This window comes from Pagrus major, chromosome 18 (genome assembly GCF_040436345.1).
Source record: "Pagrus major chromosome 18, Pma_NU_1.0".
Classification (NCBI taxonomy): domain Eukaryota; kingdom Metazoa; phylum Chordata; class Actinopteri; order Spariformes; family Sparidae; genus Pagrus; species Pagrus major.
Window position 1 is genome coordinate 10,410,902 of NC_133232.1, and position 272,155 is coordinate 10,683,056.

At 41.6% G+C, this 272,155-nt stretch overlaps 2 protein-coding genes across 2 annotated transcripts; one reads left to right on the top strand and one right to left on the bottom strand.

Moving 5' to 3' along the window:
- Nucleotides 1-80,124: 80,124 nt before the first annotated feature.
- On the bottom strand, nucleotides 80,125-86,906 carry LOC141012762 (pancreatic secretory trypsin inhibitor-like). The gene is made up of 4 exons (XM_073486279.1): nucleotides 86,821-86,906; nucleotides 85,938-86,038; nucleotides 84,956-85,065; nucleotides 80,125-80,283 (listed from the first exon to the last, which is right to left on the bottom strand). Exons 1-4 carry the CDS (start codon nucleotides 86,867-86,869, stop codon nucleotides 80,232-80,234), a joined length of 312 nt encoding a protein of 103 aa, XP_073342380.1. The 5' UTR covers nucleotides 86,870-86,906; the 3' UTR covers nucleotides 80,125-80,231.
- A 3,503-nt stretch (nucleotides 86,907-90,409) lies between these two features.
- Nucleotides 90,410-222,138, top strand: LOC141012755 (storkhead-box protein 2-like). The gene is made up of 4 exons (XM_073486269.1): nucleotides 90,410-90,749; nucleotides 195,352-195,504; nucleotides 216,162-218,559; nucleotides 221,915-222,138. Exons 1-4 carry the CDS (start codon nucleotides 90,410-90,412, stop codon nucleotides 222,117-222,119), a joined length of 3,096 nt encoding a protein of 1,031 aa, XP_073342370.1. The 3' UTR covers nucleotides 222,120-222,138.
- Nucleotides 222,139-272,155: the final 50,017 nt, after the last annotated feature.

Genomic DNA, 272,155 nt, shown 5'->3' on the forward strand with positions numbered 1-272,155 from the left:
GATAACACTGACCTACACACTTTACTTTCTTTTTTTGTTATAGTTGTTCAGTTAACACAATAAATTATTTTGTTAAGTAACTGCAATCTTGGTGTGGCCTCCCATGTTTTGACTGACCCAGAGCTGGTTCATGACACACACAGTTCACAGTACCCAATACACACACAGTTCACAGTACCCAATACACACACAGTTCACAGTACCCAATACACAGTACTCAATACACACACAGTTCACAGTACCCAATACACACACAGTTCACAGTACACAATACACAGTACCCAGTACACAATACACACACAGTTCACACACATTTTACAGTTCACACAGAGTTCACAATACACAGTTCACAGTTCACATTACACATTTCACAATTCACAGTTCACAATACACAGTTCACGTTCACAGTTCACAATTCACAGTTCACGTTCACAGTTCACAATTCACAGTTCACAATTCACAGTTCACAATACACAGTTCACGTTCACAGTTCACAATACACAGTTCACGTTCACAGTTCACAATACAGTTCACGTTCACAGTTCACAATACACAGTTCACAGTTCACAATACAGTTCACGTTCACAGTTCACAATACACAGTTCACAGTACAGAGTACCCAGTTCACCTTACACAATACACAGCACACCGTACAGAGTACACAGTTCACCTTACACAATACACAGCACACAGTACAGAGTACACAGTTCACCTTACACAACACACAGTACACAGTTGACAATACACAGCACACAGCACACAGTTGACAATACACAGCACACACACGGTTGACAACACACAGCTGACAATACACAGCACACACACGGTTGACAACACACAGTTGACAATACACAGTACACACACGGTTGACAACACACAGTTGACAATACACAGCACACACACAATTGACAACACACAGTTGAGGAGGGATTCCTCTTCCAGGACGGACAGTCATGCAATAGATGTCACATGTACAGAAAGAACAGCAAATCACAGTTTACAGGTTGCATTGACAGAAAATCTGATACAAATTATATATGTAAAGTATGTGGATCCAGGAGACGACTGAGAAGGACAAGGCATCGCCAGGTGGTGCCCGAGCCACACGACCTCCTGTCCACCATGGTGACCTGGAAGAGGGCAGGCCACACAGGATAATTAGTAATAGATAGAGAGATCAGAGTGAGGAGGCCTCAAAATTTACAGGAATACAGTTATAAGGAGATAGCGAAACAAGGAGAGGAATGATCCAACGGACAATCCAGATCCGACAGTATGTAGGGCTGTAGGAGCCAGGAGAGGTAGATGGTCCCAGGGGCCCGAGGTCATCAGAAGGGAGCCTGAGTTAAAAGAGAGTAGGAGGAGGAGGAGGAGAAAGAGGAAGAGGAAGCTATAGAGAGTGAAAGTGACACAGCTTGCAGCTTGTGGGAACAGAAAGCAAAACAAAGTTACAGAAATGCAATGTTAATCAGAATAAGCAGATTATTACTCGTCGGCAGGACAAAGTGGAGTCTAATACTATAGCTTACTCATTGAGATTGAGACCGACCCACTGAGGAAGCTAGCAGTCGATGTCAAGGACTAATTAAAGGCTAAGTCAAAAAAGTGAGTTTTGAGTTTAGATTTAAAGGCGTCAATAGAGCCAGATTGTCTAATATCAGCTGGGAGGTTATTCCAGAGGAAGGGGGCCCGATAGGAGAAAGCCCTGCAGCCAGCTGACTTCTTCTTAACCCTGGGAACCATCAGGAGCCCTGAATTTTGAGAGCGTAATGCATGAGTATATGGTATAATAAGATCTGACATGTACGACGGGGCAAGGCCGTGTACAGTTTTGTATGTCATCAGCAGCACCTTAAAGTCTGATCTTATATGTATTGGGAGCCAGTGCAGTGAGGCTAGGATTGGTGTAATATGATCAAATTTTCTTGTACGTGTTAAGACTCTAGCTGCAGCATTTTGAACCATCTGAAGACTTTTAGTGCTCCCATGTGGAAGACCCGAAAATAAGGCATTGCAGTAATCCAGCCTAGACGAAACAAAGGCATGAATCAGGATCTCTGCGTCAGCCGTGGACAGGAAGGACCTAATTTTAGCTATATTGTGCAGGTGGTAAAAGGCGATCTTGGTAATTTCTTTTATGTGCTGATCAAAAGAGAGGCTAGAGTCAAAAGTAACACCTAAATTCTTAACAGTTAACTTTGAGAAATAACACAATTGTCGAGAGTTACTGTCACGTGATCAAAGTGGTGTCTCTGTTGAGGGGGAGCAATGACCAGCATCTCAGTTTTATCCGAATTTAGGAGCAGGAAGTTTTCTGACATCCAGTTCTTCACTGCACACAGGCAGGTCTCCAATTTCGTGATTTGAGATTTATCATCAGCTTTGATGGGCACATACAGCTGAGTGTCGTCCGCATAGCAGTGGAAATGTATTCCATACCCCGAATAATTTGGCAGAGAGGTGAAATATATAAAGAGAAGAGCAAAGGGCCCAGAACAGAGCCCTGGGGAACTCCATACTTCACATCAGTAAATATTGATGTAGTACTATTATAAGAAACACATTGTGTTCTTTTGGACAGGTAAGATTTTAGCCAGGCTAGAGCCAGGCCAGAGATGCCAAATTGACCTTCAAGTCGGTCTAACAATATGTCGTGATCTATGGTATCAAATGCAGCGCTGAGATCTAGTAACAGAAGCACTGAGGTAGAGTTTGAGTCTAAAGTAAGTAGGATGTCATTTATCACTTTAGTAAGGGCAGTTTCGGTGGAGTGACAGGCTCTGAAAGCTGATTGAAAAGGTTCCAGGAGATTGTTATTAAATAGGTAGCCTGAAAGTTGCTGGGACACAACTTTTTGTAAGATTTTAGAGAAGAAGGGAAGGTTGGATACTGGCCTATAATTATTTAGAGATCCTGGGTCAAGGTGTGGTTTCTTAAGTAGAGGCTTAACCACAGCAGACTTAAAACTAGCAGGGACAACACCTGTCATGAGTGATAAGTTAACAATATTTAACATTGTAGGTCCCAGTGCTGGCCATAGATCCTTAAACAGTTTTGCCGGAAGGGGGTCCAGGATGCAGGTAGGATGAGACAATTTTAGACAATATCTCAAGGGAGACATTTTCAAAATTGTTAAGAGCTGAGGCTAACTGAGAATCGGCAGAAGGCTGTTTTATAATCACCTTTGACGAGGAAGCCAGAGATGATGAATTAATTTTGGCTCTAATATCATCAATTTTATTGCAAAAGAAATCTAAGAAATCATTTGCATTAAAGGATGTACAGCTCACAGACTGTGGTTTCTGAGTAAGTTTAGCCACAGTGTCGAAGAGAAATCTAGGATTGTGTTTATTATTGTTTATTAGGCCAGAGAAATATGCTGTTCTAGTAGCATTAAGAGCACGCTTGTAATTAAGTACACTATCACGCCATGCAAGATGAAAAACGAGATTATCGCCATGCACGTTCCATTTTCCTGCAGGCCTGTCTGAGATCTCGGGTTTCATCAGTAAACCAGGGAGAAGATTTCTTTGGTCATCTTGTCTTGGTAGAGACCGGTGCCACAGAATCGAGGAGAGAAACGAGTACCGAGTTAACTTCATTGGTGAATTTTTCCACAGGCTTTGTCACAATCGCAAAAGGGGCCAGGACCCCAGGCAATTGATCACTGAGTGTCGCTATGATTGCCGGGCTGATATGACGAGAGGTAGAAACATTTGTGTCATTGATACAGGGACAGGCTAATGACGCTTCAAATGTAACAAGAGAGTGGTCCGATACAGCAGAGGAGATGGAAGCAACATTCAGGGCTGACACATCTAATCCATGGGAAAGGATCAAATCCGGAGTGTTACCACTGGAATGAGTAGGTTCATGAACGAGCTGAGTAAAGCTAGAAATATCGAGCAGACCCAAAAAAGCTTTACTTAGAGGGTCAGAAGGCTTATTTAAGTGGATATTGAAATCCCCAATAATTAGGATCTTATCTGAAGAAATTACAAGATTTGCAATAAATTCACCGAATTCTTCTAGGAATTGGGAGTAAGGTCCTGGAGGTCTGTAGATTACCACCAGGTGAAAGCCTGTTCCCTGGACAAGGCCATTACTACTTGATGGAGATGGTTTTAACACCAGAGCCTCAAAAGAAGTAAATTTAATTTCCTGGTTGGAGCTTAAACTGAAAATAGATTTGTAGATTAGAGCAACACCTCCCCCCTGTTTAGAGGCCCGAGCAACATGGGCATAGTTATAATCAGGAGGGGAGGCTTCATTTAATGGCAGAAAAGTATTAGGTTTCAGCCATGTTCCACATAAGCCAATCATGTCCAGCTTATGGTCAGTAATCAAATCGTTAATCAGTAAGGCTTTGGTTGACAGTGATCTAATATTAATAAAGCCAAATTTGAGGGTTTTGAGCTCATTTGAGCTGCAGTTTCCAGTGATAGGCCTTTCAGTGGAGCTCATGGTAGATAATTTAGGAATTGGAACAAGGTACCTTTTAGTAGTTAGATTTGGCTGCCTATGCAGGTAGGGATGACGGGATGCCATTGTGATTAGCTTTGGTATTTTATTATGTAAGACTGTGTAAGGTGCTTGCTGAGACATTTCCCCACTGTCAGAGGTGGAGATCAAGATTAAATTATTGTGGTTTACATATTTAGAGCATGATTCAATGAGAGAGTGGCGAGGGAAGGTGACAGTCTCAATGTTGCAAACTTGCAATCAGTCTGGTACTCTGCACTATGTCCCTGACTAACCATGTTAACTAGGCTAGTAGACTCCACACCAGCATTGACTGTATCACTAGCAGGCTCTCTAGTCACCTGTGACCTGCCGAGTGCTACATCCCTGTCAAACCTGCTTCAAACACCTGTCTATATTGCTAGACAAAACAGCAGCGCCGACTCCCGTAGGATGAAGACCGTCTGCTCTCAGCAGGTGGGGGCAACCCCAGAAAGAGGGCCAGTTATCCATGAACCTGTATCCCTGCTCCCTACAGTGACGCGCCAGCCAGCTGTTCATAGCTGTAAGCCTACTGTACGTCTCATCATTACCCCGCAGTTCACAAAACACAGTACACACATCTCACAGTACACACACAGTTCACAATACACAGTAGACACACAGTACCCAATGCACAGTACCCAATACACAGTACACAGTACAAAGTACCCAATACAAAGTACCCAATGCACAGTACCCAATTCACAGTACCCAGTACCCAATTCACAGTACGCATTACAACCGTCACAGTACCCAATACACACGTCACAGTATCCAATACACAAGTCACAGTACCCAATACAAAAGTCTCAGTACCCAATACACACGTCACAGTATCCAATACACAAGTCACAGTACCCAATACAAACGTCTCAGTACCCAATACACACGTCACAGTACCCAACACACAGTTCACAATACACGCACAGTTCACAGTACCCAATACACAGTTCACAATACACAGTGCACACACAGTTCACAGTACCCAATACATAGTTCACAATACATAGTGCACAATACACAGTTCCCAATACACAGTACCCAATACACAGACACTACACAGACAGTTCATAGTATACACACATTTCACAGTACCCAATTCACAATACACAGTACACACACATTTCACAGTACCCAGTTCACAATACACAGTACACAGTACATGCACATTTCACAGTATCCAGTTCACAATACACACATCTCACAGTAGACACACAGTTCAAAATACACAGTACACACATCTCACAGTACACACACAGTTCACAGTACACACACAGTTCACAGTACCCAGTAAACAATACACAGTACACACATTACCCAGTACCCAATTCACAGTACCCAATTGTGACGGAGCAGCTCCGACTACGCCATCGTTTTTTTTTGTTTTGAGGAGTTTAAAATAGAACCCCGAACAGTACACAGTTCACAGTACCCAGTTCACAGCACCCAATACCCAATACACAGTACCCAATACACAGTTCACAGTACCCGATGCACAGTACCCAATAAACAGTTCACAGTACACAGTACCCAATACACAGTTCACAATACACAGTACCCAGTACATAGTTCACAGTACCCAATACCCAGTACACAGTACACAGACAATACACACAGTACACAGACAGTTAACAGTACATACACAGTTCATTGTACACACATAGTTCACAGTATCCAGTAACCAGTTCACAGTACCCAGTTTACAATACACACATTTCACAGTACCCAGTTCACAAAACACAGTACACACACATTTCACAGTACCCAGTTCGCAATACACAGTACACACACATTTCACAGTATCCAGTCCACAGTACACACACATTTCACAGTACCCAGTTCACAGTAGACACACAGTATCCAGTTCACAGTAAACACACAGTTCACAGTACACAGTAGACACACAGTTCACAGTAGACACAAAATTCACAAAACACACAGTCCACCTTCACAGTAGACACCATAGACACACAGTTCTTAGTAGACACAGTTCACAGTACACACACAGTTCACGCTCACAGTACACACACACTTCAAGCTCACAGTACACACACACTTCACGATCACAGTACACACACACATTTCACAGTACACGGTACGTACACAGGTCACAGTACACGGTATGTACACAGTTCACAGTACGTACACAGGTCACAGTATGTACCCAAGTCACAGTACACAGTGCCTACCCAAGTCATAATACACAGTGCCTACCCAGGTCACAATACTCAGTGCCTAACCAGGTCACAATACTCAGTGCCTACCCAGGTCACAATACACAGTGCCTACCCATTTCACAGTGCCTGCCCAGGTAACAATACACAGTGCATACCCAGGTCACAATACACAGTGCACAGTTCACAGAACCTACCCAGGTCACAATACATAGTGCACAGTTCACAGAGCCTACCCAGGTCACAATACACAGTGCCTGCACAGTACGTAGCCAATACACATACAGTTCACAGTACCCAGTACCCACACAATACACACACAGTACCCAGTACCCACACAATACACACACAGTACCCACACACAATCCACACACAGTATCCAGTACACACACACAATCCACACACAGTACCCAGTACACACACACAATACACACACAGTACCCAGTACACACACATAATACACACACAGTTCACAGATCACAATACACAGTGCACACACAGTTCACAGAACACACAGTTCACAGAACCCAATACACAGTGGACACACAGTTCACAGTACCCAATACACAGTTCACAATACACAGTACACACACAGTTCACAGTACCCAATACACAGTGCACAGTACCCAATAAACAGTTCACAATACACACTGAACACACATTTCACAGTACCCAATACACAATTCACAGTTAGCAGTACCCAGTTCACAATACACAGTGATCACACAGTTCACAGAACCCAATACACAGTGGACACACAGTTCACAGTACCCAATACACAGTTCACAATACACAGTACACACACAGTTCACAGTACCCAATACACAGTGCACAGTACCCAATACACAGTTCACAATACACACTGAACACACATTTCACAGTACCCAATACACAATTCACAGTTAGCAGTACCCAGTTCACAATACCCAGTGATCACACAGTTCACAGTACCCAATACACAGTTCACAGTACACAATACATACCCAGGTCACAGTACCCAATACATACCCAGGTCACAGTAGGCACCCAGGTCACGGTACATACCCAAGTCACAGTACACAGGTCACAGTACGTACCCAAGTCACAGTTCACAGGTCACAGTACCCAATACACAGTACATAATTCACAGTTAGCAGTACCCAGTTCACAATACACAGCGATCACACAGTTCACAGTACACAATACATACCCAGGTCACAGTAGGCACCCAGATCACGGTACATACCCAAGTCACAGTACACAGGTCACAGTACATACCCAAGTCACAGTTCACAGGTCACAGTACGTACCCAAGTCACAGTTCACAGGTCACAGTACCCAATACACAGTACATAATTCACAGTTAGCAGTACCCAGTTCACAATACACAGTGATCACACAGTTCACCTTACACAACACACAGTTCACAATACACAGCACCCAGTTCACCTTACATAACACAAAGTTCACAATACACAGCACCCAGTTCACCTTACACAACACACAGTTCACAATACACAGCACCAAGTTCACCTTACACAACACACAGTTCACAATACACAGCACCAAGTTCACCGTACATGACACGCACAGGTCACAGTACCCAGTTCACCTTACACAACACACACAGGTCACAGTATACACAGTTCACAGTACACACACAGGTCACAGTACACACACAGGTCATAGTGCCTACCCAGGTCACAATACACAGTGCCTACCCAGGTCACAGTACACACACAGGTCACAATACACAGTGCCTACCCAGGTCACAGTACCCAGTGCACAGTGCCTACACAGGTCACAGTACCCAGTACACACAAAATACACACACAGTTCACAGTACCCAGTACACACAAAATACACACACAGTTCACACACAATACACACACACACAGTTCACACACACAGTACACACAGTTCACACACAATACACACACACAGTTCACACACAATACACACACAGTTCATACACAATACACACACAGTTCACAATACATAGTGCACACACAGTTCACAGAACACACACAGTTCACAGTCCCCAATACACAGTTCACAATACACACTGAACACACAGTTCACAGTGCCCACTACACAGTTCACAGTACACAATAGTTACCCAGGTCACAGTACGTACCCAAGTCACAGTACACAGGTCACAGTACCCAATACACGATTCACAGTTAGCAGTGCCCAGTTCACAATATACAGTGCACACAGTTCACAATACACAGTACCCAGTTCATAATATACAGTGCACACAGTTCACAATACACAGTACCCAGTTCATAATATACAGTGCACACAGTTCACAATAGACAGTACCCGATATACGATTCACAGTTAGCAGTACCCAGTTCACAATATACAGTGCACACAGTTCACAATACACAGTACCCAATACCCAGTTCATAATATACAGTGCACACAGTTCACAATACACAGTACCCAGTTCACCTTACACAACACACAGTTCACGATACACAGTACTAGGGCATTAACAGAAAAGCCGATTTGTCGACGCGTCGACGTCAGTGGCGCATGTCGACAACCCCTGAGAGTGGTCGACAAGTCGTGTTTTTTTTTTCTTGTCTCTCTCTGTGTGCGCTTGTGTACACAATGCAATCTCTGCCTCTGATTGGCTTACGCTGACACATAGTCCTTGACTTAACCAATCATCATAGTCACTTCATAAAAAGGGCGGTAACGTTGGCGCATGGAGGGTAAATTAAACACAAGACGACAACAATACGAGAGACATGGCATCAAAGGCAGTAGGTGACAGACACACATCCCATGTATGGAGGTACTTCACTCTAGACCACACAAACAGCACGGTGACCTGCACAATCTGTAAATCGGTCTTAAAGTACAATAAAAGTACGAGCGTTATGCACGGCCATCTGAATCGGCATCCACTAGCTAACCTGAGTGACGCTAGCGCCGCGGGGAGTCATCCGGTCCAGAGGAAGATGAGCAGCTTCACAAAAAATCCTCTGACAGAAAAGAAAAAACAGCAGATCACAGATCTGCTTGTTAATTTTATTGTTAAAGATGTGAGACCTTTGGCTGCAGTACAAGGCGAAGGCTTCAAAGAAATCCAAATTTTTTTTAACCAGACTACACAGTCCCAAGCCACACCACACTCTGGTCTATGATCGACCGGCAATGTGACGCCCTGCGAGAGAGCATAAAGGAGGAGATGCGAGGCAGGAGTGTGTCACTAACAGCTGACCTGTGGACATCGCCAACCATGGAACCATACATCACAGTAACCGCTCATTACATCTCAAAGGAGTGGGAGCTGAAAGCCAGAGTCCTGACTACCTCTGCCATGACAGAGCGACACATGGCTGTCAACATTGCCGATCGTTTGTCTGCCATCATTAAAGCGTGGGGCCTAGAGGTGTTTTGTACGGTGCACGATAACGCCGCAGCCATGAACCTGGCGTTGGAGCTGTGAGAGCAGTCTCCAAAAGACATAGGGTGTACTGGGCACACTCTACAGCTGGCAATCAAGACAGGTTTAATCCTACCTGAAATCACCAAGGCCATCGATGCAGCAAGACGTGTGGTTGGTCACTTCCGTCACTCATCTGTGGCAACTTGCGCTCTGAAGGACAAGCAGTCTCAGTTGCACATTAAACCAAAGAAACTCCAAAATGACTGTGCGGTCCGGTGGAATTCCACTTTCATCATGCTGGAGCGGCTGCATGAGCAGAGGATCCCTGTCCAATCTGTCCTGGCGGATGAAACAGTCACAAAGCCGAGTGTAAAAAAAAAGTCACTTGAGATGTGCGCGTTACACTGGGAGCTGATAGAACAGCTGATTGCTGTGTTATCTCCCCTGGCAAAAGCTACGAAGGTGATGTGTGGCGAGTTGCATGTTGGTCTGTCTTTCATCTATCCAGTGATGTGCAACGTGATCAACACCACCCTCTGTGTCCAAGAATCAGACATGGGCGCGATCTGCTCCTTCAAGAAGACTGTGCGAGAACAGCTGGTCACTCGCTTCAAACTGGAGTCTGATGGCCTCGCTGAGTCAATCCCAGTAGTCGCCTGTCTGTTAGACCCCCGCTTCAAACATCTCTAGTTCCTTCCAGAACACGTAAGAGATCACGCTCGCGACCACCTGCATCAGCTGCCGCAGGATGAGACCAGCCCCCAGAATCTGACCTCAGACGCCTGCTACAGCTACTGCTACAGGTAACGTTAGGTCAAGGCCAGAACAGACTATTAATTCATTTGACCCACACACAGGTCACAGTACCCAGTACACACACAGGTCACAGTTTACAATACACACAGTTCGTACCCAGGTCACAGTACGTACACAGTTCGTACACTGTTCACAGTACATATATCGTACACAGTTCGTTCCCAGGTCACAATACACAGTTCACACACAGTACACAATACACCTTGCACAACACACAGTTCACCTTACACAACACACACACACACACACACACACACACACACACACACACACACAGTTCACCTTTCCTTTCCCTTGCAGTCTTGAAATGAACATGGATAGCTCTTCTGACTGAAGGATCTTCAACCTGCACAGGCAGACGAAGAAGCACTCACTCTAAGTAATCAAGCTTGGTGAGCCTAGAAGCCCAGACACTGTTTGGTGTGATAAGCTAGCTAAGCTAGCAGCTAAGCTAAGCTAAGCTACGTGCTATGGCTACCTCCGTGCCCCCTGGAGATGACTCTCAACTCGAGAAAGCACAAAAGAAGATTGCTAACCTGTTGGAGGACATCCACCGCCTCTCCGATGAACTGAAGAGCAAAGAGGCCCTGTTGACCCAGTTCATCGACGTTGCCCATGAACAGTCGCTACGGATCAACTCACTCTCAGCAGCCCTCCAAGACACCGTGCCCTGGGATCCCTCCGGCCCACGGCCGTCCTCCTGCTCCACTCCCCACCTCCAGCGATCATGGGCTGAGGTGGTTGCTCACGGCCGTAAGAGGACCTCACTCAGGGCCGGCTCGCCTCCCCTCCGCCTCTCCAATCGCTTCGAGGCTCTGTCACAGCTTGGTGAGGACCCGGGAGACAGTCAGCGCTGGAACTCGGACCTGGCTCCAGTGGCTGCTGCGGCTCCCTCCGTGCCACCGATCGGTGCGGTCCCTGCAGCTCCACGCTCCGGTGACCCGTCTCCCACGGGCTCCATGGCTCCATCTCCACCACCGGACGGCGAGGCGGCCGCGGCTCTCCACTCAGCCGTATTGACGTCTTCACTGCTTCCCGGTGGTGCGCGGAGTCGTTCCGCTGGAGCCCCGGATCAACAGCTGTCCTCCCGGACCACGACTTCTGTGTCGCGTCGGAGGCAGCAGTAGCTGCTGAGGCGCTCCGGGGGTCTCCTCGGCGGCCAGGCTCATGATACTCCTCTCGGGGATGAGGGCGCTCCTGACTCCGGCGGCCGACACCGCCCGGAGCATTCGGGGTCCCCTTCCCTCTCCCCCGGCTTGGCTGCTGCTACGCACCCGCGGGGCTCGTCTACCTTGACGCACACCGTGGAGGGTGTGTGTGTGTGGACTCCCACGGCCCTCGCGAGCCATGGGAGACCGCGACCACTTTTCCCACCCTCCACTGCAATTGTAGGAGACTCATACACCCGAGATATGTGCTTCATAAACGCCATCACCCACTGCCTCCCTGGTGCTACTGTCCCATTAATTCTGGACAAACTCCCCGGACTGCTGCGCTCACTGCCATCCTTCATCACCCGGGTGTTGATCCATGTAGGATCAAATGACACGGCCCGTCACCAGTCCGAACTGACAAAAAAGAACTTCAACAGCCTTTTTAGTCTTTTAAAAACATGTAACAGGGCCGTCTTCATTAGCGGGCCCCTCCCGGCGTGTATCCATGGATCTGAGCGCTTCAGCAGAGTCAGCACCTGGCTTCAGTCCGCATGCAGGATCCACAACTTTGGTTTTATTGACAATTTTAATTTGTTTTGGAACCGCCCGACTCTTTTTAGCAGGGATGGAGTCCACCCCAGCTCCTTAGGTAGCCAGATGCTTGCGGCTAATATTCAGCACGCCGTCCAAACAACTCCACGTGCGTGACTGTTTACCTGCCAAACCCCCTCATCACCTTCCTGTCCCCGTCATCCTTCTTCTATAGTTCTCTCCCTCTGTACTCCCTCCCATAACAGCTCCCCCTACAGGCACCAGCAGCCCACTTCTTCTCACCCAGCATCACTTTCCACCACAGACCTCCACACCGCCGCATCTTCTGTTTGCCATCCGCCATATAACTCTTTCCCCATTCCCCCCATCATCTCCAATAGACTCCAACGGTACCGGACTGGCGGTGTGACCAGTAAAAATCTGGTTCATATCAAACCGCAGACATCCATCACACCATCATCCAAGGACCCCAAGCCAACACAGACCATTAACATGGCACTTCTGAATGTGCGCTCTCTTTTAAACAAGACTTTTATTATTAACGACTTGATAGTAGATAATAAGATTGACTGTCTATTTTTAACAGAAACTTGGCTGGGCACTGATGCACCGGTTTTTCTCACTGAGGCCTCTCCTCCTAATTTTAATTTTTTATTTTCTACCAGGATGGGCAAAAAAAGTGGTGGTACTGCCTCAATTATTTCAGAATCATTAACATCCAAGGAAATTTCACTACACCACTACACCACCTTTGAGTACCACGCCAGTGTTTTTAGCAGACCTCCTATTTTATGCCTCACAATCTATAGGCCACCCAAGCATTCCACTGGTTTTATCAGCGAATTCTCTGACCTACTATCACTTGTGCACCCTACATACAACAGAATCGTTTTAACTGGTGATTTTAACTTACACATTGATAATAAGTCGGACTCCATTTCAAATGATTTTTTAAACCTTCTCAACTGCTTGGATTTTAAACAACATGTTTCACAGCCCACTCACAACAGAGGACACACCCTGGACCTGGTCATAACACATGGCCTGTCCACCAGTGGGTCCTCTGTTGTTGACTTGGCTGTTTCCGACCACTACTGCATCTTTTTTAATATCACCAGTTTTAGCCATGAGGAGGCTAAACTGGTTCAACTCCTACCTTCATGACCGACAATTTTTTGTAAGTATGGATGCATGTTCCTCAAAAACCTATGAAATAAACTGTGGGGTCCCCCAAGGCTCAATTTTAGGCCCAATACTTTTTAATCTATATATGCTTCCGCTTGGCGACGTCATCAGGAGACACGGCGTACACTTTCATAGTTATGCTGACGACACAAAGCTCTATATCGCTGTGTCTCCTGAAGACACGAGGCCAGTTGACATTCTTCTTAACTGCATTTTAGATATAAAATCATGGATGGCAGAGAATTTCCTGCAGCTCAGCCAGGACAAAACAGAAGTTTTAATCATTGGTCCTGAAGCCAAGAGAGAGAAACTTTTACCAAAACTACAAGACTTTAAACCTTCACAGTGTGTCAAGAACCTGGGCGTCATTTTTGATTCTGAGCTTGATTTTATTCCTCATATTAAAAATATTACAAAGATAGGGTTTTATCATCTCAGGAACATAGCCAGAATCCGCCCGTTTCTCTCTCGGTCAAACACGGAGGTGCTGATGCATGCTTTTATTTCATGTCGCATTGATTACTGCAACGCCCTGCTTTCTGGTCTTCCCATAAAGAGCACTTCCAAACTCCAGCTACTGCAAAATTCAGCCGCACGTGTGCTGACGAGGACCACAAGGCAGGAGCACATTACACCTGTTTTAAAATCGCTGCATTGGCTCCCCGTGCGTTTCAGGATCGATTTTAAGGTTCTTTTGTTAGTTTTTAAGTGTCTTAACGGTCTTGGGCCTTCTTATCTATCTGATTTGTTTTTACATTACCAACCCTCGCGGACCCTGAGGTCCTCCGGCTCCAACTTTTTAGTCATCCCAAGTGTTCGGACAAAAACCCACGGCGAGGCATCCTTTTATTACTACGGCCCACGTTTGTGGAATGGCCTGCCGGAGAGCCTCAGGGCCGCAGAGACTGTTGATGTTTTTAAAAGCAGGCTCAAGACACACCTTTTTAAGTTAGCTTTTAATTGATTTCTTCTTATCCTTTTTATTAGTAATTTCTGGCATTTTACTCAGATCTTAGGTTGTTTGTTTCATTTATCTATTTACTTATTTATTTATTTTTTAAGGACCTTTTAGAATACAGCTTTAAGAATGGTATTCTTAGCTTTTTCCTTTTAGTCTCTTTGTTATTATTCCTAACTACTTTTAACTTATTTTAATGTTGATTTTATCCTGTTTTCTTTTTATCTTCTAGCTCCAGTGTTTTTCCTCACGGGGGGCCCTCCAAGTTGGGTGTAGTTTGATCCGCCTGTGGGGGTGCTGGCCTGGGGGCTGTCCGGGCCTGGAGGGATGGGGGTGGCACTGCACCACGGCCATCTCCACAGCTGTGGTGTGGGCTCCTCTGTCTGTCCTGGTTGGGCGGTTCCTGTGGCGGTGCCCCCTTGTGGCCACATATTTACATGACCTCCCGGCGTGGATGGCTCCCCAACGATTCTTTCCTCACCTGGATCCTCAGTGCCCAGCCATACCATGTCTTAATGCGTGTATGTTTGCGGCTGTGTGTGCATACCTAAGTGAGTGAGTAGGTGCGTGTCTTGTGCGTATGTGTGTGTTGGCGTGTGTGTGTGTGCGTTTGTGTATGTGTGTGTGTGTGTGGGGGGGGGGGGGGGGGGGGGGGGGGGGTCGGGTCGGGTCGGGTCTTTTAACCTGTAAAGCACTTTGTGTTGCATTTCATATGTATGAAAGGTGCTATATAAATAAATAAAGTTTAAGTTTTAAGTTTACACAACACACACAAACACACACACACACACACACACAGAGTTCACCTTACACAACACACACACACACACACACACACACACACACACACACAATTCAACTTGCACAGTACACACCCCATTCACAGTACACACCCAGGTCACAGTACACAGGTCCCAGTACGTACCCAGGTCAAAGTTCACAGGTCACAGTACCCAATACACGATTCCCAGTACACGTTTCACAGTTAGCAGTACCCAGTTCGCAATAGACAGTGCACACACAGTACCCAATACACACACACAGTACACAGACAGTTCACCTTACACAACACACAGTTCACAACACACAGTAAACACACAGTACATACCCAGGTCACAGTACGTACCCATGTCACAGTAGACAGGTCCCAGTACGTACCCCGTTCACAGTACACAGTTCATACACCGTTCACAGTACACCATACGTACCCAGGTCACAGTTCACAACACACACAACGTTCACGTTCACAACACACACACTGTTCACAACACACTGTACCCAACACACAGTTCACAACACACAGTACACACACCGGTCACAGTATGTAGACAGTACACACGCCGGTCACAGTACATACCCAGGTCACAGGCCGGTCACAGTACATACCCAGGTCACGATTCCCAGTACACGATTCACAGTTAGCAGTACCCAGTTCACAATACACACTGCACACACAGTACCCAATGCACACAGTTCACACACACACACTACACAGTACACACACAGTTCACAGTACACCTTACAAAACACAGAGTACACAGTGCCTGCACTGTGCCACCCCAGGTCACAGTTCCTGCACAGCACAGAAACCCAGAGCAGAATTATACACGCACAGCACAGCGCAGAAACCCACAGCAGAAGTACACACACACACACACACACACAACACAGCAACCCACAGCAGAAGTATACACACACACACACACAGCACAGCAACCCACAGCAGAAGTATACACACATAGCACAGCAACCCACAGCAGAAGTAAACATACACCGCCCAGCGCAGAAATACGCCGCACAAATACACAGTTTAAATACCCAGTAAACAGTATAAATAAACAGCATAGATATACAGTACACAATATTGTCACGGCCGGCTCAACACACCATGACAAATAATGGGAGATGACACAAGAAGTTAAAGCAAGGAAATCATAATTTATTCGAACTAATTCAAAACCAACATATCAAAAAATGGTATGAGGTGTGACAGTCAGTAAATCAGTAGTGCTAGTGTGTATGCATGATTGTCAAAATAGTGAGTGGTGTGTTGTAAGGTGGAAACAGAAGCAAATAAACAAAATAAGGAGCGTAGAGAGCAGAGTTTCCCCTTTGTCCTCCCTCTCCCACCCCAGAGCTAGTGAGGTGTGCTCTTGTAATACAGGTGTTCCCAGCAACTAACCACGACCCCAACCCCTCCTGCTGGGCATCTGCAATACAAAAAGAAAGGCAAACAGAACAACAGCCAAAAGAGGCATGGCCGATCAACTTCAGATCTCTTTTTCTCAGACTTCTCAACTTCCACCCTATGCTTCAACTTCTCATGCTCCATTTTTAACAGCAGCAACTCCTTCTGCTGTTCAAACGACAAAGCAGTGCTCTGAGCTATTGTTGAAGACGAACCAGCAGCCTCAGCAACATCTCCCATTTTACCAGGCAAAATCTCCATCTCATACAAGTTAGCCTTTAAAATAGACTTAACTGTATCCTTGAGTCTTTGCTCGCTAATGTCAACCCTGTAGTGGTCTGCAATTTTTAACAACTGCTCTTTTGTGCAGCCATCCAAAAACCACTCTGATGGAGTCTCAAAAAAATCTCAGTAGCCATTTTACCAACCCAGCCGAAAGAGCAATCCTCAACATACTGGCTGTAACAACCAAAACTAAAGTAACTCACCCCTAGTCTTAATGTCGTTAGTTGCAGCGGGTATTTATGCACTTATTACCACTGGTATGAAGAAGCGACCAGAATCTGGCAACCCCCCCACAGCCATGGACATGCTCGTGAGACAAAGTATCTAACTGCGTTCACCCCAACACTCCAACACAATTACACACCAGCATGTCAAAACTCACCTCCTTTGGACAAACAGGTCTTCAAATCCACACTCCCACCATGCTCTTCCGCATGTTCAAAGAGACAAAGACAAATTAACTCACCCAGTTGTTACCTCTCAAGCCCTGCCAAACTGCTTGGGAAACCCCAACAATCAATTACACCTGGAGGCCCTCAACACAAAAGAGAACAGCTGATTAAATGCTCACAAACAAAACATCTAACCCAAACTTTGATGAGCCCCCAATTTGTCATGGCCGGCTCAACACCATGACAAATAATGGGAAGTGACACAAGAAGTTAAAGGAGAATTTCCACTACAGTCATGGAACACATTTGACTTTGTGTTGGAGCTTGTTGAGCAACACCTGAGGTGCAGGACAACAAACTGGCGACAGCCTCTGGTACCTCGGTTTTGACTCGCCGTTGCTTTGTGGTGGTATGCCACGCCAGGTGAATACCGATCCATTAGTTGTATTTTTGGTGTGGGTGTCTCCACCGTGTGTGTATTGGTATGCCAAGTCACAGCAATGCTGAAAAATGCCCTTTTTAAATGGTTTGTTGACCTGCCGAATGGTGCACGTCTTCAGGAGACAATGGATGGATTTGCTGAACGAGGCTATCCAATGTGTGCTGGTTCCATAGATGGTACACACATTCCCATCATTGCTCCCCATCAAGATGAACAAGCCTACTACAATCAGAAGGGATGGCACTTCATTGTTCTACAAGCTATTGTGGACCACAACTACTGGCAAGGATCACGGCGTGTGCCATATAGATTTTTTTTCACAGTAAGAAATTATGTGCTTTTTATGTCGAGTTATACACACAGTGTTTGTTTGTTTCAGCTTCACAGATGTGTACGTGGGTTGGCCTGGTCACAAGCATGACGCTCAAGTTTTAGCCAACTCGCCCATCTACAAAAAGGCTGAAGCGCAAGGTGGATACCTCTTTCCATGTGAAGTAAGTATATACACCAATCAGGCATAACATTATGACCACCTGCCTAATATTGTGAAGGTTCCCTTTGTGCAGCCAAAACAGCTCTGACCTGTCAAGACATGGACTTAAGACCTCTGAGGGTGTCCTGTGGGGTCTGGCACCAGGGCGTTTTATAGTGGATACTCTGGGTCCTGTATGTTGGGGGGTGGGGCCTCCATGGATCAGACCTGCTCCAGCATGTCTTACAGATGCTCAATCAGATTGGGATCTGGGGAATTTGGAGGCCCGGTCAACACCTTGGGCCCTTTATTGTGTTCCTCAAGCTGTTACTGAGCAGTGTTTGCGGTGCGTCAGTGCACATTGTCCTGCTGGGGGGCCACTGCCATCAGGTAGTGTTGTTGTGATGAGGGGATGTACAGTGTTTGGATGGGTGGTGCGTGTCAAGTGGCATTCACATGAATGCCAGCACCCAAGGTTTCGCAGCTGAACATCACATTGTGATGAGATGATCAATGTTATTCATGTCACCTGTCAGTGGTTTTAATGTTGTGGCTGATCGGTGTATGTTCACTTTATATATTAGAGCCCAGTATGTTATTGATACAAGCCGATATGAAAACATTTTGGTTTTAAAGATCACAATGCAGAAACATATGTATATATATATCTTTGTCAATGACTCCTAATACCGGCATTTGCATAGGTCCCAAGCATAGCTAAAAAAACATCCATCTACTGATACATCTACATTGCTCTGCCCACAGAAATCCATCAACATTAATGTCCCTGTCCACATCATCGGAGACCCTGCTTACCCCCCCAGGAAGTGGCTAATGAAAGGGTTCACCAGCAACCATGCACTTGATCAGTGGCAGCGGAATTTCAACTACCATTTGAGTTCGGCAAGGAGGTGGTTGAAAACGCATTTGGACGTCTCAAGGGCCGCTGGAGGTGCCTGGCCAAGTGAAATGACATTTCAACCGCTTCTATGCCATGTGTTGTTGTTGCTTGTTGTGTTCTACACAATGTATGTGAACTAAACAAGGAACACTTCTTGCCAGAGTGGAACACGGAGCAACCTGTTCTCCCTGAGCCTGACCAAGTTGCTTATCGGGGTGCACAAGCACACAGCCATCAGGCTGTCCGTGAAGCTATTGTGTCCATTCTGTGAACTGTTAACAGTACAGACTGATCTTCTGTTGGGTGAAAAATGTCACACGACTCATTTATCATTTAACACAAGGTTGTATAGCTGTTTGCTAGTAGTACTGCCTTTGTTATTCACGAAAGTTACTGCCATTATGAATGTCCTGCATCTTTTGTAAATGCTATGGTACGTAAATAAAGCTTTGCTGCATAAAATGTTTGCTTGTTTCAGAACTAACACTTTAATGGAGGTATAGTGCACCTGTAGAATTTGACCACAATTTAAGAATACAATAAGAATTAAGAATTATCTCCAGCTTGGAGGTCAAAGTTCACCTCTGACCTGCAAATTTCAACATTTAGCAAGAAGAAACAATGCTGTCCTAGTGTGTCTTGTTTTTAAAAGCAGATAAGTCGAGTCTAGCAATGTGCGGTCAACCTGTCCAGTAAAATATTACACTACCAGTCTGCAAATTGCCACAGCACTGTCGCAGACCTTTTGCACCTTGTTAATAGCATAATACTTAACTATCTTTGGTTGATGCATGACATCACATCAGGTTCAGTGCAGTGTAGGAAGATTTTATTGAACTGGAGACTAATGTGAGCGTAACCTTTGTGTTGAGATTGAGATTTATTGGAATGATTTAGATTTTTGATCAGAGATGACCAAGTTGCATTTTTACACCATTCCTTTGATAGATTAATGATTATAACAAGCTGGGGGGGAAAGTAAGGGATGCTGTCAAGCTGAAGAAGGAGTCCTATCGAGCCTGGTTGGCTTGGGGGACTCCTGAGGCAGCTGATGGGTACCGGCAGGCCAAGCGTGCTGCAGCGCGGGCGGTCGTGGAAGCAAAGGCTCGGTTCTGGGAAAAGAGGAAATTCTGGCAAACCATCCGGCGCCTCAGGAAGGGGAAGCAGCCCTCCACCAACACTGTTTATGGTGGAGGTGGGGAGCTGTTGACCTCGACTGGGGATATCGTCGGGCGGTGGAAGGAATACTTCGAGGATCTCCTCAATCCCACTGACACTCCTTCCATAGAGGAAGCAGAGGCTGGGGACTCGGAGGTTGATCCATTCATCACCCAAGCCGAAGTCACTGAGGTAGTTCGGACGCTCCTCAGTGGCAAAGCACTGGGGGTGGATGAGATCCGCCCTGAGTACCTCAAGTCTCTGGATGTTGTGGGGCTGTCTTGGCTGACACGTCTCTGCAACATCGCGTGGCAGTCGGGGACAGTGCCTCTGGACTGGCAGACCGGGGTGGTGGTCCCTCTATTCAAAAAGGGGGACCGGAGCGTGTGTTCCAACTATCGGGGGATCACACTTCTCAGCCTCCCTGGTAAAGTCTATTCCAGGGTACTGGTAGAGGAGAATTCGGCCGATAGTCGAACCTCGGATTCAGGAGGAACAATACGGTTTTCGTCCTGGCCGTGGAACACTGGACCAGCTCTATACCCTCTGCAGGGTGCTCGAGGGTTCATGGGAGTTTGCCCAACCAGACCACATGTGTTTTGTGGACTTGGAGAAGGCATTCGACTGTGTCCCTCATGGCATTCTGTGGGAGGTGCTTCGGGAGTACGGGGTCGGGGGCCCTCTGCTAAGGGCTGTACGGTCCCTGTACGACCAGAGCAGGAGCCTGGTTCACATTGCCGGCAGTAAGTCAGACCTGTTCCCGGTGCATGTTGGACTCCAGCAGGGCTGCCCTTTGTCACTGGTTCTGTTCATTATTTTTATGGACAGAATTTCTAGGCGCAGTCATGGGCCGGAGGGGATCTGGTTCGGGAGCCACTGGATTTCATCCCTGCTTTTCGCAGACGATGTTGTCTTGTTGGCTCCTTCGAGCCAGGACCTCCAGCATGTCCTGGGGCGGTTTGCAGCCGAGTGTGAAGCAGCTGGGATGAGAATCAGCACCTCCAAGTCTGAGGCCATGGTTCTCGACCGGAAAAAGGTGGCTTGCTCCCTCCGGATTGGGGGAGAGTTCCTGCCTCAAGTGGAGGAGTTCAAGTATCTTGGGGTCTTGTTCACGAGTGAGGGAAGGATGGAGCGCGAGATTGACAGGCGGATCGGTGCAGCAGCCGCAGTAATGCGGTCGTTGTATCAGTCTGTCGTGGTGAAGAGAGAGCGAAGCTCTCGATTTACCGGTCAATCTACGTTCCTACCCTCACCTATGGTCATGAACTTTGGGTCGTGACCGAAAGAATAAGATCCCGGATACAAGCGGCTGAAATGAGTTTCCTTCGCAGGGTGGCGGGGCACTCCCTTAGAGATAGGGTGAGGAGCTCTGTCACACGGGAGGAGCTCGGAGTAGAGCCGCTGCTCCTCCACATCGAGAGGAGCCAGCTGAGGTGGCTCGGGCATCTGTATCGGATGCCCCCTAGACGCCTCCCTCGGGAGGTGTTCCAGGCATGCCCCACCGGGAGGAGGAGACCCCGAGGAAGACCCAGGACACGCTGGAGTGACTATGTCACCCGGCTGGGCTGGGAATGCCTTGGGATCCTCCCGGAGGAGCTGGAGGAAGTGTTCGGGAAGAGGGAAGTCTGGGTGTCCCTGCTCAGACAGCTGCCCCCGCGACCCGGCCCCGGATAAGCGGAAGAAAATGGATGGATGGATGGATGGATACTATATTTGCCTGGAGGCACGCTCCCGCATGCACGCAAGTCTCCCTCACAGCCGTTTGCACTACGGAAGCCACGCCAGAGATCAACGAGAACTCACGATAGATACACACCGGTATTTACATCCTGCTGTGAGTTTCAAAGTTTCAAATCACTAGTGCAGGCAGATCCCTCTTGTGTTTGTGTGTCGCTCGGTCGCTCACAGCAGGATGTAAATATTAGTAATATAATATTAGTAGTATAGTGACTGTTTAGGCTAGAAAATGTACTAAATGATGTCGTTTCGAGTAAACTCTGGATGTCGCCACTTCAGGACACTTGGATTGCAGCGGACGAGCAGTATGGGGGAATATTACAAAGTTTTTGTGTAGTTTTATGGACCTTTTCGTCTCGGACACCATTTGCGCCTGTTATATGGATTTTTGCTGCAGGAGGGTACCCCCGCGGGTCTCCAGCTGCACTTTGAGGAATAAGAAACTACACCGGACTTCTCATCAGCATGAGGGTGTGTCGATAACGACTGAATTTTGTTCTAGAGTGAACTATTCCTTTAATCATTAGGGTACATTGTAATGTACTGAAAATCCTGACTATCATTACAGAGAGGCTTTTTTCTCTGAAAGGGTTTGAAAAGGTTCATTCCAGACACATGCCCACAATCAGACAGAGGGATCAGTGGATCTATACATTTCATAGCATTTGCCCATAGAAACGGTGTTCAAATTTAATGATTTGTTCATGGTGAGCAGCTTGCTCACTTGTGTCCTCAGTACCTGGATAAATGTGCATTGTCATTTATAGTACTCTGATGCACGTATGACACAATAAAAGAAACTGAAGGGATCAAGTACAAGTGTTTAGTGAAAGTGACATGCATTACAAAAACTGCAAAAAAAAGGGGAAAAAAGAGATAATATCTTCATCTCCATGTGCAGCATGCAAATTAAAACAAAAGTGCAACAGCAACATGGGTAAGGTGCTAGAGTCTGTCAGCAACTGCATTCAGTCCAGCTGCTGTAGGAAGGACGAGGAAGCGGCCGAGTGGAAAGAGTCAAATTTCTCCGTCGTGTGGCGGTACTGCGGTGAGGGAGAACTGAACTGTCTCTGGGGGACAGGAGCAGGGTAGTGTCGTGCTGGGGTCTGGGGACCTGGGTGCTGCGGCGCTGGAGCTGGCATCCGCGCGATCAAGTCATGCAGAAGCGTGGTCTGGCTCTGCATGTCCCGGCAGATGTCCTGGAACATCGCACCGAACATCTGCATCTGTTGCGTCCTCTCCTGTCTGGCAGCCTCCCATGCTTCTCTCTCCGCCTCCCTCGCCTCTCTCCTCAGCTCCTCCTCATGGGCTCTTTGTTCCTCGAGACGTAGCCGCTCTTGCTCCACATCATCGTGGTCCATCGCCTGTAGAATGTCCTTTATCTCTTTACTGACCACCTGGGCCTAAGTTAACTTCCGCCTTTTGTGCGCCGGCAGGCATTCTAGAGAACAATAGAAAACGTGTTATCAAGATGGCGCTTTGTTGGCAAGCACACAGAAAAGCACACGGAGAAAAACATGTAACAAAAGCACAAACAACAAAGTTTTACCTGGTTTTTCATAACACGGATCTCCTTCTCTGCTTGCGTCAGGGTCGAGGCCACTAACCTCCTCGGTGGACGTGCTGCTGCTGCAGGAGGGAGATGCCTCGCCAACGTCCTCAGCCGCTTCGTCCATGCTGTTAATCAGGCACACCGGATTGGCAGAGTGGCTTGCCCCCCAGATGGACTGGCAAAGGGCAAAATATGGCCACTCCAGCCGTCCTCGACCACTCCTGCTATTGTGGTCGTTCACCTAGTGGTACTTTCTCCAAAGTGCCTTTAGCTTGGCTGTTACTTGGGATTTGTCCCTTGCATAGCCACACTCATTCAGGCATATCGCCAGCCTTTCAAGCAACGGGCCATCCTTCACCGTCCCCGAGAAGTGGTGGTTGATTTCGGCCTCCGCCCGCAGGGTAAGGAACTCGCGGACCTTGTTGTCGCCCCAGTTTCCAGCCATCGTCTTCTTCTTCTCTCAGGTAAATGTTACCTGTTTACTGCTGCCAGCTGATTTTTAAATCCCCCGGCTGTGGGTCGACCACTTAACGCACCATCAGATCGACACGCCCCCACTCTGCGCCGCTGGCTTATCCATTCACACTGGTTTGGTTTGCCTCTGACACTACCTCCGGAGGTGTAACAGAGACGCAGCGAAATTTCACCCCTCAGCGCATCTGAGACTTTCACACAGAGGAGGAGGCTGAGAATTGGTGCAGGATCCCCGCATGTAAACGGCAGTGTGAATGGGGCTAGTATAAATATACAGTACAAAGTATAACTACACATTACACAGTATACATACACTGTACACAGTATAAATACACAGTACACAGTATAAATACAGAGCACAGAGTATAAATAAACAGCATAGATATACAGTACACAATATAAATACACAGAACACAATATAAATACACAGTACACGGTATAAAAACACAGTACACACTATAAATACACTGTACACAATATAAATACACAGTATAAATACATATTACACCATATACATACACAGTACACATTATAAATACACTGTACACAGTATAAAAAAACATTACACAGTATAAATAAACAGCACACAGTATAAATACACATTACCGAGTATAAATACACAGTACACAGTATAAATAAAGAGCACACAGTATAAATACACAACACAGAGTATAAATAAACAACATAGATATACAGCACACAGTATAAATGCATGCCACAAAGTATAAATACACAGTACACAGTATGAATACACAGTACACAGTATAAAAACAGAGTACACAGTATAAATACACATTACATTTACATTTACATATAGGGCATTTAGCAGACGCTTTTGTCCAAAGCGACTTACAGTAAGTACATTTGTCACAAGAAAGAAACCACAACATATCACTGTTGATAAAGTAGAAAAGATAGAAACAATATTCAAGCCCTCTTCCGAGCAAAGTAGCTGCCATTTATCAAGGATACCTTTCATAAGTGCTATGATGTAAGTGCTAAAGGTAGGAACATACAAGTTCATATAATTATTATAATTATTTTTATTTTTTGGAGGGGTGGGGAGGGAGTAATGCTATGCGGGGTTGAGGTGAAGTCTGAACAAGTGAGTCTTGAGTCTTTTGTGAAAGATGGCGAGTGACTCTGCTGTCCTGACATTGGTCGGGAGTTCGTTCCACCGCTAAGGTGCCAGAACAGAGAAGAGTCTGGATTTTGCTGGGCGGTCTTTGTTTGCTCTTAGCGATGGTGGTACCAGCCGGCCAGCTGATGTAGTAGAGCGAAGTGCTCGTGCAGGGGCGTGTAGGGAGGTAGATGGGTGTAGTTCGGTTGACAGCCTTGAAGGCCAGCACCATGGTCTTGAATCTGATGTGGGCCGCAACAGGAAGCCAGTGGAGGTCACAGAGGAGGGGGGTCGCATGGGAGAGTTTGGGTAGATTGAAAATGAGGCGCGCTGCAGCGTTCTGGATACGTTGCAATGGTTTAGTCGCAGAGGCTGGGAGTCCAGCCAAAAGCGAGTTGCAGTAGTCGAGGCGGGAGATGACCAGTGATTGAACCAGGAGTTGCGTCACTTCCTTTGTGAGCAAAGACCGGATCCTGCGGATGTTGTAGAGGGCAAATCTGCAGGATCGGGCCACCGCTTTGATGTTGGGGGTGCAGGATAGTCCGTCGTCGAGGATTACACCCAGGTTCCTCGCAGTCGATGAAGGCGATACCTTGACGTCCTTGACAGTGACTGACAGGTCCATGTGCGGGAAGTCTTTCCCTGGGATGAAGAGGAGTTCAGTTTTGCTAAGGTTGAGCTTGAGATGATGGGCAGTTGTCCAAGCGGAGATGTCTGCCAGACATTCCGAGATGCGCGTGGCAACGTGGGTGTTGGAGGATGGGGGAAAGGAGAGGAACAGCTGGGTGTCGTCAGCATAACAGTGGTAAGAGAATCCATGTGATGTGATTGCAGAGCCTAGTGATCTAGTGGATAGTGAAAACAGAAGCGGTCCTAGTACTGAGCCTTGAGTGACACCAGTTTCTAGGGAGCAGGGTTTGGACAAGGAGCCATTCCACATGACCTGAAAGGTGCGTTCTGTCAGGTATGATGCGAGCCACGTAAGAGCAGAGTCAGCGATGCCAAGTTTGGCGTGGAGAGGAGGATTTGGTGGTTGACTGTGTCAAGCGTGGAGGATAAGTCGAGGAGGATGAGGACTGACGAGTGGGACAAGGCTCTGGCAGTCCGGAGCAACTCAGTCACTGTGAGGAGGGCCGTCTCAGTGGAGTGAGCAGTCCTGAAGCCTGACTGATTAGGGTCAAGGAGGTCGTTTTGCGAAAGGTAGTAAGACAGTTGGTTGTAGACGGCATGTTCCAGAGTTTTAGAGAGAAATGAGAGAAGAGATACAGGTCTGTAGTTTCGGATGTCAGCCGAGTCTAGAGTGGGTTTCTTTAGGAGTGGCTTTACTGTAGCTGTCTTGAAAGGAGCTGGAATATGGCCAGAAGTGAGGGAGGAGTTGATCAGGGTGGTGAGGTAAGGCAAGATGTTGTGTGAGATGTTTTGGAGAACAGAGGAGGGAATCGGGTCGGGGGAACAGGTAGTGGCACGGTTAGACATAACTAGTGTGTGAACATCTTCAGAGGAGAGGGAATGAGGAGCTGATGTCTTTTACTTTCTTGGTAAAGTAAGTTGCAAAGTCATCAGCAGAGGATGGAGGGGGAGCAGTAGGAGGGGTGAGGAGTGAAGAGAATATGGAGAATAGTTTCCTGGGGTTGGAGGCAGAGGAGTTGATCTTAGACAGGTAGAAGGCAGATTTGGCTGCTGAAACACAGTATATATAACACAGTATAAATACACTGTACACAGTATAAATACAAAGTTCAAATATACATTACACACTAAACATACACATTACACAGTATAAATACACAATACACAGTATAAATACCCAGAACACAGTACAAATACCCAGTACACCTTTCACAGTATGAATACACATTACACTGTATAATTACACATTACACAGTATAAATAAAGAGCACACAATATAAATACACGGTACGCAGTATGAATACACTGTACACAGTGTAAATACACATTACACAGTATAAATACACAGTGCAAAGTATAAATACACAGTATAAATAAACATTACACAGTATAAATACACTGTACACAGTATAAATACAGTTTAAATACACAATACACAGTATACATACACAGTACACAGTATAAATACACACTACACAGTATAAATACCCAGCACTCAGTATAAATACACAGCACACAGTATAAATACACATCACACATTGTAAATACACATTACATAGTATAAATACACTGTAAACAGTATACAAACAGTACACTGTGACGGGGCAGCTCCGTCACTGACTGTAGGCAGCGCATACACACACACAGTTGCATACACACACACAGCGCATACACACACACAGTTAAATACACACACACAGCGCATACACACACACAGTCGCATACACACACACAGCGCATACACACACACACACACAATGCATATTGCTCTGTGGTGTCGTGGACTGCAGTCCGCGCATACACAAACGCCACACAGCTTTTCGACCCGTTTACGTCGGCATTAAAAACTGTTTAGTAGCGTGATCAAGGGTGCACACTTGTTCGTCCTACTATTTCCGGGAAACACACATACTTACACAATCAGGACACACTCACAAACAGATGAACCGCTTCACACTCACCTTGTCCTCGGTTAGCAGGCAAAACGGAAGTGAAACCATTTCCGCCATTAAAAAGAGTGGGACACGTATCTCCAAGGTCAGGTGACCATTAAGTCTGTAAAATTGGAATACGCCCAGGGGAGGGGTTTGTGGTTTAAGAGAGGGCCATTTGGCCAGGTAGTGGCAGTCTTGCCAGGGTGTTCACAGTGAAGGTGACACCTGAGACAGAGAAATTGAAACTGTGCTCAACTTTTGTTTTTCTGTGAAGTTTTGTTGGATTATTGCAGAATTCAATCTTCACCTTTTTGTACAGTTTGTTGGTTATTTTGTTTATTTTCACTTTTGTAAATATTTGCACATTAAAAGGTATTTTCACTTAATAATTTTTCAACTACGCTATCATTTTTTTTGTTTTTGAGGAGGTTAAAATAGAACCCCGCTACATATGGTGTCAGAAGTGGGATAGCTAGTCGGAGGAACACAACCCGCCCCACAAGGCGGCGCATAGGACTGCGTTCGCAACGGCAATTGCAGTCAGAGGAGGATGCAGCACCCTACGGAGACCTGGTTTGGGAGATGGTTCCTGCGTCATCATCATCAGAGGAGGATGAAGTGGAGAGCAGGTATGGAGCAGGACCCATAGCGTCTGCAGCCCCAGCATCAACAGGAGGCCAGGGGGGAGAACTGGTGACTATGATGAGAGACTTTCTAGCAGCCCAAAATAGGAGAGAGGAGGGCCTGTTGGCAGAGCTCCGAGGCCTGAGAGCCTCTCTTCCACAGGCTGACCAGATACCTCACCCTGCCACCCAGCCACCAGTCCACACCTCACCTGTGCTAAACCAACTGTACGCTGCTATGACACCAAGCACGGTGACAGCAAGCAGCCCAAGACTTGACCTGCCGACGCCAGCACCCCGGCGTGGGCGACGAGAGGCACCACCAGAGGCGTCGTCTCGTCACCAGAGTGGAGACATTACACAGAGCCCAAAATACCCCAGTATCAGATGGGGGAGGACAATGAGAACTATTTATTACGTTTTGAGCGCATTGCTAAAACATGGAGATGGCCAGTAAGTGACTGGGCATGCAGACTCGTGCCACTGCTGTCTGGAAAGGAAATGGAGGCCTACACCATGATGGATGAGGAGAAGGCCCACTGCTACAATGACCTGAAGGAGGCACTGTTGACCAAGTTCGACATCTCACCAGAGACGTACCGCAGCGCTTCCGATCCAGCATGGTACCACCTGGCGAGACACCAACAGAGACCTACCACCGCCTTAAAGGTCTCTATCGACGCTGGATTCGGCCAGAGCGGCGCACCAAGGAGGAGGTTGGTGAAGCCATCATCCTGGAGCAGCTACTCAGGGTACTTTCCCCTAAGGTGAGGACCTGGGTTAAGGAGCATGATCCAGAGGAGGGACTCGACGCTGCCAAGCTGGCGCTACAGTACCTCAATGCTCGGCGGGGAGGACCACCTGTACGTCCCAACCACATGGCACACAGACCTACACTCCAGCCACTCCAGCCCCGGCCTACAAGGAGAGAGACCAACCAGGAGCTGCCAGGTAACCTCAGCTCTGCCCCAAACCAACGTGGACCTGGTAAGGACCTTGTTTGTTTTTATTGTCAGCAGCCAGGCCACAAAGCTTCTGTGTGTCCCATACACAAACAAAGCTGACCTGCGCTTGCTATGCATCCCGGCCTGAGGTGGGGGATGGTGAAGCGAGGGTACAGCGCTACAAAACTGTGACTGTTAGTGGCCAGCAGGTCACTGCTCTTTTGGACAGTGGTAGTTTCATGTCACTGGTTAGACAGGATCTGGTAGCAGTAAGCAGTGTGGATTACGGCAGACAAGAGGACATTCTGTGTGTTCATGGCGATAGGCATCCTTACCCCACAGCTGAACTAACTGTGTTCATTGATGAACAGCCATACCTGATGACTGTTGGGGTGGTTGCAAAGTTGCCTGTTGCTGCCCTCTTAGGCTGGGACTTACCTGTACTGCTGGACTTGTTGCTGGAAAACAGGCCAGCGAACACGCACTCTGAGAAGAGGGGGGAAGACAATGTTAATGTTTCTTGTACTGTGATCACTCGTGCTCAGGCGAAAGCTGGGGTCCCATTGCTCCCAGACTCCGACAATAGTCTGTGTGAGGGTGGCACTCAGCAGCTAATAAAAGAGGATCTTTGTGGTCAACCTCTCCCAGACTTTGACAGTAGTCTGTTTGATGGTGGCACCAAGGGTCCAAGAAAGTCCCGTCGCCAACGCTGCTTTGAGAAGCAGCTGAGGTCAGCGGAGCCCAAAACCAAAAATCGTTTGTCAAATCAAATGTGGGCTGTACCTGATAATATTTCTGTACTACAGAGGGAGGATGAAACATTGAAACGTCTGTTTGCTAAGGTGATAGAGGAAACAAAGGGTGATTGTGTGGGGAGGGAAAGGTTTATTGTGGACAAGGATGTGTTGTACACGGTGAATAATGATCACAAATGCCTGGTAGTCCCTGCTAACTGTATGTCACTTGTCATGCACCTGGCACACACAATCCCATGGTCCGGATACCTTGGCCGCCACAAAACATATCTGCGCATCAGTTCACGTTTCTATTGGCCCTCCATGTACACCGACATTCAGACATATTGTGCCACATGCCCAACATGTCAGAAAACATGCGCTGCCCGCAAGTCTGATAGAGCTTTCCTACAGACACTTCCTGTTATCTCCACTCCATTCCGCAGGATTGCTATGGATATTGTGGGCCCTCTGGTGAGAAGCAGTGGCGGACATGAGTACATATTGGTGGTGTGTGACTATGCTACCTGTTTCCCAGAGGCTTTTCCACTGCGCATGATCACCACACCTGCAGTGCTGTGGGTTTTGGTGCAACTTTTCTCCAGAGTGGGAATACCTGATGAGATCCTGACTGATCAGGGGACCAATTTTACCTCCAGGTTGATGCAGCTCTTCCAGAAGCAACTAGGCGTCTCGGCGATCAAGACTACACCATACCACCCACAGACAGATGGTCTTGTTGAAAGATTCAACCACACCTTGAAGAGGATGCTGCAGAAGTTTGTGGATGATACTGGCAAGGACTGGGACCGTTGGCTACCATTCCTGCTCTTCGCCTACCATGAAGTTCCCCAGGCATCAACAGGTTTCTCCCCCTTCGAACTGCTGTATGGCTGGGAGGTACAGGGACCCTTGGATCTGCTCCTGAAAGGCTGGGAGACACCGTCAACGACGCAAAGTGACAGAAGTGTGGTGCAGTTTGTGCTGGAGATGAGGGATCAGCTGGCAAGGTACCAGGAGGAGGCAGCGGTTAACCTGCAGGAGGCCCAGATAAGGCCCGGCGCCGTGAGTTCCTGCCTGGCCAAAAAGTCTTGCTGCTTCTCCCTTCATCAAACAACAAGCTCCTGGCAAAATGGCAAGGGCTATACCTCATCACCCGCAAAATGGGCCCGGTCACCTACAAGATCCATCACCCGGAGAAGAAAAAGCCCAAGCAGACCTACCATGTAAACCTCCTGAAAGAGTGGAAGGACCGGCCGGTCCAGGCTCCAATGGAGGTTCTGCTGGTAAGGAAGGTCGACAGTGATGACGAGACAGAGACTGAACTAGAGACCCTGACTAGGCCAGCTGTTCCAGTATTGGCACATCTTGAACCCGACCAAGCTGCACAGCTCCTCCAGGTCTTCAAGGAGGCTCCCTCCGTATTTGCTGCCAGCCCAGGGAAGACAACGTTCGTGGAGCATGTCATACGCCTCAAGAATGGACGACCAATTCGCCAATGTCCCTACCGGGTTCCCCAGCAGCTGGTGGGAAAACTGCAGCGGGAGGTGGAGGAGATGTTGAAACTAGGAGTGATCGAGCAGTCCAACTCCGAGTGGTGCAGTCCCGTGGTCATAGTCTTTAAGAAGGATGGCCAACTCCGTATATGCATTGATTTCAGGAAGCTCAATGCCATTTCGGAGTTTGACGCCTACCCCATGCCAAGAATTGAGGACTTGCTGGAGAAGATCGGAGCTGCCAAATACATCACCACCCTTGACCTCTGCAAGGGATACTGGCAGGTGCCACTAGAGGAATCAAGCCGGCACTACATGGCATTCCGAACTCCAGCTGGACTCTTCCAATTCACCGCAATGCCATTTGGGCTAAATGGAGCCCCAGCCACCTTCCAGAGATTGATGAACCAAGTGCTCCAGGGGTGTGACAACTGCAGCGCTGCGTATCTTGATGACGTGGTGATCTTCAGCAACACCTGGGCGGAGCATGTTCAACATCTGTCTTTGGTTCTGGGAAAGATCCAGAAGGCTGGGCTGACACTCAACCCCTCCAAGTGTGAGCGGGCACGACAAGAGACGCGATACCTGGGTTACCAGTTGGGACGAGGAGAGATACGTCCGCAGGTGGATAAGGTGGAAGCTATCCAGAACTGTCCTCGGCCCCGCACCAAGAAGGAGGTACGGTCCTTCCAGGTATTCCGCTGTGGAAAAAGAGGGCCTGGCCATCAAGTGGGCACTGGAGAGCCTGCGCTACTACTTGCTGGGATGTGAGTTTGATTTGGAAACTGACCATCGGGCTCTCACCTGGATCAACAGCATGAAGGACCACAACAGTCGCCTAACTCGATGGTACCTCTCACTGCAGCCCTTCAAGTTCACCATCAGACATCGATCAGGCAAGACCAATGTGGTGGCCGATTACCTCTCCAGATTGCCGCACATCGCCAATCTCCGGGAGGAGGGGGATGATGTGACGGAGCAGCTCCGTCACTGACTGTGGGCAGCGCATACACACACACAGTTGCATACACACACACAGCGCGTACACACACACAGTCGCATACACACACACAGCGCACACACACACACACACACACAATGCATATTGCTCCATGGTATCGCGGACTGCAGTCCGTGCATACACACACACGCCACACGGCTTTTCGACCCGTTTACGTCGGCATTAAAAACTGTTTAGTAGCGTGATCAAGGGTGCACACTTGTTCGTCCTACTATTTCCGGGAAACACACATACTTACACAATCAGGACACACTCACAAACAGATGAACCGCTTCACACTCACCTTGTCCTCGGTTAGCAGGCAAAACGGAAGTGAAACCATTTCCGCCATTAAAAAGAGTGGGACACGTATCTCCAAGGTCAGGTGACCATTAAGTCTGTAAAATTGGAATACGCCCAGGGGAGGGGTTTGTGGTTTAAGAGAGGGCCATTTGGCCAGGTAGTGGCAGTCTTGCCAGGGTGTTCACAGTGAAGGTGACACCTGAGACAGAGAAATTGAAACTGTGCTCAACTTTTGTTTTTCTGTGAAGTTTTGTTGGATTATTGCAGAATTCAATCTTCACCTTTTTGTACAGTTTGTTGGTTATTTTGTTTATTTTCACTTTTGTAAATATTTGCACATTAAAAGGTATTTTCACTTAATAATTTTTCAACTACGCTATCATTTTTTTTGTTTTTGAGGAGGTTAAAATAGAACCCCGCTACATACACACTATAAATACACATTACACATTATAAATGGACTGTACACAGTGTACACATGATCATTTGCACTCAGAGATTTGCTCACTGTGCTCACTAGTGATTGATTTGTAATGTTAGGTGAGGTAGTTATTGCTTTATGGGGGACAATTGTGGTAACGTGTCTAGGATCCTAACTTTGTATTTTGGTGCAGCTTTTCGATTTGTCAAGTGGTGGTGTGTAACTTGACTTTATAGGCTAGTTCTCCATGAGTTTGTTTTGCCTTAGTTCTTGATTACCAGCAGGTTCCATTTTGGTAATGGTTTTTGTATGGGTAATATTTTGTGCTACCTTAGTAGCTTGATGGGGGGTTTCTAGGCCTATTTCTCTGATCATGGTTTCTAGAACCATTTAGTAGAGACCATTTGTGACTAGCTGCTTGTGGTATTGGACACTTTGTGTCGTGTGCACTGTGCATACTGGTTTAATTTGAAACCTTGTGTAAAGGCAATTGGTCTATAGTTTTGATTGTTTTGTTTGTTTTTTTCTCTCACTTTTTGATTTAGGAAAGTTATCTAGTATGGCGGCACTCAATGACTTTATTAGTGCACCATCAGAGGAGTTGCTTTGCCAGCTTACTAAAGAACAGCTTCTTAGTCTTGCTAGTCATTATGACATTGAGATTACCAGTAGTGATAAGCGCCTTGAAGATAGTATAAGAGATGCACTTAAGACTATTCTAAGTCCATAAAAAAGTCCTTAAGCCATCGTCTTCACCATCATATCAACAACTTGTACCTCCTCAAATATCAGAGGCTGAAATTGAGTTGAGGTTAAAAGAATTGGCTTTTCAAGAATTGCAACTAGAAGATAACCAAAAAGAGCATTTCCTCAAAGAAAAGCAAATGCATTTAGAACATGAGCGTTTCCTTAAAGAACTTGAACTTAAACATGCTGCTCTGAGCTCAACTAGTGCTGCGTCGTCTCAGTTTGATGCAGAGGCGGGCCGTACTATTAGGCAAACCAGGCATTTGCCTGGAGCCCCGGGCCCCATACAAGGCCCTTTGGGGCCCCCAAAATGCCCTCTTTATATTTTGTCCCCATATTTATTGTTTTTATAAAAAATCTCTTCACAATAGTAGCATCGGGATGTCTAATTTGATCGATTACTCATGTTTTGACAGTCTTTCTGCCAACCGTGCACCCCCCTTCAGTCTGCACTACATTACTATTCCATGTCACGCATCACGCTCATCACGCTGCACGTATGCGGAAATGATTACGGCGTAAAATCCAAAACAGTAAATAGCAGTAAGAGAGAGAGAAGAGATAAATCGAGAGAAATGAAGCGAATATACGAAAGCGGGTCACAGAAAAAGAAGAAGAGAGACCAAAGGCAGGAGTTTATTTCAAAGCTGCCAAAGCTATCGAGCTTTTTTACAGGAACTGCGGTGGCAGCAGGACCGTTGGCGGAACAAGAGCAACCGTCTACACCATTTGCATTTTAACGTTACAGCTGAAGCTATCACCGATGACAGTATCGCTCCTGTCAATCCAAGTGGCTTAAAAAGTGTTCTAAAAATATGTTCATACACATTCAGTTAAATATTATATTACTGTAAATAATGGTCATTTCTTTGTGTAGTGCATATCACGCACGGCCCTGTATGAAATAATTAACAGTTGCATGAAAGCTAAGGAAAATATTTGCTTCTGGTGAGCTGGTAGATGTCTTGAAGAAGGTGTATTTGGATTGCTCAAGCATAGCTTTACCAGTATATAGCTCTATACCACCAGATAAATCAGTCTGCAAGGTATAAACTACAAGTAACAAGACAGTCCTTGTATCTTTCAATCTTTTTTCTTTTTTTAAATAAATCTTTATTTAACCCTGGAATAACAAATGTTAAGTCTTTACTAAAATTGTATAACCAAGTGTGGCGAGGTGGAAGGCTAGGGATGAGTGTTGCCGAACAACGCCACCTGGGGAATTTCGCCCCAGGAAGTAGTTACTGCTTTTCTTCAGAGTGCTTTAAGATCACGCAGGCTCAAATCACCACTGGGCAGGAGACAGTGTTCAAAATATTAAAAAAATCCTTTTATTATACAATTTTGTTTAAGTTTCAAGATTACCAGGCCGTCTCACCAAAGAGGAGGGAGAAACAAACAAATAATATCACCCGTGACACTGCACACACACGCCTGAGAAGTGAAGAACCCGCCACCAGGGATTGGGTCGCCGCTCTGGGCTCACAGCACCTGTCCACAAGGAGAGAGGCAGAATTAAAATGGCCTCACAGTCTGACTGGTATCACACACACACACACACACACTCACACACACCAAAATCAACAATAAAGTATTATGAAAAAGAAACCAAAATAACCAAAAATATATATATAATTAAATCTTCAAATACAATTAAACAATAAAAAGAATACAAAAGAACTCAAATTCACACTTATCAATACACAAATTAATAAATCAAGCTGTTCAATCAATAACAGACTCACGCAGTAGCCCCCAGAGAGCCCAGGAATTTTAGGGCTCTGATAATAGCTCTGTGAGGGGGATGCTGGACCCAAACTTAACCCAGAAAACCCAAAAATAAAAAGAAGACCACAAGAATAAATTTTTAAATGGGACTAAAATAGCTGCGTAAAGTCAGTGGCAGCCAAACAATGGAGCCAATCAAAACAGCAGCGTCGTCCAGGGAGCTGTGGTGATGAATTAATACTCATATGGACCTCACCGGCGCAGCGTCACAGCAGGCCAGGTAGCAGAGTTACTGCACGGCTTCTGCCTGATCCAAACACGAGGAGGCACAATCCACACCCAGGAGGGCTTCAAGCGGGGCAACTCGGCCCCACGGCGACAGCAGTCTGCCACACTGTTGTGCTACAGGAGGAAACGTGCGCCAAGATGATCCGCCACGCCAAACAGGGCTCCACCACACTCAGACACGCAACAAAGGCACAAACACCTGCACCGGCTCTGCCACGCCGGGCCACAACCACCACGGAGGACGAGCGGAACCGGAAAGGAAGAGAGGGCTCGCAGGTGTGACCAGACAAGTATAAATAAAGTGCGCAGCGCCGCCCATCAATCAGTGTGTCAATCCACACCTAATGTGGATGGAGCAAGGAAGAGGGGGACGGAATGGAAACGAAAAGACCGTCCTGCCACACAAGGTCATGTGAATCTTTGTTAAGAGTTGAAGAGTCAAGATTATCTTGTCAGTGAGAACATGCATTAGTCAGGGGCTGAAGAAGATCAGGAAAACTAAAGTTGAAACAAATTCAAATCTATTTGCACACATCCATGCCTTAGGACAATATGAGAGTTTGCAATATCCATAGAAAAGGATGTTTAATCCAGTATGGATTACACTGGCCGAGTGTGATGGAAGAAAGGAAGGATAGTGACTTTTGTTCATCCCTTGTATGGAGTATCTCATTATGCGATATAAGGTACATTAGACCAGTAGATGCAGGGGCCCCCAAATGACTGTTCGCCTGGAGCCCCCATATGGCTAAGTTCGCCACTGGTTTGATGTAGTGAGAAACATTAGATTAGTACCTCCATTTGCTGAGAAAAATGTTGAAAAGTATTTCCCTCATTTTGAATGTGTGGCTATCGTTTCAAAGTGGCCAGCACATGCCTGGACATTGCCTTTACAAAGCGTTTTGGTGGGGAAAGCACAGGAAGCTTACTCTGCTTTAAGCATTGAGGATAGCAAGGACTATGAAAAGGTTAAAGGTGCCATATTAAGAACCTATGAGCTCGTTCCTGAGGCATACCGCCAGCGCTTTAGAAGCCTCAGTAAGCTGGATGAACAGACTTATGTTGACTTTGCGAAAGAAAAGGAGACCAGTTTCAATAGTTGGTGCAAGCCGCAGAAAGCAGAAACTAAGGAAGATCTTAAACAATTAGTTCTGCTTGAGGAATTTAAAAATTGTCTGCCTAAGGCCGTGTGTATTTATCTCAATGAGCAAAAAGTGACTACTCTTGATAAAGCCGCTGTTTTAGCAGATGAGTTTGTGTTGACACACAAGGTAAATTTTGATAGTGACCAAGGTGAGCAAAAAGGAAGGGCTGTTTTTAATAGATCTTGGTTTTCAAAGCCTCTTCCCACTATCTCTACAGCTTTTAATAAAAGGTCGGCTACTGCGAGTACTCCCTTAGAAAAGACTTGTTTCTATTGCAAGAACAGTGGTCACTTTATTGCTGATTGCCCTGTCTTGAGTAAGAAACAAGAGTCTTGTAAGCGTGTTGCCTTACTAAAACCTGTGAAAAACTCTATCAATCAAAACATGGACCAACCAGTTCCAACCAAGTGTGAGCTGGCTGGCTCTTTGTCTTTCCTTGTGGATGGTTTTGTTTCTCTTGCTCATTCTACAACCAAGCAACCTATTAAGATTTGGAGAGATACTGGAGCTTTTCAGTCTTTGATTCTACAGGACTTTTTACAGTTTACCGACCAATCTGCCTTGGGCTCTAGTGCCCTTGTCCAAGGGTTTGGGGGGGGGGGGGGGGGGGGGGGGGGGATCTGTCCCTGCCTATGCATAACCTTAAACTTGAAACCGGTCTTGTTTCTGGGGAGGTTTCCTGTTTGGGTTGCCACCCGTGCCATGCTAAAGAAAAACAAAACAAAATGAAGAAGCTGATTCTGGTATTGCACTGTTTGACACATTTTTAGCTAAGGGTGACATGCTGGGATTTGGTAAAGTGTTCCCCTCTTGTGACGAGCTCAAGTGTGAGCAGGGTAAAGATGCAACCTTGTCTCCTCTTTTTGACGAGGTTGTTTCTGATGATGAGGTGACTACTGTGTCTTGTGGCTATTTTCTGAACAATGGCGTGTTAATGAGGAAGTGGACTTCTCCTAAGATGTCCTGTCATGATGATTGGAGTAGTGTGTTCCAAGTTGTGGTTCCAAGTGTCTATCGTTACGATGTCTTGCAGTTGGCTCATGATCATTGTCTTGCTGGTCATATGGGAATTAAGAAAACTTTAGACAGAGTGCTGAGACATTTCTTTTGGCCTGGTGTAAAATCTGATGTTGCTGAGCATTGTAAGACATGTCATGTGTGCCAAACTATTGGTAAGCCCAACCAGAAAATTCCACCAGCTCCTTTAAACCCTATTCCTGAGAGCCTTTTGCGCGTATCTTGATTGATTGCGTTGGTCCCCTTCCTCATACCAAATCAGGTAACCAGTACTTATTGACAATCATGTGCAATCTACCCGGTTTCCTGAAGCTATCCCTCTACGTAAAATCACTGCTTCAGCCATTTCAAAGGCCCTTATTAAGTTCTTTACAGTGTTTGGTCTGCCAAGAGTTATCCAGACTGACCAAGGTTCTAACTTTATGTCCCGCGTGTTCTCTCAGGTGCTCCAGCAGTTGTCCATTGAGCACTACACTTCATCTGCTTACCATGCAGAGTCTCAGGGAGCCCTAGAACGGTTTCACCAGACCCTTAAATCCATGTTGCGAGCCTACTGTAAAGAGTTTGAGAGAGATTGGGATGATGGAACCCCTTTGCTCCTCTTTGCGGCTAGAGAAGTCACTCAAGAGTCCCTTGGCTTTAGTCCAGCTGAACTAGTGTTTGGTCATACTGTGCAGGGCCCTTTGAAACTATTAAAAGAGAGCTGGCTGGCAAACCAATCTCCAGCCACAAATCTGCTAGATTTTGTTTGTCATTTCAGGTCCAAGCTTAGAACAGCATGTGAGCTGGCAAAGCAGAACTTGGGGGAAGCCCAGGGAAGGATGAAGGGGTGGTATGACAAGAAGGCAAAGCATCGAATGTTTTCTCCTGGTGAGAAGGTGTTGGTGCTGCTGCCACTTCTGGGGTCTTCTTTTGTCCACAGTGACTGAAACATAGTCAGTGTTGCTCAATTGAGTTTTTAATTTTGAACGTCTCTCTTCAGCGAGGTTCTCTGTTTTTGATGTCAGCGTTCTGCGACACACTGGGCTGTACTTGCTGTCAAGTACTGTCAGAAAGTGCCGAAAACTCTTGTTTTCCACAATAGACAGGGGCAAGTTGCAATCAATAATCAAGTCGGACAGTATTGCATTGGTGATAGCGCTCTGCTGTGGATGACTCATGCTGTAATGCCTGACACGATTGTCCAGGAATTGCGAGATTGAAGGCTGTTGTGGTTAATTTGTGATGCTTTTGTTCATCTGGTATTCTTCAAATCTGTAAGAGGTAAGCATATTAAACAGATGTCAGAAAATCCCTTATAGCCACAAATGAATTGTATTGAAACTACTCTTTATTACTCATATTATTAATATCAATCTTAACATTGTGTTATGAATTGTATTGTGTGTGTGTGTGTGTGTGTGGTTAACATTACGTTACAGTTGCTGCTGTAGCAGATTGCAGCACTGGTCATGTATTGTAAAACTTATTTCGGGTTGAAGGGATAGTTCAGGATTTGTGAAGTGGGGTTGTATGAGGGACTACGCACAGAAGATGGCGGTCAACGCACTCCCAGTACAGAGAAGCAGACAGGCTACCAGCACACTTAGGCTTTACATTGCTGTGGACGGGGTCAGCAGCTAAACGTAAAACGTTTAAGTGTAAGCCATATAAAGAATATTTTCATTGCTTTACCTTGCCATCAAGACAGCCCATTCTGTCAAGAAACTGAAGTTATATTGCTTGTTAATTCATTGTCTCCAGCCCACCAGCAATTTTACCTTGCAGCACGTAGACCAGCAACTCTTGCTGGTAAACTTGCTGTTTTTGTCAATGGACTCTGGTTTGCTGGAGAGTGAGAACAACGAGTAGTATAACTTCGTTTTCCTGCCGGAAAAGTCTGCCTGACAGCAAGCTAAAATGGTACACATATTCTTAATATAGTCTACATTTAAACTGACCTTGATTTTATTAGGTTTGTCTTTTTGTAGGTGGCTAAAATACGCGTTGCTGCTGACCGCCGTCTACTGTGTGTGATACATTGACTAACGTTATGTATAAGTACCTCATACAACCCTGCTTAAATCACTTAACAAAAGTATGAATAAGGGAGTGAACTCGCAGTGGACGCAACAGATTACCGTGTTTGCAATGTAACGGTAACAGTGAGTTTAAAGCCTCATTGATTTAACTACATAGCAAAGAAAAGTTACTTAGCCAATAAACGTTAGCTTTCATTCAAAACTTACCATTCTTTGTGCAACTTCAAATGTTGAACGAAGTTGGTAGTTCCATCTGTAATCTTCGACCCGCATCTTTTGCATACTGCAATTCGTTTTTTGTTGAACACCTCGTAGTTTTTATACCTGAACGAAACTATCTTTGGTATCATTTTTCTCGAACTGGTGCGTTGTTTGACAATTCCTCTTCATTGGTTGTCCTGCAATTTGATTGGATGGATGCTGTCGGATCAAAACAACGTGGATCTAATTTGATTGGATGTTGTGCCGACAGCACATACACGCACAGACGCACACATAAACACAATGAAAGATACAGAGCGTTCCGCAATAACATACTTTTTAATCTTTGGGTTTTGGGGAAAGTAGCAAGTCTTGTCAAATCAAAAGGCTCAAGTCCAAGTGAAGTCACGAGTCATTGATATTAAAGTCCAAGTCGAGTTGCAAGTCTCTTTACATTTTGTCAAGTCGAGTCTAAAGTCATCAAATTCATGACTCAAGTCTGACTCGAGTCCAAGTCATGTGACTCGAGTCCACACCTCTGCTGTGTACTGTATTTTTATACTGTGTAATGTGTATTTATACTGTGTACTGTGTTTCTATACTCTGTAGAGTGTATTTTAACTATGTACTGTTTATTTATACTGTGTACAGTGCATTTATACTGTGTATTTAAACTGTGTGCTGTGCATTTATACTGTGTAGTGGGTATTAATACTGTGAACTGTGTATGTATATTGTGTACTGTGTATTTAAACTGTGTTTTTATATTGTGTACTGTGTATTTATACTGTGTACTGTGTATTTATATTGTGTAGTCTATATCTATGCTGTTTATTTATACTCTGTGCTGTGCATTTATGCTGTGTATCTATACTGTGTACTGTGTACTGGGTATTTATACTGTGTACTATGTATGTGTACTGTGTATTTATATTGTGTACTGTACATCTATGTTGTTTATTGTTATGAACCTGACTCATTATTGTGTTTATATTTGCTGCTGATCTGTCTCTCCTCCTCAGTGTAGTGTGTGATCAGTCTTTTTCTGAGTGTGCGTGTGTGTGTGTGTGTGTGTTTCTGATTGAGAGCAGGTTGGACCTGCTGATTGGCTTGCTCAGCTTGATTGCTGACACAGGATTGGTCAGAGCGAGGAGAGAAGCCCTTTTTGAACCGCCGGCTGACTGCAATCTCCTTCTCCATACATCTTCCACTTCCAACATGGACCAGTGTCTAGTTTGACTAGTGTTTCTGTTTGTGATGTAAACCAGTTGTAAGTAACTCAGCTGCAGTACAATCCGGTACTTTGAAAATAGACTACCTGTGTGTTAGCAAAGTAGGAGGGAGAAGCCTTTTTCTTTGATAACCCCTTTCCTCCTGTTTACACTGATGTAGGAGTTAGGTAAGATTTTGTCTTTTGTTTATATTTTTGGCAGAAAGTTAGGGTAAACAGATTCTTTTGTTTGTTGTGTTGGCCTTGTTCTCCCTCTGAAGAAAAACAAATGCTACTTTTGAACATAACTCCTCTGTGACACTGGCTTTCTTGGGAGTGAAAAGAATGGGGAGACACACATCCTGTTATGTATTGGGTTCCCCTAGACCAGGGGCGTAACAATTTTTATACTTGTGGCTGTGTATTTCTACTGTGGGCTGTGTATTTCTACTGTGGGCTGTGTATTTCTACGGTGGGCTGTGTATTTCTACTGTGTATTTCTACTGTGTGCTGTGTATTTCTGCTGTGTGTTTCTGCTGTGTGTTTCTACTGTGTGCTGTGTATTTCTGCTGTGTGCTGTATTTCTACTGTGTATTTCTGCTGTGTGATGTGTATTTCTACTGTGTATTTCTGCTGTGATGTGCATTTCTACTGTTTGCTGTGTATTTCTGGTGTTTATTTATACTGTGTAATACGTATTTTTGCTGTGTTTCTACGGTGTATTTCTGCTTATTTTGTTTATTTGCTTCTGTTTCCACCTTACAACACACCACTCACTATTTTGACAATCACATACACACTAGCACTACTGATTTACTGACTGCCACACCTCATACCATTTTTTGATATGTTGGTTTTGAGTTAGTTCGAATAAATTATGATTTCCTTGCTTTGTGAGGTAGAGTTGCTAATTCTTAGTAGAATTTTAGACTCAGCGTGATGAATCAGATCTCTTTAATACATGCAGCATGGAGAGAAGACCCGAAGTGTTCTCTCCAGTCTTCCAAATGTTTCCAACTTAAATACAACAGAGTAGAGGTCACATACTTTTACGACAGTTGGTTGTTACTCCTTCCCAAAACAATGACCCCCTGATGTTTGGGTTGATCATGACTTTCCCAGGACAGTGACCCTTTGATGTTTTATTAGAATGTAAATGTCATCTTATCTACCTTCCTGTAACACCTCAGACAGAGCGAATTGCCCCTCAAGTGACTTTTTGACCCTTACACCTACGGAGGATTTTTCCCTCCTCCTCTTACACCCTGATATGGTCTTTACAGTACATTGATTACTGAATGGAAAACTATTAAATTTCTCACATTCCTTCCTTTTGACACAAAGTGTCAACACAACATTTCTGGGAATTACATTCAAAATTCAAATAAAACAAAACCATTAACAACAACAGCAACAACAACAAAACATCACTTAATTTGACATCAAAATTATGATTCTTCGTCACAGTACATAGAAAATACAACACACATTAAAACAAATCAATTGGTTCATCAGCATTGAACTCCAAAGATCTGTAATCATTTCGTTCGAACTAGTGCTGCTTTTTTGTTGTATTCCTTGATCAACTGCGCTATTGTGGCTGTTCCAAAGTCATCGTCTTTTTTTGGGGTCACTTGACTCTCTGTAGTCGGCATCTCCTCTGTGTCTTCTTGCACCCTTGTTGATCACGGTCCATTGCCATCCTTCTGTGATGGATGGGGTGTTTAAGTATCAGTTTAAATGACTTCAGTTTGACTGGTAATTGCAAGTGAATCAGCGAGTGGTGTGGTAGGTATGAATATATGAGGATGTTTGGAGTCCAATTGTTGCAGGCTTCTGGATTTGCAGGAACAGCTCTCATCTTGCTGTTAAGCTGAAGAACAGGATTGGACTACAACGGTTGTGGTGACCAACCCAACAATGGAACTGTAGCCAAGATCGTCCACCAGAAGTCCTCATCACTTTCCCCACAGGTTAGGTTGTCTTTTTCTCAGAAGAATAATTGCTGGATCTGGATTCACGCCTCTCCCTCAGCTATCCAGCCACAGTCGGAGTCATTCACAGGTCTCCAGGCTAGATGCGGAGACAGGCTTAGGAGGGGCAGCTTTTACCTCAGGGAAGACAAGCTTCAAGACATAGTTAAGCTCACAACAATATCTTAACATGTCATCATCCATTTCTGTCAGAGTTAACCTGTTTTGAGGAAACGGGCTGTTAATCATTCTCATAGGATGGCCAGTGAGTATCTCATAAGGAGACAATCGAGTTGTCTTATGTGGGTGGCCTCTCATAAACATTAATGCAGGAGGTAAAACCTCAACTCTTAATACATTTGTTTCTGCCATTAATTTTGTTAGTTTTGTTTTCAGGGTCTGGTTAGCCCGATCCACTGCACCTCCACTAGCTGGAGGGTAGGCACAATGTTTTTTTTTTAGGTTTATCTACAGGCTTTCAGAGAAGCTTTGAATTACACTATTCATAAAATGAGACCCATTATCGCTAGTTAATTTAGATCGAAGGCCCTCAACATGGAATTACTTCTCTCAACAATGCTTTTGCTACTGAGAGCAAACTGTAACAACTGTAGTATGTTTACATGTGTGGCAAGTGAAGGGTGGAAAAGTTGTACCAACAACACCACCTGGGAGTTTCGCCCCAGGAGATAGTTAAATATTTGAAAGAAAATAGTTAAATACCTTTACTATAGTTACAGGCTGCTACAGGTTTGAAATACCACTGGCAAGAGACGTTTTTAGAAAAGTATAAAGACAATTTTATTTTACAGTTAATCAATGAAATGCATCAAATCGACATAGGCTGCATAATATTTAAACATTTAACCTGGGCCAAGAGGAGGAGGTGAACAGTGCTGGGGCTCATCACGGCGGCCCTAACTCAAATCAAGGGAGGGGTTACTAACCAAAACACCCGTGGCACCGCATACACACACACACATACAAGGGGTTCGTGAAGAAAAGACCACCACCAGGGATTGGGTCGCCGCCTTGGCCCACAGCACCTGTCCACAAAGAAAAAAAAGGAAATATAAAACAGGCCTCACAGTTAAATGCAGCGTTTAAATATACAAAACGCACACACCCACGCACACACTCCCCGAAGCAATATACTTTAAATAAAGAAACAAACAACAAAACAAACAAAACAAAAAGGTAAGTAAATGTTCGTTAAACAAACAAAATTAACAAAATGAATACAAAATAACTCTTATTCACGTTAACAAGAATAATTAATAAACCAACAAAATGCCTGGGGCCAACAAAGCCCCGACACCAGCTCTGTGAAGAGCCTGTCTTGTCAATCACTGCTCCATCACAGCTCAGGAGAGCTGAAGAGCCACAGAGCACAGTTCCAATGAGCCAGAACAGCAGCGGGTCCAGAGATGATGGCTTTAATATTTTTGGGCCTCACCAGCATGGTATTTATGGAGCGCCAGGAGGACGTATTCACGTGGAGAAATCACAACAACACACAGAAGGGCTTCCAGTGGGGCAACCCAGCCCCATGGCACCAACAGTCCGCCACACTGTGCAGAAAACAGCATGCGTCTTTATGGCAACACGCCAAGGACGCTCCAACGCCAGCACAGCCACACCACCTGGGCTTCACCACGCCAGCTCCGCCACGCCAGGCCACAGCCACCACCAAAGACGAGTGGAACAGGAAAAGAGAGAGCGCGCAAGGTGGAACCAGGTGCCTATATAGAGGTGCGTTCCCTGCCCATCAATCAGTGCGCCAGAAAGACGCAGCGCCCCGCTGCGAGGAGGAGTGAGCCGTGCTCCGGCCACACATGGGAAACACTCAATCAATTTCGGAAACATGTTAACAATACCGAGGCAATATTTATACCCCCTACATGGAGTAAGTTCAATAAAGTCCATCATTAAATGCTCAAAGGGACGTTTAGGTTTAGGATTGGCTGACAGGGGCAAAAGTTGAAAATACTGGCACATACCACAATCTATTTACAATATCCAACAATCCCCCTTTTGATACATGGTCATGACCATGTGTCAATTTTGCCAAAAAAGGGAATATGGCTTTTGGCAGTACTGGGAGGCCCTTCATGCCTACCCAGAGGCTAGATGAGAGTTCTTTTTTTCCAGCATCAGCTCCTGTTTGAAACAAACAGACATCATTAAGGGTTTTGGACAGACAAAGGCATCCGTAGAGTGTGGGAGGCAGGTGGCATATTGAAAGTCAATGTAAACTGTGACGTCCTGTCCTGTTCCTAGAATGAAAAACACGAGTTATTGCAAAATATTCAGCTGCCTGAGCAGACTTGTTATTAGGACATTTAACATTTTCAACTATGGCATTCTCAGTACATATGCATATGAGACACAAGGGGATCCATCGGTCAGATTTCTCATAGCAGAACCATCTACAAAGAAGACAAAGTTAGGGTTAATAAGGGGTGTGTCAAATAATGCATCCTGTGGTTTTGACACAGTGTCAACCACTTCCAGACATGGATGTGGTTCTCCATCTTGAGTTGTAGGGTGCAAAGTTGATGGGTTAAGGACAGAACATCGTATTAGGGTGACACGAGACATTGTTAGTAGCACAATTGTTAGTGCAATACTCATGCTTTGATTAGGTGAGTAGTTTTTCTCAGGGTTAAAGGAGCAGACAGCATGCAGAACATGACCAGTTAGAGGACAGATAGTGATATCAGCTGTGGCCATAACTTCTTTGGTAGCGGCTGCTACAGCTCTTACACAATCTTACTATAGCTCTCTCTGTGGTGGAAAGTTATTCTGATTAAAGATCTATTAGGCCCTGTTTGCCACCATGGGGCTAATTAAGGGTTTTCATATAAAACACCACATTCAGAAAGAGTAGTAGTTTTTTTTTTTCTTCAATTTTGTGATCTTTAAGGGATTTCTAGGGTTTGGTAGGCCTAAACAAAAAAAAATTGGAATTGGATCAAGCTTGATTTAAGTCAGTAGAGGCTGTCTCTGCCTCAAAAGTCAGTCAAAGTCAGTCTTGGTCAAATGTTTTTCACCCATGTGTGATGTCATACAAGGGTTGGGAGATCTCCACAAAATTAAAAATCCATGGACAACAATAGCCTGCTAAATCCAATAAGGCAATCGTTTGTTTTTCTTGTTCGCAGTTTTGGAACATACAAGATTGTCTGGATGTGGTCAGGACCCAATTCTCGACCCTCTGGAGTATAATAGCGCATTAAATTTTGTGAAATAAATTGCAACTTCTCCTTCTAAACTTAAGGGACCGTTTTCTGCCAGAAAACAAAGTGGAGACACTGTCTCAGTTCTTCACAATGCCCCTGTATTGGAAAACACATGTACAAATTGTCAATATACTGAACAAGAGCACTACCACACAATGGCTGCTAATGCAACAAGTTCTCAGCTCCACCGCAAACAGAGTTGGACTGTAGAAGAAACCCTGTGGCATCTGCATCCAAGAATAAAGCTTACCATTAAAAGAGAAACCCAGAACTGTGAGTCAGGATGAACAGGAATGCTAAAATATGCATTTGCTGAATCAATAACTGAAAACCCCCAGTCTGATAGAAATTTTGACATTAGTGTTACAACATCTGCTGGATGCGCAACAGCTTCATTTATTACCCTAAGGTGCTTTACTGGTCTCCACCCCCCATTTGGTTTCTTTACAGGCAAGATGGGGGAGTTACATGGTGAAATTAGGGATTCAACAATGGCACCTTGAATTATGATAGACTGAATGACAGGAGCAATGACTTTAACAGCTTTAGGGCTGAGTGGATATTGTCTTTTACCTAGTCTAAAAGTTGATTTTGACTGGACAATACAAGAATTTGCATCTTTTTTATTCCCAAAAATCAAACTTGCTTAGAGCCCTCAAGTGTGCTTGATGTGTTGCTATGGCGGCGACACGCACGGATGCAGGAGCCCCTCTAGGGATCAGCGAGAGTGAAAGTTTTGGGTACCTACCTATCCCAGACATTCAGTCTGCAAAATTTACAGCCGAGAGACTTTACTAAAAATCAGGGTAACGCAGGCTGCTAAAACTATGATGCTTGGTTTTGATTTGGACATATTGCGCCAGCATGTGCTCTTAATAGACCCAGCCAACCGTAAGAAGAGAAGGCGAAAGCGGTGCGAACGTAAACAAAAGAGGGGGAAGAGAGCCGGGATCCATGCTAGGCTAAAGGCTAACTCCTCCAGACCAGCAGTACCATTGCTCCTACTCTCCAACGTCCGCTCCCTCAACAACAAGCTGGATGAGCTATGTCTGTTGAGAGAAACCCACAGAGTGGAAAGACTGCTGTGCGTTTGCTTTCACGGAAACATGGCTCCAGGACAATATCCCAGACGTGGCCATACAGCTGGAGGGGATGACGGCTTTCAACAAAGACTGGTGTGTAAACGCCATGTTAGCCACTAAACACTGCTCTCAGCTGGCGGAGTTCCTCATCGTAATATGCTGGCCATTCTATCTGCCGAGGGATTTCACCATAGTGAATGTAGCCATTGTTTACATAGCTCCTAGCGCAAATGCTAAAGCTAATGCTAACGAGGCACTTGGAGGGCTACATGATGCCATCAGTGAGCTCCTGACTAAACACCTGGACAGCTTTGTAGTGGTGGCAGGGGATTTTAACCACACCAGTTTAAAGGCTGTTTTCCCCAAGTTCAAGCAAGTTGTGGACTTCATCCACTATAATACCAGTAGCAAAGAAATCCGTTGTACCCCGTTGCGCTGACACCAATTGTGATGAAGTGTTTTAAGCGGCTTGTCAAACCACACATCACAGCCAGCCTCCCTGCATCACATGACCCACACCAGTTTGCTTATCGTCCCAACAGCTCCACAAAGGATGCAATATCCACCACTTTGCACTCAGTCATCACATCTAGAGGGTTGGTGCAGAGAAAATAATCTGGTGCTCAATGCGGACAAAACGAAGGAGATGATTATCGACTTCCAGAGGTCTCAGCCCAAGCACGCTCCTCTCAGCATCAGTGGCCGCACAGTGGAGAGAGTGGAGAACATGAAGTTCCTTGGAGTGCAGATCTCACAGGACCTAAGCTGGAATAAGAACACCTCAGGGATCACGAAATGGGCCCAGCAGAGACTGTACTTCCTGAGGAAGCTAAAACAAGCCTCTCTCCCCATCAGCATCCTCAGGACCTTCTATAGTGGTGTGGTGGAGAGCGTTCTGACATATTGTATCTCGACATGGTACTCCAGCTGCAGTATGTCAGACAAAAAAGCCCTGCAGAGAATAGTTGGAGGAGCTGAGAGGGTCATCGGAGTTTCCCTCCCCTCTGTCCAAGAACTCTTCCTAAGCCGCTGCAGGAGTGGGGCACTGAACATCGTCAGGGACCCCTTCCACCCTCTCCACACATTCTTTGAACTGCTCCCATCAGGAAAACGGTTCGGGAGTCTAAAAGGCAGAACAAACAGACTAATCAACAGCTTCCTTCCACAAGCTGTTAGATTGCTGAACTGCTGATCTGGAGCTACTACTACTACTAGCAACTACTGCACTTCATGAGCCTTAGTCATAGTTTTAGTTTTAAATTATTATAGTAATATATTGTGTGTATTTATTGTGTTCATGTTATGGGATCCCAGAGAAACGCAATCTCATTTTTGCTGCACTACTTTTGTAGGTACAGCTAAATGACAATAAAGCTTTGATTGATTGATTGATTGATTGATTAAGCTATCAGATACTGTTAGAAGCAATGCTTGCTTTAATCAGTCAATCAGTGTTTTTCTCTGTCTGTGTCTATGTGTGTGTGTCTCATCATTATTTGTCTGATTGTTCTTTTGTCTATGTGCTTCTCAATGCTCTGACCTTCCTCCACTGTCTCCTTTGGCTGTGTCAAGGGGAATCCTGGAGAATGAACAGACACCTTTAGGTGGTGCATGTGGCCAAGATTCTTCTGGATCTCGTCCCTCTTGCTGATTAAGCTCAGGGGTAGCACGATCATGTGATGTATGCCCATAGCCCACCCATCTCCAGTCTTTTGGGTGTCAGGTAGTTCCCTGCAACCTCCTTGAATTCATTCGGCTGACATGGCCTGTGTACAACCACTTCTGGATCTCGATGACATTCTTCTTCCCTGTTCGCCTCGGCACGGGGTTAGGGAACATCATCCCCTCTGTGATCTTGACTCTGCAACCAGTAGTCAACAGAAGCTGCTAGTGGAGAAAAAAGGCTTTCTTGGAGAAGCAGGGTTAATTTGTGTCTCTTTAGGAGACAGGGAGTACTTCCGGTTATGGCGTGCACGGAGTAGACGCTAATTCTCAGGCTCCCGCCACAGTTTCAGTTTCCACCGATTTAAACCCCAACTTTCTTTAAACACACCGACTTGACCTCTTCTACTACTTTTACTGGAGTGTTTGGTGTTGCCGGACTGCACATTATGCCTCCCAAAAACGCAAAATACAACAAAGACGAGGACGCATCGACAGCTAACGATAGCCTAACTGTGGAAGCCATGACGGTGCTACTGGAGCAGCACAGGAAATCTCTTTCCACCGAATTCAAGACATCCCTGGGCGCAGTGGATAACAAGCTAGACCAGATCCGCTCGATGGTGGAAGACCACGGCGAGCGTATCTCCTCGCTGGAAACCTTCTCTAACGACGCTGACCAGCGCCTCCAGGACGTGGAGTCCCTCTGCTCCAGCCTCCGTGAAGACAACACCAAGCTAGCGGCTAAAGTTAGCGACCTAGAGGGACGCAGCAGGCGGCAAAATATCCGCATACTTGGCCTCCCCGAAAACACCGAAACCGGTAACCCTCCTCAGTTTTTCTCTGGCCTACTGACCGAAGTCTACGGAAAAGAGACGCTTTCAACCCCTCCAGAAGTCGACAGAGCACACCGGAGCTTGGCGGCTAAGCCCAAACCAGGAGATAGACCGCGCCCGGTTGTACTGCGCCTCCACCGCTTTCAGGTCAAAGATCTCCTGGTCCGGGAAGCACGTCGCAGGGGGAAGATGGATTACCGCGGGCATCCCATCCGCATCGTCGAAGACTACAGCCCGGAGGTGCTGAGCCAGCGCGCGGAATACAGGGACGCCATGACCACGCTGTACAAGCTCGGGAGGCGGCCGGCTCTCCTATTTCCAGCGAGACTACGCATCACGCTTCCCAACGGCGAAAAGAAGTGGCTCATGTCCGCCGCCGAAGCACGTAAATACATCGATGAACACAAAGTAGAAAACCATGGTGATAATTAATCTCGGTCGGTCAGCACCAACGGTTTAATGTATATGGATGTATGCTTAATACTACTGTGCTGGACTCCCGACATCTGTTTTCCCTCTCAACTGACCATAGTATCTATGTCAGCTGATTAGCAGCTCGGGCTTGTTTATACTGATACAGCCTTGTTTACAATGTGTGCCACTGCAAACCAGCCACTGTTAATGTTAGGAGAGTTATACTGTTCAAAATATCCGGTCAATGTTACTATTATGACCAATAAGCTGAATTACTGGGGGTTTTGTTCTCATGACTAAGTTAGGAAAAGGGATATCCTGAGAGGTAATTGGAAGACTTGTTGCTAATGCATATGTTTTTGTGTCTGATGCCACTACCTGTGGTGATCAGATGGGTTATGGGCTGGGGTGGATTTTTCTCTCTGTTTTTGGTTTTGTTATGTATTGACTGTCATTCTGTTTTGTCTGGAATGTCGCATAAAGCACTACTAGGTATACATCCAACTGGAAATAACTGCTCACAGATGTCATTACCCCCGGTGGGTGCCTGCTGCAACTTTTCTACTATAGCCTCTGTTCATCTAATAACAACCTACAATGAGTAACAATGTAAACCTTATTAGCTGGAATGTCAAGGGTCTAAATAACCATGTCAAGAGAAATAGGGTTCTGACACACCTCCAACACCTTAAAGTGGGAATCGCCTACTTGCAGGAAACCCACCTACGTGACGTAAACTGTTCTCTGCTCAGGAGAGGCTGGGTTGGGCAAATATTTCATTCGTCTTTCCAGGCCAGGGCGAGAGGAGCCGCCATTCTAATTGAGAAAAACATTCCGTTTGAACCTTCTAGTGTTGTCAAAGACCGAAATGGCCGCTACATCATTGTGTCCGGAAAACTGTTTAATAGAAATGTGGTTTTGGCTAATGTTTACGCCCCGAACTCAGATGACGCTGCCTTCCTGGAGCGCTTCTTCTCCCTTCTTCCTGACCTGGACTCACATTCTCTGATACTTGGTGGTGACCTCAACTGCTGGTTAGATCCAGAGCTGGACTGCTCATCTCCTAGACCAGCTGCAGTCAGTAAGTCAGCCAAATGCATACAGTCCGTCCTCTCCGAATATGGTCTCTCAGATGTGTGGCGTTTTCTACATCCCAAAGACAAGGAATTCTCATATTTCTCAAACGTTCATCACACTTACACTAGAATCGACTATTTCTTCCTCGATAACATTCTTTTAACACAGGCCCGCTTCTGCAAACTAGAAAGCATTGTAATTTCTGACCATGCCCCCCTTGTTCTGGGCTTATCCCTCCCTGGCACTGGTCAAGTGAGAAAACACTGGCGATTTAATTCAACTCTACTATCGGATGAAAATTTTGTTAAGTATATTACACATCAAATTTCATTTTTCCTTGATACGAACACCTCCTCAGAAGTCTCCAGTCTAATATTATGGGACACCCTGAAGGCGTATCTAAGGGGACAAATTATCTCCTTCATAGCGAACAAAAGTAGCACCCTTAATAAGAAACGATTGGACATTTTAAATCAAATCCATAATATAGATAACCAATATGCCAAAACACCCAAGCCTGAACTGTATAAAAAGCGGCTTGGGCTTCAGACCGAATTCGATCTCCACTCAACATACCAGGCTGAGACCCTGTTGCTTAGAACTAAGAGTGACCACTATGAGCACAGTGACAAGTCGGGAAAGCTGCTAGCAAATCAGCTTAGAGGCATGAAGGCTAAACAAATCATCACTAAGGTTCGCAGGGATAACGGTGTAGCTACGTCAGATTCAACCGAAATAAATGAAACTTTTAAGAACTTCTATTCTAAATTATACTCCTCCCATCCCCCCTCCTGCATCAGCGACACAGAAAACTTTTTGAGTCAACTAAATATCCCTACATTACCTCAAGATTTAAAAAACAGGTTAGAACAGCCCATTACAGCAGGAGAGATATCCAAGGGTATTTCGGCCATGCAGTCTGGGAAGTCTCCTGGCCCAGACGGCTTCCCGTCAGAATTCTACAAAAAATTCTCTACGCAGCTCACGCCGTTACTCACCTCGGTTCTATCTGATTCTCTCAAAACAGGCAGCCTTCCACCAACCTTCAATCAGGCTTGCATTACCCTCATAGCCAAAAAGGGGAAAGACCCAGAGGACTGCGCCTCTTATAGGCCCATCTCCTTGCTGAATTCAGACGTAAAAATTTTTGCTAAAGTGTTGGCTGGAAGGCTGGAAGATGCTCTTCCCACTATTATAGAAACTGATCAAACCGGTTTCATAAAAAATCGCCACTCCTTCTTTAACCTACGCCGCCTTTTTAACATAATATATACCCCCTCAGACAAGGTTCCTGAGTGTGTGGTCAGCCTTGATGCCGAAAAGGCTTTCGACAGAGTGGAGTGGGACTATTTATTCTCTGTCTTAGGAAAATTCGGATTCGGACCAGCATTTATTTCTTTGGTAAAACTGCTATACACCTCTCCCTCAGCCTCTGTCCTAACAAATTCTATATATTCACAGCCCTTCAGACTGGAAAGAGGTACGCGCCAGGGCTGCCCTCTGAGCCCCTTGCTCTTTGATCTCGCAATAGAACCTCTGGCCATCGCCCTTCGCAGCCAAATCCCAGGTATCAAGAGAGGGGGGGTAGAGCACAAGGTATCACTGTATGCGGACGATCTGCTGCTATACATCTCTGACCCGCTTTCTTCTATACCCGCTACACTCTCCCTGCTCAATCAGTTTGGACAGATATCTGGATATAAGTTAAACATTAGCAAGAGTGAACTATTTCCAATTAATGCTGAGGCGATGGGATTAGACTACTCAAATATCCCACTGAAACTTGAAAAAGAGAAATTTACTTATCTAGGGGTAGTCATCACCAGACAATACAAAAACATTTACAAAGAAAACTTCCTCCAGTTATTGAACAAGACAAAACAAGACATTACAAAGTGGTCACCCTTATCTCTTTCCCTAATGGGGCGAATCAACTCAGTGAAAATGACAATACTGCCCAAATTCTTGTACCTTTTTCAATGTGTTCCTATTTTTCTTATGGAAACATAAGAAACCCAGACTTTGTAAAGCCCACTTACAGCGACCTAGGGGTCGTGGAGGAATGTCTCTCCCCAATTTTCGCTTCTACTACTGGGCAGCTAACATTAGATGTCTGGTTCTTTGGCTACGCTCCCACCTCCAACCTAACTCCCCAACATGGACATGCTTGGAGGCTAATTCCTCCCAAGGCACATCCCTTCCTGCACTATTGGGGGCAGCACTCCCTCTGCTCCCCGGATCCACTGGCAATATAGTTGTACGCAGCTCGCTGAGAGTGTGGACCCAGTTTAGGAGAAGCTTGGGCCTGCAGCTGCCATCCCTTCTGTGCCCAATAGCATCCAATCACTTTTTCCCTCCATCAATGCAGGATGCAGCATTTCTTGAATGGCATAAAAAAGGTATAAGAACTTTCAAAGATTTGTTTATAGATGACTGTTTTGCCTCATTCAGCGACCTGTCCAATAAATTTAATCTGCCATCTAACAACTTTTTCAGATACCTGCAGGTGAGGCATTATGTTCGATCTCTAATACCCTGCTTCCCAAAACTCCCTGCCCAGAACCCCATTGACAAACTCCTTTCGCTCCAGCCCCTTGTCAGGGGATCAATATCTGTCATATACAATCTGATATCTGAGCTAAAAGGCACCTCCCTTAACAACATTAAAACCGCCTGGGAGCAGGACCTAAACCTGTCATTGTCGGATGATCTGTGGGATGCGGTCCTTAAACAAGTACATTCTACATCTATGTGCGCGCGCCACTCCCTGCTCCAATTCAAAGTTGTACATAGAGCTCATTTTTCCAAATTGAGATTATCCAAGATATTTCCAGATGTCAGTCCCAACTGCGACAAATGTCAAAGTCCAAATTCTTCACTAATCCATATGTTCTGGACATGTCCTAGCCTTGAAAAGTTCTGGAGAAATATATTTCAGACCCTCTCACTGACCCTAGACACTGTCATAGAACCTGATCCACTCTTGGCCCTTTTTGGTGTCATGAAAGACGGGGGGCTGCCAAAAACCAAACGCGCTGCCCTATCGTTTGCTCTTCTTCTGGCGCGCAGGTCAATTTTGCTCAGGTGGAAAGGAACTCACCTTCCCACACACTCCCAGTGGCTACAGGACCTCATGTCTTGCCTAAAGTTAGAAAAAATACGCTGCTCTATTCGTAAATCAGAACAAAAGTTTTATAGGATATGGGCACCGCTCCTTGCTTATTTTGAAAGACCTGATGTTATAATTGAACCGTGATACTCCCAACACTGCCCTTGATATTCCAGCACTAAGACCCACAAACCAGGCTCCCAAAATGGAACTACTGTATACCTTTATAGCAGTTGTCCTACTGTGATTTCCTATTGTACCACTATTGTTTCATTCATACGTGTATTATTTGCATTCCTTTACACATATACTTGTGTCTATGTTTGTTTTATTTTATTTTTGTTTGTTTCTTTAGTTTCCGTGTTTTGTTTTGTTTTTTGTTTTTTTTTCTGTTTTGTTTTTCTTTGAGTGGAGGGGTGGGGTGGGGTGGGTTTGAACATGCAATACTGTGACTACCTCTAAAGACTATCCTGTACACTTGTCAATACCTGCATAAAAAATCAATAAAAAGAATTTGAAAAGAAAAAGGAGACAGGGAGAGGGAGAAGGTCAGGGTGTATTGGTTCCCCTCCCCCCTCCCTTGCAGAGTCTTCCTGGGGTGCTTGACCTCATGTGGAGAAGGTGTCGTTGAAGGAAGGGCTGTAGGTGTAGAGACAGTAGCCCCATTCACACTGCCATTTGCATGCGGGGATCCTGCACCAATTCTTCGCATCCGCCTCTGTGTGAAAGTCTCAGATGCGGCGAGGGATGAAATTTCGCTGCGCCTCTGATGTGCCTCCGGAGGTAGTATCAGAGGCGTAGTATTGGCGAACTGAACCAGTGTGAATGGATAAGCCGGCAGCGCGGAGTGGGGGCATATCGGTCTGATGGTGTTCACCGTCTGATAACTAAACAGGTCCTTCACTCAACAAAATAAAGAGAAATGTCCCACAAAGCAACGTTACAGGACCAAACAAATCACCGCGACGGTCAGCCCTCAAAAACCTTTAACTTACCATGTGTTTGTCTCCTTCCACTATTGTGTTGTTGTAGTTACTGTCTTGAAAAAAATCACTGCGATGGTCAGCCCTCCCGACCGAGACTTCAGTGAACATTCCCCCAGAAAACAGCATCCCTCCCCGCGAGTGACAGAGTCAGACAGCCTCCTGTTTACTGATGGCGATTATGTAATTATGTAATTTAGAGCGAAAAACGTAACTTTGTCACTTTCCAGGATGTATGGTGGGTCAATCACAACACATTATAACAGCATCCGTATGATTATAAACAGTCTGCGGGTACATTTTTAGATTAACAGGAGGACACCGGGGGAAACACGTTGAAAATAACACACGTCATCATCATGACGTGTACCGTCACAACTCTTTTGGAGCCTACACTTTTGGAATTACACTCTGGTTCGTCTTTTATGCCGGAGCTGCTTGGTTTTGTGTGAACAACCAACGGCAGAGAATTGCCGAACCGCCACTGCGGCGATAATGCGGCGTCTCTGTGTGAAAAGGGCTAGTATATGGAGGAGGCCCATTCCTAATTCTGGCCCTACATTCTTGTTTCTCCTTCTTCCTCTTACTCAAACTTTCTTTTCCCATTATTGTTTCAATCCCGCTACTGATTTTGCAAAAAAATCAGTCTATCTTTTTCTTCCCTACTGTCCTTTTACCTTTTCTTCTAACATATTCTACATCATCTTAAACATGCTGTGCTTATTTGCCTTTCACTGGAAACACCCCATGGGTGACTGTTACGTCCACTTGGTGAACTCAACAGGTGAACATAAACACGACAACCAAACAACCAGACAAGTTTCAGTGGAAGTGAATAACTGTGATTTATTGTGAAATAGAACAAATAACACGTCGAGGTGGGGGAGGATGGGACAAAGGGATTGTGCCAAATAAATGAAATTAATATAACAAAAAGAGGCCTGCCTAAACTGCAGCTGAATATCAAATCAAACAAACAAAATGCCTCACTGGCTTATCTAAACAAAATGGCTTCTCAAAACAATACAGGGGTGGCACAACCAATAAACCTAGTGGAACAACAGTGATCACCTAAGTGTGTGTAAAAATGTACAGGGTACCCCAACTCACCTAGTCCCTAAGCAAAAACCTCCCACCACACAGCTTACCAAATACGCTTTTAAAAAAACCAGAGAGCAGAGCAAAAATGCAAGGCAAAGCAAGAGAGCGAGTGACTTTGACATCCTCCATTTTGTAAGTTCCCCTCCATCAGGATAGGCCAGCTGGGGACTTGGGGAGCCAATCACCAGTACTGCTTGTACTTCCCAGGTGAGCAGTATCTTGTAGTAATCACCTGGAAGAGAACACACACACACCACAGGGAAGGGGGAGGAAAAATACAAACACAGTGCTCCTTGGCACGTAACACCCCCACCCTTATAAGACCAAACATAATGTTTGGAATTACATACTTCAATATAACTACAAAGCACATGATAATGCATCGTCAAGGACATTCTCAGATCCCTTTTTATGGCAGATTTCGAGGTTGAAAGTCTGAATAATCAGGGACCAACGCATGAGTCGTTGGTTGTGATTATGCATCCTGGAGAGAAACACAAGAGGATTATGGTCTGTGAATACCTGAATAGGCTTCACACTAGATCCAAGATAAACCTCAAAGTGTTGCAGGGCAAACAGCAGTGCAAGAGTTTCCTTTTCGATGGTTGAATACTTAAGTTGATGTTTGTTGAACTTTCGTGAAAAGTAACTCACAGGATGAGCAATGCCCCGGGGGTCCTCTTGTAGAAGAACAGCCCCCGTCCCAACCGCACTGGCATCAACCTCAAGTTTGAAGGGCAAAGAGAAATCTGGTGCAGACAGAACAGGAGTGCAACACAGTAGACTTTTCAGACTCTCAAAAGACTGTTGACACTCACTAGACCAACTGAATGGTTTTGAGGGACTGGTTAAGGCGGTCAGTGGAGCAGCTACAGAGGAGAAGTTTTTGCAGAACCGGCGATAGTAGCCAGCCATCCCAAGGAAAGGGTGCAACTCTCTCCTGGTGGTGGGTAGGGGAAAAGCAGTAATGGCAGAGATCTTTGCATCCACAGGACGCACCTGTCCTCGACCAACCTGCTGACCAAGATAAAGCACAGTGCCTTTTCCAAATTCACATTTAGCGAGATTGAGTGTGAGAGACGCTTTGGACAGACGGGTGAAAACTTCCCTCAGTGTAGTCATGTGACCAAGCCAGTCATCTGAATACACAACAATGTCATCCAAGTATGCTCTGCAGTTTGAAACACCCCCCAGTACCTTACTTACAAGCCTCTGAAAAGTGGCTGGGGCGTTGCACAGACCAAAGGGCATCACAGTGTATTGATAGAAGCCATCAGGGGTCACAAAAGCTGAAATCTCCGAAGCATGTGCGGTTAAAGGAACCTGCCAATATCCCTTTAACATGTCCAGTTTAGTAACAAAGTTTGCGGGACCGATTTCATCAATGCAATCATCGATCAGAGGTAGTGGATGTGCATCATGAACAGTTACAGCATTTACCTTGCGGAAGTCTGCACAGAACCTTGGACTTCCATCAGACTTTGTATCCAGAAGACAAGGGGAACTCCATGGACTAGAACTTGGGACTGCAAAACCGTTCTGTAGGAGACAGTCAACTTCTCTCTTCATAATTGCCCTCTTAGTGGGATTAACCCGGTATGCATGCTGCTTGATCGGTGCTGGATTTGTCAGAACAATATCATGAGCAATTACAGAAGTTTGAGAGGGAATGTCATGGAACAGATCAGGGAAATCACTTATGAGTTTTTCAACATCATAACGCTGATCATCAGAGAGATGAGACAAGTGGTGGGACAAATCAGACAATACCTCAGTATTACTGAGACTTGCCCCCTGTGGTGTAGCACTATGCATCACCAACCCATCATCATCTTCATCACCATCATCATCAGAGCTCACCTTTGAGATGGAAGCGATAGGTGAGATAGTAGTCTGCACATTTTGGACTGAGGAGGAGCCATTACCATCCTCTCTGGAACAATACCGTTTCATCATGTTGATGTGACACATCCTGGACCGCCGCCTGCGGTCAGGGGTTTTGATGACAAAGTTTGTCTCACTGAGTTTTTTCTCTACAACATAAGGACCAGAAAACTTTGTTGAGAGAGTAGAACCAGAAACAGGCAAGAGAATTAAAACTTTGTCGCCTGGCTGAAATGAGTGGGCTGTCGCTCTCTTATCATAATGTTGCTTCATCTTCACCTGAGAAGATGTCAGGGCTTCTCTAGCCAAGGAGCAGGCGAGCTGGAGGCGATCCTTGAGCTTAGCAACATACTCCGGTATATTTGTGACTTCTTGTTCCGGCGTGACCAGATGCTCTTTAAGGACCTTTAAAGGACCACGGACCTCATGTCCAAACACTAGTTCAGCAGGACTGAAACCTAGCGACTCCTGTACAGCCTCACGAGCAGCAAACAAGACAAATGGGACACCATCATCCCAATCCCTCTGAGATTTATGGCAGTACTTGCGCAACATGAATTTCATGGTCTGGTGAAACCGTTCTAGTGCCCCCTGGCTTTCAGGATGGTAAGGACTAGATGTGACATGCCTTATCCCTAAAGACTTAAGCACTTGGGCAAACACCTTGGACTTGAAATTAGTGCCCTGATCTGACTGAATGACTTTTGGCAATCCAAACACCGTGAAAAATTTTACCAAAGCCTTGGTGACAACTGGAGCTGTTATTTTCCGGAGTGGGATGGCTTCTGGGAACCTGGTGGAAGTACACATCACTGTTAGAATGAACTGATTTCCAGCCTTAGTCTTTGGTAATGGTCCCACACAATCAACAAGTACTTTCTCAAACGGCTGTCCCATTACTGGAATAGGACAAAGAGGTGCAGGGGGGATTACTTGATTTGGTTTCCCTACAACTTGACACAAATGACAAGTACGACAATGACGAACAACATCAGATTTGAGTCCTGGCCAAAAGAAATGTTTAAAGACTCTGTTGTATGTTTTAGTCACTCCCATGTGTCCTGACCATGGGTGGTCATGAGCTAAGGACAGCACCTGCAAACGATAGGCCACTGGTACGACAACCTGGTATGTTGCACTCCAGTTTGCCTCTTCTTCCGAAGCATCACTAACCCAGCGACGCATCAACAGGCCATCATCATAAATGAATGCTGCCTTCTTCATCTTGGTTTCCACGTGGCTGAGAACAGAAGACCGACATTTTGAAAGTGTTTTATCAACTTGCTGTGCCGCAATGAATTCCTCCCGGGTGGCTGGTAGGTTCATATCCTCTAGACTGGTAGAGGATAACGCAGCATCAGTAGGTTTGGCTTTTACCGGACTTCCAGACTCAGCTATCACTGCATCGGGGTCCTGTTCAATCATCATAAAAGAGTCAGATAAGTCAACACCATATTTCTTGGACTGGGCTCTGGTTACCACACAAGCAGGAAAGATATCAGATGTCAGGGTTGTGTTGTCAGACTCAAGGTTCAGATCAGGCCTGTCAAGTATCTCGGGGGCCGGCACAACCTTGTCTCCAGCTATGTCGTTGCCAAGAATGAAATCAACACCTTGAATAGGCAAGGCAGGAAGAACAGCGACTTTAAATAATCCACTGATCAGGGGAGATTTAAGATGAATTTTATGCAGAGGAGCAAGTATGAAACCCATCTCAACACCCCGAACAACTGCACTTGAGTGACATGAAGATTCAGATGTCAAAGGCAAAATGCCCTCGAGGATAATGGACTGGGCACCTCCTGAATCCCTAAGGACAGTTACCGACTGTTGATCTTTTGGATCCCCAGTGAGTGAAACAAAGCCCTCTGAAATAAACGGTTTAAAGCAGGGGTCAGGTTCATCTTCTTCAGTGTCATCTGTTGATATTTCAGTGACTGGAAGGGAAACTGTCTTAACTAGACCCATACCTTTTGGTTGTGAGGAGCTAGAGGGAAACTGTTGTTTACGCTTTAGTGTTGAACAATCAGCAATAACATGACCCTTCCTATGACAGTAGAAGCACTCACGAGTGTCACGTGGAGGTGACTGTGGACCCTTAGCCTTTTCAAAAGGAGCTTGGCTAGAATCAGGTCTCATGGGGCGAGACAGTGAGACTCTGTCAGGGCGGGAAGACATAAACACATTTTTATGTGTTAAAACAAACTCATCAGCCAACACAGCTGCTTTAGACAGAGTAGTCACCTTTTGTTCATTTAAGAAAATCACCATTTTCTCAGGCAAAGCATTCTTAAAATCTTCCAACAATATTAGCTCACGAAGGGATTCAAAACTATTCTTGACATCATTAGCACTACACCACCTGTCAAAAAGAACCCCCTTTTCCCTTGCAAATTCGACAAAGGTTTGACCACTGGACTTTTTATGATTCCTGAATTTTTGCCTGTAAGCCTCTGGCACAAGCTCATAGGCACGCAAAATTGACTCCTTAAGCACATCATAGTTTAAGCTGTTTTCTAAGGAAAGAGATGACAAAACTTCCTGTGCTTTACCGACCAGCTTGCATTGAAGTAGGATAGGACACATGTCTTTTGGCCATTCTAGTGCAGAAGCAATTCTTTCAAATGCACTGAAATAAGAGTCAATCTCTGTCTCCCGAAATGTGGGCACCAGGGCAATATTTTTACTGACATCAAAAAGTTGTTTGTGGAAGACTGTTTGTGAAGGTGCCGATTTCTCAGATGTGTGTGCCATCATCTGCGCAGAGGAGATTCTCATGGCCTCTACCTCAAGCTGCCGTAACTTTACTTCCTTTTCAGCCTCTATCTCTAACCTGCGAACCTGCAATTTAAGGTCATAATCTGCTTTACGCCTGCTCTCCTTTTCCTGGGCCTCTAGCTGAAGACGGGCTAAACGGACCTTCAACTTAGCATCACCACTAAACCCATGACTCTCTGGAGAGAAAGGCTCAAATCGAGGCAACGTTGCAGGAGGAGCCTCATAGACAGCCTTATCTCCCTGAGGTGTGGCCTGTACAAACTGTTGTCCCCCTTCATCATATAGAATAGAGGAAGTGCTTGGTCTAGCCACAGAAACTCCCTCTAGAGGGACCTCAGCCCCTGATTGAACAGGGTCAATAGTGTCTGGACGAGCCCCCAATTGTTACGTCCACTTGGTGAACTCAACAGGTGAACATAAACACGACAACCAAACAACCAGACAAGTTTCAGTGGAAGTGAATAACTGTGATTTATTGTGAAATAGAACAAATAACACGACGAGGTGGGGGAGGATGGGACAAAGGGATTGTGCCAAATAAATGAAATTAATATAACAAAAAGAGGCCTGCCTAAACTGCAGCTGAATATCAAATCAAACAAACAAAATGCCTCACTGGCTTATCTAAACAAAATGGCTTCTCAAAACAATACAGGGGTGGCACAACCAATAAACCTAGTGGAACGACAGTGATCACCTAAGTGTGTGTAAAAATGTACAGGGTACCCCAACTCACCTAGTCCCTAAGCAAAAACCTCCCACCACACAGCTTACCAAATACGCTTTTAAAAAAACCAGAGAGCAGAGCAAAAATGCAAGGCAAAGCAAGAGAGCGAGTGACTTTGACATCCTCCATTTTGTAAGTTCCCCTCCATCAGGATAGGCCAGCTGGGGACTTGGGGAGCCAATCACCAGTACTGCTTGTACTTCCCAGGTGAGCAGTATCTTGTAGTAATCACCTGGAAGAGAACACACACACACACCACAGGGAAGGGGGAGGAAAAATACAAACACAGTGCTCCTTGGCACGTAACAGTGACATAGTGCCAAAGTTGAACATCCTCAACCACATTATTTCCACATTTGTCTGCCCTTATTTCAGCAGGGCCTGTAAGACAGTCAGCTAGAGTTTTCAATTTCCCAGTTTTGTTCCACCTGATTTCAATTGACTCACTGGGACAGATGTGCTTAAACTTCCAATGGGCTTATCATTCACACAAACTTCACAATCACACTGATCTTCCCATACTAGTGTATGACTGGATCTCATCGAGCACACACTACCTTTGGGTAACTTATTCAGCCAGGTGGTTTGTATGACACATTCGTTCTGAGCAACGCACCCTTGTAGCATACAGGCTGTATACTAGTCACTGAATGTCACCACAAAGTTCATTCTTTATACTTATTTCATATATATTTTCACTCATATGCCCATTTTATTGTAGTGGGGCCTATCATATCATATTATACTGTATCATATCATTATATTATAGTATCTTATAAAGGATCATATTATTATTATTATATTATATTATTATATTATGTATTATATGTTATCAGGTTTGCACCAAACACTCTTATTCAATTTCTTAGTTGTCTACAAGGATTATCTAGAACTCCTTCAGCCTCTTGAAATCACAACGTATATATATAATAATCAGTTCTTTTGCAAGCTTTACTTCTTAGGTTACAACAGCCTCTTGCTGTGTCATTAGGTATACTTTAGTTTCTTTTTTTTCTTTCACCCTACAATTTTCTCTTTCAACACAAAGTCCAATACCCCCAGGGTCTTACATGGCAAAAAGGCATCCCCCAGGGACCCTTACACATGTGAACTCACTACCTATGTGAGCAACCTAGGTTTCAAAATGGAGCAAATGATTCAAAATTGTGTACTCACTTATTAGATGGAGCGTCCGCTGTCTGCCACCCGTGCCTGACTTCAGGTGGGATCCAGTCCTCCATTTGTCGGAGCGGAACTTGCCCTGAGTCTCCTTGAGACTCCTGCCGACAGTTCAACCTTCAGTCCAGGCTCAGGCGTCAATCAGCAAAGCGTCCATCCCATCCTCATCGCCAAAATGTAGTGGAAATTCTCCTTTGTGAGGTAGAGAGTTGCTAATTCTCAGAAGAATTTTAGACTCAGCGTGATGAATCAGATCTCTTTAATACATGCAGCATGGAGAGAAGATCCAAAGTGTTCTCTCCAGTCTTCAAAATGTTTCCGACTTAAATACAACAGAGTAGAGGTCACATACTTTTACGACAGTTGGTTGTTACTCCTTCCCAAAACAATGACCCCCTGATGTTTGGGTTGATCATGACTTTCCCAGGACAGTGACCCTTTGATGTTTTATTAGAATGTAAATGTCATCTTATCTACCTTCCTGTAACACCTCCGACAGAGAGAATTGCCCCTCAAGTGACTTTTTGACCCTTACACCTAAGGAGGATTATCCCCTCCTCCTCTTACATCCTGATATGGTCTTTACAGTACATTGATTACTGAATGGAAAACTATTACATTTCTCACAGCAACATACGAAAATGACTCCACCACTCATCTTCATCAAAATTGTTCAGGACATTTGACCAGAACACGGGCCTGTGTGGTCTCTCTCTCGTCCACATTCTCCTTCCTGAGACAGGCGCCAATTGATTCAGATGAACCCAACGTCTTTGTTTGCGGCGTCTAAGGTCTGCGTGCCTTTTTGCCTGAAACCGCCCCCTGCTTCTCTCCAACCGCTCATCAAATGTAGATCTGATAGCACAGACACGTTGCTCACTCGAATCAGCTGTTGTTTGCATCATGTTGTACACGATGAGGAGCAACTTTGCTTGCGTTCGCAGAAGTTGCACAGCGAGCAATACCATAACACTGAGTTCTGCCACTGTTGTTTGGAAGTCGCTGCCTGGCGCGTTCTTTATACGTCACATGAGACGCCGACTCTATTGTGTAACACGTTACGTCCGTAGCATCATTGGTCACGGCTCTTTTGGAGCCGCAGCGCCGGCTTTCTGTGTGAATTACACTCTGGTTTGTGTTTTCTTCACTGACAAAATTCAGAAAATTAGACAAGCGGTCAGTGCCACTGTACCAGGTATAGGAGGTGTGTTATCCATGTGTCCACCTAAAACAGACTCTAACACCATGACACAGTTTGATCCAATCAATGACAGAAACCTGCAAGAAATAATACAACATTTGAAATCTTCCTCCTGCTGCCTTGATATTTTACCAGCAGGGTTCTTCAAAAAAGTTTCAGACTGCATGACTCCAGATCTGCTACAGATTGTCAACATGTCTCTTCTTTCAGGCGTCTTCCCCCAAGCCATGAAAACTGCAGTTATTAAACCACTCCTGAAGAAGAACAATCTAGAACACATCAGTAATGAATAATTATAGGCCCATATCAAACCTCCCTATTTTAAGTAAAATCATTGAAAAAGCTGTTTTTCAACAGCTGAACAATTACTTAATAGTAAATGGCTGTTTTGATGTCTTCCAATCAGGATTTCGACCACATCACAGCACTGAGACCGCTCTAGTCAAGGTCATCAATGACATTTATTTAAACACAGACAGTGGCAAAATTTCAGTCTTAGTATTACTGGATCTCAGTGCTGCATTTGACACAGTCGACCACAACATACTACTGGACCGACTGGAAAACTGGGTGGGACTCTCTGGTACAGCACTAAACTGGTTTAAATTCTATCTAAATGATAAAGACTACTTTGTGTCTATTGGTAATAACACATCTGAACGGATGAAAATGACAAGCGGAATACCCCAGGGCTCCATTCTGGGGCCTCTACTATTCAACATTTACATGCTTCCTCTAGCTCAGATAATGGAAAAAACAAAATATGTTACCATAGTTATGCAGATGATACACAAATTTACATAACCATATCACCAGGGGACTATAATCCCATACAAACGCTAAGTAGATGCGTTGAACAAATCAATGATTGGATGTGTCAGAGTTTTCTTCAGTTAAACAAAGATAAGACTGAAATAATTGTTTTTGGAGCCAAGGAGACAAAGAGTCTCTGCTCAGCGTCAATCTGTAATGTTGAAAACTGCAAACCAAGCAAGAAACCAGTTATTATGCTCCACATATCTGGAACAAACCCCCAGAAAACTGCAGGTCTGCTCCAACTCTCACCTCTTTTAAATCAAGGCTGAAGACCTTTCTGTTTGCCACTGCCTTTCACTGAAGCAATTTTAAGGCTTTGAACTGCACTGTGACTTTTATTTTCTATTCTTGTCTCTCTTTTTTTTTTTTTTTTTTTTTTAATTGAATAGTAATTTTTGCTGGATTTCTGTTGATCATTGTGATAGTTTCCCAATTCAGTGTGTAATGTGTATTTATACTGTGTACTGTTTTTATACGTTTACAGTGTATTTATACTGTGTACTGTGTATTTATACTGTGTAATGTGTATTTATACCGTGTACTGTGTTTTAATACTGTGTAATGTGTATTTATACTGTGTACTGTGTATTTATACTGTGTATTGTGTATTTAAACTCTGTATTTATACTGTGTACAGTGTATTTATACGTGTACGGTGTATTTATACTGTGCACTGTGTATTTATACTGCGTACTGTGTATTTATATTGTGTGCTCTTTATTTATACTGTGTACTGTGTAATTATACTGTGTAATGTGTATTTATACTGTGAAAGGTGTACTGGGTATTTATACTGTGTACTGTGAATTTATACTGTGTAATGTGTATTTTTACTGTGTAATGTATATTTGAACTGTGTTTGTATACTGTGTACAGTGTATTTATACTGTGTAATGTGTATTTATACTGTGCACTGTGTATTAGTACTGTGTGCTATGTATTTATACTGTGTACTGTGTATTTATACTGTGTATTGTGTATTCATATTGTGTACTGTGTATTTATACTGTGTGCTCTTTATTTATACTGTGTACTGTATATTTATACTCAGTAATGTGTATTTATACTGTGTACAATGTATTTATACTGTGTATTTATACTGTGTAATGTGTATTTATACTGTGCACTGTGTATTCATATTGTGTACTGTGTATTTATACTGTGTGCTCTTTATTTATACTGTGTACTGTGTATTTATACTCAGTAATGTGTATTTATACTGTGTACTGTGTATTTATACTCAGTAATGTGTATTTATACTGTGTAATGTGTATTTATACTGTGTGCTGCATGTACAATAACATAGCATGGTGGCAATAACAGCCACCAGCCAGAAAGCCCTTAAACTGGGCACTTGATCTGAGAAAGCTAACACATAACTGCCAGAGCCGATGCTCAAGCACATTATACAGTGTAACATTGAACTGATATATTAGAGACCAAATTATGTGGGTAGGGTTACACATCGTAATTACAATTATTATCAAAATTAGAACGCAATGAGACATTTTCTGCAAAAAGTAAATATGGGTCAAGTATTAACCCTCTGAGGTCCAGGGTATAATTGGCTGTTTTTGACTACTTTTGATTTTACCTTTATATTTCACCTTAAAACTGTTTACCTTGCCTTGTTTGGTGTCATTTTTTTCAGCACAACCTCACATGTGTGACTTTACAGTTATTATTTCATTTTGACATACTGTATTAACACACTGGACCTAAAATCACTCAAAAAACATAAAATCCGAGTAGGAAAAAGTTAGATTTTTTTACTGTGAAAACCACAAACATGTTTAACGAACCATTTTTATAATTTAGAATGCAAATATAAAATGCTAAATTTGTACATCCGTTTTTGAAATTTACAAAGTTATATACAACTATTTACATTAAAATGCAGGCAATGCCATTGATGCCTTTCTTGGCTCTCTAGACTTACCATCACTATCAGACTTTCAAAATGAGAATTTAATAAAACCAATCTCAGTGGAGGAAATTAATGCAGCTATCACCAGACTAAAATAAGAAAAGGCAGTTGGGCCGGACGGGTACAATTGTCAGTGATATCGCAGCCTAAGGACAGAACTAGTTCCACTATTACTAATGACATTTAACTACATCCTACAGGAGGGAGAAATCCCGCCCTCTTGGAGGGAGGCAATGATCTCAGTTATCCCGAAAGAGGGGAAAGATAGACGAGAATGTGGGAATTATCGACCGATCAGTGTCCTCAACTTAGATAATAAACTGTTTACCTCTATTTTTGCCCGTAGACTGGAGAAGCTGTTGCCTGACATTAATTTAGACCAGACTGGTTTTATTCATCATAGACAAATGACTGATAACATCAGAAGAATATTACACATCTTAAGTCAAATACAAAAGGACAAAACTCAATCAATTAAAGGGAGTCTGGATGCTGAGAAAGCTTTCGACTCTGTCAGATGGGCTTTCTTGTACAAGGTGCTGGGGAAGTTTGGTTTTCAGGATAAGTTTATCAGAGTAATTCAGGCGCTATATGATAGACCCTCAGCCCGAATCAAGGTCAATGGTGATCTATCTGAGGCCTTTATTCTGAAATGTGGGTGCAGACAGGATTGCGCAATCTCAAAATCAATAAGACAAAATCAAAATATTAAGGGTATTGCACTGTCAGGAGTTGAACATAAGGTAGCAATGTTCGCTGATGATGTGCTGGTCTGCCTGGGGGAGCCAGAGAGGTCGTTCAGTGAATTGATGTCTACTTTGATTGATTTTGGGAAGTTATCTGGCAACAAAGTCAACATTTCAAAAACTTAGGTGATGACACTTAATTATGCAGCTCCTGTGACTTTACGTAAGAAATTTAAGGTAAATTGGAAAAATGAGAATATTAAATATTTGGGGATACATCTGACTGGGGACCTCTCAGGGCTCTTCCGGGCAAACTATGAGCCACTATCCTCGAGTATAAAAGCTGATTTACACAGATGGAATCTGGTCCCCTTCTTGAGCCTTAGTTCTAGGATAAGTGCAGTTAAGATGAATATGCTCCCCCGACTACTTTACCTTTTTAGAAACTTGCCTATAGAGGTGAGTGAAAATCAATTCAGGGAATGGGACAAATGGATTTCCAGATTTATTTGGCAGGGCCGGAAACCAAGGATTAAATATGCCACCCTTCAACTCACCGAGGAAAGTGGAGGGTTGGGTCTCCCTTGTCTAAGGAATTATTATTATGCTGCACAAATAGCTCCCCTTTTATACTGGTGTAATGAAACATATATAGCTAGGTGGAAGGAGCTGGAGTCCAATCTGTCAAATCAATTCCCCATCCAAGCTGTAATAGCGGATAAGGGTCTAAGGTGTCATTTGGACAATTATGATCATATATTGATCATGAATGTAAATTGTCTGACCTTTCAGATGTTGAATCAGAATTTTACCACATTCTGAAAAATGCCATGACCATGACCCTCTCTAACTCCATCTCAAAGCTGTACACAGCTCTTTCCCATGTCAATGCTAATAACACTTTATACATTAAAGGTAAATGGGAAAGGGAATTGGGGATTAAGATTTCTGAGGAGGCGTGGGGCAATATCTGGTCCTTCCAGTGGACAACATCCAGCTCCATGAGCTGGAGAGAGCATTGCTGGAAGAATATTATTAGATATTTCAAGACACCATATCAGGAGAGGTATAAAGGTGCACATATGCCATGCTGGAGACAATGTGGCTCGACTGTTGCTAACCACTATCATATCTTCTGGGACTGTCCCAAGTTAAATGTTTTCTGGAAGGGTATCCAGGCTTCCTTAAGCACGTTTTTTAACACTCAAATACCTCTGAGTTTTGATGTTCTGTACCTGGGTCTTGTCTTTTTTTTGGAATGCAGGAGCGAGATAAAGCTGCTGCAATTACTCTTGGTGGCAAGTAAGAAAACAATTACAAGGAGATGGTTAAACCCGATTCAACCTACCCTGGATGATTGGATTGGAATTACTCTAGAGATTTTTAGGATGGAAAAACTGACCTATCAATTAAGAATCCAAAAGGACAAATTTTACCAAATCTGGAACAACTGGATTTTATTCATAACCCCCACGAGAGCAAATTTTATTTGATCTCACTGGTAATATTGTTTTGTAAATTACTTATTTAATTTCTGACTGGTTATTGATGATTATTTCTATGACAGCAGCAGCGGACGACCACCCTGGTTCCTGTACATAGTTCATGTATACTGTTCTATCTACAAGTAAGTTGTGCTAGAGTTCTCTCTAAGTGAACATGTAAATCTCATCGGGCTCTGTTTATCCCAGGCAAATTGTCAGCACTGTCTTTAAGAGGATAACGTGTATCCACTGATGTAACTCTATTACAACTGCTGTGAAATTTAAGTTATTAGAGGAAAGTGGGGACTACCAAGGTCGAACGTAATTTGATCCACGACCCATGACTATACTTTCTTTGGACTCATATGCCTGGATGGCTGGTGATGCGCTTTTTCTGAACTCAAAACAAACAAAACCGGAAGGACATTTGTTTTTACTTTTACCACTGTTGGTATGCTGGTGTATTTACATGTCCACTCCAAATAAAGATATAATTGAAAAAAAAAAAAAATGCAGGCAATGCCTTAGGCGTTTTTTGGACAACTATTTACAACCATTTACAAAACAACCAGGTTTCACAATAAGATGCCACACAAATTATTTGTGCCACTCCAAAAAACAGTTCCTGTCCACCACATGACAGAGAGGCACATCACAGGCCTGACACTTCCATGGTGTCACCAAAACAAAAGATGGATCACCCACTTCATCGTCAAAGTCCTCACTCTGGCTCAGACTGGCTCCACGTCTCCCTCAGCTCCTTCCAGCTCAAAGAAGAGCTGCACTGCCCGCTCGACTTTCAGTAGTCACCTCAGTGTTTTGACACACAACACAAAAAAACGACTACACTACACACTAAACACACTACACTACACACTAACTATACACTCCAAACACGCTAAATGTCACAAATCTCTCACATCTCAAAACTCGCTATCGCTAGCTGCTCGATATCGCTGTCTCTTTTGCTGCCATCACTCCGACAACTTTCCCCTTTTCTTCAGCAACCAAATGCCATTTTTTGATTGGTTGATGTGGTGCATGTTTCCACCAATAGGAAAAATAGGCTTAGCCATGTTTTTTTGCTTGCAAGCACTTTCGCTTGCGAGCACTTTCCTGAGAATAGTCCATTTTTACCGTTTCTTCCTGCACCAAACACGCACCAAACGTGACGACAATATTCAGGAAAAAGCATGGCATGAATTATTTATCATAAGTCTGGTTTTACTTGGCCTATCAACAAAATTTAAACAAAACTTTGCAAAACTGGTATATAGTTGAAGTCCACACGTTTGACACAAGTTGGAACGGAGACTCGGCGAGGCTGCGTCTTGCTGCTACGTCAGCTTAAATCGGGCATGTGATTTGGACACGCCGGCGCGTCCGTCGACTCCAGAGGGTTAAATAAACAGCATACCTTTATGGGCCAGGTGACAGGAAAAAAACACATCTCAAAATATTTCGGCTTGTAAACAATGTTCTTAACAAGTTACATTGTGAAGTCCCATCTTCGTACAAAACAAAAAGAAAACAAACAACTGACATATTCCACCATGAGTCAGCTGGGTTTAAGTGTTGAGGAAGCCCTCTGCCTCCCTTTGAGTCTCGAAGAGGTGCACTTCAGATCCGCGGGACAGCTTTAACTTGGCCGGGTAAATCAGAAATGGCGTGTACTCGAGCTTCCTCGCTGACTCCATCACCTGGGAAAATAAGCGCTGCCGTAGAATGGTGTAGTTGCTGTAATCCGCTGCAAAGCGGATTTCTCTGCCGTTAACCTCCACCCGGGAGCCTCTGGCTGCCTTCAGGATGTGGTCGCAATCCATGTACCATAGCATTTTACAGATCAGAAAGACTGGCTGGTGCTGCACTCTGGTTCTATGCGAAGTGCCCTCATCACCCTTCAACTTTTTCTGGAAGGTTAATGATGCGTATATTGTCTCTGCGGGACCTGTCTTCTAGTTCGGCGATGTTTGCCTCTATTTTGGAGTGTGTCTTTTGCAAAGATTCTTTCGTCTTGGTAATGTATTTCACCCCTTCCGCAATTTCAGGACCCTAGTTTTTCACCACAGTGCCCCCTACCATAGAGGAGGCTACACTTTCTGGAACACATTTTCAGAACCCTAGTTTAATATTTTTTAGTTTGGAAGGTTTATTCCACCTAAATAATACTTTGTGACTTATTGTGTATAATTTGAAAGGTTCACCCAAATAATACTTTGACTATTTTTTTTTAATATAGTTTTAAAGGTTGGTTCACCCAAATAATACTCAGATCAGAACTCAGTCAGATCAGTTCCACAGAGTCTTCACCAGATTCCGAGTGACTGGGAAGGTTCATCCAGTTTCATAGAACCATGGTTACATTCGTAACCTTTGTTCTATCTCACCCCTCCTGACTGCCAGAGGCAGTACTTATCACTGAATGACTTATGGCAGCAGCGTCGCAAGGAATCTGAGTACCCACCTCATGAGGAAGAAGCAGAGGAGCGGTTGAAGAACTACACCCAATGGATGGGTGGACACCACATTCACTCTGTAGTATCTGGAAAAAATGCTGGATGATGCCCATGAGGCCGCCTCTCAGGATTGCCCATGATGTGGAGACAATCCCAGTAGAGTGACATTTGACCCCAGATGGTACAGCATGGCCCATCGTGCTGTAAACGTAAGCGATGGCATCCACTACCCAATGGGACATGCGCTGTTTGGAGAGTGCAACCTGTCTTAGCACCACCGTAACAGACAAAGAGCTGTTTCGACTGCCATTTGCATGTGGTAGCTTGCACATAAGCTCTTAGGGCACGTACTGGGCATACAAGTCTTGACTTGTCTTCTCCTGACGGGGGGTCAAACTGTCCAAGCTGGATAGGCTGATTGAGGTGCGAGCGCGCCAGCATCTAAGGGAGGAATGCTGTGTTTGGCCACAGAGTGACACCCGAGCCACCTGGGTTCCACCTCAGACAGGAATCACTCACAGACAAGGCATGCATCTCTCCAACACGCTTTGCTGAAGTGATGGCAAGGAGAAATGCTGTTTTGACAGACAGCCAATTGAGCTCTGCCTGTGCTAAGGGTTCAAAGGGAGGCCAGCATAGGGGGTCCATCACAAGGGGCAGATCCCATACAGGAGCCCATGGGGCACATGGGGGCTGTAATCTCAGGGCCCTCTTCAAAAAGAGGGACACCAACTTGTGGGCTCCCTATTTTGCCATTATCAACCTTAACATGCTGCGAAGAAATGGCATCAGGGTAGATTGAGATTGGCCCTGGTCCAGGTGGGATTGCAGAAACTCAAGGACCGTAGGCACAGAGCACTGTAGTGGGTCTTCTTTCTGAACTGCACACCAGTCAGAGGACAACCTCCACCTGTTTTTTGCACTGCACGCAAGTGGACGGTGCCCTGGCATTTAGAATAGTGGCTTTGACTGGCTCTTTGCACTGGCTCAGCAGTGGGTCGGGCCCTCCAGGTGCCACACCCACAGCTGAAGGCAACAAGGGTCGGGATGCCACACCCAACAACCCCGGCTGAGACAGGAGATCCTGCCTGCCCGGAGGCGCCAGGGCATGCCACAGCGGAGTTGATGCAGCAGTGAAAACCAAGTCCTGGCTGGTCAGAAGGGGGCCACCAGAAGAAGCCTGTGACCCCAATGAAGCACCCTGTGCAGTGTTGGCAAAATCAGGGGCAATGGAGGAAAGGCGTAGAGAAGACATTCTGGCCACTCGTGAGCCAGAGCATCCTGGCACAGGGCCGGTGCTCTCTGTCAGGGAATACCAGAGGGGGCAATGGGTTGGCGTCTCTGATTCAAAGAGATCTGCCTCTGGCCTGTCGAAGAGACACCAGATGCTCTGCAATACCTGCAGCAATCTGGTCCCCCCGGTGGCTTATGTGGAAGGTGTTGTCAGCACGGACAAGCACATGCTTCCCCTTCAGAAATGGCAGGAAGCACCTGAGTGCTAGGTGCACATCCCGTAGCTCCAGCAGATTGATGTGCTCTGTGCCATCCTGGGCAGACCACTGCCCCCTGAGCCATCCTGTTGTGCCATACTGCACCCCATCCTGAGAAGCAGGCATCTGCAATCTCTTGATGAAACGAAGCCCATGGGCACACCTCTTAAGAGAAGCAACCTCTCCCCCCATGGGGACAGAGCAAGGAGGCACTGCCGTGACACCCTGAGCTTCTTGTGCCTGTGCCGCTTTGGATCTAAGTGGAAGCCAATCAGCCACCTTTGCAGGGGGTGCAATGTCAGTAAGCCCAATGGAATGACAGCCGAGGCCGCTGTCAGTTTGCCCAAGAGGCAAAGAAACTGACCGTAGGACAAAGCCTTGCCCCGTTGGAAGAAGGGGTGGAGGATGTCTTCCATGTACTGAAGCGACTGGCAGGCCCTCATAGTAACAGAGTTCAGAGCCACACCAATGAACCTTGTGCTCTGAGAGGGGTCCAGAGAGCTCTTCCCCAGGTTCACATTGAGGCCCAACCGGGCCACATGCAAAAGAAGGCAATCCGTGTCCTGTGTCGCTTGAAGCCAGGATGGAGCACAAATTGGCCAATCATCTAGATACGACAGGACTTTCATGCCCTGGGACTGCAGGGGCGAGAGGGCTGCTGCGACACACCTGGTCCCAATGGGAGCACCCTGAACTGAATATGGCAGCCCTGGAAGGCAAAACGAAGAAACTGTCTGTGCTGAGGTATAATCGGCACATGAAAATAAGCATCCTTCAAATCTATGGATGTGAACCATTCCCCCTCGGCAACTGCACAAGGGACCTCTGCTGTGCTCAGCATGTGAAATGGTAAGACCTTTAGGAACTTGTTGAGTTCTCTCAGGTCCAGTATTGGGCAATGTCCGCCATCTTTCTTTTTTACAAGGAAATAGGTCGAGTAGAACCCCCTGGGTTGTGACAGGGGTCCACTGATGGCACCTTTGGCCAGGAAGGCAGATAACTCCTGGGTCAGGGCTATGATGTTTCCTGGATTGGTAATGATGGTCATTTTGACATGGCTGGAGGCTGGGGGCCAGCGTTGGAATTGAAGCCTGTAGCCTGGGGTTAAGGAGGACACCACCCAAGGGTCTGATGTGCAGGCTGCCCAGTAGCAGAGCTGTTGCCAGGAGAAATAACTAACTGCCAGCCTGAGGCCTCAATCCATGGCCCCCTAGGCTTTGGGGGGGGGGGGGGCTGATGGCTGATGGGGTGAGCCGGTGGCTGGGAGCATCCTCGGGGAGCAGATGTGGAACCCCTAGGCCTACTAGGGGTTGGCATGTCCCTGCACAGACCCGAAAACTGCTGTCTGGTCTGGTTAGCCTGAACCATCTGCTCCAGCTGAGTCAAAGAGCTCTCCTGGCTCCACTGGTACAGCACGGAGGGTCCGCCAACATGTCTCAGACTAGGGTGACAGTGTGAGCCAAACCTGGTGGCAAGCCTGAACCAAAGTGGACATTAAACTCCCAAGTTCCCTCGACATAAGAGCAAAAGCCTGCAATGAAGCATCACTAACGGAGGATGTGTCAACTGCAGGAAGCAACTGCAAGGAAGCTGAGAAGGCAAGCATTAGGTGAGAGAGGGAGTCACCGATATGGGCTATGTGCACCCCTGCATCATACGCCTTAGAGAGGAGGTAATCTGTGACCCGCCATTGGGGTCGAGGACACCCGGCATCCGGCGTCAGAGCCTCATCAGGAGAAACTATTAGGGAAGCTATGGTTGGCTCAATAGCTGGCATGCAGCCAAGGTCAAATTTTGCCGCATTCCTGCATGGCTGCGAGAGTCTGTGCGTCAGATGTCAGGCGGGAGAGCGCCTTAATATCCTTCAACACGCATGCAGCTCCTTTAGATATTCCTCAGAAGGAGGAACAGAAAAGGTAGCACGGGCCGAAGTGCGCCTGAAAAAAGCACTAGGAGGTGCTGGCTCCGACTTTCAATTGCGTGCTCGGGGCAACGTTATGGTAGCATCAAAATCGCTATTTTTAAAACACAAAGAAGATTCGACACAACATGAAACTTTGCTCGTAGTATCACCAGGGTACATCGAGAAACGAGAACATCATTTGTGTACACAGTTTACTAAAAAGAAGGTTTTTGAACAACTCACGCTAGCAGCTAGTTTCATGTTGTGTCGAGTCTTCTTAGTGTTTTAAAAATAGCAATTTTGATGCTACCGTAATGTTGCCCCGAGCACGCAATTGAAAATGATTTTGACCCGAAAACGAAAATACGGTAAATCTTAAAAGTGGCTTTTTCGTCGTAATTATGCTTTTACACAAAGGTTTGACTCGGGTTCCTTCACAAAAAAAGCCTAGGTTGCATTTTGGCAAGAGTTTCACTTTCAGATTGAAGAGGAGCCATACATGTCGCACAGTTATGGGAATTCATCATAGTGACAACACCAGATGCTACAGCCAGATAAAGTCAGACTGAGCGAGAGCACTCCGCTGACTTAAAACAAAAGATGTGAGAACAGTACATGCAGTGAGAGGGGAGCGAGGACACTCTCTTCACTGGCACAGTAACTGTCAAATCCAACTGATTTGACTGAAATGGATAGCTTGTCGCATGTAGTCTTGTGATCATATTAATCAGAGCTGCGGGTTGCTCGTTTAGTGGCCTCACTGTGGCTGCCCTCCAGCACCCCGTTTACAAAAAAAAAAAAAAAGACAACACAAAGAAAGAAACAAAATTAGAGTTGCTTGAATCAGAGTGACTTTATCAGAGCAGAATAAACACCTTTGTCAAATTTGCTTCTGCCAACCGGTCAAACACTGCCTGCAAACATTGAACATGAGCATCCCATGTGTCACTGAACACCACATCATCATCCAAATAAGCTGCACACCCCGTTAGACCAGCCAATAAGGCATTCATAAGGCGCTGAAATATTGATGAAGAATTTCTCAGTCCAAAAGGCATTACAGAATAGGAAAACAACCCCCATGGTGTAATGAAAGATAAAATTTCCTGTTTGCTGTTAGTGGCACCTGCCAATACCCTTTCAAAAGGTCTAGCTTCGTCACAAATTTTGCACTCCCCACCTGATCAATGCAGTCCTCCATATGAGGCATTGGATAACAGTCTGGTTTGGTGAAAGCATTAACCTTGCTAAAATCTTTGCAAAATCTATCTGACCCATCAGCCTTATCTGCCAACAGACATGGAGAGGCCCAGCTAAAGCATGCTGGCCCTGTTATTCCCTGCTCTAACATATACTCAACCTCCTTTTCCATCCGCTTGCGCTTCCCTATGTGCAGCCGTTAAGATCGCTGTCTCACTGGTTGAGCATCCCCCACATCTATGTCATGCTCAATCAGGTTGGTGCGTGAAGGTGTATGTGAGAAGAGAGACAAATGAGAATTGAGCAACTTCACTAGATCTGCCTGCTGGAGATTGAGTGATTATGGAGCGCTCCCTCCTAACTGCCTAGCCCAAACTGACTAACTGCACCCTTGTCTTCATGTGAGTACTGGCGGTGGGTATTTATGCACCTACAAACCGTCTGTATTGGGGGACACAACCTGCCCCAGCCAATATTTCGGGGTGCTCCCAAGCCAAATGCTACTAGCCGCACGGACAACACACCAAAGTAACAAACGGCCCCAAAACAACCTCTCCTTGTGAGATGACTGCTGCTACAGCCTATCTGGGGGAAACAATAAATGCTCCAGCCAGACAGCACATATGGCACAGCTATCGAGCTACAATCATCCCCATAGCTGTATATTGCATAACCCACACTCATCGTTCTCCTTGGACACCCAGCTTATACGCAACTTAACAGCATAAAGAACTACACTGCCTCAACCCCTACATGCTCAACTTACCACCAGAAAACTGTCACTGTGGGCCTCCCAACACCATTACATCGCTCAAACTCACTCAAAAGATTGACATGTTTCCGGTTCAAAATTGGACGAGCCCCTGCTTGTTATGCCCGGCTCAGTCAGAAGCACAACAAAGAAGGGAGGTCCACACAGTAACCACTTAAGTAAATCAAATAATTTATTAAAGATAACTTAACAGAAGCAAACTAAAGGCTAACTAAACATAATCACAACCTAAACAATACCAAATGGAGTGCCCAAGCAGGCACCACCCTTCCAGGAGGGAGAGAGGGAGCCATCTTGGAATCACCTGGCTTATAAAGGCTCAGGTGACATCAATCCCTCAACGAGGTGGGTGGTGCCATACCTGGGAGAACCTGAAAAGAGGAGCACAGGCAGGAAAGGGACAACAGATACTGGCCTAAGGCCTATGGTCGTCACAGGCTGCGGATAAAAGATTCAAGTCTCATCTTAGTGCTTTGGTTCTGTGAACAGATAAATATGGTGTCAATACTGAACCATTAGTCATACACAATGAACTGTCAAATCAGAACACAAAAGCGTACGTGTGCAAGGAGCAGCAATTTGAGCACATGGAGCCAAGAAGCTACATAGTCCAAGGTTTTGTGCTGTATACTTTATTGCATGGGGCACTTTGCATGTGTGTGAAAGAGAGACAGTACGTCCGTCTCCCTACAAAAAAATGTAGAACAAGCACAATTTTGAACAAACACAAACACCTGTACTGCTTACCCCTGAAAGTTGAAGCTTTGAATCAGTCCACTGAGGTGACGAAGATTCTTCAAGTCGCACAGTTTTTTTTTGTAAGTCAGTGTGCGTTAGAGTAACAGGATAGAACAGAAGCTTACAAAAATAAAATAAAAAAAACATAAGAACTCAGCTCTTGTTATTTTAGTTGTGTCATCGTACACAGGGTAATTCAACAGCATGGCAGGCTGTAAACTTCAGAAACCAAAAATTAAACAAAAATTTGCAGTGTGCTTGAATATTATACCTGAATTATGAGCAGGCCTTAAAACTTGAATCTTACTGGTAAAACATACTAATGTAGGCTAATGTTGGAGTATAGTATGTTGCACTGAACTGAAAGAAAGAGAGAGAGAGAAAGAACAACCTCTTGCTGCCCTACACACCTGACTAAGTTTGTTCAGGAATGGACTGAGCTTGGTCCCCACAACACCTCCTATGGCCTTCATCAGAGCAATACGTTTTGGTGTCTACATTTTCTATTAAATGTAACTGTCCACTTTCTTCTAATGATTTGCTATTATGTCAAACTTAATTAAAAAAAACATGCAAAAACTCTCCAGAGGTTGACGTCACTCACGTTGTTTAACACAACTCAAAACCAGTCGAACAGATCACCAGCAGAGAGTGTACTTAGACCACATAAACGGAGCCAATTCTTTCAGACTTTCATCCCACAATAAAATTATATTCCATAAACTAATGTTGCAAGATAGTTGAATACAAAATAAATATTTTGATAAAGTACATCCAATAACAACAACGATAATTATAAATCACAACTGCAAATAAATTAATTAATTAATTAATTAATTAATTAATTAATTAATTAATTAATTAATTAATAAAACAAACAAAGAAACAAAAAAGATTTTACTAATAATAATGCCGATTTCTCCTGAAGGGGCCAAATTCCTGGATGGGTGGATCTGGCTCTACACAGGCATTTAATTACACTTTTGCCTGTACAAGCTTTCAAGCAACAACAAAACCACCAATTCTGCCACAAGTTCCAATGTTTTGAGCCACAACACCTCCTATGGCCTTCATCAGAGCAATAAGTTTTAGTGTGTAGTGGTCAAGTTTGTACATGAAGGTTTGCTCCAGGGAAATTGTAGTTATTCTCCTGAATTCCTGCAAGAGAAAACAAACATTTAACAACAACAACAATATCATATCATGCATACATAGATTTCCATTTACCTTAATGAGACTAATGTTGCAGCAGTAGACCAGTCATTCCTCCTGCCAAGCCCTAGGTTTACACCCCATTGGCTCATCCTGCAGAATATTCTAGGCCTGACATGTGATACCCCAACTCAATGCTGTACTGTTCTGCTTCCCGTTGACAGAAACACATTATCATACTATGTTTTTAACTAACAAATTACAGATGAACTTACACTTGTTTGAGTAATAGAATTGACTTAACTGACAACACTGGACTCACAGAGAGGCTTTTCAATTCTAAATGCAATAACACAAGAGAAAAGTTGCAGTTTGTAAGTTTATTGAGAAGGCATGTTACAGGGAATGCATATCACCAGCTTCTTACACAGTGAGAAGTGTGTGCGTGTGTGTCACTGCACACCAGAGTTGGTTAAGGAGGACATGGCCCTTTGCTTGCCACTTTCACATTCTTCATCTGTTGGCTGTAGGAAAAAAAAAACATAACATTCCATTTGGTTTGGCTTGTGTGTGTGCATATTGCAGCAACATTATTTGTAAATGTGTGTGGAGAGTTGTGGAACTGTATTTATTAATGAGCAATAAGTCTGAGTAACTACAAGACCTGGAAAAATAGATCATTCCTTAGTCCACCTCAGGTAAGTCTCTCAATTAGCTGTCCTTGTACATGTGACTTTTGCTGTACTTTTGTTGTGCCTGAAAGGGAGCTGTCACTCGCTCAGCTGAGTTGGTGACAGCAGCCTACATGTTTAGCTAAATGTTTTAGTCAGCGTCCTATACTATCACTATTGTAAGTGTTTCACGGCTATATACAGGAGACAATAATGCCAAGCTTTCCATAACGCCAAACAATACAGTGCAAATCAGTTTCTGATCACTTTGTACTAGTACACATAGGTTTACGTACGGTATTTGTCTTTCACACAAGTGCACACAACTAAAATGTGCTGTCAGTCATTCCGTAAAAGTCTTTTAAAAGTGATCAATTGAAGTGATCAATCAAAAAGTGTATCAATTTAATTATATCTACGGTTTGGCTTTCATTTTCATTCAGTGTAAACATGAATTAATTTCACGTCAAACTGAAAACTGAAATATGCCTCCTCACTCATACCCATCTTATAGAATGCACACGCACAATTGTGCGTGAAAATGATAGCAACTGTGTCATCTGTTTTTACAGTAGGCTTGTAAAATCTAAATTTTTTTATATATATTTTATATATAACCAGTGTCCCACATAGTTTAGAAGTTAACATTTTTTGAATCCTGTGTAATTGTCCACTTTCTTCTAATGATTTGCTATTATGTCAAACTTAATTAACTTAACTTAAGCAGGATGATGGACAAGCTGTCATCACTGCTGGTGAAGGAGTCCCACCCCCTGCAGGTCACTTTCACAGCACTGGGCAGCTCCTTCAGCAACAGACTGATACACCCTAAGTGTGTGAAGGAGAGGTATCGCAGGTCCTTCCTTCCTGCTGCTGTCAGACTCTACAATCAGCACTGCTCCCAATAGACCTCACTCTGCACTCTGCACTGTGCAATACGACTATACTATCTGGTCAATTTTCTTAATACCCATATTTATTATTTGTATTGTAAATACAAATTCACTGCTGTTAATTTTGTACAATATCATGTTTATATGTATAAACAAGTCTATTCTATTTCTTAGCCTTTTTAATTGTATTGTTAATTTTTGGCTATTGTTATTGTTTTTTTGTAATATTCTGTCCTTTGGCTGCTGTGGCAAACAAATTTCCCCGTTGTGGGACAATAAAGGAATACTGATTCTGATTCTGATAATAAAAAAAAAACATGCAAAAACTCTCCAGAGGTTGACGTCACTCATGTTGTTTCACACAACTCAAAACCAGTCTAGCAGATCACCAACAGAGGGTGTACTTAGACCACATAATCATAAACGGAGCCAATTCTTTCAGACTTTCATCCCACAATAAAATTATATTCCATACACTAATGTTGCAAGATAGTTGAATACAAAATAAATATTTTGAGAAAGTTCATCCAATAACAGCAACGATAATAATAAATCACAACTGCAATAAATAAATAAATAAATAAATAAGACAAACAAACAAAAAAGATTTTACTAATAATAATGCCGATTACTCATGGGGGGGCCAAATTCCTGGATGGGCGGGCCCGCCCATAACGCCAGATCTGGCTCTACACAGACATTTAATTATGGAAGCACACAGACTTACACTTTTGCCTGTACAAGCTTTCAAGCAACAACAAAACAACCAATTCTGCCATAAGGTCCAATGTTTTGAGCCAAACTTTCTGGTCGAAAGCAGACAGTCCCCATTTTCTAAATCGCTGTAATTTCCTCATTTTTACAAAAACAAACTCTACATAAATGTGATCATCTACTCAAAATGTAAAAATATAACCAATAGCAGTAGTAATAGCAGCACTTTTCTGCATTCTTTAAAAGGAGTTTTCTCCCCATTTCTCTCTCAATGACACAGCCATTTCAAGCCTTACACAGAGTGTTCCTCTCTTCTGATTGGTGGACTGATGTTACGCTTTTACTGTTGACTGTAACTGTTAATAAATTCAAACCTTGATCTGCTTCAGGTTTAAACTCTTTCTCTCTCTCTGTCTGTCTCTCTTTCTCACACTCTGTCCTACTACTACAAGGACTACTACTACTACTACTACTACTACTACTACTACTTGTATTACTACTACAACTACTACAACTACTATCTTTTGTGCTATTACTACAACTTCTATTAAATATAATACTTTTATTACTAGTACTACTTGTATTACGACTACTACTACTGCCACTTGTACTTGTACTACTACTACTACTACTACTACCACTACTTGTACTACTACTACCACTTCTACTACTACTACTACTTTTACTACTAGTACTACTTGTCCTATGACTACTACTACTGCTACTTTTACTGCTACTGCTTGTACTAGCACTACGACTACTACTACTACTATATGTACTACAATAACTACTACTACTTGTACTTCAACTACTTATACTACTTGTACTACTAATACTACTACATAAACTACTAGAACTACTTGTAGTACTACCACTGCTACTTCTACTACTACTACCATGACCACTTCTACTACTTGTCCTACTACTACTACTAGTAGTAGTAGTGCAGAAACTGAGTGAAACCAAGTGGGCCCAATGGGATAGATGGTGGTATTCAAGCTTAGTTAGTAGACTTACTAGTACCATTGCTGCTAATACTCCTACTACAAATACTTTGACTGATATTACTATTACAACTTTTACTACTAATACTACCACCAATACTTTGAATACTAATAGGCTACTACGACGAATACTACTTTTACTGTTACAGCTTATGCTACTACAACTATCGCTACACATAATATTCCTTCTAATACTGCTGCTACTTATATTACTAGTGATGCTACAACTACTACTACTATTCTTACCACTGTTTCAGGTACTACTGATGCTACTTCAGCAATTGGACTTAAGTTTTTAGATTTATCAGCCGTTAAGCAAAGAGAGCCTTTCTTCCTTTATCCTGTTATGCCTTTTCAAATACTAAACTTTTTTAAAAAAACGTATTCTTCTTTCCTTTATGACAATATTAAGCCTTTCCAGGTACTTCATTTGAACTTCCAGCTATGACAGTATTACAGTTACCGCTCAGCTTTTCTAGCAATGTTTTTTCATTTCTTACCTTCTTAAGCTAAAGTAGTTTAACATGAGGGTTTTTTCAATAGTGTAGTGCAATGCATTAGTTTTATGACTTTTCAGGCAATTATTTTTCACATTTCTGCCTTTTCAGCTTTGTTTTCAGTCTAAATTCAGCTGTAAGCATTCACACTGTATTTCGCAGGAAATCCAATTTTTCTAGTTTTGAGCCTACATTTCTGGAAGACAGCAGACAGAAGCAGTTTTGTAAATCATTGTCATTTGCTCATTTTTGACTCTACAACAATAATATAGGCATCTACTCATCCGGCTATTGGTCATCTCAGTTTGGCCTGCAGTTTGGTTGGCCCGGTAGTTTTGAAACTTGTCCAGTGAAACAGAGTTTGGCTTGCTAGTCTGGTGTTTTTCGCTTGCCTGACGCAGGTGCTTCCAGTCCACAAACCCTTTTCTCTCAACTCTGGCTTTTTAAAAATAACTCATCAAAGAACTTGGTTTAGCCATTGTTGGGGCAATAACGCTACATCAGCTTTAAAGTCAGCTAGCTAGCTGGCTGAGGGCAGCCCAGAGAGGCTGGACGGAACCACAGCAACCAACCAATAGACCCATTCCGGATCTGAGGTTTCCTTCAACTTATTTTAACAGTTCCATTTTAATCAGAGGACAAATTAAACACACACAAGTTAACAATAAAGTTTATATTTATTTCTTTTCTTACATGACTTTATTTCTTTTCTTACATGGCCCATTACTGGCTATGCACCTAGTGCATATAGAGCCCCTCTAGGGTCACATGGTAGAAAATAAAACCCGGATGTGGAAATCCATGGGAATGGATTTGTAAATCCTCACATGGCTCTGACATTCACAATCCATGCACATGGTTTTGTAAATCCGGGCTCTCAGATTCACAATCTGTGCGCACGGATTTTGCCTTCTTCTCATTGATCAGCTGGAGGCACCATGGATACAAGCAACCCAGCACAGCTACTGACAGTCCTATCTTTCCACATGGACTTTGCCTTTGATAGTGATCAATAATCAATAAAGATGATGACAACAACTCTGTTTGACTGCATATGAGCAAAATGCTCTATTTAACTGGAGGAGGACGAGCGCTATGGTGCGTCTTTGGGTGCGTAATGTGGTGCGCGGATCTCAGTCCTCTGATCGGACAGGACAGGTCATAAGAACTGTCATTCTGATTAACAGGGGGACCTTTCACTCTGAAAACATAACTCTGATGGCTGGATGTTGATGTATTGTTGTCCCTTTATCCAAATTGGCATGCAACTGACTTCTTAGGATTGCAAGTGCTCAAAAGCTGCCAAAACAGCTAGAGTAAACTGAAAGAGCAGACTCAGAAACAAGCTTGCAAAGGTTGGCAATATGTGTGTTTTTGTGTGCATCTGTGTGTGTGTGTGTGTGTGTGTGTTACATGCCTGTTCTGCTGGCAGAGAACACACTCTGTGCCATAGGTGTTTCCATCACTGCCACATATTGGATCATACTGCTTGGTGCAGGCTCTTCCTTCATACTTCTCACAACCCAACTGGACACAAACACATACAATCACAAGATTAATGATCAAACACTTAGGGATTTAGCTTAGCGGTACAGTTTTTTTTATTATCTTATTTGAAATTGTTGATTCATGTTTGGTTCCTCTTATTAACCTAGGTGAAAATGGAGATTCAGGAGATGTGATGCCTTACGTTAAAGTATTTAATGAACTTTGATCGAGGCCAGTGCATCTCTTGTATGGGATACAGTAAAGGTTAAGATGCTGGAGGAACAGAATGTGACCTTGGTTGTCTGGGAGGTAGTACTTTAGCTCTTCAGCTGCCCGAAAAACAATCTTCCACTGTGCAGTGGAACCTGTGACCCAGAGCGTGTCCTCAGGGCAACTCTACCTCCTGGGTGAGCAGAGTATATAGACAAATTTATGACTATGATCCTATGAAAATTAACAAATTGATATTCCTTCACAACTTTTGTTAGAATGTTGACAATAATTCAAGGTGTAGGTGTAACGTTACAGACAAGCCTTGTAGTGTTTAATGATGTTATGTTAGCAATGATGATTTAACTTGTGTGTCAGTGTCTAACTTTGTAAACAGGGGGTTGTCATCAGTTGCAGCTGCTTGTCTCAGGACGATGACGAGGTGAGAAGTGCCCCACTTATTAGTTATACAATACGTTGAGATAGCTTTATGTATTCTTTCTGCAGTTCTGCGGCTCACTATAACCCTGAACTTGGGTCTTTTGTAAACAACACCAGACTAGAATTTTCAAAGCATAGGTTGCAAGGCTGTTAAAGCGCGAGTTAAAGATGAGTTTTCAAATTAAACCGAGCATTTTATTTTTTGTCAACCAGTAGTTGAAATAACGGTACAGAATCAGATCATCCAACCCCACTCTTACCTCATTTGGGTAAGCCAGAGCTTCTTGTTCTGATTTTCCAGTCATCATTGTCTCATCACTGTCTGGAAACTGAGTCACAGTCTCATCCTCCAGGGACAGGACTACACACACAAACACACACACACACACACACACACGTTTGCCATGCTATACTTGTGAGAACCCTCACTAACATAACACATTACCTATCCCCAAGTCATCACAATGAAATATCTTCTAACCTGAACTCGCTTACTTGCTGTTTGTGTTTTGCTTCTGTAGTGAGGAAACAATGTTGAAACTGAAGACACTCAGCTGAAAAATTTTGGACTAAAACATAACAAACCCTTTTTTAATCAACTTTATTCCTAATAAACGATGGTCAGGTATTGATAGTGCTAACAAATTTAAACTGTGCTGTTTGGCCAATTAGCAAATAAGCACAGCTGCTTAAACCAGTTAAACATCAAACTGCTAGTGAGAAAAATAAAATCCGTCACAGCTAGGGTGTTATGTTCTGCCACAGGTCCAAAACACATGTATTTACTTCTTCTTCTTTTTTAATTAGCAACACAAACAAACAAAACTGCTCACTTCAGCTCACATGAATGACATCAGTTTGATCTGACAGACCGATTGTGGATCATAATCACGATATCTTTATTTCACTGTAATTACAGATTCTAATCATTCTTTCACAATACAGTCTTGGAGCAAATCACTTTGGTTCTTAATGAGTCCTAAATGTTATCTTATTTAAAACGTTAATAACACTGTTCTGTATTACAGGAAAACTTTCATCACAAACAAGTGGGAAATGTCTGACAGCTGACAGAATTAATTTTAAAAACATGAGACTAAATTACCTGTTAAGATAATCACTTTAAACTGTTAATAAACTCACCAGAAACAGAGAGCAACAGGGCAGAACAGAGCAGCACAGTCAGCTTCATGACTTGCAGTATGTGTACGTGTTTCTGTGGGCAACAGGTGTTTGTTTCACACAGGATGTTTTTCTATCGTAGCTGGCTGTATCTGTCCTGTGATTGGCTACATTGTTAAGGCCAGGGGTATGGAGTCAGTAAAGACTCATAAAGATCTTGAGCTTCTAAAATAATGTTCCCAAATAATATCACAGCATGCAGTTGTGTATCAACTTTTTCATGCATTAAAAAAAAAAATTGCAGGCACTTATCTTAATGTAGCAGTAGAAATATTTTGTGCATCTGTGCATTCAAGTAAAATGTTTCATTCTTGCTAATTTACTTGAAGCTAACAAATTTAGTTGAACTTCATCAATTTTGTCAATAGAAGTGGTGAAAATTCAGCCAAAGGACTACATCATACTAGCATTTCACAACAGTTTTAATGTCTGTATGTGTAGAATATGTCACAGACAGACAGAAGAGAACACACACAACAGGTAAGGGGCAGTTTCTTTCTTTCATTTTCATTTTCACTTTCTCTCCCTCCCTTTCCCCCTCCCTCTCTTCCCCCCTTGTGCTTTCTCGCTCACATCCAAGTAAAAAGGTACATGGTAAATAAATTGATCATTTTTTATCAAGGGGTTTAAAAAATTAACTAAAAAACTAGGTTTTAGTCCTTTTATGCTACATTCAAAGAAAATCAAATCTATTTTATGAAATGGAGTGTGGTGGACGAATTGCATCTCACAGGCCTGAGGGATAAAGCTGCTCTGTAGTCTGGTGGTATGGCAGCAGATACTTCTGTATGTTTTTCCAGATGGGAGCAGGGTGAACAGAGTGGCTGTGTTGAGGGTTGCCTTTTAGTATCCTTGGGCTCTGTGCAGGCATGTCACTTCACCAATATCACATCTCTGTAGATGGATACCAATGATGTTTTGGGCCGTTTTAATCAGCCGCTGAAGAGCCTTCCTATCCTGGGCCAGTTTGTGAAGTTTCCAGTCAGGATGCTTTCTATTACTCCTCTGTAAAAGTTGATCAGAATTTGGCTCCGGAATTTAGCCTTCCTAAGTTTCTTTCGCAAGTAGAACCTTTTCTGTGCTTTTTTAACCAGGGTGAAGTGTCATGACCAAGATAGGTTCTCAGTGATGGTAATTCCAAGGAACCTATAACCACCTGCTCGACCTCAGCTTCACTGATGTACTGTATATAGGGGTGTGTGTCTTTGCCTCCTTTTTTCTAAAATCCCAAATCAGCAATCAGCTACTTGATTTTGCTGACGTTGACCAGTAGATTGTTCTCTGTGCACCACTCTGCAAGATTGTTGATTTCCTTCCAGTATTAACTCTCATTGTTGTTTATAGTGTGGCCAATGATGGTGGTGTCAACCGCATACATCACAATAGAGATAACTTGATGTCTGGGAGTGCAGTCATGGGTGTACAGTGTGAACAGGAGGGGGCTGAGCACACAGCCCTGGGGGGCTCTGGTGTTGAGCAATAACGTAGAGGAGGTGTGACTACCAATCCATTCTGCCATGGGTCATCTCATTAGGAAGTCCAATATCCAATTGCAGAGTGTAGTACTCAAGCTCAGAGTGGATAGTTTTCATATCAGCTTGATGGGTGAGATTGCATTGAATGCTGAGTTGAAATCAACAAAGACCATACTGATGTAGCTGCTCTTATTCTCCAGGTATGTAAAGACTAAGTGGAGGGCAGTGGACACGGCATCCTTTGTGGATTGGTTGGTTCTTAAATCATAGCCAGTTACTTAAAACGCTTCATCAGGATGGGCATGGGCGTAACCATCATATACTTTGGGGGGGACGTGTCCAATTTATTTTCAATTTAGGAAAAACAAGGAAAACAAAACTGTGTGACCACCCCCCTCATGATTGTACACTTGGTTGTGCCCGTAAACGCCGGCTTCATTTGAAAAACTGCTCAGTCTGACTGTCACTGGTGGTCATGGGCATATGGTCATGGGAATATAAACAAATGGAGGGAGTAGCACCAAAGAGGAAAAAGCAGGACCAACAGACAGACATTCGCCTTTTTTTTCCTAGACACCTAAAAAGTTGGGTTACAGATTGTAGAGTAAATTGGGGCTCTATCCAGTCAAGAGAGCTAAATGACGTCTTTTGCTTTCTGGGTAATTTCTCTCCATAGTTACCGGCTTCAGCGAAGTTTTTGTACCAGCTGCAGTGAAGTTTTTTAATGAACATTGTTGCTGACTGTCACTGTTAATTGATGTGATGATGATATGATGTTGATGACTTGGACTGTGACCAATCTTAGTAGGCTACTGTGGAATGTTGCTGGCCATGAATATGCTGAATATGTTAGGGTACAGTCATATTGATGTTGACACTATTTATTATTTATGTGCTCTCCCCTTAGTTTGTGCTGCCCCGATATGTGTATGTCTTCTTTAATATTGTCCTACTTGTTGTTGTCTTATGTATGGTGACATTTTCGTATTGTATTGTATTGTAGTTTTCATTTTTGCTCAAAAGAAGAAGAAATGTCAATTTTGAATTGAAGATGAAGATGATGAATGTACTTAGAACGTACTTGATTGTAGGGTTATGATAGCCTATGTTCTTGTGAAAAAGGTGATTTTCATTTAAGTGGAGTGGAAGAAGTGGTAGCGTTGTCCATGCTACAACAGCTTACTCTGCTTATTCTGGCATTGGAACAGCCCTGGGATAATCAGGCTATGAGGAGAAGCAAGTTGACAGCACTTCGACACATGTAAAGAAAAAATAGCATTTCAAGGGCTCTTACTAAGACTTGTTGCTGGGTTGTAAGTTTTAATTTGAAATTTGGCCGGAAGACAGTGTTCATTTTTGTAACACTCCCTTGACGCAGCTCGGTAACGATGCCTGTCTTGACTGTACCTGGATGAGGCAGTACTGCATCCAGTTTTGTTCTCGCGCACCGGACCGGAGACTGCCAGGCACGAGACAGGATATTATTCACCGGCCGAGGAAGAGACCTTGCATCCTCGTTAATCGTGAAGGCTGCACTAAAGAAACAGACGTCCCACGAGATATAGTTGCTGCTTATTGCCAAGAAGGGGGAAGGGGGAAGGGGGGTGGGGGGTGGGGGGGACGGGGACTCACCGCCTCTGTTGCCTAGGTGAACACGCTAGCCTTCAGCTAACTAGCTCTGTATCTTGATAGGGAACGTAAGAAGGAGGTTTAACTAGCACCGACAATCACGAATGACATCTGACGTTTCTGGTGGATTGTGTTCGCCATGAATCTTAGGTAAATACTGTGTTCCGTTACCGGGTAATCTATTACTTCCGGAATAGAAGACGTAACGTTACTTTGAAGTTGTCAGAATGGGTTTCATGTACGGCTAGGGAGCTAAAGGGAGCTAGCCGGATAGCTTCATACAAGACAGTTTCAGGTTATGTGGATGCTTACGAGTGTAGCTTGTAGCTGGACACCCTGCTAGCTAACATGGACTGTTTGTTTCCCATGGAGCCTAATGGTATCTCAGATAGGTAAATACAATGATAATATTGCATTCACTAGACAGCTAGAAGGCCGACGCGATAATGGAGTCTTTCCTGCAGATAGCTCCCCATTCCCTGGCTATAGTGCTAACGAGGGTCGGGGCTGGGGAGGCGGTGGGGGTAGCAGGGGTATCGGAGAGCGACGAGCTGCCGAGACACCACACCGGCTATGAGATTTTTGCCGATTTCAAAGCAGAAAATACTAAGCAACATGTGTGGAACCAGCGGATTACCGAGGCTGTCTCCGAGACCTTCTTCCTGGGATGGATAGACGAGCATGTGCTTTTGATACAGGGGAAGGAGGACCATCTGGAGGTGCTGAGGGAGGGATGGATGCGGAGGTCCCTCAATCCACCACGGGGATTCACCATTAAATACCTGGGTAAGGCCTCCATCGTTACACCCGCCCCTGGTTGTTTAGGTTTAGGCTGATTAATTTTCGTGTGCTAGTGATTGTGCTTCTACTAATACAATACGAAACGACTTCCTCCATTCAGCAACTAGACATTTATGCTGCCCATCATCATCACCATTATCGCCATAGTGTGTTGAACTATTGCTTTGTTGCATTCAGGCTTAATTTTAAAACGGAGCAGTCACAGAAATTGCGTGACATGTGCCACACTTAACAATTAAATAAGCAATTACATAATTGGAAAAGTTAATCATAATTGCCTGAAAGCCGTTGTGGTGGATTGAAAGAGTGTCTGGCAGTCTCTAATATTCTCGGTAATTTGTTTTCGTTGGTGCTTTCATTTGTGCCCCTTTGATGTCTTCATATGTTCTGAACTACACTACTTGGTCATTAAATTAACAGAAGTCCAAATTAATTTTCTCATACACGTCTCAATCACCCAGAGTAAACCTCTAACTAAATAGGGACTTAAAAAGGCTTAAAATGACTAAAATTTGTGTTTTCTTTTCATAAAACATGGTTGTTGTAATGTTGAACTGAACATTAGGGTCCTCTCTGTCTCCCTCTCTCCCTCCCCCTCTCTCTCCCCCCAGTCCCTCTTGGTGATAAGTTATAGTGAAACTCTGGCTTTGTAATGTTAGTAAAGTAGAGTAACTACTATGTGCAGGACACACTCTTTAATTTTAGTTGAAAAGCTAGCAGTAGCTGTCTGTTTGATATCAAGACACAAGGTCTGGAAACGTGTGATTTAGTGGATTACATCGTTGGAATCCGTTCTTTTTACAATGGACGATGCGCTGTTCTGTGGCTGAACTGGCCAGGATTACTTGTGTTGCACGTCCCGTTACATTGTTAAATGCCACTCTTACAAACCATTAAAGTGAAACTCTTGCCAAAATGCAACCTAGGCTTTTTTTGTGAATGTATTTGAGTCAAACCTTCATGTAAAAGCATAATTACGACGAAAAAGCCACTTAAGATTCACCGTAGTTTCGTTTCCGGGTCAAACTCATTTTCAATGGTGTGCAGGGGCAACTTTACAATAGCATCAAAATCACTATTTTTAAAACACTTTAATCGTTTGTGTACACAAAGTTTGCTAAAAAGAAGGTTTTTGAACAACTCACATTAGCAGTAGCTTGCTCTGGCAGGACGGCTACTGCTAACGTGAGTTGTTCAAAAACCTTCTTTTTAGTAAACTCTGTGTACACAAACAATGTTCTCAATGCTTGTGTTCATGTGTAGAGACCCTGGTGATGCTACGAGCAAAGTTTCATGTTGTGTCGAGTCTTCTTAGTGTTTTAAAAATAGCGATTTTGATGCTACTGTAAAGTTGCCCCTGCACACCATTGAAAATGAGTTTGACCCGGAAACGAAACTACGGTGAATCTTAAAAGTGGCTTTTTCGTTGTAATTATGCTTTTACATGAAGGTTTGACTCAAATACATTCACAAAAAAAGCCTAGGTTGCATTTTGGCGAGAGTTTCACTTTAATGTTCGCGCATATTCCTGGGGTAAGGAGGATCCTTAAAGGAATAGTTCACTGTAGAACGAAATTCAGTCATTATCGAATTATACTGTACCAACGTGGCGTTCTCACTTCCAAATAATCCAGTCACGTAACTATCCATCCATTCATGAAATGAAATCGCACATAGTTCACTCTAGAACGAAATTATCATTATCGACTCACCCTCAAGCTGATGAGAAATCCGGTGTAGTTTTTTATTCCTCGAAGTGCAGCTGGAGACCCGCGGGGGTACTGTCCTGCAGCAAAAATCCATATAACGGGCGTCAATGGTGCCCGAGACGAAAAGGTCCATAAAACTACACAAAAACTTTGTAATATTCCTCCATACTGCTCGTCCGCTGCAATCCAAGTGTCCTGAAGTCCTCCGACATTTTTCTTTTTTCTTTCAAAGTTTCAAATCACTAGTGCAGGCAAATCCCTCTTGTGTTTGTGTGTCGCTCGGTCGCTCACAGCTGGATGTAAATACTGGTGTGTATCTATCGCGAGTTCTTGTTGATCTTGTCTGGCGCGGCTTCTGTAGTGCGAGCGGGTGTGAGGGAGACTCGCGTGCACGCGAGAGCGCACCTCCAGGCAAATATAGTATAGTGACTGTTTAGGCTATAAAAATGAACTAAATGATGTTGTTTCGAGTAAACTCTGGATGTCACCACTTCAGGACACTTGGATTGCAGCGGATAAGCAGTATGGAGGAATATTACAAAGTACCCCCGCGGGTCTCCAGCTGCACTTCGAGGAATAAAAAACTACACCGGATTTCTCATCAGCTTGAGGGTGAGTCGATAATGATAATTTCGTTCTAGAGTGAACTATTCCTTTAAGTGTGCGATTTCATTTCATGAATGGATGGATAGTTACGTGACTGGATTATTTGGAAGTGAGAACGCCACGTTGGTACAGTATTAAGTAATGTAACGTTAACAGAATGGTGTCTTAAAACTGCCCGCCTGGCTGCCTTCAGTTCCCTGTCCCTATCGTGGACAAGGTGATGGGATTGCATTATATATTCAAGACTAGATAATTTGTGAGGAGAATAAACTGAAAACGGGTCAGATGAGAGAGGTCTGCCTATACGAGACTAAATATGACTTGAATGCCACACTTATCAGCCTCCATTAAAATCAGCTGTTCCAACGTTTAACATTAACCCGGGACCGCAAAGATTTAACGTTAGCCCGTTTTATTTAACCCTATCGCCAGAGTAATGTGTGGAAGGTATTTCATGGAGTGGAGAATTACTTTATGAAAAATATATCTCTGATAAAATGTTAGTCTCTCTTAGGGCGCGTTCACACCAGCCTTGTTTAGTCCGGTTAAACCGAACCCTGGAGCGTTTGCCCCATGGTGCGGTTTGTTTGGGTCGGTGTGAACGCTGGCCTCGAACTCTGGTGTGGACCAAACAACCGCACCCTGGTCCGCCTCGTAGAGGTGGTCTCGGTCCGCTATCAAGCAAACTCCAGAGCGGATTATTTCTGGTGTGTACAGTATAGGGGCATTCATTCATTCATTCGTTCATTCATTCAAGGAGATGTATGGATTCTATAAACAAGAGCTGCTTTTATGATGAGCCAACTTTGTGATTTTTACACGTTTGTGATTGTCTGCTTACCTCACTGGTCCCGCTTGTGTAGAAAAAACGTCATGGTAGGCCCTCATTATTGCCTGTCGTCTACTCCGGTACGATCGTGGGATCGCATAGCGTCTTCGGCGAAATGCATGGATCAAGACATTATTTAATGCCCGCTGCTCTATGAGGCGTTCATACGCGCGGTCCATTGAAGTTTGCATGTGAGCACTCCAGATCAGCACTAATGTAAAAATAAGCAGACGCTCCATGATGTACAGTAGGCTACTGATCTGATGTACAGATTTGCTGTCTACCCGCCTAAACAGAAGGGCGTTGCGGCCACGTGAGTTTTGTTTACAGATTTTGGACCGTTTGAGTTTGGCCTTTGTGAACGCAAACCGGACCGACTCAAAATTGAAACAATGTATCATCCTCGCGTTGGTTCGGATCAAAAAACGGACCTTAAACGGACCTTTAGGTGTGAACCCGACCTAAGTCTACATTGAAAAACGTGACATTAATTAAAGTCTGTCGCACATGTATGGCTGCTGCATATCCAACATTAACGTACAGCAGTAACCAAAGTCTGTGTCAATTTGTTTACTTTAGATTATCGGGAGTCAATCACATGCGCACAGACATTTTCAGCAGAAGTGGCCCTCAAATGATGAAGATTGACTTAGCGTATACTCCATTCAAAATGGTAACATACTCCTCCGTGTGGTCGATGGAGGCTGTGCATCCTTTGGCAACTATGGGAGCCAAGTTCAGCCGATAACAATACTTTGTATCAGGGCCTATCGGTGCATGATTAATCGGTTGACCTCTAGCATGTACACAAATACTGTACTAGAGTCCCCCTCCAGTCAAAAATATGTCCCTACAGTTGAATGTTTGAGCCGGGTGTGTCGAATAATGAATGCTGTGCAGAGTTTGACACTAGCAGGCTTTTTTCATATTCATTGCCGAAAGTGTACATAATCTTTATGCGTCGAGACGATGAGTCTTATAGGCAAAATAATATAGTATAATGACAGCTATAATGATGATGATAAAATTATTCATATCTGGCAATGAGGAGTAGGACTACACAGGCCCCTTGGAGAGTCAAGCAAGAGCGGAGAGTGGAGAAAGGCAGGGCGGGACAGCAAATGTCTATCGGATATCCCCCCTTCAAGGTTTGTTTGTTTGTTTGTTTGTTTGTTTGGCTGTTTGTTTTGGCAGTTTGGACCGCTCCCAGGCCCTAAGGAGGGTGCTGGCCCAATTTTTGTCCTCTCCATGTTGGACCACTCTCAGACCATTTAGAATGGAGTCTATCCTATGAGGAGGGACTGTCTTTGTCGTGTTTGCCTTTCGTTTTTTTGTCTTTTTTTAAAAATTTATATTATAGTAAGAGGTAGGTATGTTTTTTTTTTTCTTCAGTAAAATTGAGTTGTTAGTGAATTTAGTGTTTTGAACCATTTGTCAGTAGGAGTAATGGGGAGCGGTGAGAATAATAATAATAATTAATATGTAGTAAAGTTTTCATTTTTAACTGTTGCGATCCATTGAGAGTGAGTAGTAATCTGGTCCAGCGTTTGAAATCATCTTCTATATTTTTCAGCAGGGTGGTGTAATTTAGGTTGAATGGTTCTGACAGCCTGGGGGACATATTAATGCCTAAATATTTGATATTGCCAGTGTGAAGTGGGAGGGTGAAATCTTGGGCTGACGCATCCCAGGCGTCTTCGGTCAATGGTAGAATAGTGGATTTGATCCAGTTTATTGTGTATTGTGAGATTGTAGAGAAGTCTGTGATGATTTTGAACATTTCTTTTAGTGATGTAGAGGGGTTTTGCAAGTGTAAAAATAAATCGTCTGCATAAAGGCTAAGTTTATGTTCATCTTGGATTCCTTTGATTTTACTGTTGAGTCGTATTGCTGCTGCCAGTGGTTCGATAAAGATTGCAAATACAGAAGGAAAGAGTGGGCATCCTTGAGTGGTTCCCTGGTGAAGTGTGAAGCTTGGTGAGATGATCCCGTTTGTGATTACTGTGGCCCTAGGTAAGTGTACAGTGTTTTTATCCAGTGGATGAACTACTATCCAAAACCAAACTTATGGAGGGTGCTACATGAAAAGGTCCAGTTTACTTTGTTGAATGCTTTTTCTGCGTCTAATGATACGAGTATGGTTTTGTTTTGTTTTTGTTGTGATATGTTGATTAAATTGAAGAGTCTGTGGATGTTGTGAAGCATGTCTGTTTTTGATGAAACCTGTCTGATCTGGGTGGATAAGTAGCCGGGTGACTGTCTCTATTCTTGTTGCTAATTTTATTGTAATAATTTTTAAATCAGTGTTGATTAATGAGAGGGGGTGATAACTAGGAGGGTGGGTTGGATCTTTATTTGTTTTTAATAGTAGTATCATTATAGTGGTGTTCAAAAGGAGAGAGCGGTGTCGGATATGAGGCTTACAGTCCAATAGTCAGAGTTATTTTAGTTGAATGTTTCCACTTTTAAGTTTATTTCAGTTTGTTCAGAAGAGCCGTGGCCTGATGTTGGAGTTGCGGAATAACAATAATTGATGAGCGCTTGTTTTTTTTTTCCTGTTTTCTTGTAAGATGGGGTACAGTGTTTTTCAGCGTTTATTTATTTCACGTGGATATTGCTCATTCAGTCCGAATGGTGTGCCTTAAGTTCCCTACCTCTGTTTTTCACCTGTTCTTTTTGTTTAAAGCTATGGTCTACGATTTGAAAGATTGATCATTATTATTAACATTATTTAGATGGTGGTTATGGCCCAATAGTACGACCTACACAATGTGAAGAGCAAAAGGAACCAAATAAATCCATTCTCTCTAGCGCCTGCAAAACTGCAAAGAAATTGACCAATAGCAGCCATGTGGTCCGCATGGCTGCTATTGGTCAATTTTTCCATCCATTCCACTCACTCACTCTCCTGCTCCTGGTCACGTCTCGTCCCGACCCACTTCTGCATTTGAAACTACAAGCGGGTTTGGCCCTGAGCAGGTAATCTTTCGTCTTTATTGTGGATGTTGTGACACAGATAACTTTTATGCCGATGCTGGCTTATGACTGTGAAAGCTGCCGTTAGTTTTTTTCTGTGTTATTAGATGGCGTTGAAACAATTTCTGTCTCTGCATTATTGTCAACACTTGTTTACTTGTTCGACGGAGACATTAGCCTCTATGTTAGCATTGTAAGCTAAAATTGCTATCATGTTTACATCAAATCAGCCTATTTATTTGCTCGTGGCAGCTAAATGAAGCAGCAAGTAATGCAAGTAAGATGAATGAATGGATGAATGAAACCCCAACGCGAAGCGGAGGGGTTTCATTCATCCATTCATTCATCTTACTTGCATTACTGTCCGGATTTATTTCTCCATAACAACCTCTTGCCCGGTTACTACTCAACTGTTTTGCTAACCCTCCTCCCGGTCTTGTCCATTTGTTTTTAATGAAGCCTTTGCTAAATCAATATGATGGATTATCATATGCGTTACGATGTGTGTATTTGTGTGTCTTATCTGTCATAAACAAGAGATTACGGTTTACGGGGCACGTTTTTGTCGCGGTCGTGGTGCTACTCAGACAACAGCTGGGACACAGCTGGATCCGAGGGTCATGCAGGTTTAGTTTTCAGCCACAATGTGGAAGCGATCGTTATGATTAAAGCTAACGGCAGCATCTGTTAGTCTCTTGGCCCTCAATAACTTTTAGAAGTGGCTAACTTAGCTGTTGATAAATAGTAACTTATTACCTAGCTGTAACGTGTAACGTAGCTGTAACATGCTAATGACGTCATGCTAGCTTGGCTGTGGAGCTTAGCTGTGGACATTGTAATGACTTACAAGATTTACGTTAGTTTCAACGTACATTGTAATAACTTTACCTGTGAATCCGACATCGTTACTCCGCATTCAAAGCTGGCGCCGTATTTGGTTTCTGCCAGCCGGCTTGTTGCTTGTGGCGGGAGGAGGTGTGTCGCGGGAGGCTCCGAGGGGAGAGCAATATGAGCTCGGAGGGGAGGGATTAAGGAGCACAGAGGGAGGGGTGTGTGTGTGGGGGGGATGCTTTTTTCAAATCTTTCTCAGATCGTAGACAATAGCTTTTAAAGTGTTCGAATTTAGCAATGATGGGTCGGGGTCCTTTGCTTGATGGTTTTCTGAGGTGGTGAACTCTGTGGAAAGTGATGTTTTGGACGGTGTCGGGCGGTATTTTCAGCTGAGTTGACATGAAGTTTTTGATGAGGGATTCCGGGTTGTCAGGTGTTTATTCGGTGATGCTGGAGAAGATGAGATTATCGCACATGGAACGGGTTTGTATGTCCAGAATAGTTTCTTTCATCTGTTTGTTTTCTTTGGTGATGACGTGCATTTGTTCGTTGAGTGATTTCACAGAAGTTTGTAAGTCCTGATTGTTTTTTGCAGTGTAGCAATGTTTTGGTAAGCAAACTCCAGGCCATTGTGTATGTTTTTGATTTCTTTGTGTAGTGATACTAACAAGTCCAGTATTTTTGTAGATGCTTGACAGTAGACTAACCTTGATTTCGGTGGTTTGTAGATCATCCGTGTCTGTTGAAGAGTCTGTTGGGGTTGGATAGGTCCGGGTCCATGTTGGTCTGCAAGTTGTTATAGTGGTTGAGTCAAATCATCCACTGTAGAGACATATGGATGTAATTTAACTCGAAAAGTCGTTTAAACTCCTCAATGTATATCCTTTTTTTTAGCTCTAAGTTTGCTGTGTTTGTCAGCAACAGGGCGTTGCCATGTTGCATCTTGCCTCCAATTTTCGACTCTTTGCAGTGCTTGCGCTCAATCACACTGCCATCCCCTTACAGCCATTGACTTTTAATCCCTGAGCATTATAACATCGTGATTCAAAAGGCTCCCCCACCAGAGAGCAAAATTAAGTGGCGTGTCCCCTCAGAATTGAGTTGTTGTTGTATGTGATATGTGGGAGAGGAAATGAAAAAAAGTATGTTGCTGCTCAGTGCACTAACATTACGTCTCCATGTCCCGTTTATTATTAGGGCCCGAGCACGAATCTCGTGCGAGGACCTATTGTATCTGTAAGGATTATTTATTATTCTTTTTCTTCCATCTCCGAGATTGCATTTTTGGCAGCCTGAACATACCCCAAAACTCACCAAACTTGGAAGATACGTCACAAGTGGTGAAAAATTTGAAAATTGGACATGATTAGGGGTGGGTGTGGCCAGGGGACTCCATAGCGCCACCTAACGTCGTTTTGTCCCCGCAAACTTTTTCTCGGATCATCTTGAAATTTACAGGAGTCATGGGTCTCAAGGATTAAGGCTGGAATTATTTTTGTCGGAATTTTTGCCGCAACAGGAAGTCGGCCATCTTGAATGGCGTGGGGCGATTTTCATTTTTCCGACGCCTTTTTCGGGACTTTAGGATGAACGCAGACTCACCAAATTTGGCCCATAGCTTCTTACCCATGAGTACGTTAATTCGATACCACAGCTGCCACCATGCGTGGCACGACAGCTCATTCCCATTCTGTACAGACCCAATATGTCTATGCCTTGTACTTTAACTAACTTGTCCTACAGATTTAACACCACAGACTTCCCAGTCACTAAGTGTCATCCTCATGCCTTGATGATGAAAAGTTGTAAACAGCTTTCGCCTACGTTATTCCTGGTGGGCGTGGTGGTGCGGTTAATTTCGATGACCCCCCTTATGGCTTTTCCCATTCTGTACGGACCCAATATGTCTATGCCTTGTACTTTAACTAACTTGTCCTACAGATTTAACAGCACAGACTTCACATTCACTCAGTAGCATCCTTAGACCTTCAACAGCCTGCGTTGTGCCTGGTGGGTGTGGCGGTGCGCTCAATTTCGATCCTTCGCCATCGCGCAGGAAGTCCTTATAACTTCCACATACAATTTCCCATCTTCACCAAATTTGCTCACACATGTAGAAAGGCTCACCCTGAATATGTCTCTGCATCAATACTGTGTCATATCTATAGCGCCACCCACTGGACACAGGAAGTCACTGAAGATGTCATTGTTGTGTTTTCAGTGACACGGATTCCAGTTAGGTAGGAAATTTCCACAGACAACGGACGAGCACACATCTGGGCACGCGGCCGACGGCGCCACAGCCCGACGTACGTGGGGCGAGGGCCCGTTCATTACTGCTTGCAGTTTTAATTTTCTTATTAAACCAGCTAAGTTACCAAGACACTCGGTTGAATTTCTGGCAGCTATATTTTGTTTTTTGTTATTGATGTTATTATATAACATTGGAGTTATTTTACTGTACAATTTATATTGTAATCGATTTTTTTGTACCTAGCGATTTCCTAATTGATTTCCTATTTTAAAAAAACTAAAGTGTGATTCCCTTTGCATAACATGAACATGAATTATTTATGAACATCAATTATGTTTAAGTAGTGTTAAGGGCCTTTCACAAGGACATAGAAAAAGTAGCCAGTTAGGGGTGCAGAGAAAAACTTGGGCCGTAAAAGCCCAAATTTGGTGGCTTCCGGCACATTCTAATGCTGCTATTCCATACACTGATCTTAATGTATGCATATGCAATGCACCTACCTGATTGATAACCTGTACTGAGTTATGGCGAAGGAGAAATAGAGAGCCAAAGTCATGCCCCTTCTGGTTTGCCCCATGGGACCATATTTCAGAAAAACTGTATGGGGGTGAATGGAGAGAGACAAATCATTTTTTTATCCCATCTAAATTGTGACATGAATTACACATATGATGTTTGTCAATTCAAAAGATTTTTTTTTCAACTTGAGAAAGTTGCAGTTTGTCATAAAACTAATTAAATATAAGACTGTGAAAATTTGTAATTATGAAGACTACACAGCCTACATTCACGTTAGTGACATCGTCTCGTTGAACAGTCACTAAAACCCATAAATTAACTTTTAAATTGACAAACATTATATGTGTAGTTCATTGCACAATTCCAGCGAGAACAAAAAAATATTTGTCTTTCTCCATTCACTACCATACATAGTTTTTCTGAAGTAACGTCCTATGGGGTCCACCAGAAGGGGCTTGACTTTGGCACACTACAAGCTTCTTGTGCATTTTTGCCCAGTCTGTACATAGCTATTTATGTTTAAAACAACGCCTTTTCCCGACTGGTCATTTTGTAATTAAGAATCATTACACCTATATATTATATGTGATGTATTTATTGACATTCACTGTAAGGTTTATAAAGGCATGCTTTTTATGTGTTTGTTTTTACTAGAAGCACAAATACATTATTATTAAATGAAAAAAAACAAGGTTATCTTAAGTGGGAACATGCTTTTAAATCCCATGTTTAATGTAGCCTATGTATTGGTTAAAAATTACATTATTTATAAAATAAACATCTGCAAAAAAATAAAAAATGCAAATGCAAAAGCGTTAATTTTAAAGTGAAAAATTCTAATGTGCGGCTAAGGCACAGCCTTCATTTAACTCATATGAAAGCCATGTCTGCAAGAAATTATGGTTATATAGTAGGGTAGGGTGATGTGTAAAAATTTTCTAACCGGCCACTGTCAGCCCATCATCAGGGATTAAATTGCTGGCATTTCTTAATGTCGGTCAGTTCTTCAAAATTTTGCCCATTCCTTTTTTTGGCGATTACAGATTTGTCATTTATTGAATGAAATATTCAAGGAGGCACACCATTAATTTAGCAAAATAAAATGTCAAAAATAGACCAAAATATCAGCTCCAACAACCAACCCATCATAAACAACCCATCACATATTTGTCCAATCGGCCAACCCTATTATATAGCCTACAACTAGTTTACAAAAATACATTTTGCAGAAAATGGAATGCAGACTGAATTACATTTTCTGTTAATGTACGGTCGTGGTCAAAAGTGTACATGCATTTGTAAAGTACATGTGAATCATGGCAGTCTTGAGTTCCAATGATTTCTACAGCTCTCATTTTTCTGTGATGGAATGAGTGGAACACATGCTACTTTGTCACAAAAAACATTCATGAAGTTTGGTTCAATAATGCATTTATTATAGGTCTTAGATATAATATTTGGTTAAAGGCCAATTTCATCTCAATTAGTTGATTCTGAAAGCCATCCACAAGCTTCTGTTAGTCTTGAATTTTTTTTTTTACCACTCCTCGGAATCTGTGAAGTATAACCAAATTTGTTGGCTTCTTGGCGCAGGCTTGTTTATTCAGCACAGTCCACATGTTCTCAATGGGGTTCAAGTCAGGACTTTGGAAGGCCATTCCAAAACCTGAATTCAAGCACGATTTAGCCATTACTTTACCACTTTTGATGTGTGTTTGGGATCATTGTCCTGTTGGAACCCCCAACTGCGCCCAAAACCCAATCTTCTGGCAGATGATTTCAGGTTTTCAGAATTTGGAGATAATCCTCCTTCTTCATTATTCCATTTACTTTCCCTGAAGCACCAGATCCACTGGCAGCAAAACAGCCCCACAGCAAAATACTACAACTACCATGCTTGACAGTAGGTATTGTGGTCTTGGGGTTAAAGGCCTCATCGCCTCCAAATATATAGCTGGTCATTGTGGCAAAACAACTTCATTATTGTTTCCTCTGACCACAGAGTTTTCCTCCAGAAGGTTTTTTATTTGTCTATGTGATCAGCAGCAAACTTCCATCGAGCTTTAAGGTGCCATGTCTGGAGCAAGGGCTTCTTTCTTGCACGGCAGCCTCTCAGCCCACGGTGATGCAAAACACGTGTGACTGTGGACACTACTACAAGTAGTGGTAGTAGTAGTAGTAGTAGTAGTAGTCGTAGTAGTAGTAGTACATGTAGTAGTCATTGTAGTAGTATTAGTACAAGTAGTAGTAGTAGTAGTAGTAGTAGACGTCGTAGTACAAGTAGTAGTAGTAGTAGTAGTTGTAGTAGACGTAGTAGTAGTAGTAGTAGTAGTAGTAGTAGTAGAAGTCGTAGTACAAGTAGTAGTCGTAGTAGAAGTTGTAGAACAAGTAGTAGTCTTAGTAGTAGTACATGTAGTTGTTGTAGTAGTAGTAGTAGTAGAACAAGTAGTAGTCGTAATAGCAGCAGTAGTACTACAAGTAGTAGTTGTAGTAGTAATAGTAGTTGTACAAGTAGTAGTCGTAGTGAAAGTGTCTCCTCAGTGAAATACATCGATGATAGCGTTTCCTCAGTTCCGAAATACCTGTTGTTAGTGCCCTGTTTTATTTATCACCATTTAGTTATTTATTATTACTCACTTTTTTATTTTTTCCCGTTGGGTTTTAAGTAGCTGGGTGTGGCTGTGTATGTGTGTGTGTGTGTGCGTGTGTGTGTGTGGGGGGGTGGAGGGGGGGCTGTTGTTTTAATTGTTGCTGCTGCTGTTTTTAATTTCTGTAAAGCACTTTGAGCTACATTACCATGTATGAAAAGCGCTCTACAAATAAAGTTTGATTGATTGATTGATTGATAGTACAAGTAGTAGTTGTAGAAGTAGTACAAGTAGTAGTAGTAGTAGTAGTAGTAGTAGTAGTAGTAGTAGTAGTAGTAGTACAAGTAGTTGTAGTTGTAGTAGTAGTACAAGTAGTAGTTGTTGTAGTAGTAGTAGTACAAGTAGTTGTAGTTGTAGTAGTAGTACAAGTAGTAGTTGTTGTAGTAGTAGTAGTACAAGTAGTTGTAGTTGTAGTAGTAGTACAAGTAGTAGTTGTAGTAGTAGTACAAATAGTAGTAGTAGTAGTAGTAGTACAAGTAGTAGTCGTAGTAGCACTAATTGTAGTAGTCGTAGTAGTACTAGTACTAATCGTAGTAAAACAAAAAAAATGCTGAAAAAACTCCACTTAAAAAAAGGCAGAAAAGTGCTGCTATTATTACTGCTATTGGTTCTATTTAACATCATGAGTGAGCGGACAAGCAGCCGATCGCAGTCATGTCAAAAATGAGGAAGTTACAGCGATTTAGAAAACAGAGACTGTCTGCTTTGACCAGAAATGTTGGTTCAAAATTAACACTGGACTTTATGGCAGAGTTGGTGGGTTTCTTGTCATTTGAAAGGTTCTACATGCCAAAAGTCTGTTTGCTTCCATAATGACATGGCTGCATCCACCACAAAATCTCCAGCATTTTTTATGTATAAATTATGTTTGTGGAGTGAAAATTATGGGATTTTAATCAACATGTAGAGAAAAGTTTTTTCCTGCTCCTCTCCACTGATGTCACCCACTATAGCTCATGCAGTATGCACCGATTTTAAAATCTGAAGAGAAATTCAAAAACCATCAAACTAAACCTGTGATAATTCAAAAACTATAAAAGACTTTAAAAAGCTGAGTACAAGACAAAATGTTTAAAGTCTTGTAACTGGTTCAAAGTTTGAATGGTGTCTGTAGCTCAAGCTATCAAGAAGCAGAGGAGTTTCATAGTAGCATGGGTTTGAAGAGGATTTGACAATTTCTCCATTTACTTCCATTGTAAGTTTTTTGTGTTAGCTGAAGCTTTTTTTGTGTTAGCTGAATATGTATAAAGTATAAAAGTTAGAAAAGTGAAACGCCATAAGAATTTCCCCATAAGAATGAATGGGAAAATGTTTGCAGAAAAAGCTGAGTATTTCAAAAAGTATAATAGCTAGAAATTCCAAAAGTAAGTCATCATCTCCTTGATGAGCTGAACGTTTTGATAGTTGAAGGGTTTATGTAGCTTTATGTAGCAGCTTTGCTGCCCGCAATTCCACAATTCAGAAGAAGAGGCCATGCTGCAAAGCAAATTTGATTGAAAAAACGTTCTATTCCAAAATTGATCATTCAAGTTGTTGTATGTATATTTTCGACACAGCATATCTGTTCACATTTTCAGAAGACATATAATAAATTCATTACTGAACCAAACTTCATGAATGTTTTTTGTGACAAAGTAGTATGTGTTTCACTCATTCCATCACAGAAAAATGAGAGTTGTAACTTGTTGGAACTCAAGACTGCCAGGATACATGTTCTTTACAAGTGTATATAAACTTTTGACCACGACTGTAATGAGGAAATGCTCTTTATGTACCTGACCTGATCTAATGTACTGGTATAATATAAATGTACTCAAAGAAATATCGCTGAACATAATTTGTAGGAGACATGCATAAATCAAAAATAAGCATATTACTCAAAGAGCACTGCCTGTTTTGTGCTTGCAATGTGTCTTAGAAATGGTCTGCTGTAAAAAGCAGCATGTAAATAAAATTCATTCATTCATTCCATGGCTTGAGACTATCTTTTTCCACTAGTAGCAGTGGTGCTCCTTGCTGAAAATTTTAGGAGCGCCAGCACAGAATTTAGGAACACCACTTTACATTGGTAGTTTTTACCATCTTAACCATATTGCTTAAAAATCTTTTGGTAATAAGTAGACAATTTACAGAAATAACAATGTTCTGTTTTATTTTTCCACTAGTAGCACTGGTGCTCCTTGCTGAAAATTTTAGGAGCGCCAGCATAGAATTTAGGAACACCACTTTACATTCGTAGTTTTTACCATCTTAACCATATTATTTATAAATCTTTTGGTAATAAGTAGACAATTTACAGAAATAATAATGTTCTGTTTTATTTGAAAGGAAAAAGTCAGAGTGACATAGTGCTTTAAAAGAAAGTAATTTTCCTTGACTTTAGAAGAGAACTATTTATTATATAAAAGCATCAGTTGATAACAAATAGAATAAACTGTGTTTAAATAAAGTTAAAACTATGGTCTTTTCATTGTTCTTACTGGGATACAGGCTAAGAAGAAAATGTACTTTGTACTGTCTATTGAAATGTTTTTGTAAACTGGTAGATTCTTTATGATGCCAATTCCATCACATAAAACATTGAGGTGTTTTTTTGTTAATGAAAGATTCCTCATTCTTTAAGTTGCAAGTCTTTTCGTTTATGTTGTTCTTCTTGTTCTAGCCGGCCCTGCTCTGACAACACTGCTGGCAGCGGAGAAACACTCCAGGTTTAAAAACTGAACTATGAGCAGAACTATGTGTAGAAATCTGATGTTTTCACATCACAAACTGGATTCTCTGTATCAGACAAACAGTCACAGCTGACTCATGCACACCCCAACGCAGGTTGAATGCACATCGGTATAGCCACCTTATTTAGGTGACGTCTTGTGTGTCCTCACTATGCTGTGTTTTCATAAATTATGAGAATCTGGTCATGGGTCATCTCCCACCCGGGTCCAGGCACCATCTCACTTCCTCCTGCTCAGCCTGTCATTCTTCCATGACTCAATGGAGATTATGATTCCCTCTGCATCTGTTCCTAGTGGTTGCCTACAGATACAGTGATCTTAAATTATGGTGAGGCAGTTATGAGTAGTTAAAATCTAGAGTGATACAGGGCTATCATGTTTGGTATTGGATTAGGCATGATTAAATTAAAGGGGACTATTGGGCTGGGCAGAGGTATGCCATTCTTGTTAGCATATGGTGCAATCCCAGTCACATTACGATCAAGGAGCACATATGTTGCCTGGGTGTTGAACTTGTAGCAGTGGGACTCTGGCCATATTATTTATCCAGGGATCTTTTAAATGCCATTGTGGTTGCTGTTTACATCACCCCCTCTGCTTACCTGACGGCGGCATGTAACATCCACACCGCCATAGCTCGTCTCCAGACTCAACAACCAGATGCCATCTTGGGTGACTTCAACCAGGTTACCATGGCAAAAACCCTGCCCAACTTTACCCAGTATGTCAGCTGTCCATCCAGAGTGGAAAAGACACTGGCCATGCTGTATGCTAACATTAAAGATGCATACAGCTCTTCCTCTTTCCCCCCTCTGGGTAGGTCGGATCATAACCCGGTGTTGATCAACCCCTGCTATGTGCCTAGAATTAAAAAGCAGCCTGCAAACACAAATACATTGAGGAGATGTTAGAAGGAGGCCTAAGAGACACTTCAGGGATGTTTTGAGGTAACTGACTTGCATGCACTCTGTGAGCCGCATGGAGAGGACAGACTACATAAACCTTTGTGTGGACTTGTTATCCAAGTAACAAGCCATGGGTAACAGAGGACAGTTAGACCACCCTGAATGCCAGAAAGGGGGTTTAGAGCTGGTATTAGGGAGGAGGTGAAAACTATCCAGGGGGAACTGAAAGTGAAGGGAGGGCGAAGAGTAGTACAGGAGGAAGCAGGAGCAGAACAACATGAAAGAGGTCTGGAGTGGCATGAAGATCATCACTGGTCATCACATCATCACTCTGGCAACAGAGGTGTTGTAGGCAGTGTGGACAATGCCAATGAGCGTAATCTGTTGTTTTAAATATATTTGACTGCCCACCCCCTCCCTGACTCATCTGTTGAGTACAGGGCTGTGGTGGGTATCTTTGTCACATGGTGTGAACAGAACCATCTGCCCCACCTGCAGCAACTTGTATTGTTATCTTCAGGTCCATCAACACATGAAGTCATTCCTGCCTGTGGCCATCAGACCTGTCCTCCCTCAGTGTCACACTTTACTGTAACATTTATTTATACTGTATACTATAAAGCTAATTGCCCAATATTTCAGTTCACCGGTTTCCTCTCAATTTTCTGTGCAATATAAGGTGCAATATCATGTGCAATATTCGACTGTTTTTTTAAGCATTTATGGAACATTTATGTATAACATACATGCAATGTAGTTGTTACATATAGTTAAATAAAATTTTTTACAGTTATTTTATATACTGAGAAAAATGTAGATACATAAAATAACACTTACTTACTCTTATTTCTTATTGTCTTCTCTATTTATATTTCATTCAGTCTCTCCATAGTGTGATATTGCTATTCTAGAAGGAGCTACTTCAACAAACCAATTACCCTTCAGGGATCAATCAAGTACTTCTCCGTTTTAAAGGTCCCCTTCTGAAAAGCCCAGTCTGCTCTGATTGGTCAGCTCACACATGGCTGAGCCTGCACTGCTTACTGTGTCTCCAGTCAGCTCCTCTTGTGTTTTTAACTTTAAGTTAGCTGCACTTCTACCACAATATCACCACAAGAACGGAAAGAATATGATCCATATTAGCCTCAGCCTCACTGCCCAGCAAGCAACTGATGTTACAGCTTTGTATCGATCTTTGTGTGGTGTCTTTGTGTCTATTTTTATATGTACCTGTATTGTTATCTTCAGGTCCATCAACTAAATTTACACACAGCAATAACCCACACACACTGGTGAGGATATGTCTTTGGTGATGTGTTATGTTACTGCAGCCGTGATCTCTTTTCCTTTTGGGCCTTTTTTGTCGTATGGGATTGATTTGGCAAAACGGAGAAGCCAGAGTAATTTGCTTCTGGGCTGGTTCTGTAGATGTTTTATTTGGTGTGGGTGGAGATGAGGAAATGCAGAGTTTGAGGCATTCCTTGTTGAGCAGTGGATGGCATTTCATAGTACTGCTACCTTTTGTGGCAGTGGTTATGTGGCATATTTTGCAGATAACCAGGTTTTGTTCAACATCTTCCTTGTGAAATCCAAACCACTGCCAGATGATAGATCCAGAGCTGGGTTTTTTTTTCAGAACCAAGTTGTCCATGTCCATCTTCTGTTACAGCCTCTGAACACTCCTAAACTCGCTTGGCCTCTTCACTTTTTTCGCTCTCTCCATGCTCTCTTCCCTCCTCTCCTGATACAAAAACACACATGAGCGCAGGAGAGTTTTCTGAATGGGCTGGGGAGTGTGCTGTCTGCTGTGAGAGGGCATTAGGAGAGTGAGAGGAGCAAAACCCCTCGGCGAATTACATGCTGACGGCTTAAAACATTCATCTGACATTTGTACTCGATGTTTGCGATATAGTCATTTAATATATCTCATGTGGAACAAGTTTCAATATATATCGCATATATTCGTTATATCGCCAATGCAGAGCAGAATTAGGACAATACCCACTCATAATAAAAAATACATTTTATAATCATCTAAAAGAGAATGACCCTGACATATACTCCACAACAAGGCTCTTGCCTACAGAGAGAGAGAGCCCCCTCAGCCAGCTGATTCTCGGACTATGTTCACAAACACAAGCAGAACCCCCAGACAGAAACAACATTAGACTAAACCAAAGTATGGACAGAGTCAACAAAAAGACAGAGTAAATTGGAATGCTATTTGGCCCTAAACAGAGAACACTCAGTGGCACATTACCTGACCACTGAGACCGAAAACAAACCATGTACAGCTTCACTGTGGAGAGAGCCAGCCAAAGAAACACCTGGCTCACCAGAGAAAAAAGACTTTAACCAATGCACACAACAGGAGGTGGAAACTGAGCTGACCAAGAACAGGAAAGCTCTGCAGTGGGTGATTAAATCTGCCCAGAACATCATTGGTACCCATCTACAGCGCATCAGGGCCATGGGTGAAGTGAGGTGTCTCCACAGAGCCCAAAGGATACTAACCCCGAGATTCCACTGGATACGTATCTGCTGCGTTACGGCTCCGGTACGGTTTTTGCTCCGTCGTCCTCGTCCGGCAACCCCCACCAGTTGCGTTTTGAGTCCGCCACGGCGCAGCTCCGCCGAACAGCTGGAGTTACGAAACCGAGGAATTCCCACGATAATTACATAATCACGCACTACCACAGTTATAATGTATGTGTTATAAACACAACAATACGAATTGTTCCAGACCGAAGGATTAGAAGAAGAGCTTGTATTTGTCTCTTTTTTGAGGTTTTTGTGCTGGCATCAACACGGAGTGTTTTATTTTGAAAATTAACTGGATGTCATGTTGTTGTTTCGTGTCTGACTTCCTGTCTGCTCTGTGCTAAATTCGGCTGAACTGCTGCGTTGTGCTGCGGCATCCGCCAGAAATAGAAGTCCTGCGTATCTGCTCCGCAGGGCTGCGGACTGCCGGAGCTGGGACGCAGCAGACACGCAGCGCAGCGGACCTGGTGGAAGTTAACACATAGACTAGAGTGAAACCGATCAGCTCCGCTGCCGTGGCAGAGCCGTAATGCAGCCGTAACGCAGCGGACACGTATCCGGTGGAATCTGCGGGTGAAAGACAACACCCGTCCCAGCTGCAGTCTGTTCACCCTGCTGCCATCTGGCAAAAGATACAGAGGTATATATTGCCCCCAGACTATGGAGCAGCTTATTTCTCCAGGCTGTGAGACTCAATTTATCTTTCCACACTCCACCCCATACATTTGTTATGTATTTTTTGTATTGATTCTCCATGTTCTTTATGATTCTCCATCTTATATTTGTTTTTCCAGATGGCAGCAGGGTGAACAGACTGTGGCTCCGGCAGTTGTTGTCTTTTAGTATCCTTTAGGCTCTGTGCAGTAGAGGGTGACACGGGAGTGGATTTTCACTCCTGTCCCATCCCACTCCCACAGAAAAAAATCTTGTCCCGTCCCAATCCCGGGCCAGAGTAAAAAAGAAATTCCTGTCCCATCCCACTCCTGGTAAAATGACTCCCACTCCCATTCAGAATGACTCCCACTCCTGTACCGCTCCCATTTTCTTTTTCTTCTTCTAGTCTTTAGGCAATACATTGAATTTGATTTGATCTTCTCCCCATTCTTTTTAGATTACTTTCTGCAGTGTTATTTCAAAAGATATGGCAACAGGAACAGTTCATCTGTGGTAATATAGGGAGGCATTTATTGCCTTAATCCAAACAAAAACCTTCACTAAAGGGCACAAAACATAAATAATACATGGCCTGTGGTCCCTATAGTTTTTCTATGGAGGACCACCTAAGTCCCTGTTTCTAGCTCTTTTGGAGGTCAGTTACAGTAAAAAAACAACAACAAACAAACAAGACAACATGGGTCACACCATGCCTACCTTAGTTGAATAAACCCAAACAGAATTTGCCTTGCAAGTGTGCCTCTTATGCTGCATTCCAAATACATGGGAGACCACTCACCCGAGTTACAAAGTGGGAAATCTCGCAGCTGTCTCGCAACATTTCACCGAGGCACGCCCCCTTTTGGTCGGAATATCAACTTTCTGACTCGGGGCTCCTGAGAGTACACCGAGTCGGCAGTGTTGGGCAGTAGCGTCGCTACAAGTAGCGGCGTTACTAGTTTAATTACATTTCTCAGTAGCGTGGTGGTAGCGTCGCTGTTTTCTGAATCAAATAGCTTTTCAGTAGCTTAGCTCTTTTATTAACCAAGTAGTGCGGTAGCGTCCACACAAGCTACATTTTTACAAACATCTCTGAAGCTCAGCGTAGCGGAGCTTTCTGCTGCGGTCTGAAATAAAAGGATCAGTCAGTGACGCCACCGCCATACACGGCCGTGTATGTGGAGCCGACAGAAGCACTTCCGTATGACGGTGACATCACGGACCAATCCTTGGGCTGGCTACAACGTCTCTGCTGCAGGTGAATACAGACAAGTTAGCTTGCTTGAGTGAGTTACGATACTTGATGGAAAGATGGCAGAGGGTGAGGAGGACGGAGACGAATTGATCCCGAGGGAGTCGCCGTGGCCGTACCTCGAGAAATACATGAGTTTGAATGAAACAACAGAGAAAAATTATGTGTTCAGGTGCTTGCTGTGCAACCCCAAGAAGAAGCTGCTCTCAACGTCCAAGACTTCGAACACAAATTTAAGAACACACATTCAGGTGATTCCAGAATAAGCTAACACAACCATCGCCAACCAAGCTAATTATCACAAGTCAGTGCAGTCTGCAAACACCAGCTAACAACTTGCAAAAGACAAACTTAAATAATAAACAAATACAGTAACGTTACATATAGGAGGTAAGAGGTGGGGAAATGAGGGAACAGAGAAACACAAAATCAAAGTATGGTGGTTAGTCAAAATTATCAGCTTAAAATGTATGTAGATATAGCTACTAGTACAGAGTGGGCCTAAAAATACCACTTTTGAAACTGCCAATTATATGGGATACTGGTAGATGGATAGAGTACTTTATTAATCCCAAAGGGAATTTAAAGTGTTACAGCCACTTGACATGATTCAAAATACAAAAACAATGAGGTAGGTAAAAGAAACAAATACAATTAAAAGGCTGAATTATATAAATAACTAAATAGACTAACTCAAATATAAAATATAAATATAAAAGCTGAAACTAGAATACAGCCTAGAGAACCCTAATGAAAACTATAACTATAATATACTATTTGCTGAGTATACACTGTTTAATTATGTTAATGTGCTACAGTGTAGGACACTGTACGTTAGTGCAAGTCAGGTGGATATTGCTATGGTAGTAAGGTGCATGATTGTCCATGGATGTTAGAATTAAGTGTGCATTGGTAGTTGAATAATACAATATACAAAATTGTAGAATTTTATTTCTTTTGTAGAGGGTCCACCCAACTAAAATGGCCTCCATGGAAATGGAACGTGAGCTGATTGACAGTTTTATTGATCACTGAGATAGCTTTGCCTTGGAATGAAGTTGTTCCAATATAAAAAAAAAAATAGCTTCGATGTAGTTAAACTACTTTTGCCATGTTGCTGTAGCTTAGCTTGCTACATTTTTCTGGGGGGTAGCTTCGGTGTAGTGAAGCTTAATTTAATGTAGAGTAACTGGTAGCTTAGCTCACTACACTTTCCAAGTAGCTTGCCCAACACTGCGAGTCGGACAGTTGATATTCCGACGGAAAGCGGCGGCCGGAAGCACTGTTGGCTTCTGGGCCGTGTAGTTGTTTTGACTTGCGTAACAGTGTAGGCTTATGGAAAGAAAACTACAAAGTGGTGGCCCGCCTGTCCTATGTTTTTTTGTTGTTGTTGTCCTATTGGTTGGTTCCCGCTCCCGTCTGCTCCCGTTAACTTTTTTATCCTGTACCGTCCCAATCACGTGATTAATAGTAAAGTTGACTCCCATCCCGTGACCCGTGGGATTCCTGAACAAATGTCAGCCTCTACTGTGCAGACACCTCACCTCACTAATATGCAGTAGATGGTTACCAGTGATGTTCTGGGCAGATTTAATCACTCGCTGCAGAGTCTTCCTGTCCTTGGCCATGCACGATCAATGCCAGTTTGTGATGTTTCCAGTCAGGATGCTTTCTATTACTCCTCTGTAAAAGTCTGAATTTGGCCCCAGAATTTAGCCTTCTTGAGTTTTCTTAGGAAGTAGAGCCTTTTCTGTGCTTTTAGAACCAGGGTGGTATGTTATGTCCAAGATGGGGTCTCAGTGATGATAATTTCAAGGAACCTAAAACTGTTCATCTGCTCTGCCAATGTAGACATGGGTATGTGTCTTTGTGTCCTTCTTTCTAAAATAAACAGTCAGCTCCTTGGTTTTGTTGACATTGAGAAGTAAATTCTTCTCAGTGCACCACTCTGCAGGATTGTTCCAGGTGTGTGAGGTGGATGGCAGTAAATATTAGGGATGCGGCGATCTGATATTCAGTATCAGTATCGATCCGATATTGCCCAAAATCACTGGATCTGGGAAAATTAGGGGAAGATGTATAATCCGATCCGATTTATTAGCCTAAACGCTCCCATAAATGCTTAAACTATGTGCGACATGCTGCAAAGAGAGCAGCATGTGTCACGTGACTAGCTGGAGTGAGCTTGAGTGAGACTCCCATCATTTCAGCTGTGTGGAATTACTTTAAGCGTACGGATGAATAAAGCAAACCAGCTGAGTGCAATTTATGCAAAACAAGTGTTTTGAAAGGGAGCCGCACCATTGGAAACTTCTACACCACGAACTTGATAAAAGTCTGAGTCAAACTGAACCGCGCCGATTTGTTTTTCCATCACCAGTTTACTGCGCCGAGTTGAGCCGAGCCGTGCCGGCGATGGACCTGCTCCGGAGTAGGGCCAAGTCGGGCCGGGCTGAGCTGACGACTCGTGACTGCAGCCAATTCATAACAAGCCCCTGTCTCCCCTCCAGTCGATACTGAACTCATGTCTGTGCAGGAAACCTGAGAGAAAGACATTTTTAAAAGTCAGTGTCTTCAGCTCTCAGTACTTTTGTAGCTTCTAACTGAATCTCTTTAGTTTCTCTCATCCTACTTGTACTTTCAGACATCTGCTGTGTTTTACTGTTTCATCATGTTCACTTTCAGCTGTTTTCAGGAGCCATGTTTAGTTACTGCTGGTGAAAACAGAACGGTTCCTGTAATGCTGCTTTATAATAAAAGCTTTTAAATGACTAAATAACTGGGGGCTTTTATTGTGAAGTTATAGTAAATGAAATGTGTTTGTATCTGAGTTATAGGAGCCACTTTGTTAGTATTGATTCTTCGATAGTACTGTGGGGAAAAATGCTAAAAGTTTTGTGTGTAAAGAAGTCGAAATAAAAAGAAGCAGCACTACTGCAAAACTGATTTATGATGTTGTCTATGTATTTCTTCCTTTAGAGAAGTAGACTATTTGTTCTGCATTTTAAGCATGTTTTTAAATGGCTAGGTTTAGCAAAGTGCTTCCATACATTTGTATTATCTGTAGCTTTGCCGTTTAAGAGAGGGGGAAAGGCTGTATCGGATTGATATCGGTATCGGCAGATGCTCATTGTTGTCTTATCAGTATCAGACATGAAAAAGTGGTCTCGACCCATCCCTAGTAAATATGGCATCCAATGTAGCTGTTTTTCTGAAAGCATGCTGGTGAGGGTCCAGGCTGGCAGGGATATTGTATTAGTAGTAATCATTAAAAGGACCTATTTGTAATTTTCAGCCACCTGCTTCAACCTACTCGGGTGAAGCAGGTGGCTGAAAATTACAAATAGGGCGCAGCATTTCCCTCTTTCTCAAGATCTAGTTCAAACCCTTTGTGACGATTTGTAGGTGTTTGTAGAAGGACCCAAAAGCAGGCAACCAGACTGGGGAAAGGTTTAAAGGAATTTAATAAATAAACTCAAGTGGAGTGCAGAGGTAGTAGTCGCTGGCTTGGGCTGTGGTAGCAGGTGGAGTCGCAGGGGTCACAGAGGAGTTGGCAGTGGCTCAGTGGGGACACAGGAGGAGGAGACAGGTGTAACGCAGTTGGAACAGAGGAACACAGGTGAAGGATGTGAACTCAGGCTGTGGGTCAGCCGGCGTGGTAGCCCACCAAAATGTCAACTGTGGCCTGAGAGGAGACGCTGGTGGAATGATGCACGGAAAGGTCCAAGGTGGAGTTGAGGCTGGTGGCAGAGGTGTGGGGTGGCTTGTGGAGCTAGGGCTCAGAGGTAAACCAACACTGGAGAGGTTGAGGAGAACCAAGGTTAGAATGGAGAAAGAGCAAAAATAGATAAAAACAAAAAGTCACTGAGAGAGATAGATATAAGTAAGTGCAGGTGTGAGAGAGGAGGCAGCTCCAGCCATCAGGGAAGCCACGCCCAGCCTCTGCAGAGCACTTCTGAAAACAAAGTAGAAAAAGAAAAAAAAAGTACAAAAAACACAAAAACAGACACACCAAAAGTCCCAGTCATGACACCCTTAATGCCATTTAATATTATTTTATATAATATATATAATTTGTTTCTATGCAAATTCATTATTGCAAGTTGCTAAAATTGTAAAGACTGAAATAATTACTACTATGTATTAGTGTTGCACGGTATACGATACTAAAAATGTATTGCAATACCCCGCTGGGAAAAATGGTAGGATACCACATTTTATTACTACCGGTACTTATGGATGACAGTGTTTTAATAAGATTCTTCTTTCCTGTGAGTTGCGTCAATGTGAGACAGCGGGGCAGTGTTTGTGTGTGCAGCGCTCTGCTCCCTGTAGGTACAGTGGGCGTGACAATCGTTTTAGCTTTCAGAAGTTAGCAGAATGAGCATAACTTCAGGAGGTACAAGTGCTCAGGTTGCTGACCATCCACGCCTGGTAGAAAAGGCAGATGCTCGGAGTGAGATATGGCACTATTTCGCCTACAGAGCTGACAGTCAGGGCAAGCCCATGGCCACCACAATGCAATTTAAAAACAACAATGCAATTTAAAAACTCTAAAAGATGTTTCAAACCCACACAGACCAAGGGAGCCAACACCTCTAACTTGGAAAAGCATCTTGCCAACAGATACTCGACTTGTTCAAGGATTTCAAAGAGCGACAGGTTTGCGAATGTGGTAGATGACATAATTAACATTACATGCACTCAGATATAAATCAAACGATCCTGATCTATTTTGAGACAAGCAAACATTTTTCATCAACAGAGTTTGACGAGGAAATTTGCTAAAGGTAATGATTACTGTTCACATGTGTCTATAGCACGGAGCATTTCCTGGGGAAATGGCAACTCGTTTCACTGTTTACTGTGTAACGTTATATGGATGGAATGACAATAAATCTATCTCGTCTTAACTCTTAAGCTAACTCTTTCCACCATCAGAGTTTGACGAGGCAATTAGGGCAATGATGACAGTTTGCTAAAGCTTTGAGCTTACTTTCCAATGTGACAAACATCTCTATGCAAACACAGCGTCACACTGGTAATTTTAACTTTACCCTAACTTGTAAGCTACTACAAATCAGGCGTTCAAAATTATGCAGATCAACAACATCGATTATAAATTATCAATGTATATTCAATCTGTACGCTACTGGTAATGATAATCATTGCATATAGGCCTACATTTTTGTCAATAATTATTTCTGTTACTAGGAATGCACTCAGTAGAGTGCAGAACTCTGCCAAGGAGGTGTATTGAGTCATTTGTGTTCAGTCTACTGTAGTGTGCAGGCTAATTATCCTGGGTTTGAGCTTTACATCATGAAGTACCAGACTTGCAGTGAATGGCATTTATGTTTATTACTTTTATAGGCTAAAAAACTGAATCGGCAACCACCCAGTTGATGCAGCATTCCCTTCCAGCTGTGTTTATCTGTACTGCTCAAGTGCCAATATATACAGTTGAGAAAAGTGGATTCCGTAACCTTGTGCAGCAGTTGGACAAAAAATATGACATGCCTGGGAGAAATCATTTCATGTATAATGAAACCCCAAAGCTGTACACTGAGACCAGGACTTTTATTCAGGAACAGCTCGCATGCCAGCATTTTTTTTGCATGTACCACTGACATCTGGACGAGCAGGGCAGTTGATATATATGGCGGTCACAATCCAGTATAACAGCTTTATAAGTGGGGACTGGACCTGTCAAAAATGCGGCAGCATCAGCATCACTTTTGCGCATAACCTTCCAATAATGTCAGGACAGTCCTCCTTTCCCAGTGACAAAAAGTAACACTTCAGGGCAGGCCAACACAAGAGCCGCTGAATTGCAGGCAACAAAGATAGCCAACGGGTTGGTACATGCCTCAGTGTCTCTTTGTACTGTACTGAAGTAAACTTTCAAAACTCCTTCAGAGAATCTGCTCTTTTGGCTGAGCATGAGAATTCGCTGTAGATGCTTGTGCTACTATGCTTACAAGTGCAACAGAAGTACTGAGGATGCCATTTTAGCTGTGACCCATCTTATTAAAAAGCATTTAGAGGACTCTGGCTCATTTGCACGTCTTTTATTGGTTGATTTTAGTTCAGCTTTTAATACGTTGCAGCCACATCTTTTTATTAGGAGATTAAATGATTTTAATGTTCACCCTTCCGTTATTAAATGGTATTTTTCATTTTTAAGTAATCGCAGACAGCGGGTCAGTGTGAATGGAACTTTATCTGACATTAAAACCCTGAGCACAGGTGCACCACAGGGCTGCATGAGTTCACCGGCTCTGTTCACTCTGTACACAAGATGCGTGTAGAAGTTTTTTCACAAACAATCACATTATCAAGTTCTCAGACGACACTGCAATCTTATCTCTGTTGAAAAAGAACAGTGATATATCTGACTGCTTTTTGGAAATTCAGAGGTTTGTTGAGTGGTGTGACGATAACCACCTCATTCTTAATGTAAATAAGACAGTTGAAATGGTGTTCGACCCCCGAGGAGCGGGTGACCACAGGCCTGTGGTCATCCACAACGAAGCCATTGCCCAGGTGCAGTCATACAAATATCTGGGTGTCTTCATTGACAACGCACTCACCTGGAGCACACACGTTGATAGCCTCTGTTGCAGACTACAGCAACGGTTGCATTTTTTACGTCCTCTGAGAATCCGTGGTGTTGATCAAAGATTTATGTTGATTTTTTATAAGGCAGTCCTAGAAAGTCTGATTAGGTACTGTATTACAGCTTGGTTTGGTAACCTCTCTGTACATCTAAAAACAAACTGTCTCGGCTAATTCATGCTGCTGGAAAAATTATTGGTGTCAAAGAGCACTTCTCCAGTCAGAGTATTTATGAACAGGCCACTTTGCAACAAGCAAATAAGATTGTCTGCGACCCATCACACATCCTACATGGCGAGTATGAGCTTCTACCGTCTGGTAGAAGGTTTAGAGTTCCTCACTGCAGACTGAACAGATTCAAAAACTTGTTTGTTCCCATGTCAATCAAGGTGTTAAATAAGGTCAGATAAGACCAGAGTTCAGGTGACTTGCGTTTGCTTGTTTTGTATAGGTTAGTAATTTTCCTACTACAATTTTAGCACTTCTTACTTGGTGCTATTTATTCTTTATTTAATTTATTTTTTTAATGCACCATGTTTTTTGCACTCTCCGGCACTTTGTATGATACAGATGTGCATATCTATTGTATGTGATTGTGTGTAATTGCATGTTCTGTGTTACTTGTGGCTGCAGCATGGGCGAATGGCCCAGAACAAATTTCCCACATTGTGGGACAATAAAGTTAATCTTAATCTTAATCTTATAGCTTCAGCATCATAACCTGCAGAGCTGAGAATTCTGTTCGCGTTTTTCAGGGTGTTGTGGATCAAATGACATTTGCAGTTTCCCTTCATGATGTGTGGATTGACTTCTCTCAGTTTTTGGAAAACTGAGTTATGCTTGCCAAAATTCACAGATGCATTGTCAGCTCCATATGCACTAATCTGACTTACACGCACGCCATTTTTTTTCTGTGATATCCACAATTTGCTCATAGATAGCACTGCTGGTTTCATGGGGGTCCTCATGAAACCATATTTAACGCCCTCCTCTGCGTGGAAATATTGAACTGTATATGGATACAGTTTTGCGTTGTCCGAGTTTGATGCGTCAGAACAGACAGAAAAATATGGTGCATCTTGCAGTTCTCTGGCTAAAATGCTCCTGACTGTAAGGAGCAAGGACATTTTGAACTAAAGCCTCGCTTTTTGTTCTTCCACATGACATTTTAGTGGCGATAGTAGAATCATTAAAGATCCTTGCAATTACTTTATTGCAACAATCCATTGATAAGTAGCTGTGGCCGTGTTTTGTGGTAGACACTGGTAAGCTCTGCCGCTGCAATCTTGTCTTCTTCTGGTGAACCTTTTTTGGTCATAAAAGTTGCAATGGCTGCATGTTTTTGTTTGTTTGATACGACACCTTGATGCTTTTTTGTTTTTGCGTGGATTTCCAACGAGTTCCAATGATGTTTTTTCCTTCATACTTTACAGAGATTTTTGCCGGACACAAAACGCATGTGGCGGAAAAATTGTCTCCCTTGATCGGCCGTACCCATTCAAACTCCGAAAGTTTCGCCCAGTCAGGATTGTAAATAGTATATTGTTTTTTTTGCGCTGGTGGCGGATGGAGGCGCGTGCACGGTGCATCTCATCACGTGATTGGATGTATGACGTGGACGTAGACTATAAACGGGAAGAAAACAGAGACATTTTTGATGGGAACCTTTCTAGAATACAGAACGAAGGAAACCAAATTAATGTTTTACATTTTTCCCCAAAAAACTGGAAAAATTGTGTCCCGGGAGAGATTTATATTTTCCTGGGACAGCTGATGAAAAAAAGAGAACAATTCTGGGAAAAACGGGACGGGTGGCAACTCCAGGCTGTAGGCAAGGCTACAGGCCTTGACTCTGTCTCAACATGCTTGTCCAGGCTCCGGAAAACCGTATGAAGAAATTGCACCTGATGCCTGAACACTAGAAACTGTTAGAGAGGTCCTGGGCTCACTAAGCAGCTTCAGAGATGCATTAAGTGGAGAAAATTACCCCACGTTGTCTTCTGTGCTGCCCTTGAAATGGAAAATATTTTCCTGTCTAACAGTGAAGGATGGAGAAAGCATCCTGTCACGTGACATGAAAAACGAAATAAGAACAGACTTCACAGCAAGATATGAAAACAGACTGCTGGACACTGTCCTTAACACAGCAACATTCTTCGACCCAAGATTTAAGGACACTTTTGTTACCATGGAGGAAGAGGTGAAGGCAGAAATCTGAAGCTCTACAACAGCCAAAGAAGCAGGTTCAAGCAGCAGAGCAGCAGCAACAGGAAGATCAAGGAGAAGCAAAAAAGAAAAACAGACTTGAAAACCCTGATGTCCACCATCAGGTTTGAAAAACAGGCAAAGTCAGGAGAATCAGCAGAGGCAGCTGGGGCTGAGAGGAGGACAGGTCATTCCAAATCCCCTGCTGACCAACTGACAGGTGAATTCTTCTTGTACAAATGAATAAAAGATATAACTGCTCCTGAAAACCCACTCACCTGGTGTAAGAACCCTGTAGCCACACTGCAAACTCTTGCACATTTTTTCAGACAGTACCTGTGCATTCCAGCCTCAAGCTGTGCTTCAGAACAAGCACATTGACATGCTTGTTTTCCCGGCTAAGAACCTTAAAGTGGCCAAAGAGAATTGGAGACAAAAAAAGAGAGAAAAAAAACGTTGTGGTTTTCACATGTCCATGTTCTGTGACAAAAATCTTTCAATTGTGAAAGTAAATAATAACAAGCTGTATTATTAGCCCCCTCTTGTTTGCAGTTTAAACATAGCACCCCTCCCACCAAAAAACTTACATGACATTTCAAGGTAAGACAAACTGATGGCTAAATCCCAGATTCTTAGTCAAGCTCATATCTACAGTAATATTAATAAATTGTACAGTCAATAAAACAGCTCAAACTTGGCATACATATCCTCTGTTGTCCATGTTTAATCATTTATTTCTTGTCAGGAGGACTGTCATCTAGAATGGCCTATATTATTCCACATTTTCCTGATGTTTTAGATATTTGCCGTGGTATCATTCCAGTATCGGTATCAAGGTTTTTACAGCTCATTCTATTGCTGTAAGAAACACAGGTCTGTGGAAGAAGGCATACTAAACAACCACTGCAACATACATTTGTGTAAAGCTTGCTCAAAAGCCTTGCCAGCAGGTTGGAATGTTTCATTTCAGTTATTGTCAACGCAAAGTATTTCATGTTTTGCCATTTATTGCAAAGTTTACAAAAATATAAGTGCAATATTGAACACTTAAATGCCACTCTTTTCTTAGAGGAAGGAATTTGCCTTGGTGTCTGGTGCATAAAAAATGATGGCTCATTACGGCAACTGTACAGTGCTGTACAGTTTTGTGCAAACCTTTTGATCATGGGATGTGCAAAAGTTCACAGTATAGAGAATATATGTCATGGGATGATGGTTAAATATGTCAGCTGATGTAATGTATAGAGACAGACTGACGGCTGTCTCTTAAATTAAATCAACCCTGATAAAAGCCAGGGTGGTAATTCATCACTGGGGGTGGCTGGACTGGAATTCTGGTCCTAAAAAGACAAAGGCGTGACAAAGCAATTAGTTTAGTTCAGACACATTGTTTTTATTAGAACATGTCCATACTGTGTTTATTAAATAGTGTGAACAGTGATGTGATCAGAATCAGATATATACAGTGTGAATACTGCAGTGTTTTGCATGTTTTTTGTAGAACCCTCTGTACACATAGGATATAATTAATAGGATCTTTAATTTTAATATTACAGACAGGATTTATTAATTATTTCACTCAGATGATGTCAGTACTCATAATACATACATCACAGTGCCATCTCCCCCTCAGGTCTTACAAAATGCACCTGTAAGACTAGACACAGCAGAATTTTTAGGTTCAGGGACAATGATGGCTTTCTTGAGGCAAGAGGGGACAATCTCCAGTGAGAGTGAGATGTTAAAAATGTCAATTATGACATCAACTAGCTGATTGACACATTTTTAGTACACAGTCAGCTACATTATCTGGACCAGCAGCCTTATTTACTGTATATCCACTGTCTGCAGGATTTTTCTCACATCCGCTGTGGTTACTGACAGTGGCTGGTCTGATTTAAAGGATCTATAGTGCTTGGTCTAAAGCACATTGCAGAAATTCGTTTAGGGCGTGTCTAAGTCAATTTGTCAGTTAAATGGCGAATAATCTGGCTGCAAAGTAAGGTACATGGCGCAGAGTATTAAGACTCTGAATTAGTCATGGATGTGTTTTGGACGTAACATAAATTAAACCAAACAGGGTGTCATTTCCCATTCCCTTTAACAGCCAGGTGCGCCAGGAACTGGCACATATTAAACAGTGACAGTTGTGTGGTCCTCCGCTGCTGGAGCCTCTACCCCAAGTCTCAAAATCATCTGTCCCATTAACAACTCTGTTGACTACATATGAGAAAATACACTGATATTTAACTGAGGAGGAAGAGGAGCACCGCTGCACATCCCAGAGGAATGTTATAGCAGATCTCAGTCCGTGGATCAGGTGGGACGAGACATAAAAATTATCATTCTGATCAATAGCGGGTGAGATGCAGATGGGTGAAATACATCTTGCATGAAGAAAATATTAATGACATTACCTGTGGTGATCCACAGATGAAACTTTACAAGCGTGTAGTTGAAATCAAAATGAAGGCTGAGTTTGAAGATGGGTGTGGTCTGACCAATGAGTAATGAGTTTTCATGTAATAATGTAGTAATGACTACTAAGTACACATGTTAATTGGCATCATGGCTGGTGTGTTCCCATCACAAGAAGGTCTGTAGTTGCTTTCTCCCAATGTAACTGAATTCACTAGTAACTGTTCACCTGAATAATTTATGATGTTGTCTATGGTATCATTGTAATCCTTGACCATCAAAACATGGGGTAGACATCACCTTTTTATGCCTTACCATGTTTGGTTCAGGAGCTTTGATGCAAAATACATAATTCAGTTATGGCAGAAAGTAAAATGATTGCCACATGGCATTTTTGTGATATCTCCATATCTGAAAAGGTTCAGGGCCCCAAACTGTACAACTCTGAGTTGAGTCAAGTTTCATGCTTTTATCACGTATCACCTGGACTAACAATGATTGCAAATTTATTTTTAAACAAAATCCCTAGGGGTTGAGGAGTGATGACTCTGACCCCAGCTGTGGGTAATGTGACAGAAAGCATACTCTTGAAATGCAAAGACTTCACTTTCATAAAACCTTGCTCCAAATTCAACTGAAAAGTTGGCAGCCCTGAACGTTGCTCTAAATGTATACATTTTCATTTATAAATATCATAGAATTTTAGGAAATGCAAACAAATTCCCCAAATCTGAGAGAGGGCTCTAATTTGGACACCCCCCAATCTTCATACCATGGTTATGGGAAATATTTTCTACACTTTGGCTTTGATGAATCATTTATCCACTGGGTGAGGATTTTGTATTCATCACCAATGGCCATGATCACTGCCAATGGAGTAACATCACAGCATTGCACTTTGCACATGGGTACAAGACATGGATGTGGTTTGCAGCATAAATTACCATGGTAATCTAGCCAGGTTAAAAGAGAGCTACCTTCGTGACACAGAAAACTGTGGCTTTAGGCTCAACATACCTTGCTAACTTTCTAATCTTGGTTCATAGTACCGTCCTTTGCTGGGAGCTCTTGTGAGCACTTTGGAGGCGGCATGTTATTTCAGCTGAGATGCTTGAGTTGAGTTGCTATGAAATGGGATGAAATTGCCCTTATTTCGCAAATCGTTTTTTGTGTTATCAAAAAACAGAAAATAAAAAAATCAGCACAAGGGAGACTACTTGCTCTGTCCTTTGCTCCGGGTGAAGGGAAGGCTGAAGCGCGTAGGGAGAGAAGACAGAACAGAGTGACAACATCACCCTCTGGCAAGGAGTGTGAACAGCACAACAAAATGACAATCATACTCGAATACAAATTATGACTCAGGGTCACAACAAATCATATACGACAGCATAACACACACTGAAAATAAACTGCTACAGCTGTGTCCACTATAGTGGCTCAATCCTGTCAAGACATTTACAAACAAGAATAACAACAACTGATTCCTGCTGACTGCCTGAAATAAGAAAAATATCTTCTCGGTTTGTCTCGTTGGTCTTTCAGAAGATATTTACAATATGTTCAAAAGAGATCAGTTAAGGTCACTGTGTGTTGAACATTAAGCATGGTCTGTGCAGCGAGTGCCATTTATAAGTAGCCGCCATCAGTCTCCCATTTAATCATCATCCGCCACCTGTACCTCACAAATCGGAGAGAAAAAAAAGAAAACAGTTTTGGTCCTTGCTCTGGTTGAAGGGAACTTTGAAGAATGCACGAAAAAAAGACAGACCGGTATGTGGGTTTTTAAGTGTATTGCTCTCAAGCTGTATTTAGTGAGATGTGTGATGTGACAGAACTATATTAATACCACACAGAATCAAAGTTTGGTTCCAAGAAAGTGAAAACTAGTGGTTATAATTAATTTTTGGCAATGAAACATTTTTCATTTGGGTAAAAATGGTATACATACTTTTTTAAGTAATATGATTCCTGTAACCATTCTGAAACACTTTTTTTGGTGAACACGTTGCATTCTTCAGGATTCTCAGATGTTCAGCACAAATTTCAGCCCAATACAGTCAAAAAATAGGTAAATAGGCGCAACCTTTTATTCTTTCACAGCAAAAGCGCTTCATCCCAGCACTGCCCATTACCCTGCCCGTGCTTTTTTTGCAGGAAAAACGCTGTAGGGACATGGGCACTTAGAAACACATGCAGAGCATGGCTGTAAATGGCACTGTCACATTTACAGTATATGAGTACTACTGATGGGATAAGTGTTAATTTCATTACTTTGAAAACTGAAAATATTTGCTGACTTGATTTGTCGGTATAATGTTTATTAACAACAAAAACAAGATTTAGTAATGAAAAATAGCCTTTGAAAACAAATTACTGTGATGCAATATTTTCCAGTTTGTATCAGTGAATAAAAACAAATGACAATGTGACACACTGACAACTGAATTAATTATTGTTTAAATGAAAAACACATATTCACTGAGCTGCATACAACTGCAGAATCACATATTGTAGCTCCTGATTGGTCAAACAGTAATTTCCACTACCCAAAACTGTCTTCTTCTGTTCCATTTGACATGTTGCAATTATTTGTCCTGTTCTTTTAAAAAAATGTTACTTCAAGTATTGTTCTTTGCAATGATTAAACAAGGTCATTATTTTAAGGTCAACAATTTGTCATTATAAATGAAATGGGAGTTTGTGGTTCCTTCATGCTTCACAAATGTAGAACATATATACAATCATTAATATACATTAAGATCAAAAAGGCTGAGACCACTAGTGAAAATACTTTGATTTTGCATTTCTTTCCAATTTAATACCTTTTTTTTTTTTCATTACAAACCGAAGCGTGACCACACAATCAGAACGCAAGACTCCAATCAGCAACAGCGCTGTCAAAGAAGGCTGTCACATAGTGGTCTCTGAGGACAAGTAGCAGCTTCTAAACCACTTCCCAGGATGGAAACAAGGCTTGAGGTGGGCTAAAAATACCAAAATTCCACAGTGGATGACTGGAAATGTGTCTTACTTCCTCATGAATCCAAGATGAGTTTAATAGTAGTAACAGAAGGGTGTATGTAAGGAGACAAACAGGAAAGAATAATACCACAGTTTTTCAATCTCGCAGTGAAACATGATGGTGGGAATATTTAAGTGTGGATGTGCTTTGCCTCCTCTGGAGTTGGACACCTGCACAGAACTGACTCCACCAAGGCCAAAGAGAAGTACTACTTAATTTGTTGGGGAATGCTACACCCTCTGGTTTGCATCTTTGCAGGGAAGGATTCATACTGCAGCAGGATAATAACCCCAAACACACCTCAAAGCTTTTGCAAGAACTCCCTTAAGACTGACATAACATGCTATCATTAAAGTCAATGAGGTGAAATACCAAATTCACATTGGGACAGTGCAATTGTCTGCTACTGTACATATAATATCTCTATATCAGTGTTTCTCAGCCTTTTCTTTTCCCTTTCTGGCCCCCATCAAGTAAAATGTAGGCTAATTGTCTTCCCTTAATGTTGATGATTAATCTAGTTACAATTATGATTATTATTATGATTACTCTTACCATTATCTGTTATTTATCATATTAAATACATTTCTATCATTATATTATTTATTTTTTATTTATTTATATGTTTATATGCTTATCATAATGTCATTATTTTGTGTCTAATGAGAAAGCACTAAAAAGCATGTCGATGAATGACAAATAACAGATTTGATTTAACTGGACAAGAATGAGTTGAGTTATTACATTTACAAGTTGAATTCATAGATTTCTTTTTCATTTATTCTACTCATTATCATGACACCTGTAGCCTAAAAAATGTGTATTGCTAAGATCTGATGATTTTCTCTTAATTTGATTAGCCATTTCTGGCTGAATGTCTGACTGCACCACATTTTAAAGCTAAACAATCAGCAGACTAACAGTAACTCTTTATTATTAACCCATGTTTGAATAGTTAACAACATAACACACAGGAGGTGGGTGCGGAAACAAGAGATGAACAACGAGCTCTGCAGTCTGTGCATTTCTCCGCCTGTTTGCCAGTGAAGCACCTTATTAGATCTTGGGAAAGATTATTTGTGTCTCCGCCCGAAGACTTGGTCGACTTTAGTGAAGTTTAACCAGACTTTTATCTGGCAAAAGATACAGAAGTATCCGCTGCCACACCACCAGACTACAGACCAGCTTCATTCCCCAGGTTGTGAGACTCTTGAACTCATCCCCAACACTCCATTGTCTAAAATAGATGTAGCAGGACTGAAGGACTAAATCATTATTTTGTTTTTTAAACTCTTGCTTAAAAATTGACAGCAAATTTACCTTGTACCTTGTACTTTTGAGCCCACTGTCATCAGAGCAGGTCACTGTGTACGTGCAGGCTGAGAGAACTTCCCCGCCCCTCGCACAGCGCACTGATGACAGCTCTGATGGTATCAACAACTCTGTCAAATAAAATTCAATTTATTGATGACAATTTTAAAATGTAATGTAGCAAGAGTGCATTTTAACTGATACTAATTTTGCCTATGTAACTTTGCTGGCTTCATCTTTCTGGTAGCGATTGCTTTTACGCACCTTACTTTATTTTCAGACATGACAAGACATTTACAGAAACAGCCACAATGCATGTGTAAGGTTTGGCAGAGAGAGAGAGAGAGAGAAAATGTTTTGATAGTAAGGAAGAAGACTTATTTCTGTTCTCTCACAGACTGCATCCCTTATTTTGACATTGATGAGTGTGAGTGGGTGAGATGCTCGCCCCGCTTCTCACAGTGAATCCACTGATACACTGTAACATCATTTTCATAATTTAATGTCATTACGGAACCAATTGTGCAGTTTTATAATGGCTGACGATAAGAATCGAATGACAGGATGTTAAGTTGGGACTCATGCTGTATGTCAAAACTTTTGCTGGATATTTATTTATTCATCCACACAGTTGGCATGAATGAAAATTAAAACTATAGGGAGAGACTGTTGTTCAGATTATAAATATGGTTGTCTGAGGGTTGTTTAAAACCTCTCCTACTCCAGTTAGGGGAAAATAATTAAAGACTGATCTGATCTGAGAAGAATCACCCACATATTAAATTGCTGTCAAATGAACATAAAGGGCTGCTAATCTTAAAGCGACTAACAAATCACTTTTAGTGACTGTGCTTCCATCTAAATGAAATGGGGCATCTAGCAAGCAGGGCTGTAAAGGCCAGGATGCGCCCCTTGGTTAACGGAAAATTAAATGCTGCTGAAAATTAAATAGGGCCGTGAGTAGTTCGGGAATGAGATTCATACCTAAAACTGTCCCAAGCCTGTTGAATATTTGCTGCCAGAAAGCTGTTAAGACTGGGCAGGACCAGAACATATGGGTGTGGTTTGCAGGTGATTGTTTGCATCTATTACAAGCGTTGCTGTTACCTGGATAGATCTTTGCTAGTCAGGCATTTGTATAATGTACTTTGTAAAGAACCTTACATTGTATTAAACCATGCCTAGCACACACAGAAGAGGAGTGGACTAGGTTGAGGGTCTGATCCCACTGGGTATCTAATATCGCCATTTCCAATTTCTTGTTCCCAGGTCTGTCAGATGAGCTGCTGGGTCAGAGTTAAGGGAGTCAATGGAATCATATATTATCAAAATAGAGTGTTTTTGAACAGGATCCAAAGCAAGAAGGGAGTCAATCTGAGATCCAGGAGGGTGATTAGGGCAGTGGGGATATTTAGATTAAATGAAGTGTCTAGTTTGAATAAAACGGGAAAAAAAATTGAATTGGGGAGGTCAAACCTAGCTGAAAGTTAGGCAAATTCAGTGAAAACCAACTTCTTTTCTTTGATATTAAGTAGACCCTTGTCTTGCCAAGCACGAAAAGTAGGATTGGAGGAAGAGGGCGGAACAGGTGGTTTTGAAAAACTGGGACTAGCTTAGAGGATTTATTCAGTCTGAGGTGTTTACGGAATTGTATCCAGATTCTAACTGAATTTGTAACAACTAGGTTTTTTGGAAATGTCATGAATCTTAAGGGGAAGTTGGGCAGTGATAATAGAATGAAGAGAGAGTTTGGATGAGTTTTTCCGTTTGGGCCCATAAAGGGCAGACATTTGTCCCACCATCTATCCAGTAACATACTTTACTCAGTAATACCAGGCATGTAACATCAACAAAGTTGGGTAGAGCTAGACTAGCTGATTTCTTGGGGAGTTGTAAAATGTCTTTCCTGGAGGTTTGTTTGCCCATTAAAAAAAACTGACACTATCTGATCCAGCTGGCTGAAGAAGGATTTTCGCATAAAACCTGGGAGGTGTTGGAATAGATAAAGAAATCTGGAAAGAATGACAATCTTTATAAGGTTAACCCGGCCAATTGGGACACAGGGGGAGAGGACCAGTGAGCTATGTCGAGTTTACATCTGTCAACAAGAGGGCGAACATTTTTGTCAAAAAAATTGGTGAATGAATTTGTAATGACCACCCCTAAATATTTAAAATGGGATAACTTTGAAATCAAAGCCAGTAGGAGTTATTTTCCTAGCTAGGTTGTTAGTGAGTAAAAGTTCATCCTTTTTAGCTTATAAACGGAGTATTTGCTGAATTGGATTAGGATATCCATCACAATCTCGGAGGGATGACACTGGGTTGGAGGCATATAGTAGCAGGTTGTCCATATAAAGGGACAGTTTATGCAGGGTACTCAGCCTGGTGATGCCCTTAAATCTCCCCTCCTCTTGTAGAAAAATGGCTAGTGGTACAATGACCACAGCATATAGGACCCATTCCTATTTGCAGCTGCCATGCAACCTATGTGAACACATACACGCGATTGAGCAGCAGCTCAGTAAACGCAGCAGCTCAGTAAATGCAGCCGTCACGGAGTACACAGGCATCCAGTGTGTCCAGCCTGCTATGAGGGGAATGAACTGCAGGGAATGAGCTGATTGCAGGTGAGGTGAGATGTGAAACGACAGGAGAGTTAGTGATGAGGCATGAGGGTAAAACAGGATAACTATTAAGAGCTGGCTATGGTCATGACAATAATCCCCGGTTTGGAGTCAATTGACCCCAATCCAAACAGTCAATGCAAGTTAGGTGAAAAACCTAACAATAGCATACCTAGAAAAAAACTCCCTTACGACCCCCAAAGCACTTTCCTAGACACTTATGGGCAATCAAGTTTCCGCTTGCACATACAAACTTGATTTAAAATGCTCGATACATGTTACAGATGTAATGTAAGCATAGCAAAACAAATCAGCACTTGCCTGCTGTGTGCAGCTGAGTTTAAATCAAAAACACGTCAGAAATATAGATCAAGAATATAACAGATCAAAAATATAAATTTGATTAAACCATGATTCTCTACTCAAATTAAGTCACATCAGCATAACCATCACTGATCAAAAATACATGTTACATGGCTATAAGGATTATTGGAGCATTATCAATATAAATGTTAAAATTACGAGTAACAAATTAAATCAAAATGTTTATGTAAACTACGACCCACTGTAATATTAAACAAAATACCCGTACAAAGAGTGTAAAAGTCTCTCTTGGCAGTCTCATACACTGTGGCAATTGAGTAAGACTGAGCCCACCACTCTTACTCAAACAGTTGGCCATAAAGCTCAGAGTCAGAGTTCAGTTCATCAGTCCTACTCACAGTTGCCACTCCTGATTCCTCTGATCCCATGGAATCATTGTCCGTGCCCTCCAAGTAACCAGGAATAGGAAACAACCCGTGTTGTTCGATTACCATCTGAGAAAGCTGAACCTCCGCTATCCTTGTAGTTGCCATCAAGTTCATCTGTCGAACAAAAGCCTTTGTAAGAACATTTATCAGAATAGGTATGATGCAACAAACTAACAGAGAGATTATAATTAGAACTGCCAATGTGGTTATTTCCATTTTTGCCAATAAGGCTCCTCAGTGTCCGGGTTAACCAATCCCATGACCATTCCTCCTTCCCCGAATTATCTTAAATTCCTGTCTTAACTCTCTGAGTTTAGACATGGCTACAAAGAATGTTCCACCAGGTGCAGTGTTATTGGGAATATAAGTACAGCATTGTTCTCCAAACATGTCATACTCCACCCCTCTCAGCTAACATTCAATCTAAGGCTTGACGATTTTGCCATGCCATCCTACTAGTTTCCTGCAACTGTAGTTGCAGTACAGTTCCAGTTAGTATTGTTGATGAACTGCTGTTGGTTTCATTTCTTGCTTTAAATTCTTTAGGGATTCCTCTGGGCTGCATTATACCACCCAAATATACCCTTGGATCTGGAATATACCCCCTCTTGAACCTGTGGATTTTGTCTGGAAATTCAACAACTCTAATTATGGCTCTTACCCCTTTATACACTACTTGTGCAGGCAACTTCAGTCTTACCAATGTCCAGAGACCAATCCACCAAGGTGGAAGAGTGTTTAATAATGTCATCACCACACATTCAATAGCTATCTGCTGCAGCAAATGTCTGTTCAGTCAGTAAATGGAGAGTAGGTACAGTCATAGTTATATTGTGAAATGTCTGATCTAATGGGACTAGGTTCTCATACCATAGGCGTAGTGACGAAAATGGGAGTTACATGAGCGTGTGGGAACCAAGACAATACCCTTATTTATTTTATTTTATTTTACAGTTAACTGTAGTGTTACTCTTATGAACTCTGTTCCAATTCTGACTTGTATCTGAAAAGCCTCTGCTTACAAAACATTCATACTCTACTATTCTGTCTGTTTTGTAATCTGTTGGAGGTTAATATTGAACTGTTGCAATCTGAAAATGCACATGAATTGTTTTTCTGGGTTTACTGTCTGCAGTGTTGTTGGGGCTTCTGGCCAAACGATCCAGCCATTAGGCGTCATCTCCCTCACAGTGTACCATGCCCATTTATACCACCCATTGTGACTAGCTCGCTCCCAGATTCTATCTTTTATGTTTTTAAAGCTTCTCTGTTTTGGCTCATATTTTCCTAGTTGGTCAATTTGGTCATACTTTAACTCAATTTCTTGCTCTTCTGTGGTTTTGGTCTGTGGGCAAAGTTACATTTTTAACAAGTTCACTGGTTGTTCCCTCTACATCCCTAGAGTTGTCTGTTACACAGATGACCTCTTTACTGATGTGAACAGTTACATTCATAATATCAGCTGCATTATGTGATGTGGAAATAGTTTCATCAACTGTTGATGCTATGGTTGTACTGGTTTCGGCTACGTTAGTTGTCAATGTTGTGATTGTAATGATAGTAGTTATGTTAGTTGTTTGCGCTACGATCAGTTGTTACAGTTTAGGTGAAAATAAAGTTGAGTGAGAGAAAAACACTAGAAACAGGGAAGGGGCTCATGGGCTGGACATACTGAAGACACTGGAAGGAGAAAAAAAGGCTAAAAAGGGAGATGTAGAGCAGGTGAGGAATGAAAATGAAAGCAACACATGACACATGAAGGCAACATTTCTTTGCTTTGTTGGGAGTGCAATATTTTGGATGTGAAATGACTTCTTTGTCGTCACCAAGCTCAACTTCCACTGAGATCTGAACAGTTCCAGACGAACTTGGTTGTAACCTAGCCATCCCCATTGAAATCAAGTGTTTGTCTGCTTGCTTCTTTTCTTCTTTTTATTTAACACCTCTTTCTCTCCTTTGTTGTCTCTTTTTGCTTTTGTACTTGGCTTGTAGTCTTTTATCTGGAGCTCCATAACCTCACACGCTCACGTCAAATGTTCCTCCTTTTGGCCAACTTGGATCCAATCCTTTAATTTGTTTTTCCCATTTTTCAGATGGTCTTTCTATGTCTCGCTTGTCTGATGGATACTTAATTCCTAAAATGACTACTGGTACCTGTCCATTGCTGCTGTGCGTGTCCTTAAAATTGAATATTACTTTTTGGTGTCTTTTTTTATTCCAATGTCCTGCTTTGTTCAGTTATTTATATAATTTAAAAGGCACAATTGAATATGAAGTACAGTTATTTGTCTTGGCAATTGAATTTAATGCAGTGGTGTTATATTCTTATGATTGGGTTATGTACTTTTACTCGTAGTTTAATTTTTACTGGGCTTTGTCTTTGGGATTTATTTACTATATACAAATGTAATAAACCAATGTATCAAACTCAAAAATATTTTAAGCCTATGTGCAGTTAATGCTAAATTAAATATGTGATACTTAGATTAAATGAGTAATGCTTAGATGAGTAAGTCATTCAATTTTTTTTCAATTTACAATTGAGTAGTTTTAGACTTAATTAGACAGCATATATATATAGCTTCTATAATTTTTTGTACGAGTCATAGTTATGTTGAAATCTAAATGGCTTCTTCTTTATACCCCAGCTTTGAACACAGCATCTGAACAGCACAGTCGGTCATTCAGACAGTACGTAAATTATCACAATACAGAAGTAGTGGCAATGCTAATCATGATCACCAAAGAAATCCTACTTAACTGCACATCTGATTAATTAAACATTTGCAAATAATTTTAATGCAAAGCAGTGCTAAATATAGTGATTATTTAATTAAAAAGATGATAGAGAAATTCACCTGACCTGTGTCCTCTATATGTAGGCATGCAGTTGTGCTGTGAGTTAAGTCACGTTTTGCTTAAACAAAACAAAACGGTATAGCACAGCACAGCTCACTTTGGCAAAAGCCACAGTACAACGTATTATACCATTTGACCAACAATTTTCAGCGCATGAATATTTCACTGGTTATATCACCAGAAGTAACATTCAAACATCAACCTTTAAATGTCATTTTATAGTGATAATTTTAAACAATAACACAGAATTTAGCTTTCTGATTTGTGATTTATTACTGCTAATTACATTATTGTTTGGGGCTTTTTTTGGTTTACGGTTATTCTCTCTTTTTAATTATTAATTCATTTATTTGTTCTTAAATTTGTCAGCTTGGATAATTTGCGTAGTAAATTTCTTAATCCTATTTTAATCTGCTATTTTTCTCTTCTTTTGAATTTACATTTTAGGTTTTTTCAGAGTCGCCTTTCTCTCCTCTCTCTCTGTCATTCTGTCTCCACACCCACACACACAGACACTCACGGTGTCTGCGCTTTAATACACTACAGCTTTGCACTATATTGAAATGCTTAAAGTATTTTTAGCAGTATATTTTGAGAATCACAATAGATGCCACACAAATCTTAATTTTTGCAAAACAGATTTGAGAAATACAACAACACTAATTTTTAGCAGAAGGCACAACACTATTCTACTAAACTAAACAACACTTAAATCAGTCTGTAGCTCTATAGGTTTTCGTTCTCAGTGGTGGTCCTAGCTTGCATGGCGCCCTGGGTGAACCTCACCCCCAAAACGAGACGCTAACAGACTAAATAAACTCATCAAGAAGGCAGGGTCTGTTGTTGGCTCTAAGCTTGTCACCCTGGAGGAGGTGGCTGAGGACAGGATGCTGGCAAAACTGCTGGCAATCATGGACAATGTCTCAGGGGACTCCATAGCGCCACCTAATGTCGAGTCATGTGACCAAAAAAGTTCTTGGATCATCATGAAATTCGCAGGACTCATAGGTCTCATCGATTTAGCCAGTAGTTATTTTTGTCGGAATTTTTACCGCAACAGGAAGTCGGCCATCTTGAATGGCGTGTGGCGATTTTCATTATTCCGATACTGTTTTCGGGACTTTAGGATGGTTTCAGACTCACCAGATTTGGCACATTGCTTTTAACCCATCAGTACGTTAATTCGATACCATCACTGGCCTCAGGCGTTGCACGACAGCTCAGTAGCTTTCGTACATACAGACAAACACCTACGCACACCAAATTTTGCACACGCATAACAAGTCACCCACATTGATAATTGATATGGGTCTGGGCCTTTTAAGTAAAAAAAAAGGCTCCATAGCGCCCCCTGGAATATTTCAAACTTTAAGCCCCGCCTCCTACATGCACATACATTAACGAAATTCAGTACGCTTATGTATCATGACCAGACGCACAAAAAACCCTCTTGGACCCATACCATCAGTCTAACGGGAAGTTTGCCATTTTGGTTCAAAGTTGAGATTTCGCTCACATTTTCACCCATTTCTATGCCTCGTACATTATTTAACTTGGCCTACAGATTTCACGCCACAGACTTCCCAGTCACTAAGTATCATCCTCATGCCTTGATGATGAAAAGTTGTAAAAAGCTTTCACCTACGTTATTCCTGGTGGACGTGGCATTGCGGTTCATTTCGAGACCCCCTTATGGCTTTTCCCATTCTGTACGGACCCAATGTTTATGCCTTGTACTTTAACTAACTTGTCCTACAGATTTAACACCACAGACTTCCCAGTCACTAAGTCTCATCCTCATACCTTCATGATGAAAAGTTCTCAAAAGCTTTCGCCTACGTTACACCTGATGGGCGTGGCAGGGGGTGGTCAATTTCGATCCCTCGCCATAAGCAGGAATTCCTTATAACTTCAACATACAAGTTCCCATCTACACCAAATTGCTCACACATGTAGAGGGTTTAACCCTCAGTCCTTCTATGCATCAATACTGCGTCATATCCATAGCACCACCCACTGGACACAGGAAGTCACTTAAGATGTCACTGTTGTGTTTTGTGTGACACGTATCCCATTTTTAATTTCCACAGGCAACGGGCAAGCACATATCTGGGCGCGCGGCCTCCGACGGCGCCACGGCCCGACGTACGTGGGGCAAGGGCCCATTCATCGCTGCTTGCAGCTTTAATTTTTTTTAAAACCTCATAACAGGTTAAGTTCATATATCAACCAATGCGTGTATGTTCACAATAGAAATAGTATAACAGTATAAATGTAATACAAAATTAGGTTAGAGCTTCAAAGAAATGTACTGTGGGAACTGGCTAGAAAAACAGGTACATCTCAAAGATTACAGAACAGGCCAACCCATAACGCCACATGAAGAAGTAAGTCATCCGCTAGGAAGCATGGTCTAATATTACAAAAGGGTACATTTCACAATAAAATTCACACAATAGGAATTTCTTAGATTCATATATATATGTATATATATATATATATATATGTATATATATATGTATATATATATATGTATATATATATGTATATATATATATATATGTATATATGTATGTATATATGTATATATATATGTATGTATATATATGTATATATATATATGTATATGTATATATATATATATATGTGTGTGTATATGTATATATATGTGTGTATATATATATATATATATATATATATATATATATATATATATATATATATATATATATATATATATATCTACAATATAAATAATGGCTATGTCTGTAAAAATACTCACTGAGAATATCTCAAAAGTAACAGAACAGCCCCAGCATCACATTAAGCAGTAGTTCATCATTTAGACCCCTGGGAAACAAGGTCTGTAAGGTGAAGATCCAATAAGCCTCACGTTTTTTTAAAAACCAGCCAAGATCACCCCCTCTAGGTAGCTGTTACAGCCCTGGTGTTGTGGGTGTGTTTGTGTTGTGTTCTTGTGTTTGTAAAGTGCTGCTGAATTTTAGACAAATGTGTGTTTTGTCAGGGTTCAAAACAAAGGTTCCTCTCAAATAAAAACCAAAAACCAACATGACATTTCCTTACGGTTCCTTACGGCATTGAAAAAGTTAGTTCTGCCACCTAGAGGGGGTGATCTTGACCTGTTTTTAAAAAAACCTGAGGCTTATTGGATCTTCACCTTACAGACCTTGTTTCCCAGGGGTCTAAACGAGGAACTACTGCTTAATGTGATGTTATGAGTTGGGGCTGTTCTGTTACTTTTGAGATATTCGCAGTGAGTATTTTTACAGACATAGCCATTGTTTATATTGTGTGTGTATATATATATATATATATATATATATATATATATATATATATATACATATATATATATATATATACATATGTATATATACATACATATATGTATATATGTATATGTAGTTATATATGTTTGCCTAATTCTATGTCCTTTCCATTTGTCTAGGGACAGGCTCTAGAAGATAGTGCAGAATTTACAGAACTGAATCTAATAAATTCCTATTGTTTTGTGTGAATTTTATTGTGAAATGTACCCTTTTGAAATATTAGACGATGCTTCCTAGTGGTCTGGATGACTTACTTCTTAATGTGACGTCATGAGTTGGCCTGTTCTGTAATCTTTGAGATGTACCTGTTTTTCTAGCCAGTTCCCACAGTACATTTCTTTGAAGCTCTAACCTACTTTTGTATTACATTTATACTGTTATACTATTTCTATTGTGAACATACACGCATTGATTGATATATGAACTTTACCTGTTATGAGGTTTTAAAAAAAAATAAAAAATTTCATTCAGTGGCGTAGATTTGTTAGTCCAGGTGTGTTTGATGGCATTTTGAGGGATGTCTGTCTGCGGTGTGGCGTGATTGGGCCATGCGAGTCTTCAACCCTACTTAAGACAGCCTCCCCCATTGTCTTGTAAGATAACCGAAACGCTGTCAATAAACTTAATCGCAGGTGAAGTGGACAGTGTGCGGGAGTTTCCCTGATAAATCACATGGGAAAATTCAGCTTGACCTATCAAGTGAAAAAATTATGAAAGTGGGCATCAGCTCTAGTACAGGAATTACTTTAGTAGAATTGAAATTAGTCATTTGCTTAGTTCTATATTAGTTCCTTTTTACTTCTAGCTTCACTTCCACTAGTCTCCTCCCTACTCCTCCAAATGATATAACACAGACACACATGTACATACACAGACACACACATACATGCACATAAAGGCTTTTCCTCGATCCATCTGGCTTTCTTTTTTTCTCTCTCCCTCACACGCATGCATTTTCTTTTCAATTGACATTCTCTCTCTTTTCACATACACTCTGTCCTCTCATTGTATTTTGACCAATCAGATTGTCCAAAGCCCTGGCCTGGTTTGGTAGGGCCGGCCCCCATCTGTCCTGGGCCTGCAGCGGCTGAGGCTATTTCTGTCCATTTCTCTGTCCCTTTCTATTACACACTCACACACACACACGCACACACACACATCCATACATTCATGTGACAGAGTTATAAATCATACTGCGATAGCAACAAACAACTGGATTTACAGATTTACAGGGATGGATGTCAGCAAGGTGCTGCTAATGTACTGCATGCTGTGTTGACCTATCATGCCTGAGACACACTGCCTACTGTGTGCATCATAGAACCTCTTGGTTTTTATTTTCTCTATCCATGTTTACAGGTTGGAGCAGCCACACACGCACACAGCTGCAGCAACGAGAGTCATCTAGAGTTAAGGCTGTTACCTAATTTTTCTGTGTGACACGTGGGGTTTTACTGGTCAGTACAGGCCCACTTAAAGCACTGACCACAAGCTCACAGTGCACACCATTGGGGCATGAAAAGGTTGAAGGAATAGACAAACTTTTGAGAGGGAACATGTTTTCTCTTCTTCCTGACCGGAGTTGTTGGCTATGTTTGTTTTCGTTATGTTGCTGCCTACAACATGAAAGTGACCCCATCCTTTTCTGTTTATTTTTCACCACAGGACAGCCCCTGGAGTACAGCAAGCGCTCCTAGCTTGAAAGGCCAATGGGCCCTGTTGTGTATTGTTCGCAGCTCCTGCTAGAACAAGGATGTTATTGGCTATCAACATGTCAATCATCCACGCTTGTAGCCAATCATTTTACCTTTCCAATGTTAATATGCATGAAAAGTTAAATTGCATTTGAGCCAAGCTATTTTAGAAAACATCCTTGATTTTAGCTAATTATTTTCAATGCATCACTGTGCGTTATCCCTTCATTTACGCAGCCAAATGCACAGCACAACTGTCACCGAGAGGAATGCACTTTTTGACCAAAGTAACAAAGTAATGTAGCTTATGCTGTTCAATGCAACCAGAACTGCACAGATTTGTACATTAGGGAGACAAAACAACCTCTCCATAAATGAATGGCACAAGACAGGGGGCCAACTCCTCAGGTCAAGACTCTGCTGTCCACTTACATCTGAAGGAGAAAAATAATTCCTCTGAGGACAACAATGTAAATTTAGATCAGATCTGTGTGTTTTCTTCAAGGTGTTTCCCCCGGTGTCTACCTGTTAATCTAAAGTTCACTGAAGTCTCGGTCGGGAGGGCTGACCATCGCAGTGATTTTTTTCAAGACAGTAACTACAACAACACAATAGTGGAAGGAGACAAACACATGGTGAGTTAAAGGTTTTTGCCGGGGACAGAAGCTGGTTTTCGGGCAGAAATGTGACGAAGAGTTGGTAGGACAGACAGGATGAGAGACACTTCTCCATGTATAACTGTGGTATTTTTTTTCCTCATATAAGTTGCCGAAGACACTACCAGTTACTGGTAAGCTGCACAAACTCGCTGCTGATGACTGCTCTCTCTTGTGGTTGCCAGTTGGAATAGTATAGCAGCACTGTGCAATCAATATATATAATCATGGAATCATGGTCAATATACAAAAAAAACTCTTTAATGTCAAAGTGAAAACAGATTTCTACAAAGTAACGTCAATTAATTAAAAGCATAAGCGTAAGTATTCATCCCCTTTAAAGTGATCCTACCTGAGTCACCTGAGTGCAGTGAATGTTTCTCAAGTGATTGTAGTATAAAGACACCTGTGTCTGAAGGTCCAGTCACTGGTTAATCAATATTCCTGGCTACAGTTACCCCATGAAGACAAAAGAACTCTCCAAGCAAGTCTGTGAAAAGGTTATTGAAAAGTATAAGTCTGGGGAATTGATACAAAAACATTTACAAGTCACTGAACATCCCCCGGAGTTCAGTTAAACTGAGTGACCATGCAAGAAGGGGACTAGAGAGAGAAGGAAGACACCTATGACTACTCTGAAGGAGTTAAAAGCTTCAGCAGCTGAGATGGGAGAGACTCTGCATACAACAACTGTTGCCTGGGTTCTTCACCATTCAAAGCTTTGTGGGAGAGTGGGAAAGTGAAAGCCACTTATGAAGAAAGCTCATGAAATCTCGACTAGAGTTCAGTTTTAATTAATTGACATTACTTTGTAGAAATCTGTTTTCAAATTGGCATTACAGAGGTTTTTTGTAATGTTTTTGTATATTTTTTTGTAAACTAATCATGATTCCATTTATAAAAAAACAATAAAAGAGGAAAACAGGTAAGGGGATGAATACTTTTTATAGGCACTGTGTATATATATATATATACATATATATGCATATATATATATATACATATACACATATATATATATACATATACACATAAATATATATATGTGTGTGTATATACATATATACACACATATATTAACTGAACATATATTCAGTTGATTCATTTATTTGCACCGTTTGTCAATACACTTTTCTTGTTCATGTTTATTGAGCTAATATTAGCTGATGTTGTGCATTAGTGTTAGCTGTCGTAGATATTGTACTAACTAGTACTGCTGTCCTCTTTAGTAGGAACAGGAGCCTCAGACGAGTTATCCTCAAACCCCACATTCACACCCTAGCAAGTCATGTTCGCCTATCATTGTTCTCCCATTAGATCATCTATCAGCTTGTCTGGGTCGGAACAGTTTTGGCCTTTGACTATTAGCCTTGTAATGTTAGTAGGCTGCCTTCAAACCTCTCCAGTGATTCTTGATTTGGTCGGTGGTCAGGTGGATTCCAGCTTCCTTCACATTTTTTTTTAAACATTTGTTTGAACAACTTATTGTTTCAAGCCTTTTAACCATTAAGGTGTTCAACAATCTATAACTCCTTTAATACCTCCAACAAATAAGTTGTATCAGCCACAGACCAATTCTTTTTGTGCCCTCCTCCTGGAAGCAGCATGCGTAGAAAGAATATATTTATACATATTTACACCACCCCTCTGGATCTAATTAAAAAATTCATTCAAATCAGGCAGGATTGGACTAGTCTCTTCCAATAGATGCATTTTTATTCTAGTTGGGCAATTATTCTGATTATTAGTGCAATATTAAGGTCCATGGAAACGCAGCTACTGTCTGTATGGACACCACATGAGCTAGCAGCAGCAGTTCAGTTCAGGTAGTTCAGGTAGCCATCATGCACAGGGAGAGGTAGGCAGTGTGTCCCAGGCATCTTTTTTTTCCTTTAGTATTTTCTTGTGGGGGCATCCAGGCCTAAAATAAAGAGCACCTCTGTGAACATCAGGAGAAATTATTATGTTTTAATTAAATGTATTATTAATAGCTTATGAAATACCAGGAGGTGGGGTAATTGTTTTTATCCTGTTATCTAGCAACTAATATGATGCAATGTGTGAAGTTAATTGATCAGAACAATGTCTGAAAAGAAGTAGGAGTGTAAAGAACGTATTAGAAAACAAAAACAAGTGACAGCTTCAGCTATGACAATACACAACCACAGATCCAACCCAAGTTCTGCATGAAATTTGGTAAAAGTTCATACAACAAGTAATTCATGCATATATTGCATTATTGTTTTCAAATGGTATCATATTATGGAGTCAGATCGCTCTCCATATCAATGAATGCACACAGAAAAGTTCAGAAATGTGTTTTGGATAAATATATGACTCTCAAAACAAGCCTGTATGCAGTGGGCAAAAGCTTGGGCTCTGCTTCACTGCTTCATCTGTCTCAATGTTACTGCCACTTCACACTTGGCACTGACTGCGTAGGCTTAATGTTAGAATTAGAATGCCTTTATTGTCATTGCACAGTGTACAACGAAATTTCAGTGCAGCTCCTCAGTGGTCATACAAATAAAACACCAGTGCACAGCAAATGACAGACGACTCAAACACACAATGTAAATCAAGTAAGTATGTAAAAGTACCAAGTATAAAAACAAGTGTAAGAACAGTAATGAATATGTATCACTCATTTTGATTAAGAATAAAAACTCAGATATATTGCACAGGATATATAATAAATAAGGTTTTGGCAGAGTTCAGTTCTTCGATGGCAGGTGAGTAAAAACTGTTCTGAAGTCTGGAGGTGCGGGTCTTAATAGAAAAGTAGCGCCTTCCAGAGGGCAGCAGAGTGATGAGGTGATTTCCTTGGTTAGATGAGTCCTGGATTTTGTTATTGCCCCTTCGGAGACATTGGGTTTTGTATATGTCCTCAAGTGAAGGTAACTGTGTGCTGATGATTTGTTGTGCTGTTTTAATGACTCTGAAGTGCTTTTCTGTCAGCTGCAGTGCAGCTAGCATACCACACCAGGATGCTGTAGGTGAGTATGCTCTCTACAGAGCAGTGATAGAAGGACAGCAGCAGCTGCTGGGACAGGTTGGCTCTCTGCAGTGTCCTCAGGAAGTAGAGCCCTCTCTGTTCCCCTCTCTGTTTCCTGAAGTCGATGATCAGCTCCGTTGTTTTGGAGGTGTTGAGAGCCAGGTTGTTGATGGAGCACCATTCTGTCAGTTTTTGAACTTCAGTTCTGTAGGGGGACTCATTACCATTTTATATCAGTCCCACAATGGTAGTGTCATCCGCAAACTTGATGGCATTTGTGCTGTGGCTTGGTGTGCAATCGTGGGTGAAGAGAGAGTAGAGGAGAGGATGCGGCAAACAACCCTGTGGAGCTCCAGTGCTGAGTGTCACAACATGAAGCCCCGATCTTCAAAAGATCTTTGTGGTTGTATGTCGAGTTGCTAACTGACAGACAAACATACAAAACGAACATAACTTGAATTAGCTGACACTTATTTAGGTACACCTAGCAGCATTGAGAGAGAGGGTTAACTCCAATGCCCAAGGACACCCCGCCCATTTATTCCATGTAATGCCTTCAGATCTCAGCAACAATAGACAGGAAAATGATCTGTTGATTGATTGATTGATATTGACATCGTACCATCATTTCACAACAGGTTCAATGTCTGTATCTGTATAATATGGCATCACAGGCATGAAAAGAATATAGACTACACAACAGGTTAAGGGCAGTATTTTTCCTGTTTTCCCTCTCTCTTTATCCCTTTTCAGACAGAGACTCCGCAATAACTGCACAATGAAGGCTTGCCTCTACACAGCCTTTGTATTTTCACACTGAACCAAGCAGTGCCAACATAAAGTCACTACAGTGTGTCATTTCATACAGCATGCTGCCAAAACAGACGAGAAGGTCCACATCATAATGTTGAGATCTGTCATCGACTACTAAACAGGCGAGAAGGTCCACATCATAATGTTGAGATCTGTCATCGACTACTAATTCCTGACCATCGTAACATTGCGATTCAAAAGGCTCCCCGCCAGAGAGCACAATTAAGTGGCGTGTCAAGAGTTTTTTGTTTGTGATATGTGGGGAGAGGAAATGAAAAGAAGTATGTTGCTGCTTAGTGCACTAACATTACGTCTTCATGTTACGTATATTATTTTCTCATTAAACCAGCTCAGTTAGGCGAACAAAAGACACTCTGTTAAATTTGTGGCAGCAGTGTTTCATTTCCCACGGGCCGCTGTTTCTCTCAGTCATGCTGTTTTTATATACAGTTTTCTTAGCATAGCTTCCCTGGCTAGTCGACCAACTTTGTTTTATGCATATGAGGCTGAACAAAGCTAAGTTATGGACGTGGTGCGGAGACGAGGACACTTTTAAATCTGGCACAGGGATGTGTGTCGGTGGTTACGGGAGATAGTTTCTTCTGCAGAGTGAGACAGTTGGAGATTCATGTCAGAGCAACAGTGTGAAACAGCTGTGCCTACAGTGGTGAGCTAATAAGCAACTGCTGCCTTATGAAGGGACACGCTGCCTCAAATTCATAAGCAACAATGTTATCGTCCATCATGATGTTCCACTGTAGACAAAGCCCTACCCTACGCCCAACTGTTTATGATGATATGGATGCTGTTATCCTGACCCACCATGCATCGTGGAAAGTGAAAAAAAAACATTTTTTTGCTCTAAATTACATCACATGATCACCATCAGTAAATACAGGACCTTGACTGGCTTGCATTGTACCCACTACGGGGGTAAGTTCACTCAAGACTTGGTAGGGTGGGCTGACCGTCGTGGTGACTTTTCCTTGTTGAATTTGGTGAGTTTATTTGTCATATAAGTTGCCAAAGACATTAACTACAACAACACAATAGTGGAAGGCGACCAAGACATATGCTGTTTTTCAGTGTGTTAAAGTGTAGTATAACAGCAACTTTACCACATAAAAATGTGGGGTTTTTTTCCTCATATAAGTTGCCAAAGACACTACCAGTTACCACATTACTGTTGTTTGGTCTTGTAGCTTTGCTGTATGGGTTGAAGTATGGGACATTTCTCTTTTATTTGATGAGTGAAGGATATGTTTAGCTGTCAGACTGTGAATGCCATCATTCCATCACACCCGTCTCGTGCTGTCAACTTACCTTCACACACAGAGGTCAGTTTGCTTCTGTTACAGCTCTGTTAACTTATTAACTTGTTAACTTTCATACAGAAGGCGAGACAGAATACAGTAGTGTATTCCCAGTGTATTTTTGTAGAAAGATAGGCTGGCAGTAGCAGCAATGCAGCACCAATATTGTCTGTGTGGACACGTGTGCGAGCCCTGAGTCTATGGCTGCACCTACAGTAACAATACCCTTTTCGACTGACTCTGGCAAAGATCCCCAAGGAGAAATGCCACCACAGTAGCATATCAGAATAGAGAATGCAGGAAGGAAAAATGAAGGTTAAGATAATTTAAACCGCACATTACACAAGATTATAATTATAACTCAAAATAGTTTTTATACAGACTTCTGTTTATCTCTTGACCAGCGAATTGACCTCAAAGTGAGTACAATAACACAGTGAAGCTTCTTGCTGATCAGGCAAAAGTAGGCCTCTTAACACACATTAATTAAGGGGAATTAATAAATTGTAATTTAAGTAAAACACTTGCAAAATCAGAATGCGTTCAGTGACCAAACTAAAATGTACAGAAACCACAAACGACTTTATAGTCGAACATTTATTTGCTAATCTTAAGACAAAGACCTGACAACAACAAAACACAAACTAGACAATGGTGACAAGACATTACACAAATCGTTTTTCCACCAGCACTTTTGGTCGCGTCGAGTCAAACTGCGTTGTGTTGATTTGCTTTTCCATCACCGAGCTGCGACCACAATGGACCTGATCAGGAGTAGGGCCAAGCTGCGCCTGACCTGCCTCCAAGCTCAACTCATGTTTGTGCATGAAAGATGTTTTTAAAAGTCAGTGTCTTCAGCTCTCAGTACTTTTATAGCTTGCAACTGAATCTCTTTAGTTTTTCTCGTCCTGTTTGTTCTTTTAATCATCTGCTGTGTTTTACTGTTTCGTCTAGTGTTTAGTTACTAATGGTGAAAATGCAACATTTACTGTAATGCTGCTTCATAATACAAGCTTTTGAATGACTGAATAACAGGGGGCTTTTATTGTGAAGAAGTTATAGGAAATGAAACATGTTTGTAACTGAATTAGCGGAGCCACTTTGTTAGCGAAGATAGTGCTGCAGGGATCGGGACAAGTGCATCATTGGTTTAAGACACACCTTCAATCAGGTAGCCCAGTGGTGGTGGAAATACAAATCCCTGCCGTGCCGGGCTGCTGCGCTGAGTCAAACTGAGTAGAGCCAGGCTGGCAGATGTCCTGGAAAAATGGCAAAAAGACAAAGAGGTTAGGGGGTTGGACCAGGTGTAAATGGAGCTGTGATCAGCAACACAATAGAAAACTGAATGTGGGACCCTTAAAACAGATGGTGCCTGCATTGTTCAAAGCTGAGGTGTTGCGTTGGTCTTCTGGTCGGCCTTTGTTGGCGTGGGGTCTTACATCTCTCTCTCTCTCTCTCTCTCTCTCTCTCTCTCTATATATATATATATATATATATATATATATATATATATATATATATATATATATATATATATATATATATATATATATATATATAGCTCCATTTCGTGCACCCTATGGGAAGATGTGCAGGTGATCTTCAGTGTCTTCACTGGGAGACTGGGAGGTGATTTGGATGTCATCAGAGGTGACACTTCACTCCTCTCCTGTGTCCTCTCCTGTGCTCCTCTCAGATATCAAATGTTCAAATTTTCAATTGAAATATTGTTACATCATTACCAATGTCTGTTAAGAGGTTGAGGTTTACAGATTTGACAAGGTGGCAGTCAGCTTTTGAATGAAACCAAATATCACATAGATGAAAGGACAAGATCACACATTAAGATAAACATTATTAATTCAGGTTTGAAATGTTTGCATATTTCTTCTTTCACAAAATTGGAAATATTTGGCAAAGATATACCAGATGTCAATTTTTATGTTAAGATGTCGACCATATTATCTACCCAGAGAATTCACCAGTGTTTTTATTGTTGCTGTGTACATTTCTACTTCCACTTCCACTTTCTACTTCCCCCGTCCTCATTTTGACCTATCAGACCAAATTCCCCTGCTTCTTCTGCCTACTTACTCCCAGCTGGTAAAAAGGGTCAAAAGTGTGGACAGATGAGGCTAAAGCAGGCCTGAAGGACTGTCTTGAATGCACTGACTGACAAATATACAGCGATGCTGCCACTCAGAAAAACAACATACATCTTAAGGAATATATATCTTCACTGACATCATATGTCAGCAAATGTGTTTATGATGTGGTGATATACATAATAACAAAGATAATAACATCCCCAAATAGAGGACCTGGAAGTGAGGGCTCCATCCAGCCAAAAGAGCTGCTTTTGGTCAGGTGACAAAGAGGCATACAACATTGCCAGAGCAGGACTGAAAGCCGGCATCAAGGAAGCAAAGAGGGGACATCAGCAGAGACTGGGGCGAGACCTCAACACTAACAGCTTAAGATATGTGGCAGCCAATTCAAAATGTCACAGGCTACAAAAGTAGGAGTTGCCTGCTGAGCTGAACACATTTTATGCCTCTGTCAGTAACCACATGAGATGTGAGAAAAATCCTGCTTAGAGTAAATATGAATAAAGGCTGCTGCTCCAGATAATATATGTGGCTGTGGAATGTGTCAATCAGCTAGCTGATGTAATTACTGACATTTTTTAACATATCACAGGAGACAGTTCCCAACTGCCTCTATGACAGTGACCATCATTCCTGTACTGATCCTGATCCACAGAGGATACTCTACTGCCCTCCACTCAGTCTTCATGTGCATGAGAATAAGAAAAGCTACATCAGAATGCAGTTTGTTGATTTCAGCTCAGCATTCAATACAATCTTATGTACAAACTTATTCTGACTCAGACTCTGACTCTGCAACTGGATATTGCACTTCCTCACAAACAGAACCCAACAGTTTGGATTGGCAGTCACACCTCCTCTACTTTAGTGTTCAACACCAGAACCCCCCAGGGCTGTGTGCTCAGCCCCCTCCTGTTCACACTGTACACCCATGACTGCACTCCCAGACATCGAGAGAACTATGTTGTTAAGTATACTAACGTCACCATGCTCATCAGTCGCATTATAATGGAGAGTTCGTATTGGGAAGAAATCAATAATGTTGCCGAGTTGTGCAGTGCAAAGGTTGAGAAGAATCTACTGCTCAACACCAGCAAAACCAAGGAGCTGATTGATGATTTTAGAAAATAAGGACAAACACCTCTGTCTACATCAGTGGAGCTGAGGTGGAAGCAGGTGAACAGTTTCAGGTTCCTGAGAATCAGCATGGATGCAACAAATTATCTTAAACAAAGATAAGACTGAAATATTCCTGTTCAGCTAAACCATAAAGGGAGGTGCTCAGTGCCAACCTTGCTCTAGAGCACTAAAAAATTACACCCATTTCAAAAACCTTGATATAATCTCTGATGAGGATTTAAATTTCAGTACCCATAATAAAGCTGTCACAAAATCATTATTCTGCTATTTTAAAAAACATATCTAAAATAAACTTAGTGTCCAAGCAAGACTTAGAAATGATCACTCACATTTGTATCTCCTGTATTCAAAATAATGCTGGTAGAATGTAAACAAATGCCAGGAACAAAGAACACATTACTCCAATTCTCAGATCCTTACACTAGCTTCCAGTTTAACACCAAATTGATGTCAAGGCCCAACCAGAGATGCTAACAAGTCTTTGGTCACAAGTGCAATTCAAGTCTCAAGTCTCTTATTGTTGTAATGAGTGTTCTATCGCCTGCTGCAGGCCATCCAGGCTGCTTAGAACAGTGCATAGTCATATCTAAGGAATTCAAAGCATGTACTGTGTTATCATCACTCCTTTATCTATTAGCATAGAGTATTATCAGCACTGATTAGTTGTTTCGTATATAATCACTATAAACAGGCTATTGCAATGCAATATGAAAAAATATACACAATGAAAGCTTTCCTTGAAAATTAATAACTATTTTGCTTTGCAAAATAAATACACAGCTACAGTAGCTAAATGCAAAACTTTTTTATGGTTTTATAGTAAATGGCAAAGCAGCACTCTATGAGAACAAGTGTGGCAGCAAAAAAACCCTCATCTTTTCAAAATAATTTGCAAAAGCCAATCTAATAAAGTGAACCTCCCTCAGCTACAAAGCTAGTAGCAAGCTAATGTTTACATTAGATAGCTGATTGTTACCGGCTCACGGTAACAAAACAAACGACAGGCCACAGTTTCACTCCGTCGGGTTTTATTCCGCGAATAAAGCATATATATTTTGAACAATCTCAACGTCAAACAAAACCAAAAAGACAAAGCAAAGCTTTCGCGCCGCCACTTCAAAGACCAGCCCCACTTTATGTCCTCGGTTGGGAGACGCCCCGCGCGCTGGCACATCCCCATTCTCGAACACACGGGACCAGGCCTACAAGACGCGAGAAGAGAAACAAGGTTACTGCGGAACCTGGATGAGAGGCCCAAGGGGCCGTAACACTGATGCTGAGCTAAACATGTTTGCTAACCGTCCGTAGGCGCTGAGGTTAACTTTCACATTACCAAGTGACTGACCTATCCAGGTGTGTTTTCAGGTACCTGGTCAAGTTTGATGTAGTCGATCCAGCATTCCTTTATATTAATTCTGCAAACGTTGCATTTGACGATTCTTTTGTTTGTATCTTGTGTATAGTTCCTTTAAGCATAGCTTATGACAAACGGGAGAGCAGCGGCAGTTGTGCTCATCACTATACTGCCGCATGCAGCACACACCAGATAAGTAAGGGTAAGCTGTGTCTCAATTCATCCAGGATATAGTCTCTGAATTGAGACACCGCTGGAATGACGTTCAGCTCGTCAGACATTTTCTTAATGTTGATGCACCATAAAAAATAAATTATTAAGATTGTTCATGTTTCCCAAATCTCCAGTCTCTAGTCAAGTTTCAAGTCACTGAGGGGGGGGGGGGCGACTTAAGTGCGACTCAAGTCGAAGTCGCAAACTCAAGTCCCCATCTCTGGGCCCTACTTATTGTCCATGAGTCTCTAAATGGTCTGGGCTGCAGATGTATTTACTGAGTACAAGCCAGGCAGGGGCCAAATGTATAGAACTCTGTGTAAACACAGTCTTTTCGTCAGATTTATAAAACCCCATGTACGTCTGCTCCCACGTGTCTTTTCTTCATACAGTACATCTCAATCATCCTGAAATTGTATGCATTTGCATGAGCCATCTGATCACCCCAACAATTTGAATGAATGGCTTTAAACACACCCCAATTACCTGGTTTGCATGTAAAGGGCCATAATTATTAGAGCCCGAGCAGGGAACCTGCAAGGACCCTATTGTTTTTATAGTGATTATTCATTATTAGGGCCCGAGCAGGAAACCTGCGAGGTCCCAAACCTGCGAGGTCCCTATTGTTTTTGTAGTGATTATTATTTTTCTTTGCCCCAAATGATCGCATTTTTCACTGCCTGAACATACCCCCAAACTCACCAAACTTGGAATATAGATCAGACCTGGCGAAAAATTTTATAATCTGTTGTCATTGTGAATTTTCACCACTAGGTGGCGCTATAATCAAGGAAAGTGCGTTTTGGCTAATAACTCCCACATACTTTGTCGCACATTCAAAAACCTTATATCCACACGTTCAGTGAATTGTGCTGAATCTCCTGATATAAGCCACGCCCATTTTCGCCTGCGTTTTTTTCACAAATTTGCAAAATGTCGCAAACCTACTTTTTCGAACTCCTCCCAGGCAATTTCACCGATTTGCACCAAACTTTGCACACAGCATCTGTGGACCCTTCTGACAAAAAGTTATTAAAAGAATTTTGATATGCCAAAGAATACTCAAGTTATTAAATAACAACTTCCTGTAGATTAGGGTCAAAACAGGAAGTGTTGCAATATCTCCACAATGGTGTGTCCAAATGACATGAAACTCAGGATACTACTTCCACATGAGCCCCTAAGGCTCTGTGCTAAATTGTGGCCGATGACCACTAGGTGGCGCTCTTTAAATTGAAGTATTTTATATCTCCACATCGGTTGCTCGGATTAACACAAAACTTGGTACACTCATTGCCAGTGCCCTCTTGAGGATAGCTGACAAACGTGTTCCCAATCTGACAGTAGGTGGCGCTCTGGTGCCAGTTTAATTTTATATTTGGCACTGTGCCCACACCATAACACTTATGGATATGAAATTCATAGAGGTGGTATAGACTGGCCCCTGTAACTCACACACCAAAAATGACCAGCAGGTGGCGCTATTATCAACACAAAAGTGTTTTTGCCTAATAACTCCCACATAAAATGGCGCACATTGTTGAACCTTATATCTACGTGTTCCCTGCATACAGCTGAATTGTGTGATGTAGGCCACGCCCAAATTTGCACTGAATTTCCATTCGCAAATTCGCCAAATATTGAAAACCTACTTTTTTGAACTCCTCCCAGGTAATTTCTCCCATTTGCACGAAACTATGAACTATAAATATAATCTTAATACAGCTGCTCTAAAATAAAACGTTAAATTTCACACTTTTCTTATCCTTGATCACAAAAATCTGACTGAACAGTCTGCGTGCATGGTATGCATGGTGTTTAAGATGTGTCACCCTCTGTGGATTTTTTAACATTAAATTCGGAAATCTGCATGGAAAGTTGCATAAGTCCTTTTTCGTGTGTACGCATGGTTTATACATTTGGCCCTCTCAGATCGCCAGGGGCCGGTCGGCTTGTGGTGCTCAGAGTTAAAACCAAACATGGTGAAGCTGCTTTTAGCCATTATGTTGCTCATTACTGGAAACAGTAACCCTTGGAGCTCTGATTTCTCCCAAATGTAACCATTTTAAGAACTTAAGACTGCTCTTTTTTCTACTGCTTTTAGCTAATCAGTTTTATGGTGCTTTTTTATTTTATGACATTGAAAGTACTTTGAAAAACCATTGTGATAAGTTACTATATATATATATATATAAACTTGCATTGTTTAGTCTTGCCTTTTGTCTGTACAGTAGGGGACTGGGAATAAGAGTGCAGGCTCTGGGCATTCACCACTGAATCTGAACCACAAAGATGTCAGTCCAGGAGTCAGGCTAATGGCTCTAATGATGGTGGTGTAACTATGGTGCCAGAAAAATGACAATTGGTAAAGCCTTGCAAATCAAGGGCTTCTGTGTAAAGAAGTTCATAGTTACAGCCTTTGTGAGAACCATACTCACTCTGGTCTAGAGTGCAAAAGAAAGTGTCATTATCCTAACAGCCCGGGATGACAGCTGGCAGTCAAACCTGTTGGCTCTGAAGGATCTTTTTCAAGGCCAGCACTTGTTTTGAAAATAGTTTTTGTATTTACTTTTGTAAGAGTTTTGTCAGCTATTGGCTGTAAAATCAAAACAGATGGGGACGAAGAGAGGGAAGCAAGGTTAGATAACACAGTACAGGTCTGTTACCTTGCCAATTTTTTATATACTTTATTGCCTGAATGTTGTTTGGAGAAGGACTCACCTTCGACATTTTGGCTCTTCAGCTTGTCTACACATTTTGTGATGCCATTGTAAATGATTTGTTGAAAGCATTTCCACAAACATACTCAGCTTTTGCTGAATTACAAATACATGTACTGTTATGCCTGTATTTAAAAAAATGGAGGGAGAGATAGAGGAGGGCGACAAGAGTACCGACCTACACGGTAAAGTAGTGGAGGTAGGAGAGCCTGGTGTTTGCGGCTGGATGGAGGGAAAGAGCCTTGTGTTGCTGGCTGAATGAGGATGAGAGCCTGGTGTTGTGGCTGGATGGAGAACAGGAGCCTGTTTTTTCTGGATGGAGGAGGAGAGCCAGGTGTTGCTGGCCAGATGGTAAACAGGAGCCTGGTGTTGCTAGATGGAAGAGGAGAGCTTGGTGTTGCTGGTTGGAGGAGCAGAGTGTGTTTTTTTTTTGTACTATTCTGCTGCTACTTCTAGGACTTTGGAGGTTGTCAGAAAAGTTGAGATCCCCACACTCCTGCCATTCACCAAGTAATGGCAGGAGTAAGTACAAATGGTGTAAAAAGGACATTATTACCTAGTCCTGACAGTGATTAAGAAGAGCTTTTATTGTACTAATAACCAAATGTTTAATGAGTGTTGTCATGATTACAATTAAGTTATGATGAAGTTATAAAAATGAAAAATAGAATGAAAAAGAGAAACAGTTAAAAAATCAATGAAGAGATTAATCAGACAAAAGTAATATACAAGTTGAAGTGTGGTAAAAGTTGAGATGTCACAATGAGTTGACATCTCAACAGCAGTCGATCATTAAGTCATTGTGCTACCGGAAGCGGCTGCATGGCCTTATAAGGAAGTAAGCAGAGTCACCCTCTGAAGTAATAGATGGCCAGCTGAGAGAGTATAAAAAATGCAGCAACAGAGGAGATGACATTTTTCCTCCGCTCTCCTACCCTGGATTAACCCACAAGACGGAGTATGTGAGCAGCCTATCCACCAGCCTAACCTATGAGATTTGCAGTTGGATCCAGGGATAACAGAGCACAAGGAGGACTAACCATTTTCCAACCAACTGTGGATTATAATTTGGATTTTAGAGTCTCTTTCGCTTACTCTGCTGGCATGGAGTTGGAACTTTGAGCGAACTTGGGGACCTTGGGCAGGGTTGTGAGTTACCACAGAGACTTGGAGGGAAAGGAAGGCATAACGGAAAGCCTAACCCTCTTCTTCTCTACTACATCTAAACTTTATTATATACTGAATTGTGATTTTTATCAACAGGTATTTTTGATAATGACTGATAGTAATTGAGATCAGTATGATCTGTATGCTTTGCCCTTGCTAAAACTTTGCAATAAACCTTCAAGTATAGTTAAAGTAGAAGTTGTGGACACTGATTTTATGTTTTTTTGATGGAAGTAAAAAGTTTGGTGATAAGTGTGCCAAATATCTTAAAGGTTACTCTAGCAAACTAAATTTACAGACCCTTAGGACTTATTCCTAGTCCTTAAAACCTATCCTAGCACCATACCAAGTGCCAATATCATTAAGAGAAGAGCTGCCGTTAAAGGCCGTGGCTGGTGACTATAAATGACTCAAGAGCTATTCGTGTCAGATGCTACACCAGAGGATGCAGGGTAGATGTTCGGAGCTAGGCGAGTCTCCTCACCACCAGCTTAAGCAGTTCCTAGTTAAATCCAGTTTAAAGCAACACCTTGTAGGTTTAGGGACCTAACCCTTTAGATGGAGAGCTGGTCCAGTACCTCCTGAACAGGGGTCAACTCAGGATCTAACAAGGTATGCTAGTGCACAGCATACCTGAACCAGTTTATCTGTAAGGTAAAGCAGATGAGATGAATTGACTTTCAGGATTCTAATTCCTTTAAACAGGCATTTGCCTTCTGAGCATGAATCCTTATTGTGCAAACAGCTTTGTAGCATGTGCTTCGGTGTATGTCAATTGACCATGATTGAGAAATAGGGGAATGCCACAGACCTTATACCTCATCAAATTACATCCAGACTTTAAACATGTTTAAAAATTCTGAATTAGACACAATGTTTTTTTTGGGAGCTGATAATAGAAGTGGCGAAGGAGTGAGACATCTTGCTCAATTTACTCTTTCATGTATACACCACAGAAAAGAAATGTGAAAATAACATTTTGTGGTTTAGAGGTTAGTTGCATGCTGGAACAATTCTTCGGTGAAATACTAGGCCTGCACTATATTGAAAAAAACTGGCATTGCAATATGTTTCTTTTCCACAATTTTTGCCATATGAGAAAATACAGGAATCATAAAATATTATAGAATAGATATAAAACTGCTCTGTCAAACCATAGGAAAAGAAATAGAGCAGATTGCAAGGAACTATGAAATATACATCTCCAAAACTAGCACTGCAACAACAAATAGATCACACCTCAATACATTATTGGTGCGGGTGTGAGTGGAGTGTGTGTGTGTGTGTGTGTATGTGAAATACTTACCCCAAAGTTCAATCCACTTGGTAAATAATCTGTGTTGCCTTCCCCCAAACAGTTCAACCACAAAAAAAAGAAAAGAAAACTGGAAAAAAAACTCACCCAGTACATGAAGTGTAGCTCATGCAGGGCAGCTCAGAGAAACACTCCCTGAGCATGAAGAGCCTGCATGTCACTCTCTAGCAACTCTGTGTGCAACAATCTAAAAACCCTTCAATCAGAGTAAATTCTTATATCAGACACATTCTTTTGTAGATTAGATCATGGAAAATGAAAACCATGCAAGTTTTTTTTTTTCTATCAAGCTGATGTACAGTATACCATCACGATATATTGTGCAGCCCAATGAAAATCAATATATTTGTTACCTAGTACCTCTTGGCAGTGTCTCCAGCAATAGAGCACATTGCCAGATATAGTCGGTGAGCTCAGATTTTGATTTTGGCAACCTCACCTTGGCAATAAGACCTCAGGAAGCTGCTCACAGTCACTGTGCTCTGCTGCTGTTTATCAAGAAATATTTCCAGTAACTAACACCTATAAACATATCATGGAAACACCTGTCAACTGTTTTGGTTATCATTGGTTGACATAGCCAAAATGTTCAAGTTGGGAACATACTGTATGTGAGATTACATGAACTGACACTACCACCTCAACCACATATAGGCTACAGGATTAAAATGATGATCAAAGGAAATGTTATCTATGGCATTATCTTCAGTTAGCATATTGCAGCAGCAGCTATGGGTTTCAATTATAAAACATTTCAGGAGCCATGATGATAAACATAAATAATAAGTGTGACTGTGTAGTTGCATGCATATTGGAGATGAGAGAACAAAAATTAACAGGCATAAGAAATCATTTCCTGGAGCACCCCAGTAGCTCACTTGGTAGAGCATGCGCCTCATGTAGAGAGCCTGTGTCTCACTGTAACAGATGTGTCAGGACAGGTCAGGCTTGTATGAAGGATATTTCATGCTGTCAAGAAACTTCACAGGTGTGTAGCTGAGATCAAAATGAAGGTTGAGTTTGAAGATGGGTGTGGTCCGACCCATGTGTACTGAGTACTGATGTAATAATATAGTAATGACTATTGAGTAGTTATGGGTGGGAACAAGAACATGGGTGTCGAAGATGGTCTCATTTTTTTTTCTATTTGAAAAAAGGCGACCTTCATGAAAAAACAGTCAGCTTTCCTGCCAGTGATTCTTGTCATTGAAATTCAGTGAACTTAAAACACGAGTGAATGGTTTGGCACACAGTTCACTGAGGCTCCTGAAAAAAGTGCCAGCTTTTGTGTTTACTGAAATCGACTTTGAATTGCAAATAGATTCTGATTCAAATCGTAATCCCAGAGTCAGAACCAAATAGAATCAATGAGTTTCCTTAAGAACTTAAAAACGTGCTTCAAGGGTGGTAACAAGGTGACAATTGGCCAGACATTTCCTGTGTCTGACCTATAAAGCTTGGAATTTAAATGTGATAGAACAATTAACTTTTTTTTTTTCTCCACTTTGTTTATTGGTTCACAATTGAAAAATAAACATTGTACATACAAAAGTACCAGAAAAAAAAACAATGTACCTTTTAAATGCAATAAGATTATTCTTTTGTGCTTAGTCACTGACACGCCTAATAAATTGGCTAATATACATACTAAGAAAGTAATCATAGGGCCAGATGAGGCCGTTAAAGGACCTCATTTGGTCCACAGGGGTCCAGTTGAATAGGCCTGCACTAAGGTGTAGCTCTACTGTACTCTACTGTATTTACACTACAATCAGTATACAACTGTCCTATATACTAAATGATATACTTGTAGTATGATCAGTGTGTAATAACATCTGAATCATCAATGTGTGTGTACAGTGAGCATTTTGTGGTAATAATTATAATATGCAGAACTACTTTGACTACCTTAAAATGATAATTCTGTAACTGCTCTGTTATATAAGCATTGTTTCATAGTAATAATTCTGGAATGTTCTGTTGGCTGTGTGTGTGTGTGTGTAAATGTGTGTTTGTTTTTGTATGTGTCCTACATCCAGCCTTAATGTTCTAACTGGGTCACACTAGAACCCAGCTGCAGTACTGCAACACCAGCAAGAGAGCATGTGCAGACACACATGCAGGGACACAGTGAAGAATGGATGTATATAGCAGAGCAGAGACATGCTACAGAGATATTAAAAAGGAAAAGACTGTGGAAACGGTGTGTTTGTATGGGTGTGTGTGTGAATGTATGAGTGATAGCAACAAGAGCAACTGGGGATGCGTTGTCATGACAACCTTTTGGCAGCCCGCCCACAAGTTTGTATGTCTGTGGGCATTACACAGTGAGGGAGGGGAAAAAACATGGGTGCAGAGTGAGGCAGTGTGTGATTGGTCACACCCCCTTGTCTTTGTGTGGTGCAAGGGATTGTGGGTATCTGTGGCTTGACTGAATGCTCATTTGTGTGTGAGTGAGGGGGGGCTGAGTGTGTGTGTGTGTGTGTGTGTGTTGAGTGGGGGGGGGGGGGGGGTGTAAGAGCAGAGATGTGTGTGAGAAAGAAGAGGATGAACTAGTGTGTGAGAGAGAGGGAGCGAGGGAGCTTTGCTACCATCAAAAGCTGTCCTGGGCTTTTCCACTGGATTCTTTTTTTTTATCACAAAAGTGGATTACTACCAACAAAGGTATGAGTCTGCTTGTCACACTGCCTGTCTGTCCTCTGTTGGTTTCACTCTTTCATTAGATAGCCTGTTAGCAGCAGTTGCTAGTTAGCATTAGCAACATAGGGTCACATCTCTACTGAGAGAGCCACAGGGACAGAGAAGGAGACAAGTGGAAGCAGGATAGATGCAGACATACTGTAGAAGGGAGTGAGAGTGGAGGTTTATAAAAGCAAAAGATATTGAAGGAGATAGAAATAGAGGGTGAGAGAGCGGCTGAGAGAAGGAGGGAGCGCATGACAAAAGGAGGGGGTGTGGTTTAGTGCTTTGGACAAAGGAGGCTGGCTGATTGTTTACTACCACTGCAGTGAGAGAGACATGGATGATCAATGTTTCATCATTCTCCCGCTTACTCTCACTTTCATATTCTCTTTCCCTCTTTGTATTCACTCACCACTCTGCTTCAAACAGCTGCTCCTCTCTTTTGTCCTTCCTCTGCCTGCTAGTTTTTTTCTCCTGGTCTCTCTATCACAGTAGTTCTCAAAGTGCGGCCCATGGGCCAATGGTGGCCTTCAGAAACATTCCGTGCAGCCCCTGAACGTGTCATGAAATACATGCATTATATTTAATCTTTCCATTTCAGTAATTTCATTCTCAATAGCCTACATTTTATAACCTACTGGGCTACTGCATCAAATCTACCAGGTGAGGAATGACAAAATGGCTCTTAGTCTTACTTTATCAGACCTTGGGGGACTTTGGGTGATTTTCCTTCTCCGCCAACATGTGAATATGGTGTGCACAGAATTTCTAATGTTAAATACCATTATGAGGCCAATAACAATTCCTAAAACAAGTTCATGGGTTTTCCTGTGTGGCCCTTAAGCATATATTGCTCCCTAAATTTGCACATAGTTATCAAAACTTTGAGAACCCCTGCTGTATCCCTGTATATAATTTCTGTACATCCTATCCTGAATCACTCACTCAATGTAGTAGTTACTTTACTCACTCGTTACTCTATAATCAATATAATATAATGATCATGAGCCTTCGGCATCATTAACTGAGGGAATACTTGTTGATCCATAATGGTACAAACAAAGCCATTTGTATTTAGAGTAGCGCCTCTGCAGTGTTGCGATTCTTTTTCGCAAAGGGAACATCTATCAGTGATGCAGAACATCTGAGCAAGAATAAGAATAAGCTATTGTTTTATTTTATTTGGAAGGTTCTTTTTGATCTTCTGACTATGAAAGAAGCATTCTATAAAATTGCAGAACATGCATTAAAAGTTCACCATACTATTAATCAGTAGCCTATGAGATTTAGTTGCACATAAAATGTGTAATTGATAGTTGTAGAGCTGTACTGTGCAGTTGTCACGTTAGAAATATATATTTTTTCATATTCTTCCTTAGAAGTATTAATGAGCCAGGGTGTATTCATTATGTGCTTTAATGGCATTTTGCATGTAATGCATTTAAACGCTTGTGGAATAGTTGTATAAAACAGCTACCTTTGCTTGTGATAATCTATCTACGTGGTTCAGGCACAAATGTTCACGGACAAGGCAACATTTTAAGTTTTATTCACCTTATGTTTAGTCACGTTTGCCAACTTCCTTCCTCATTCTCTGTCTCCTGGAAGTAGCAATAGGCGACCAAATGAAATGCACCATTACCTTGAGTAAATTTATGGATTGACAATTGTTAGAAATATCCAGTATAATGTAAGTACACAACTCAACAAAACATTCAACATATGTCTAGTCTTTTTTAGACATTTTAATGCATAAATGTTACATATCTTATCTTCAAATGCAACCATGAAACTTTCTGTTGAACTATTTTCTTAGTGCTGTTGAGGAAATGTATATCACCAGTACATATTGCTATTGCTTTATTGCCCAGGCCTATGTAGTATTAATGGAGTTACCAGGGCTATTAGCTAAGGGACGCTGTTACAAAATGGCTTTTCTTTACCTACAACTAAGGGATTTTATTTCCAGGACTTGATCAGAAATACTCATGGTGGTGCAGATTCTGCAATAGTAGTAGTAGTTGTAGCTAGTTATAGCTTGGATGTTATTTCACAAAGTTAAAGGGACATTCCACAGATTTTACTCAGCATGATGGACTCATTTGACTTTAGCACTATTCATCTTCTGTCTTTTCTCACTAAAGAGGAAATTTATCTAGAACCATCTCCCATGTGAGATGCTCTGTTAACTGTAGACCACAACAGGGCATAATGAGTCCCACATGTTTGATGTATATTATTTGATATAAGTAAAACATGCAAAATGAAAGTATTGGGATGCACCTTCTTAATAATTATTATTGGCTGATATGGTCTTGGAGACCAATGGCACTGTCTTGGGTTAAACAGTGGGGGGACAAAAATGTAGGTAATGTTTAATGACATCCTCTCGTGAGGAAAGTGCATGCTCCTTCTGAGTTTGGGCTGTTTTGATAGTTATAGTTATAATAGCCTTCGTGTGCAGGGAAGGTTACAGTTTTCCAGCGAGTTACACTTTGTTCCGCAAGCAAAATAAAATAAAAAATGAAAACAAAACAATCCATGACCAATCATCTGATCCACTGATTAAGGGGATTGCCTATGTTACCTCGCCGCTCTGAACAGTAGCTGGTAGACCTCTGGTTTTATGCTATCAAAATTGACTTCAGCCTGGCTTGTAGCAGGTAACTCATTTTCACTTTCAGCTGTTTTGGAAGTTGCGTTAAGTTTCTGCTGGTGAAAACCCAAAGTTTCCTGATTGTGCTGCTTCATAATAAAAGCATCAAATTACTTCCTAACGGGGGACTTTCATTGTGAGGGAAATAGAAAATGTGATTAATACTAATTCTTCAACAATGCTTTGTTATTTATTTTAATTTATTTAACCTTATCTCAAAATATTTCGATTGAGATTCAGAATCTCTTTTACAAGGGAGACCTTGCCAAGACAGCAGCATAAAAAGTTTCACATAAAGGAACCAACAACAACTTATCAAAAAACAATATAAAAACCTTCACACAAAAGAAACAAGCGATTGACTTCAAACAATCAGCAAATTAGATCAAGACAATGAATGTACTTGTACTCAGTAACAGGACATGTCCATTCAGTGCTCAAATAGCCCTTAATCCTGTTCTTATAATCACTGCAGAGAGAATTAGTTTTTACAGATGCTTCTTTGACAACTCCCAACACAAGGTGTCATTAGTTAAAAACCTTCAAGTCTTCATGTAATGGAAATGCACATTCCTGCTGCACTGGGCTGACATGCCAAGTCAAACTGATTCAAGCTGAGCCAGCACATTTGTCTGGAGGAACCCCACGACTTTTCACAGTCTGGACCAACTCCACTGTGAAGAATGTCTGGAATTGGTCATGACATTTTACCTTTTTTATCACTATTTCATTGATCAATAATGTGAAATACCCAGAATTACATTTACAGTATTTTTATTTCTTATTTTAAAGGGCATATTATGGCTTAGCATATATTTAATTTAAAGCCCCCCTCCCATGTATTTTGGTATTTTTAGGATATTTCATATTTTCTGAGTCCTTTCCTGGCAATGTTGATGATCCACACTGTTTGAGTACAATATGATTTTTCAAAAAATATTTGGCAAAGTCACAAGATTTAAGATGTTACTTTGGAATTATGATGTAAGGCTGTAATAAAGTCTGGGAGTCATGCATCATCCTCCAAGCTTGGCTATATAGTCGCATGGCTCTTTTAAGAATAAAGGCAGTGCGTATTGTGTGAGTGGTCGAGCGAGAGAAAGTGAGAGAGCTATGGTACTCAGAGCAGACTAGTGTTACTGGTGTATGGGTAACTTAACTCTCAACTCAGCTGAACTTTATTTATATAGCACTTTACACAACCCAGATGATCCAAAGAGCTTTACAGCACACAGGAAAACAAAAATAAAACAAAAAAGATAATAAAATAAATTAAAAACAGCAATGATAATCTATCACTACTGTAATAATAGCAGCATAGATAATAACAACGACAGAAATTTACTTAATATATTGGCACCATATTGTAACGGCACCAACAACAGTAACAATAACAGAATAATAATAGTAGTGAAGGCACAGTTAAATTTGACACAGAATTAGGGACAGCTAAAGGCTAATGAGTATGTGTTAAGACAACTCTTGAAAAGGTCAATAGTGGGGGAGAATCTAATGGTGGGAGGAAGAGAATTCCAGAGTTTAGGAGCAGCGTTAGAGAAGGCCCTGTTCGTACAATATAGTCCTGGATCTGGGAACAGACAGAAGTCTTTGATCAGATGGTCTTAGCTCTCTGGCAGTTTGATGTGTGGAGTGGAGTTATACAATGTATGAGGGGGGGCGAGATCATTTAATACTTTATATGCAATCAGCAGGATTTTAAAATGAATCCTGTAGCTTTCAGGAAGTCAGTGTAGGGAGGCAAGAAGAGGGCTAATGTGCTCCTCTTTTTTGATCTTGTAAGGAGTCGAGCTTCATTTTGGACTAGTTGAAGGTGGGATAAACAGGACTGAGTGATACCAAATCAGCAATGCAGATTCTGTACGGTGAAGAGTTCTAAAACCAGATTGGAATGTTTAAAAAATGCAGTTTTAAGCCAGGTGGGAGAGTAGTTGATTAAAAACAACCTTTTCAAGGATTTTGGAAAGAAATGGGAGTTTGGAGATCAGCCTGTAATTGCTTAGGACTAAAGGATCTAGATTCTGTTTTTTTTTTCAATGGCTGGACAACTGGCTGGTTTTCAGGGAGAATGGTGGGGCTTCAAGAGAATGGTGGGGCTAATAGTGCCAATAACTTCTTTGAAGAGCTGAGTTGGAATAATGTCGAGCGCAGGTTTAGGTCTTCATATTAGAAATAATATGCTGGTAATGTGATGAAGGAAAATGAATGTAGGACTGCAGTGTTTTCAAAGTGGATGGACAGATCGTTTACAGATGAAATAACAGTAGCTCTGATGTTAAGTATTTTGTCCAGTGCTGGCAAAGCAGAATTTGATTTGGGGCCCCCCTCCCACCAGCGCGGAGTCACCTGTGCTTGACAATCATTGACACAAATGTCACACTATAATGTTACATTATAAATTGTATTAATACAGTGATGGATTATGAACTACTGTCCTCCTGGGCACAGATGCATAAGGACCCCCCCTACCTTATTTGTATGAAAGTGGGTGCAAATGGGGGAAGGGGGGTCTGGGGGTAGATGTGATTTCCTGTATTCTGGTGCATTTTTGGGATGGCCAGCTGGAGAAGGGCAAAACCCTAAATTCGTTCAGATTCATGGCCTTTTGCTTTTTGACTTATTGAGGTAGTTACTTCGTGCAACGACTTGGGCTTCAGGGCCCCTTGACCTCTTGGGCCCGGTAGGATCATTCAGTAATCCATCCTTGCTCACATGCCACAAATGTTTTGGGGCTCCTGGCCCCTCTAGACCTCTGGCCCCCTGGGCTTGGTAGACCCCTGTATTAATATAGTTGTTATTTACACCAAATCAGTCACCTTTTAACCTTAGAGGGTACTACAATCACAAATTTATTTTAAACTTTCATATTCAAACTGAAGCACTAAGTGTGGTTTACTGAACTTGAATTGAAAAATAACAAAATACAACAGCAGAGATTGCATTTGTTGTAAACAAGTGTGGCCAGGTCATAAATGAGGAGACTGGACACAGTAGAATAATTATTGTGGGTCTTTTATTCTCCGACTGCAATTTATAAAAGAAACAGCATTAACACTGCAATTTTGAGGACTTGAGGTAATCAGTATCAAACAAACAAAATATTTTTCCTCAATGTATGTCACACTGACGGTAAACCTCAGTTAGCTTATGAACTTCAAACACTTATCTCTGTGTCCTAGACATTTGCTCTAGTTAAAAGTGACTCTAGACTTGACTAGACACTCTGGACTTGACTAGACAACAGTAGTGGCTCTTTCTGAAAAAATAAAATAAAAAACAGAAAAACAAATAAATACATTTTCCCAGCCACATAACTCATAGTCACATTATAGCATATTCTTTAGTTTACAGAAAACATACTGTAAATTACACTAATGAACAAAATACATTTTCAAGTAAGCATTCTTGCATGAGCTTAAAACACATTTTGTGAATAGTCTTAAACTCACTGGCACTCCTGTGTGCAGCTCGCGCACCAAGTCACACACCTTGACCTCAGTGCGCTCTATCTCCCCTCTAAATTCATCAAACACATACAAATGGACACAGTTTATGCAAACAGTTATTCTTGTGCTTTATCTAATGGGGATATTTTTCACACGCGACATCAACATACACACCTCAGCAGTCCGTCTTTCGCTCCTGCTACTGCTACTTCCGTGTAACTAACTCTGCACGGGAACGCCGTGATTTCCCATGATCTCCCGCGATCTCCCGCAACTTACCGCTGCGCCGCTCTTAAAGTGACAGTGCCACCTAAACAAAAAGAAACTGCTAACACAGTAATAATTCCCTACAGAATAATAAAACACTGTCTTAACAGTCTGAAAACAGTCTTGGTCTCTTGTTCACCTGGCTACACAAGTAAAAAATAAATTAAAAAAAAACAAAAAAAAACCTAACAATTTTTTTTTCTCGATTGGCCGCTTAGTTCGCTTATGCCTCGGGCCGGCTCTGATTTTGTCCCTAAAGAAGTTTAGGAAATCCTCACATTTAGAGACAGATGTTTCTAAACAGGAGAAAGGAGGAGGTGGCAGAATTTAAAACACTAAATAGAGCCCTGGGGTTATGTTTTTTTTGGCATAATATCAGAGAAGTATTGAGCCCTGGCATTTTTGACAGCCTGCTGGTACTGGACCAAGAGATCCTTCATAATTTAAAATGAAATCTGCAATTTATACCCCTTCCACTTTCGCTTTGCCCTTCTGCAAGCTCTTCTTAATTCACTATTATCATTGTTATAAAGCCATGAAGAGGCCAATGGTTTACCTTTTTTTGTTTTGAATGGTGCAACACAGTCAAGGGTGGCTGAAACTGTATTTTTAAATAGAGAGACACGTTCCTCTGTGCTTGTATTTGATGGTGCATCCTCCATGTTGGTAATGATGGGGGCTTCACTGTAGGCTTCTGCAAACATGTGGCTGTGGAAGAATTTATAATTCAGGAGTGGAGAAGAGCGTGGAACAATATTGCACTGTCATCAGATATAACCCTAACCCTAAAAGGGGGAAATTCAAATGTGAATGCTGAAACCTCAGAGAATTAGAATATTGTCGTATTTCGGGGCAATGTGAGAAAGAAGATCAGAAAATTCACTGATAAATGAATGAGAGATGAAAAAGGACCTCTTGAAACAGTGAAACACTTGAGGGAACTATTGTGAATTACAGCAACCCCAGCACCTCATGTATGTAGCCTGGGTTAATGAAAGTGAGAGTAACCTGAGGGAGTGGCTTCAATGAGAGGGACAAGGTCACCTGGAGTAAGCCATGACTCAGTGATAAAGAAACAAAATTAGTATTAGATCTTGACAGATAAATGATATGTTTGACAGTGATCTCACATTTAACAAACCAAATTTCGAGGAAAGGAGAGGTGAGGATGGAACCAAAGCATGTGTAATGGTAATAAGCTTGTCATAATTTATGCCAATTTATATTCATCAGAAAAAAACCCAAGTCAAGAGGACATCCACTCATTTCTTAACAGCATTAATTTACTGCAACTTAGTAAGGAACAAATCAACACACTTGAATCACCAATAACAGAGATTGAACTTTCCACTGCCCTCAAGCTCTTGCCCAACAATAAAGCACCAGGTCTTGATGGCTTCCCTGCTGAGTTCTATACACACTTCTGGTTGATTTTAGTTCCATTATTCAACAGACTTTTAACTAAAATAAAACAAAATTCAAGAATGTCAGCAAACATGAAGACAGCCACAGTTTCACTGCTTCTAAAACCCAACAAAGAACCGACACTACCATCTAGTTACTCACAGAATAGAAAAATAATTTCATCCATAATCCACCCAGACCAAACTGGCTTTATCAAAGGTAGACATTCATTCAGTAACTCATGCAGACTTTTACATTTAATGGCCTATTCATCACTACAACAAACAGGAACCATCTTCGTGTCATTAGATGCAGAAGAAGCCTTCCACAGAGTAAACTGGTCATTTCTTATACACACTGCAAGAATTTTACTTTGGGGAATCATTTATTAAATGGGTAAAAATTCTATACACTGCACCTTCGGCCACTGTAGTCACCAACGGACTAACATCACAAGGCTTCACACTGCACAGGGGGACTAGGCAAAGATGCCCACTCCCTTCAACATTTTCATTGAACCACAAGCTGCAGCCATTTGTCAAAACAACTGCATCAAAGGAATCCAGACACCAAATTCACAACATAAAATTAGTACTTTTTGTGGATGACATATTGCTCTTCCTTCAAAACCCTCACTCACTACTACAAGAGACAATCAAACTCTTATAGAAACATACTCCAACATCTCTAATTACTCCATAAATTGGCATAAATCTTCTATCCTTCCACTGCATAGTAACAGCTGGGATGTGGCAGCCCACACGCTACCTATCCCTTTATCTCCCCCTGGTTGTCAGAATTGTTAAGTCTCAACTTCACCCCACTTCTTAAAACTATAACTGATAACCTCCTCTGCTGGATGAACCTTTCACTCTCCATCATAGCAGAATAGCAACTGTTAAAATGACAGTACTCCATAAAATAAATTACCTTTTCACAGTGATTCCAACTCAACCCACCCATTCCTGGTTCAAATCTCTAGACTCAATAAATTCCAAATTCTGCTGGTAAAACAAAACACCAAGAATCAAACTAACAACTCAACAAAAACCAAAAACACAAGGAGGACTTGCAGCACCAAATTTCTATCATTATTCCCTGGCAAACCGACTTCAATACATATTTAAATGGATCCACACCCACTAATCAGAACACACATAGATATTGAACGGGCAGTTTGTGACAACATTTTGATCTCAGACTTACCATTTCTCAGCCATTCCACTAAATCCTTCACCTTGTTTCAAAACAATAATAATAACAGCAACGCTAACAGCCTGGTGGAGATTCCACCAAGTCACAAACTCCACTTTGGCACCATCAACATTCACTCCCATCTGGAACAACCCTGACCCTCTAATCAACAAGAATCCAGTTCACTTCTGCACATCAAAGCGATATGTAACAGTACAGACACCAACTTAGATCTTCCCCCCTCAACTGCTGAGTTAATCAATACTAACAATAAAATGGGACCAAGACCTGTTCATTGCTCCTGATGCCAGCTTCTGGAACCAAATTTGCCAAAACATTTACTTAATGACAAAAAAATCATCAAATCTGCAACTAGTACAATACAAGCTACACCATGGAATAAAATGGGATTCCCACAAGAATAACTACTACTACTAACTGCACCCAAAACAACCGTGATACACCTGTTACATTCATTTATCTATTTTTATATATTATTAGTTTGTTTTTTGCCTGTCAACCAATCATAACTCACATGAAAACAGACATACATACAGACACACAAACATACATGGAGTCAAAATAAGGGAAAGTAACTCACCAATGACCAAAATAACTATGTATTATTATTAATGATGTTATTATTTTGGTTGTGGTTGTTATTATTTATTTTATTATATCATTACTTAAATACTATTGCTTTAGTAATATACAGTATATTATCGATGAACTCACTTGTATATTGTATACTGATCTATACTGAATCATAGTAGTAAAGACTTATGATTTGTGAGTTTTTATTATATTATGATATTATGTGAATAATTTTGATATAGTACAGTCAATTCCCCCTTCTTTATTATTACTTTATTTTTTATTCATTTATTTTCTTTGTTTATAAATATATATGTGTGTGTGTGCCAAAATACATATACACATTTACATATATAAATATATATATATATACACACACACACATACCATGTGTATGTGTAGCAGTAGAAATAGGCGAGACACCGAATCTCTAGATCACGTGACGCAGCAGCCATGCTTGACACACGCATGAGAAGCACATGTCATGCATCCAGTGTGAATGGTCTAACCTGTTAAAATGGATGCCAAAATGAAAAGAGAGAGGTAATGCCACGCAGCAGCGCTGCACACACATCCAGTGTGTCCAGCCTGTAAGGGTTGTACAGATTGGGATGAGACATACCCCATGAGTGGTGGGAGATGAATCTGGCCAGATGTTGTATGATTTTTATTTTATGTAAGAGACTTTATCAGTGTAATTTTTAGTTAGTCTGAATATTCATTTGATTGTGTGTGATTATCACCTCATGGTGATTTGGACTGTCTCAGACAGCTGGACAGGCAGGCTAACCAATGCATAATCAATGTTTGCAGACAGCAGTGTTGCTCCAAGCAGGTTCGGATTAAGTCTATCGGGTCTGTACAGCTGGCTACGGTTCCAGAATATGTAGAAATTTTCAATTAAGTCCAGATTCTTAGGTGCAGTATTGCATATTCCTTTCAGCCAGGTGTGCAGTGATGGCAAACAGGAAAAGCAGGCACAGCCCCACCCAATGGACATGATTGGACCAGATAAAAGAATGCGTTTCGCACTGTCCATTAGGGCGGAGATGTGCAGCTGAAAATCTGCACGGAGGATTCCAGAGGTTTTGTCGATGACGTCATTGGACTCCATGTGCATAATCAGGTAGGAGCAGTCCAGATGGCGTTCTAAGACAGAAGGCAGGTTATAGCGGATGTCCAGAACATTGGCTCCAGGAAGGCAGTACGTGTAGGCACCTTTGGATGCATAATCACTATACAAAAACATCAGCTACCTCAACAACAGTGTTAACTGTATATAACATGAATGTAGGCAAACTCTTAAAGTGATTCTAATGAAAGATAGTTGATTTTAGAGTCTCATTCTCAGGTCGTCAAATACCGAAATACCAAAGACTAAAAACTTGGCTTGTCCAGTCTTTGTAGGTTTCAGCTAGTCTTAAACCATGCCACAGCTTTGTTGATTTGTAATTAGACATAAGGTTGGGTTATTTCTACTGAATTGGCATATGATGATGCCCATAGTGAAACATCATGATCGACAATGACATCTCTGTGGGAGGTTAATAATACCCCTTACACAGTCGACAAAAAATCCACTAACACCTGCTAATCTTGTCTTTAATGTGAAAGTGTATATTCCGCTTTTTATACCACATCAATGGACTCAATCAAATGTGAAGAAAAAACAACCCGGTTGAATATGGTATTTTCGCCCCTTCTCAGGCGTGATGATATGATGCTTGTTCAAGTTAAGGCCGCTGGATTGGTAATACTTTTAAATTTGTCTGTCCTGTGGACAGTCAGCACAGAGATTGAAAGAGAGACTTAAAAGAATTTTAAAAATTAAAAAATTGCTGTTGTTAGTGGCTTCCCTCCTAGTCAGCTGCCTGATCAGTACTGTGCATGTGCAACACTCAACAGAGATGAGAAAAGAGCAAGATGTCTCACTTCTTAGCAACTTCTGAAAACAGCTCTGGAAAAAAACGATGTCTACCTTAGAATTTTATTGATTAAGACTTTTTAAAACAAAGTTTAATGTCTTCTGGATGTAGTCTGACATATGATAAGTTGCTTCCTACTGTTTCCTGCTTTTCCTGCATATTTGTGATTAGACATGTGACACACAAGGGGAAAAAGAAAAGGAAAAAGGCAATATAGTCTCCTGGCAATGTGAAAATGTCAAATGCATATTTTTAGGGGAAGAAAGTGCCCCTCAACGGTTGTGTGTATTCTCTTCATGTCTGTGACATATTCTACGCATGCAGACAATACAACTGTTGTGAAATGCTAGTGTGAGGGTTTTCCCGCATAACCCACATATACAAAACTAATTTTGTGAAAGGGTATCAGTGTTTCTGAATTTGCAGTAGTGTCCCCCCTCAGAGTTGCCATAATGCAGCTGTAGGATAAGTCCCTGTTTTATTTTGGTCTTTGAACTGAGAACACTTCTTGACAGCCTGGTGGCTCAACCAAGGCAGTAAAGGTGCTTGTTTGGAGCCAGTGCCTACTCTGGCTCCCTGGCTTCCAGAGTGGCACCAATATTTTGCTGGTCTTGAACAAAGATCTATTTACGCCAGGGGCTGGGGAAGGGTTATCATGACCAAGGACCAACTAACCGCTACTGCTTATGACCACCATTTTAAGAAAACCTGAGCTAGTGTGTAGTATCTTCTAATTTATCCATGGGAAAATAAACAAAACATTTGAACTGTTTTTACTAACCGAAACAACAGTGGTCCAAGGACCAGTCATGTTTGGATGCCACTGTAGACATGCAGAGTCAGTGTTACAGTAACTGAGAGAGATTGAGCTAATTATCTGAAATCAGCAGTTATGATTTTATTTCCAGAGCATATTAAATACTAAATAAGGCTGCAAAGCACACATTTCATTTATGTTAAGTATGTGAATTAAAACGTATCATTTGTAAATAAACTTTTAACACGGTAGCCTCTGTTAGCGCGATTCAGGAATCAAATGCATGCCGTAATATTTCCTCGTAAACAGTACGCAGTTCACATACTATTGGTTTCATACCAATGTTTCAGACATACTAATGAACCCAAAAAGTGGGTTTTAGCAGTAGGGTAAGTAATTTTGGATGCGGTCAGTGGCTGAGTTTTGGGGAAACGTCTCACTCTGTATCTCTCTATTACATTACTGTAAAGATGGGCTCTCAGGTATCGAAATTTGGCACCGATTGATTTAATGTAAATAGCTACTTTGTAGTACCGATGTAATTCGGTCGCTACCCTTAAAAGTACAGAGCCCAGTACCCAGCCCTAATGATCTTACACAGAGTATATATGTAATATGTTCTGTTTTGTCTGATCCACCCTGATCTAGAGAGACAATTGTGTGCATATTGTAGTTGAGTTAACTGTTCATCTCACTGCTTGAGCGTTTGTTTATGGGTCATTCCTTACAAACTCACCTAGGGCCTCCCAGTTCATGTCATGGATTTTCTTGAAAAAAAATCTTGAAAGTTCCATTAAATTCATGAGACCCTGCAAAATCCTATAGCTGTACCCTAAATACTTCATAAGGTATGATTTTTTTAAGTTTGGCCCTCTGGGCTAAATTTCATTGATTCTTTGTATGTGTATTCAAAGCCTCACCAATCACTTATTTTTCAATGGATTGGGTTGAAATTTGTCCTGAATATGCAAGAGACCCAAAGGAAACTTGTCGACATGTTTTCATTTAAATAGTTGTAGCTGAATGGTTACAATAATAACAAGAAGTCATTTTTTTTGTCATTCAAATTCATATCTCCACTACTTTTCACTTTCTTGAAACCAAATTTTGGTTCTGTGTAGTACTGATGTAGTTCTAACACATCTGCAAGTTAATGTGCCACAGATCTTGTTAAATACAGCTTTGGGGCTGAAAAACCTATTTTTTGGGTTATTTTGACTCTACATTTGAACATGTTAATACTTATTGTATAAATATATAAAACATTTAAAGATGTTATATTAGTCCTTCATCGTTTATGATTTTTTAAAATTAGATAATTTTTTGGACTTTGCACAGGCTATATTACATACAGTGGTTTTATTTCATCAGTAGATATTTGTACTGTGTTGACTTAAAGGTTTTCTGTGAGTGATACCTATTGAGCCTGTTTTTAATTGGGTTTCAGGAAATTTGCAAGTCACAGCTTGAAATGGCTTGGTTTGTTGCATAGACGATGTCATCCTGTTCCGTATGCTAGGACGCAATATCAAGCTTAATTTCTAAACTCAGTGCAGATATGTTATTTCATAATGTCAAACTAATTTCCGATTTAATCAACAATTCTGGGATAATCCCACCTGAAACAGGTTTGGGAGGATTACTGCAAAATAGATTGCAATATACACAGAATTATTTAAAAAGTGCAATCATAATTTATTTCATCATTAAGCAGTTTGATGTGACAGTGAGATCATGGAGCCCTGCTCAACTGGAAAATTTTTAAAAAAGGAGCCAACTGTCATAAGACAGCTTGGAGAAGCCTGAGCTGTTGATATCAGAAATTAGTTCAGAGAGATTGACACTATGAAATAGTATACTGTATGTGTATTGAGCTATGGAATTAAGATTAATATATTGTCCAATTACAAAGAACAAGATGACATCATCTAGTATGCAACTAACTAAGCAATTACAAGCTGTAACTTGAAAATGTCCAGAACCCAATATAGTCCCATTGATTTCTGTTCTGTATAATTTCAGATGGAAGGGGGGTGTTCTCATAATGCGTAGTACTGTGCAGCAGTGTAAAGTAACTGCACATTTACTTTTGTTCTATACTTACAATTTTGAGGTACTTGCATTTTACCTGAGTAATTTTATTTTCTGCTTCTTGCCACTCCAGTACATTTTAAGAGGCATATAGGCTATTCTACTTTATATCAGACAGTACTTCATTTTTGATAAATTACTTCAGATTGAAATACAATAAAATAAATTATGTAATATTTTTGATATTATGGATAAGATGTTCATAATGACTGACAGATAATTCACAAGGCAGTCAGCCGTCTACATACATAATATAATGAATTGCTCCACCTTTGCCAGCTGCACCATTAATGTACATATTAGAATATCAGTGTTTATAATTCAACTATATACAGTATATTATGAAATAAACCATGGTACTTTTACTTCTAGTACTGTTAGTATATTTTAATGCCAGTGCTCAGTACTTCTTCCAACTCTGATTTAAAGACTGTATACATGAATGGTTTTCTTATGTTTCTGTGGTCAGAAGTTTGGTCAATAGTGGAAAATAAACAAGGATAGCAACTGCATTTAAAAACCTATTATTATATATGTTGATGAAGGTTCTCAGTCTTCCAAGTCATGGTAAATCTAAGTGCTGTATCATAGGCAACTGGACTTGTTCCAGTTTCTTGCAGACGTTTCACCGCTCATCCAAGAGGCTTCTTCAGTTCTAACTAACTGGAGGGGAGTTGCAGGCTTTGAAACTCTGTGTGGGTGTGTCCTTACAGAGTCGTTAAGGACATGTGTGAGCTCTGAGTTTCAGAGTTGTAAGGGCCACTTGTTGGTCGTTGACCCAACTGACCTTCATGTGGGTTGCTCAGGCTAGGTGGGCCCAGGTGTGAATGGTTGTTAAGCTGTCTGGGGAGGGAACTCAGGACTGCATTGTAGATGGGTGATAAGTAACGTCGTAGGCCACCTCCTCTGTTCAAAGATGGTCGTTCCAGTTTGACATAGATGGATTCCTTTACTCCTCTTTCAAACCATCTGTCTTCTCTGGCCAAGATGTTAACATTGTTGTCCTCCGTGGACAGCAGAGTCTTGACCTGAGGAGTTTGCCCTCCTGTGTTTTGCCATTTGTTTATGGAGAGGTTGTTTTGTCTCCCCAATGTACAAATCTGCGCATGCCTGGCTGCATTGAATAGCATAAACTACATTACTCTGTTCATGCCTGGGTGTTTTGTCCTTAGGATGGACAAGTTTCTGCCTCAATGTGTTGGTAGGTTTAAAGTGAACCGGGATATGATGTTTATTAAAGATCCTCCTGAGTTTCTCAGATGTTCCCGTGACATAGGGAATGACGATGTTACGTTTTCTTGTCTCCTCCTCTCTGTCTGCTCTGGATCTTTTAGTGGTTTTGACAAAGGTCCAGTTTGGGTAGCCACAGGTTTTGGTAAATACCAGATGTCCAAACAGCCTGATAAACTGATAAGTGTCCTGAGAATAGAATGTTATTGTGCCCACACAGTTTCCCTTAAATCAGCTGAGGTCTCAGCTCACCCAATGTCAAAAGTAACAAGGGAGTAATAATATATATGGTGGAAAGGTGATATGTAAAGATAGTAATAATATGCAAGGTGAAAAAGGTAACGATTATATGTGAGGTTAAGCCAGCCAGGATGCTTGGGAAACACTGAAAATGAATGGGGTTGAGGCAGACGAAGCAGGGAAATGAGATGTGATAGGCCAAAGTGAGGATGTGGGAGGCCTTTGTAGCTGACAGGAGTATTTGTATACACATGGTACCTTGACCATTTCTACCTCTCGTGGCTATGTGGACATACTGGTATTTTTAGGGCCCAAGCAGGAAACCTGCGAGGTCCCTATTGTTTTTCTAATGATTATTATTAGGGCCCGAGCAGGAAACCTGCGAGGTCCCTATTGTTTTTCGAATGATTTTTTTTTTCTTTGTCCGAAATGATCGCATTTTTCACTGCCTGAATGTTGATGAAAACGCGATTTTATTTGGCAAACACATTAGGCTTCGCGAAAAATTTGATAATCTATGGTCGTCGTGAACTTCCACCACTAGGTGGCGCTATAATCAAGGAAAGTGCGTTTTGGCTCATAACTCCCACATACTTTGTTGCACATTCAAAAACCTTATATCCACACGTTCCCTGAATTGTGTTGAATCTTGTGATATATAGGCCTAATTTTTTCGCAAATTCGCAAAATGTCGCAAACATACTTTTGCTAACTCCTCCCAGGCAATTTCACCAATTTGCACCAAACTTTGCACACAGCATCTGTGGACCCTCCCGACACAAAGTTGTCATAGGAATTTTGATATTCCAAAGAATTCTCAAGTTATTAAATAACAAATTCCTGTACATTTTGTTCCAAACAGGAAGTGTTGCATATCTCCACATTGGTCTGTCCGAATGACATGAAACTCAGGTTACTACTTCCACATGAAACCCTAAGGCTCTGAAAATTTTGGCCGATGACCACTAGGTGGCACTCTTTAATTCAAGTATTTTATATCTCAACATCGGTTGGTCGGATTAACGCAAAACTTGGTACAGTTATTGCCAATGCCCTCCTGAGGACAGCTGACAAAGGTGTTGCCGATCCGCCACTAGGTGGCGCTTTAGTGGCAGTCTAATTTTATATTTGGCACTGTGCCCACACCATAACACTTATGGATATGAAATTCATAGGATTGATAGTAACTCACACACCAAAAATGACCAGCAGGTGGCGCTATTATCAAGACAAAAACGTTTTTGCCTGATAACTCCCACATAATATGTCGCACATTTTTAAACCTCATATCTACGTGTTCCCTGAATTCAGCTGAATTGTGTGATGTAGTCCCCGCCCACTTTCACACTACATTGCCATGTGCAATGTCCATCTGTGGACCCTCCTGACAAAAAGTTGTAAAAAGAATTGTGATATGCCAAAGAATACTCAAGTTATTAAATAACAACTTCCTGTACATTTTGTTCCAAACAGACAGTCTTGCATATCTTGCCGAAATACGGTCTCATTACCACAAAACTTTTGCTAATTGTGTTCCATGGCCTGATGACGGTTTGTGCAAAATTCGGTGCAAATCGCCCAATAGGTGGTGCTTTTATTGCTAAATGACGAAATAACAGCTTGCCTGCATTCACTTTTGATCGTAAATTCAGGCTTTCTCCAACAGAGGGCAGTGCTGCCTTGCTAATGGATACAAACCTCTGTTTAAGAGTCTGTAGGTTCACACAGTGTAGTTGTCTCATTATTTGTTCTTCATGTATATTGCCGGGAGTTCTACGAACTTTAGCGTACTTTTTTAATACCGACAGCAGCACGCCCCAATGCGCGTGGACTGCGAGGGCCCGTTCATCGCTGCTTGCAGCTTTAATTTGAGTTTGCATCAGGGGAATGAACACAGCCACACAAAAAAAAACACACTGGTGAATTCCCTGGGCAGATAATATGGTTGACATCTTAGCATCAGAAATTCGACATGTGGTGAACACTGTCCATCCACTCTGATTGCATTTGAGTCCTCCTCCTCTCCTCTTACCAGAGTCCTGTGTCCTGTCAGCCATGCAATAGTTTGATCTCGGATGTTAGGAGTTAGCCACAGTCTCTGATTTCCAGTTGCTGAGTGAGTCTGAGTCGCACCTCATCAACTTTATTCTCCTGCAACATGACATTAGCCAAAGAAGGTTTGGTAGAAAACCAGCTCATGGTCCAAGTCAAGTAAGCTTAGCTCTGATGTCACCTCTCATGCCTCTTCACGCACGACGCGGTTATCCATTTAGAGCTGCACTTTATAAACACAGCTGCCCATTAGCGTTTATCAAACAATGAATAGTTATACTTCACTCTCTCACTTCTGTCAGGCACAGAGTCACAGAACACAGAGAGCAAGACACAGAGAAGAAATGCACTGCCCAGCTCAACATTAGCAAGACGGACAACAGGGGGTAAAAAAAACCCTGCATCAGCATTTTTCATCTTTTATACAATTTAACTGCATTTTTTCATTTTGTTATTTCACAGTGTATACATCTAATTAATCTAAAATGCATGTTTAATGTTTTCATATGTGGCGAGGGGCACTAAGGGGGGAAAATTCAGGGGGAAGCTAAACGCCACCTGGGGACGATATATTTGAACCTATATTGTTGACATCACTGTCACAGAAGATAAAAATGAATATAATTAGTATTCTCGTCATTTAAAATACAGTAAATGTTTAAACATTTATTTGTTTTACATGGACCTGTTGCTATAAAAACTGCTTTGTTATTAGATTTTTTAAATTTTTGAGTCAAATCTCAAAATTGTCCTATGGTGTGACTGTCACATGCATAGTTAAATAAATTACAACTTTTATAAGTTTTTTTTAAAAAGCATAAAATGTTTATAAATAAGTCTGGCATAATTTTACAAGTGTTTATTTTAATAAATGGCAATCATTTTTTTCATCCATATATTTCTAAATGCATAGGAACTTGATACATTTTGTCACAAAAAAAACATGTCCTTCAGTGTGACACCTTATTCTGATTTTAAATTGGGCAGTTCCACGAACAACTTTATTTAATTGAAGGACCCCATTCAAATCCCTGTTACTGAAGCCTCCTATGAAGCCAATGGCTGTGTCCGAAATCACCCCCTACTCACTATATAGTGCACTATATAGTGACTACGCCATTTTGTAGTGGTGTCCGAATGTTTAGTGATTATTGATATTCACTATATAGTGCACTCATTGTGTCCCACAATGCACCGCGAAATGTAGTGAACATCCGATGGTCACTAACCGAAGCAAGATATCCCATCATGCATTGCCAGAAATTCTCTGGCATTGCGCTGATGGGAAAATGACGGACGGACGGGAGGAAAGATGACATTAATGTGGTACGTTTTAATTGTGCGACAGCGATGACGTAATTAACGCCGCCAAGAGTAGTGTCCGAAAGTGTCCGAAAGATTTTCAGTTGAGCTCACTATATAGTCCACTACATTTATCTCCCCATGTAGGGAGTAGGGAGTAGTGAATGAGTGAGTGATTTCGGACACAGCCAGACATGAGTACATGGTAAGTTCTTGTCTCAGCATTATTCAAATATTTAACTTTTTCTGAACCACTATGAAAGTGTTCAGTTTTGTTGTCCTTTGGTGTGACGTCACTAAATTATATTTTTCACTTAAAAACTGTTGGTTAAACTACATAATTATGGAAAATTATACAAATGCTAACTGCTAACTGCTAAAGACAGGTTAGCTAGGAATAGCATGGTCATTAACTCACACAAAAGGCTGAAATGTCCTTTAGTGTGACAGAAATGTCCTTCGGTGTGACACCTTTAGCTGTCACACTGAAGGACAAATATGTCACACCGGAGGACAAGGTCTCTTTAAGAAGCATTTTAAACAATTAAATAAGATTTTTTTTAAAACAATTTTTATTCCCTTGACCATTTTCAGTGTTTTTAAATGCAATAGCTACATTAATTAAAATAAAAATGTATTTGTATGTCAAAAAATATCTTAAAAAAAGGTTGAGGATTGCATTAGGGGATATATAATCATCATTCACCTTGAATTATTATAATTTTTTCAACAGTTTTGAAAGGTTGACATCAAAGTTTGACTCACATTTATTGCATTTATTGAAAACATTCAACAAGTCATGGGGAAAAAATAGTGTTATTCATAATTTCTCATCAAATAAATAACACTATATGAAAATAAGTGTCTCACAATTAAGATGAATCTGTCTAATGCTATTTGTGTAGTATTTAAGGGTTTTTTCCTTATTTTTTTTTACGTCACACCATAGGACATATTTATGGTGCAGGTCAGAGACGATGTTCAAAAAAACAGTGAAATAGTTGAAAAAGTTAGTGATCACTTATATATTCTCAAATATCAGATTTCAAACTACATGAATATATATATATTTTCTTCAAAAAATGTGTTTTAAAGTAAAGTAAGGTAACCCAGTTGGTTTAAAACACAAAACTAAACTAAAGGCAAAAGGGCAAAACAATTGCAGAATGCAAACTAAATGGTTGAGGCAAACTAAATGTAAAAATGTGGGCAAAACAGCAGTGTTATTGTGCAGATGAACCAGTCATGCACCAGACATAAACACAGAAAGCACTGGTAAGGGGCAAACAGGGATTCCTCACATGGACAGCCGCTGGGACACCAAACACTGCCAGCAACAGCAGAGACAGAACAATGGCGCACAGGTACCTTATAGCTTGGCCCTGATTAGGGAATTTGTTGGGGGAGGAGTTGAGTCAAGGCTGCATTCACCAGCACTACACCTTGCTCTGCACTAGGGGAGTATACTCCACCACACATATATCAATAATAACAACACTTTCACTAAAGTTAGGTTGGAGAACTAAACTAGCAAACTAGCAAGTTTTTTTTTTTTAAACAATATATTTATTGAATTTTCCTTTTTCTCCCATACAGCGACAGAGGACATTAAGTACAGAGTCAAACATGATCCCCCCACCCCACCCCCCACATAACACAATAGCAGTAATGGTGACAGTAACAAGGATGCCAGCGAGATATCAAAAGATGAGTACACAATTGTATCAGTTACATTAGGAAGAAAGATACACTCTCTCAAAGAAATAAAAATAAAAACAAATAAAAATGAAAGCAGATGAAAAAAAAACAAACAAAAAAAAGCAACAACTCTTATATACATGAGATATACATGCTATGTACACGGGTCATAGTACTTGAGTAAGATTGCAGTGCACCTGGCCAGGTAAGGTGTCAGAAGGGCCCTATTGTGTAGCTTCAAGTATGGACATCATCATTAAGAGAAGGTCTATCTTGTAAAAAGGCTCCAAATTTCCCCAGCGTTTGTCAAAAAGAAACGGCCTCTTCTGAGTATGTCCTGCTTATTTTATGGAGGCGTTCAGGTGTGTAATAAGTTCTGTGTATAAGATTAAACTGCGAAAAAAATCTTTTTACATTTTCCAGCCTGTGGTAAGAGGGGATAAATGGAATACTTGACAGCACTTCAGTTGTCTGAGATTGTTCAATTTGTTTCCATTTCTAGATTTTTAATCCAAGTCCAAATAGCTTTGGATTGGGCAGCCATATAGTATAAATGGAAGTTGGGTAGGTTAAGCCCTCCCTGCTCAGTGAGACAACAAAAAGTTTTAAGCTTGACTCTCAGTGCTTTACCATTCCACAGGAATCTAGAAATCTGGCTGTCCAATTTTTTAAAGAATGCTTTCGAAATTGGGGTTGGGAGTGCTTGAAATAGGTAAGTAAATTTGGGTAGGATATTCATCTTTATACAGTTTACTCGTCCAATTAGGGATATAGGTAGGGACTTCCACCTTTCCATATCCACTTCTACCTTTTTAAGCAGGGGGCCACAATTGAGAGTGAAAACCTGATCTAATTGGTTAGGTATTTGCACACCAAGATAACATATTTTATGAGGCTCCCACCAAAATAAGATGTTGTCTCTTGGTAGATGGTGGGCAGCATTATTTAGAGGCAATATCATACTTTTATTGACGTTTATTTTGTAGCCCGAGACACAGCCATATTCATCTAATAGATCGCAGAGGGCAGGAAGTGACGATGCTGCATTAGTTAGGTACAGTAAGATATCATCGGCATATAGATATTTGACGTGCTTTTCCAGCTCCACCATGACGCCCTCTACAGTAGGGTGTGCCCTTATAGCAATTGCGAGGGGCTCGACTGCCAAAGCGAAGAGCAGAGGAGTCAGGGGACAACCCTGATGTGTGCCACGTGACAAGGGGAAAAGAGATGATATATTAGCATATGTTTGGATCATTGCTGATGGGTTACGGTGGAGTATCTGAATCATTCGTATTAAATTTGGGCCAAAGTTCATTTTTTCCAAAACTGCGAAAAGGAAGGGCCACTCCAGGCGATCAAATGCCTTTTCGGCGTCTAATGAAAGAGCAATTACAGGGGTGTTGATGTCTTGAGCACAATGAATTATATTTAGGAGTCTGCGTATGTTGTCATAGGAAAAGCGATTTTTTATGAAACCAGTCTGATCCTTATTTTTAAGGCTAGGTATTACATTCTCCAATCTAGTGGCTATGACCTTGATAAATATCTTGTACTCTGATGATAAAATGGAAATGGGCCTATAGGATCTGCACAATTTTGGGTCCTTGCCTGGCTTCGGTAGGACTATAACCAAGGCCTGTTCTAATGTTTTGGGTTGCTGGTCCATCTCGATTGTATGTTCAAACATATCCATCAGTGGTGTAATAAGATCAGATGCAAAAGTTTTATAAAAATCCATAGGGAAGCCATCACCCCTGGCACAGTAATCTGCCCCAGAAAAGTGTTGATTTTCCCTAAAAGCCTCATTGACTAGTTTGGGATCATGGACTATAGTGGCACCTGCCTTGTTCTTAATTGAGGGGATGCATCTTGAGCTATCCTCTTTTCGGGTCTGCCAGGCTAACAATTTTCCACATTTGTCCCCGTGTTCGTAATATTGTCTTTTAGTTCTGGCCATAGTGTTTTTTAACCGTTCAAGTTGTTAGCATGTTATATTCAGTCCTTTTGTTATTTAAAGCATTGAAGGTCCCTTCATTACGTGTCTGAAAATGTTCCCTCTCAAGAGTCCGTATTTCTGATTCAGGTGTCCTGGTTTGTAACAGGTGTTGCTTCTTTTTCCATGATGCATGACTTATAGTCACACCTCTCAGGTAAGCCTTTAAGGATTCCCACACTATGGATGGTGAGGCAGTCCCCTTATTAGTGCTAAGAAAGTTGCCAATATAGATCTTGATACGTTTGACTTAGTCTGAGTCATTAAGCAGGTGTGTGGGGAATCGCCATAGTCTTACATTTTTTGAGGTGTTCTCATGAGCTATGTGGAACATGAGAGGAGCGTGGTCTGAGTGAGTCATAGCTAGGTATTCACATGAGATTACAAGGTGGATTTTTTCAATATGAGTAAGAAAAACATCAATTCTGGAATAGCTATTATGAGCATGTGAATAGAATGAGTACTCACGTAGTGTTTTATGTGTTTCCCTCCAAGCGTCTACCAGTTTGAAGTCAGCCAGTTCTCTTTTAAATGCCTTGGCTGCTTGGGTTAGAGTTTTGGGGTCAGATGAAGACCTGTCCCTTTCCGGGTCCAGAACTAAATTCATATCACCGCCTATAATGAGCTCATTAGAAGGACATGTAAGCATGAGAAACAAATTTTGGAAGAATTGAGGACAGTCATAATTGGGGCCGTAAGCATTAACCAATGTGATAGGTTCACCGGCTATAGAGCCTTTAAGTATCAAGTATCTGCCTTCTTTGTCTTTCTCAACGCTATCTACATGCAAAGGGACGTTCCTATCAATCAGTGTGGCTACTCCCGTTGATTGGGATGTGAAGGATGCATAAAATGCCTGACCCTGCCATTGTCAGGTTAGTTTAGCATGTTCACGATCTGTTAGATGTGTCTCCTGTAATAGAGCTATGTCTATTTTATGATTCCTCAGAAAGTTTAAAACCTTTTTACATTTTGATAGTGCATTGATGCCATTAGTGTTCCATGTTAAATATCTAAGAGCTACATTTGTCATCTTGCCTGTCTGCCTTTTTTTCATAATGTAACCTTACAATATGCGATTTAGGGTACTTAGCCCTGGCCACTGCCACCTCTGAGTAAGTCATCTTCATAATTTGTATATTAAAGGCAAGTGTAAAAGTAGACAAGAGAATGATGAGTGTGACCCGTGTCGTAGCATAATAGGGAAAAACAAGACAAAGTAAAAAAGCACAGATAAAGAAAAAAATTAAATAAATAAATAAATAAAAAATAACCAACCCACATAGTGTGAGTAGCACCCCAAGTCTTCTAACGTGATAATAGACAATTTTGTTGTCCTAACTTGTGAAACCAAGCTATCCTGTGCTGAACTAGGGCATATTACATCAAGTGTGAGCAGAGACAAATTCAATCTGCAACATCAGTCATGCAGGGGACCCAAAACTCCTCTCAGTCAAGCTGTAGAGATGTGATAATAAAGATTGGGTACATTTACTAAAACGAACCGAGCCAAAACGAGGCCTTTAGTCATTTAACAGACCAGACATTAGGTATATAAAACAGCCAAATGGTTGAGCACATGTAAACACACACTCTTTAAGCGAGGAACTGTACGCCATGCAGTTTGTACAACAGACATTTCTGAGCGCAAGTGAAGTGGTCTGTGTTGTGCGCAGACATCCGTCTGCTCAGATGAGTGGTTTCAAGTGTCCCGTTATACGGTTATTTACAGTCTGTTAAAAAAGGGGCAAAGCAGTTCAAGTTATTTTTCAGGCAGCAGCTACTTACTTTAAACTCACCAAACGCCAATAATAAGTTGACAGCCATGCGATCAAGCCAGCACATCGGGGTGCAAACTAGCAAGTTAGCAAAAAAGGTTGCTGTTGTGTGGATATATCAAAGACGCTAACAAAGTAATATAGTACATGAAATAAGCTGAACAGAAATGCCAGATAGGTCGGACCATTGTGTTTGACAATATATCTTTACATTTTACAGTTATGGCTGAAAATGATAACAGAGATAAACAAGTTCACCAATTTTATTAATATCTTCACAATGGAAATTAACTGCCTGTTTTCTACCCGAAGGTGGCTGTTGTTGTTACAGCAATGTCAGAGTGATTTGGTCTATAGGGCAGACAGTTCTGAATTTGATTTCTTTCTCCTATTTGCACTCTTTGAATCCTGCAATTTTACCCGCAGGTCAAGCGGCACTACTAACATGTACAGCTATAATAACCAATCCGAGTTAGACGCTCCTCAGTTTCACTAAATACATGAAATACAAGGATTGAATTGTTCCTGTGCACGGAGCTACATTTCAATAATTTACTCCCCCTTTTTAGAACTTTTTGAATAGAAGAAGATGTTAAATATTCTTAAATACCCTAGCTTATAAGCAATACTGAGAGTACAATCTCAAAGCCCCTGGTTAAAGCTCAGGTTGCATAGTCATCTATTTAGATGCACAATTAAGAGAGTAAAATCAGTAGAAAATGAGTGGAAGGAACACTAACAGTCAACCATTCACGCAGTGAAAAGTATTGTTATAACCATCAGCACCATGTTGCTCCTCACATCTACAAATTGCCCGATCAGCTGCATTGCTGTGAATGGGGGATCTGTCAGAGCAAACCCTGTTTTTATTTGGTATATAAACGGAGAAAAACTTTTCACAGTCTGGTGGCCATAGGACTTCACTCAAAGAGCTATAAAACTGGCTCCACAAAGACATTTATCAGAAACATCTGAATGCCAAATGGATGGAGCCTACAGGACCTACCCGCTAAACTATCAGTACCCTCAGTTTTTCACACATGGCCCAGATTCAGAGGGAAGTGTGAATTTTACAAACACAGAACAGGGCCAAAGCACCTTAGACCCCCCAGGTGCCATTGTCTGCGTGTATGCTCATTTTGTGGTTGTTTCGTTTTAATGTGCCCTTTAATATACCAATGTATCAATACATGGATACACCAATCAGCCACAACATTAAAACCACTGACAGGTGACGTGAATAACATTGATCATCTCATTACAATGCGATGTTCTGCTGGGAAACCTTGGGTGCTGGCATCCAAGTGAATGCCACTTGACACGCACCACTCATCCAAACACTGTTGTGGACCAAGTACACCCCCTCATCACAACAACACTAACCCGATGGCAGTGGGCCCCCAGCAGGACAATGTGCCCTGACACACCGCAAACACTGCTCAGGATCAGCTCGAAGAACACAATAAAAGGCCCACCATCTGTAAGACGTGCTGGAGCAGGTCTGATCCATGGATCCACTATAAAACGCCCTGGTGCCAGACACCACAGGACACCCGCAGAGGTCTTAAGTCCATGTCTTGACAGGTCAGAGCTGTTTTGGCTGCACAAGGGGAACCTTCACAATATTAGGCAGGTGGTCAAAATGTTATGCCTGATCGGTGTATGTTAGCAACCCAGAGCATGCTTGGTAAACCAGCAAGAAGCTTTTTCAACGTTGTTGTCCTGACACAACAATATCAGGACTGACCTGCCTGCACGCCGATGAGAGGGCTGCATGAAACGAGAGAGATATGGAGAGAGAGACACATGCAGGCCCCAAAACAGCCCCACATGCAGAGTGAACAGACCAAGAAAGGCTTAATGGAGGAACGACATAACACCTACTCCTCCTTTTTGCCCCTTAAACCTCAACAGCCATGCCAACCCCATGTATATGTGCTTTCTCCGAGCTGATGTAGTTGATGTTGACAGTAGGCGACTGTAAATATGACAACTAAACACTTTCCAGTTTACTCTTAATACACTCAGCTCTGAATGGTGCAGGCACACTCTAATGTTTTAGGTATCCTTCGACCCAGATTTCTATTGTGTTGCTGTCTCATGTTTTGTCAGTAGATTAGTAAAAATTACAGTATTTAGAGTTATATTTATTAACGGCATCAATCAATCAATCAATCTTTATTTGTATAGCGCCAATTCACAACAAAAGTCATCTCATGACACAAATCTAAACCATACTTCTTTATTAATTTATTTACAGAGACCCAACATTTCCCCCATGAGCTCTTGGCAACAGTAGCGAGAAAAAACTGCCTTTTAACAGGCAGATACCTCAGAGCAGAACCAGACTCAATGGTGTGGGTTAGGGTTAGGGTCTGCTTCAATCGGTTGGGTTGAGCAAGAGACAGAGAGAGAGGGAGAGAGAGAGGGAGGGGGGAGAAGCAGTGGGAGAGACGGGGGAGGGGGGATATAGCAGCTACAGCAGTAATGACAGCATTAATAATTAAGATGAGTATTATTATGATTAATAATAACAATAATAATAATAATAATAATAATAAGAAGAAGAATGATGATGATGGTAGAAGTCAAGGAGGACCACAGCAGCAGGGCTCAACCACCATCCATGGGAACCTGCGAGAGGAGAGAGCACAGAGACTTCAGGGAAGAAGCCAAGTATTTCATTCCATATTAATATTAATATTTTGAGCTATATTTTACCCTACATAAATGGTGGAATGATGCAGACAGACAAGTCTAAATGACACATGATCCTACACAGAGTTAGATCACTTCTGTAGTCACACCTGTTTCCCACTGTCGCTTTGACCCACTGCTCTGGGTTTTCGTCTCCTCGTTAGCCGGCTAGCTATACTGAGAAAGCTAAATAACAATGGCATGATTGAAAGAAACGCACTAACAGCGTTCTGCAGTAAAGAAACACTGCCGTCACCGATGTAACTAATGCCTTGGGTTCGCCTAACTGGGCAGGTGTAATAATAAAATAAAAAGCAAGACAACAAGATTTAAGGTTGAGCATGCATTGAGCAGCAATAAACTTCTTTTCTTATTCTCTCCCACATTACACAAACTCTAACAACACTTGCCTAATTGCAGGGAACAGACTACTTTTTTTCACTGTCTGATAAGGGGCCTTTTAAATCATCCACATTCTCACACTGACCATGTTAACATGCTGATTTGGGGTGGGACAAAATATCAATATGGCAATATATCGTTGTCCTTCCTCGTGCGATCGGAGTATCGATTCACTGGCGCCAAATATCGATATTTAAATTAAAAAAATAAGGCGCTCTAAACAGATTTGCCTGCCGATTTGACCTCCTTATGTCGCTTCTTCATGGCTCCTCGCTGTGGTGCTTATCACATGAATGAGGGAACCTTAAACGGAAGTTAATTGGCCAAAGAAGGGGAAGTTTTTCTCATTGAGAAAGCGGCTAATGCTAACGTTGTAAGTCAACCTGCAGTGGAAGGCTGCAAATATTACAAAGTCCATCGCTGGGTTTAGTTCCTAAGGACCTCCCTCTGTATAGCATGGTCGAAAATTTAAGGTTTTTGCCAAATGCTATAAACACTGGAACCAAGGTATGAAATACCAAACAGAAAATATTTCACTGAAAAAGCTATTCCAGCTCTTTATGAGACGAGAGGAAAGGTGGAGGATGCGCTCCAGTCTGCAGGGGAATTGTACTCACCTCTGAGCATGCTGATCAGTCGTTGTTCATGAAGAAGAACATGCATATTTGAGGATGAATTGAAATGTGCTCAGGTTTACATAATACAAGTTACTTGGATGTTCTCAGGTATTCGGTCACAAACCAAATAAAATGTTATACCTGATGTGTCACAACACTACTAACATGGCTTAAAAAATAAAATAAATTGTGTATCTTCATTTGATACTGTACTTTAAACATAATGTTGATGTGATATTCCCATGGATATTATGTAATCTCTACTAATAATTAATTGATGACTAGAAATAACTGCCAAGTCAGATCAGGTCAAGGTTATTTATTTAGCACATTTTATATGACAGATGTAGACTCAATGATCTTAAAAATACAAATTAAAAGTAAACACCATACATGTCAAAATCATATACAACATATAAGATAAAACATTGAATCAAACATACTGTATAAGAGGACAAGGTAACAATAAATAAAACGTAATCATACATAAAAGGTGTTATTATTATTATTGTTAAAAGATAATAATAATAATAATAATAATTACAGTGACCAGGAGGAGGCTGACACAAGACTGGTGTTACATGCAATACACCTTGCGGAGTCCTTTTCTCGTCTCATTGTCAAATGTGATGATACAGATGTACTGGTTTTGCTTGTGTACTATTCAAGCAAAGGGATGTTTGGATCCTCACAAGTGTTCATGCATTCTGGACATGGCCTAAAGGAAAGATTTGTCCCAGTTTGTTCAATTGCTCAGAGTCTTGGAGCAGCTCTTTGTGAGTGTTTACGTGCATGCCACGCCCTCACGGGTTGCGATACCACAAGCAGCTTGTACAGTATTGGAAAGACCACTGCTTTCACAAGACTGAAGACCCATCTGACTAACTTAAAGGAAATGGCCAAGTTTGGACTGTCTGGAAGCCTAGAAGAAGCTTTGCCTGTGGCAAGAAAATATGCCCTCCTCCTGTATGGCCAAAAGAAAAAGGAGAATGGCCGTCCTTGCACCAACCTAGATGAGCTGAGGTACACACTAGCATCTACCACAGATTCTTCAGCAGCAAATCTACCCCCAACAGAAGATGCCTTTGAGCAACATGTATTAAGAGCCTTATACCAAACAGCAGTTTGGCGTCACAGCCATCAGGCCAAGCCTCATCTCTGGAACCCAGTTGGTAGAGGATGGAGGCTCAGACAGGATGGGTCCATTGAACCTATCATGTTCCAGAAGGCACCAGCACCTAAAGAAGTTCGAGACATCACCCAACTGTACTGTAAAGATGGAAAATGCAATGAAACCAGCAAATGCCAGTGTCTTTCAGTGGGCTTGACTTGCACTGAGTTTTGCTCTTGCTCTTTCCCAGACTGCCCAAATATGACCCACTTTGTCACTGACAGGGATGGCTACCAAAAACAACCCATGAAGAACACCAGCCAAAGAGCTGGGGAGTTTAACGTGAGGAGAGGGCTCATTCCTCCTCAGAGTGTTTTGTTTGATGAACATTTGTTTGATTTAAATTTAATTTGTACTGTGTGAAGTTAAGTTATAGTTTTATTAAAAAGATCATCAAGGCCAAACTACAATCCTGTCACCTTGTCTCCTTTGTGTGCTATTGCTGAGCTGTAAGCCCCATCCCCCGGTGATGTCAAACGGTACAGTACAGTACATTGCTATGCAATGCAACATATTCTTTTATTTGGGACAGTTTATATATTTAGTGATGAATGATTATGCATACTATTTACATATTTGGCATTGCTGGATTCAGCACAACCATGTGTCAATGTTTCACTTTCTTTCATTTGGGACACCTCAAACATTTAGTGATGTGACATGCTCACTATGCATGCTATATTCACATATCACTGGATTCAGCACAACCCCATCTTTCCAACAAGCCATCATATGTGTTTCTATGACAATCCCTGGCCAAGCAACTACAAAGTAAATGAGAACATTCTGCATAGATATTCATTTTTGTGTCCGCTTATTTTAGGCAAGTGTTCATAGGTCTCTATATGTTACACACATCAAGATATTCACATCCAGTTGTTTCTAATAGGTAAATCAACTTCCTGACCACAATTATGTCAAGTTTCAAAGCTGTCAGAGCTTGTGTTATTAATCTACATAAGTTTATATGTCTTAACTCCCATACGGCCAGGCTATATTTTTGTTCTTTTTTTAGGTTTGGGGTGTATAACAATATGTATCAATTTAACAATGTTTGCAGTAAAATATTTTAACCTAAGAACCCATTTCATATATGGGAGACCTTAGAGAAGAGGAAAAACATTGTTAGGTTTTGTTCTACCTCCGGTAGGGGTATCTCAAATTTTGGGGGGCATTGTCACTAGCCTATCTACATGTGTGAGCAATTTGGTGTAGATGGGAAATTGTATGTTGAAGTTATAAGGACTTCCTGCTTATGGCGAGGGATCGAAATGGATGCACCGCCACGCCCACCAGCCATAACTGAGGCTAAAGTTTGTGATTAGTTTTCATCTTCAAGGTCTGAGGACGATCCTGAGTGAATGTGAAGTCTGTGGTGTTAAATCTGTAGGACAAGTTCGTTAAAGTACGAGGCAGGAAATGTGTGAAAACGGTGGCAGAATCTGAACTTCGAATCAAAATGGCCGACTTCCTGTTTGTCTGAGGGTTTGGGTGTTGATTCTTGTTTTGTGCGTCTGGTCATGATACATATGCATACCGAATTTCATTCATGTATGTGCATGTAGGAGGTGGGGCTTCAAGTTTGAAATATTCCAGGGGGCGCTATGGAGCCATTTTTTAACTTAAAAGGCCCAAACCCATATCCAGATATCAATGTTGGTGACTAGTGAGTTTGTCTGTACGTACCAAATGGGAAAACCCATTAGGGGGCACTACTGAGCAGTTGTGCCACACCTGAGGGCAGTTGTGGCATCAAATTAAAGTACTCATGAGTGTGAACCTACGTGTCAAATTTGGTGAGTCTGCAAACATCCTAAAGTCCTCTAAACAGTGTCGGAAAAATTCAAATCGCCGCACGCCATTCAAGATGGCCGACTTCCTGTTGCGGCAAAAATTCCAACAAAACAAATTCCTGCCTGAATCGATGAGACCTATGCGTCCTGTGAATTTCATGACGATCAAAAAATGATTTTCGCGCAAATTTTCCGGTGTTAGGTGGCGCTATGGAGTCCCCTGGCCACACCCACCCCCAATCATGTGGAATTATCAAAATTTTCACCATATGTGATATATGTTCAGAGTTTGGTGAGTTTTGGGGTATGTTCAGGCCGCCAAATATGCGATTTTAACGGGGGTGAAGAATAAGTGGTAAGTGCACTGGTAAGTGCTCGGGCCCTAATAATTAGTATAATAATAATAACAATAATGTCTCTTTAAAGGAGAAATTAACCATGTTTTATGTGGATATCCCAATCAACGTTGATGGTAAATGTAGTTAATTTAGGCAATAAATTCCTTAGTGAGTGGTGTCTTGATTAAAAATGACATTGAAAATGAAAGTTGGATTATTAGTTTTCCTGCTTGTACAGCCTTCCTACATGTACCAGGATCCATTGCGTGCTACCTCCTGACACTCCACCCCCTTAATACTTAAAATACTACATATACGTATATTGGTTTTATATAGGCTTGTGCTGTCTAATAAACATAGGTTATTTAATATCTTTTAGATTTTAGTCTAGTGAAAAAAAATTATAATTCATAATATTTTTTGCAATAAAAACTGAGAAGTAAGAAAAGGATAAAAATTATAATAACATGTTATAAAACTTTCAATGAATACAACAGAAGCAATAATATAAAATGTGGTTGAGTGGACCGAAAAACTAATAATTGTTTACTGATGACCCCCAGTAGTCACAGGTAGCCTGTCAATTCAGGTCATATTTCAAGCAATACTAAATGCAACAAGGAGAAATATGCATAAATCTGGGTTCACCACCTGACTGCTTTAGTGTATTATTTTGTAGTAATAATAATGATTAAAAATAACGATCAAAAAAACAGGACTCGACATGCAGCTCGTTAACTACAGCTGTGAGTGTGAGGAATATTAAATAAAAAGTTTATTCTTTCTGCTGAGAAGAACGGCCTCATGGAAATTATATTTAATCCTTCATAGTATAAACAAACAAAATTCATTAAACTGACTTCACTCTATGAAGCTGAGATGGACTCTCCTGTTAGCACTCAAAGGTTGCTGGTGTGAGGCTGTGAGCCACCTACAATTCTTTGGTTACAGTTTTCATCTGGTCGGTTTCTCTCTGGAGCTGGTTTGGAGGTCAGGGAGATGGCCTGCTGCAGATTTACCACCAGGTTGGACTATGTCACCTGTTGGATTTGCAGCAATGTGCGCTCCTGGAGATGCTGCTTGGCTCTGTGCACACTCAATGCGCCTCTTGTGTTGCACTCCTGCTCCTAAAGATAGACTCTCTCTTGTTCATCTCTGCTCATCTTGATGGCTTGCTAACAGACGTTTAACGAGTCCTTTCGGGGTCCTTATGTGCTTTAAGTTGAGCTTTCTACTTATTACAATAAACTTAAGTGTGTGTTTTCCACAGGCACATGCACACACAGCTGTTGCGTATGTTTCAAGAAGGTAAACTGGAGGCCTACATGTTTGCTAAATATATTAAAATGTTTTAAATTAAATTTTATTCCCGTTTTTTGTGATTACATTTCTCAGGAAACTAGAAATTACTCATATCCAGGACTACTGTTCCCCAGAATTAAACCCTCAAATGGATTGATATATCATCCTTTTTGGTCTTAATGCATTCTTATTTCTACATTTAAATGAATGCTTTACAGGTTCTGCTTTATTCTACATGGCTTTATTTTTAACTCATCATTGCTGTGTATCAGTGATCCAGCTTGTAGCCTCTATTTTGCTGTCCAAAACATAGCATACAGCAGACACCAGGATACTAACTCAGTGGTCATCTTTCCTCTCAGCCCTGTTGGTCTCGTTTTTTTCCAGTTTATCTTTGGGATCCTGAAGAAGGTCTATAGCACACCTATACAATCCAGGAGTAAAACTTTCATGAAACGCACATGCACCACTTCAGGTTGGTTGTCAGCAACAGTATCAAATGTTGAATGTGCTCACACATCCATTGCAGCAGAGTTGTTTCTGTTTCTGTTAATGTGAGCAAATGCACCAGCAGTCGCTGTTTGTTGTTGGAAGCTCTGGATAGTCGCTGCTACTCTTATGCTAATTCAGTTGCAGCTCTGACTCTCTTTGCTGGATTTCTTCAGCTGTTAAATCTGACTGAAATATCCTACCTGAATAGTGGAGACGGACAAAATACCTCCTCCGTCCTCTTGTTATCCTCCTCTTGATCATCTTTCAATGGGATCACACCTGCTGTAATGTGAATGGTGCAATGGAACAGATGACATTAGTGAGTCTGGTGAAACAAGTGAACTATTCCATGTTTATTGTTGTACATTTCTTGTTCTGGTGCGATCCCATCTCAATTTGCTCTAAATTACATAATAACAGAATCGGCATCAGTAAACAGAGGACCATGTCTGGCTTTCACTTGCAAGGAGGGATGCTGTTTTCTGGGGGAAAGTTCACTGAAGTCTCGGTCAGGAGGGCTGACAGTCGCCGTGATTTTTTTCAATACAAGTTTCAAGACAGTAACTACAACAACACATGGTGAGTTAAAGTTTTTTTGCTCTGAATCATGTCACATAATCACCACCATTCAACTGCAGGAGCCTCCTGGCTCTGCTGCTGGGGACAGGTGGGTTAAAGTGCAGGACATTTCTCTTTTATTTGATGAGTGAAGGCTCTGTTTAGCTGTCAAACTGTGAACACCATCAGATCAACACACTCCTGATCCGCGCCTCCGGCTTTTCCATTCACGCAGACTCCGGCTGCAGGCTCTGATACTCGGATCAGAGCCACAGCGAAACTGTCCCCCCTCTCCGCATCTGTAACTTTCGCACAGATGGCGATGTGGAGAATTGGCACATAATTTCCGCACTGAAAGGGCACTGTGAATGGGGCTAATGAGACAATGAGGGAGGGTGATGCCTATTTAAAAACCTGCTGAAGCCATCCAACACAGCTCCAGTTTAGAGGGAGGTACCTTAAGGGAGGAAAAAGGTGAGAGTGATGCCACAGGCTCATAAATGGCTCAGCTTGAGTACCTGTAAAGGTGAACCGGTTGCAATAACCCGTATCATACTTTGCATCCATCTTTATTAGTCTGTCATAGCCACAAATACAGTAGATACATTATTTCATTGCTATGCACTCTGCAAACAGGTTTTTAAACAGGTGTTTAAAAACAAAAAATGTCAGCTGGCACTCAAACACAAAAGCTGAAAAGTCTATCATGGAATTGAAGTTTCATATCAGTTGATATCAATAATTAGTGATCATTTTTAATTACCTGTCCTGCTGAGGTGAGGGGGGACCAATTTTTGACTTTAAAACTTTGTCTTTTGAGGTGGAGATGATTATCTTCACACTACTGGATGAAGTGCTCAATGGTGTTGTGGTAGTCCAGAACAGAGTGGTTGTCTTTCAGCAGGGCAAGGATGGCTGTGTTGTGTTTGAGGTACGTGGTGATGGGCGATGGGCTGGTGCAGTCATTGGTCTAAAGTGTGTAAAGTGTGTACAGCACACAACCCTGTGACGCTGCGGTGTTACTGATGAGTGCAGGTGATGTGGTTGTGCCCATCTGCACCGTTTGCAGCCTGTCACTAAGGAAATTGTGAATGAGATGAATCAGACAGGAGGGGGTGTTGAGCTGGTGTAACTTCTGGATCATCAGATGCCTTTGGATGGTGTTAAAAATAGCTGTATTCCACGATGAAGATCCTGACAGAATGATCTCGGGAGTCCAGATGTTGAAGGAGGTAAAGCAGACAGGCCACTGCATCCTATGAGCCCCTCTTAGCATTATCGGAGGGGATCCAGTTGTTGGGTAACAACTGGCAGAACAGTGGTCAGCAGCAGCTTCTCTATGCCCTTTATTATTATGGATGTGAGGGTAACAGGCTGGTAGAGGTTGGGTTCACCAGGCTGGGTTTTTTTGTGTACAGGGATTATAGTGGCAGTTTTCCAACCTTCAGCACCCTTACTGAGATGCCATCAAGCCATGGTGCATTGCCCAGCTTGCATTGGCTAAGCTGGCACTGTACTTCGTGTGCTTACTGTAAAGGGGACTGGTTTGTCTGGGTCTGGTGGAGGGAGGACTTTCAGCCATACTTCACGCTCAGCAAAGAAATTGTGGGTATCAAACATGCATAGAATGTATTGAATTATTTTGCAAAGGTTTCTGGGTCAGTTATTGCACATCTGTTGGATTTTAATTCACACCCAGTTAGCTTTCAATTTCAATTTCACCTTTAACACCTGATTTTTGATTTTTCGATTTGCCATTTTGAGGCTGGTCCAGTCTTTGAGCCTAAAGGCCTTCTGTTTATACTGGGGTGGTGGTGCTTATGCAGAAGATGATGTAATACATAATGACAGAAGTCATTCAGATGTCCAATATGTTAGCTCTTCAGGTGGGACTGTCCACATACTGTTGAAATGATGGCAGCATGCTGTCATCGGACATTGGAGCTCCCAGAGACTTAGCCAAGCATCCTCGGCTACCAGCTCAGCTGCTGTCTTGATGCTGGGGGCAATAAAAAAACAAGCTGACCACAAACAGTTGGGAAGTCCCAGGCAAGATAGTAGGGACATAGCTTCAGGGTCATCATATTGAAGTCGGGCGTACACATCTGACAGTGCACCTTGATGTTGTTACACCACTTTTATTGATGTATGGGCAGACCCCACCGCCCCACATTTTCCCTGATTGTCCCCTTCTATTGGACCTGATGATTGTGAAGTTGTCTAGGCTGACCTCAGCATCAGAGACAGACTCATCAAGCCAGGTCTCGGACAGGGCGATGTTACAAATGTCCTTGTAACATCCTGTGCCCTTTCCAGCTGGCACTTGGAATGTTAGCAGTTCCATTTTATTGCAGAGTGAACGGACATTTGACAGGATGTTGGAGGGGAGAAGTGGTTTACTTGGACGCCTCCTTATTCTGCTGTGAATACCTCCACATCATGACCAGGAGCAAGTGTCGGCCAGGCTGCTGAACCAGAAGCTGACGTTGGCCGGGCTGCCTACGGGAAACCAGGGAGTGGAGAGGAATTGCCCGACTCAGGGACCGGAGAAGCATTGATCGACCCCTGGGCTGGAGAGGCATCAACCGACTCAGGGACTGGGGCTGGGGAAGCATTGACCAACCCAGGAAAAGGCTGGGCATCGGCCGACCCAGGACCTCGAGGGACGACGGCCGAGAGGTAAGACGTCGGTCGACCTAGGAACAGCCGGAACTCCCGACACTGGAACTGACAGGCAGGGGTGCAGGGAAGCGGAGACTCTGGGGTGTTGGGCAGCAAAGGCACTGGGTAGCGGAGGCTCTGGGGGGCTGGGCAGCGGTGAGGTTGAGGAGCTGGGCATCAGAGAGGCATGATGTTGGTGGATGCCATGCTTCCTTTGTGAGGGCTTCCTTGACGGTGGCTCCATGGCAGGATCTAGTAGAGAACTGGGAGGTTCTGTTCTTTTTAACCCAAAAGTAGCATGTATATGCAGGTTTTTTTAAAATGATGATCAACACTTTTTCCCATTTCCAGGAGATGATTTTTCCTTTCTGGCTTTTTTCCTTGAGTGTCACTTCCATCATTACAAACGCACTAGAACAACAGTAGAAAGTAGCAGATCATATACCTCACCAGACTGCATACAAAACATATTCAAACTTGTTTCAAAAAAGTCTTGACCAATAACATTTTGAATTAAACACATAATTTTTCCAGAGCTGATGATGGAAGTTGCTAAGGAGTACGATATCTTGCTTCTTTCTCATGTCTGTTAAGAGTTGCACATTTGCAGTACTGATCAAAAAGCTAGCGAGGATCAGGAATTAATATGGAGGCCATTGGCGGAGTGATGGTGATTACTTTTTAATATCTTTTACTTTAGTCTGTCTTTCAAACTCACCATTGACTGAATGATGTTCAACGCTGCTTGAACAGAGATGGATGGAAAAGTATTGACAAGTCAATGGAATTAACTTCAACGTGTCTCTGACAAGGGCAAAAAAATTTGTGTGTCCACACAGATGTTGTGTTTCACAGCCAATCGGCTTGAACCAATAACAATAACATTGAACCAGTCACTACTACACGGGTTGACACGGGAATAAATGCTGTACCCATTCACATTAAAGACAAAAGTCAGACTTTACTGGGTGCTAGTGGATTTTTTTTGTCCAGTATGAAAACATTATAAATTTGCTTTGACAATTGTTGTCAAAGCAAATTTGACCAAAAATACTAAAAATACTATATCTGGAAATACTATTCCAGATATTTAAATAAGAATCAATCTATTCTTTTTAAGTGGCTACAATTACCACAATGACAACACAAGTGGTGCCATTGCTACATCTAGCTAAGACTGTCACTTCAACTGTTGAAACTTTTGAAACACACAACACACGAAACACTAGCCCCATTCACACTGCCCCTTCAGTGCGGGAATCATGTGCCGATTCTGAAACATCTGAAACTTTCACACAGACAGCGATGTAGAGAGGGGGGACAGTTTCGCTGCAGCTCTGATGCGCCTCTGGAAGTAGTATCAGAGCCGCAGCAGAGGTGAACCAGCGTCTGTGTGAATGGATAAGCCGGGGGCATGGATCAAGGGTGACAGTCATCCTGTCTGTCCTACTGATTCTTCATCACATTTCTGGCCGAAAAACAGCTTCTGTTCCCGGCAAAAAACTTTAACTCACCATGTGTTTGTCTGCTTCCACTATTGTGTTGTTGTAGTTACTATCTTGAAAAAAATCACTGCGACGGTCAGCCCTCCCGACCGAGACTTCAGTGAACTTTCCCCAACAGAAAACAGCATCCCTCCCTGCGAGTGAGAGAGTTAGACAGGGTCCTCTGTTTACTGATGGTGATTATGTAATTATGTAATTTAGAGCAGAAAACATAACTTTGTCACTTTCCAGGATGTATGGTGGGTCAGGATCTCAATCACAACACATTATAACTGGATCCATATGATTTTAAACAGTCGGCCGATACATGTTTAGATTAACAGGTGGACACCGGGGCAAACACCTTGAAAAAAAACCACACAGATCTCAGCGTCATGATGTGTACTGTCACGCCTCTTTTGGATCCGCAGCGGTGGAGTGCTGTATGAATTGACACACTGGTGCGGCTTTACGCTGGAGACGCACATTATCGCTGCAGCGATAATGTGGAGTCTCTGTATGAAAAGGGCTACTGACTGCGCTCCAGAACAAGGGACAACAACTTTTGGGGCTGTGCACCCTAATTCAGATTTTCATCTGGTATCACTCAAGGTGACTAATTTCTGTCTTTTCACAGGTGATGTGTCACCCATCAGTATGTCCCCCATCAGCCAATCGCAGTTCATCCCTTTGGGAGAGGTATTGCTTTTGGCTATCTCTGCTATGAACTCCGCCCATAAGCCTGTCACTCAGGAGGCCCTAACCGAACACCTGCAGTCATGTTTTCCAGGTAAAACCAGCTCACACACCAATATCAGTCAATAGTCAACACCTCCCATCAGCCTCTGTCTAGTACTACACAGTAGGTTCATGTCAACACCCTTTGATAAATATTCTAATTGATTTACATGTAATTATAGTGTTGTATTAAAGGGCGAAAATGGCCATTTCATATAATACCTACATTCAATGAAGTGCTGTACATTCCTGTTTCTTACAGTATCTCTTCAGTTGAATTGCATTTTTATTTTGTGAGACTGTACCTGACTGCTTTAAATGCCCACCTGGACCACCCACAACTTTTAATTACTGCTGCCATATTACATATGCCAAAAATGCAACAGTTGTGATGGAAATGTCCCCACAACAACTGCAAAACTCTTCAAGGCTATGTGTGCTTACCATTTTACTCAGGACTTTCTCAACAAGGGTTAGCAAAGTAAAAAGCTGGTTGCACTTAAAAACTAGTAGGAAATCATGAACAGTCCACAGATTTGTAAAATTTTCTGATTTTTAGGGGCATCGTGAATGTGATTCTAAATGGAAACTCAATCGAAATGAGCTTATAGTTTTGATCATGAAAGGGGAGAAAAAATAAAAAACTTAACAGACAACACAGTGTAGCTTACCTGCAGCTGCACCTTTCACCTATAACTGCATGGCCACTGCCAGAGTCATAGATGTCAGCGAAACATAACTGGAAAATCCCCCTGCTTGCCTGGAGTCGCTGGTCTGGTTCTCATGTGTTCTCCTCTTAAGTTTTGTCACCAACAAACAACAGTTTACCAATCTGTGGATTGGTATGTATATTTTTGTGATTAGGGCTGAGCAAGTACTCAGTACAGATAATGTACTTCTTACGAGTGTGAATCTGTAGAATATGTCACAGACGTGAAGAGAATACAGACGACAGTATTTTTTCCTGTGCACACTTTCTTTCTCTTCCTCTCTTTTCCCCCCTCCCGCTTTCTCGCTCTTTCAGCAATGGTAAAGGAAAATCACGTAATCATATTTATTGATAATTATCAAAGGCAAACTCCATGTAAACGGATAGGGCGGGCAGGAGCCGAGCTGCAGCAACAACGATGCCTATATGGACAAACACAGGATTGAGCAGCAGCAGCTCAGAAACACAGCCGCCACGCACTGCACAAGCACCCAGTCTGTTAGAGATGCAAGCATCCATCGTGTAAGAGGCCATTCTATGATTATGTGAATTATCAATGTGAAGTAGCAAGCTTGCTGCAGACCCCCAGAGCATTATCTTAATAGAGATGCAAGCATACATCATGTAAGGTCATACTACCTAAATCAGTGCAGTCAATACTCATTGAGCTGAGATTATCTAATTTATTCTGGGGCAAGTGTAGTGTTTGCAGGCAACAGGAAACAATAGGTTTGGGCTCAGCAACAGGGGGAAAGGCATCTGGAAGGTCCTGCTCCAAAGTCTGGGTTGATTTACATATGCTCAATACGCAACTGTCTAAAGGCAAAAGGCTGATGAACACTGGGCTTCCTGAGTAAAACATCCTACTTTAGTGTTAGTTTAATTACTATTGTAATGTGGAAAGGCTAAGAGTAAGAGCATGAGGCTTGTGGTGTGACTATTCACAGGGCTTTGTCTGGCCACTAACAAAAGGTTTCTTTTAATCAAAGCGACCCAGGTCTAGACTGTCTTCACAATATACCAAAGTTTTCTCACAGAGATCTGTTAATCAGCTGCCTGTTAATCAATGTAAAATGCTTTGAGCTCACCGTCATGTAGAAGGGAAGACACAACATCATACAAAGAAAATATAACAGCTAACTTATTTTCTTCTACACACAACTTAAAAAAATGGACAAAAAGAACAATGACTACCAACTCAATAACTAGTGAAAAGGCAACCAGATGAACTCATTAACAAAAGATGCACAAGGCCAAATATCTTTGCAGGATTCAGACGATATCATCATATGTGTATTATTAACACAATATCAATATTTCATTTTTTCCACACAGTTATTGTGACTATCACAATATTACGACACCCCAAGTTGGGGTTAATTAAATTCCACTGCAGTGGACACTATGCATCAACGGTAAAAAAAACAATAAACAATACTTTTAAAGTATTTTCTACATCTCTTATTTCATTGAAATCAAATTTTAATATTATTTTTCTTGTACAGTCCACTCCAGTGAACATTTTGCACCAAAGGGTATATTGCGCCTATATTTATCTAAAATCTGAAGACTATTTAATATGGCTGTTTAATTAAGCTATTCAAGTGTAAATTATATCATCATTGTTAAATAGAACATGCAATGCAAGGTGGAATCTAAATAGGCAGAATATAGCCTTTGGCTGTATATTTGGATGTATAGAATAGCATACCTTTATTGTCATTGCACAGTGTACAATGAAATTTCAGTGCAACTCCTCAGTGTTCATGGGAATAAAACACCAGTACACAGCAAATTGACAGATGACTGAACACACAAACTATAAAATCAAGTATGTAGGTAAAAAGTATCAAGAATAAAAACAAGTGTAAGAACAGTTTTGAATAATATATGAATAATAATAAAAAATACTGTATATATAATAAATATGTATTGCGCTAGTCTAGGTGAGAATAAGACTCAGCAGCATATTATTGCACTTTAACCAGATATATTGCACAGGATATATAATAAAAATAAAATATAAAATATTGCACAGGAGAATGTTGCTCATAGTCAGTTTTTTGTTCTAAAGTCTGGAGGTGCGGGTCTTAATAGACCTGTAGCGCCTTCCAGAGGGCAGCAGAGGGAAGAGGCGGTTTACTGGGTCAAGTTATTTTGTATTTTCAATCACAGAAAAAAATTAACAAGAAAAATGTTATCTTATTATTTTAAGTATTTCTAACACCTTAGTTGGTTGAAAAGTCTGTATTTACTTGTCTACTTCTGAGAATATGTACAGTGGCCCTGAAGTGCAAATCATAATGGCAAAAAAGAAACCACAAATCACATAGCCCAACCGCAAATTGGAAAACACAACAACATATCACAAAACACAACCGCAAATAGGAAAACATGACAGAAAACAGGGAGACAAAACTGCAAATAGAGGAACACAACTGCAAAGAGGAAAACACAATTGCAAATAGAAAAACACAACAGGATTGTTGATGATTGGACAGATGCACTGTCCATCTTTTTAACCGGAAGGAAAGACGTTGCATATGGGCTTATAATGGATCTGACTGCATTTGTAATGTACCAAAACATATACTTAAAGACCAATATATGAAGGTTAAATTTAGAAATATGTTTCAAATGTTGAAAGACTCTCTTAAGGGATTTATACAGTATTTTAAAGTGAGAAGTTTGTAATTGACAGGCCTACCTATTTTCAAAATGGGCCAATTCAAAGCTAATTCAATAAGTATTTTAGAAGCAGCCAATTCTTTTAAATTTTATGCAGTGTTGGAATGTTCACGGGGAGTCACATGGGACGTAGTCCGGTATGGTTGTGTAGCTGAGAGCTCCGCAGAGCTTGGCACAATATACACCTCTAAAAGTAATAAAGAGCGTTAAGAAATACCCAAATGCAAGTCTAATCTTGCCAGACACAAAGCTGTTGTATAGTCGGGACCCAACAGGGTTGTCCTCTCTCTCTCCCCTGATCTTCACCTTCGCTCTGGAACCCCTTGCATCAGCCATTAGTCAATACTGAAGGCATAGTATATGATATTTTATTACTGTCAAACAACCCAGAAACTGTAGAGCCACATATTTTATTGGCAATTTAAATGGCTGTCATCTGGATTGGTTTATTTAGGAATCATGATCACCCCAGGATTAGGAAATATAATGAATGTAAATTTACTGCCCATTATTAAAATGTATCTAGAAAGTTAATCTACATACTGGTCAAAATCATTAATTGGACAGATACATTTAGTGAAGATGATAGTGGTACCACTGGTTAATTACATAAGATACATGCTGCCTTTGGATTTTCCACTTCCTCTTCTTGCCAGATTTAATAGAAATATAAGTAGCTTTTTATGGGCGGGAAAGGCGCCTTCATTCAATAAAAATAAGTTGCATCAGTGGAGGAGGGTGGTAGGATGCCAAGGAAAAAACTGGTACCATCACACTTTCACTCTCAGTCAGCTATCAAAGGCCTGTGCTCCTGCCTGGGTAGCAATAGAGTTCGATCTAGTGGAGCCCTTCTCAAAACAAGCTTTCCTTACACCTTTCAGGAATTCTGTGCTGGCATTTTCTAGAGACAGTTGGAGAAGGGCACACCAGACTTGTGATGTGAACTTCTATCATACTAAGGGATCATCAATATGGTATAATAAGTCACTGAAAATGTTTTAAAAATCTATCATGTTGGAAAATTGGTGTAATGCAGGTGTAATGTTAATGGAAGATCTATTAGATCGTATTAGATTCGTTGAACAGTTGTTGTCTGTTCAACGAACACCTTCGCTCTGTTCAATGAACAGACAACAATGCCACTCCGGATTAATGCAGTAATTTGTGCAAAGGGTGCATTGGTCTTGGTCTTTATGTAATATTTTAATATTTTGATACTGGAGTTTTGATTTTCATGAGCAGGAATCATCAAAATTAAAACAAAAAAGGTTTCAAATATTTCACTTTATTTGTAATGAATCTAGAATATATGAAAGTTTCACTTAAAAAAATAAAATAATGGAAAAAAGATGAAGTTTTCTACGATATTCAAATATTTTTTTTAGATGAACCTCTATATCCTGGCAGTTTTCAGTTCCAATGATTTCTACAGCTCTCATTTTTCTGTGATGGAATGAGTGGAACACATACTACTACAAAAACATTCATGAAGTTTGGTTAAGTAATGACGTTATTATAGCTCTTCTGAAAGAGGCCAAATCTGTATATTATATAATATTTGGTATTTGGCCTGATTTAGCAATTCCTTTACCACTTTTGTATTTGTGTTTGGGATCATAGTCCCATTGGAACACCCAACTGCACCCAAGACCTAATCTTCTGGCTGGTGATTTTAGGTTTTCCTGAAGAATTTGAGATAATTCCTCCTTCTTAATTATTCCAGTTACTTTCTTTAGAGCACCAGATCCACTGGCAGCAAAACAGCCCCACAGCATAATACTACCACCGCCATGCTTGACAGTTTGTATCTTGGGGTAAAACTCACTCTCTTGCCTCCAAACATATTACTAGTCATTGTGGTCAAACAACTATTTTTGTTTCATCAGACCACAGAACTTTCCTTCAGAAGGCTTTTTCTTAGTCCAGCTAGTTTCGTCTTTTTGGTGGTTTTTGGTTGACTCTTGACCGTCCTGACGAGTTTTCTCTCAGCAGCAGGTGATAGTTTGTGTTTTCTTTCTGATCGTTTCAGTGACACAACTGTACCATGCCCTTTTCAAACTGCTTTGAAATGACTCCAAGTGACTTTCCTGACTTGTTCAAATCAATAATGTGCTCTTTCAGATCAATGCTGAGCTCCTTAGACTTTTGCATTGTAGTGTTTGTGGCTGAGGCTAGCAGGAGTATCAAACAAGCCCTATTAAAATGGGCCCCGAAAAGTCAACAGCTGTTATCAATCATAATCACTTAGAAGAAGTTAAAAGGCCATGCTACAAATAAAATTAGATTCACACAACTTTCTATAATCAACCAGATTTATTCACATTTTCAGAGGACCCATAATAAATTAAGATTTGAAGCAAACGTCATAATTTTTTTTGTGACAAAGTAGTATGTGTTCCTCTTATTCCATCACAAAAAAGGAAAGCTGTAGAAATCATTGGAACTGAAGACTGCCATGATATACATTTTCTTTACAAGCGTATGTAAACTTTTTGAAACGGTGCAGAACTTCGGGACAGCTGTTGTCCAATTGATCAACGCTGTTGTCCAATCCATCAACGACGTACTGAAAACAGAGTTCAATGAGGGTCTTCATTGATTATATTATATATATAGATATTCTGCTGAAGGAGAATGACCCATCCCCACAAATACTCTCATGGGTAAAACTAGCCCTCATAACGGGAAGTAGGGTTGTCCTAAGACACTGGACCTCCAAAGAAAAAAATCAGTTTTAAGGAATGGAGAGATGCACTAACTAAAATAGCTTCTTTTGAACAGAGTATTTACAGGGTTAACAATAGTGCAAATGCTTTTCGGAAGGTCTGGGCTCCTTTTTTGGAAATGATAGAGTGAAGACGATCATGACATCTGATACTTATGCACTCTTTCTTTAGAGACTATGTAATTCTCAACTATCTATGCTCAAAGAATGAACATGAGATGTAGCATTGTTGTAGGATAATGTATACTGTCAAGAATGTGCATTTTAATTTTTTTTTCTCTTTTTTTAATTTATTTTTCCTCTTGTATATTTTTTTCTTCAGTTTTTATTGCCTACTTGTTTTGTTTTTCTCAATCTGAACACGGGTTGTATATCTGTAATGGTTGTTCAAATACAGGAGAAGACAATAAAAAATAAATCAAAAATGTGTTACACTATTACAGATTTAAAGTTTAATCAAACAAATCTTTAAGAGAGCACCAATTCTTTTAAATGTTTATAATACCTTAATCAAATGAACAGTTTACTCAAAAAATAAACTATGCCTAACTGGAAGACCCAATAAGTTACTCATGAATGACAGTGGCCCTCAGCCCTTTTATTGCATCCTCTATCCAAATCAAGATTAACAAGGTTTATTATGGTATGATAAACAGAAATCTTTTATGTTTTGGGTCAAATTGGCCCCACCTCTATATCCTACAAACAAACTGTAGTTTAATGTGTTACCCAAGTTTAAACTTCAAACCAGCAGCAAGAAACACAGAGTTCAGGATGGGACTATTTTTATTGGCTAAGTACTGTACAGTATATATTTGAACGTGTTGATGAAGGTTCTCAGTCATCCAGGTTATGGTTATTCTAAGTGCTGTATCGTAGGCAGCTGGATTTGTTTCAGTTTCTTGAAGACATTTCACCTCTCATCCAAGAGGCTTCTTCAGTTCTAACTAACTAGAGGGGAGTTGCAGCCTCTTAAACTCTGTGTGGGTGTGTCCTTACAGAGTATTTGAGGACACGTGTGAGCTCTGAGTTTCAGAGTCGTTAGGACCACTTGTCCCTTCACAAAGGGTATGACCAAAACGACACAAAATAAGCCACAAAAAAGTCAGTAAAGTGTCATGTTCTCTGTGTTGTTCTCCATTGTGCCGCAACTGCACTACGATGTGATGACGTATGTACAAAATGTAACCATGCTCAGACCCGATTGTGTCCAGAGCAATGTGAGTGCAGGGCAGCAGCAGACTGGGGAGGAGGAACAATCGTGCTTCGGCATGGAACGGAGCAACTGGGCCAAGTGTGAGTGCGCCCTTAGAAACAACAGCCTGGCCTCTCCCTACCCAAACAGGGCTCTTGTGTTATAAATTCAGTCAAACTGATATGCACCCAATTCCTGATGTAACTCAGTACTCTTTACTTACCCAAAATACCAAACAAAACAAGAAGACCTCCTGTTCCGATAAAAATCCACCAAAACCTAATTGGTTTTGCCAATATTCATCTTCACCTAACAATACCATCAATCACCCTTTTTAACTATGTTTGCCCCAACTAAAAACTGAGTTTTGCAGGATGACTGACACTCTTCACTATCTTTATTTTACCATTTGTCTAATTTAATTTAATTGCCTTTAGTTTCCTATATATCCCTATTTAATTGATATTTATTTTATGCATCAATTTGACCCCCATACACTTAACTAACTCTGTAATCCAAAAACAAGCACCTAATCCATTAAAAAAAAAAGATTTCTACCAATAACACTACCAGAAAAACCACACCAGCCCTTCCTCTTTACCCACCACTCTACTTTCACTGTCCGGCAGTTGTATGCCTTACGAAGGCATATAACCGCCAGGTGGTAGTTCTAGTTAATAATTGTAAGAAAAAAATGTTTTAAAAATTTGTAATGTGGCACCCTTTATGTTTCTAAGAAAACCTTGGGACAATTTCTGGATATTTTTGGGAAGTCAGGACATCTCCTTTTTTATTTCTACTTAAACACAATTTTAATTAGTAATGTGATGTGTGTGTTAGAGAGAGTGTGTATGCATACACTCAAACACCTCGGCTATGTAACAGTTCAACATGTATACATAATATTTGAAAGTGTAATATGTACAATGGCAGCCTGACCTATCGACAAAAGCGGCAGTGTTTTGCCTCCCTGCAAATGAGACTCAGCAATCAACTACCTTCCTATAAAATCCCTGCACCTTTAATACCTATATATAAAGCTTGAATTTGTATGCTAATATGACATAAAAATTTGTTATAATGAGAAAAAAGTCTTGGGCCAGCCATATGAACAATAATAAAATAATAACATACTTTTGTATGTTATTATTTGTATTCTATGTATATTCAGCCAATATAATAAGAGAGAGAAAAGGAGTGTGCATGTGTGTGTGTATGAAGTGGGTGTTTTAGATTTTTCTCCGGTTTTATTATTTAATTGAATTGATAGTGTGAATTTGTGTGACACATACATTTAGACTTGCGAGTATATTCTTATGAAAAGCACTCCACTGAGTGATGATATTTTACAAACTGAAGGTGAGGTGAGCCTATGGGACAATATCTAACCGGAAGAAGCAGCATGAGTCATGAGCCCTTTTCACACAGAGAGTCTGCATTATCAGCGCAGCGAAGGCTCACCATTTCTCTGCCTTTGTTTGTTCAAACTGAACCAAGCAGCTCCGGCGCAAAGCTCCCTGTGATTTTTTTCAAGTACAACAACACAATAGTTGAAGGAGACAAACACATGATAAGTTAAAGTTTTTTGCCTGGACAGACGGGCAGAAATGTGACAAAGAGTCGGTAGGACAGACAGGATGACAGACACTTTTCCATGTGTGACTGTGTATTTTCTTTCCTCATATAAGTTGCCAAAGACACTACCAGTTAACACATTTCTGTTCTTTGGTCCTGTAAAGTTGCCTTGCGGGTCATTTCTCTTTTATTTGATGAGTGAAGGATCTGTTTAGTTGTCAGACTGTGAACACCATCATTCCGACACACCCCTGATTCGCGCCTCCGGCTTTTCCATTCACACAGACGCTGGCTCGCCTCTGCTGCGGCTCTGAAACTACCTCCGGAGGCGCATCAGCGCCGCAGCAAGACTGTCCACCCTCTCCACATCTGAAACTTTCACACAGACAACAATGCAGAGAATTGGAGCATGATTCCCACACTGACAGGGCAGTGTGAATGGGGCTATGAACTGTACAAGCCAAGTTCTCCAAGTTACTTTACAAACATGCGCGAGTGCGCATATGGAAAAAGAAGTGAGAAGAGAGGAGAGTTGCACTGTTATTATCCCTGTGGCTGCCTGTGATAGTGTGTCTGTGGCGCAGCAGAGCTGCAGTGTGTTGGGGGAGGAGACAGAGCTTTATGAGAAGTTTCCCCTGAAAGATGCAGACGCAGCTGATGATTTTCCTTCATCATGAGTACAGATATTGACATATTTCACTTGGATGAAACTCCTGCGGCTCGTAAAAAGTGCATTATCTGTACCGGATACTCGTCTCCTCCAGTTCTCGCTGAAGAATAGAACTCCCGCGTTGACTGTGTCTCCCCAATTACCCAGACTCCTTTAACCTTCTGCTTCCCCATGATATCACATATAAGACCAGATTCACTCTGCAGAGCCATGGGTGTTTGCTTTTAGTTTTGTAAATTGTAAATGGACTTGCAATTCTTATACAGCTTTTTCAGTCCACAGACCGCTCAAAGCGCTTTACAATACTTGTCTTATTCACCTATTCACACACACATTCATACACTGATGGCAGAGGCTGCCATGCAAGGTGCCAACTGCTCTTCAGGAGCAATTTGGGGTTCAGTATCTTGCTCAAGGATACTTCGACATGCAGCTGGGGAAGCGGGAATTTGGAACCAGCAACCTTCCAATTACTAGACGACCCACTCTACCTCCTGGCAGCTACAGTCGCCCCAAAGGGTGTGAGGGTAATAATTCCCGAGCGTCAGGTTTGTGGGACATGGTTTCAATTGTCCCTGAAACATTTATCCTCCTAAATAGTCTTCAGTTTTCAGTAGACACCATAATCATATTCTTGGATATTAAATGATAATTTCACAAGGGAGATGCATGTAGTGAGTTCGCTACAATTTACAAGCTTGTTTAGCTCTTGGTGTAAGAAATAAACAAAATAAACACTTAAATCAAATGTTTGTACGCATAATGGGTCTCATTCATGAAACGTTAGTAAATTTGTGTGTAGATGTGCACATAAAAGCCTACGCTACTAAAAACCTACTCCGGATTCATGAACACCGCGGGAAACTCAGATCTGATCGTAAACACGTGTGTATGATCATGAATGCCAATCCATCGTAAAGTGACAGCGCGCTCCCGGTAATAAGCTATTAGCATAAATCCCCGCCCATGAATTGCCAATGACCACCATATAAGGAGGTGTAGCTGCATCCAGTCGACCTGTCAGTCATGGCGCAAACGAAGAAAGGGAGAGAAAGAAAAAAGAACTTTGCGGAAGCGGAGATAGAAATACTTTTGGGCGAAGTGGAATTAAGAAAAAAAAATGTATTTTCATCTGTTAGCAGTGGTGTGACAGGGACAGGCAAAGCGAAGGCCTGGAGGGAGGTGACAGATGCCGTCAATATTGTCTCTGTAGTCCAAAGAACCATGTCCGAGGTGAAGCGTAAATGGTTTGACATGAAACTGGACGCAAAGAAACGCATAACCTCACACAAAAGAAATATATCAGCCACAGGAGGAGGAGGCTCACAGTCGCAGCTATCAACTGCAGACGAGCGCATCGCGGGGATAATTGGGGAGACCTCTCTGTCAGGAATTATACCTGGCGGAGACAGCGACATGCCTCCACTGGAGCCTATATTTTTATTATCATCATTCAACATGTAGAAAGAACGTGTAATCTATTGAGTCGATTTACATAGATAATTCACAATCATGAACCTAATCTGGATCTTAAACCTGCCAATTGCCAACTACTTTAACTAAATGTGTTATATTTTTATCATATGTTTAGGCTATATCACGTGTTTCAAAGGCATCTGCGTATTGTGTACATAACAGAGCGCAATATGAATTTAAATTGTAATTTCCAATAGTGACAAGCATTATTTATGTGCATTCTTAAATTTACACAAGCACTACGCGTGGTCAGCAGCATGTGTAGATTTTGTTAGTAGCTACGAAAAGATCGGAGCTACTAAAATATTGATGAATGCGAGATGCACGTAAATTTCCGTCTGCGAACAGTTTACACACAAATTCGTTCTGCTCACGTTTCATGAATGAGACCCAATGTCTTTACTAAACAAAATACAACCGTACATCTTCTAAATGTTAAAGTTCTCTTTTGTTGAACTAAGTCAAGCTGCATTTCCTTGCTAACTCATCATAAAAGACACTTCACCTGCTGTATCTTCTCATCGGAGTATCACCTCAATACTGTATCCCATGTTGACGAACTGAACTTTATCGGTATCAGAAGCTGTGTCCAGTCCCAGTCTGGTGTCTCGGCCTGTTCAGTTGGATGTTGCTGGGCACAGTTGAACTGAGCAGAGCTGAGCCCCATTGCCTGCAGTGACTTCCCCTGTGATCTGATGCTGTGGTACAGGCAGACTTCAGTAGGCTAATAGAGGCCCTAGCTCCACAGCTAACTGCACTAATTAGCTAAAAGCAGCTAGCTACAGCCAAAGATAGTTAGCAGACCACAGCAGTTGACAATAATTAGGCTGCTGCCATGCTCAGTATGACCATCTGCCTACAATAGAACATTGACATTACTACTTTATGCAAATATGGTTTTAAATAAAGCCATTTGATCAGCTGTTGAAAACAATATCCACATCTTCATACACAGAGAACTAACAGTATTCTAACAAATTAATGGAAAGATGGGTATGTAATTTAATATATACATTTTGAGAAGACAGGACATGCTTTACTGTGTAGATACTGTATAGTTGGATCCTGCTTTTGTCGCTCTAAAGGCCAATTTAGGGTTGCGCGGCATATCATCGCCGTCGCGTCGCAGAGAGTCGCCGTCGCCTTGAACCCCCTTCGCCGAACATCTGCGTCACTTGACGCGCACCTCCCAAAAATCCTAACTACGCGTCGAAACGGCGCAGACAGCAGGGACATGCGACGCGGACCTCGAGGGCTGTGATTGGTCCGCGTTACATCATTTCCGGGTCGCAGCTTTTCCGGTTCGTTCTGTATACGAAGACACGTCTTCTCCTTCGTTTGGTATTTAACATTTGCACTAGAAGCATTTGTTCTTCAATATCGATCAGCTCCAGCTCCAAAAGTATCCTCTCTCGCTCAGTCGCCATTGTTCAATGTACTGTTTACCAGAGACCAGGCGTGTTCACTCTCTGGCGTAACTGGAAAGTAAACACTCCAGGTACGAATTCATGCGGTTTCGTTACTCAGCGCCCCCTAGCGTTGTGGCGGTGAATTACCACGCGATGCATAGACACCGCCGCACTACTATAAATGAAAAATCACGGCGATCATGTTCGCCGACGCCTAGGCGCACAATCGCCGCGCAAGCATAATCCCCGCTTAAGTGAAAGTATGAATGCAAATTGATCAAATCTAATGGAAGAAATAATTTTTTTTTCAAGCCTAAATGTGGCCAATTTGGAGCCATTGGCAGAGACATATGGAAACAACAAACTTGTTTGATTTCTGTTTCTAGCATCTCTGATATTTACCCAACAGCAACATCTCAGACTAGTCGCTTTGGGTAAACACAAGCTGTCAAGCGGTCACTTAAGCTGTGGCCCTAAAGGTAAATTGGGTCTCCAACCTAACTAGTGAAAGTGTAAGATAAGATCTGAAACCAATATGCAGTTGCAAGAAAAAGTATGTGAACCCTTTGGAATTACCTGGATTTCTGCATAAATTGGTCATAAAATGTGTTCTGATCTTCATCTAAGTCACAACAATAGACAAACACAGTCTGCTTAAACTAATACCACACAAACAATTATATGTTTTCATGTTTTTATTGAACACAACCTGTAAACATTCACAGTGCAGGGTGGAAAAAGTATGTGAACCCTTGGATTTAATAACTGGTTGACCCTCCTTTGGCAGCAATAACCTCAACCAAACGTTTCCTGTAGTTGCAGATCAGACCTGCACAACGGTCAGGAGGAATTTTGGACCATTCCTCTTTACAAAACTGTTTCAGTTCAGCAATATTTTTGGGATGTCTGGTGTGAATTGCTCTCTTGAGGTCATGCCACAGCATCTCAATCGGGTTGAGGTCTGGACTCTGACTGGGCCACTCCAGAAGGCGTATTTTCTTCTGTTGAAGCCATTCTGTTGTTGATTTACTTCTGTGCTTTGGGTCGTTGTCCTGTTGCATCACCCATCTTCTGTTGAGCTTCAATTGGTGGACAGATAGCCTTAAGTTTTCCTGCAAAATGTCTTGATAAACTGGGGAATTAATTTTTCCATCGATGATAGCAATCTGTCCAGGCCCTGAGGCAGCAAAGCAGCCCCAAACCATGATGCTCCCTCCACCATACTTCACAGTTGGAATGAGGTTTTGATGTTGGTGTGCCTTGCCTTTTTTTCTCCACACATAGTGTTGTGTGTTCCTTCCAAAAAACTCAACTTTGGTTTCATCTGTCCACAGGATGTTTTGCCAGTAGTGCTGTGGAACATCCAGGTGCTCTTTTGCAAACTTCAAACGTGCAGCAATGTTTTTTTTGGACAGCAGTGGCTTCCTCCATGGTGTCCTCCCATGAACTCCATTCTGGTTTAGTGTTTTACATATCGTAGATTTGTCAACAGAGATGTTAGCATGTGCCAGAGATTTGTGTAAGCTGACACTCTAGGATTCTTCTTCACCTCATTGAGCATTCTGCGCTGTGCTCTTGCAGTCATCTTTACAGGACAGCCACTTCTAGGGAGAGTAGCAACAGTGCTGAACTTTCTCCATTTATAGACATTTTGTCTTACCATGGACTGATGAACATCAAGGATTTTAGAGATACTTTTGTAATAAGTAGTGTAATAAGTATATAAGTAATGAGGAAATAACAGAACCACAAACTCAAACTATGACAGTTTTCATTTTCATTTTTACAGGCAGATGAAATCATAATTTGTGCAGTAGTGTTGTCGAAAATATAAATTTTTCATTAAGTATTGATTCTTACGGAGCTCCTAAAGGGACATGGGGGGGGGGAAACGTAAACGTTTCTCGTGCGCACAAGAAACTTTTCTCATGTTTTTTTTTCTTCACGTGCCCAAATTCTGTCAGTGGTATCCCTCAGCCTGGGATATCGTTTGAAAATGGAAGTTTGATAGGTGAACACTATTTACTCATTGAAGTGTAGTTACGGTGAACTCGGATTGCATCATGATTAGGACTCACAATGAGGATATGGAGTGTAACGATTCTGTGAGAGCTGTCACTGACTTTATTTACAGGCTTTCATAAATCATACAATCCATATTCACAGGTGGTGAGGATCATCCAGATGAGCTGACTGGAGAAGGCAGAGTGTGTGTGCGGAGACTGCACTGTCTCCAGTGCGCTCGGTGCTCTGTTTCCAGTGAGCGGTGTGCGCCTGACAGCACGGTCATGTCCACTGCAGCGATTTCACACACAAACTACATGAAAACTAAAATCATATTTGGTGAAACATGAACAGTAAGCTATTCATTCTTTAATGCTTTTTGATTTATTTTGGATTTCTACCATTGATTATGATTACTGGATCAGTTAGTTACCAAAGACTCCGCCCTCTCCTCTGCGCTCCAGGACAGGGAATGTGATGTCAACACAGTGCTCAATGGGGAAATAGTGATTTAAGGTTTGTGTTGGCTGATATTTTTACAACTGAAAGGTGTTCATGGAATTACACTTCACTATAAGCACAAATACGAAGCTATTACAAATATGAGGTTTATGGAAACACTCACAAGAAAAGTTTTCATAAACATTCAAACCAGCAGTGTTACTCGCGTACTTGCACTTCCGTATTTGAGCTTATAGTGAAGTGTAATAATTATTCATAGACAGTGCAATCTCCGCACGCACACTCTGCCTTCTCCAGTCAGCTCATCTGGATCATTCTCACCACCTGCGAATATGAATTGTATGATTTATGAAAGCCTGTAAATAAAGTCAGTGACTGCTCTTACAGAATCGTTACACTCCATATCCTCATTGTGAGTCCTAATCATGATGCAATCCGAGTTCACCGTAACTACACTTCAATGAATAAATAGTGTTCACTTATCAAACTTCCATTTTCAAACGATATTCCAGGCTGAGGGATACCACTGATTGTTGCACAGAATTTGGGCACATGAAGAAAAAAAAACTTAAACGTTTCTCGTGCTCACAAGATACGGCCCAGTAAACTGTTGTTGAAAAGATTGATTTGCCATTTGTAACTCTCAAAGCTAAACTAATCTCCCTGAGAGCTGTCAGGTCTGAAGAATCTCAGACAGCAGAATTTCAGTGGAAAGGAAAATTCTTGGACTGTGGTCAGAAGTAAATTAACTTAGCGTTATGCTTGACAACACACACCCACAGTACTATTAACTTTATGTAATATCTAAAATTGTTAATCAGATGATGAAATTCATTTTAAAGACCTAATCCAAAGGAGAAGTATGATATTTCTCTTGAAGAACTAGAGAAAAAGGTTGCCGAGTCTTTAACTTTATCTAATTTCTGAGATTAGTTAATCAAATTATTAAGTTATATTTAAAGGCCTGAGAGAAAAAAAAACAATGTTTCTAAAGGTGTGATATTTCTCTTATAATACCAGAGAAAAGCTTAGGACAGTCGACCTGCAACAAAAACAACATGCAGTAGATATCTGTGGCTTCTGAATATGTACACTACCTCAAAAACAATATTGTTTTTGTTAATGTAAAAACATTTTAGTTAGTAGTAATGTTCCGTACTAGCCAAGAAAAGACACACTTTGTTGTCATTTGACAACCTTGTTATATTTATCTTTTAATAAAAATCAAAAATTGTATGCCCCGCATATCATGTTGTTTCCCTGTGGTATCAAAAATTATTATTATTATTTTATTATTTTTTAATATTTTTCATGGTAATGTATTGAATTTTGAAATTCCACTATAGTGAAAACACCATTGTGCAGTGCACACACAGCTTTTAGTACCAGTCTGGACCTGGAACAGATTGTCAGTTACACTACTCTCATCATTAATATAGAAGTGCTGCTATAAAGTAACCAGCTTCATTTTGTACCATATATTTGGATATGTATTACAATGTGTGTGAGTGTGCTGATGTTAAGATTAATACCCTGTATCTGGCTACAAAGTCAACATTTTAAAAACTCAGGTGATGACACTTAATTATGCAGCTCCTGCGACTTTACGTAAGAGATTTGAGGTAAAATGGGAAAATGAGAATATTAAATATTTGGGGATACATCTGACTGGGGACCTCTCAGGGCTTTTCCGGGGAAACTATGAGCCAATATCCTCGAGTATAAAAGCTGATTTACACGGATGGAATCTGGTCCCCTTCTTGAGCCTTAGTTCTAGGATAAGTGCAGTTAAGATGAATATGCTCTCCCAACTACTTTACCTTTTTAGAAACTTGCCTATAGAGGTGAGTGGAAATCAATTCAGGGAATGGGACAAATGGATCTCCAGATTTATTTGGCAGGGCCGGAAACCAAGGATTAAATATGCCACCCTTCAACTCGCCAAGGAAAGTGGAGGGTTGGGTCTCCCTTGTCTAAGGAATTATTATTATGCCGCACAAAGAGCTTCCCTTTTATACTGGTGTAATGAAACATATATAGCTAGGTGGAAGGAGCTGGAGTCCAATCTGTCAAATCAATTCCCCATTCAAGCTGTAATAGCGGATAAGGGTCTAATGTGTCATTTGGAAAAGTTGGGGAACCTCTGGTTGACCCACACACTCCAAGTCTGGCAGAAGGTAATTAATACTTGTGAGATACATACAATGTTGAGAATTTTCAGATGGTTTGCTTATGACTCAGATTTTATTCCCAACAGACACGACCCTAGCTTTAAATCATGGACAATGTATGGTCTCACAACACTCCTTTCACTTACTGAAAGAAACACTGTGCACAGCTTTGAAACCTTGCGGGACAAGCATGGCTTGGCACGAAACAAATTTCATAGATACCTGCAATTACGATCATATATTGTTCATGAATGTAAATTGTCTGACCTTTTAGATGTTGAATCAGAATTTTACCACATTCTGAAAAATGCCATGACCATGACCCCTTCTAACTCCATTTCAAAACTATACACAGCTTTTTCCCATGCCAATGATAATAACACTTTATATATTAAAGGTAAATGGGAAAGGGAATCGGGGATTAAGATTTCTGAGGAGGCGTGGGGCAGTATCTGGTCCTTCCAGTGGACAACATCCAGCTCCATGAGCTGGAGAGAGCATTGCTGGAAGAATATTATTAGATATTTCAAGACACCATATCAGGAGAGGTATAAAGGTGCACATATGCCATGCTGGAGACAATGTGGCTCGACTGTTGCTAACCATTGTCATATCTTCTGGGACTGTCCCAAGTTAAATGTTTTCTGGAAGGGTATCCAGGCTTCCTTAAGCACGGTCTTTAACACTCAAATACCTCTGAGTTTTGATGTTCTGTACCTGGGTCTTGTCTCTTTTTTGGAACGTAGGAGCAAGATAAAGCTGCTGCAATTACTCTTGGTGGCAAGTAAGAAAACAATTACAAGGAGATGGTTAAGCCCAATTCAGCCTACCCTGGATGATTGGATTGGAATTACTCTAGAGATTTTTAGGATGGAAAAACTGACCTATCAATTAAGAATCCAAAAGGACAAATTTTACCAAATCTGGAACAACTGGATTTTATTCATAACCCCCACGAGAGCAGATTTTATTTGATCTCACTGGTAATATTGTTTTGTAAATTACTTATTTAATTTCTGACTGGTTATTGATGATTATTTCTATGATAGCAGCAGCGGGCGACCAACCTGGTTCCTGCACATAGTTTCATGTAAACTGTTCTACCTACAATTAAGTTGTATCAGAGTTCTCTCTAAGTGAACATGTAAACCTCATCTGGCTCTGTTTATCCCGGGCAAATTGTCAGCACTGTCTTTAAGAGGATAACGTGTATCCACTGTTGTTACTCTATCACAATTGCTGTGAAATTTAAGTTATTAGAGGAGAGTGGGCAATACAAAGGACGAACGTAATTTGACCCACGATCCATGACTATACTTCCTTTGGACTCGTATGCCTGGATGGCTGGTGATGCGCTTTTTCTGGACTCAAAACAAACAAAACTGGAAGGACATTTGTTTTTATTTTTACTACTGTTGCTATGCTGGTGTATTTGCATGTCCACTCCAAATAAAGATATAATAAAAAAAAAAAAAGAATGTTAAAAAGTTAAAAAAAAAAAAAAAAAAGATTAATACCCTGTCCTGAACAGAACAGCAGCTTTCAGACACAGCTTGCTTCTTTCTTCATCTCGTTACCTCTGTTTTGGCCTTCTGTTTAGCAAGACGTAGAGGAAAAAAGATGGAAAACGCTGTGTGTGTGTGTGTGCGTGCATGCGTGCGTGCGTGCGTGCGTGCGTGCGTGTGTGTGTGCGTGCAGCCGCATGTGCAGTCTCTCTGTCTGAACGATGTTGCATCATTCTGCCGAGGCTTAAAGGGTGCTATGATGTAACTGGCAGTAATACCGCCAGACTGACAGATGGAAAGAGAGCATCAGATACTTAGAAGCAAGAAAAGGGGAAAGATGTTTGTGGAGAGAGTAAAAAGGAAGTGAGAGAAAGAAAATTGAAAAGAAGCAGAGAAGATAAATGAGAGATATGAAAAAATAATGGGAGGGGGTGGAACCAGAATGGCTATCTGTACATTTATTAACTGAAGTTAATACACTCATTGTCCTCTGTCTTTCACAGGTTCATAACCTCACTTGGTAATTCCCTTTATAGCTTCTTTTTATTTTACTGGTAGTGGACAGTTACCTTTGGTATCTTTGATTTTCCACTTTCTAAAAACCCATGTTCATACATTCATCATCTGCAACTACTGCAACTTCCTGTTCCCATATGTACCAAACTACAACTACAACCTGATCACATAACTACAGTTCTTTTACTTGTTTCTTACAGCATGACATTAAAAAGTTATTCCTTCTTTTTGTGTTGTTTCATTTTTTTAAAAAAATGCATCCACAGACCTTGTAGAAAGGTGCAGAATAAAAGTACCTATTGTCCTTAAAAATGTATTATGAATTAATAATTGACAAAATGACAAAATTATTTTTATCTTTATCTCTGTGTAATCTTTGACAGTTGACAAGGCTTGTGAGCCAATAGTATGACGGCATTGGTATCACATTTTTCTGTGTTTCGTAAGCGACCTTGAGACTTTCCAGATTGCCAGAGCGTGTAAAAATGTCTTGAGTTCTACAGTATGTGCCAAGCTTACTGTACTGTTCTAATGTTAGCTAGCTGAATGCTAAATAACACCTTTAAGGGCCACAATTGATGGCGGAGTCAAAGGCCTTTCATTTCATGTCCCTGACATACAACAAATGCATATGAAGTTGGTCTGCTTAAATTGTTTACTGTATCACTGTATTTTGGTATATTTTGCTACTTTTTTTTTACCTTTATGGTCCCTTCTACTGAAGCACGCTTTGTGTATCGTAGAGATGCACTCATCAACATCAGAAAAAAAAGTGTGGGGTTTGGTTTAAGTACAACAGACCATGACAAAATGTCTGCCAGTGGTATCTCCCAACTGGCCAGCGGGAGGAACTCTGCCAGTGGCATCTCCCAACTGGCCAGTCAGGACCAGCCGGACAAAACCTCACCAAAAGCAATGCAATCGTCCCAGGAAGATGGTAAACAGAAATTGGATTTGAATTTCACAGTTCCAGTCACAGTACCGCTCAAAGTGCTTTACAAGTTAAGCTGACCCAGCTCGGGCCTACAGCTATTCCTCTACCAAGCCTTCTTCTCGCTAAAGTCCGGTCGCAGGAAAATATAGTTGATGAGGTGCTATTCACTCAGCAACAGGAAATCAGAGACTGCTGTGTGCATATCTCCACCAAGACATGGTTAACCCCTAACATCCTGGATGAAGGTGGTGATGAAGGTTCTAAGTCATCCAGGTCATGGTAATTCTAAGTGCTGTATGGTAGGCAACTGGACTTGTTTCAGTTTCTTGAAGATGTTTCACGTCACATCCAAGAGGCTTCTTCAGTTCTAACTAACTGAAGGGGAGTTAGCAGGCTTTTAAACTCTGTGTGGGAGTGTCCTTACAGAGTCGTTAAGAACACATGTGAGCTCTGAGTTTCAGAGTCATCAGGGCCACTTCGTTGGCTTAACCGGCCTTCATATGGGTTACTAGTGCTAGGTGAGCCCAGGTGTGAGTGGTTGTTAAGCTGTCTGGGGAGGGAACTCAGTACTGCATTGTAGGTTAATTAGGTCATAATTAAAAGAGAATCTAATGTGGACCTGTGTGAAATGTCACCGCTCTAACTACTTCTTATCTCTGATTATACTTAGGTGTTCCCACACCAACGGAGGAGGTTCTGCACCATACACTAAGCATGCTGGTCCGTGAGCGGAAGATATACCCAACATCTGATGGATATTTCATTGTAACCCCTCAGACTTACTTCATCACTCCAAGTCTTATCCGAACCAGCTCTAAGTGGTACCACTTAGAAGAACGATCCGCTGACCGACACCAACAGCAGCAACATCAGAACCAACAGCAGCATCAGCAGACGCAGTGCATCTCCCCTCTCTCTGGCACCATCACCCCGTCCACTTCTGGAGTTGTGCGAGATCGAACACACCCAAAATCCAGCCAAAACAACAGTGGGGGAGGTGGTGGGGATTCTTTTTATAACAGTCACCGTGGAGAAGATCCCCCTAACCACCATACCACCCTGCAGCGCCGTTCCCCCAAAGACCACCGGGAGGCATACCCATTCCCACACTCTCCACAAACACCTCCTCAGCAAGCAGGAGGCAACACAGAAAAGAGTCGCAGCACCCTCGGGTTCTCTTTCAAGACGGACACACTCACCAAGCACCGAGGAGGGGGTGGTGGAGGAGGAGGAGGAGGTGGAACTGGAGAGGTAGACAAACAAGCAACTGGAGGAGGTGGCACAGGAAGTCGGAAATTTGGTTTGAAACTGTTCCGTCTGAGCTTTAAAAAGGACAAGGCAAAGCAGCTGGCCACCTTCTCTGCACAGTTCCCCCCTGAGGAGTGGCCTCTCCGTGATGAGGATGCACCCAGCCAGCTGCCACGCCATGTAGAGATAGAGATCATCCGCAGAATTAACCCTGACCTCACCATTGAGAATCTCGCCCGGCACACAGCAGTCATGAAGCGTCTTGAAGAAGAGCGTGCCCAGAGGAGTAAAGCATCGTCAGCCAATCAGAGCTCTAGGAGCAGAAGAAGTGGGGGTAGACACAGGAAGCAGTCTCAGACCAAACTCAGCCGCTCACATAGCAAGACGAGGGTGTCCCGTGGTGAGCCAAGCGACGCTTCCCGTCTGGAGCTAGCTGACAGGGACTACAGAGCCTACTCATCATCACTGGCTCGATCACCGAGAGAACACGCCATGGCCATGGAGCGACAGCGGGCCCGGCTACATCTGGCACACAGCAACCCCAACATCCTTGACTCCTCCCACTTGCCTGTGACCCCAGAGTGGGATGTGTCCGGAGAACTTGCAAAGCGGCGCACAGAAATGCCTTTTCCCGAGCCAAGCCATGGCCCATCAGCCCACCACTCCAAAGTCCACCGCTCACACTCCCACACCCAGGAGAGGAAGTCCAGGAATGAACGCAGTGATAAGGCCAAGGAACGTTCCAGATCCATGGACAATTCTAAAGGACCACTTGGAGCTGGGTTGATTGGACCACCTGATTATTATGATGACCGCAGCCGTTACTATACTGATGATGGCACCCTGCGAACCAATCAGAGCTCTTCTCACTACTCACGAGCCACACCACCTGCAGCTAAGCTGCCTATGGATTCCCTGGGGTTGGATGATGGCAGGAGCTTAGAAAAGAGTAAGAACAGGGACAGCTTGCCAGCATACTCACCCAAACCCCTATCGACCTCTGGCCCTCCTGATGATTACTTCCACTATACTGGATTCTCTGAGGCTGTTCTCACAGTAGCAAACCCTCTCGGAACTCTGGGCAAAAGTAGCCATGATGGATTGAAACTAGGCAGCAATGATAGGCAAACAGACAGACTGACACCCCATCCCCTGGAAAATAAGGAGGACTTCTCAAAAGTGGGACCTAAGGGTGGCAGCCTGCCTCCAATACCTCTCTCCACCCCTGACCTCCCCCTTCCTAATGGACGACCTCCCCACAGTGCCTCCTCAGGTCAGGAGAAACGTAAGGAGATATTTAGTAAGGACACGCTTTTCAAACCTCCTCCGAGCCTCCCATTGTCTGGCTACAGCTCTCTGAGGAAACCCTCGGCCCTCGCCTCCAGTACTTTGTCCTTTTCCTGCGATGCACTTGATTCCCAAGAGGCCTTTGATGCTCCAAAACCTCTGGTGGCCACACCACCTGCTCACCCACAGGGGCTTGAACCCATGACCACCGCTGCAGAGGCCTCCTTCGACTACTACAATGTCTCAGACGACGATGAACTTGAGGAGGGGGGGACTAAAGGTCATGGAGAGGATGAGAAGGCTGGAGGAAGCATTGTTGGGATGGGAGGTGGTGGAGCAGGGACCATGCAGTGGCTATTGGAGAGAGAGAAGGAGAGGGATCTACAAAGAAGATTTGAAAGAACCCTCACCTTCCCTGGTGCTAAAGAGAACCTTCCAGAGCCCAGTCAGAACCAGCAGTCGGCCCACTCTGCTAGATTGGACAGTATGGACTCTAGCTCCGTCACTGTTGACAGTGGATTCAACTCACCACGGTGAGAGCATGTATATACATACTTCATACATACACACCATTATACCCTATTTCTGCACCTGCTACTATATTGGCACATTTACCAGTCTCATTTTCTGTTTATCAAATGGTACAAATTACATGCATTATGGGATTATAAGCAAAAACTTAAGCTTGAAGTTTTCTTAAAGTCATTCATTCCTCTTTAGTCTAATATGAAGGTTAAGATGAGGCTGATGATGTTACAGCCCCACTTAGACACACAAGAATAGAAAATAATAATAATAATAATAATAATAATAATAATAATAATAATAATGATTGCACCAGCTATGTTTTGTGGAAAACTTTACATTTCCATGGCAAGTTCCCTGCCATCAATATCAGGCTGCAAGTTGCTGGTTCAAGCAGTGCTCAGAATTTGACACAAAAACTGTGTAGCTTTACCTGTCCCTGAGATTATTTTTACTTTAGGAACAAAAAACCCACTAATAAAATAAATATTAAAGTATCCAGTGCAGACATAATTGTATACATAAATGTATTAATATAATATAAAAAGAAAGAACTGCACAAAAAAGTACAGAAACTGCAGCAAAGTCATCTATGACATCATCATAAGACAGCTGTTGTGAGACCACATTATTTATAGTAATAATAGAAAGTCCACTAAGACGTTCTTGCCCCATGGTAGATCTCAGGTAGGTTTTGATGAGTTTGAGTTTAGAGAAGCTCCTTTCAGCAACAGTCACTGTAACAGGGCAAGTGGCAGAGATTCTCAGAGCTACCCACATATTGGGGTAAATTTCTGTCAGCTCCTTCTGATGTAGGAAGGTCAAGAGTTCCATGTTTGTCATGTTTTTTATGGCAATTTTGCATTTCCACAGCAAGTTCCTTGCTACAGATATCTAGCTGCCCATCATGGGTTAAAGCAGTGCTCAGGTTTTGACAATTTCTTCCTGTTAAATAATTAATGCCCCAGCCCGAAAAACAAAAAGCTGAAGTATAATATTGACTATATATTTCATGATATGGTAGCCTAATAATCTTTAAATATGCTCGGTCCGTGATCATTTTTGTATTTGAAGTATTTGGTTTGAATATTTCACCGGGTGTGGGTGGTTACAAGACACATTAACTATTACGCTCAGGTGACACATTTTCAGCTGAGATGATTGTCATTTCCTTGTATAATTTTCTTTGATATTTTTATCAGAAATTCCTCACGCAGTGGCGGATGATAAAAAAGATGCATCAGTTTATAAAAGTGTGTTCACAAACATCCTCTGCGTATCTTGGGAGGTGAGAGAGGCCAAACACATCATTAGCAGTACAGTGCATGTCTTTGTTCTTATTCAGTGGACATTGCAACAGGTCTCCCATGCCCCCCACACTCATCTGACTACAGAATTCTGGCCCACATTTTGTCAGCGTGCGTCCACAGACACATAGAGCTCAGACAGATCTCGAGAGGGAGAGCCGCCAGACGCGCTCTCTAAACTCTGATCAAACTGTCTAAACTTGGCAGTGCTGATAAAATATAAACCAAGAATCTGTTACTATATTGCCTATTCATCCCCTAGCATGCTGTTAAGAACAGTTTTAGTCTGGTACTTAGCTAAAACAGAGAAAGTTGGACTGGAAGTCCCCGCCATTTTGTTTATGTACTATGGAGCGGAAGCTAAAACACTCCGACCAAACTGTAAAACAAGGCGGTGATGAACAAACAGGAACCATGATCCTGTTCATCTTCTATTTGTCTCCAAAGATGTTTTCAAAAACATAGTGTAGTGGCCGGTTTAGCTGTAATACCATGTTGTTTGATACCTGCTGGGGAAAAACACAGCCCTCCTTCTCTGTTTTCTCTGTTGTTTCCCAGTGGCTGGTATTGTTATGCTACATAACCAATTTCCCAGTAGCTGGCAGTTGGCTACATCTGTATATATTTCCAAATAGACAAGTTTAGTTTTGCAATACGCTTCTCTATGTGTACAGAGCCTTCACAATCCCTAAAGAAAAAAATCCTCTGTGCCTCTATGGGTTCGATGACCTGATGCTTTCTGCTTTGTGCTGAATGTTAGTGAATTTGGTCAGACTAGCCAACTTTTAAACCCAATCCAATATTGTTAGATCACAGGCAATGACAAAAGTCAGTCTTACAGAGACTCATGTAGCTGTTACAGAAGTTTAGTGTGAGGTAGCTGCTCTGTAGGTGCACTTGATTGCATTGTAAGTGGGTGGAGGACTGAATAAAAATTTGTATTGGGTATGTATGGAAAAAAATTCAAAATGGATCTATTGGTAAGCCATGCCTCTTTCAAACCATCTGTCTTATTTGGCTATGATGTGTACATTGTTTTCCTCAAAGGAATACCCCTTCTCTTTCAGATGTAAGTGGAAAGCAGGGTCTTCACCTGAGGAGTTGGCTCTACTGTGTTGTTGCCATTCACTTATGGAGGGGTTGTTTTGTGTCCCCAATGTACAAATCTGTGCAATCCTGGCTGCATTGAACAGCATAAACTACATTACTCTGCTTCCAGATGGGGTGTTGTCCTTAGGGTGGACAAGCGTCTGCCTCAGTGTGTTACTGGGTTTGAAGTGAACAGGGATGTGGTGTTTATTGAAGATCCTCCTGAGTTTCTCAGATATTCCCACATCATAAGGAATGAAAATGTTGTTCCGTTTTTCTGTCTGTTCCTCTCTGTCTGCCCTGGATCTTTAGAGGTTTTGACAAAGGTCCAGTAAGGGTAGCCACAGGTTTCAAGTGTTTCCCTGATGTACTTTTGTTCCTTCTCCTTGTTTGTTCCTTCTTCTGTCCTTGTGGGCACACTACGCTTACTTGTCAGCATAGACTACAGCTGAATAGGTTATAGACTACCCAAATTAAATACAAATGATTTAGAGACATGCAGTAAAGGATCATGTTCTGTTTAACTTTAGTTTTGATAGTACCATCTTCATGATGTGAAATGCAGATTACCTCCGAAAAAGCTTCCCTGCTGAAAAAAAAAAAGTTTAAATTGAAAATCTAATCAAATGGTGACCTTAAAAATCAAAAGTTAAATCAATTTGTATATTTGGAGAATGTTAATTAGTCTACATGGTGGGCTGAGATTGAGAGAATATGATGGATTTTTCAATGTAACTGACTTAATGTGGACATGCATTAAGCTTAAACACTACTGACATTTTGTCAGTATTGTTAAGCCTGTAGAGAAGTGAGTGTTCTAATCCAACTGGTCATTAAAAATGTATTTTTCTAACCATAACCCAATGAACAAAAATAATCTGACTGGTCATGTGTTTTCTCTTGTTTGTTTCAAGTACTTTATTTGGTGTTGGGGTTGTAAAACTTCTCATTGTGTGTCTCTCTTTAGAACAAGAGAGAGCCTAGCATCAAACACCTCATCCATAGTGGAAAGTAACCGTCGACAGAACCTCGCGCTGAGCCCTGGCCATCTAGGCATAACATCTGGCAATGGTCCCCCCTTCTCCTTCCGCACCATCCCAGAACCTGCCAGCACCCAACCTGAGAAACTCCAGAAGCCTAGCGCCTGCCTTGCGTCAATCACCAGCGTCTAGAAGCAGATATAAGGGATGGGTGGGGCGCTGAGAGCCACTGGACAGAGGCCAGAAATAAAAGTCCCACCTCCAAGGACTGTTACATCTTAAGTCTGACGGACTGGCTAAAACAGTGGGGCTGCCACAGGCCCGCTGTGGAGCTATAGCTGATAACACACAGACACACACATGCAATCAGAGAATTTGTGACTGCCAGGAAACTGACCTCTCTCTCTCTCTCTCTCTCTCTCTCTCTCTCTCTCTCTCTCTCTCTCTCTCTCTCTCTCTCTCCCTCACACACACACACACACACACACACACACACACACACACACACACACACACACACACACACACACACACACCAGGCCACTGGGCAGACTCTGACCATGTCATTCTACAGCCTCTAGTTTACACACAGCTGTTGTGTTGTTTCACTTAAGTGAGTTCTAGTTGTGTGTATGTGTGTGTGTGTGCATGTGTGTGTGTGTGTGTGTGTGTGTGGGTACGTTTGGTGGGAGGTGGTCGGGCAGGTGTTTGGGTGTTTGTATAATCTGTAATCTCAGGTCATGTTATTTCCACTCCCATTCCAGCTGCTCCAGATAAGTGCATCTCCCTCTAGTGTAGACTCCTGGTATTGCACACTGACGAGACACATCTCTGCTGCCTACTATTACTGAATTTGTTAGCTCTTCATTGAATTTACCACCTGCAGACACCCTGTTAGGTGTAGTGCCACAGAAAGTCACATGACAATTAATTCTGTTGACTCTATTCCATTAACAATGTGAGGTGGTTTGTCAAATAAGTAACCTCTCACAAGGACTGCTTTTACTAACACCCACTGTAGAATAAAGCTAAGCAGTTCATGCCATGATTCTCATCTAAACTGCCTGAACACTGTTGCCAGTTTTTAACCAGCTTGTAAGTGTCCTGTCCAACTGTTGTCACATATATTAACAGCCTATGGTGTAGCTCCAGGAATGAGATTTTTGATTGCAAAACTGTTGACACTTTAGTGGAGACAGATTGCTGTCTCCACTAAAGACTTTGTTTACTAAAGACTTTGCTCCAGTTTTTTCCCTCTTTTTATGTTACTTCTGATTGGCTAACATAAAATTAAATGGCATGCTCCATTCTGTTACTGTTTTTGTTTTAAAATACTGTACATATAGCAAAACTAGTATTCTTGTTCATAGAGTCGCTTCACAGTGGTGTTCAAGTACAGGGCCTGTGTCCACATAGCGTTGTTTCTGAGCACCAGCATCTTTTTTCAATTGTTTCCAATGAAGATGCAATGCAATTTATTGAGGTCCTGCCAGTGGCATCACAGATTGCAACAACTGCCATTCCGGCATGCAGAAAACATGTTTTTGTCATTTCTGCAAGCACGTAAATGTATTAATACTAACTGCTGAGCTGGTTAATTGGTCACAGCACTAAACCCACAGTTAAACGTCATCGTATTACTTTTAATAAGTATCACTGAGACTTATGGATATCGGTGACTAAAAGCAGTGTGGTGACACAAGAATGGACTATTTGGAGCACAGAGTGGTGATCATGTTGAAGGATGTCTTCTGGGTTCAGGGATTCAGGGTTCAAATCTGACCTGTGCTGCATGTCATCTCTCTGTCATCCTGTCTGAATAAAAGGCCCAAATCGAGTAAATAAATTGTCTTACATACCTTTAAAAGATAACTCTACAGACTTAGACAAAGCATTTAGATTCATAACAGAAGGCGTAGTAGAGTGAGTCGGAAAATGTAGGCTAATTATGAAGATTATTTGGTCCTCATTCAAGCATGGTCATACTACAGCATGTCACCATGTCCCACCATAATCTGTAAGCCATGCTCTCTTAAGATGAATCCTGAGGCCTGATTTATTTATTTATTTTTTTTATTAGGATGAGCTGAGGTTGCATGTGGATCCATGTGCACATGAACACCTGAGCAGGAACTGCATAGCATCACAGTCATGTACTTCCCTTTTCTTTCTATTGTTTTTCTCTAGCTCTTTAGAGCTCAGGTGAGACCTTAGGTGGTCAGAGGGTGGTACCTCAAGTGTTTCCTTTTCATTTCTGTTGCTGCTGTGACATCTGAATTTTCCTCTGGGGATTAACAAAGTCTTCTCTTCTCTTCTCTTCTCTTCTCTTCTCTTCTCTTCTCTTACCCCCTTAAGCATTGCACTAAACATTAGATTGCATCAGCACAGCAGGACCTCAATAAACACATAAACTAAGAAAATTATTTTATTTGTTTTTATGTGGACAGATGTCACCATTTATTGCTTGGATTCCTTTTGCTGTTGAAGTGAGAGGAGGATGGGTAGAGATTGGATAGAGATACATAGAACATGTGGGCAAACAACTCTCAATAAAGAAAAACAAAAAACAAAGCACCATCATTCCATTAAACACAAAAAACTGAGACAAATGTGAGAGATTGGACTGCTTGAATGGCAGAGCTGCATCCAATAGAGAGCGGTCATGGTCACATCCCTGTTGAGCTTCACAACTATGTTGTAAAAAAAAATGATTTGATGACATGAGAAAGTACATTCTGCAGCATGTTAAAGGCCTGACCAGAGTGCACGAGGGCACATTTGTTGGGAGCAGCTGTATTGGCACTTGGGGTGGCTGAGTGTGGAACAAGGAATATAAGATGCGATTCAAGCAAAAACTCATCCAGACCAGTATTATACACAACAAGCAGGGATGTCACTTTATTTTTTTATTTTAGTAGGCCTTTATTCATACACAACTTTAACATTCATTTCCCTTTCTGCCAAGTTCATGACTACTTGATTTTTTCTTCTGTCTGAATCCAATCCTCAAGTCACTCTCACTCCTGGTGCTAAGATGTATTATGGTCAGTGAGGCCATGCTAATAGTAATAATAAAAAGAGTGATAATATATTTGGAATACAGTATTAAATGGCTGCTTACACGTTGTATTATAGGTTATGTGTCACCTGCATAGTAATTTGCTATATTAGTCCCTTCTATGAAGCATTTGGATGAACAGGACTGGGATTACACAGTGACTGAACCTATGGACGGGGTGACCACTGACTATGGCACAGATGTGAAATACCTAAATTCAAAATGTGCGGTTTAATTATAATTCAGACCTGAGCTGAGCTGGATTTACCTATCTCAAAACGCCTGCAGTCCTATAGGTCAATTATTTCCTATCCTCCTATAGGCTCAGGGAGCTGTCAGTCATCCCAGTGTTGTTGTCCCACAAGGCTCCTCTACAACTACCTCCACAGCAGCAAAAACAGTCCATCCTTTCTACTATCACACTGTCATCAGCCTCTAGCCTGTGAATGTCTATACACACACAAATGCATAGACACACATATATACACTAACACACTACACATCCAGGTGCTGGACTCCCTGATTTTTCCCTTTCTTCACTAACAACGGTTCTTTCAATGGTACACACTTTAAGTGTGTTCATGATTTCCACACTCAAAGGCAGGGGGATAAGTCTGCAACCTTAGCCTCTTCCTGGCTACATTAATGTCGACATCAGAAATGATTGTTGTTGCTCGATCCGACGAGCACTTCATTTGAATCTTACTGACCCTTTAAGTGTGCCTCAGTAAAAGATGCAAGTAGAGCTACTTTTGGTTAAAGAATGGTGTATATAAGGACTCTTGTCGTTGTCACTTTCAGTTAACTTGTATGGTAGAACTTGATGGTTTTTTAAAAATTTGATTTATTTCCATATATTTCTCTCAATGTGGGATGTTCAGTTCCCTCTGCCTTGCAGTTCTTGTCACAACTAACTGTACTGTTGGTCTGGGCAACAGTACTGGCTCCACGACTCACCAGTAGGAGTCACAAGTGTACTGACAAGGACAACAACCCTTACTTGGCTTCTTACTTGCAAACACATTGGGCCCTAGTGTCACTTCCTGTTTCCGACCAACGCAGTTGTCATTTTTAGGCCCAGTGCCCACCAATGCACTTGCAAATGCACTTGTGCCCATTTGTGGGCCTATCTTAAAATTGAGTGTGGTCAGGTGTACACCCTTGCGTGCATGCTATCTTGAGGCAGCAGAACAACAAACAAACCTTGTCTAAAGTCAAAGGCACAGTATTCTATTTAGAGGGCTCATTATACAGATAGTAAGATGTGCCTACGTAGGTGGGTTCAACTGGTGTACACTTACTTCAGCGATTAAAGAGGCTGCTTTCAACAATTTTAAACATTTCCATGCATGCAGTAATGTCACTGCAGCAAATACTGTGGCACATTTAAGCAGCAAAACTATAAACCGTAGTTATAAACTTGACGGGACATATGAAACTCTCCAGAGAAAAAGGATTATATTTTTAATTATTTTTTATTTTCTGAAATAAGTATCTTTAGACAGCTCTGATAGGGCTCAGGATTTATCAGGAGGATGGCTGCTTTACTCCAAACAATATCCCTGTACAAATCCGAACTGTGGGTGTGGGAAGTTTAGCTTCTGTGCCTCGTCCATAAATGCGCACTCTAACTCTCTTAATGGAGAGCCACACTTATCCTTTCTGCTGCTGTAGAACTGCTACAGGTAATTAATATATTCCTCATTAAAGATGTATTTCAACCACCCGCCTCCCATCCACTCTTAATCAGAATGATAATTTTTTTACCCATCCCGCCTGATCCATGCATCACATTTACACACGGGGATAGCAATATTAGTTTATTCTCTCATATTCAAATAGAGTTGGTGTGAGGGTCCACCAGCCAAAGACCACATCCCTGACTCTCTGTGAATAGAGTTCTGCTGTTGAAATTGCAAAGTGCTGTGTCTTGGCGCACCTTGCTTATTAAAGGGAATCAGAGATAACACGCTGAGTTGTTTAATTTTTGTTATAAACATAACCACACATACTACTAATTAAGAGTCTAAATACAACCCCTTTGTGTGTTGCACCTTAGTTTGCACCCAGATTATCCACTGTTTAACAAGCAAAAGGGAGTTAAATGCCCTAAATGCACTTGCGCCATGGCCTTTAGACCATGTGCCATAGATCATTTAAATAGGGCCCCGTCTTTTTTGGAACGCATTACCAAACCAGGAGTAAGATTCTACTCCCTAACCTTTAAATTCTCATTTTGCTACTGTATTCAGTTATGCTCTGCATCTTGCCACTTACCTTGCGAGGATGCTGGATTGGTGAGATCACGTGGTCATGTGATGTTGCAAATCCATTTTGCCAAGCTTCAAGCTTTGAACTTGTGGCCGAATACACAGTGGTTGATCTAATCAGTGTCCAATGGGGAACTACTTCCAGCTGTGGGCATGGCTTAGATGTGACAAGCGACAAGATCCTCATTTGAGAACAACAATGGAACCTCCTCGAGGTTAGCTTAGATGCTGCTAGCATTAGTTTAATTAGAACTGGATAGTATATTTAATTAAAAAAGAACACAGAATGGCACCATGGGCTTTTCTAAATTGGAAAAAAGTTTGCTCTCGTCTCTCGACTGGCTTTGGTAAGTTTGATATACTAACTGGCTCTGCTGGCAGCCGTGCTCTCCTACTGTTGATCTAATTGGTTGAAGTTAGCCCATGATCGATTGTGACAGACAGATGGTTTGTCTAATCACCTGCAAGAATTTGAAAGTACCTGTCCTTTTTAAACTGTTTCTAGCGGCGCCTTTCCAGATGGTTCTGTAACAAACCATCTGTCGAATCCAGTTATCTTGCTACTACACAAGGGTCCACCAATATTTGTTACCACCACAGTCAAAGGTTCAGTGTGCTTCAAACTATGAATACTGAGGCTTTAACTTCTTCTCCCTCTATACAAGGTTACTGGTTTATATTCTATCCCTTTTTATTGATTTTTCTGTTTTCCTGTTTATGATTCTCATCTATTTTCTACCACTGGGATAGATTTGTAGTCTGTTCCAGTCGTGTTCTTGGGTTATAGTCCCTAGATGTGCTAAGGACTAAAATCCAAGTCTGATTAAAACCCTTGGGGCTGGTGCCAATAAGTCTGATTCTAGTTTCTTTTCTTAGAGTATTCAAGGATTGTAGCCATTAGTCTACAATGTCAGAAGGGTTCTAATACTACTTGTCAATGCACTAACCCAATAGTAGGCTTCCAGTTCCTTACAAAGCACACAACAGTAGGCTTTTAGTCTTACGGTATCATTACAGGAGAGTTCTAGACCCAATTATACCTCTACCATTTAGGGGGTGCCTTGTCCCTACAAATACAGTAGTTTCACTTTCTATTGTACCACTAATCTTGGGTTAACTACTACAGTTCAGTTTATGTCCCTACAGTGTAATATAGGACTGCAACTAAAGACTATTTTAATTTTTGATTAATTTTTCTATAATTTCCTCAATTAATCGATTAGTTGTTTTGTATATAGGATGTCAGAAAATAGCATTTCCCGAAACCCGAGATGACATCCTTAAATATCTTGTTTTGTCCACAAAACAAAGATATTCACTACCATCATCAAGAAGTAAAGAAAGCAGAAAATGTTAACATTGAAGAAGTTGGAATTCGATATTCGAGATTTTTTTTTGCTCATAAAAATTACGCAAACCAAATAATTGATTATAAAATAGTTGGCAATTATTTTAATAGACAACTACTCAAATGATTGCTGTTGTTAAATCTCTGTTCTACCATAGTTTAGGGTTTTCACTCCTGTTCCACAGACAGTGGGGTTTTTCTCTCTGTTCCACTAATAAAGAAGGGACGTAGTCCCCTGCCTGATGGAGGTTATGGGTTCCATTCCTCACGTCTGATTGCACTGCCCCCACCCTAATCCTCCTTGCTAGTGTCTGGCCCAGTGGCCCTCCTTCAACACCTATGCCCCTTCAGCCACAGTCCTGTAACTTTCCATCCCTTTTTGCTACACTGACAGTCCATGAAATGTCTTCCCTTAACATCGGTGGTGGTTTATAAAAATGGAGGTTAAACAATAACTTTGTTTCTAATAGTGACGACATGTCATACCTGTAAATGATGTTTATCTGTCATGCCTAGTCAAATAATTTAAACAATAAAAAGAGGGATTTTTTAAATGTCTAAATATCTGAAAGTCCCTTTGGTGTGTAGTATGGTGTTACTGTTGTTGTAGTGTATGTGATACCCTATAGGGATTGTGCTACTTTTTAAGATAATAAAAAAACAATGTTTGGTTACACCACTGTTGTGTGATTTAATGTGTTTAATGTTACAGCCTTATGAGAAAGCAATACTGTAGGTTCTTGGGCCCAGCTAAAGGGTAAACAGAAAACATCAACAGAACATAGAACAAAGACATGGGGATAGAGAACTTAGGTTCCTGTGTGGGTTTGCTTAATATGCAGCTGGGGTTGACAGAGATTTATATGCAGATATTTTATTATTTGTTTGATACATTTACTAAATAAAATTATGGTAAATATATTATGTATTAATTTATTTATTTATTTTTTACACAGAAGTACACACTAGTGCCATACCCAAATGTATATAGCTCCTGCACACTGATACCAAACAACAAACATTTTGAACTCAATTCCATCTTTATCTTCCTATGTGGGTACTCCTGACACTGAGTTTTGGATAAAGTGCCTCTACCCTGGAAATTAAAAAAATGCCTCAACATGGGCATGTCTGAGGAGGCCACACAACACGCACACACACACACACTGACATACTATATTTGCTAGCATACTAGCTAGATTTTCTAGGTTATCTAACTGTAAGTGACAATTCATGTTGCAGCACAGACTTTTATGACAGAAATGTTGCATGAAGTAGAGAACCCCCGAGTCTCCTGTAAACCAAGACCACCATTTTGAGCCGTTGGCACTGACAGGCAGGGCTGACAGTGAGACAATAGGGGCTGAGGACATGGAGGGACTGGAGAGAATGGGGGATGTCACTTTTCTATCAGAACTGGTACACAGAGGTGCAGAACTCAAATGCACAAGTCAGGAGACAGTTCGGTTGAAGATTGAAAGTCTTTACTAAAATAAGTTCATACTCAAAAGGCAGTCAGTCAGGCAAATATCCAGAAAAGGGTTAAGGCAAAGGCAAGTTCAAAGCACAAGCAAAGATCTAAGTACCAGGAACACTAAACACAAGGAAATACTGCTGGAACGCTTGACACAAGGGACTAAGATGAACTGGCACAGAGAAGTGGGAGCACAGACACTAAATACCGGAGTTGGGTAGAGTAGCAAAAAACCATACTCAAGTAAGTGCTGTTACATTTCATAAACAGTTACTCAAGTAGAGATCAAAGTATCAATCAATCAATCAATCAATCACTCTTTATTTGTATAGTGCCAGTTCATAACAAAAGTCATCTCATGACACTTTGCAAGACCATACTTCTTGATTAATTCATTTTTACAGATGTTTTCCCTTTTTTAAAAAAGAAATTGTATACAAAACGGATGGATGATGATGATGGACATAATCTGTAAATTAACAAACCAACTGTTATTTTAAGGATTATGCCAATAATGAAAAACTACATTATTTCTCATTTTTGTACAGTAAGATTACTGTATTATATAAAGGTTTATGTCCATACAAACAATTTAACATTTTTCTTTGTAGTTTTAAGTACGTTTTAAATATATATTAATGTGTAATTTAACATTTATTATGTATGTAATAATACGTTTATTTCAAGCATCTTTCAAGCGCAGAACATCACAAAGTGCTTCACAACAAAATTACAGAAAAACAAAAACACAAAGAAACACAAAAAAACCCACAAAAAATAAAAACAGCCAGCCAGCCAGTTAGCTACAGGTGAAACATAGAATATAAAATAGCAGACAGATTAATCAAAAGCAAGTTTAAATAAATGTGTCCTCAGCTGCTTTTTAAATTTCTTAACTGTGTCCACATTACGTAAGTTTAATCGAAGAGAGTTCCAGAGTGTAGGAGCTACTACTTCAAATGCACAGTCTCCTTTTGTCTTTAGCCTGGTGCAAGGAACAGTTAACAAACCCTGGTTAGTGGACCTCAGAGTCCTACTTGTCAGGAGTTCTTGTATGGAGGTTCGTGCCTCACAATGCAGGGCTCTAAATGTGATCTTGAAATGAATTCTGCAACCATTTGGGCAACCAGTGTAAAGACATAAGGATTGGTGTTACATGAGATCTTTTTAGTGGAAAGTTTGGCAGTAGCATTTTGTACAACTTGTAAACGGTTTATTGAAGTTTTGCTTAGACAGGTAAAAAGGGAGTTGCCGTAATTAAGTCGCGAAGAAATAAATGCATAAATGATCATTTCCAACTGTGGTCTTGGGACAATGGGCCTGAGTTTGGCAGTGTTTCTCAACTGATAAAAACAGGAACGACCAAACTGTTAACCTGCTGCTCAAGAGTCATAGTCTGACCCATAAAACCACCCAAACTGCAGAGAGTAGGTTTTAACTGAAGAGGATTAAGGGCCAAGACATTCAGTCACCTTTAGAACTTTGCTTATTATCTGCCCAAGAGGAAGCAAATACAGGGAAAGGAGCAATGAGCCGCGGACAGAACAGAGACTCAGTACATGAGGCGTAACTGTCAACCATTACTGAAAAAGTCCTGTCTGACAGGTATGAAGACAAAAAAATATATAATGTAATGTAATAATAATAATAATAATAATAATATCAATAATAATAATAATAGTTGGATACCATAATACATTTTTTAAAAATTAGTCAAAATGTGTGAAAATTAATGGTAAACCCAGTATTTGTTCTGAAGTTAGCCGGCTCAGTCGCCGATCCAGGTATTTTTTGCTTCAAAACACCAATGAGCAGCTTTCATAGGAATGAACGGGGCTCCACCTCCAACACTGTGTCCAGTAATAAAACGTCCCTAATAGACCGCATCCCAAATTCCTTCTTTAATTACACGATGTTGATAACGCGTCATCGCTTTGCACAGCGGAACTTAGCGTGTTCCAATTCCATTTCCAAAACTTCTGATAGCTATTTCCCTTTTATATTTCAGACTTTTTAAGAAGAAAAAAAAACAAAACAAAAAAAACAGTTTTTCATTTGTTTCTAGGAGTTTAGCAAGAACATCAAAGTACTTTCCTCTGTGCATACTAAATACTAAACTACATTTAACTAAAGCTGATTGGCTGCTGGCTTTAGCTCCATATTTAGCATACACATGAGAGGGGTTTGATATCTCATTCATCTCCAAGCAAGAAAGCAGATATTTCCTGAATTTTGAAACTGTTCAGTAGCAATATCACACGAGGGAGTGATGTTGGCTGTCTTCGTCCTACGGCCAAATCACAGCCATGACGGTATTACAGTACAACATCAGGAGCTCGAGTGTGATATCGCTTTTATACAACAGTTCACTAACAGTTCAATAAGCAAAGCTGATTCAGAAAAAGCTGAGTTAATAGATTATTTGTGAATTTTATTTGACTCCACCAACAAAAATAGTTCCCTCAAAATTGACCTTTTGCTAAGCCACGCCCCCCCTTAGTTACTGTTGCAACGTCCATCAAGCTTTCGCAGTGAGCATAGAGTTCACATTGTCACTAACTTCACTCGCTGGAGAAATATTATCTAATTTTTGGAAAAAACAAAAAGTAATTTTGGACATAACCAGACAAAAAGCATCTGCAAAATGCCTTTGAATGATATAAACAGGATGTCAAACTGACACAGCAGCGTAAACAGCTTACAGTTATGAATATAAAGATACAGATCACAGTGCAGCGGCTTCAACTTCTGTTTCACTGCATTCATAAAACAAGCAAGGACTTTAATGACGATTTAGGACAAAGGGAGGACATGTCTCGTATATTAACATTAAAAGAAAAGTTAGACTGTTTTGTCGGATTCAAGTTTGGGTTACCAACGTTTCTAACTGTTGAGAGCTGCTCTTCCCAGACCCCAGCCATAGACTTTAGCCTAGCTGGTTAGGCATGCTAGTGCTCTTAATAGCTATAAGTAACTGAAATTAACAAGCTAATATCTATATTTAACAACATGGTCTCAGTGTTGATTTTAGTGTTACTGAAGCAGACGTAGCTGTGCTTGTTAAACTGCGACGAGTTTAACAGGGAATGAGGACGCCTGAACAGTTTTGCCCAGAGCACAACATTACACTTTTCAGCATTTGATTTTGGAAAGGTAAAGAACCTGTATCTCCTTTAAACCTTGCCAAATAACAAGTATCACCTTTAAAAGTGCCCCAGACACAATGTTTAACCATGACTAGCTCAAAATCCATGGAACCAGCCTGAAACAAAGAAAATGTGAAAAGACTGTATGAGTGACTGTATGAGTTTCTATGGAGGCTGTACAGTACAGTTGTCAGGCCCTGGTCAAAGCTGGCAGATGCTATGCTATGATTGGCCTTCGTGTAAGGGCGGAGCTTAGTGAAGGGTCAATTCTATTTCCACTGTTACCAGGCAACTAACAGGCTGCACAATGTTGATTAGAACAGCTGTAAGCCACTCAGTCATTCTGAATTGCAACTGCTTCCAACTATTTCAGTGATGAAATAAGTCCGTGTAAATACAGTTTAAAGATTGTGTGAAGGTACATACCTGTGTTGGCCACTTGGCCGTGGCCTCCTGTACCAAATGCCAGAGAGAAAATGGACAATTAATTCATGTTATCTTCTTAGTTTCAACAAAGTAACTCCACTCACATGAGACAAGTCATAGTAAGTTATACAGTATAATTCTTAGTGAAATCTTTGTAGTGGACTACAGTATATTTAGGGATTGTTTTCAAATTTTTTGGCCTCACTTTTTATACACATGGGTATTGAATATTAGAAACATCTGAATATAATGTAGTGTAGTGCAACCTTACCACTAACAATGCTCAGTGTCAAAAGATTATTAACACTGCTATGACAGTGTTGACAAACAAAAATTCAAGCATTAAGTTGACATTGTGTCAGAAGAGTTGTATTGGACTATATTAGACTGTACAGGTGAACCTAATAAGGAGCTCATTGAGAATTGAGAAAAATGTAAAAATGCTTTAAAAAGTTAGCACTAATCTAATTTTTCTGAAAAGCTGATTGGCAACACAAAAGTACTCTTTCACTGCTGTCAAAGTTCCCTCACTTAATAGGAAATTTACAGTTGAGTTTATGTTGACATACAAAAAAAGACAATTTCACCTTTTCTACAAAAAACTTAGTATAACTTGACAATTCTATTGTGCATTTGAAAAATTGTTGAAATGCATCATGTTTCTTCTGAACTAAGTAAGTCTTACCTGCACTTAATCTCTTTCAGAAATGTGCCATTCACGCTAAAGTCTTCCGTTAAATCTTATAAGGTTCTCCATCTTTCCATCTCTCCTGTCTGCAAGATGTGCAGGTAGCTTATCTGGCAGGTGGGGGAAGGGCGGGCTAACCTGCTCTGAGAGTGCAGGGGGGGAGCAGCCCCTCCCCCTGATGAGCCATTAATTAAGGCTGAGCTGCAGCCAGCAGACGGACGCCACAATATTTTGCACTTCTCAACTCTGACTTTTAGTTCTGTTCTACAGGCCAGAAAACACATAGTATAAGTATTTAATGTTCAAAAGTAAAAGTACCCAGTCCATTTCAGAAGAATATTAGTTAAATTGGAGTATAATTTATAATGTATTCATGCGTTTTGTAGTGTTGCAGATGCTGAAACTGGGGCTAATTTCAATTATGTATGTATTATGTAGTTGAATTTCCTGCCAGTGTTGTTCAAGTCTTATCTTAACCTCAGGGCCGTAGCCACCATTGAGGACACCAAGGTCATGTCCTCGGTATTTTTTCCTTTCAGCTTCGTTTCATTAAAACCGAAAGTAAACACGGTCGCGACGTGACTGCAGGTCTATTTTTAGAACAGCAATTAAATGAATCGGAGCAAAGATGCAACGTAGTGTTAAGAGGCTGCATCAATCCAAGTTATCATTTGTTGCAGCAAGAAAGGCAGAGGATGATCAGGCAAAGAGGAGGAAAGGTGAGAATTGTAATAAGCTAAGAGAATGGGAAAAATAGTGAACGAGCTTACAGATGCAACAGATAGCCAATAGAGATGCTAAACTGTAACCTACTGTAATGTAGCCTAGGCTGAAAAATGAAAGGACATGCAATGAATCAGAATATTTTAAGGCCATGTTCAGTCACAGTATGAATTATCCATCAATAATATTATTTGGATGTGTGGATGGTTAAGTAATACTGTGACTAAACATGGCATTAAAATATTAGGTCAAATTATAGTAATCGTGACTCAGTAGTATACTTCGACTTTTCATTTTAAAAATTCAACAGAGGATGAGACAGGAGAGAGAGATGAAGAGGTTGAATGTATACAGTTACAGATCATCTTAGTTGTAGTTTTTTGTGAGGCAGCAACACCACACACACACACTCAAATACTTCAGTTATAGTTTTATATATATTTATTTATATTATACTGTGTGTTTGTTTTGTTTTTTTTTGTTTTTTGGGGGGGGGGGGGTCTGCCGAATGTTGACCTCGGTAAATCCTGGCTACGGCCCTGTGTGCGATGTAGACGCTGTGCAACATTTAGTCGCGTTTGTGTTTGTTTGATATCTTAGCTTAGCGTCTTAAAGATGTCTACAAATATAGTTCATTGTGGCATGTTCTGATTTAAAACCATTAGTGTTGATAAATATATGAATAAATTAATTAATTGATAAAATGAACAAATAAGATAAAAATAGTAATGATTAATTCATTGGTTAATTCCTTTGATATTAAAACATTGTTTATTCACATTTTGCGTTTGAAGTTCATGTTTAATAGAAATTTCAATCTTCAGAAAGTACAATTAAAGGGCCAGATTAAACTTAATTTGATGTGTTGATTGATTGGTGATTATTAATTTTCCCCTCTGTCTATCAATTTGATTCATGAGTTAGATAATTTGATTTAAGATGAATTAAAACACGCTTTAAAGGACAATGTTTGAACATGAGATTTGAGATTAAGTAGTCTGGGAAAACTTTGTGAAAGTGACTTGACATTTAATTTACATATAATGGGTAGAGATTCATTTACCATATTGATAATTTTTGTTTAATGCCTAATGTGATGGTCTGTTTCTTTCAACAGGTTATCAACCTGCCCATCACTTGTGTTAAATAAAAGACAAATGAGTGGAGTTGAACCATGTCCCCTGTGTTCTTCTATGCCGTGTCGAGCTTCGGCAGGCATTGGGGCAGTAACCCTGAGATAGCTCGACAGTTGATAACCGCACGTGCAGCGTGGACGAGAGGATAAAAGGCCTTGCACGTCCAACAGAGCTGTAGACGCAAAGGTGATGAGCTGTGGGAGTCCTATGTTCCTGAGTAATGATGGCGGAGGATATGCTGGAGAAGACCGTGAAACAGCTCAGGAGGGAGAGGACCACTGCAAAGACCAGCTTCATGAAGCAGGCCAACTTTCTCAGTAAAGGAGCGGACAGCATGCAGCTGAAGCCGAAGAAAAGTACAAAGAATTAAGAGACGTTGTCCAAAAGAACCTGTGGTCCAGGTATGGCCAATATGAGCTCACAACAGCAATCCATGAAACTGAGAAAAGTTGTGATAAGTCTGATAATCTACCTGTTGAAAGTACCCACCTAGAGAGCTAAGAGATGCACCTAACTCTCCTGGAGAAGAGGCTACCAGAACTATGTCTGCCTGGGAGCGGTGGATCCCCATGTAGGAGAGAAGTCATCTGGATGGCAGAATTAAGGATTTAAAGGTTGCCTTCAGCGGGCTTGAGATGAGGAAAGCTGAGTTCTCAGATGGGAGTGATAAAACCTATGGGGCTGTGATATATTTGAGGTGGAGCACCAAACAAGGGATTGATGTCTGGTTCGTTGAATCAAAAGCCAAGCTGACACCTGTGAGACATTAAATAGTTTTCCATTAAGTAAGCAATGTACTGTAAAGACCATATCAGGATGTGAGAGGAGGAGGGGAGAATCCCCTTTTGGGGTGAGGGTCAGGAAGTCAGACAAGAGGCAATTGTCTCTGTCTGAGGTGTTTACAGGAAGGATGATAAGATGACATTAACATTTCAATAAAACAAATGGTCACTGCCCCGGGAAATACATGATCAAAACAAACACCAGGGGGTCATTGTTTTGGGAAGAAGTGATTCATGTCTGTCGTAAAGTATGCAACCACTGTATTTAAGTCAGAAACATTTGGAAGACTGGAGAGAACACTTCAGGTCTTCTCTCCATGCTGCATGTATTAAAGAGATCTGATTCATCACGCTGAGTCTACAATTCTTCTGAGATTTAGCAAACTCTCAACCTCACAAAGGAGAATTTCCACTACACACCATTGGATAAGAAAGGAGATGCTATCAAGGCCGAACTCTGTGGTGCAGTCTTCGCAGCCAGGCTCAGGAAGTACTTTGAGAAGTATGGAGGAATGGATGTGAAGCATTGGATCCACCTGGTGGACAGCCAGACCGTCCTGGGAGCTATCCAGAGAGAAAGTTATGGGTACCAGACCTTCTTCGCCAACCGTGTGGGTGAAATCCAGAAGACTGGGCCGGTGGAAGAGTGGTGGTGGATCCCTGGAGAGCTGAATGTTGCTGACGTCATAACAAGAGGGGGTTCCCCTGATGAATTGAAGGAGGATTCCACATGGCAAAATGGGCCGGCATTTCTGAGGCAGCCGGTGGAGAATTGGCCTTCAAAGTCAGCAAGAGAGGTCGCAGCATGTGCCAGAGAAAGTGTTGACAAGCTCCAGAGGAAAGCCTTCACATCAGTAGTAACTAGAGCCCAAGCTAAAGCAAAGCAAAAGGAAACATTGCCTTCCATCTTCACCAGCAAGTTCAAAACCGGAGATCAGAGACAAAGTAAACCCCCCTCCTATGGCAAGTACACCTGCTGGTTGGAGAACTAAGGACCTCGTGGAAGGGGAGAGATTCAGTAGCTTGTCCAAACTAGTTAATGTTGTGGCCTGGGTCCGACAAGCTGCCAGAAAGTGGCTGGAGATCAAAAGGAAAAAGAAGAGCAAAGGACAAGTAATTAAGGATGAGAAAGTTGTGCTGAAACCAAAGGAACGTGAAGCAGCCCTGAAAGACCTTTTCCTCACTGCCCAAGAAGGGGTCATCTTCCCAGAGACAGCTTTGAAAAGACTGGTATTATTCAGAGATGCCGGACTCTTGGTCTGTGGGGGCAGGATCCAGATGTTTAACGAAGACAAAGCTGCGGTGCCAATATTACCTTATGAAGCATGGTTGTCCACACTGATAGCACGTGAGGCCCACAAAGCTAATCATGAAGGAGTAGCAGGAACCCTTCTCAGGATGAGGAAAAAAGCCTGGGTGGTAAAAGGCCAAAGATTAGCAAAATAAATGGTGGACAGTTGTGTGATATGCAGGAAAGCTACACCAAAGCAATCCAAACAAATAATGAGTGACCTTCCACCCGAAAGAACCAACCCTGCTTATCCATTCGAATTTACAACCATGGATTTGTTCGGGCCCTACAAAGTTAATGATGAAGTGAGAAAGAGAGTCACACTCTGGGGCATCGTGTTCTGCTGCATGGCCTCGAAAGCTATGTACACCGATGTTGTCAGTGACCAATCTTCTGAGGGATTCTTGCTTGCCTATCAAAGGTTCACATCCCTCAGAGGGCACCCCAAGAAACTGTGGTCAGACTCAGGAACAAACTTTGTGGGAGCAAAGCCGGCACTCGGGGAACAGGTACCTAAGGGAACTAAACAAAACGGAAATTGAAGAGGAAGCCTCCAAATGCGGGACAGAGTGGTCATGGAAGATCCATCCAGCAGACTCCCCCCACAGAAATGGGGCAGCGGAAGCAGCCGTCTGACTAGTGAAGCAGGCATTAAGTAACATTGGTGGTGAGGGAGCCTTCACATGGAGTGAGTTCCAGACTTTCTTCTTCATGGCTGCAAATCTGGTTAATGAGAGGCCCATAGATGTAAGGATCCAGGGAGAGGTGACCAAATTCTGGAAGAAGTGGTGCCAGTTGGCGGGCCCCAACCTCTTCATAAGAAGCAAGTGGCGCACTAAGGAGCGGAATGTGTCCAAGGGAGATGTGGTTTGGTTGGCTGACCAGAATGCATTGAGGAGTCAAAATAAGCTGGCCAAAGTGGTCGGTGTCAACGCTGACAAGGATGGCATCTTGAGACGTTTATGTAAGGGCCTTTCCCTTATGTATGTAAGTATGAAGAGATGTTACAGTGAGAATGAATCAAATACTCTGAATGGGACTGAAAAGTTAAATTTAAATTCAAATTTTAAATTAAATTAATTTAAAAATGTTGTTGTGAAATTCTTGCTTATTACCATAAGAAGATGAAATATAATTTCATGTCAATACATTTATTAAAATTGTCAAAGTTTTGCAAAGTAAAAAAACAAACAAAAAAACTGTAAACTGTAGTGTTTGTCTGTTGTGTTTATTGGGATCCAGAAAAACAAGCATAAAATAATCACAATCTCTAACATACAAAATGAACACAACATTATATCTGCCGCTATTTCCTCCCACGATTCCTCACATCAGGTTTTGTAAATGTCTATTGTACCTTAATGAAGTTTAATGTGATTCTAATCTCTTTTTTTTCTCCTTTCTGCCTGGTATTTCATTCTCTCTTGAAGAAGCTGACGGATGATAATACTGGTCATGGCATGGCACCTGGAATGAATGAAATCATGTCATCCCTTCACGGTGGGTGTTCAGATTGGAATTAGAGGGGTTGACATGTCAGAACACAGTATGTTTATTAAACAATGATTCAGGGTGTTTCCACATTATTTATTGTCCTGTACTGACCTTAAGTACCATTACTTTGACTAACTAACAAACCAAATGTTTTCCCACTTATTATTACATTCATCTAGACCTGCCAGAAATGATTAAATTAATGAAGGGAGTGTGTGGAGTGTGTCCGGGCATTGATGTCCTCGTTTAGGGGGACCCCTTCATCTGCAGCGTCATCATCTTCTGTGGACAGTGAAATTGAAATGGTGTGTTATAATTGAGGGATGAACGTATGTATTCATTACCTGACAGTTCATTCATAAAGAATTCTATATTTGCCAAAAACACAGCTTGATGTTGACAAAGTGCACGCTATTACAGGTATGTAATTGTTTTGAGTTACATGTAGTCTATTTAAAAGCTTCTGTGATTTCTATGCCATGGTTCTTTCACATTTGTCCTATTGCATCGCTGCCTGGGGCCAGGCCACTGACTCAGCTACTAGACCTCTGTTCCCACTCTATAAACAAGCTTTAAAAATTTTAGACCAGAAGTTTTTAAGTGCGTAAATGGACTGGCCCCACAAGCGATGTCTCAGATCTTTAAAAAGACAGATAACTGTAAGACAATGACAAGGCTCATCATTACTCTTGGCTCAGTCTGACTGAGATGCTCAACTCAACTCCACCACTCTAACAAGAAGTTTGTGCATCCTTGAGGAGAACTGGTTCGCATGAGCATTTTGCAAACTGCTGTGCTGCACTGAAGAGCCTGTGAGATTCAACCAACTAGCTTACCGGACACCCTACCACCTCACCGGGCCCAGTATTTGGGTCCGTGCCGGTAAGTCTCGCCTCCTCTCACCATCTAAACAGACTGCTATATGTGCCTCTTCAACGCCGTGGACTCCATCTGGAGTCCTCGTGTGTAAGTCTTCACTGTTAACGTTACACTAGCGATCCAGCTAGCCGCTAGGCAAACAAGCATAGGCTACTACAAACACCGTTGCTGCCGGAGCTTTTTTCTCTCTTTTCACAGCCACCATCTGCTCCACCCAAGTATGTCCCCACTCACCCCGGAGGATCATGAGCTGTCCTGCTTGAGGTCAGAGCTACGCCCCATAGCGACCCTCCTGGACGATGTCCTCCAGCGCCAATCCTCGCTCCTCGCCTGGGTGGAAGCGCTGCAGCAGGATGGTCCCAGCTCAGCCAACGCTGTCCACCGCACATCGGATGCTCCCTCTTCCTCCTGGGCGACCGTTGTTAGGAAGGGGAGACCGGTCTCTCTCCCCTTGTTTTCCCATGACATGGAAGAATGTGACGACGATCCCATCCCGTTGTCCAACTTCTTCACCCCACTGGAGCAGTTAACTGAGCTACCGGCTACATGCTCACGCACTGCTCCTGAGAAATCAGCCCTGCCAAACTCCCGACACAGAAAGCGTCGCGTCCCTCCAACTAGCCCTGCCCCTCCCTGCCCCGCAGCCATCGTTTCCACAGCCTAACGTGGGTCCGATCCCCTCGACGCTCAATGATGACGTCATCTGTGCAGGTGACTCTAATCCCTCTTCTACTGTTCCGGATTCCCCTGGCATCTCCCATCTGTCTCTGTCCTCTAAATTGTTGGTCTATGACAATGGCTGCAAGAATCAACCTCCTGAAATCCTCATAATTGGTGATTCTATCATCAGAAATGTGCATCTCCCAGGCTCCATCACTTACTGTCTCTCCGGCGGGATTACTACTGACTTCATAGAACTGATACCTGTCCTCATTGATCTCCATCTGTCTGTTCACACTGTTCTGTTGCACACCGGCACAAATGACGTCATGTCCAGACGCTCCTGCAAACTTTACCATGATCTTGAGTCGCTGATTCACACTGTTGAAAGCCTCGGGAAGAGGTGTGTTCTCTCTGGCCCTATTCCCACCCTGCTCAAAAGCTCAGAGCGTTTTAGTCAACTTTTTAGTCTGCACACGTGGATGCAGAACTTCACCACTGCAACAGGCCTGGGTTTTATTAGCAATTTTGACTATTTTTGGACTGAGCGTGATCTCTTCAAATTTGATGGCTTACACTTGAACAGGAAAGGGTCTGAAAGATTAACAAGCAATTTTATTAACTTTATTGCTTTTAGCCTGAAATGATGCTTTTCCCAGCAAGACCCTGCCCTGCACACGTTGTCTTCCTGTCACAACACTGTCTCTGATAGTGCGGGTCCTGCTGTCATCTTTAGTGTTTGCACTGTCTCCGCTTCTGGCCCCCTTACTCCACCTAGTTCTTTTGCAGCAGCAAAACCTGTAGCAGATCCTCATACCTCTTTTCCAATGTCAATTCCAACTCCTATCTGCTCTCATATGCCTATTAGAGTTACTGACAGGCGTTGCATCCTGTCAAAACGCTCTCACTGTCCTCATAGCAACAACCCTGATCCCAGTAAAGTTAATCATTCCAGCACTCGTGGGAGGGTCACATCTAACCTGATTAGTATAAAAACAGTTCCTGTCCCTCCAGCTCTTCCCCCTGTCGACCTCAGTTGTGCTTTACTTAACATTAGGTCACTCTCCAGCAAGACATTTTATATTAATGATTTTATTACTCACTATGGTTTGCATTTATTTTTCCTCACTGAGTGTTGGCTTTCCTCCACTGCCAGTGCTGTTCTTATTGAGGCGTCTCCCCCTGACTATAGCTTCTTATTCTCCGCTAGGAAAGACAAAACGGGTGGGGGACTTGCGGTTATCTTCTCTAATCAATTTCCCTGTACAGTATGTTCACTCGGTGACTTTACATCTTTTGAGTACCTGGCCATGCTTATTGGAAACCGCCAACATATCCTGGCATTACTCATTTATAGACCACCCAGGTTTAATCCCATTTTTTTAACAGAGTTCTCTGAATTTTTATCTACCACTCTGATCAAATATGACAAAATAGTTCTGCTCGGTGACCTGAATTTTCACATTAATGATGTTTTGGATTCCAAAGCAACCGAATTTCTGGATCTTCTTTCTAGTCTCAACTTCATCCAACATGTCACTGGCCCCACTCATAATCTCGGTAATACTTTGGATCTAGTCTGTACAAAGGATATTACTACTGGCCTCCCGTCTATTCTTCAGGTCCCGGTCTCAGATCACTCTTGTGTCTTTTTTAACCTTCTCACGCATGCACAGACTATTCGCTCTGAATCTAACCCTCATTCTTTTCGTTTCATTAACAACCATGTTAAGTCCCTTCGGGCTTGTCGTAAACTTGAAGACAGATGGCGCACCTGTAAATCAGAGTCCTCTCGCCTCGCCTGGACTCTTAGCTTTAAACATTATAAACATGCACTTTCTGCTGCCAGATCTTCTTATTTCTCCAATTTGATTGAAACCAATAAGAACAATCATCGGGTCCTGTTTAATACTGTGGCCAGGCTTACACACTCTTCACCGGTTCTGAGCTCTTCGGTAACACTTTATAATAACGATCATTAGTAAGTCCTTTGTAAGACATTAGTTAATGATGAACAAATCGTGAACAAAACAGTAATAAACCTTTGTAAATGATTAGTTAATACTAAATTAACATATCACAAATATGTTGTAAGTCATCTGCAAATGACTTGTTAACCATGAAATATTCATGAACAAATCATTAGTAAATGATTACTTAATGATTTGTTGATATATTATGAATGAGTTGTGAGCCAAAGTGATTATAAGAAATTGTTAGTGCTGTTAACATGTCACAAATATGTTGTAAGTCATCTACCCCTGATTAGTTAATTATGAAATATTCATGAACTAATCATTAGTAAATGTTTACCTAATGATTTGTTATGTAATGAAAGAGGCCTGTTCTTCATCTTTTATAACTCATGTGTAAATGTATTACTGAATCATCTATAAGTCATTTACAAGGGCTTTTGCATCCCCCTAATCTAAAGTGTAAACACTTCATCACATGAGAATGTGTTCATATCATTTGTAGTTCTTTCTTACCTGTCACAAATTATATATGTAAGTTATTTACAAACTTTTCAGCAGCCCTCTAATCTTAAATTTCAACTTTTCATGTACCAAGGAGTAGCATACCATTTTAACTGTTCCTCACCGGTTACAAAAAACAATCTACAGTCAAATGATGCTTAAACGTGACAAAAGATTTATTGCAAAAATGGAGTAACAAAAACACAAAAAACTGACCTTACATCACAATAAAAATTGGAACACAGCAGCACTGAGTGAACACTTGCTGCCTGGTGTAAGGTTCACCCACACCCATGTCAAACAAACATCCTGTCCCACCTTTTACTTTCTCTTAATTATGGGGAGAAGCTTTCCATTTTTTAAAAATGTTTAGTTGACCCTTAAGTTACAAGATTGTTATGCACTACGTCATGCAGTTTTTAGCCCTTTACTTCACAACAGGATCAAAGGGTGAGCAACTAACTGCAGAATGATAAAAAAAAACAATTAGCTGCATTTACAATTTGTCATTACAACTTATCTATGCAGTTTCCCAATGTCATGAATGAGTCGGCCTAGTGCTCCATTACGATGTTCTTTTGCAAGCCAGTCATGCCATTCAATCACTGCCAGGTGGTCTACCAGTAATTCTTCTGTACGGTTACCCCTTAGCCTCCACACAGTCTCCTTATAGGTTCTCCAAGCCCTCTCTAAGTGTTGGGTATGAGCTCCTGTTTGTGCATCAACAAATGCTACACTGTGGTTCACAGTGTAATGTCTGTAACCTAGCTGAGGCAGAGCATGTCGGTAGGCCCGCCACTCATTGCTGATGATGATGGACCCTCTCTTGGCATGGTGAGCTATGAGTGGAATCAGTTCTCTTCTAGTCCTCCTTTCAACCAAGCGGAGGACTGGTTTTGCAGATGAGCCCATTCTGTACTTCACACCCAGCATCCCAAACACCCACTTCCTCCTTTTCCATCCACCATCCATTCTCCCTCGTCCATACTGTGACAGTATTTTGTTTTAAAAAGAAGAAAAGGACAAGATAGGACACAAATTAGTTTGAATTAATTTTCATAGATCCCGATAAAGTGTAAACCCTGGGTAATAACAGTGGTGTGGCTAGCTGAATATATTATTATTAATACTAAATGTAATCATTTTACTTTCACAATAATAATTGTACTTGCCTTTCTTTTATGTCGGAAGTGACTTTCATCTATTACAACAAACTGTCTTCGTCCTCCTATATGCTGTCCTGTTCGTCTTTTTAGTCTTTCCATTGCCACCACACATGCTTCTCGCACTTTTTTGGCCATCTTGGACAAGGTTGCAGAGCTCTCTGCTATGTTGTCTTCCATCATATCAATTTGCCATAACCGAAGTCCTTGAGAAAACCTTGAAAATAAATGAGAAAATGCATGAACAAAAGCACAATGGCAAGAGCAGAATGAGTACAAAATGTAGGAAATACATTTTACATAATAGTATTGTTGATTGTTAATTGTTAAACTAACCTGTACACAAATCTCATCCAATTGAAGAGGGAGACTTTGGAATGGCTGAAAATTGACTTGTGTCTAATTGACTTCCTTATTTGTCTGCCTCTGTGGCTGCTTCGCTGACACCTCCTGGGAGATAAGTGAAAAGTAAAACAGACAGTTACAGTTACTAATGCCCTCAAGCTTCTACATATGAAAAATATGAGTTTATAAATCATAAGAATCTCTGACGGAGGCATTCTGCTGTGTAATGAGTACTTTTACTTTTGATACTTTAAATACAATTTGAAGCTACGTTTTCTGTAATACTACTGTCAGTGGCGGTCCTAGCTTGCATGACGCCCTGGGCGAACCTCACCTTCAGCCAGCCCACCCCCAGAAAAAAAAAACTAATGCACAAAATAACTTTTTATTAAACTAATATTCACAATATTATTATGACTGAAATGTGCTTTATTTGGAAGCAATTCGTGATGTGATTGACTTTAGCCTACTGATTAGTTGTGCACTATTAAATTAATCTAATGTGAATGTATACATGACTAATTTCTCATTTTGGTTTGCAGTAACTGGGCAATTTTCATACTCATATTTATTAATAACAATACACTGCCCACACTGTCTATAATTACACTGTTTATATTTGTACATATTATGTATAGACAATTCTATTTCTTACCTTTTTATTACATTGTTTTTTTACTATTATTATTGCTTATTGTTATATTGAAGTGTCCTTTGACTGCTGTGACGCACAAATTTCCCCTTTTTCGGGACTAATAAAGGAATTCTGATTCTGAACCCCCCCGCACCAGTATGACAGCTGAGGTCCAGTAGGTGAACCTATCCACCGCCCCCCTCCCTCTTCTTCCACAGCCTCGGTATGTGAGACTCTCTCAGCAGCAGACGCACCTTTACAAAACAGAGGGCGCCCAGCCGCACACTCCCCACACGGCAACATGACATATTGACTTGACGTGTAAATGAGCAATACACGAACCGGATGAAATGAATGCAAACAAATTTATGGCAGCCGGTATGGTTTGGCACCGGGGGAGATCCGCCGAGATGAGATAAGCCCAGTAGCGGCTGCTACAGAGCTGGTTACTGTGGGCGACTGTCCGCTCGCTTTTTTTTCTTCTTTTTTTTTAAATTCATTCATTTCAGTCATTCCTCCACAAATGCCGCCCTGGGCGGCTGCCCATATTGCCCATATGAGGAACCGCCCCTGACTACTGTAATAAAATAACTAATGGTGACTTAAATTTGCAAATAAATATTTTACATTGAGGTATTTCTATTTTTACTAATACAAGATCTCAATACTTCCACCAGTGATGGGTTAACGTTACTGCCCAAGCTTACCATTCAAAGCGGTCAGTGCAGTCACGTTTCTTCAACTTCATCATATGACCACAGGAACTGCATTTCATTTTTCTTTTGAGTATCTGTTTCTTTTGCAGCCATTCAATAAGTTTCAGGTGTTTCTTTGTAGATTTCTTCCCCTCGACCAGCTCTCTCAACTTGTTTGCTAAACCAGGCATCTTTTCTGAACACCAGCGTAACGTTAGACCTCTTCCTATATTCCATCCATACACTTCATGGTCCCGCCAGAAATGACGAGCGGCTTCATGGGAAAAATAATGTCATCGTCAGAGTCGTCATGGCCGCCTCGACTGGGACCCACACGCACTCGACTCGTTCCAAAAAACGTCTTGCACAACATACAGATGCAACAACCATGAGTGAAGCACAAAAAGATGAAGCTGGTAACAGCACAGGTAGGTACTCTCAGTAGTTAGGTATTTATTGTACAGCGTAGCGTCCCTCACCCTCTGTAGTGATTGCTAAAAGCTAACTTGGCAATTTCGCTAGCTAACCAACTGGTCGCTGGCGATGTCTGTAATAACTGAATGCTACACGACAACTTTCTGCTGGTCTGTCGGCAGAAACAGGCCACCGTATGCACTGGTTGATGCTTAATTATAATAATAATGCCTGTAAAATTATTTGTCGTGTTTAACTGTTGTTTTGACATGAAAGTGGAGCTTTTAAGCTAACAGCTGTTGTACCAGTCAGAAACTTCTCTGAATAGTTCGTCCTTTATTAACATGAGACTACAAGATACTTTCATTTCACCACTTTGTAGATATGTCTCAGTTTTTTTCTGCTACATTCACAACCAGCACTATGTAGAATAAACTAATCGTCAACTTAGTATGAGTTTCTGCAAATAAGTTTCACGATTGTATCATGCTTCACTTTTCTCTTAAGTTCACAGTTAAGTGATATAAATTAACACAAATGTCTATCATTTCAGGAGTGCCAGTATCCCCAACAGCTGTGCTGTACGCAAAGAACTGCCGCACACAGCTAGGTATGGCAAAGAAAAGAGAAGATCGTCAATCAAAGAAAATTGCTGAGTTGACCAAAGAAAGGGACTCCCTTTTGAAGGAGTTGTCAGAATGTAAGTATTAAATTTATAATTACATTATCAGTAACTAATATTTATACGCAATTTAACTTGAACTCTGTTGTGAGGCCAGCTCAGCCAGGGTTTACATGCCTGTTGGTGAGAGGGCACAGGGTTCTAGGAAAAACATATTGTTTTTATTTACTGTTACAGTACACACAGGCATTCAGGTCCTAACTTGCAAACACACACAAAAAGGCACATTGAAACTTGCTTACTTGGGCAGAAGTAGTGATCTAGCAAAAGCGACTGAATCTTAACTCTATGAGCCCTTTTCACATGATGTATTTTCCTTTTTACCACATACTCTTCTTTCTCTAGTTATTGTTATGAGGTCTTAACTGTAATTGTGTCGTCCATGTGTCACAGTTTTACTATTTTTTCTTTCTCTGCATTAGACAAGAAGAAAAGTAGTGCTGGGACAGATCATGGCTTTTCAGCTGACCTAAGCGACTCAGAGTCATCAGAGACATTCGAGCCAGTCTCATCTTCCTCCTCAACATCGTCTTCCTTGTCTTCATCCTCCTCTTCATCCTCCTCCATGTCATCATCTGAAAATGAGAGAAAGAAAGTCAGTAAGCGCAATAAGGACAAGAAAAAGAAGAAAAAAAAGAAGACAGTAAAAGCAAAGAAGGGGAAAAAAGAGAAGAGAGGCAAAGAAAGCTTTGTAAGGAGAGGTAAGTAGGCTCTAAAAACCTGTTTATCCTCAAGACCAGTAATTGCAAAAACATACTATATGAGTGCGTTAAACCATCTATTCTTGATCTATGTTTACCCCGTGGTCCAAAAAGAGTAATTTTTATGTTTAACAATATGCTATTATAACTTAACAGTGAGTTAATAATGCACGCAATGAAATAAAGATAAACAACAGATAAAACACACAAGGGGAAATAGACATATAACACAAGTTAAAACATAAAATACCACATGCTATCTAAATGCCTGTCTGAGAAGAGTAGTACAAGAATTTGCAAGTTTTGGTTAATTTTTAAACAATTAAAAACTTAATGTATTGTTTTGTTTTTCTTTTCGATTGTAGCTTTAACTCCACAGCAAGCTGTGAAAAGATACAAGACGGTCTTACGTGAGTTCAGAAGAGGGAAGAACTTGAGATCTTCCTACGCGGCTGTCGGAGTGGACAGGAACACAGTGGTGGCCAGTGCTGCGATTGCAGAGATTGCTATTGTGTCCCGGGCAAAGTATGAAGAACTCCTGCACAGCCACTCCAGAGGGCAAAAGCTAAAGATCTTTATCATGAAGTGTTCAGATGCTTTAAGCAATGACCCAGCGCTGTTGTCAGAGGTTGAGCATTTAAAAAAAAATGGAAAGCTTCTCCCCATAATTAAGAGAAAGTAAAAGGTGGGACAGGATGTTTGTTTGACATGGGTGTGGGTGAACCTTACACCAGGCAGCAAGTGTTCACTCAGTGCTGCTGTGTTCCAATTTTTATTGTGATGTAAGGTCAGTTTTTTGTGTTTTTGTTACTCCATTTTTGCAATAAATCTTTTGTCACGTTTAAGCATCATTTGACTGTAGATTGTTTTTTGTAACCGGTGAGGAACAGTTAAAATGGTATGCTACTCCTTGGTACATGAAAAGTTGAAATTTAAGATTAGATGGCTGCTGAAAAGTTTGTAAATAACTTACATATATAATTTGTGACAGGTAAGAAAGAACTACAAATGATATGAACACATTCTCATGTGATGAAGTGTTTACACTTTAGATTAGGGGGATGCAAAAGCCCTTGTAAATGACTTATAGATGATTCAGTAATACATTTACACATGAGTTATAAAAGATGAAGAACAGGCCTCTTTCATTACATAACAAATCATTAGGTAAACATTTACTAATGATTAGTTCATGAATATTTCATAATTAACTAATCAGGGGTAGATGACTTACAACATATTTGTGACATGTTAACAGCACTAACAATTTCTTATAATCACTTTGGCTCACAACTCATTCATAATATATCAACAAATCATTAAGTAATCATTTACTAATGATTTGTTCATGAATATTTCATGGTTAACAAGTCATTTGCAGATGACTTACAACATATTTGTGATATGTTAATTTAGTATTAACTAATCATTTACAAAGGTTTATTAATGTTTTGTTCATGATTTGTTCATCATTAACTAATGTCTTACAAAAGGACTTACTAATGATCGTTATTATAAAGTGTTACCAGCTCTTCTTTCACAGCTAATGATTTTCTAGATTTTTTCACTGATAAAATCTCCCAAATAAGGAACAATATCATTAGCCAGCAGCTCTCTAGCACCGTGTCCAGCCAGTGCTCTGTGTCTTGGTCCACGAGCTCACTCTCTCAGTTCGAACCCATTTCTGCTGAGGCCTTGGCCTCAATGGTTGCCGCCTCAAAGCCAACAACGTGTTCACTAGATCCCATCCCTTCTGACCTCCTTAAGGAACTCCTTCCTATTCTGAATGCCCCTATACGTGCCATTTTGAACACTTCCCTCTCTGAGGGGTGTGTCCCCTTAACCTATAAATCTGCTATCATTAAACCACTCCTCAAGAAACCCAATAGCGATCCACTGGTTCTTGCCAATTATCGACCTGTCTCCACTCTCCCTTTCTTATCTAAAATACTTGAGAGAATTGTTGCTGATCAACTGACTGTCCACCTTTCTGCCAATAATCTCTTTGACAATTTTCAGTCTGGTTTCCGCTCCTGCCACTCTACTGAGACTGCCCTAACTAGAGTAGTTAATGACCTACTTGTCACTGCTGACTCTGGATCAGCCTCCGTACTTTTAATTCTTGACTTAAGTTCGGCCTTCGATACTGTAGATCATTGTGTGCTTCTACACCGACTGGAGCATTACGTTGGTATTCACGGGCTGGCGCTCTCATGGTTCCAGTCCTACTTGTCTAGTAGAACCCAATGTGTTAGTTTCAATAACTCTTTGTCAGAATGTTCTACGGTTACCGCTGGTGTGCCCCAGGGGTCTGTCCTGGGGCCTCTGCTGTTTTGTATTTACATGCTCCCTCTGGGTAGGATAATTGCCGAATATGGTATACAGTTCCATTTCTATGCTGATGACACACAGCTATACATCCCACTACACCCTAATGACCCCTCTCAAATACAAAATCTGGAAACATGTGAAAGCCGAATCAAGATCTGGATGAGTCAAAACTTTCTCATGCTTAATACTGCTAAGACTGATTTGCTGGTGATTAAGCCTAATAACTACAAGTACTTCTCTGACAGTCTTTGTCTTAATATTGATGGTTGTTCAATCTCTGAAAGCACGCACATTAGAAACCTAGGTGTTATTTTTGATCCAACCCTGACTTTCCAGACTCACATCAAGGAAATCATCAGGACGGCTTTCTTTCACCTGCGTAACATTGCTAAAATCCGCCCTGCTCTGTCCCGGCGTAGCGCCGAGGTGGTTCTCCATGCCCTTGTGTCTTCCCGTTTAGATTACTGTAATGTCCTTTTTTCTGGCCTCCCCATCTGTACTACTAGGAGCCTTCAGCTTGTGCAAAATTCAGCCGCCAGACTTTTAACAAAAACTAGTAGGTTCTGTCACATAACTCCTGTCCTGGCATCATTACATTGGCTGCCCATTCAGGCTAGAGCCGATTTTAAAGTTCTTCTCTTAACTTATAAGGCATTAAATGGACTTGCACCATCTTATTTAACTGAACTACTTTCTCCCTACATTCCACCACGTCCTCTTCGTTCTCTTAGTTCAAACCTCCTTGTCATCCCACCAATCAATAAAAAGTCAGCTGGTGGCAGGGCCTTCTCCTACCGTGCTCCTTTTCTATGGAATGGCCTCCCACTAGGTATCAAAGAAGCTACATCCACTGCAATTTTTAAGTCCCGTCTTAAAACACACCTCTTTACTCAATATTTTGGTTTAAACTAATTCTTAACTGTTTTATCATTTTCCTGTGGTGTTTTAATATTGTTTTATTGTCTGTTATTATTGTACTTGATTTTATTGTAAAGTGTATTGAGACCATGTACCATGGTGATTTTGCACTTTAAATAATAAATTGATTGATTGATTGATTGATTGAAGGAGCATAACCAAGCAAAACTGTAAAATTCGAAGATGCAGGACAACATTTGGCCAATCATCTCTCTCAGTGCAAGGTACACACCTATGGAATTCTTTACCATCAGAAATTAAATCCCAAACAGAACTAAAGAGGTTTAGTGTGAAAGTTAAACATTGGCTCAAGCAGTAGCAGAAATGTGAACATTAACTTCTCTCAAGTCATTGTCAATACAGTACTTTACTAATGTTTAATGCTAAATTTAACTTGTGTTTTAATCTGAAATTTATAACTGTAGCTGTGTTTTTTTTATTAATGGTACCTATTCATTGTATTATCCACTGTATTTGTATAATTGCATTTATTGTATTCAGTATATTTTATTCTATTCTAAAGCCTGACCAGGGACAAAGACTGCAAATTAGCTGAAGCTAGACGTCTTATATGCATCACATTTTCCCATTTTCTGTGGCGATGTTGTATGTATCGTCCCTGTTAAATAAACATTAAATAAATAAATAAATAAATAGCAGCTAGATCACACGGAAACTGACCACCAGTAATTACTAAATACATGTTGGACTATTTACTGGTAGCAGTATTGGTATACCATACAGATAAAATTTCTCAGTTTCCAGAGGGGTATTCCAGAAAGCAGGTTATGTGAAAACGTAAGTGAACCCTGAGATGAGGGAAACTCTGGGGTTTTTTTCCTGAATGAGAGGTATCTTAAACTCTGTGTCAGTCACCATGGTAACTGACTCTGGGAACCTAACGTGCTTGCTGGCAGGTTTACTTGAAGAAACCCTGAGTCTGACGGAGCTGTCTGACAGGGCCTGTCCTTTCCCTCTCAACAGCATCATGTTGAAGCAGAAATAATTCACATAGTTTTACAACAGGGGTATTATTTAGATTCGTTTAGATTAGCTCTCATTCCCTGAGCCGAACGGTACCACTTCTCATCAGTCCGTCATTCATCTGAACAATATTCTCAGTCTGGCTGCACATCAAATATCAGACTACACGTCACCGCTGACGTGCTCTCAGATCTGGACCTCTTCATTTTTATCACTTTGCAGGTTAATCGATCACCTTCCAGCAGTCAGAAAAAGAGGAATCATTCACATTTCATTTGGCTTTCTTTATTTCCCACAGATAGCTACAAAAGTAGGCTAACCATCAGCCTGCATTGCCTCCAACAATGCAATTTCAAAGTACATGTTTCTAGTTTGCTGCCGCATTTAGGATAATATTAAATAACTTCAAGTACTATCTGTAGATAAAAGTCTGTCTGCCTCTTGGGTCCTGGGGGTGAGTGATGCCCTCAGCTTCTGGTCACCCAGCGACCTGACTCAGGACCAGCTCCTCTGCCTCTGTCAGACGTGGTGGAGGTGGAGGTGACCACCACCTCTGCCTTCTTCCACATGTTCATTTACTCAGCAGGATGTTAGGAGACAGGATGTGTGTTAATCAGTAGGTATCTGTTGGTGGTAAAAGCTGCTACAAGCTGAAATATCCACTGAATAAACTTTTACCTTGTTTAATATGCAGAATATGAATAAAACCAGAGTGAGGAGCAATCACGAGACTGTTTTTATAGCCTATACTCAGAGTTTCACTTCACAGATTAAGTCAACTCAGAGTTCAGGGTTAGGCTTTGAGTTTGTTGAACCTCCTTTCTGGAATACCCCTTTGATGTACTGTTCAAAATACTATGAATATGCTGCTTGACTTACATTATCTCTTGTCTATTCGGTCAACAGACGCTGTTCTTCTGGAGTTTCCGCAGACAAGTGTCTCTGATGTTCGCGCGGCCATCGAAGTGTAACAATGAGCAGTTCAGCCAAAAAAAAGGAACATAATGTGTGGTGTGTGTTTCTGTATGGTGGGAGGGGTTAGGCGTGCAATAATAAGGAATTGTTTTTCATTGTTCACTATTTCTCAGTGTTCTGTAAAGTTTATAATGTTTAGGTCTGCTGCCTGAAATGGACTTATTTCAACAAGGTGTACTAAAGTACCAATATTTGAAAATGTTTAAAAGCCATAATGTAAATGTTCATACATTTGTTGTATAAATGTTAAGAGATAGTACAAGTTTTTTGTATTTACAATGTACTATTCTAATTTGGATATGGTACAAATACATTAAAGTATATTTTTTCACCTGGAAGTAGTCCCACAAGTCTTTCAGCCTTTAGTATACTGGTAATACATTTGCAAGTATGTGCAAGGTAGAAAGTAATATAGCAAAGTAATGATAAAGTATATTATCTATTATGCAAAGTATGCTTTTTTAGTAATTGGAATAAGCCAAAAGTATAATTAAGCATATTATTAGCACAGTAAGAATATATTAAAAGTATAAAGCTTATATATTTTTGAGACACTAACAAATAATTTTTAATGTACTTATAATACAAAGTACACTTTAATTTGACTAATTAAGCATATATTAGTACATATAAAGCCATATGCTTAAAGTATACAAAATATACTTTAAGTTGTTCCACTTTAGCACATAAAAGTACATTAAATACACTTCAAGTTGAGCTACAATTTAATTACAATTAAAATATATTTAGTACAAAATTAGTTGTTCCAAAATAGCATGCTTCAAGTTAACTAATTATGAACACACTTGAAGTATAATGATGATTAGTGTGGCTTCAAGTACACAAAAGTATGCTAAATTTTAGTACACTTAGCACATTTATTTTTCAGCTGGGTATGCATAGAGGTTTCGACTGTCTGACTGGTGGTAGCTGATAGAAATCTCCAACAGCAAGAACGGACATTCCACTGAAAGGTCTGTTGATTCCTTTGATTTCTTTCAATCCTGCATCCACATAAGCAAAGACAGACTTTGAGACCATGGATACTTTGTCAATGATTAGTGTTTAAGTATTTGAAACCTCTGCCCTGACTTCATCTAGTTTATTTCCAAGGCCTTGGAATGGAGGCTTCATACTTCTTGGTAGCTTGAGGAGACAATGCAATGTTGTACCAAAAATGTTGAACACAGCAGTTCCAGTAAATGTGGTTAGCAGGACAGTGGGTCTGGAAATGTCTGTTTCTTCTGCTTCGTGGAAGTCTGCACAATATTTTCAATGCCTCTGTGTGGATGCATTTGATAAGGTGAGACTTGCCTGTTCCAGCACCTTTAATGTAGAAGAACTGTCCTGGGTTTAACCCACAGACACGCTTTAAGCACCAGTCTCGAATGGTATGGAAAACTGATGCTTGCTTTTGGTTTTAGTTCTGATATATTTGGCGTAATACTGTTGAATCAATGTCAGGGGCCTCTCTCATAATTGCAGTTTCTGAAGTTGTTTCTGACCTCAGGTTTGACCCAGGTCTGGTACATTCTCTTGTACATTATCATTGTCAGGTTGTCTTGCCTCAAGCTCTTCAATGCACTCCAACCTTTCCAATTCACTCTCGGGAGCCAGATTACACCATTCATTTCTTAGGGTACCATTTTGTTCATACTCTGGAATGGCACTATCAATGTCTTCGCTGTGTTTCTCATTTTTCTCTCTGTTTCGTTTAACAATTTCTTTCACAAGCTTAATGTGCTCTGAACCTGGTAGCTGAACGCGAGCATAGTTGTGGAAGGACTTCTAAGTGGGGAAATTGCTAGATTTCAGCTGGCACTCGATGAGGGAGATATCGCTTAAGCAGTGTGCCTGGAAATTCCTCAGGATTCTTTTCCTGTGAGAAGCGGCGATATCTGATGATAGCATTTTTATAATTTTTTCTCCTCTGGACAAATCCCATCTCGTTCAGCAGGCGAAAAAACATTTTTCCCCTTTGCTTGTTTGCCATTGACAATTCTACAGGTGGACGCGAAATCAGCCAAGCACATTGCCTCAAACTCTTGTGTTTCAGGTCTACATTTGTACTTATCTGGAAACCCACTCATCCACACAAAAACAGAGTCTGGTGTTTTGTTCCCGAATGAGGAGAGAAGGTATTTTAAGACTCATTTTAAGCGCATTGTCATCTGTCTGCAAATAGGACACTTAGCGTACACTGTTTCATGTGCAGACCGCATACACGGAGCCACACACTCTTGAGCACTGACCTCTCGTTTCTTGGAGTACGCTTGCATAATTTGTTTCATGTCATCGCTTTCATTGACATTTTCATGACTCGAGTTTTGTATCACTGTTTTGAGGTATTACCTCAAACCATGTTCAGCCTTGCTGATTTAGCTGCAAATATAGGCGATACAGCTGTATATCTAAATTGCCAACCCATGCTTCCAGAAGCCCACGGTTATATCAATTTACCCAACAGTCTTTTGGATCACGCTTGAGTATCACTGCACTGGATGAGGCTGTCATATGAAGACATTTTTTGTACTCGTCAACGGTGAGCTCACACCGAGCCAGAATCTGCTCCAAACTGAGAGATGCCGTAGCAGGTTCATTCAGCAACCGGTTCAGTGTTGTGAGCTTTCTCGTTGCTGCTAACTCTTTATCTGGATCATTAACATCAACAGGTCTTGTTATCATGGACTGTGGGGTTGTTTGAGAAAGCCAAAACGACAGTTAGCACCGAGATATTTAACACACGTCTTTGAGTGGTTTTTGCTGTGCATCTCAACTTCTGTAATTTTTTTGTACAGTTCTGGTTGAGGTATTTTGGTTAGGCAGCTCAGCTGTGATGTACCTGGAAACAAAGTCACACACCTTCTGACCAGTCTTCTTCAAACTTTGGTGCTCCTTCCACCCACATGAGACAGTGTATATTTGGGCTTCCTCTGTACTCATACTGAGCGTCTTTACCCGGCCTAATATTCTGAAAGATGTGACAAGCTTTGCATTGAGATCACTCAAATGTGAAAATAACGTGACGGCTGTGCCAGTACCAAATGTGCCATAGGGTAGGCCATCGGGTTGTCTCGAGTGAGGGTCAAAAAAGCCATACCTTTCTTGCTGGTCTCAGAAAACAGCGATACACACAGAAATCATGATCAGCAAAGCATGGTTCACCCTGATGACAAGCACTGAAGTCTGGTTGCAAGGTTTGGGTGGTCACCTTCACCAGTGAAAGCTGTGAACAGGCTAATTACTGAATCACACTCTGTCATTACATGTTGCATTACTGTAGCCAAGAACAATCTCAGGAATTTCATCCATACTCAAATGGCTGTGAACTTTGCATCCATCGGCCTCCAGCTGACTCAGAATAAGTGCGTACATTGCATGGCCTCTATCTAAAACAAGATCAAGGTCTGAGCTTCGGAGGTTTTGTAACTCGTCCAGAAAAGCTAGAAATGTCACAGAGTTACAGGCGCATTGTTTTTAGAATCAACATATTTATGATGTATCTGACTGCGGATGCTAACACACGTGTAATATTAGCATGAGAAGGCTCAGGAACATTTACCGGACTGTTGCTGTGAGAATGAGAATTCACCATCTGTTCAGCTGGTGTTGAGAGTTGAGACTCACCAAACTTTCGCCAACGCACTTTTGAAGCCTGAGATTTCTTCACTTTCCGAGGCATGGTCACTGGTTGTTGAGTTTCAAAGGTCAATGTCAGAGGTCAAAGTTTGTGTACGTTGTATGGAAGCTTTTATAAACTGTAAAATTGAATCTCCACGTCAAAGGTTGGAAGCTGTACTGTACAGTAGGTTGTGTGAAAGTATTGACTGGATTGGTCTGCAAGTGTACCTCTAGACAGAAGTTTACTAGTCAAGATTTTCTTGAAAAGGTAAGATTCACTGTCTCAAAGTATGCTTTACATGCCAAAAATTGTCGTTTTGATAAGTTTGTCTCAAGGTTAAATATCAAAATGTATGGTCAGTTTTTGTTATGGTTTGTTTCAGTGAAAGCAAGGGTAATACTTCTGGAACACAGAGTTTCTCAAACTGTTCTCTTAAAGTTTAGCTGGGCACTGGGGACCTGGGCAAAGAACAGACAGAGCAGGACAGACGACAACTTGGACCTTTTCATCAAGCCGTCAATAAGAGGTATGCCCCAGCAGCACCGGACAGGCCACAGCGTGAAACACAGGCAGAAAGAAGTCAGAGACAAAAGATTGGAAAGAGGACAGATGACAGATGACAGAGGGGTTGGGGGGTTGGGATGGGAGACACAGGATCAGGACCAGTCTTCATCTTCTTCTGCAGGGTGAACCAGAAAGAAGAAAAAATCCACATTAGTCTAATTAAAATCATTCCTCATGGTAATTGCATGAGTGATTATTTAAATATATGGTCGCCCATCTGACTATGAACATGTACAAAACAAATATTTTGACAGAAATGAATAACTGTTGTGGGGCACGACATAAAGGTAGTCAGAATGTGTTGATAATGAAATATATTCAAAAGCTGAATGTAAACTTCATAGTTTGAATGATGACCCAATATTTGAAAATAGAGTGGGCTTTGAAACCCTCAATCATAATCCAAGTTTGAGGCCTACTAGCCATTTAGTGCATCACACATTATTGATGGCATTGGTCTAAAGGCACCAAGGATATAAAAATCATTAATTGCTGTAGACAGTTCTTACTGTAGTACTTATTATTAATATAATTATTACATCGATATAATTGATATAATAACAAACAGTATTTGGGATGCATTCTTGCACAGAACAATGAATGTGATTTTCATCCCTCATCTCTTAAATTTAAACCACTTAGGAAAAGGGTTTTTAAATCTATGGGGACCTAAGAAGCCATCTATACTCAAGTGATGTACTCTGCTTTCAATTCATTTGATATTTGAATTTACTCAATTAAGCGCTGCTTTATAATCTTCTCTTGAGAGCATAAATGAAGATACTTACTAATGCGTTATGTGTTTGAGGTAATTTTGTACCCTAGCCTTTGTCACTCACTCCTGTCCAGGCTAAGACAAACATTTACAAAATGTATACAAAACACAGCTGATGAGAGAGTTTACTTTTGGTTTTTGACAACAATATACATTAGTCAGCATTTAAACAGATGAAAGAATGCAAAGGTAGAAATATTACATTTATCAGGCACACAAAATTATCAATAACACTTATCCACACCACAACAGCCATAAATCTGACTTTCATGAAGGTTATACTGTTCTTATTTGACTTTTGTAGAGGTGTTGATTTACCTTTATGGCCATTATGGAGGCTTAATCTTGCTCAATTAATCTGTCAGGCTAAGCTAACTACTAAAAACTGGTGTATGATGACAAATGTATAGTATCTAAGCAACAGACACAGGCATGTGAGACAGAACTCTTCTCAGCCCAACCGTTATTCCACAAAATAAACTAAGCTTCCAGACAGCAAACTTAACTGTTTACCCAAATCACTGTAAGTACTGTTCCAGTTTGTACCAGAAGAAATGACAGCTAGCTAGTGTTTTTTAAATTTTTAATTTATTTATTTTCTTTTTTAACATCGGCGGAAATAACCGCCAGTGGTAGGAGATTGATCTTCTGCTGGCCAACCAGAGCTCTGTAAACATCCCCACATCTCACTCTGCATTAAGTTGCTGGTAATCAACCATTAACTGCAGGCAGTCTACAGTCACTTAAATGTCTTACCTGCATCCTCATGATTGTTTATAACTTCTGCGGCTTCTGTACATGCACTTTGCCATCCTTCTGTAGTACACCAGATCCGTGCCTGCACCACTTCATTGGTTTAATAGCAGGCTGCAAAACAGCTTGAAAGGTACATTGCGCCTCCTACTGGCTGTGCATTATGTCTCCATGAGGACTTTAGTATGTGGTTATTACTAATAATTATTAATCCCGTCAGTTAAGATACTGAAACACGTTAAAGTACTGGGACATAACAATAAATAAATAAACAAATAAATAAATAAGTAAGTACGTAAGTAAGTAAGTAATGTTGTGTTCATTGTTTCACTCAATTATTGTTGCCTCCTAAAATTGTATTTTTGTCTGTCTTCGCAGAATGGCATTTTCAAAAGCATTTGGCACAAGTACAACCCCATATGATCGCCTGTCCACCATGACTCTCAAGGTCATTTGTGTGAAGGATGTGGTTAGTGTTCCAAAATGGGACTTCACAGCGGAGGGAGCAAGACCATCACTGGTGCACAAGAATACGGTGGCAGCAATTACAGATGGAAAAACTGTCATGAAGTTCACAATGTTTGAGGACCTTGCCTAACAAGTTGAGACAGGCAAATGCTATGTTGTTAAAAATTATGGCATTGGAAAATATGGCACTGGGCAGCGCTCCATGTTAAACCGCAAGAATACGGCCATGTATTTTTGCTCTCTGTTTGACATTTCGAGCGACCTGAAAGGAACAAGCTAGAAGGCTGATATCCCCACCCTCAGTGTCTGTTGCCCCAGTGGTGTAGTCTAGTTTATTGTAGTGAGTATACTGTGATGATTCCCTCCCAGCCTCGTACACACCCGTCCCAGACCGACACCCCATAAGCACCACCACACTCACTAACGTATACAGTAGGCTACATGCATCCACACATAATTGAAAGCATTCTGAAAGACTGGGTACGTATTATCAACAATTTATTATAAGCAACACAAGACTTTAACAGCATATGACATTTACAGCTGTAAATGTTTTGCATTACTGTTTTAGTGTTAATCACCATCCCTGGTGATTTCGCATGGCTGGAAGAGACAGTCAGTCACTGCTTTGACAGTCAATGGTGTGCTTCACATGGGGGTTCATCACAGATCTTTGGGCTTTTTAATCATGGTCTGGATGAGAGTGAGAAAAAAATACAGTCCTCTTTGTATTTTTTTTCTCACTCTCATCCAGACCACAATTAGGAGAGGAATTAAAACAGTATATTCACTTATCTTATCTTCAATGGAAAAATATTCCATTACAAGTAAAAATCCTGCATTCAAAAACTTACTCAAATAACAGTATATAAGTATTATCATCTAAATATACTCACAGTATTAAAAGTAAAAGTACTCATATTGCAGAAACATTGCCACTGTGAGTGTTACATCATTATGTATCATATAATTGGATTATTAATTCTGATGCATTAATGTGTAAGCAGCATTTTACTATTGTAGTTTGTCAAGGTGGAGCCAATAAACTGATCACATGTTTTCTATATAAAATCTTAATCTGAGAAGTAACTAGTAACTAAAGCTGTTAAATCAATGTAGTGGACTAAAAAGTACAATATTTCCCTCTGAAATGTAGTGGAGTCGAAGTATAAAGTAGCATAAAATGTAAATACTCAAGTAAACAACAAGTACCTCAGTTAGTGAGTTAGCTAGATTTCACGGTAAAACTATTAAACACTGACCGACGTTGAGAACATCGCTTGTAGCTAGCTAACTTCAGTTACACTAAATATGGCACAGCAGTAAATATAATTCAATACACACACCAACAACCCCCTGCTGTTACAATAATATCTACTAACTTGTATGTGACTTTCACCAGGTACCAGGTGTAACGTTAGCATCAGGCTCCTTTTCTGTAACGTTAGTTTCTGCAGTGTCATCCGAAGCGGCAGCTTCAGGGCCAGGCTTACGAAAACACTCAAACAGTGTAGTTTGCTTTCGTTTCATATCTCCTTTGGTGGTATATGCTACAATACTATAGAAAAGTGATTCTCCATTATGTTAGCTAATTTTAAACTTGCAACGCTGAGAGCTACTGTCTAGCCGGGGAAATGACCATCAAGCAACTGTGTTCGTTGGTAGGTGACGTCAGGTATAGGTCACGGACTCACGGCCAAACTCAAGCCACAGTCAAAGAGCGCACAAGGGAAAAAAAAAAAAAAAAGAGTGCACAGGGTGAATTTTATGAATGGAAGTGAAAAGAGGAGACGCAAAATTTATTTTAATGCAGTTATTTACCTGGTATTTGCGAAACAAAATCACTGAAGTTAAAGTTCTGTCACAAAACTATATTGTTACGGATCTTTGCACATTTTTAAGTGGGTATACAGAAATCCTGGAGCTTTCTTAGTGGGTATATGGCGTATACCTGCGTATCACGTAGACTACACCACTGTATCAGTAAATTGCAAGAATGTTCTCAACCTCCCATCCCTTTGGGATTTGTAAAATTGATATTGATCAAACTACAAGACACAGACCTTAAAATCTTTTAGCCTTCCATCTAACCTTGGCTTTAGATAACAGTATCTGTACTGTTACAACTGTTCTTTACTGCCCCTAGTGGTGAGCAGTGAGTTAGGTTTCCTTTTCTCGGGAAACAGGCAGATGTTCAGTATTGGGTTTTCATGCTGTCAGACCTCACCACCAGAATCAGATGTCTGCTCGCCTTTCATCTTCTGTGGATTGTCTGTATGTATAACCTCCATTTTTCTTTGCCATTATTTGAAACTTCATGATGTTTGACTGTATGTGTTTTGTGATGTCAACTTAGTTGTTGACATGCTTGCTAACTAACTTGTATTGATTTCGCATTTGTATTTGTTATAGTTTCACATCTTCATACGTTATTAAAGCTGTGGACTACACCTACGTCTCCAGAGTCGTGATGTAATGAAGAAGTTGGCACTTGCTGTCAAGGAGACAGTACAGTGAAAAGACAGCACTTTACAGATGAAGCAACGCAGTCTTTGAGATCGTGGTTCGCAACGCACAGCAATAACTTCAGTGGATGAAAACTACACCCACACATTGTGAACTCAGCTTATCTACATAATGGAGATAAACTCTAGTACTCTGAAGACCAGGTCCAGTGTCTCAGCACGCTCTGGTGCATCATCCACTACAGCCGCTGCAGCAGCAGCTAGGGCTAAAGCAGAGGCTGCTAAAGCACGGTTGAAGTATGCTGAGAAGGAGATCAGAATGAAAATGGAGAAAGCCCAGCTGGAAGCTTCAATGGAGATGCTGGCCTTAGAAAAAGAAATGGCTGTGGCAGAGGCAACGGCTGGAGTTCTGGAGGCTGCAGCCGCTAGCTGTGAACTCCCTCTCATATCAACTCCATATGATTCTTCTCAACGCACAAAGGACTATGTGAAGGAGCAAGAAAAGGTATGTGAGGAAAGGAGCTTAGAAATGGATTTGGCCTCTCAAGACCAGGCGAAGCTGTCAAACACAGAGCCACCTGCGGTCCAATCTGTAGACGACGCGTGCCCCAACACTTAAAGCAACATCCATCCTGCTTCTATTACTCACCTTCGTGACATACTGCACCACGCTCCAAAGAAACAGAAGTCGGAGTCCTCTTTTCACACTCTAGATGGCGATCTTACTCCAGGTCAGTGCAGTCAGCCTCCGCACGGTGTAACATTCAGCAGCAAGGATAATCAGTATCGGCTGTCTTCTCCATACGGGCAGCCACCACGTCGTTCTCACGATCGCAAACACACACACATCTCACCCACTCACATTTATAGTTCTCAGCCCACTCATGCCACTGATTCCCATATGTCAGACTTTGTGAGATTTTTAGCACGGCGTGAACTTGTCACCACCGGCCTGCTGCAATTTAATGACCAACCAGAGAGCTATAGAGCTTGGCGACGCTCTTTCCTAAATGCAGTAAGAGGCCTCGAGCTGTCATTCAATGAGGAAATGGATCTCCTGGTCAAATGGCTAGGTAAAGAATCCGCCGAACATGCTAAGCGCATCAGATCCATCCACATAAACCAGCCAGCATCAGGGCTGCAAATGATATGGACCAGGCTGGATGAATGTTACGGCTCAGCTGAGGCAATTGAGAAAGCTTTGTTTCAGAAACTAGATAACTTCCCTAAAATCAGCAACAAAGACTATCCTAAGCTGAGAGATCTTAGTGATCTACTGATGGAGCTTGATGCTGCCAAGGCAGAAGGAGATCTTCCTGGCCTCTCCTATCTTGACACAGCCAGAGGAATTAACCCCATAGTTCAAAAGCTGCCATACAGCCTACAGGAGAAATGGCTCTCTTATGGATCTAGCTATAAACTTGAACATCAGGTTGCATTCCCTCCCTTTTCTGTGTTTGTCACCTTTCTCCACCAGCAAGCACGGATCAGAAATGACCCCAGTTTCATACTTGCAGGTCAAACAGACTCCAGTAAAGCAGAAAAACCTCTGCGAAAACCAATTTGGATAAAAGAGGTTTCTGTTCACAGAACAGAAGTGTCTCCAGCCGCCTGCTCAGACCAAGACAAGTACAGAAAGAAACCAGATGAGCCTGATAAGAGATGTCCTATCCACAGAAAACCACATTCTCTACAGAAGTGTCGGGCATTTCGCATGAAAGCCATAGAGGAACGGAAGAACTTCCTCAAGGAGAACGGCATCTGTTTTAAGTGTTGTGCCTCTACATCACACACTGCTAGAGAGTGCCAGTGTAAGGTAAGGTGCACTGAGTGTGATAGCGACAGACACCTTTCTGCTCTCCATCCAGGTCTAGCGCCATGGATCCATGAGTCAGAAAAACCTTCATCAGAGCATGGCGGGGAACCAGACCCCATTCAAACGTCAGAGGTCACAACTCAATGCACAGAAGTCTGTGGAGGAGATCTCATTGACAGGGGTTGTTCAAAGATTCTCTTAGCCAAGGTCTATCCTGCAGGATGTCATGATGAGGCGAAGAAGGTTTACATCATCCTAGATGAACAAAGTAATAGATCATTGGCTCGCTCTGAATTCTTTGACACCTTCAGCGTCCAAGGCCCCACTGCTTTATACTCCTTGAAGACTTGCTCAGGCGCCTCTGAGAACATGGGCAGGACAGCCTCCGGTTTCATTATAGAGTCACTGGACGGTGGAATAGTTCAACCTCTTCCAAGACTGTTGGAATGTAATGAGATACCAGATAACAGAGCAGAGATTCCGACACCCAGTGCTGCCTTTTCCCATCGTCACCTAAAACCTATAGCACATCTCATTCCAGAGTTGGAGCCCAATGTTCCCATCATGCTTCTCCTTGGTCGCGACATCATCAGGCTACACAAGGTTCGTAAACGGATCAACGGCCCTCCAGATGCTCCTTACGCTCAAAAACTCGACCTGGGGATGGGTAATTGTGGGCAATGTCTGTTTGGGAAGAGCTCACAAGCCACTGAGGGTGAATACTTTCTTCACCAACGCGCTTGAAAAAGATCGTCCAACCATCTTCAAGCCCTGTCCCAGTGTTCTTGATGTGAAAGAGCAATATGGTCCCAAGCCATCAGAGCTCCCTGTCACACGCCTTAGAGAGGATACTTCCCTAGGTCATACAGTGTTCCAGCTCACCAGCAATGACAATAAACTGGGTCCATCTATTGACGATCTCACCTTTATGGCGATAATGGAACAGGGTCTCAAGAAGGATGAGAGTAACAGCTGGGTAGCTCCTCTGCCTTTTAAGCAGCCGAGAAGATGGCTCCCAGACAACAGATCCCAGGCTCTCAACCGCTTCTTCTCTCTCAAACGAAGCCTTGAGAGAAAGCCAGAGATGAGTCAACACTTTTTCTCATTCATGGAAAAGATATTCGAGAATGGACATGCCGAGGTTGCCCCTCCACTCAAGGAAAATGAGGAACGGTGGTATCTACCTACCTTTGGCGTTTACCATCCGAAAAAACCTGGCAACATCCGTGTTGTGTTTGATTCTAGTGCCCAATATGATGCAGTGTCTCTTAATGATGTCCTCTTAACAGGGCCCGACCTCAATAACTCTCTCTTGGGAGTCCTCATCAGATTCCGAAGAGAAGCCATCGCTGTGACAGCGGACATTAAGCAGATGTTCCACTGCTTCCTCGTCAGGGAACAGGATAGGAACTTCTTACGCTTCCTTTGGTTCAGGGACACTGATCCTGCTCAAGATGTCATTGAGTATCGCATGACCGTGCATGTCTTTGGGAACAGTCCCAGTCCAGCAGTCGCTATCTACTGCCTCAGACAGTCCACAAGAGAAGGAGAACCACATGAGGATCCTGACGTGAGGCAGTTTGTTGACCGTGACTTCTATGTAGATGACGGGCTGAAGTCGCTTCCCACTGCTGCAGGTGCAATCAGTCTGTTGAGGAGGACCCAGGATATTCTCGCCATCTCCAATTTGAGGCTGCACAAAATTGCCTCGAACAGTAAAGAGGTTATGGATGCCTTCCCACCTCTGGATCTTGCCAGTGACCCAAAGGACCTGGATCTAGGCTCAGACACTCCTCCAGTACAGCGGAGCCTGTGTTATGGGCAAGGCAAAACTAGCTCCCCGGCCTGAGCACACAATCCCACGGCTAGAGCTCTGCGCCGCTGTGCTGGCAGTGGAGTTAGCTGACTTCATTTCATCTGAGCTCGACTTGCAGATTGATGCTAGGCGTTTCTACATGTATGTGAGCAATCGTGTCATTCGCATACAGAGGTCATCTCGGCCTCAACAATGGAAGTATGTATCCACAGACCAGAATCCTGCAGACTACGCAACCAGGTCCGTCGTTGCTGCTCTTCTTGCAGATACCACGTGGCTCATTGGACCTTCTCTCCTGAACCAATCCCCTGAAAAGTTTCAGGATCCAAGCACATTTGAACTTGTGAACCCGAACATGGACACTGAAGTCCGTCCACAGATCTCTACCCTCAACACGCAGACCACAGTTCAACAGCTCGGATCTCAGCGTTTCGCCAAGTTTTCTTCATGGCGGTCTCTGAATCGTGCCATTGCCAATCTCAGTCATATGTCCCACAGCTATAGCAGTGATTCAGGTAGTGGGAACAGTAACTGCAGAGGGTGGCATTTGTGTTCAGAAGCGCACAGTGTTGAGCAGTTAAGTAAGTCCAAGTGCATAATCATCAGGGCTGTCCAGGAGGAGACATATGCTGAAGAACTAGCATGCTTGAGAAAGGGTGAGAACGTTCCTCAAAACAGTCCTCTCAAAGCCTTGGGCCCCTTCATTGATGGACAGAATCTCCTCGGGGTAGGGGGTCGTATTAAGGAAGGGATGTTTGTGGCAGAAGAAAAGAACCCTCTGATCATCCCTGGAAAACACTACATCTCAACATTGTTAGTTACACACTACCACGAACAGACTCAACATCAGGGACGCCTTTTCACAGAAGGGGCTATCCGTGCAGCTGGTTATTGGGTCATAGGTGTGAAGAGACGTGTGAGCAGCATTATACACCATTGTGTCATCTGTCGCAAGCTACGTGGCAGCCCCGGAACACAAAAGATGGCCGACTTGCCAGTTGATCGCCTATCCATGGAGCCTCCATTTACCAACGTGGGGTTGGATGTTTTTGGTCCCTGGGAGGTTGAGGCACGGAAGACAAGAGGGGGTCTAGCCCACAGCAAAAGATGGGCTGTGATATTCACCTGTATGTCTGTGAGAGCTGTCCACATAGAGGTCATTGAATCTCTGGATACGTCGAGCTTTATTAACGCTCTCCGGCTTTTCCATGCTATAAGAGGTCCTGTAAAGCAAATCCGTTCAGACAGAGGGACAAACTTTGTCAGTGCGTCTGCTGAGCTCAAGATCCCGTCGAACATTAACAGAACTTCTGTTGAGAGGTACCTTGAAGAAAACGGCTGTTCATGGCTCTTCAACCCTCCACATGCGTCTCATATGGGCGGTTCATGGGAGAGGATGATAGGTATAGCCAGAAGAATCCTCGATTCAATGTTTGTCCTTCTGGAGCAAATGGAGGAGCCATTATCTTTCAACGCTGCAGCCAAGGAGGAAGTGGCAGAACACTCAGCCTAACCTGGAGCCTGGAAGCGTTGTGCTCCTCAAAGATCAGCAGCTTGAGAGGAATGAATGGCCCCTGGGGATAGTCACTCAGGTTTTTCCCAGCAAAGACGGCAACGTGCGTAAAGCAGAGATCAAGGTTGCCCGGAAAACTGGAACAAAATTGTTTCTGAGACCTTTGTCTGAGATTGTTCTTCTTCTCCCCCCTAAATAAATGTTGTAACTTTCTTGTTGGAGTGTTAGTGGTGGCATTTAATCAAGCCAGACGGGGAGTGTACTGTTACAATTGTTCTTTACTGCCCCTAGTGGTGAGCAGTGAGTTAGGTTTCCTTTTCTCGGGAAACAGGCAGATGTTCAGTATTGGGTTTTCATGCTGTCAGACCTCACCACCAGAATCAGATGTCTGCTCGCCTTTCATCTTCTGTGGATTGTCTGTATGTATAACCTCCATTTTTCTTTGCCATTATTTGAAACTTCATGATGTTTGACTGTATGTGTTTTGTGATGTCAACTTAGTTGTTGACATGCTTGCTAACTAACTTGTATTGATTTCGCATTTGTATTTGTTATAGTTTCACATCTTCATACGTTATTAAACCTGTGGACTACACCTACGTCTCCAGAGTCGTGATGTAATGAAAAAGCTGGCACTTGCTGTCAAGGAGACAGTACAGTATCCAACAGTACAAGAAAATTAAGTGACTAAAAGATAAACAAAATAAGCCTGAGGTTCATTTCAAGTTATAAATGCAATTCACAGAAGCCTACACATACTTACATAGTTTTACTAAGTCTCTATGTTGTAAAATACATTACATACATCTGAACGCACTATCCAAAAAACTTTTTATTATTTTTCATCTACATTATACTACAGAGAACTTTGGTGATTTTTATGGTATTTTTTTATGACCAATTTCTCTGTACACTTAATTGGAGCCAGTCCAAAAATATTTCAGGGGAAAGTGGGGAGGCGCTGCCCATGAGGACACTCAGCATATAAAGGAGGTATGGAATTATTAAAATAATGCATTTCTTTCTTCAGATATGAAGCACAGTCACTTTGTTAAGTTACTGTACAGATTTTTTGTATATGTCATACATTAAAGTCAGTCAAGTGAAAGATACATTTTCCAGGCATTACAGTTCAGTGATCGGTGGTGCTTATGCAGTCAATTTTATAACTGCAGGGAGAGGCAGAAGTAAAGGTAGTCCTCTGGATGGAAGCAATCATTCCAAGCTTGACTTTGGGCATTCCCATCAAAATCAGCCACCTTAAACCTAAAAGACGATCTCCATCATATGGCTTTCAGCTCCGATCATCTGGCTACACTGAAGTGAGTAAATTACTTCATGTATTGTATGTTGATGTTTCCACCACAGACAAAAACAGATGTTTGTTTGGTGTGCCATGGCTGTCTGTGTTTGTCAGAGAATGTCTGAAGATAGTTCAACATGTTCGTTATTCAATATCAGTAGGCATATAGTACATGTTTCCATAGCAACACAGCTTGCACATACCCATTATTAGTGGTAAATGAAATTCATATTGCCAACCTGCCAATGTATTTCACATTGGTGATTGGTGAGTCATGAGATTTACTGAATACCAGTCAGGGTGGTTTATGCAACAATAGGTCATTGCTGGACAAAAGGAGGTCATTGTCAAAGGCATCAGAGTGGTGTCGGAAGGGATTGAGATCTTGGATGACACTCAGTGTGAGATGTTTGGGGAAAAACATTTCCAGACGCGCCAATAGCTCTACCAGAGAGAATTATTGTGAATTATGAAAAAAAGGAAGGGTCTAAGAGGTTTTTCTGGTCAAGACTTAAGCCCCCAGTCCCCACTCCCCAGACACACACACAGGACACCCACAGGCAATTTGTTAATGTAATCAGAATATTTATTTGTTGTTGTTTAATAAAATTTTGGGTGTTGCTTTCTTCATGAATTGCTTCGTAATTTATTAAATTTAAATAAATTTATTATGTTAATGTAAATAGTTGAAATTGCTTACTATACTGTTAAATGTATTTGTAAAATCTGACATGTTTATCATTTATAGAATGTTGTATTCTTCAATAAATTTGGTGTAAATGGTGAAATCAGTTGAAGTAGTTTGTTCAAACAGCTTTTTGGAGGTAAGATGCACTTTAGACAGGGAAGCACACAGGACACAAGCAAGCATTGGGGCCTGAGAGCAGAGGGGCTGTCCCTTTTACTTTGGTGCTGACATGACTGCTCACTTTAATAAAAGGCATTTTTAGTACAATAACCTCACAACTGAAAACTATGAAACGTCTAAATACTTGGGTAAAAATGAAGGATTTAAAATAGAATACTAGGAAAAATGCAAATCTGCTGAATGTACTGGAAAATACTAGCCGGAAAAGCATAAAACTATAAGAATGAATGGTCAAGAATTTGCAGAAAAAGCTTAATTTTTCAAAAGCTGAAAAGGCAGAAAGGCTGAAAAGTAATAGGCTGAATGGGCTGAAAAAGCTGAAGATTTTAATAGCTGAACGGTTTCTCTGGCTGCAAATTTGCTGGAGCAGAACCAAAGTTGAAAATGTCCCCATTAGAATGAATGGGAAAACACCTCCCAAACTCCTGCAGGTCTAGAAAAAAGTGTAATGGTTATGGCCAAAATATTGTACACTGAGTAACAGGAGACATTGCTGAACCATGTGATATGTTTTTTATTTCTGTAGAGTGAAAAATGAGGGCGCTAGAGCGAGAGACAAAACAGGTACCGTCTGCTCTAAACCAGAACTTTAGGCTCAAAATTAACATTGCGGCTTATGGGGGAGTTGCTGGAGTGCTTGTCGCTCTAGGGCTTCTACAACCAAAAGTATAAGTCCTACGTCTGAAATAAGACCATCAGCTGAAGAGCCAAGATTTCCTACATTTCTATGTATATATTGTCTATGTGAAGTAAAAGATGTGGGATCCAAATCAAGCTGAAGGTCATTTTTTCTCAAGCTTTTCCAGCTGCTCTCATGCTCAAGACGAGCTAAAAATCCTTAAAACTAAAACTGTGATGATTTCAAAACTGTAAAAGATTTTAAAAAGCTGAATACATGCCCAATAGTTCAAAGTCTTGTTACTTGGAGAAGGTTGGAATGGTGTCTGTAGCTCAAAGTATGAGGGACAAGAAGAGGTTGAAAGTGGTTACTTCCATATTTCTATTTTTTTTTTGAAAAAGCTGAATATTTGAAAAAGATGAAAAGCTAAAAAGCTGAAAAGTACAAGGCTGAAAGAGCTTAAAAAGCTGAACATTTTGATAGTTGAACGGTTTCTATAGCTGAAAGTATGCTGAAGCAGTAGCAGAATGAAATTTGAAGAATTCCCCATAAGGATGAATAGGAAAAATTTTGCAGAAAAAGCTGAATATTTCCAAAAGTATAATAGATAGAAAAGCCAAAAATTCAAGCAGTAATATTCTTAACAAGCTGAACATTTCTATAGTTGAATGGTTTCTGTAGCTCAAAATTTGTAGGAGGAGAAGCGAGCCGAAAAATGTATAGAAGAAGAATAATAAAAAAAAATTCCAGAAGGACAATAGTGTGAATGCTTGGAGCATTCACACTAATTAGCTGTGAGCCAAATTGCAATGCTGGCTTGAACTAGGGTCGAGAAGCAGCTGATGGAGTATGAAAAGATGTGACAGTGAGAATTAATCAAATCCTCTGAATGGGACTGAAAAGTTATATAAATCTCAATGTATCAATGATTGGGAACATTTAAATATTTAAATGGAGTTTCTGGCTTGAACAAATGAAAAGATAATAGTTAAATATAGCTAAAATGTTGGGAAATATACTGTGTGTGTGTTTGTGTGTGTTTGTGTGTGTGAGTGCCCACTTACGGATGCATTTTGGTTGTGTATGTGTGTATGTACATGTGTGGTCATGTGTGCACACTTACACATGCATATTTGGCTGCATTTCAGTGTGTGTGTGTGTGATTTTTTTAACATTCTGCCATCTGCTTGAATAGGAAAAAAATGGCCATAAAATGTTGAATATCTCTGAAATTATGAATGATATCAATGAGAAAAATAGACGCAGTCGATCCCCAATTGAGATTAATATTTTGGTGTTTGAATGGAGTGAATACGTTGAAAAATGTGGAAGGAGTTGGCGACCAAAATATCAGACCTGGAAGATATAATAATACTAGAAAATTTGTATTTTCTGTGAAAATACAGTATGAATGCTGACAGCTGTAGTGATTTCGGAAAAACTGAATATACTGGAAAATAATTGCCTGAAATGCATAAAACTATAATGCATTGCACTACACTGCTGAAAAACCCTTGTGTAGTAGTAGTAGAAGTCGTAGTAGTAGTAATATTAGTAGAGGTAGTAGTAGAAGAAATAGTAAAGTCGTAGAATAACTAGTAGAAGAAACAGTAGTACAAGTAGTAGTTGTAGTAGTACAAGTAGCAGTGGTAGTAGTAGTACAAGAAAGAGTACTAGTAGAAGTAGTGGTAAAGCAGTAGTGTTAGTAGAAGTACTACTACTAGTAGTAATAGTAGCTAAATAAAGGCAGAAAGGCTAAAAAAGTTGAACATTTTGATAGCTGAACAGTTTCTTTATCTGCGAACGTATGCTGAAGCAGTCGCAGTACGAAAGTAAAAAATTTCCCCATATGCATGAATGGGAAAAATTTTGCAGAAAAAGCGGAATATTTCAAAAGCTGAAAAGACAGAATGGCTGAAAAGTCGTAGGCTGAATGGGCTTAAAAAGCTGAA

What these genes read in the sequence shown, in the direction of transcription:
- LOC141012755 (XM_073486269.1), top strand. Translation starts at nt 90,410, where the DNA reads ATGGAGTCTTTCCTGCAGATAGCTCCCCATTCCCTGGCTATAGTGCTA. An exon ending in CCTGCAGTCATGTTTTCCAG is followed by an intron (nt 195,505 to 216,161) that starts GTAAAACCAGCT and finishes GATTATACTTAG; the next exon opens with GTGTTCCCACACCAACGGAG. An exon ending in AGTGGATTCAACTCACCACG is followed by an intron (nt 218,560 to 221,914) that starts GTGAGAGCATGT and finishes GTCTCTCTTTAG; the next exon opens with AACAAGAGAGAGCCTAGCAT.
- LOC141012762 (XM_073486279.1), bottom strand. Translation starts at nt 86,869, where the DNA reads ATGAAGCTGACTGTGCTGCTCTGTTCTGCCCTGTTGCTCTCTGTTTCT. An exon ending in CCTGTTGCTCTCTGTTTCTG is followed by an intron (nt 86,039 to 86,820) that starts GTGAGTTTATTA and finishes TTGTGTGTGTAG; the next exon opens with TCCTGTCCCTGGAGGATGAG. An exon ending in CTCTGGCTTACCCAAATGAG is followed by an intron (nt 85,066 to 85,937) that starts GTAAGAGTGGGG and finishes GTTTGTGTCCAG; the next exon opens with TTGGGTTGTGAGAAGTATGA.